Raw genomic sequence first — 257,462 nt, 5'->3', positions numbered from 1 at the left:
TGGTGAAACTTCCGCTCGTGTGTACGGGGCATAATGTGCTTTTTTGACGTGGACTACAAACACATCCCCTTTTCTTATCTCCATTACTTAGAGGGGAGTTTTTTTTGTTGTTTACAAAAGATAGCTGGGAAGGTATTTAACAATCTCCAGGGCACAGGTTGTTGCAAGGACACAAGAAGATTTCTAATTTTGGTGGAAGACAGCGCTGGACTGGTTGTGCTGGAGGCTGCTTAGCAGCAGATTATTGTGTGGAGGGTATAGAGGGAATTGGTTCCAATGGGTTATATCCCAGTTGTGGATGGTAGGTGATAGACTCCTTTGGGGTCTAGGGCTGCTAGCTTTCTGATAACAACAATGGTAGCGTTACCGCAGGGAACACTTGAGTGATAGGAGAGGCGGGCCTGATGTCCAAAAAAGTCTCCCATGATGATTTTCCTTGATCTAAAGAAGCCTATCCTGCTTCTAACTAACACTGTTTTACTTCCTTCATCAGCTCATCCCCCACAGCTATTACCTTTTGTATCAATTGACCCTTCCTTTTTAGATTGTAATCTCTAACAAGCAGGGCCTTCTGATCCCTCTTGTACCAAATTGTAATGTAACTGTAATGTCTGCCTTTATGTGCAAACTGTTGGTGCTATATAAAACTTGTATAATAATAATAATAATCTACCTTCCAGTCATTCAGCCTTTTAGTGCATGATTTCTCAACCTCGCCACACCACCCCCACCCCCCCTTGACACACACACACACCCTGCTAGTCAGTTGGTCCCATCCATGACATCTTCGCTGGTTCATGATGATAACGTTATCACAGTGGTTTCCAATGAGACAGCAGACTCTCCTAGGGGAGTTATTTGTCAGCAGAGGAAACATCAAAATGAAAATTGCAAAATATCTTTTACCTTCTGATAATAAACTACTAAAAACAGTTCTTTCCACTTAAGTAAAACCTTGGACAGAGGGGTGGCTGTGGATGTGGTATTTTGCAAAAGCTTTTGACACAGTTCCCCACACACGGCTAATGTGTAAGGTAAAGTCTACAGGCTTGGAAAGATCAGTTTGTAAATGGATAGAAAACTGGCTAAAAGACAGAATTCAGTAATGGTTAATGGTCTAAGGTTATCAGTGGAGAACCCCAAGATCCGTGTTGCCAAACGCCCGTAGATTTACAGGCAGCCCGGAAAAACAGGGCGCTTTTTCTCTGCCCGTAAAAGCCTGTAGCAAGCGAAAAGTGGCAGTAAAAATGGCGGCGATTGGCTTGGGTCAGAACTGCGCATGCGCACTTCCGGAAATCCTCGAGAAGATCCAATCCTGAGCCACCCAAGTCGGACCACAAGCGAGTCTGACTCATGCTGCCTCTGCCCAGCCCACCGTTCTACACTCAGTAGAAGATGCATGCTTGAGGACAGTCAGTGACTGTGACATTGTGTGTGTGAGTTCATATTGTACTGTACTATACCTACAGGGTGACACCAGACTGCACCATACTATATATCCAGGCACTGGATATGTGCTGAATATATATGTAGGCTCACAGTGCACATCAAGGTTCGGATTGCACTGCATTCTGCATTACACATATAAGCTCACATTGCGCTGCATTTTACAGTATATGTTAACACATTGCTCAGTACTGTACATACAATCTCACACTGACTGTACGGTGCTACATACGCAGGTCTACACCACCCTTACTGGCAGTGAGGGTCCACCTCCTGTATTATGTTCGCAGTCTCTGTCCACTTTCTGTATCGTTTTCCGCAGCCTCTGTCCACTTCCTGTATCATGTTTAAATATTGATATTTGCACTGTTTAGAACTGAAATCTGTCATTGTAGGTGCTTTTTTTGCAGTGCCAGTAAAAAATGTGGCTCTGCCAGTAAATGTCATGGTTTCTGCCAGTAAAAAAAAATTAGTGCTGTTTGTAAATTTTGGCATCCTGCCAGTAATTTTCACTTCGGGGGTTGGCAACACTGCCCAAGATTCATTGTTGGGACCTTTATTTTTTAATATCTTTATAAATGATATAGGGTCTGGGATTAAAAGTAAAATTTCTATCTTTGCAGATGAAACCAAGCTATGCAGTGGAAGAATGTCCTTACAGGATGTCTCCAATTTACAAGCCAAGCTCAATGCATTGCCTAATTGGGCAACTAAGTGGCAAATGAGGTTTAATGTTGATAAATGTAAAGTTGTGCACCTAGGGGCTAAGAATATGCATGCATCATACATACTAGGGGGGGTACAACTGGGGGAATCAATGGTGGAGAAGGATCTGGGGGTTTTGGTCATAAGCTCAATAATAGCATGCAATGCCAAGCTGTGGTTTCAAAAGCGAGCAAAGTATTTTCTTGTATTATAGGAGAGGTATGGATTCCAGAGAGAGATATCATTTTGCCCCTGTACAAATCATTAATAATACCTCATCTGGAATATGCAGTTCAGTTTTGGGCACCAGTTCTCAAAAAGGATATTGGGGAACTGGAGAAAGTGCAGAGAAGGGCAACCAAACTGATAAGAGGCATGGAGAAGCTCAGCTATGAGGAAAGATTAGAGGAACTGAATCTATTCCCTCTTGGGAAGGGGAGGTTATGATCAACATGTACAACTACATAAGTGGTCCATATAGTGAAATTGGTGTTGAGTTATTCACTTTAAGGTCATCACAGGGGACAAGGGGCACTCTTTACGTTTAGAGGAAAAAAGATTTCATGTCCAAATACAGAAATCTTTCTTCACAGTAAGACCTGTGAAAATGTGGAATAGACTCCCTTCAGAAGTGGTTCTGGCAAGCCCAGTAGATTGCTTTAAATAGGTTGTAAAGGTAATTGTTTTTTCACCTTAATGCATCATATGCATTAAGGTAAAAAAAAAACTCCTGGCAGTGACCGGCCCCCAGCCCCTCTGTTTTACTTACCTGAACCCTCGAACTTGTCCCACGGGGACGCGCCGTCTCTCAGCTAGGGGGCTCTCGGCTGTTGATTGGATAGATTGATAGCAGCACAGCCATTGGCCCCCGCTGCTGTCAATCAAATCCAGTGATGCAGCCGCCGGGGGGCAGGGCCAAGTCCTGCATTTGGCGTCTATGGACACCGAATGCTGGACTCGGGAGCGCGCCCACAAGGTAAACCCCTGGGAGAGCGCTTCTCCCAGGGGGTTATCTAATGCAGGAAGGAGCCGAGAGAGCTGCCGAGGGACCCCAGAAGAGCAGGTTCGGGGCCACTCTGTGCAAAACGTGCTGCACAGTGGAGGTAAGTATGACATGTTTGTTATTTAAAAAAAAAAAAAAAAAAAAAAAAAAGGAACCTTTAGTATCACTTTAAGAAGGGCCTGGATTCTTTCCTAAATGTACAATATAACTGGATACTAACATTTATAGGTAAAGTTGATCCAGGGAAAATCCGATTGCCTCTCGGAGGATCAGGAAGGATTTTTTTCCCCTGCTGTAGCAAATTGGAGCATGATTTGCTGGGGGTTTTCGCCTTCCTCTTGAGTAACTGTGGGTGAAGGTTTGTGTATATGGGATTGTATTTTTTTTTTTTTGGTTGAACTAGATGGACTTGTGTCTTTTTTTCAACCTGACTAACTATGCAACTATGTAATTCATACCTTTATTGCCACTAGCTGCTACGCTAACCAGGAGGTCATTAACCACTTCAATACAGGGTATTTTCACCCCCTTCCTGCCCAGGCCAATTTTCAGTTTTCAGCACTTTCTCATTTTGAATGACAATTGCGCGGTCATGCAACACTGTACCCGAATTAAAATTTTATAATTTTTTTCCCCACAAATAGAGCTTTATTTTCATGATATTTGATCACCTCTGCGGTTTTTATTTCTTGCGCTAACACACAGATACTGTCTTTCTGCTATGCGGGAAGACGGATCTGTGTGTTGTCCCAAGCAGCCCATCCCCTCACACAGAAATACACAGAGGGAACACATTTAACCCCTTGATCGCCCCTGATGTTAACCCCCTTCCCTGCCAGTGTCATTAGTACAATGTCAGTGCATATTTTTAATCAATATACGCTTATTGGGTTTTTGTTAACCCAAAATATGCAGCAGAATACACATTGGTCTAAATTTATGAAGAAATTAGTTCAATTCAAAATTGTCAGACTTTTTTTGTTTATAGCGAAAAAATAAAAACCGCAGAGGTGATCAAGTACCACCAAAAGAAAGCTCTATTTGTAGGAAAAAAAGGACGTAAATTTTATTTGAGTACATCGTCGCACAACCGTGTAATTGTCAGTTAAAGTAACGCAGTGCCGTAGCGCAAAAAATGGCCTGGTCAGGAATTGGGTAAATCTTTCCAGGGCTGAAGTGGTTAACCTGCAGGGGCAAAGTTTTTTCTTATGTTTTATTTTTGCGGTTTACTATCGCTTTACTGAAAAAAAAAAACTTTCTGACTGAACCACTTTGATGAGCATTTTACAAAGCTGTATAGTATTTTAATATCTAGTGGGGCTCATTTACAGTATAGACCATTTTCTGGAAAAGGTGGAATTTCAGCCAGCAAAAGTTTGAGAGCATGTTTTCAATTTTTCCGACGGAAAAAGTTTCTATCGGAAATTCTGTTTGTGTGTATGCAATTCCGACGCGCAAAAAAACACGCATGCTCAGAATCAAGTAGAAGACGGAGCCGCACGGTCTGGTAAAACGACCGTTCCTAATGGAGACGGCACATTCGTCACACAGATCATTTTTAAATCTTTCAATGCAGCGCATTCTCTTCCTCTTTACAATGCTAGAAGAATGACGTTGTTTTGCTTCTCATATTCACGCAGAGTTCTCACAAACTTATTTCTTTATTATTTCTCGTGATCTCATGAATAATACTTTTGTTTTTTAAAGCCAGATCTCCAGAATAATGTTTATATTTTTTTTATAGTCATTTTTTTTTTTTTTAATCAAGATCTCCTGTTTTTTTTTTTTTTTGTTAATTATTTTATAGCGATCTCCGTTTTTTTTTTTGTATGTCACGTTTCCACAACACCATTATTATCTTGTATTTGTAAACCTCAAGGAGGTTGCTTGCTGTCCCTTGTTAATTTAGCATTGTATTTTTGAAATGTACCTGCCTACTCACAAACAAACTGTCCTATTTGAAGAAAAACACATCGGCAAGTATTTTCATAACAAAAAAATCTCCATTTATTCTGGCTCATAATAACAAAATAAAGAGGGAAGGCAACGCTGGAGAAACAGCTGGAATTTAAGAAGCCTTTGGCCCCCAGGGCAGACATCAACTCTGTGGATAAAAAAATTGGTAGTTTGAGAAGTCCATACAGAAGCGAGCACAATCTGGTCCAGGACTCCCAGAGATCAGGAACAGCAGCAGATGATATGTATGTCCCCAGGCTGTGGTACTACCACAGCCTGCGTCTTCTGTCAGACCAGACTGAACCCAGGCAATCACTTTCTTCTCTTCGCTGCAGCCTTCCCTCCACGCTGCCGTGCAGCCTTACCTGCAGCCTTCCCTGCAGGCTGTGGCTCTGGAGGTGGACTAGTGGCAGAAGGAGGAGGAGGAGGATGGGCAAGCGTACAGAAGTGGATGTCATCCGTCATTTGGCCAATCAAGCCCTTGTGGATGGTCTCAAAAATTAATTTTTCATATTTGCGACGTAGGTCCTCCTCCATTTGCTGCAAATTTGAGGCTATATACATGCCATAGGCCTCTAGAGCGTCAAGGGGGGTTTTCAGGGCATCATTAGCCTCTTTAATGAGGTCCAGTGCTGCCTCCTCCACGTTCCTCCCCTTCCTGGGCCTTTTGTGTGGAAGGCAGAGGGGAGGGACCTGGGATTGGGTGAAGCTGGGGCCGGCCACCTCCTGGCTGACACTTACCCCCGCCTCCTCCTGTGTGCCACATTCCAGAGCCTCGTCCTGGCTGAGGTCTTCCTGTGTATGAAAAAGGGACATAGTTTTAGTTTTTGGTTCATCAATCACACACAATTTTCAGCTCATGACTGTTGCAAATTGAATGTTTAATAGATAGAAAAGACTATCATTCTGAGTCCAGCATTTTTCATTCTTGTCCCAATCATTTTTGGCCCCTACTGTCTATTGATATGTAAAACACTTTTTGTTAAATCATTCATTTGTTAGCAATAATAACATCTAGTTAACAACAATCATTTTCCCACAAGAAATATTTTTAATAAAACTATACCTGGCTCCATCTGGGCTCCTCAATTTCTTCCAAGATGGAAGGCCCAGGTTGGTCCTCAGAAGCCTCAGCTGGGGTTGAGGGAAGGGTGGATGGAAGGGGGGCCGTAAGAGTCGAAAGTGATTTCCTGATTCAGTGTGTGTGAATGCGCTACCCCTATAGTAACCACCACTTGTTCTCTTCCTACTAATCCGAAAGAATCACTTACATAAAATAGAATACAAAATCATATGCATAATCTTATAACAAACAATGTAACCATATATTGTCCAGTATATAAAAAATCCTTCAAGCGTGCTGCCAAAAAAAGTCCTTTAGTAATTAATTGTGACTGGCGTGCTCCTATGTTCCTTCGGTGATCATATGTGACTGAGTGAAAAACCTCCACCATTCAGATTGGCCACTCACCAGATGTTTAATAAAGATGAGCCTTTGGTTCATTCAAGGGATAACCACTCCACCTATGTAACTCTCCTCACCGGCTAAACTCGGACTCCAATGTTCCTCATTGGAGAGCATAAGGGATAAAAAACGATCATAGCGCAATATGCTTGAACTATTTATTTAAAATTTCAGGAAAAGTATCAACTCACATTTAAAAGTGCCCTCGAGCCGGCACAAAGCTTATCCAGCAGTTATGGACGGGTACTGGGCTGTTTGCATGGTCCGCCTGGTGTTGTATTGCGGCCTCCACGCTCGGCTTGCGCTCCAAGCCTCGTTCCCGTTCACGTCCGGTCACCTGATGTGAAAAAACTCCCAGCAGCCTCTACGCGTTTCGCATCATAGAATGCGTCATCAGGAAGCTGCCGTATGATTGGTTCACGTTCTATTTATATTGCGTGCGGCCGGAAGTAGATGTTCCGCCATTTTAACTAAGGTAACATTCCCATCTGTGACTTCCTTCCTTATATCGCCATTTTAACTAAGGGTTTAGCCCATTCTATATATCCTAAATATACATAACAATTATCCCTTTACTATCTTTACTTAAATTAAATATTTGGATATCTTTGTGGTCTAAATTATGACCCATCTATACCTGCTGGAGAGGCTTTTTACAAATCCTTAAACACATCACACCTATATAAAACATTTTGTATATTTTACCCATTCCGCTCTAAATATTGATCCATCAGCAATATGGGACAGCAAAAAACTTTTTTTGTTGTTATTTAAAAATTAACTTAAAATATATATAAATATAATATACTTAAAAAAGTGATTTCCTGGCTTCCATCTGGTCATCCAGAAAACGCATCTTGTTGTAGTACCACAGACTGGGTACATGCCCGTCATCTGCTGCTGACCTCAGGGACTTCTGGACCTTCTGAAGCTCCTTCCTATATGTGCTTCTCAAGCTACCAATTTTATTTTCAACAAACGTGATGTCTGCATCGGGGACCTGCGTTTTTACGAATTTCAGCAGTTTCTCCAGCGATGCCTTCCTTGCTGGTTTGTTTCTATATAAGGGGTTTTTCACCTCTGATAAATTCCACATATCTCTGTATTGATCTATGAATTGTCTCATAAAATCAGGATCTTTAAATTGTTTCATTTTTTCTGAAAGACCAAACACAAGACAAAAACACTAAATATCAGGCTAAACTCTCCTAATTTTATCCCAATATAGGCCTCAATCGAGAATCAGTATAGGCCAATTTTGGAGTACGTTGATCCAAGGAGCAATTGAGGAAACACTGGTCGGACTTCATATTAAGGGAGCAGAATCAGTACAGAAGGATCAAGAAAGTTCTTTGAAAAAGTAAGTAGTTGTGTTTTCCTATTCTTATTATTACTTGCATGCTGCTCCATGTGCTTTTCTTTACTGTTGGACATTTTAAAATGGCTACTTTCATGTTCGTGGGCACAGTAATCGGTCGTAGTAAACATTGTTCGTTTGCCAACTATATACAATGTTTTTGCCAGATACAGGGTTAACTACATTTGGTCTTGATAATTTGTATTAAAAGAAGTTTAGGACATTGTTGTCTAGATGTGTTTGAAACTAGAAGGAATTACAAACTTCATTCAGTGTAATATAAGGAGAGGACACTCAGCAGCTGTTTACACATCTGGACTCTGGAGCACTAGTGTGGGACACAAGAAAAAACTTTATAGGGTGTCCCACACAGGTACTCCAGTGAATACTTGGGGTGTCTCCATGTGTGAAACTTGTCCAAAAAAGGTAAGTATTGCAGCTTTGTTAAGGGAGTAAATCATGTCTTCAACTTGGAACTCTGCCCAAACAGACAATTGTACCCCACTTCCAAGCAATGTTTCATATTCCTTTTTCTGGCCTGAAATATATGTGTGCTAAGTATGCCTTTTGTTTCATTCTCATAGGGGAGCAAAGACTCAGGAACTATGAGGACACCAGGGACACCCCCCCCCACCTCCTGAAGAAGGGGAACAAAGGTCACAACCTGAGGATGTGGAGGAACGAGAGGTGGTTGAAATTGACACCACAAAAGAGAGTGACGGACACCCCAGATTCAGTTAATAGATGTATGCCTGCATATTTATAATACATGGTGTGTATTTTTATTTTTTAAGTGATGTTCAGGTTGTGGAAGAAGAATTACATAATTTCACCAGTGATAGTGCCCAAAGTCTAATCTAGGACATAATGTATTGTAGTCGTGATTTAGACTGTATAAAGCAAAAACAAAATTGAGATTGAACAAAAACTGAAGATCATGATTGATGTGCTAGGAAGAATCTAAATACCCAAAAAATGCCACCATTTGGTTTTTTTTTTAGGCACAAATTTTTGTCAAATTTTAAAAGCCAAATTTGGAAGATTCACACAGTGTGTCAACATGTGCTATCTGCCATCAGGGGATCTCAATGTACGCGTTTTGTGGCTGCAACCCCTTCCTTGAAACTAAAGTAGGTGAGAGGAAGGGGTTGCACCCCCAAAACACGTCCATTGATCCTCCATGATGGGAGATAGCACATGTTGACATTAGGTATGGGATCAGGAGGGAAATCCCCAGTTTGACTCCCAATTTGTGTGCATCTTCCAAATTTTGCTTTTATAGGGGTGACATTACCCCATCTGATGAAGGCAATATCAACACATTTTGGACACTATAATGTCTGATATTGCCTTCAGTATTTCAATGTTGAACTTTGTAAGTTCCAGAGTTGTGTATGTTATGTTTTGAAACATGCCTGTTTATGTACTCTCAAAAATCTACAAAAAAAAAATGTAAACAAGAATTGGTGTTTTTACCAAAAATAACAACGCACATGTACATGTGCACAGAATAAAAGATTTTATACTCAACAATGTGTGGCTTCTTCTTTCAATGATCAATACCAGTTTTTGTATTAAGTTGGTGTTTACAGTGACAATGGGTGCTATTTAATAATGCAAAAACCACTTGGCACTACAAGTGCACTAGGAGACAGCAAAAATAAAACCAACCAGTAAATGAAAATCAAGATTTTATCTGATAAAAAAGAAAATGTATTCCAAATTTGGTGGCAAAGCAATGGCCCCCCTACCCATAAAATATTGGACATAATTTTCTCTCACTTCACGGGCACTTTGGGGGGCAAGCCAGGACGGCCCACTTCCAGGGCCATCATTGGAACTTCTGAAAATCCAGTCTCAGGTCCAATAGAGGCAACATAACTAGCATTATGTTTTTTAAGAAAATTGTGCAGGATGCAGCAACTCAAAATTATATAGTTCAGTTTATATTCCGCCATATTTATGGCTGTTTGAAATAGGCGGAACCGGCTGGCCAGTATCCCAAAGGCATTCTCCAAGACTCTTCTGGCTCTGGCCAGCCGGTAATTAAAAACCTTCTTCTCCGGAGTGAGGGTCCTCTGGGGGAATGGCCTCATCACGTGGTCACCCAGAACGAATGCCTCATCTGCGATGAACACAAATGGCAGTCCTTCCACGTTCTCCTCCGGAGGTGGCAATCCAAAGCCACCACTCTCGAGATGTCTGTAGAACTTGGTACGGGCAAATACTCCACCACCCGACATCCGGCCATTCCTCCCCACGTTCACATAGAAAAAATTTATATGTCGCCGACACCACCACCATCAACACAATACTTTTAAACCCCTTGTAATTGTATTAGTATGACCCTGAATGGGGTGGTGGGACGATGTGGACGTGTTTCCCATCGATTGTCCCTCCACAGTTGGGAAAGTCTCATCGGGTGGCAAAGTGGGAGGCCACAGTCTGCCATTCCTGTGGCGTTGAAGGAAACTGTGGAGTCAAACAAGAAAAAAAAATAGTAATTTTACACATAACATTGCAAGCAGATTAGACCCAAACATTCTTGGCCAACATCAGTATAACATTTATTTGAAGGAGTATTTAAAGGCAAAAGTATAAGGTCCACTTATCAGATTCTTCACCTCCTCTGGTGGCCCATTGTAAAAATTTTAGGGGGGGGTATGTTTTGGAGAGGTAACCCTCTCCACTTCATTGAGAGCTGAATGCATACATAATGTGTGTTACTTTGGCCAGCCCCTCCTTAATTACACTATTGGCAGCCCACTGGACAGGTAAGAAGTGTCATAATCTAAAAATAAAAATACACACTGTATAAATTGAGGCACATTTTTACATTCTGCAATTACCTATCAAGATAATAATCTGAGAAAAAAACTTTAAACAGTACCATTTTAAAGTATTTGGCGCAGGCCCTTGCACTACATGCTTTGGTGAATTCATCCATAAATATGAACACAAAAGAGGTAGCTATAGTGTGTATGGGTTTGGCAAAGTCAGCAAATAGAGGTTTGGTATCGGATGACTTAGCGGTTGGGGGGAGGGAGGGTTACAAATGATTTTGGGCCCCAAAAAAAAGCCTCTGGCACTCTGCATGAATTTAAGGACACAAATAACATTGGTACACATTTTAGGGGGTGTTTAGGGTAAAGCAGTACTATGAAGCTGACAAAATACATTGTTAAGTGACTAGGCTAGGTGTATATGGGCCCAGGATAGCATGCTGGGGAGGTTAGTGAAGGCAAATATGCATGAAAGACAAAAAGGAGCATTAAAAGCTTCTAGCATGCATGAGAACAAAGGGGACATTCACAGCATATTACAATCGTGGTAATTATGGAATGATGAAAGAAATACAATACATTAGCAAACAATAAATACATATAATGTGATGTTAAAGGAGAAATCTTACCTTAACATAGTCCTTCTGCAGGACCTGGATGATGGCAGAACAGGTCTCTGGGAAAATGATCCCCAGAGCCTGGGGGGAGATGCCTGTCGAGAACTTGAGGTCCTGCAGACTTCTCCCTGTCGCCAAGCACCACAACGTGGCGACTAGCCTCTGTTCAGGAGTGATGGCTTGCCTCATGCAGGTATCCTGCCTGCTGATATAAGGGGTCAGCAAAGCCAACAGATGGTGAAAAATGGGGTTCGTCATCCGGAGAAAGTTCCTGAAATCATCAGGGTTATTCTCACGGATCTCCCGCAGCAAAGGTATGTGAGAGAATTGGTTACGCTGGAGCAACCAATTCTTGGTCCATGAACTCCTCCCCACCCTGTTCATGGACTGGGCTTGGGTCAAAGTAAGAACCCCAACACCAAGCCCCCGCATAGCACAAACTCTATGACGAGCACGTAACCCGCAACATGGCTTCAAAACGGTCGGCTGGTCAGAACGAACTAACAGAACGCACAGAAGAACAGCATGGTCTGTGAAGAGCGAGCTGAAAATCTGCAACGAGCAGACAAGAACGCACTGAAAAAACAGATACGAACTGTCTACACGCACTGAAAAGCAGATACGACCTCACAAGCACAAACTGAACAGCAGTAAAACAATCTGAAAAGCACGAGTCTGAAAAGCGCGAATCGTCTCTCACCAAACTTCTACAAAAACGAGATAAACACAAGATTAGCAGAAGAATCCTAAAGGGTGGCGCACTTCATATTGAACTGCCCTTTTCTAGTCCTGTCATACGTGTTGTACGTCACCGCGTTTTTGCTGGTCGGAATTTGGTGTGACCGTGTGTATGCAAGACAAGTTTGAGTGGAATTCCGTCAGAAAAACCATCATAGCATCAAGTCCGATCGTGTGTACGGGCATAACAGTATTTATTCCCCAAAATTGCTCAAGAGTCTTTTCAGACAACAGCAGTATCCTGCATAAACAAACAGAGGGGAACTTGATCAACTCAGCTGATGTCTATTGTGGAGGACATTCTTCTATTCTCAGAGGAATGGATCATCTCCTCTCCCTACATACAGTATACCTGAAAGGGAGATCAGATTTCTTTGCAGAGCGCATAAGCAAAAAGGAACTAAAACAGTTGGAGTGGGAATTGGAGAATGAAATGAGAATATATGAGAAGCACAATATGTATTATACATTTATCCTGAAAAATATAAGTGTTCTAAAAAGTGCTAAAGAATTTGCTAGTACAATATAAACTAACCTATTTGTGTAGTGTTTACAAACTGACTTGCAGTAGCCAATAAAAGAACATAGAACATTCTACTTAAAAAGGAAGTAAACCCTGATGGGTTTTACTTCCTTTTTTACCCTGCTTTCCCCTGAAAAGTAAAAGTATAATGGGCTAGTATGCATCACACACTAGCCCATTATGTGTCACTTACCTGCAATCGAAGCCCGCGCCGCCCCCATTCATCTTCGCCCCTCTTCCTTCCGGGGCCACGGACTCCAGCTCTGTGACTGGCTGGAGTCGCATGACATCACTCCCACGCTGGCTCACGGGAGCTGTCAGTCACGGCACTTGCTAGGGAAGAAACAGCACAGAGGGCCGTTTCTTAACAGCACATGCGCCGATGATGTCAGCACAAGCGTATATGGTAAATATCTCCTAAACCGTGCAGGTTTAGTGATATTTACAGTACCTACAGGTAAGCCTTATTGTAGTGGTGTAACTAGGTTTACAACCACTTTAAAGTGGGAATAAACTCCCTTGTATGATTTGAACCTATAGGTACAGTAAATATTTGTTTAGGAGATATTTACTTTAGATGCAGCTGGTGACGTCACAAGCAAATGCTCTCTGAGGGAACGGCATACCTGTGCCATTTCTTCAGACCCGTGCCGTAAACAGAGACTCCCATGCACATGCACCTGTGTATCACCTGAGGGATTTTGTATAATCTGAAAATTATGAACATTTGCAAGGCTTTTGCCCTCACATATGAGAGACTATTATTGCTCAAGAGACTATCACTTTAATTTTGATTATTTCTGCCCTTTTGCTAAGACTCCTACTTCCGACTTACAGACTGATATGTCTTTCTTCTGTGTCCCCCCCCCCAATAGTAGGCATGAACATTTGCTATACAGTTGAGATAACTTTTACTTTATGCTTCTGTAATATCATTATCTGGTCATATGTTAGTTCATATCTACTGGTCAACAGTTGCCCTATCTGGATTTCAGCCAGAGGGCAACAGTGATGTTAACTCTCTAATGTTTGTATAGAATGTGTACAATCTCATTGGCTCTGTAACATTCTCCGTCATGTCAGGCTTTGTATTTGGATATATTTGCTGTTGTTTTTTGCCTTTAAAAAATCTTTCATAGAGGAAAAATCTTCAGAATGATAGCTTGCTCTATTGTTCTCCCACATGCAGTTAATAAACTTTTGCGTTGCATAACAAGAAGTCTTGGCTCAAGTAAATGGGTGAGTCTGTCCTGGACAATTCCCTCTTAATGCTAGGTACACACGGGGTCAAAAATCATCTGAAAATGGTCAGTTTGGCAGTCGCCAGCTGACTTTCGGACCGCGTGTACAGCTACTCGTCTGACAGACAATCTCACGACCGGCTTCTGTAGAGCTTACATCCTGGAAAACCAGCAGCTGATCAGCAACCGATCAGCACTTGCAGCAAATGGCTGCAAGTGCTGACCAGTGTGTTGTGGCAGGGGGCAGTCCCCGTCAGAACACAATAGCACAGCGGAGAGATCGATGTACTAACATAGCATCGTTAGTACAGAAAGCATCTCATTTTTTTTTTCAGCCTGCTGGGTTGAATGAAAAAAACTGCCTGTGTGTGCCAGGCTTAAAGTGGTTGCAAACCCTTACATATACCCAGGGAAGTCTCTGGCCTCAGGTGATTCACAGAGATTAAACAAATCCTCTTACAGAAGTTGCACCTGTCTGCAGCACTCTCTTCTATACATCCCTTCAAAGTGCTGAATTATAAAGCTTGTCTGAGAGTTCAGAAAAAAGGGAGTGGAGAGCTGAAGTGAAACTCTGCAGAGCTGAGTGAGAAGTGCTCTGAGAACTGATTGGATGGAAGGGACACCCCCCTTCCACACAGCACACAGAAACAGAGCTGAATCTGTCAATCAGCTGGAGATCCCTCCCCTGTCACAATTGTTCTGAGGTTTACAACCACTTTAAAGTGTTTTCAGTTTTTAACCTCAGCCCGAATATTGTTCTTTTGTCCTTTTATTCAGCTCCAGTACACCAGAAGGGAATTTCTTTTCACTTTCTGAATGTACTTCATGCTGTGTTGGTTTACCTTTCAGACACTGCTTGCATTAGACAAACTGACTCTCTTTATGTCATTCCTGATGGTTCCCCATAAAAGAACCAGCTTCTTTCTAAACCATTTCTGGAATCATGGGCGATTGTGCCCACGATTCTAGAATCGTGGCAAAACATGGGGCATGTTCACAATGCCATCACTTCTAATGGCACCCCAATCACGGTGCAATTTTGCCACGGTTGTCGTGCGATAAAGCGCGGCAAATCACAATGCATTACGCTGTCGCCCAAAAGAAGCTCCTTTTTGCAGCGTGACAACCATGGCAAAATTGTACCATGATTGGAGTACCATTAGAAGAAATTGCATCGCAGACGTGTCCCGCATTTTGCCTCAATTCTGGAATCGTGGGCACAATCGCTGGCGATTCCAGAACGCCCAGGTGTGAATGAAGCCTTAGGCAGATATTTATATAAGCTTATAGTGTTAATGTTCCACTTTGTCTGTCAAAGCACCATCTACCAAATATGTGAGTGCTTCATGGTTACATACAGTAGTTAGTCTAGTTGAAAAAAAGACACAAATCCATCCAGTTCAACTAACCTAGAGGGGAAAGAAAGCACACACACACACACACACACCCTCCATATATGCAATCCCATACCCAAAGTTGATGCAGAGGAAGGCAACAAATAAACAAACAGCAAAGCATCATCCAATTTACCCCAGCTGGGGAACAAATTCCTTCCTGATCCCCCAAGAGGCAATTGGATATTCCCTGGATCAACCTATAAATGTTAGTATCCAGTTATATTATGTACATTTTTGAAAGAATCCATGCATTTTTTAAAGCAATCTACTGAGCTAGACAGAACTAGCTCTTGAGCGAGTCTATTCAACATTTTCACAGCTCTTGTGCCCCGTACACATGATAGGATTTTCCGACAGAAAATGTATAGGAGCTTGTTGTTGGAAATTCCGACCGCGTGTAGGTTCCATCGGACATTTTCCATCGGAATTTCCGACACACAAAATTTGAGATCTGGATCTCAAATTTTCCGACAACAAAATCCGTTCTCGTAAATTCTGATCGTGTGTACACAGTTCCACGCATGCTTGGAATCAAGCAGAAGAGCCGCACTGGCTATTGAACTTAATTTTTCTTGGCTCCTGGTACGTGTTGTACGTCACCGTGTTCTTGACGTTCGGAATTTCCGACAAGATTTGTGTGACCGTGTGTATGCAAGACAAGTTTGAGCCAACATCCATCGGAAAAAAAACATGGATTTTGTTGTCGGAAAAACCTATCGTGTGTACAGGGCATTACTGTGAAGAAAACTTTCTGTATTTGGAGATTTTCCTCCAGACGAAAAGAGTGCCCCTTTATCCTCTATGATGACCTTAAAGTGATTAACTCTACACCGAGTTCACTATATGGACCACTTATGTATTTGATGATCAAATCCCCCCTTAATCTCCTCTTCTCAAGAGAGAATAAATTCAGTTCAGCTAATCTTTCCTCATAGCTGAGCATCTCCATGCCTCTTATAGGTTTGGTTGCTCTTTTCTGCACTTTCTCCAGTTCCCTGATATCCTTTTTGAGATCTGGCACCCAAAACTGACCTGCAGATTCCAGATGAGGTCTTACTAATGCTTTGTACAGGGGCAAAATTATATCTTTCTCTCTGCAGTCTATCCCTCACTTAATGTGTTACTAAACCCAGGAAACTGCATTCACTATATCTGGTCTTCCACAGTACCCAGAACAAGGAAATGCAATTATTTTAGTAAATATAGACAGCGAAATACCTTTTCTCATCAGCAGTATATAGCAGTCTTGTGATTTCTATCAGTTACTGGTGAAGCTTGTAGGAGGATGTCTCTACCAGCTTTGCACATCTAGAACGTGAAATTTTTGCCCATTCAACTCTGCACTATAGCTCAAGCTCTGTCAGATTGGATGAAGAACATCTGTGAACAGCAACTTTCAAGTCTTGCCACAGATTCTCAATTGGATTTAGGTCTGGACATTTACTGGGCCATTCTAACACCTGAATATGCTTTAATCTAAACCATTCCATTGTAGCTCTGTTTCGGGTCATTGTCCTGCTGGAAGGTGAACCTCCGCCCCAGTCTCAAGTCTTTTGCAGACTCTAACAGGTTTTCTTCTAACATTGCCCTGTATTTGGCTCCATCCATCTTCCCATCAGCTCTGACCAGCTTCCCGGTCCCTGCTGAAGAAAATCATCCCCGCAACATGATGCTGCCACCACCATGTTTCACAATGGGGATGGTGTGTTCAGTGATGTGCAGTGTTAGTTTTCCGCCACACATAGCGTTTTGCTTTTAAGCCAAAAAGTTCAATTTTGGTCTCATCTGACCGGAGCACTTTCTTCCACCTTTACATGGCTTCTCAAAAACTGCAAATGTGACTTCTTATAACTTTCTTTTAACAATGGCTTTCTTCTTGCCACTCTTTCATAAAGGGCAGATTTGTGGAGTGCACGACTAATAGTTGTCTTGTGGACAGATTCTCCCACTTGAGCTGTGTATCTTCAGCTCCTCCAGAGTTACCATGGGCCTCTTGGCTGCTTCTCTGATTAATGCTCTCCTTGCCCGGCTTGTCAGTTTAGGTGGACGGCCATCTCTTGGTAGGTTTGCAGTTGTGCCATACTCTTTCCATTTTCGGATGATGGATTGAACAGTGCTCCGTGAGATGTTCAAAGCTTGGGATATTTTTTTATAACCTAACCCTGCTTTAAACTACTCCACAACTTTATCCCTGGCCTATCTGGTGTGTTCCTTGGCCTTTATAATGCTCTTTGTTCACTAAGGTTCTCTAACAAACCTCTAAGGGCTTCACAGAACAACTTTTTTCATACTGAGATTAAATTACGGCACATCATGGACTGAAAACTTTTGTGTCTAAAAAGAAACAAACAAGTGCATTACAAATTATTAAAGTGATAGTCTGTCTCTCTCTCTTTCTCCCTCTCTCTCTCTCTATATATATAACTCAAAATTATCAGACCCCTATGATTCTACTCAACACCAACAATGGGGCCCAATGACAATGATGGGGTACAATTCCACCCAATAACACGAATGATGAGGCCCAATGACACCAATGATGGGGCACAATTCCTTTCAATAACACCAATGATGGGGCACAATTCCTCCCACTGATGCTGGGACATTTTGTACTCCCAATGGCCACAGTCTGCCCCCCCTAAAGTCTGCAGTACAGTAAAGTGGCCCTTTGTTTAGAAAGTTTGGAATCCTCTGCTCTGGATGAAGGAGCAAGAGAGACACCTTTGGACAGCATCATTGTTAGTCTGGGGGGGCATGTTAGATGTACTAGCAGATTTAACTACACTAACAAATTTAAGTCAAACTCCAGCTATCATTGTTACAGCAACAGTTTATTTTGGCATAAAGGTTTTACATAAATAAATAAAAGCTGATCACTGTGAGCACCCCATCAGTGTTACATGGTTTGTCTCAAACCTCTAACTGTTACATCTGCCTGTCCGTTTTCATCCAAATTGCTACATCTGCAGGACATCTTGCCCTGTTGAAAAACAACAGACTTATTAACAGGATCACCAAGTAAAAATAAAAGAAAGAAAGCCTAAAAAAGAAAACTAATGCACACATGCATGAATTGGTAAGCTCAAATGTAATAAATATTTGCATTCGGGTTTAATACTGCTTTATACTCCCTGCTGCTGAACACTTCCCCTTCAAGTGAATAGGGCTGTGCAGCAACTGCATACAATGCAAACAGTTGTGGCGCAGTAGATCAGCCTCTTCAGGGTTAAAGAATTGCTAATGTAACACCCTCCGAGATAGGTGCTAAGATTAGGTAAATTTAGTTCTGACTCACTGCATCCAGTGGCGCTGCTGTTTGTTGTCAGGCAAATTTAGCTGTTCTCACTGTAATCAGTGTAGCTAATTATTTTACCTGTTCGGTGTTTTCGATTGATCTCTTTGATTTCTGTAGAACTGTGGATATCTCTGGAACATAGGTGTGGAGCAAGGCAAATGGGCAGCATGAATATTTATATTACCCTGGCCAATCCCTGGGAGGTTGGCTTAGATGGCTGCTGGGAGTCTGTATAAATACTCTGAGACACAGAGCTTCCTATCTTTTCCTATAGGAGAGAAACACAGGCTAAAGGGGGGTTCTTTCACACGGGCGGTCTACCCGGGGGACTCAGCTTTGCTCAGCGGGGGATTGATTTGCTGATCCCTGCTGAGCAGGTGGATGACAGGTCTGTCTCCGCTCACTGTGCGGAGACGGACCTGTCAGAGCCCCACTGTCCTCTATGGGGAGATCAGATGAAAATGGACCGCTTGTCAGTTTTCACCCAAACTGATCTGCCAGACGGATGGAAAATAGGGTCACCATCCATCTGAATTTGGCGCACGGGATCGAAATGGATAGCAGCGGGTGTCAGCGGACATGTCAGCGCTGACATCTGCTGCCCCATAGGAGTGAATAGAGGCTCTGATCAGGTCCGCCTGAAAAACTGACAGGCGGACCTGATTGGAGAGCCCGTGTGAAAGGGGCCTAAGAGTGTAAGCTCCTTGAGGGCAGGGACTGATGTGAATGTACAATATAAATGTAAAGCGCTGAGTAAATTGACATACCTGTAATACCAGCCGCCGTCATTATACTGCAGCAGGTTGGCAGGCTGCGCAAATCGCCGTAGCTGTACGCTGCCCACTTTAAGAGCAATAGGAGACACGCACGTCACCGGAGCCAATGCGTGTGGCCGGCGGCCGCGATGTCCGCCTGCCACCCGCGATCGCTCCACAGAGAGCCAGAAAGGGGATCTGTCAATGTCAACAAACAAATCCCTGTTCTGTCAGGGGAGGAGAGAGAGATCTGCTGTTCCTAGTGATCAGGAACAGCGATTTCTCACTACTTCCTGTCAGTACACTCCCCCCACAGTTAGAAACACCTCTCTTGGACACAATTAACCCCTTGATCGCCCCCTACTGTTAACCCCTTCCTTGCCAATGACATTTATACAGTAATCAGTGGCTATTTTTGGCACTGATCACTGTATAAATGTCACTGGTCCCAAAAAAGTGTCAAAAGTGTCCGATCTGTCTGATGCAGTGTCGCATTCCTGCTAAAAATCGCTGATCGCCGACAAAATTCTAACAGGCTTAGTTGTGTGCAGCGGTCTCCCCTTACCTCCACCTTCTTTCCTGGTGTTCCTGGGCTCTGTTGCCCTTCGGGAGTGTCTCGGCGCTTCTGCACATGCGCAGTGCGCAGTGTCAGGGCATTCTCTGCCTGTTGCCAATTTCTAAGATGGCGCCGGGTGTCGCGCGGCGCTACTGTGCATGCACGAACGCTCGGCGATCATGGCGGTAATTTTAAAAAGCCCCAGGGACAGTTTTTCACTGCCTCTGCTGTAGAGGTAAGTGGCTGTCCTCTGTCTAGTTTCTCTTATATTCCTGCTATTCTTGCATGTCTCATCCTTCTGTATCCATAGGTTCCACCACTCCTTCTCTATGGAGGCCGCTGCCCCAGCAGATCACCGCCAGCCTAATAGGTAAGGGGGGGGAAGGACATTGTAAGTAGTAAAGACTTAAAAAGAGAGCAGGATACTACTAACGCTGCCTAAATTGGTCAGCCCTATCAGGTCCTCAAGAACGTCTAATTCAAGACACAGAGAGACCTGGCGCAGAAGAAGCCGTTCCTGCCACAGACGGAGCCGCTAAAATCGCAGGAGAAGTCGCTCGGGTCACAGGGAGAGTCGCAGAAGGAGTCGATCCAGATCTTATTCAAGAAACAGCCAGGAGTCAACGAGTGGTCTCTGGGTCCCCAAGCTTTCACCCTCATATCTCAGACCTGGGGCCCACCGGACATAGACCTTGCAGCAACACCAGCAAACACAAAGTGGCGGAGATTCTTGTCCAGGATTCCCTTTCCTTCAGCAGAGGGAACGGATTGTCTCCAACATCCCTGGAACTTTCGCCTCGGCAACATCTTTCCCCCGACTCCCCTCATAGCGAAGTTCCTTCAGAGGCTCAAGAATTCGGCAGCACTGGTAGTGGCTGTGATTCCCTTTTGGCCAAGGAGGCCATGGTTCACTACCCTCCTACAGTTGAACATGGCAGACCCACTTCCTCTCCCAGTATCGGCAGACTTACTTTCTCCGGATCAGCTACTTCACCCAAATCCAGAGAAGTTACATCTAACGGCCTGGAGGCTGAGAGGATTAGATTCCTAGACCAAAGCTGTTCCCAGAGGGTGGTAGATACATTACTCCAGGCTAGAAAGCCTACCACCAACAACACCTACAGGAGGATCTGGGAAAAGTTTGTTACCTTCGCACATCAGCAAGGTTGGGACTCATCTTCTCCATCAGTGTCACAAGTTCTGGAGTTTCTGCAATCAGGGCTAGAGAAAGGTCTTGGGTCCAGCACCTTAAAGGTTCAAGTGTCAGCCATTTCCGCCTTGACAGGAGTCAAGTGGGCTCATAATCCCCTTGTTATACAGTTTCAGAAGGCCTGCCTAAAACAAAGGCCCCCCAGGAAACCTTCATTCCCGGTCTGGGGCCTCTCAATTGCCTTGGAAGCCTTGTCTAAAGAGCCTTTCTTCCCGCTCGAAAACCATCTCCCTCTGGGACCTGACGCTAAAAGTCTCCTTTTTAATTGCCATAACATCAGCGAAGAGAGTCTCAGAGATGCAAGCCCTGCTAGCCAAAGAGCCATACCTGATCATCTACCCGGACAGACTAGTCTTAAAACCTTCAGACCGCTTTATCCCTGAGGTATCCTCTTCATTCCACTTTAATCAAGAGATCAATCTCCCGGGCCCTTGTCACGGATCAGGGCGACCCTCATCCGCTGGATGTCAAGGGCAACATCTTGCAATACCTATTGGCAACCAAGCCTTTTAGGAAATCGGAAAACCTCCTAATCATCCCGCAGGGCTTTAAAAGAGGCCAGGCGGCTTCAGCTCGTACCATTGCCTCATGGCTGGTAAAGACTATCAAAAAGGCCTACTCGCTGAGCACTTTACACATTCCAGAGGGCTTGAGGGCGCACTCTACCAGGGCAGTGGCAACTTCGTGGGCAGCCTACTGTAGAGTCTCGGCGGAAACCATCTGTAGAGCGGCCACCTGGTCTTCCAGAAACATCTTTATATCTCATTATAAGGTGGACGCTGTGCACCTATCAACAGTGGATTTCGGGAAAACCGTTATCCAAGCCAACTCTTCCATTCCTTGTTAATAAAACTTATTTTGTATTCCCACCCAGTTTGCGAGTTATTCCCCAAAGTGTATGCTGCCATGATGCGACAGGAAAATGGAAAATTGTATACTCACCTTTCCGTAATTTTCCTTTCCTGCCGCATCTTCATGGCAGCATACAACTGCCCATCCTTCTGAGGTGATTTATACATACAGAGAATACTGGGGCGGGTGCCTTCTCGTCAATTTATAGCTATGTGGTCCTACCAAGTTGTGGGGGCAGAGTCACAACCCAAAGTGTATGCTGCCATGAAGATGTATACAATTTTCAGTTTTTTGTCAGAAAACCGTACTAATGAAAAGAAAATCGGACGTTGTGGTCACATCAGACAAAAATTTTCAAGCCTGCACATCCAGTTTTTGTCTGCCGAAAATTCGTAATCAGCTGTCAAAAGCAGCATACTAACGATCAGAAAATCGGCAGATCGTTCATCGGACGAAATTTATCTTTAGATTTTCTGACGCCTTTACACTTTCAAAATGAAAGCTAGAAGCTGATTGGTTGGCAGATTCTCTCTATTCCAGTTTTTATAAACTCCTCCATGCATGTTGGCAAATGTAGTAAGCAACACAGCTTTGCATTTGGGGAAGGTAAACAAAATCCTGGCAGCAGACCAAGTAGTTGTGTTTATTTGTGTCCCAGCACTAAGGCCTCATGTACACTGCTGCTGGTAAATGGACGTTTAGGAGCAGCTGGACATTTTTTTCAACTGCTCCTGAACTCTCCTCTGTTATCTAATCAGAACATGTGGGTCGTTTATAGTCGTTTCTAGGCAGTCGCGTTTAGAGGCTTTTTTTGGAACCCAAAAATTCAGAAGCTGTGTTTAGAGGCATTTCAAACGCCAAACGCGGCTAGCCGCGTTTAGGCGCGTTTTCGTCTAGTAGTGTTTTTAAAGGGAAACATTTTATTTATTACTTTTGAGCCTGGAAAATGCTAAAAACACACCAAAAACTCGACTTACATTACTTGACGTTGAAGTTGAATAGGAATTTCACTCACCCGTCAACCATTGAGAATTGAACCTGATGACCCCCACATTGAGCTTGAGACCCTAATGTCTGGCTGTTTGCATTTCTTTATGACCCAACATGTTATAAAGTTTTCCAGCTAGCGAACTGAGATTCATACAATTGTCTCTTCCTTCCCCCACACTGCTTTCTCAGCTGCTACTCACACTGTTCTCTCACAGAATGGCTGAAATAGTTAATAAATATTTGTTTTTTATATTTTGTTTTGTATATTTAGTGCTTTCTAATCATTTGGGAGGGTCTCCTGAGGTTATCTTTAAGCCCCGTACACATGATCGGAAAATCGTATGAAAAATGACTCATTTGAATCGATCGTACGATAATAGGATCGTTAGTACAGAGCTTTCGAGAGCCGATCAGGACAGTTCATCCGATATTATTCTATCGGACATGCACGGAAATTTTTTTCCTACGATTCTCGTTAAGATCCCTTTCACACCGAGGGCGTTTTGCAGGCGCCATAGCTTTAAAAATAGCGCCTGCAAGCCGCCCTCAAACAGCTGCTCCATTGTTTCCAGTATGAAAGCCGGAGGGCTTTCACACCGGAGCGGTGCGCTGGCAGGACGTCAGGAAATGTCCTGCCAGCAGCTTCTTTGGAGCGGTGTGTTTACCGCTCCTCCACCACTGCTCCCCATTAAAATCAATGGGGCAGCGCTGGGATACCGCCGGGAAAACAGCGATATTGCGGTGCGTTGCGGGCGGTTTTAACCCTTTCTTGGCCACTAGAGGGGGGTAAAAGCGCCCCACTAGCGGCCGAAATGCACCGCAAATCAGACAGTAAAACGCCGCTAAAAATAGCGGCGTTTTACCGCCGACACTATAGGCGGCTCGGTGTGAAAGGGGTCTTAATCAGTACAGCTATTGTTCCAAAATGCATTACAACACATGACATCACTTCCGAATTTTTATTCTGTCGTACGGGAATTTTCCTGACTTTAGTAAACTCATCAGATTCGACGTGAGATTAGCATGCAAAAAAAAAAAACCGAACAATCATTCGTCCGATAATCGGATTGTGTGTATGGAGCTTTAGGGCCAGTTCACACCATAGAAATGCAGTCTGGATGCGCTCCAGATGCTTTTTTGCATGCACGTTTTTGATGCGTTGCAGTGTTTTTGATGCAGTCCAGCCCCCCCCCCTTTTTATTCCCTTAACCTTAAATAAGAACATGGGTGTTCCAGTGCGTTCCCGTGAGTTTTTGATGCTTTTTACAGCGTTCCAGTACAGTCCAGTGTAGTAAAAATGCAGCATGCTCTACTTTTTTTTTCCTGGAACTGAAAAGCCCTGGAAATGCAAGCACTGGTGTGAACTATGCCATTGAAAACCCACTTTTTATGTGTTTTTGATGCAGAAAAAAAAACGCACTGGATCGCATGTGGTGTGAACTGGCCCTTAGTAAACGCTTCTGAACGCAAACGCGGCTTGCAAATGCTGCTAAACACACATTTTTTAAACGTGGATTACTAGCTGTGATGTTCCAGCGTTCAGGAGCGGTTGAGAAACGTCCAATATTGTCAAGAAAAGGTAGACAGGACTTCTCTTGACAATGTTGCATTTTAGTGCTGGGACACAATCCTTCCCCCCACACCATAGGTGGGAAGAGCTGCCCATAGCGGCTTGTTGTGTGTGTGAGGCAGAGAACAGGATGAACCATAGCAGTGTGTATGGAGGAAGGAAGGAGCTGTACTGGGGAGGGGTCTAGATAAGCAGCTGGCCTTGGATGGGAGGCAGCGAGGAATGTAAGAGGGGCCTTTCAGCTGTTGACATCCATTGCTAAAGCTCTCGTGTTAAGGTGGGTGTATTTCATAGCCTGTAATTCTTGTGCTGCCAACAAAGGGTAAAGCAAAGCCTCCAGGTTGGTGCTGGAGATCCTGTAGGGACCGGGCACCGTGTACACCGAGCGTACTGCAGAGGCGAGTGTGCGCTGTGCAGACTATGAGAGGATGTGGGGGAGGGACCCCGCCAATACATCACAGGAAGGACGAGCTGTGTACACAGAGGAGCCCTCTCCATAACACTGAGGGAGGAAGGAGGCACACAGCGGAGGACTGGCCTTCTCCTAGGTAGGCACATGGCCTCCTCATTCTACATTTCTAGGGTCAATGTTTATCTCTTTGTGGAATTGCTGGAGCTAGACAAGCGTACTTCCTAGGAGCAGACGGCTCGAACATCCTACAGCTAGCTCCAACTTCCTCCTATCATTAGGTCTGCACACACAACACTTCATTTCACTTTCATCTTATACACATCCTAATGCCAGAGCTTCATTTACTCTCTAGAAACCCCATCTATCCATGTGTAGTATTATTATTGTTATTATTATTATACAGGATTTATATAGCGCCAACAGTTTGCGCAGTTTTATGTATTCATTCAGGTTGGCATGTCTTGTTTAGTATTTCTACCTACCCCCCCTCCCCCCTTTTTTTTTTTTTTTAACCATTCGACCTCCGGAAGGTTTTACCCCCTTCATGACCAGAGCATTTTTTTTTTTTCTGCTTTTTAGCACTGCGCTACTTCAAAGCCTAGTAACACGAAAATGAGCCCAAAAATACAACTTTCCTCAATAATCTGATCGTTCGTACACGGCCGTTCTTGCAGTATTGCCTGAAGGGACAAGCACCCAAAAAATGTTCTCGTGCGATAACAGAACAGACTAGTTTTGTTTAACCACTTCAATACTGAGCACTTTCACCCCCTTCCTGCCCAGACCAGCTTTTCAGCGCTGTCGCACTTTTTTGACATTTTGTGCGGTCATGCAGCGCTGTACTAAGGTTGCCACCTCATCCCTTTAAAACCGAACATATATTAATTACACAGGTTTTGTGGCTGATTAAGGATGAGCTCAGGCGTGTTCGCACACTCCACGTGCAGAGCCCGCCAGGAAGTTGGCACTGAGCCGCGCTAATCACAGGCAGTGAGACATTTCCCGATCTCTGCAGCCGCACATCAGGACAATGTCTCACTGCTTGTGATTAGCGCAGTGCCGACTTTCTGGCGGGCTCTGCACATGGGCTGTGCGAACGCGCCTGAGCTCATCCTTAGTGGTAATTTAACTTGGTGCCTTATCTGCATTAAATTAGCCTCCAAACCTGTGTAATTCATGTGTGTTCGGGTTTAAAGGGATGAGGTGGCAACTCTACACTGAACCCAAACTACATTTTTATCATAGAACTTTCTTTTGCTAAACAAATGAAAAGAGACCAGAAGTTTTTTGGGGGGGAGTTTTTCTTAGTTTTGGTTATTGGATTTTGTAAATGAGTTTTCTGCTTCAGTGTTGGGCACTGATGAAGAGGCACTGAAAGGGCAGCCTTTATGGGCACTGATGGTTGATATTGATAGAAGGCACTGATTGGCATCACTTATGGGGCTGCACTGATTATCAGTACATACCCCCATGTCAGGAGAGCCATTTATCAGCTCTCCTCTGCTCACACCCTGTCAGCATGAATAGAGGAATGCTGATAACTGGCACTTCTTAGTTACGCTGTGAATGGACACTGCTGATCACGTGGTAAAGAGCCTACGTCATAGGCTCTTTAAGGCCCGTACACACGATCGGACTTTTTGACAACAAACATGCAAATTAGCTGTTTTGGAGAAACATCCGACCGTGTGTACGTTCCATCGGACAAACTTTTTCTGTTTCCATTGGACTTTTGTTGGCTGTGCGAACGCACAAACTTACCAGCAACAAAAATCCGATGGAGCAAAGTCCGATCGTGTGTACACAAAACCATCTGACTTTTGTACAAACTACAGTATGCAGCCGCGAGAATGTTCGGTTCTTGGCGACAAGGTACTGTACATCTCGTGCTAGCTGCAATAGGAAAAACACATTTTCCTACTGCAGCGGGCGCGAGGGGATATTCCCCTCTGGAGGAATACCAGGCCCTTCGGTCTGGTATGGATTTTAAGGGGAACCCCCTATGCCGAAAAAACGGTGTGGGGCCCCCCCCCCAAAAATCCATACCAGACCCTTATCTGAGCATGCAGCCTGACCGTAAAGGGGGTGGGGATGAGCGAGCGCCCCCCCCTCCTGAACCATACCAGGCCGCATGCCCTCAACATGGGGGGTGGGTGCTTTGGGGGAGGGGGGCGCCCTGCAGCCCCCCCACCCCAAAGCACCTTGTCCCCATGTTGATGAGGACAAGGGCCTCTTCCCGACAACCCTGGCTGTTGGTTGTCGGGGTCTGCGGGCGAGGGGCTTATCGGAATCTGGGAGCCCCCTTTAATAAGGGGGCCCCCACATCCCGGCCCCCCCACCCTATGTGAATGAGTATGGGGTACATCGTACCCCTACCCATTCACCTAGGGGAAAAAAAGTGTCAATAAAAAAAACACACTACACAGGTTTTTAAAGTAATTTATTAGGCAGCTCCGGGGTCTTGTTCCGACTTCAGGGGTCTTCTTCCGATTTTCGGGGTCTCTCCGGCCTCTTCTCCCGGTGTCCGGTTCTTCTCCGCTCTCTCCGGCCTCTTCTCCCGGTGTCCGGTTCTTCTCCGGCTCCTCCGCTATCTTCTGCCGCTCTTTTGCTAGCGGTGGCCCGGTCTTCTACGTTGTCTTCTTCCCTCTTCTTTTTTTCCGATGTTGACACGACGCTCTCACCCGCTGTAATGCTGTGTGAGAGCTCCGCAATTACTTATATAGGCAGTGACCCCGCCCCCTTATGACGTCACAGTCCCGGGGGATGCTGGGACTGTGACATCATAAGAGGGCGTGGTCATCGGATGACATGACCACACCTCCTTATGACGTCACAGTCCCAGGACTGACGTCATAAGGGGGCGGGGTCACCGTCTATATAAGTCATTGCGGAGCGCTCACACAGCATTACAGCGGGAGAGAGCGTCATGTCAGCATTGGAAGAAGAGAAGAGGGAAGAAGACGACGCAGAAGTCTGGGCCACCGCTAGCAAAAAAATAGCAGAAGATAGCGGAGGAGCTGGGAGAAGAGGTCGAACACCAGGAGAAGAGGCCGGAGAGAGCGGCGAAGTCGGAAGAAGACCCCCGGAGCTGTCTAATAAATTACTATAAAAAACCTGTGTAGTGTGTGTGTGTTTTTTTTTTTTTTTTTTTGACACTTTTTTCCCTAGGTGAATGGGTAGGGGTACAATGTACCCCATACTCATTCACATAGGGTGGGGGGCCGGGATCTGGGGGCTCCCGGATTCCGATAAGCCCCCACCCGCAGACCCAGACAACCAACGGCCAGGGTTGTCGGGAAGAGGCCCTTGTCCTCATCAACATGGGGACAAGGTGCCTTGGGGTGGGGGGGGCCGCAGGGCGCCCCCAAAGCACCCACCCCCCCCATGTTGAGGGCATGCGGCCTGGTACGGTTCAGGAGGGGGGGGGGCGCTCGCTTGTCCCCACCCCCTTTCCTGACCGGCCGGGCTGCGTGCTCGGATAAGGGTCTGGTATGGATTTTGGGGGGACCCCCACGCCGTTTTTTCGGCATAGGGGTTCCCCTTAAAATCCATCCTAGACCTAAGGGCCTGGTATGCCCCTGGAGGGGAACCTATGCCGGTTTTTTATTTAAAATTTGGCGTAGAGTTCCCCCTCAAGATTCATACCAAACACAGTGCCTGGCATTGGCGGGGTCCAAGTCGGATCCCCGCACCAGTGTGAACCCGGCTCGCTAGGTGTCAATCTCGCCGATAAAAGCGGCGAGATTGACACAATATCAGACAACAATATAGAAGTTGACCAAAGGGTGGTGGTAAAGAGCTGAAAAACCACGTGATTTGGTGAAAGTTGGCTGAAAAAGTTCTGCCATGTGTATGTTATGGCCAACGCCCTTTGTACAAAAATCCAAGGGAAAGTTTGTACAAAGTCCTATCGTGTGTATGGGGCTTTACTGTGATCAGAAATGCAGTGTATCAAAGCAGCACACCGCACTACCAATCGCTGCGCGCCCCCCACAGCTCGTTCTGAAGGATGTCATATGACGTCCAGTCAGAACGGGAGAGTCGCCACCCGGCCGTCATTTTGCTGTAGGCCAAGAGGGATGTGGTTGTTCAGTACAGTATTCATCCGTAAAAAATTGAATCACCAAGACCGTGCATGCTTGAAACTGATAGAATACAAAAAAAAACGAACAATAAATCGTCCGATATTCTCATCATGTGTGCCAGGCTTAACTGGCAATTGTGCAGTCATGCAACACTGAACGCAAATTAACGTTATATAATTTTTTTTCCCACTAACATAGAGCTTTCTTCAAGGTTGTATTTGATCATCACTGGGTTTATTTTTTATTATATAAACAAAATAAACACGTTTCTTCATTTGTTAGGCCCCTTTCACACGATCGGACCGTTCAGGTCCGCCTGTCAGTTTTGACGGCGGACCTGAACGGGCGATCCATGTTAGCCTATGGAGCGTCGGATGTCAGCGGAGACATGTCCGCTGACATCCGACCCCGTCCGATCCGCTAAAAGCAGACGTATGGCTCTACGTCCAGATCCGTCGCTATTGGATCGGGTGAGATCTGACGAAAACGGACACGCTGTCCGTTTTCGTCCGATCCCTCCATAGGCGGCAGCTGTGCCTGACAAGCCCCTCCCCGCTCAGTGAGCAGAGAGGGACCTGTCATCCGCCGGCTCAGCGGAGATCAACGGACAGATCTCCCGCTGAGCCGGCGGACAGAGGCGGGCTCCGTAGAAATGGAGCCCGCCTCGTGTGAAAGGGGCCTAAGAGCTGCATGATTAATCATTAAAAAATTCAACCCCCCCTTATCTTAATCCGGCATTTCCACAATTCATTCAAGTAACAAGTGCAGAGCCGTTCTCTGCTCACACACAGCTGTCAAATAAAAAAAAAAAACACCATCAGGCAAAGACTAAGCCCTTCTCTGACACTTATTGCTTACAAGTTAAAAGCTGGATTTTTTTGCTAGAAAATTTAATTAAAATAAATATATATATATATATATATAATTTTTTAGCAGAGACCCTAGAGAATAAAATGGCGATCGTATTTTATGTAATTATGTATTTGCGCAGTAGAATTTTTTTATTAAATAAGAGACACTTTCATGAATTAAAAAACTAAACAGTAAAGTTAGCCCAATTTTTTTTTTTTACAACGTGAAAGATGTTATGCCGAGTAACTAGAGACCTAATATGTCATGCTTTGAAATTGCGCACACTTGTGGAATGGCGACAAACTACAGTACCTAAAAAAAAAAAAAAAAAAAAAAAAAAAAAAAAAAAAAAAAAAAAAAAAAATCTAGGTATCTTTTTAAACGATTACCAGGTTAGCGTTATAGAGGAGGTCTTGCTAGAATTATTACTTTCACTCGGACGATTACAGCGATGCCTCACATGTGATTTTGAATAGGGCCGAAACAATTAATCGATTTACTATTTTCATAATCGATTAATCGCCAGTAACTTAATGGGGTTAAACTAAAATTAGCAATTTATAGTACAAAAAAGCAAATAATCGTTACTGTAAATATTGCTTTCACTGTTGCACAGTAAAAAATGGATCCCTTACAGTAGCGATTTGCTCTTTTTGTACTATAAAGGGCTACATTTTTGTTTTTTTTTAATCCTAATATATGTTACTAAACGTCTTAGGCCTTCTTAACACATATGTGTTAACAAATCTGTTAATGCTGTTCTTCCTATGTACACATTGACATATATAAGTAGGGGTTGTCCCCAGAAGTTCAGGAGGGTTTGGCAGCCTTGGACTGAACCCGGGTGCGGTCTTCATTAAATGTAACCTGGCACATGCCTGTTATCTGTATGTGGTCTCCTACATTATACTGTTTGCCCCCCCTCCCTCCCTCATGGTCAATTTTCCTCCCCCCCCCCCCTTTTTTTTCTCCTCCTAACGCTGATGTTATGCTTGAATAAATACTACTGTAAGTGTTGTAACTGCTCCGTGTATAAGACATGTACAGCTATATTTGTAGCCACTGTATTGTTTTCTTTTTCTGTATTGTGTACCATAATTTTTAAATAAAGACCAACCTTGTTAAAAAAAAAAAAAAAAAAAAATTCAAAGTCAGACCCCTCGAGGCAGTTTAAAACAGAATTGGAATCCATCATTAAATATGGTACAGAGAAGGAAGTACTAAATAAACATGAGGAAAAGTATCTAGTACCCACGGTTAGTAGGATACCAGATATCTACTATCTACTGAAAATACACAAGGACAAAGTTAACGCCTCAGGAAGACCGATCGTAAGTGGGATAGAATCACTAACATCCCGACTGGGGGAATATATTGATATCCATCTCCAACCTCTAGTTAGGAATATGCAGGCTTTCTTGAAAGATACCAAGCACACCCTACAGCTGTTAAGATTGTACGTCAAATGAAAACTTGATAATGGCCACAGGAGATGTGGTTTCACCCTACACCAATATAGACCACCGGGGAGCCATGAGGGCAGTTAAGTGGGCTCTGAAGAATAATAGTGATCTTAGAAGGAACCAACGGAAATTTATTTTAAAATGTCTTGAGTTCTATTTGGAGCATAATTTCTTCTGGTATGAAAATACTTTTTATTTGCAGATTAAGGGTGTCGCTATGGGCGCTAAGTTCGCCCAGAGTGTTGCGGACCTATACATGGCAAAATGGGAAGCCGAGGGGGTCCTATATAATAAGGACCCAAGGATTATGCTTTACAGGCATTTTATTGATGACTTATTGATTATATGGAACGGTGATATGGAATCCTTAGAAAACCAACTCCAGTCCATGAACGACAAATGATCAGAATATTTACCCAATGTGGAATGTGAGTAATGATATGATACACTTTTTGGACTTGGAGATCTACAATACACCAAGGGGCATAGAAACCAAGTCCTATTTCAAAGCGACGGACCGCAACTCCTATATTCCCACAACAAGCTGCCACCATAGACCATGGATAAACAATGTCCCCAGGGGTCCGTATATGAGAATGAGAAAAAACTGCACACAGGATGCTGATTTGAACTTCAATCTGAAACGCTAAGTAAAACGTTTAGAGACAAAGGGTACCATGATACTTTCCTGGAAACAGAGAGAAATAAGATTAGGAACATAGATAGGTAGGATCTATTAAGAATCAATATTACAAATAATGATGTGGATACTGATAAGAGTACATGTATTGTTCTAGACCAGTGGTTCTCAACCTGGGGGTCAAATGACAATTACCCAGGGGTCACCAAATCCTGGGCTGTTCTTGAAGTCCGCACCACCCCTCAGCCTTTTCGCGGCCGCCCAGCAGGGCTGTCCCTGGAGCCTGTGGAAGCCCAGCTGGGCTGTTCCTGGAGCCCTCGGCTGCCCACTCAGCCTCTTCCCAGCCGCTCATTCAGTTCACTGCATGGGTGGGGGGCAGAGACTAGAGGTCGGCTGACTGGTGAGGAATGTGAAGTGGGAGGAGCTGGAGGTTTTTTCATAAATTAATATAGGATGAGTTTCATTCCCAGTGAAACCGATTATAATAACGTCTCGGTGCTATGCCTGAACGGCACAACAATTGTATAATTATTTTTATTAGTTTGGTTTATTGGTATATTCTCTTTCTAGATTGTTTGTTTGTTTTGTTTATTTAAATTAATACATATCTCTGTGTTTTTTAATTTTGATTTGCACTAAGGGTGTTATGTTAATCCTCCAATTGCCGTCCTTCTTATCTATATTATCTCTACCTAATTTGCAGCAAGCTTTTTGGACCTATTTGGTTACCGTAGGGCTTAGGCATAATGGAGTAGATGGGAATTAGTAAGGGATGCCATATTGCCAGCAATGATATCCAGGCTGGAATTTCCCTATTGTATACATGCATTTAATTCTATTAACTATCACTAGAGTGTCCGCGGTCTACACCAAAATGGCTGCCGGCGCTATATATGAGTGGCTAATCTGCCGTCCAATCAAATTCCCCCTGAAGAAGATACGTCATCCCGGTATCGACACGCGTTGGGGAGGGGACAGGACGGCACGAGAAGCAGCTTGCATGCTTAGGAGGAGGCTCATATCACCCTCATACCTGTTCGGTATTTACACTATCGTTTATCGCTGTTTATAGAGCGGTGCACTAGAAGCACCTGAAAAATGTGAGTACCCTTATAAAGGGTTTGTTTACTTTGTTCAAATAAATTGTTTTAAACTTTATTACACTATCAAGTGTTTTATTTTTTGCATAACACGGAGGTATATGCTGAGGAGTCCAGGATGCAGTTTTTCCCTTCTGAACCCAGAGGAGGTTCAAATGCGTGTTTAGACTGAGCTTAAGTGCAAGGTTGCACGCTCCAAGGTGAGCATTTACTACCTAGGGGATCACTGAAGGGAAGACACCTTGGAACGTGTGATCAGTGTGATCACCTTCCAAGTGGTTTTGGATTGTATGGACTATTCAGCGCAGTCATTGAGTGACAAGCAGGATACCTTTTCTGCACATGAGCACTTTGATTATTGATCTATTCACTAGCTTTTTTATGGTCTTTTTTTATGAATTTTATGGTTTTTTGCACATGAGCACTTTATATTTTATTTTATTGTGCATCTGTATTTTTCACTCCCTTGAATTTTTACCTATCACATATTGATCACCAGTTTGTGTTTATGCTATCTATCTATGTATTTCGGTATTCATATTTAATGTGTGTGTATCGCATATTATTTAGCACATCATAATTATTATTTAATTTTAATTAATAATTTTTAATTTAAAGCTGTCACATTACACATTGATCTATTATTTATTCAGATTTGATAGATGTATTTGAGATTTGCATTGATGAGGTGTTCATCACACTTATAGCGCAGCGTATAATTTTATTCATTTATACTTGCACGAATTGTGAGACGTGTTCAATGCTAGCAGCTTCCTATTTATTTTTTTACTGGGCATCTGGTCAGTGGTGGTTCGCAGGACCCCTTTTTTGTTTTTAACATCATCCGCCTACATGGCAACCTTCTCTTCTTTCATCACCCTCCTGAATCCCTGTACTTTCGATGAGGCTCTCAGAGCAATAGCCAGCGGCTCTATTACAGTTACATAGTAGGTGAGGTTGAAAAAAGACACAAGTCCATCAAGTCCAACCTATGTGTGTAATTTATATGTCAGTATTACATTGCATATCCCTGTATGCTGCGGTCGTTCAGGTGCTTATCTAATAGTTTCTTGAAATTATCAATGCCCCCTGCTGAGACCACCACCTGTGGAAGGGAATTCCACATCCTTGCCGCTATTACAGTAAAGAACCCTCTACGTAGTTTAAGGTTAAACCTCTTTTCTTCTAATTTTAATGAGTGGCCACGAGTCTTGTTAAACTCCCTTTTGCGAAAAAGTTTTATCCCTATTGTGGGGTCACCAGTATGGTATTTATATATTGAAATCATATCCCCTCTCAAGCGTCTTTCTTCAGAGAATAAGTTTCAGTGCTCGCAACCTTTCCTCATAACTAATATCCTCCAGACCCTGTATTATCTTTGTTGCCCTTCTTTGTACTCGCTTCATTTCCAGTACATCCTTCCTGAGGACTGGTGCCCAGAACTGGACAGCATACTCTAGGTGCGGCCGGACCAGAGTCTTGTAGAGCGGGAGAATTATCGTTTTATCTCTGGAATTAATCCCCTTTTCCCCATTCATCTTTCAGGACAGCACCATAGACACACTGGCTCCTCCCCTCTTAGGAAACACCGCCTTTCAATTCAATATTTAAATCTCGCTGTCCCACCGGCCCCTCGGTTAAGGTGTTTCCTCCGGTGGGGAGACACTGTTTGGGAGCCGTGGCTAAACAGTCGGAGAGACTGAAAGCAAAAATCTTTCTGAGGAGGGGGAGTCGGATCTCTCTATCTCTCTCATTCACTCAATTACAGTCAGGTAAAGGCTGGGGAGCCGCTATTACCTGTTTTAAAACTGTAGTATTGCGCACCTCAGCTTCTCTTGGTGAAGGAAGACAGCTGAGGAGGTCCGTGTTCTTCCGCCCAGGGGGGCGCTGTGGGAAGTGCACCAATTCTGTCCTGCCTGTTAGGCAGCCAGCATTGAAGCTCTATGGCCAGGCCGGATGACGGGCGACGTCAATTCCGGCGAGGGCGGGCACTTCCAATGATCCCGCGTCTTCCAGTTCCGGATGCAGGACAGAAAACGGACCAAGCGTTCGGCTGGTGCTGCCCTTCGTTTGTTGCTGTAGAGTCAGCTGTCGGGGGCACAATCGATCACTATCCTCAGCGGACATGTCGGAGGCAGAGGTCTTTCAAACTGCTCCAGGAGACAACAGCACTGGCCATGCTAAGGTAAGTGGAACCCTATGTGGTGTTCCCTTACCTAAATCCCAATTCATGGGTGTTCTCCCCTCATTGGGGGGGGGGTGTGTCTGGGACCCTGGTGGTGGTTGGTCCTGGGGGGGCACTCCTGGTGGTCCCCTGTAAAGCACTGGTGGGGTTGGGCCTTTATGGCGGCTCTCTCTCTCTCTTTCATTTTCAGAAAGCCACAGAGAAAAGCAAATCGCCTCATGGTTCCAAGAAAGAATGTCACTCTTGTAGAGTCAGCATGGGGGAATCCTGGACCAAAGCACTCTGCAAGGAGTGCATTGAGGGATTAGTCAGGGAGCAGGTAGCAGAACAGAGTACGGATTTGGCTGCATCCGTTAAGGAGCTTTCTAGCACCTTTCAGTCCTTTAAAGCACTCTTTTTCTAGCTTCCAGTTGCCGCTAGCCCAGAGCAATCCTTCACCAGTGCAGCAGAGTGTAGCACCTAGCCCAGTGGATACTCCCTCTGGTAGTGGAGAGAGACCAGGGGGCTCCAGAGAGGAAATTGAGGAGGAGCCAGACAGCGCCGCTTCAGATTCCCAAGGGGAGTCGGATGTAGAAGAGGTGGATGCGGAATTCACAAAAACCTCTCGCTACAAACTCTCTTGACGAAGTGGAGGATCTCTTGGGAGCTATCCACATCACTTTGGGGATACAGGAGGAAAAGAAGGCGTTATCGCGCCATGACCAGATGGTCTAGGGGAACAAAAAAGGAAGGATTTCCCAGTCCATGATGTCTTGGTCGAAGCCATAAAGAAAGAATGGAAAGATCCGGAGAGGAAACCTTTCTTTTCAAAGGCTTTGAAGCGAAGCTTTCCCTTTGCAGAGGAGGAGACTCTAATCTGGAATAAAAGCTCCTAGACTAGATGCTGCCTTTTCTCAGGTTTCCAGGCACACGGATCTAGCTTTCGAGGATATGGGGGTTCTTTCAGACCCCATGGACAGAAGAATGGACTCTCTTTTGAAGAAGTCCTGGGATTCGTCGCAGGGAAACCTTAAGCCTGCCATGGCGGTTACAGTAGTAGCCCGCCACTTTGGAATATTGGCTTACTCAAATTAAAGCGCATATTGAGGCAGGGACGCCAAAAGATACTATTTTGTCTTCCTTCCCAAAGCTACTTAAGGGGTATATTGAGGACGCGTCAGTGGAATCAGTGCGCATTTCCGCAAGGTCTTCTGTCCTCACCAATTCAGCCCGAAGGGCCTTATGGCTTAAGGCGTGGCAAGGAGACAGCGCGTCTAAAGTTAAACTCTGTGGAATTCCACTCACAGGGGATCTTTTGTTTGGACCAGGGTTAGAGGCCGTTTTGGATTGGACAGCCGATAAGAAAAAGGCTTTTCCCGTTAAAAAGAAATTTGGGGAGCAGGCTAAAAGAAAGTCACGCCCTCAGAGAAAGTTTGAAGCCCCAAAAGCAGAACGGCAGAAAAAGGCTTGGAGGCAGAAGGGCAAAGGGCGTGGAGGAGCGGTTTTTCGCCCTCCTGAACAGCCCAAGAAAACCCAATGATGGGGTAACCACAGTGGGAGGAAGATTGGGGGCCTTCCTTCCACAGTGGAAGATGATCACCTCCAACCAGTTTGTGTTAGGGATCATAAGAAGAGGTTATCAGCTGGAGTTCTCAGAACCTCCTCAGCACAGACTCCTTGTCACCGAGCTGCCAAAATGTGCAGAAAAATCATCAGCTCTTCTATCCTCCCTACAGGAGTTAGAGGAACAAGAGGTGGTGGTAAGGGTTACTGTAGAGGAGACAGGCAAAGGCTTTTATTCCCACATCTTTGTGGTCCGCAAGCCTTCGGGAAAGTTCAGGCTTATCATGAACCACCTGAAGCCTCTGACTGTCTCAATAACCTACAGGAAATTCCGGATGGATTCTATCTATTTGGTGAAGGCGCATCTTCCTCCAAATTGCTTCCTGGCGTCCATAGACTTGAAAGACGCTTATCTGCACATTCCAATCTCAGAAAGTTATCAGAGGTTTCTCAGACTAGCGGTAAAAACCAGGGAAGGAACGTTTCATTTGCAGTTCAAAGCACTCCCCTTTGGACTATCCTCTTCCCCCTGCATCTTCACCAATGTGATGGTGGAGGTCCTGGCTTTCTTGCGGCTCAGAGGCATCTCTGTAGTCGCATACCTAGATGATCTCTAGAAAGTTTGGGGTGGCTCTTGAACCTGGAGAAATCCAGTTTGGTTCCGTCCCAAAAAGGTCACCTTCCTGGGCTATGTATTGGATTCGAAAAAGCAAAAAGTGTTTCTTCCAGTAGAAAAGATCCAGAAGGTAGACAGAGCAATGTTATTGCTCCAGGGCAGCCGCCAGATCCCAGTAAGAAAAGCAATGTCAGCATTGGGCTTACTGACTTCCATGCTCCCGGCAGTACAGTGGGCAGGGCTGCATTTTCGTCCTCTACAACTGTTTATCCTGAGGGTCTGGGACCATAGTCCAGGGTCCCTGGACTCCCTAATATCCGTGCCAAGTCAGGTCAAGAGGTCCCTCTGGTGGTGGAGAAAAGGGTCCAATCTCTCACAGGGTCTGGAGTGGGTTCTTCCAGTCTCCAGGACGGTCACGACCGATGCGAGCGGCACAGGTTGTGGAGCACACCTAGATTCCAGGATGGTGCAAGGTACTTGGAGGAGAGAAGACGCAAAGAAATCCTCGATCTGGAGGGAACTGAGAGCAATAGACTTGGCTATCAGAACTTTTCAGAAAGAACTCCTGGGACCGCACGTGAGGGTCCGTTCGGACAACTCATCAGCAGTGGCCTACATCAACAGGCAAGGGGGTACCAGGAGCAGATCCTTGTGGGTCCTGGCGGAATCCATCCTCAGGTGGGCCGAAGCGAGCATTTTCTCTTTCGGCAGTACATTTGAAGGGGGAACAAAACCAAGTAGCGGATTTTCTTTGCAGAAAGATGCTGAAGGAAGGCGACTGGGTTTTGAACCAGGACATCTTCGAAATGATCACTCAGAAGTGGGAGGTTCCTTCTGTGGACCTCTTCGCCTCGAAGGCGAACACAAAAGCTCGTCTGTTCTTTTCCCTAAACAGGTGGGACAGAGCAGCCGGGGTGGATGCACTAGCTCAGAGCTGGCGTTTCTCAAGGTGTTATGCCTTTCCCCCTCCTGTACTGATTCCAGCAGTTCTGAAAAAATTTCAGTCGGAAGACACAACCCTCATTCTGATCGCACCACACTGGCCAAGGAGGCCGTGGTTCTCCATCTTGGCGGTGGAACCTCCCTGGATTCTGCCTATCCAGGAGGATCTTCTTTCTCAGGGTCCAATCTGTTGCCCTCAGGTGAAGCGATGGAACCTCGCAGCGTGGCTACTGAGGCAGAATTGCTAAAGGGCAAGGGTTTCTCGGATCGACTAGAGACAACTCTCCAAAATTGCAGGAAAAAGGAAACGCAAGCTATCTACCTAAAGGTGTGGAAACGCTTCAATAGTTGGTGCACAGAAAGCTCCTTTTGATGTACGCAGTTCTGTAGTGGTATTGGAGTTTCTGCAGGCAGGAGCAGACAAAGGATTAGCCTTTAGCACCTTGAAGGGACAGGTGTCGGCACTGAGCGTGTTCCTGGAAAAGCCGCTAGCTATAGATCCTTGGGTAGCTAGGTTTTTCAAAGCCTTAGGCAGACAGAGGCCAGTTAGGATTTCCCCCTTCCCAGTGTGGAATCTTTCTTTAGTTTTACAGACTCTTACAGGGGATCCTTTTGAGCCATTGGAATCCTGTACTTTGAGGTTTATCACCCTCAAAATGGTGTTTTTGGTGGCGATCACCACAGCAAGGCGAGTGAGTGAACTCGAAGCCCTTTCTATTAGGGTACCCTTTTGTTCAGGTTTTCCCGGACCGTTTGATTTTTAAAACGGATCCGGCCTTTTTGCGAGAAGTGGCTTCTAGTTTTCATAGAGGTCAAGAAATTTTTACCTACCTTCTGTTAGAATCCTGTGAGGGAACAGGAGCATATTTTCCACAAATTGGACGTTAGAAGGTGTGTCCTTCAGTACTTAGTACAAAGCAGTTTAGAAAATCTGATTCTTTTTTTTGTGTTATTTTCAGGGGGTAGGAAAGGGTCCAGAGCCTCTAAACTTTCAATAGCCAGATGGTTAAGGTTGGCCATTAGTCAGGCTTATGTAATCGGGGGGTTGGAGCCCCCGGAAGGTATTAAGGCACATTCCACCAGGGCAGTGGCGACTTCTCAAGCAGAGTAGGCTGGTGCTTCTCTGGAGCAGATCTGTAGAGCTGCAACGTGGTCTAGGTTTTCCACGTTTGTGAAGCACTACAGATTGGACCTGCTGTCAGCCAAAGACCAAGCCTTTGGGCGTAAAGTGCTGCAAGCAGTAGTCCCTCCCTAAGGTAAGGTGATCACTTATCCTCTCTATGGTGCTGTCCTGAAAGATGAATGGGGAAAAACTGAGTTACTTACCGGTAACATCCTTTTCCAGGAATCTTTCAGGACAGCACCGGTACCCACCCAAATTGTTGGTTATCTATGAGAACTCATCGCATGAGAGCGTCAGGTAAGATAAAGATTTGTATGACGTATTCTTGTGTCTCCCCAGCTGGAGGAACTCTTGAAGAACTGAGGGACCAATGGGACAGTGAGATTTAAATATTGAATTGAAAGGCGGTGTTTCCTAAGAGGGGAGGAGCCAGTGTCTCTCTATGGTGCTGTCCTGAAAGATTCCTGGAAAAGGATGTTATCGGTAAGTAACTTCGTTTTTTTATTGCCAAGGGGAAAAGCAGGGGCGACAATGTGCCTCCTTGCCCACCAAAACCACTCTGAGCTTTCCCCATTTATTGGCACTTTGGCTCTAGGTCCCTCCATATAATATTTTAATCCATTTAACAAAATTAGGCCCAAATTGAAATTCTGCCAAGACTTGCCAGAGGTAATGCCATTCAAAGCTATCAAAAGCCTTGACGGCATACAATGACAGGATGGTCCCCTCATTTTCCGTTGGTAACTGGAGTTTAAATAAGCCCGCCTTGCTGCTCTATCTGGTATGAAACCGGTTTCATCCGGGTGTATAAGTTTTGATATTCTATTTAATCTCGCCGCTAGTGCCTTTGCTAAAATCTTTACGCCTGAGCAAAGAAGGCATATTGGTCTATATCAGGGGTCTTCAAACTACGGCCCGTGGGCCGAATCCGGCCCTCCAGCGTTTTCTATCCGGCCCGCGGACTGCCCCTTTAACATCACAGCATTCCCCCTGCCCTCTCCTACTTTTATCACACAGGACGGGAAACATGACAGGTCTGGACAAAGGACCTTTTGTGTTAAGAAGCAGGCGATTGGTTACTAGGCATCGGGGCGGTCCTAGAAATCAATCACCTGCCTTTCACTTGCAAAGTCCCGCCCTTTGTCCGGACCTACCATGCTTCGTGTTTTGTGTGATACAGGTAACAGAGGGGAATGGGAGTGCTGTGTTATTATACAAGGGGCGGCAGTGTAATATCGATGAGGGGGATCTGTGATATGGGGGGGGATCTGTGATATGGGGAGAGTCTGTGATATGGGGAGAGTCTGTGATATGGGGAGAGTCTGTGATATGGGGGGGATCTGTGATGGCGGAGTCTGTTATGGCGGAGTCTGTTATGGCGGAGTCTGTTATGGCGGAGTCTGTTATGGCGGAGTCTGTTATGGCGGAGTCTGTTATGGCGGAGTCTGTTATGGGGGAGTCTGTTATAGGGGGGGACTGTGCTATGGGGGGGGACTGATATGGGGGGATCTGTGATGGGGGGGATCTGTGATGGCGGAGTCTGTTATGGGGAAAGTCTGTGATGGGGCGTCTGTTATGGGGGTATCTGTGATGGGGGAAGTATGTGATATGGGGGAGTTTGTTATGGGGGGAATCTGTTATGTGGGGCTTTGTGATGGAGAGGAGTTTGTGTTGGGGGGATCTGTCATGGGGGGCTTTGTTATGGGGTGAGTCTGTGATGGGGAGGGGGGGGGTCTGTGATTGGGAGTGGTTCTGTAATGAGGGGAGTCTGTGAAATACTGATAAGTTCATATTGATTACAATTGTTCTTTATTTTAAATATTGTACTGTTTTTTCCTGGTGTTTTTTTTTTTTGTACTACAAATAAGATGTGTGCATAGGAATTAGTTCATATTTTTTTAAACTATAGTGCGGCCCCCCAACAGTCTGAGGGACCGTGAACTGGCCCCCTGTCTAAAAAGTTTGAGGACCCCTGGTCTATATGATGCTACTTCAAGTTGGTTTTTTCCCTTCCTTTGGCAGTACAATAATTAATTTAGCAAAAGTAAGCAGGCAGAATAAACTTTTTGTTGATTTTAAGAGGGTATAGTGTGTGTGTGTGTGTGTGTGTGTGTGTGTGTATATATATGAAAATAATCGTTAGTTGCAGCCCTAAAATATATATATATATATATATATATATATATATATATATATATATATATATATATATATATATATATATATATATATATATATATATATATATATATATATATATATATATATATATATATATATATATATATAATTTTAATATATATGCAGTGCCTTGAAAGAGTATTCATACCCCTTTAAAATATTCCACATTTTATCATGTTACAACCAAAAACATAAATGTATTTTATGTGATGGACCAACACAAAGTGGCACATAATTGTGAAGTGGAAGGAAAATGATAAATGATTTTCAATTTTTTGTTTTACCAATAAATATCTGCGTGCATTTGTATTCGGCCACCTTTACTCTGATACCCCTAAGAAAAAAACGAGTGGAACCAATTACCTTCAGAAGCCACCAAATTAGTAAGCGGTTTGAATGAGGCGATTTAAAACAAAATAAATTCTGTGCACTGCTAAAGTGTTCAGGATTGGCTTAAGGAAAAGGTGGCAACCCTAACCACAGTGCTAGGAGAGAGCAGCAGCAATTTATGAGGAACTTTCAAACCTGACTTCCATAGTGGATTAGGAGGGGTACAACTGGGAAAGAAGTGAGCCAAGAAGTGGTCTGCTTTTTTATCTTTCAATGATTTTTATTCAAGTTTTTCACAATACAAAGTAAGGACCATGTCATTGATTTTAACAGTGTATGATTTTCACAAACGGAGAAACATTCCTTATAATCACGGATAACCCGCTTCCCCCTCAGAGGGGGGATGACACTTTCCATATTGTCTTCTTTTCCTCAGTTTGCATCTTGTATACAAGATCTCTCAACCTTTTATGGGATAGGCCATCCGTGTTGAGCTTCGTACCATAACCTGTGATCCTATGACCATTATATAATAAGGGATCTAAGGCACGCACCCCGCGCCAGGGGAAGCAGGACACCCCAGCAGATATTCGGGGATAACCTGCCCCTACAAACCACGGAACGGCGTGCCCCTGCCCAACAATACCAGAGTCTCTGAGAAGGAGACAGGGGTGGAGAGAAGGAAGAAAGAGAGGGGGGAGGACTCCACGCCCTGTGTTGGACCCTTCAGGAGACTCCCTAGTCAGTGAGTGTCCGGGGGTCATTCGTCAAGTAGGTGATCCAGGAATCCTATATTTTGTTAAACAACTTCATTTTGCCCTGCACAGTTGCTGTCAGTCTTTCATTTAACATGAGCCAAGGAAGTTTGTTTGATTTGGTCAAACGGTAGGACTGCTGACTTCCAGTTCCAGGCTATTGTAATTTTGGCCGCTACGAATATGAACGTAAGGAGCCGTCTTTGGGTTTTGGAAACTTCATCATTCTTACAACCTAGGAGTGCGTGTTTCTGAGATTTGGCCAGGTTGATCTGCATGAGGGAGTATATAAAGTTATAGACTATGATCCAAAATCTCCGTACTTTGGGGCATTGCCACCAGATATGATAAACCGTCCCTTCCCGACCACAGCCCCGAAAGCGATTGGAAGATGTCTCGGGCACAAACGTAGCTAGTCTGGTTGGCACCAAATAACACCTTAATAAAACCTTGTAATTTGCTTTGATTATTGACGTGTAAATCAGTGACCTGAAAGCAGCCTGTGCCAACAAATGCCATTCCTCAATTTCCAGGTTTTCCTGGATTACTAGTTCCCATTGGGTCATATAAGGCAGTTTTGATATATGTCAAGATAGTATATATGGCCTCGAATTTTATCAAATTGGCGTCACATATTTTCCGTGGGTGACTTAGTTGTAAGGTCCCCTTTTCGTGAAAGGGTCTGCATATAATGGTAGATTTGGTTTATCTAAAAAGCTCTGAGTCTGGTAGTTGGTATTTTTCTATCAGCAATTGTTTTGATAGCATCCCCTTGTGATCGCAGAGATCTGCAATTCGCAAAAGACCTTTATTTGACCACCATTCAAACACAGAGGGGGTGAGACCCGGGGTGAGCTCTCCATTTCGCAAAAGGAGGGCTAGTGGATTATGGGGTGACTTAAATTTTTGGGTTTTTACCAGTCTATCCCAAATACCTAAGGATAAAGAAAGGAAAGGGCACAAAATCGTCGGTCTTTCCTTCATTGGTAACCACATCATATGCGAGATTGGTTTGGGATGGCAGGAATAAGATTCTATAGCCATCCAGATTGTTTGGGGTTGTTTAGAGTGGAATTTAGTGAGTTGGGCCACATAGAAGTATTTATTTTTGCAGGTCAGGGAGTCCAAGACCTCCCTCCTGTTTAGGTGTGAAGAGTGTGCGCCTGTTCACCCTGGGCCTCTTGTCACCCCATACATACTGTAAAAGCTTTTTTGAAAATAACAGATCTGCTCTATTGAGTGCCACTGGTAAAGTGCGAAACAAGTACAGGATTCTTGGAAGAATGTTCATTTCTATAGAATGCAATCTACCGAACCACGACGGCGGATGGACCTGCCATCTGGACAGGTCGGTTATTAAACGTCTATACAGCACTGGGTAGTTCTGTGAATATAGGGTACGCAAGGAAGGGGTTAAATTTATTCCTAGATATGGCAGGGCTACCGGTTCCCAGTGGAATTGATGGGACTGTTCAAGGGCTTTCTGAATGGAGGCCTGCAGGGAGACATTCAATGCCTTTGATTTATCGTGGTTAATCCTCAGCCCTGAGAGAGCTGAAAATGGTTGAAATATTGCGTATAGGTTTGTGAGGGAGGTGATAGGAGCCGACAGCACCATCAAGATGTCGTCTGCAAAAAGTATGCATTCGTGTTCCCTGTCACCACATTCTATACCCTTAATATCTGGACAGGTGCGAATCCTGATTGCTAATGGTTCCATTGCTAGAACGAAAAGCAGTGGGGATAGGGGGCATCCTTGTCTAGTCCTCCTACAAATATTTAAGGAATGTGAAGAGTTTACCTTAAGCATTAAAGATGCTGTTGGCAATGTATATAATATTCAAAGGAGATCCACAAAGCGCTTGCCAAATCCGTAGCGGGGTAAGATGTCAAATAGTCCCAGGACAGGGAGTCGAAAGCCTTGTGGATGTCCAACGATAGCAGCAGGGATGCACCGAAATTTCGGCCGCCGAAACATATTGGCCGAAAATGGCCTTTTCGGCATTTTGCCGAAAGAGAATTCTTGCTGACAATGGCGCCGAAAAGGCCCCGCCCCTGGTGCCGCCCATTACAGGAGTGTCGTTCTGGAGTGCTGTTGTGCTTTGCGGGAGCGCACTGTGGAGGAAACTGTGTGCAGAGCTGCTTTCCCTCCCAGCTCCTCCTCCCAACATCTCGCTCTGAGTTGCTCCTGCACAGTATGTTAAGTGCGGCCGGGGTACATATTTATCAGTGCGTGGTGATCGGGTGATAGAAGTCTCTGCATGTGGGAGGATTCTGACATCTGACCCAATCTCTGCTCCTGTCTTCTGTCACTGTGCAGTGCCGCTGTGATCCTCTCCTGTCTGAGTGACATTGCCCAGTGCCTCTGTACCGACCGGAATGTGCTTTGTAGAAGGTAAATGAAGTACGGTAATCTTTCCGGCATCGCTGCACACTGATAACTCCTCACACCCGTCCCTTCTCCTCTCTCTTTGCTTGTCCGGCTTTCGCTACACTCGCAGCCCCCATCCTCCCCCTTCATCCTCAGCATTTCCCGGTCCACAATCTTTTTATCTACCAGTCTTCTTAACCCTCTGTATGCTCTAGTGTGCAACTGTCACAGCCTCAGAATCCTGCCAGCATTCCTCATTGCTCCTTCATTCTGCCAGAACGTTTTTTTTTTTTATACTTCACTGCAGGGACGTAACTACAGTGGTTGCCATTGCAACCTGTATGCCCCCTCTCCAGCTTTTTTCTGCTGCCTGTGGGCCCTCCGCTCTCTCCTGGCCCTTCTGTGATCTTGCCCAGCAACTACTCTGCCCCCCTACTGTTCTCTGGCCCCCCTGTGCTCTTTTCCAGTCCCCCCCCCGTGCTCTTCTACAGTCCCCCCTGTACTCTTCTCCCTGTGCTCTTCTCTGGTCCTATCTGTACTCTTCTTTTTCCCCCTTGACGCTTCTCTGATCCCTGTGCTCTTCTCTGATCCCCCCCCTTTACTCTTCTCTGGTGCCCCTTTGATGCTTCTCAGATCCCTGTGCTCTTCTCTGGTCCCCCCTGTGCTCTTCTCCTTTACCCTGCCATTCTCCTGTCACCCTGTACTCTAGGGAATATTTTAGGATAGAGAGCAGGGAAGGCTTCCCTGCCTCTAATGACAGAGTAAGTTATCTGTACAAATCACTCTGTCCATTCCTAACTGTAGCATAATAAACTGTTTTTGCCATGACGCACTACGCTTGCCACAAATCAATCTCCCCCAAATGTCCCTCATTCTCACCTTCAAAAGTTGGGAGGTATGCACTGGTAGGCTGTTGGGCACTGGTGAGGCCCAGGCAGGCTGCAAATGATGGGCACTGGTGAGGCTGCATTGATCTCCTGTACCGTGTCTGCAATCTCTGACCGTCTCCTGTACTATGTCTGCAGTCTCTGACCATCTCCTGTATTATGTCTGCAGTCTCTGACCATCTCCTGTATTATGTCTGCAGTCTCTGATCATCTCCTGTACTATGTCTGCAGTCTCTGACCATCTCCTGTACCATGTCTGCAGTCTCTGACCGTCTCCTGTACCATGTCTGCAGTCTCTGACCTTCTCCGCAGTCTCTGACCATCTCCTGTACCATGTCTGCAGTCTGACCATCTCCTGTACCATGTCTGCAGTCTGACCATCTCCTGTACCATGTCTGCAGTCTGACCATCTCCTGTACCATGTCCCCAGTCTCTGACCATCTCCTGTAGAAAAATATTTTTTAAAAACAGTCCTTTTTGGTTTCGGTTTTCGGCCTAGTGTATTTTTAATTTTCGGTACTGGTTTCGGCACCAAAAAACCCATTCGGTGCATCCCTAGGTAGCAGCATCCCCCGCCTAGGACCTTTATGGTCCCAGTCAGAATGGATGGCTGAAATGATGTCAATGACTCTGCGGGTCTCGTCTGATGTCTGGCGGCCTGGGACAAAGCCTGCCTGGTCGGGATGAATGTATTGTGGAAGAAAGGAATTTAATCTAAGGGCGAGTATTTTTGTCATTTTTAAGTCAACGTTTATCAGAGAAATAGGGCGGTAATTGGCATACTCTCCATGATCTTTCCCCGGTTTCAGTATAACATGGATGTATGCTGCATTCTCGTGTCTTGGGTTATTGCTACCCTTTCTCAGGTCATTACAATAGGAGCACATATGGGGGAGCAATATGTCTTGGTATTTCCTATAGTAATGACCCGAGAATCCGTCCGGGCCTGGGGCTTTAGCGGGATGAATAGCTTTTATCGCCGTTTTTATTTACGCATCTGTGAATTCTTTATCCATGAGTTCTGCATGAGTTTTTGTGAGCTGAGGTAGTGGAACCTCCCTAAAAAAGGTTTCCACTTGCATGTGTGAGTAATGATCTGGCTTACTGTACAGTTTAGTGTAGAACTCATGGAATTCCCCAATGATATTTTCAGGGTTTTGTGTAGGATGTCCTGTGGATAGTCTCAATTTAGGAAAAGTAGGCGTCTGTATACGGGGTACTAACTTCCTAGTCAGCATTGTGGTTGGCTTGTCACCCATAGTGTAATATTTATGCCTCGACCAACGTATGCGTTTCTCTGCTTGGGTGGTTAGACTCAGGTTCAGTGCTAATCTAGCATCATCAATCTGGTGTCTAATGTCAACCTGAGGAGCCAGACGTTGTTCTTGCATAAGGTTGTCAAGGTCCATTTCTAGTTGTTTAATCGTATGTTCCCGGGTTCGCTTGGCTCTGGTCGCTAATTGAATAAGTTTACTCCGTATAGTAGCCTTGTGTGCTGGCCAATTTATCGCCGGGGACATAGTACAAGAAGAATTCTCCCGAAAGTATACCTGCAACTCTTTCTCGAGTTCTGCATATATTATGGGGTCATTTAATAAACCTGCATTTAAACTCCAAGGTGAAGGGCGCCGTTTAGACCAAAGGCCAGATAATAACAATTTAATCGGGGAGTGATCTGACCAGGGAATGGATAGAATGCTTACTGACGTTATGGCCGGAAGTAACAATGTGTGCACGAAAAAGTGGTCTATGCGGGGAATAAGTGCAATGAGCCTGTGAATAATGTGTGTAATCTCTAGTAGAGGGGTTTGTTTCCTGCCAGGCATCAATCAGGTCATATATGTGTAATAGGCGCCCCACTTTGCTGCTACTGTTGGGTGCTCGCTTAAAAATCGTTTTAGCAGGGTCCGATCTAAAGGAATGTTACTGTCGCCTTCCATGACCACCCGCCCCTGCACCTTGGGCATCAGTATTTTTAAGCATCTTACTAAAGATTTTCACCTGTCCAGAATTCGTGGCATAGTGAGATATAAAGGAGACCAGTCGGTCATGCAAGTGTCCCACTGCCATAATATATCGACCAATTTTATCCTTGACTATAGTTATGAGTGTGAACGGGGTCCGTTTTGGAAAAAGAGATCGCTACCCCTCCCTTTTTTACCGACCAGAGGATAAATAAAACTGTAGGTATTTAGTGTTAAGGTATCTAAGTGCCGAGGTTTTGGAAAAATTAGTTTCCTGCAGTAAAGGACCTCGGCCCGTTGTGAGTGGTAGTATTTAAAAGGCCTTATTTCTTTTAATAGGGGAGTTAAAACCATGGACGTTATGGGTAACTACAGAGTGCTGTGTAGGATAAGCCTTAGCCATCGTGGTAGGGCAGGGTGCACTCACCTTGAATCATACAATGTTCAGATGATACTTTCAGCAACCTCATCTTTTGGCCGGATCACCGGGTCAGAGCGTGGATTCGGGAACCAGGGTAGGAAAGGTAAAGGAAACAAAAGAAAAGATGAGTAAATGAAAAGGGAAGGGACATTTGGCCTTAGGCCCAGGTAACATTGCATGAGAAACATCCTATAGATAATGAAATTTTGGGTCGAAACCCTTTCCGGGGATAACATCCGGAATTCAATTCGTGAGGGTACCTTCATCCGTAGAGGGAGGTAGTCTCACTAGTGGGGGGCATGTGTGTGCACCCCGACCCAGAGTTCAAATACATTAAAGGAGAAAGAAATTAAAACAAAATTAGAACAATAAATAAAAAGAAGGTAAATGGGAATTAAACCAGTTTAACATTCTGGAGTCTATCTATCTTTCTCTTTTTCTTTTTTTTTTTTTTCCCCTGGCTAACCAGACCCTTCCCGCATGACCCAGAAAACCAGGGCAGGCCGGTCTTAACTTATCCTTTCTTGCCCTGGAGATGTGGACCTATGAGGGAGGGCCGACCTTCTTCCCCGTAGAGGGGCAGTCAGAACTTAAAACCAAGAAACGGCGTAACAGTCAATTCTAGGACAACGATCCAAGAAGCATCAAAGCATAACTTTTGTGCTAATCCAATGGATTACAACCGGATGACAGTGGCATATGCACTGCCTGCAACAAGCCTGAGCAGGCCTCACTAGGTGGGCCTTGTCAACCCTCACACGGAGGGAAGTAGAGTCCGATTAGATTCAAGCGATTGGAGAGGATCTTCTTGCCGACTATTTATTGCCAACTTTCCAGAGCGGGGAGAGAGGGCGGCTTGCATGATGTGAAGGAGAGGCAGTTTGGAGGTCCCGTGAGATGATTCCCAGATCCAACAATAATTCTTCGCCATCCTAAAATGTAGAAAAGGAGTGGGATTTGCCCTTGTATGTGAAAGACAGTTTAAATGGGAAAGCCCATCTGTATTTTATCTGTCGATTCATGAGCTGTTGCAGCAGAGGCTTCATGTACCCCCTTTTTTGAACTGTAGATGGGGCCAAATCAGTGAAAAGCTGGATTGGTGTTCCAAATAGGGCCAAATCTGGCCTATTACGGGCAGCTAGCATTAATTTCTCTTTTATGCGATAATAGTGCGGCTTGACTATTATATCGCGTGGCAGGCCATCCAGTTTCTGGCAGCCCTTTTAGGCGCACATTATATCTGCGAGAACAGTTTTCCAAATTCTCGATTTTTGTATGCGCCTTATTTCTGTCCATGGAGGACCCTGGGGAGTCTACAGGCTCTTGAGTGTCCCTGTATATAGCAGGGGATGGGGGCATTAATAGAGACCCACCTGGTTGTTCTGTGTCCAGGGCTCCAGAGGATGGAGATGAGTAGGGGTCTTTGTGGTTGTTCGGCTGGGTCTTCTTGGCTGCCTGCCTCTGTGGCTTTGAGGAGTCTGCTGCTAAATTGTGTTGCAACTGTGTTGCTGTATCCAGGCTGCGTCGCGGCACCCCTCGTTCCGGCGCCATCTTGGACTGAGGCCTCAGTCCAGGGGAAGGCCCCGCTGCTCCGTTCGGCTTCTGCTGCTTGTAGGGCCTGCGTTTGGGCTGTCCCGATGCCCGTCGCTGCATCACCAGCTAGGGGGGAGTGTGTCCCAGCAATTTTCGGGCGTTTAAGCCCGATCCGCTGTGCTATTAATTGCTTCTCGTGGCCGTCTGTGTGCGGAGCTTATTCAGAGCACATCTGGTCCCGAGCTCTCGCGCATGCGCTCTCAAGTGGTCTGCTTTTTTCTGGTGCGATGATTATATTTGCCACCTTTTCTTCAAGCCAAACACGAACACTTTAGCAGCGCACAGCAATTTTATTTTTGCAGTATACAGTATAGCATTGTTAAAGACCTGGGACACCTTTGGGTGTCCAATAGTTAAGAGTGGAGCTTAAAGGGGCATGGTTAAAGCAGAGTTCCACACAAAAATGGAACTTCCGCTTTTCAGAACCCTCCCCCCCCTCCGTTGTCACATTTGGCACCTTTTTATGGGGGAGGGTGGGGGCAGGTACCTGTATAATACAGGTATTTGCACCCACTTACGGGCATAGACTCCCGCGGCGGGTCTACGCCACTTCCCGTCCCCCCCCGCTGTCCGCTGGGAGACACACAGGTCCCAGAGACAGCAGGGACCATTCGGATTGGGCAGCGCAATTTGCGCATGCGCAGTATGGAACCAGGAAGTGAAGCCTTGCTTTTAAATAAAACAGATACTTTGTTTACCCATATTATATGCTTAGATTAATGAAACCAATGTCACTGAAAAAGTATAAACTTGGCCTACCTTTAAAAGTGGGCAGGTCGGTGTCAGTAGGGCAGTGGCTGGTGTCGGTATTGGAACACTGATGAAGTTGCCAAATCTTTAATAACATTGGAGCCATGTCCTCCTTCCACAGACATCCAGTGCAGGTTGGGGAAAACACTGGACTGAAACACAAAAGTGTGACACAAGAAGGAAATGGTGAGATTTTAGTGTGTGGGACTCTTGCCCGTTGCCTCCTCACTTATTTCAGCCTCTAGCAGCAGTGCTTCCCCTGGTATCTTGACTCTCTCCATCTTAGCTGGCTGTGATTTCTTTATTTAACTCAACCTCTCTCTTCTCAGGCACCACCCCCATCCTCTAGTGCTGTGGTGCTCCTGTCCTCTTCACGCAGCCAGGACACTTGACTCGCCAACGAAACCAGGCGAACTTCCTATTTGCTCATGTGACTCCCTGGCAGCCAATGGCGGCGCCGCCCTGGGTTTCTAGAAGGGCCGGGACTTACGTTGTGAGGTGGGCTGGGGACATTGCTGACAGTTCATTGTGCGTGCCTTCAATGATCTATCTACGCCGCCGCAAGTTTGTGAAGGAAGAAGATGGTTCCAATGTCCCAGGGCCGCCCGATCTTTGCTGTAGCTCTAGCACTTGTGATGTGGAGAACATTGGGCGCCAGGGATGCTGCAGGGGGAGAAGATCAGATGTGCCTGCCAGCACCCCTCTATGTGGCGCCTGGGGCATGTGGGCCCCCCTAGTTTTGATCCTGCTGGCAACTACCAGGGTCTTCTTTCTTTGGAGGGTTTTCCTCTTTTGGCTATTGGACTAAAAGTGAATAGAAATCTCCCCAATAGGACACAGATAGTGTTGTGTGGTTTTTTTTTTTTTTTGTTGTTGTTTTTTTTTTTACTGACTGGTTATAACCTTTCCTTCCTCTAACCAAACTGGGGGAAAAAAAGTTTTACCTTTTTTAGTTCTGTTTTAACTTTTCAAGTATAGCGCCTCTTGCACACAGGAGTAAACATTTTAATATTTGGATTGATTTGGAATTGTTATAATATAATTTATACACACAGTGGGGATGGAAAGTATTCAGACCCCCTTACATTTTTCACTCTTCATTTAAATCATTTAAGTTCATTTTTTTCCTCATTAATGTACACACAGCACCCCATATTGACAGAAAAACACAGAATTGTTGACATTTTTGCAGATTTATTAAAAAAGAAAAACTGAAATATCACATGGTCCTAAGTATTCAGACCCTTTGCTCAGTATTTGGTAGAAGCACCCTTTTGATCTAATACAGCCATGAGTCTTTTTGGGAAAGATGCAACAAATTTTTCACACCTGGATTTGGGGATCCTCTGCCATTTCTCCTTGCAGATCCTCTCCAGTTCTGTCAGGTTGGATGGTAAATGTTGGTGGACAGCAATTTTTAGGTTTCTTCAGAGATGCTCAATTGGGTTTAAGTCAGGGCTCTGGCTGGGCCATTCAAGAACATTCACAGAGTTGTTGTGAAGCTACTCCTTCGTTATTTTAGCTGTGTGCTTAGGGCCATTGTCTTGTTGGAAGGTAAACCTTCAGCCCAGTCTGAGGTCCTGAGCACTCTGGAGAAGGTTTTCCTCCAGGATATCCCTGTACTGGCCGCATTAATCTTTTCCCTCAATTGCAACTGGTCGTCCTGTCCCTGCAGCTGAAAAACACCCCCACAGCATGATACTGCCACCACCATGCTTCACTGTTGGGACTGTATTTGGACAGGTAAAGAGCAGTGCCTGGTTTTCTCCACACATACCACTTAGAATTAAGGCTAAAAAGTTCTATCTTGGTCTCATCAGACCAGAGAATATTAATTCTCACCATCTTGGAGTCCTTCAAGTGTTTTTTAGCAAACTCCATGCAGGCTTTCATGTGTCTTGCACTGAGGAGAGGCTTCCGTCGGGCCACTCTGCCATAAAGCCCTGACAGGTGGAGGGCTGCAGTGATGGGTGACTTTCTACAACTTTCTCCCATCTCCCGACTGCATCTCTGGAGCTCAGCCACAGTGATCTTCGGGTTCTTCTTTACCTCTCTCACCAAGGCTCTTCTCCCCCGATAGCTCAGTTTGGCCGGACGGCCAGCTCTAGGAAGGGTTCTGGTCGTCCCAAACATCTTCCATTTAGGGATTATGGAGGCCACTGTGCTCTTAGGAACCTTAAGTGCAGCAGAAATTTTTTTGTAACCTTGGCAAGATGTGTGCCTTGCCACAATTCTGCCTCTGAGCTCTTCAGACAGTTCCTTTTTGACCTCATGATTCTCATTTGCTCTGGCATACACTGTGAGCTGTAAGGTCTTATATAGACTGGTGTGTGGCTTTCCTAATCAAGTCCAATCAGTATAATCAAACACAGCTGGACTCGAAGGTGTAGAACCATCTCAAGGATGATCAGAAGAAATGGACAGCACCTGAGTTAAATAAATGAGTGTCACAGCAAAGGGTCTGAATACTTAGGACCATGTGATATTTGTTTTTTTCTTTTTTAATCTGCAAAATGTCAACAATACTGTGTTTTTCTGTCAATATGGGGTGCTGTGTGTACATTAATGAGGAAAAAAATGAACTTAAATGATTTTAGCAAATGGCTGCAATATAACAGAGTGAAAAAATTTAAGGGGGTCTGAATACTTTCCGTCCCCACTATGTGTGTGTATATATATATATATATATATATATATATATATATATATATATATATATATATATATATATATATATATTAGGGCTGAAACAACTTATCGATTACTATTTTCATAATCGATTAATCGGCCAGTAACATAATGGGGTTAAAAAAAAACTAAAATGAGCCCTTTATAGTACAAAAAGAGCAAATAATCGCTACTGTAAGTATTACTTTCACAGTTCTACAGTAAAAAAAATTACAGTAGTGATTATCTGCTGTTTTTGTACTATAAAGGGCCTATTTTCGTTTTTTTTACCCCATTATGTTACTAAATGTCTTAGACCTGGTTCACATCTATGTTTTTTTGCAGAAACGCACTACAGTTCATCTACGTGGTTTCCTATGGGACACGTTCACGCAAAACTTTTTTGGTTCAATAGACTTCAATAGAGAAGCTGCAGAAAAGCATGTAATGCGTTTTTGCAGCAATTTGTGCTTTTTAATCTGCCCAACAACAAATTGGCCAAAAAAAAGCAAAATGCAAAACGCAGCAAAAACACGTGCTCAAAAATCAAAACGCACTGCAGAAACAGATCAAAAGCAAACTGCATAGGCGTGTACCGAGCCTTATGCTGGCCACACGGATCAATTTTCAGAAAAATCTTTGTACATTCGCTGAATGAAAGAATGTTGTTTGACATTTTCACTTGTTTTTAACATTCTGTTTTTAAAATGAATGTCATTTCTGAACGAAAACCACATACTGTCTGAAAATTCCTTTGACCAAGTTTTCTATTATTTCCAAATTTTCCCGTCACTGTGGTTGAAAATGAACATCGATTTGACCCCACTAACGATTAGAAAATTGAACGAACGTTCTTAAAATGACATTATTTGTTTTTATTTTTAATTTAAAAAAATTGATCTCTGATGATTATTTACCAGATTCACCCTTTAATAGTATATACAGTATATCTCCTCTGTCTGTTATTCTCAGAGTGGATTAGATATTTTGCTCCCTAACCATATAGTTGGTTATTTATATTTACCACTGCATAGAGATATTTAAGAATAAATTGCCTTTTTTTAAAACTTTACATATTAACTAAAATTATACACCACACTTTTTTTTTTAAAGGTTATTAATCGATTAATCGAAACAATAATCGGCCAACTAATCGATTATGAAAATCGTTAGTTGCAGCCCTAATATATATATATATATTAAAATACATTTTATATTATATAGTGTGGTTTTTTTTAATTTAGTCCCCTATGTGATGACTTCTTGATGACAAGCTCGCTTTAATGAGACATCCGGGATCCAAAAGTTCACTGTCACATTTAAAATTGGTGCAGCTGTGTGGGCGCACTGTTCTGTGAAGAAATAAACTACAAATCACTTCTGCTAGAGTGTGTATATATTTGTCAGCACACTATGGATCTACAGTCACCGTCCAAATGTTTTTATTGCAGAAATCACATCATAAAGACAAGTGCAATGTTTAGGAGTCGCGCAGGACCCCTTCGTCAGGCATGTGATGATGATCATCACATGCCTGACGAAGGGGTCCTGTGTGACTGTGAAACGTTGCACTTGTCTTTGATCTATCTGCATTAAAAATCTTTGGACAGTGATTGTAGATCCATGGTGTGCTGATGAATATATATACACTGTCTTTATGTTTCCAGGATTCGGCTGGTAATCGCTACAGCACTCACCATTGATGAGCCTTGTTTTCCAGGAACGTGTATGATCGTATTATAGACAAGACTTCTGCTAGAGTGGCTTGGAGTTCTCAATGGGCTATGAGTGCGCTAATTAGCATGCTCGCAGTCCATTCACAAGACTTTATGACAGCCCATACGGAGGTACTGGTAGAATCTCGAGGACATGCCTGCAGAAGCCTGACATTTCACCTGCAAATCACTGATCGCAGGGTGCAGGCTCCTGTGAATTTTATTTATTTATTTACCAGTATTTATTTATTTTTTATTATTTCCGTAAAAATACGTGAATTTTCCCTAAAGATTAACTTATTCTTTAAGCCCAGGAGCATCCATTTTGTATAAATATTTTTGTAAGGCCTCAAATAGCCGCTCCTATAATGCAAAAAATCTGGATGGCAACCAATAAGAAACCTTCGGGTAACTTCAGAACGAAAAAGCAAACAAATTTTAGGTCCTATGTATTAACTTTTTTACTTTTTACATTTTAGGTCAAGCTGGCCTGGTTTGTAAGAAATGTATCACCGTGGTGGAGACAGGGGTTGGCATCAAAGACATCGGAGAGATGTAAGTGCTCTTAGTACATTTTGAGCCAAAGATTAGAAGGAAATTATTGCAGACATTCCTCACAAGTTATATGAATAAAAATATCACACAAATACTTAAATTATTGTGAAGGTTCAAGTACACTATGGGTCTGATTTATATCAGAGCAGGTATTGCTATTTTCTCTTGGTTATACTCCGCTGCAGCCTACATTTTATGGCGTATTCTTTTAGTCCATTTCTCCACATTTACAAATGTGCTTCATAGAGTCCAAAGTTGGTGGGACACAGTGCAAACTTGAGCAAGAAAAAAAATAAAGCCAGAAGGAAAACCTAAGAACAAGTTCTGGCCAGCTAAGTAGATTTTTATAGGTAATAACACCTGGGATTGTTGATTAAGGGCATATTTGATTGCCTCCTGGGTGATCGGGAAGGAATTTTCCTTTTAGGCTGGGTTCACACTGGTGCGACACGACAGCCGTCCTACTTTGGATCCGACTTTGCCCTGCGACATAAAGCCGGCATGTGTCCGACTTTCAATGAACGGGGATCCGACTTGGATCCCCGCCAATGCCCGGCATTGTTTGGTATTAGGGGGAACTCCGCGCCAAATTTTAAATAAAAAAACGGCATGGGTTCCCCCTCCAAGAGCATACCAGGCCCTTGGGTCTGGTATGGACCTTGAGGGGAACCCCCTACGCCGAAAAAACGGCATGGGGGGGTCGCCCCCAATCCATACCAGACCCTTATCCGAGCACGCAGCCCGGCCGGACAGGAATGGGGGTGGGGACGAGCGAGCGCCCCCCCCCTCCTGAACCGTACCAGGCCGCATGCCCTCAACATGGGGGGTGGTGCCTTGGGGGAGGGGGCGCGCTGCGGCCCCCCCACCCCAAAGCACCTTGTCCCCATGTTGATGAGGACAAGGGCCTCTTCCCGACAACCCTGGCCGTTGGTTGTCGGGGTCTGCGGGCGGGGGCTTATCGGAATCCGGGAGCCCCCTTTAATAAGGGGGCCCCCAGATCCCGGCCCCCCACCCTATGTGAATGAGTATGGGGTACATCGTACCCCTACCCATTCACCTAGGGAAAAAGTGTCAATTAAAAAAAAACACTACACAGATTTTTAAAGTAATTTATTAGACAGCTCCGGGGGTCTTCTTCCGACTTCGGGGGTCTCTCCGGTTCTTCTCCGCGCTCTCCGGGTCTTCTGCCGGGCTCCTCCGCTATTTTCTGCTCTTTTGCTATAGCGGAGGAGCCCGGTCTGCTGCCTTCTTCTCTTCGGGGGTCTCTCCGGTTCTTCTCCGCGCTCTCCGGACCTTCTGCCGGGCTCCTCCGCTCTCTTCTGCTCTTTTGCCGCTCTTTTGCTATAGCGAAGGAGCCCGGTCTTCAATCTTCTGCCTTCTGCCTTCTGCTCTCTTCTCCTGATGTTGACACGACGCTCTCTGGGGCTGGAATGCACTCTGAGCGCTCCGCTCTGACTTATATAGGTGGTGACCACGCCCCCTTATGCCGTCACAGTCCCTGGGCATGCTGGGACTGTGACGTTTTAGGGGGCGTGGTCATCACCCGATGACCACGCCCCCTTATGCCGTCATAGTCCCAGCATGCCCAGGGACTGTGACGGCATAAGGGGGCGTGGTCACCACCTATATAAGTCAGAGCGGAGCGCTCAGAGTGCATTCCAGCCCCAGAGAGCGTCGTGTCAACATCAGGAGAAGAGAGCAGAAGGCAGAAGATTGAAGACCGGGCTCCTTCGCTATAGCAAAAGAGCGGCAAAAGAGCAGAAGAGAGCGGAGGAGCCCGGCAGAAGGTCCGGAGAGCGCGGAGAAGAACCGGAGAGACCCCCGAAGAGAAGAAGGCAGCAGACCGGGCTCCTCCGCTATAGCAAAAGAGCAGAAAATAGCGGAGGAGCCCGGCAGAAGACCCGGAGAGCGCGGAGAAGAACCGGAGAGACCCCCGAAGTCGGAAGAAGACCCCCGGAGCTGTCTAAAAAATTACTTTAAAAATCTGTGTAGTGTTTTTTTTTAATTGACACTTTTTCCCTAGGTGAATGGGTAGGGGTACGATGTACCCCATACTCATTCACATAGGGTGGGGGGCCGGGATCTGGGGGCCCCCTTATTAAAGGGGGCTCCCGGATTCCGATAAGCCCCCGCCCGCAGACCCCGACAACCAACGGCCAGGGTTGTCGGGAAGAGGCCCTTGTCCTCATCAACATGGGGACAAGGTGCTTTGGGGTGGGGGGGCCGCAGCGCGCCCCCTCCCCCAAGGCACCACCCCCCATGTTGAGGGCATGCGGCCTGGTACGATTCAGGAGGGGGGGGGGCGCTCGCTCGTCCCCACCCCCATTCCTGTCCGGCCGGGCTGCGTGCTCGGATAAATGTCTGGTATGGATTGGGGGCGACCCCCCACGCCGTTTTTTCGGCGTAGGGGGTTCCCCTCAAGGTCCATACCAGACCCAAGGGCCTGGTATGCTCTTGGAGGGGGAACCCATGCCGGTTTTTTATTTAAAATTTGGCGCGGAGTTCCCCCTCAAGAACATCTGAGCACAAGTCGCGTGCCGAAGTCGGATCATGCAAGACGACAATCCGACTTTGATCCGACTTCAATGATAGTCAATAGGCTGAAGTAGGATCAAAGTCGGACCAAAGTAGTACAGGGAGCATTTCTAAAGTCGGAACGACTTGTGTCGGACCAGTTAGGACGGCTCCCATAGGGAAACATTGGATTTCACACGTCATGCGACATGAGCTCCCAATGTCGGCGCGTTTGTCGGACCAGTGTGAACCCAGCCTTAAGGTGGCATGTCCAATGCCCTACATACTTTTGCTAATAGGTGTCCTTTGTTCCTATCTCAAAAAGTTGGGAGGTATGATTAAACCCAAAACAGTAAAATGTTTATATTGAAGCCTACCAATCCTTAGATGTGGCTGGTGGCTGTTTTTTTTTTTTTTTTATCTGGTCATCCAGCCGCAACACACTTGTCAGTCTAGGGGGAGGGTAGTGTTAAGGCCCGTATACACGATATGAAAATCGGAAGTAAAAGTTAGTCCGACAAACGATCTGCCGATTTTAGGATAGTTAGTATGGTGCTTTCGACAGCCGATTCCGATTTTTTTTTTTTTTTTTTTGTCCGACAAAAGCTGGATATGCGGACTATAAAATTTGAACTCAATGTCCGATTTTCGTTTTAATCAGTACGGTTTTCATCCCAAAAAAATCGTAAGAGCAAGGCTACGCATGCTCAGAAACTAAAGAATACATACAAAACTATTCAACACATGACGTCACTTTTGAAGTTGTATTTTGTCATACGAGAATTTTCGTATGGTGAGTAACTTCTTCATGTTCGACATGAGACTAGCATGCAACACAAAACAGATGAACGGTCGTCCGAAAATCTGAATGTGTGTACGAGGTTTTAGACTTGCTATAATAAATATCCCCAAAAAATATATAAAAAAAACATTTTTTTTCCTCGGTTTAGGCCGATACGTACTCTTCTACATATTTTTGGTAAAAAAAAATCGCAATAAGCGTTTGGCTTGCGCAAAAGTTATAGCGTCTACGAAATAGGGGATAGCTTTGTGGCATTTTTATTATTAATTTTTTTTTTTTTTTTTTACTAGTTATGGTGGCGATCTGCAATTTTTAACGTGACTGCGACATTATGGCGGACACATCGGACATTTTTGACACTATTTTGGGACTATTGTCATTTATACAGCGATATATGCTATAAAAATGCGTTGATTACTGTGTAAATGACACTGGCAGTGAAGGGATTAACCACTAGGGGCAGGGAAGGGGTTAATTGTGTCCTAGGGAGTGATTCTAACTGTTAGGGGGCGTGGCTTACTGTGACACGTCACTGATCGCTGCTCCTGATGAGAGAGAGCAGACGATAAGTGTTGTGTCACTAGGCAGAACAGGGAGATGCCTTGTTTACAAGGCCAACCTAACGTTCTGCCGTTCTGAAACCCGATCGCGGGACACCGGCGGACATCAAGTCCGCGGGTCCCGCGGGCAGGGTCACGGAGACCGCGGCAGGCGCGTGCATCGGCTAGGGGGCAGATTTAAAGCAACGTGTATATATACGTTGCTTTGCCTGCCCGTACCATTCTGTCGACATAAATGTGCGTGAGGCAGTTGGCAAGCGGTTAACAAACTGAAGCTGGACTCCAGCTAAAGCTGGCCATAGACGGGTTCGAATCTTGGGTACAACCAGAATGTCGGATTTTTCATGCAATAATCGCTGTGTGGTCTCCCGCCATGGATGGCTCCCCGCACACCCCCACCGAGAGAACACTGTGTAGTTCTGTGTGATGGATTCCCCCATCAACACTTACCCGTGGTTGCAGAAAAGAAGATCGCACCATCTATGGCCAGCTTAACACTTTTTTTTATAATCCGTTACAGCAAACAGTTTTTTTTTGTTTTTTTTGGGGGGATAAAGGATTTACATAAGTGAATAAAAGCTGACCATTATAAGCACTCCTGTTAGTGTTAAATGGTTTGCCTCAATCCTCTAACTGCTAATTTATCTCAACAGCATGTTGTGTTAAAATGCGTTGAAAAATAACAGACTTACTGGCCAGATCACCAGGTGAAAATATCAAGGAAAAAAGTCTAAAAAAAAAAAAAAAATGTATGCAGCCACCACATCTAAGAATTGGTAAGCTGCAAGTTTAATAAAAAAAAAATGTGAAGGGGGGGCTGTAATACCACTTCAATTTAAATATTGTGTATGTGGGAGTGGTGCTTATGTCAATAATGGTATCATTGGAGGGTCCCATCCTTGAGCCACATCATATGTGTACAAACATAAATGGAATGTGATTTTACCCCTCCAATGGACACATGTACACAACAAAATATATTAAAAAATATACATATCTTTTTATTAAAATCAATTAAAACTTCATATTAAAACCTACAATTTGTACATGGAATTCTACCACTTGTTTTGTATTCTTTTTTTACTAATATGACTTTAAGATGCATGTTGGGTTTTGCTTCTGGCTACCCCGAAGCAGAAAAGCAGGCAGAGGCATGGGGCTAGTCGCCTGCATTGCCTGTGTTCTTCCTACAATTTTATCTTTCCCCATTACTGATTTAGAATGCCTTTGTCTGCAAACTGTCTTTTGTGTGGAGGTGGCCATTGTGGTACGAGCAGGGTTTTGTATTCTCAGGCCAAAGCCTCCAGCAGAAACTGCAATGAGCAGCACAGTAGAGACCTCACCAAATCTCACGACGCAGCAAGTGCCTTAGGGCTCTTTCACATGGACGTTCCTTTTATTCTGTCCGTTCAGTTCAGTTCAGTTTCTTTATTTTTGGGTGAAAAACGGATGCGATAGTCAATTTTGACATCCGTTTTTCATGTCCACGAACGTTCCTTTTACATCCACAGACATCTATTTTTTTTTTTTATGGACGTCATTTTTTCATCTTTTTATACTGCTTTTTCTTCAGTTTCTCATCCGTTTTTCATTCTTTTTTTATCTAATCTCCCATGAGACTTTGCTCTTCCCCAGCATGCATTGTGTTTCCCATGCTACTTTGTGGTCCCAGTGATAGTGTGCAGACATTTTTTTTTTTTTGTCCTGCTACCTGTCTCTGTGCGTTTGTAGCATTTTTAGCTATGTTCTCTACCCAATTTTGGGACGACATGACAAGTGTTGTCCTTATGGAGTATGTGAGGAGAGTGGAGAGTCAGAGGAGGAGAAGATTGCAGTGAAAACGTCACACCTATTGGACACATCCAGTGCCACTGAAGAGGCCCTATGAAGGTTTTGTTGCTCTGCATTATGCCGGTTTGCGAAGATACCCAACAAATTTCTACAATTTTACCAGGATGACTATTCCCACGTTTGATTTCGCCCTAGAAAAACTTCAACCACGTCTGCATCGTTTGGGCACAAACATGAGTCCTTGAGTGCCCCCCCGAGGATCGTCTCCTACAACAGCCTTGCTGTTTGTTTTAGATTATGAGCTCCCCCGAGCCAATAGTCAAAGCCCTGGCTATTTGCCAAGGCATGTACATAACTCTCTCCACCCCCCCCCCACTCACCTAGACCCCTCTCAACTGCCACCCAACCCCCCCTTAAAGCGGAGTTCCACCCTATTAAAAGTACATCTGGTATTGGATGTAAAGAGCTCAAGCACATATACCATTGTGTACATTCCAGTCTAATATTTTGTTTATATTCATCTTAGGTTTCTTGCCACAGGTCAAATCTTCACCAGTTTGAACCACTATTTTCTCTGTGGTTCTGATGGCGATCTGTGATGGCAGCTATAAATTTGTCACAGTGGATATTGGTGCGTATGGCAGCACTGCTGACTCGCGAGTGTTTAGGGCATTCAGAATGGAGAGAAGGCTTCTAGAGGGCAGGATGAACTTACCAGCTGACAAACCACTTCCTGGAACATCTGGACCTAATATGCCTCATGTCCTTGTGACTGATGAGGCTTTTGCGCACCCAAGGTACATTTAAAGGCCATATGCAAAACATAATTTAAACAACAAAAAGAGAATCTTCAACTACCGACTCAGTAGAGCAAGGAGGTACATCGAATGCACATTTGGCATACTAAGTAGCAAATGGCGCATATTCCACAGCGCCTTGCAACTGAAACTGACCAATGTTGAAGGTGTTATTCAAGCATTCTGTGTGCTGCACAACATAAATCGTGAGAAGGAAGGCATCAGCATGGAAGATGAAGATGAAATGCATTTGACCTCTGTCAAACTTTGTGGACCGCGCCCAAGCTATTCTGCGTGACCAGTTTGCAGACCATTTTATGTCCCCTAATGGAGAGGTTCCATGGCAGTATGCTCATGTTTAAGCTGTGCCAACATTGCTATTCGCTGCTGTAATCCATCATCTACTTTGAAAATGTTTATGTAGTGTATAGAGATTACAAAAATAAAATGCAGTTTTCCATGCAGTCAAATATTTTTTATTCATGTAATAGAAAATAAGTGTCCACAGTATATATCTCAAAATATATTATATGCAAACATATATATTGTGTAACCAGAAAAAATAACATAGATACAAGCGTGGGTGATGGCAACCAGGTGAGGAGTACAAAGACAAATGTGTCTCTCCTACAGTCAAGCATGGTGGTGGAAGTGTCATGGTCTGGGGGCTGCATGAGTGCTGCTGTCATTAGGGAGCTACAGTTCATTGAGGGAACCATGAATGCCAACATGTACTGTGACATACTGAAGCAGCACAGCATGATCCCATCCCTTTGGAGACTGGGCTGCAGGGCAGTATTCCAACATGATAATGACCCCAAACACACCTCCAAGACGACCACTGCCTTGCTAAAGAAGCTGAGTGTAAAGGTGATAGACTGGCCAAGCATGTCTCCAGACCTAAACCCTATTGATCATCTGTGGGGCATCCTCAAACAGAAGGAGTGCAATGTATCTAACATCTACCAGCTCCGTGATGTCGTCAAGGAGGAGTGGAAGAGGACACCAGTGGCAACATGTGAAGCTCAGGTGATCTCACATGTGAAACTCACAGCCAAGCCAACAAAAAAAGTGGCTCAAGAAGATCTTGGAGTGACCTAGCCAGTCTCCAGACCTTACGTGCCGGTTCACACTAGTGCAATGACAGGCATTGCATGTGATTCACAGCGCAATGCTGTTCACATCACATGCAACATGTTTGGTTCATCATGTGGCTCCCCCGGTACGGCCGCCGCTGCCTCCGGGGGATCTGAACCTGGTGCTCTCAGTGCTCCAGAAACCACCGTTCGAGAACATTAGGGAGATTCCCTTACTTGCGCTCTCTCTGAAGGTTGTCTTTCTAGTGGCTATTACGTCTGCGAGGCAGGTTTCTGAGCCGGTGGCCTATTTCTCCCTATTTTGTTATCCACAAGGATAAGGCGGTGTTGCGTCTGCAGCCCTCGTTTCTTCCTAATGTGGTATCTGCCTTTCATGTAAATGAGGACATTGTGCTTCCTTCCTTGTGTCCTCGACCGTCTCACACCAAGGAGATCGCCTTACACACTTTGGATGTGGTTCGGACTCTCCGTGTGTATCTGTCTGCTACGGCTCCTTTTCCTAGGTCGGATTTACTGTTTGTCTCTGTGGCTGGTCCAAGCAAGGGCCGGGCGGCCTCTTCGGCAACTATTTCTCGTTGGATCAGACAGATTGTTGTTCAGGCTTATGCTAGTGCTTCCTGGGCCTTCCGGCATCAAGCGCCCGTGTCTCAAATGTGTAAGGCGGCTGCCTGGTCGTCGGTACACACTTTAACCAAATTCTACAGGGTGGATGTTGGGGCATCTTCGGATGCGTGTTTCGGCCGCAGTTTTGCAAGCGGCCGTCTGAGGTTGTGACTCCTCTTATGGGGAGTTTTTTGTTTTGGGTGGAGTTTGTTTTTTTTTTTTCTGTGTTCCCACCCCTCCTTGTGGCACTGCTTTGGGACGTCCCTAAGGTCAAGAATGAAGGTGCTGTGTCCATCAATGAACGAAAGAGAGAATGGGATTTTTTTCTACTTGCCATAAAATCCTTTTCTCTGAAGTTCATTGATGGACACAGCACCCACCCCTCCTGTTTGTATTTGTACTGCTTTATAACGAACTGAGCTGCCTGTAGCCGAGTTGGGGGAGGGGTGGGGTTGGGGGGGTTACTGCCAGTAAGGACCACCCCTGGGCAGTGCTGTGCTGCTTCATTCTTTTTTTTTTTCTGCCTAGTCCTACTCCTGAAGGTGGCGATATAACCCTAAGGTCAAGACTGAAGGTGATGTGTCTGTCAATGAACTTCAGAGAAAGGGATTTTACGGTAAGTAGAAATAAATCCCATTGTATTCTACAGAGCCTCTGCTTAAATAATGTATATTTGGGGGTTCTAAGTAATGTTCTAGTTTAACCGCTTTCCGACCAGCCGCCGCCATACTGTGGCAGGTTGGCACGGCTGCGCAAATCGCCGTAGGTGTACATCGGACGCTATTCTTACTATATGGACACGTATATACCCATACTTTGGTGATGGGTCTACTCTATATGACATTTCTTTTTATTTATACCAATATGGTAACAAACCACTTTATTGTATACAATACAGAAATCCCATCCACAGTTGCATCAAGATTTCTCTGTACACATTTTTTTTTGGGGGACTGCGTGTGTGCTCCTGATCCATGCTTGGGTCCTTTCCTCAGCTCCCGTGCTGGACATAATTATCTGGCTGACCTCCGGCAGGTGGTATCGCATGGCCTAGTATCAGCTCTTATGTGAGTAATTTCAGTTATGGCCGTTTATTTGTTCATCATCATCTTGAATCCCTCTACCCCTCCAGTCTGTGGTTATAACAAACTATAATGGTGATTTTAATTTTTTTTTTTTTTTTTCCTTGTCAAAAGAAGTTTATTGAGTATACAATATTATAAAGATACATAAAGTAAGTTTACAAGGATCTATAAAGTAAGCTCATTGTTTTACAGTAGGGATTATATAGGTAAATATCATGAAATTTCAAATATTAAACATTGGGTTCACGTAAACCTAAATTAAAGATATATATCATTTCCTTAGTTACTTTTGTAGGTATTTAAATGATTTATACCTACTATATATATTGTTTACAGGTAGAGTGTATATAGGTCAAATAAATTCTGATAATGAGCTTTAAACGTAAGGTGGAGAAAAGGAAAGAAAAAGAAGAAAAAGGGTAGAAAGGCAGAGGTATGGTCCACAAGGTTGTCCCGCTCGTCAGTTTATTATTCTTTTTAGTTCTCTTTGAAGCCTTAGAATGGGTGTCTCTGTAAGTCATTTAATCTGTTACCATGGCAACAGGACAGAGTCATTGAAATTTGACAGGAATTGTTGTTTTATCCAAGTTTTTCAAATTTTGGAATTTGATTTGGCTACCATCTTAGCATGGGACATTGTATTATTCATTCTGTGAATTGTTTCTGCTAGTACCAACGTAGGAGATTTCCATGCTTTGGCCACTGTTTGTTTTGCAGCCGTTGTTAGTTGGATCATAAGTTTGAATTGAGAGAGTGTTAACCATTCCAGTTTTAGATTAAGTAAAGTTATATATGGATCTGGTTGTATTATTTTTTTAAATATTTTAGATGCAATCACGAAGACTTCCTTCCAGAAGGTTTGGATTACTGGGCACGTCCACCATATGTGTAAATGTGTGCCTATTTCTGGGCATCCTCGAAAACAAAGAGCTGAGGTATTAGGTGAATATTTTGCCACTCTAGCGGGTACAAGGTACCAGCGAGTTAGGACTTTATAATTTGTCTCCAGTGCTAAGATGTTGGGTGAGGATGACTTAGATGTGAGCCATATGTTAGACCAGTCCGTGTCTTCTAAAGTTCGTCCCAGGTCCTCCTCCCACCTCTGAACGTAAGAGGGTCTATTAAGATTTACTACTCCCATATAATTGATTATAAAGTGATGAAATTGTACCTTTAGCAAATGGATCTTTTGTACAGATTGATTCAAAAATGGATAATTGGGATAATGGTGTATCCCCCTTTAGGAATGGTGTATAGAAATTTTTGATTTGGAGATGTCTAAATATCTCAGAGTTTGGTAGATCATATTTTTCTCTAAGCGATGGGAATGAAAGGACTGATTTAGATGCTATGAAGTCATTTAGTGTCTGAATGCCTGATGTTGTCCAAGCTTTAAAAGAATTTGGGTAGATCCATGCCGGATTTCTGATAAAAGAAAGGAGAGGATTGTGTGGAGATTGTAACTGATATTTGGTTTTTAGTTTATCCCAGAGAGATAAGAAGTGTTTAGTTATGAGATTATGAATTTTAAAGCGGTCTTTAGGATCAAGCCATAACAAGTTTGATATTAACAGAGGGTCATTTTCTGAAGCCTCTATAAATACCCATAATGGGATTTCCTGTTTTGCATGGTATTTGGACAGACTGGCCAAATGTGCTGCTCTGTAGTAGTTAGTAAAATTAGGGTATCCCAGGCCTCCTTTATTTTTGGGAAGATGTAGTGTGTGTATAGGTATACGTGGTTTAGAAGAGCCCCATATAAACGAAGTTGCTCTTTTTTGTACTATTCTCAAAAAATAGGAAGGAATTGGAATAGGGAGGACTCTGAATAGATAAAGCAATTTGGGTAGAATAGTCATTTTGATTGCATTAATCTTCCCTATCCAGGATAAAGGAAGTTGCGACCATTGTTTTATTAGATTTGTGATCTGTCTTAATACAGGAGGATAATTGGTTGAGAATAAGTCAGAATGAGATGCTGTTAAATTAATTCCAAGATATGGGATTGATTTTTCTGCCCATGTGAATGGGAGTGCAGCCCTAGCCGGGATCAATTCCATGTTTGTGAGCGAAATATTAAGCACTAGGCATTTCTTAGGATTAATCATAAGGCCGGATAGGGCTGCAAATCCATCAAGAGCTGGTATTAGGTTAGGACCAGAGACCTGTGGTGATGATAGAAAAAGTAATATATCGTCTGCAAATATACATAATTTGTGTGTAATACCTCCTACTTCAATGCCAGTTATAGTTTGGTTTGTTCTGATGTATTGGGCCATGGGTTCGAGTATAAGGGCAAATAATAAGGGAGATAATGGGCAACCCTGTCGGGTACCTCTTTCGATATTAAAGGCATCAGATTTGTATCCAGCGTATTTTATATAGGCTTTGGGTTTATTATATAATGCTTTGATCCATGTTAAAAAGTGGGGTCCAAAACCCCATTTTTGTAATGAATATTGCATATATTGCCAGGATACTGTGTCAAATGCCCTCTTAATATCGAGAGATAGAAAACATAAAGGGATTTTCCGTTTTTTAGCAATATGTGCCAATAACACTGCCCTTCGTATATTATCGCCTGCCTGTCTATTTGGCATGAAGCCTACTTGATCTCTATGTATTAATTTTCCTATAATGCTATTGAGGCGTTTTGCTATTATTTTTGCTAATAATTTAATATCAAGGTTTAACAGAGAGGCCGATAATTCACACAGGAAGTATCATCAGAAAGGGGTTTTGGGATCATACAAACAATTGCCATTAGTGTTTCTTGCCGAAAAGAATGTCCTTCTAGAAGTTTGTTAAAAGTTTCAGTGAGAATGGGAGAGAGTATTTCTGAGAATGTTTTATAGTATAAAGCCGAGTAGCCATCTGGGCCTGGTCTTTTGTTAAGTTTTAGGTCTTTTATGGCGTTAGCAACTTCATCTATAGTTATAGGCTCATCCAAACTGCTTTTTTGATTCTGAGACAACTCAGGTAAGGTTATTTTTGAGTAGAAGAATTCAGCCTCTGTAGGATTAAATTCATTGTTTGTCTTGTATAAAGTTGCGAGATGTGAGTGAAATTTATGGACTATTTTAACTGGATTACAAGTATAAACATTTTTTGATAATTTCAAACGTATTGGTTTGAAAGATTTGTTAGTTGAATTTAATGCCCGAGCCAAATATGTACCTGGTTTGTTTTGTATTCATGTAGAAATTGTGTTTGGAGCATTTGAGGGATTTATCAACTGACTCAGTGAGAAATAGATCGTATTCCAATCTAGATTTTTCCAGATGAGATTTTGTACTCTGAGATGGATTATCTTGGAATGATATGTAGGCTGCATTAAAATTGAGTTCTAGTTTTTTTGCTAGATTTTTGCGTTCCCGTTTAAATAGTGCCATTTGTCTTTGTATTGTACCACGCAAGACAGGCTTATGAGCTTCCCACAGTGTTATTGGGGAAATGTCTGTTGTATTATTAATTGATATGTATTCCTTTAAAGCTTGTTCAATGGCCATCTGATGTAGTGGGTGTTTGAGCATTATGTCCGGTAAGTACCACGTTGGGTCATGCGCTTTTGGTATGGCTGAGGCTATAGTAGTGTATACTGCATTATGGTCAGACCACGGAATCGGAATTATATCTGATGCAATCATTTCTGGTATCATTCCTATTGTTAGAAAAATATGATCTATTCTGGTGAAGGTTTGATGAGGGTGCGAGAAATAAGTGAATTTCTTTTTCATTGGGTTACTTTCTCTCCACGAATCTACCAGATTGTATTTGGAAAGAAGTTGAGAAAAAGGTAATCTAGAGGTTATTTTGGATGGTGTAAAAGGTGATTTATCTAGAAATGGGAGGAGGACCTGGTTCGAATCCCCGCACATTATCACTGTTCCTATTTTGTGTGTATTAATCACTTGTAATATATGTGAGAGGAATGGTGTAGGTTGTTTGTTAGGAGCGTAGTAGGAAATCACCGTGATTGCTGTATCCATTATATAACCCATGAGTATCAGGTATCTACCTTCTGGGTCTTTAATTTCTGATGATAAGGTGAATGGTGTGGATTGGTGAAATGCAATTAGAGTACCCCTTTGTTTGGTACAGGCAGAAGCCGTGTAAATTTGTTGATAAAAAGGAGAAATATATTTTGGAGTAGAATCTTTGGTGAAGTGTGTTTCTTGCAGGCATACTATGTGAGCCTTCTTGTTATGGAAAGTTCGGAAGGCTTTGGTCCTTTTTTGAGGGACATTTATTCCCTGAACATTCAGGGAAAGTATATTCAGTGGTGCCATGGCAACAGATCAATTAGTTTTGACTTACTTTTTGTTATGCAGAGCTGTGCCTTCGTCACACTCCCACATAATATGGTTGGGAGAATGAGGAGGGCTAATGGGGGTACACGGATCTTCCGCTTACAGGAGAGAAGTGCTATGTCAAAAGACATCAAAATGATGATTCATTAATTGGAGTGCAGAATATAGTTTTTGTGGAAATTATTTATTCCAGGGTGGTTGTATATGGTTAATCTTGCCCTAGGCTAAATAATTCAGTTAGAAAGGTACTGTTAATAACTTTGGTATTGATGAAGATTATTTGAATTATTTTGGGATTTTAACCCTTTTAGAGTAAACAATTACATATTTTATTCATATGTAACTGTTTAGATATGTTAACTCATAAAATTGAGGTTGTATTGCTTCAGATTAGAATAAACAAAAACATAGTTCTAGGAACTAGTTAGGTACTAATATATTTGTTTTAAGAAAAGAAAGAAAAAGCTTCCATTACTTCTGGATTATTGAACATATTTGTCCTAAAAAGTAATAAATCTATTGTTATTACCTGAAAATATTTAACTGAACAAGAATTTCCTTATTTCACTTATATATTCTAAGGCTATATGAATCAGAAGTAATAAGAAATATAACTGGAATGTAACATGATCCCACACAGTGTGTGACTATCAGAATGCAGTTACATTCAGTTATAAATACAGGTTTTTTATAGAGAAACATCTCTTAGTATAATAAATGAAGAGATATCAGGAATTAGGATGTCAGTCCATTGAATCTTCTTGGTCCATGGATGATGTGGCATAACAGCCTCTTTTGTGAGAATGATGATTCCCATTTTGTTCTGAAATTTTCTGGGTGCTGCCTGAAGGTGAAGATGATGCCATTCTTCTGCGTGTGGGGGTGTTGCTGCTTGTGGGTTCTGTCAGATTTAATTTTAAAAGGGTTTTTTGTAGTTCATCTGCTGATCTGCTTCTGTAAATTGTACCTTGGTAGTTAAATCTGACTGAAAAGGGGAAGCCCCATTGATACATAATGTTGTGGCGTTGCAGTTCCATTAGTTGGGGTTTCATGGATCGTCTTTTAGTAATAGTAAGTTGGGATAGGTCAGCAAAAATGTGATAATTGTGTCCTTGAAAATTAAGTTCCTTTTTTTCTCTTGCAGCAATTAGTATTTGTTCTTTCGTTCTGTAATAATGAAATTTTGTGATTATATCACGTGGGGGTCCGTCTTTCTTTTTGGCTGTGAGGGCTCTGTGTACTCTGTCCAGTTCTAAACGTTCAATAGGGATATCTGGCTTTAGTTCTTGTAATAGAGCAGTAATAGTAGATTGCAGGTCTGTCACAGTTTCAGGTATTCCCCTTATGCGCAAGTTTGAACGTCTGGCTCTATTTTCGTAATCTTCGAGCTTAGTTTGAAGTATTAAATTCTCTTCTTTTAATTGTTCCAATTCTGTTATATTTTCTTGGGTTGTAATTTCAATTTCATCAATTTTTATTTCTAAGGCTGCGGTGCGGTTTCCCAGCTCTCTTATTTCTTTGGTTAGGCTTTTTGTTATTTGGTCTGAGGTTTGTTTTAAAGCCTTATGAAGCATCTTTTCAAATTGTAATAATATTACTGGGGATGCTGAGGAGGCTTGTGGAGAAGTTTGTGAGAGGATTTGTTCTGTATCTGACTCAAATGGAGAGTCTTGCTGTGACATTTTCTGTCTGTGAGAGCGCCCTGATGCTGTATCTTGTGAGGTGACTGGAGCTGCTTTAGTTGCAGTGAGTGCCTGTGAGCTCTTTGTGAGGTGATTTTTATTTCTGCCACGGCTTCCTCCCAGTACCATATTTCCTGCCCAGACTTTCACAGTTTGTTCCCTGGGGCAAAAAGGTTCAAATGGATACCTTTTGAGCCGGCAGGCTCCGCTTTGTCCTTCTCTTCTCTCCTCAGCGGTGTGGAGCTCTAACAATGCATGTCTGCTCCGCTAGGCTCCGCCTCCTGTCCCCCCTTATTTATTTTTTTTATCTCCTTTTTAGTATATGGATGCACTTGCTCCTGATGAGTAGATAGAAGTCCACGAAACATCGTCGAGCTTATTTTCATGCATCTATCTCATATTTATGATTCTAGATGGCTTTTATTGCTCTACCACCCTGATATAATGTTATGCCCACTCCATTTGGGGGACTGTGATGTATAATATTTACTTTCTGTGTCATGTTGGCGACTATCCTCAATATGTATGTTGATACTTTGTATTTTATATGCCAATGTGCTATTATGCATTTATATGGGTTGATCCATGCCCTATCTTTGGTCTAATAAAGAATACAATTTTTTACATATGTATATGATTTTGTCTACCTCTACCCCACGCACCTCATTTAAAGTCCCACTCTTTTTTGCAAAAGCGACCAGGGATGGAGGCGCAATATTTCCCGTTGCATCTCATTTAAAGTCCCAAATATTCTCTTTTTTCTTTGATACTGATTAGGGATGGAGGTGTGTGTGGCTTAAGAGCCTTCACTTCCTGCTGCTGCCCCTCCTGCTGCTGCCTAGTATTGCCTAGTATTCCATCCTCCACTTTCAATCAGCCGACATCTCCCCCCCAGTGTCATGTTACCTCAGCTTATATAGGAGGCGCCCGCCCCCTGCCAATTTCAGTTGGGGATTGGTCAGGGCTCCCACATAAGCTGCCTGCCACTCCAGTTCTAGGCCCTGCCCTTCTTCCAGAACATTCTCCCTGGAAGCAGGGGAGGCACCTCAGAACTAGAATACAGGTGGCCACACCCACTGCTACTCTGACCACTCCCAACCCCCAGATCAAAACAGACAGGCCTAGCTTGCAGTATAGGCCTGTCTAAATTTGCCTGTGCTGACAATTACTAGCACCTACCTATTGGTAGAGGGTGCTACATAGGCTTATTGCAATATTTTATTTATTTTTTTACCAAAAATATGTAGAAGAAATACATATAGGCCTAAACTGATGAGGAAACTTATTTTTTTTTTTTTTTGAATATTTATTATAGCAAAAAGTAAAACATATTTTTTTTTTTTTTTAATTTTTATTAAATTTTTTTAAATTAAATTGTCGCTCCTCTTTTTGTTTATGGCGCAAAAAATAAAAACCGCAGAGGTGATCAAATACCACCAAAAGAAAGCTCTATTTGTGGGAAAAAGACATACATTTTGTTTGTGTGCAACATTGCATGACCGCGCAATTGTCAGTTAAAGTGACACAGTGCCGTACTGCAAAAAATGGCCTGGTCATTAAAGGAGTAAATCCTTCCGGTCCTTAAGTGGTTAAAAAAAAAAAACCTGTCTACCCTTTATTGCCTTTTTTTTTTCTCTCAGCCCCCTCTCCCTGCCCTTCCCCATTCCTATCCCTTTCCTCCCCCTTGTTCTCCCTTCTCTCCCCCTCATGCTCTCTTTGTTTTTCTTTTCTATCCCTCCCTCCTCTTCAGGTAAAGATCTGATAAGTTGGCTAAAATAAACGAATGAGAGGAGGACGGCGGGTTGGCTATGGATGGATGAGGAGATGGATGGGGGGTGGTGGATGTAGTCGGGGGGGGGGGTAGATATATGGAATGTGAAAGCTGGGGAAAATATAAATAGTAAAACTTAATCTGGAAAATGGTCATGCTCTAGGGGATCAGACCAAGGTCAAGCAAGGTCAAGCTGTAGACTCCCCCCTGAAGGGAGAGGGTGGGAGGAATAAATGTGGACTCCTATAATGGTATTCAAATGATTTATGCCTAGGTAAATATTAAGATAAATTGTGTTTAAGGATGTTCCAGGAATGGGCTACCAGGGGCTTCAGGTGTGTGGATGGGGTGGGGGGAGGGAGAATATCTAAGAGGGGGCCCCCCAGGAGGATAATGCAGTAGTATCTGCCTGTGAATTTACAATAGGTATGATGTGACTATGTTCCTATAATATAATACAGGCAACAATAGAAGCTGTAAATGGAATATGATATATAATGGAATATGGAATATAATGAGTATTTTAGGATCTGATATGAATGCATGTTTATAAAAGGGGAGAAAACGTCTCTTTTTTTTCTTGCAATGTGGGGGTGGGGGGAAAGAGGGGAAGAGAAAAATTGGAAGTAAACAAGGCTCAATATTTCGCTTCTCTCTTGCATGTTGGAATATGTGTTTGATACCCACTCCAAGATGTAGTAACTAGGATAAAGGAATGGTTTTGTCGTTGTGTAATATGATCTGAGCGACTCCTTCTTTGGCGTCGCATTTCTAGCTCCCCCTGCATAGGTTTTTTGCCTCCCAGTGCTTCCTTTTTTTATTCTTCTTTTTTTTTTTTTTTTTTTGTGTCTGGTTTTTGGGTTTTTTTTCTCCTCTTCTCTTCCCCCATGCGCCTGCTCCCGCTCTGCTGGTGTATAGGCAGTAGATCCCTGGTCTCAGTATGACCAACGTACGCTGTCTATCTTTAAATGTTAACGGCTTGGACATACCAGAGAAGCGTACAACTGTTTTACGTGAACTCTGGCGTATATGCGTACTTAAGTCGCATTCATACAAGAAACCCATTTTCAATCTGGGAAGATACCGAAATTTAAGAATGATCGGTACCCAAAGGTGTTTCATAGTACAACCCCAGATTCCAAGACGAGGGGGGTGAGCATCCTGCTTTCTGGGTCGGTCCCATGGTCCTGCATTGATCAAATGAGCGATCGTGAAGAATGCTACCTGTTTCTTAAGGGAGATTTAGCTGGCCGTCGTGTTACCTTAGCCTCTATTTATTTAAAGAATCATGCTCGGTTGAGTTGTCTGGTCGGAATTCTTAATGCTCTACAAGGGTTTATGGAAGGTGCAGTGATACTGGGTGGAGATCTCTATGTGGCTCTAGACCCATTATTAGGTGTTTCTAAATCTGCCTCACATCTATCATACCTATATCTTAGGCGAATAAAAAAAGCTCTTCAAACCCTGCAATTGGTAGACATTTGGAGAGTCCAGCATCCAGGTGAGCGAGATTATACCTTTTTATTCAGTGCCACATGCTGGTTATTCTCGAATTGACTATGTATTGATATCCCAATCTTTATTACCAGCAGTAGTGAACTCCTCAATTGGAATACAGGTGGTGTCTGACCATGCCCCAGCGTTAGTAGAACTTCAGCTGGTCAAGTCGACCAACAGATCCTGGTCATGTAAACTCAATGAAGCGTTGATACAGGAAGGCCAACTTCGTAATGTCCTCTCTAGTAAACTGACCAGAATCTTCAATGAAAATGATAGATGAAATTTCCCCATTTACAATATGGGAAACGCATAAATGTGTTATGCAGGGCCTGCTGATTAAAAAGGCAACTGAAATTATAAAGCTGCTTTCCAAGCACAACTAAATCTGGTTGCAGACCTGGAAACTAAGCACAAAAAAATCACTCTCACGGTTGGTAGCAGTAGACCTCAAGTTAGAGAGAGAAAAACTTCTCTCTGATGAGACGAGACTAATATACAGATATTGAGGGCCAGGAACATACACTATGAACAAGGGAATAAATCAGGTAAACTGCTGGCTCGTTCACTGAGGGAAACTTCTCAGAGGAACTATGTTCCACATATCAAGTCCGATAAAGGGAATCGCCATCTTATATCCAAGGAAATTGCGGAGGTCTTTCGAGAATACTATCTGTCGCTTTACAATTTGCGGAATCATCTCCCATCCGATCAGATAGTACAAAAGCAACAATTAATTTGAGACTATCTTTCCTCTTCCGGATTACCGTCAATATCTGAAGATGCGTCTGAATTACTAATATGCTTAAGCCCCATAAAGCCCCGGGCCCTGATTTCACTTTAGGTCCGAGATTCGTAAAAGCATTTAATTCCCTTTTAGAAGATCATCCTATACCGAGAGATACTCTTAGGGCACGTATTAGTCATTCCCAAGGAGGGTAAGGACCATGCCTAATGTAAGAATTATAGACCTATCTCACTATTTAAATTTTGACCTAAAAATGTTTATACAGATACTAGCCTAAAGGCTACAACCTCTCCTTCAAAATGTCATCCACCCTGATCAGGCGGGCTTTATGCCTACCAAAGAGGCAAAGGATAACGCCACTAGAGCCTTAGATATCATCCATTTGGCTCACTCCCGTAAAATACCACTGTGCTTGATATCTTCCGATGCAGAAAAGGCCTTTGACAGGGTGGATTGGATATTTTTGAAGGAGACATTGACCCATATTGGCGTAGGGAAGGCATTTAGCAAATGGATAGAGGCTATATACTCTGCTCCATCTGCTGCGGTAAGAATCAATGAGGTGACTTCATCATATTTTAATATGAGTAATGGTACAAGACAAGGCTGCCCCCTATCCCACTGATTTTTATATTAACTCTTGAACCATTTTTGCAACATGTTCGACGAAGTATTGATATTCAAGGCTGTTTGATTGGACCGTAAAATTGCGGCCTTTGCGGATGATATATTGTTTTTTATTACTTCACCAGAAACCACGTTACCAAATTTATTAAGCGACTTCGACCGGCATAGCCTACTTTCGAATTTTAAAATTAACATTCAGTAATCTGAAATACTTAATATCACGTTGCCAACTAAACGAGTACAGGCTCTTCAATCATCGTTTTCTTTTCCATGGGCATCGTCATTTTTGACCTATCTAGGGGTCAAATTGATTTCCTCAATAGATAAAGTTTTTCAAGTAAATTTTCCATTGTTACTGCTAGGACTCTCTTCTGATTTGGAAAGATGGAATAAAGGTCCCTACACATGGATGGGCAAGAATGCTATTCTTAAAATGAACATTCTACCATGACTATTGTACCTTTTTCAGACTCTGCCAATAGTCATTCCAGAGTCTTTTTTTTTTTTAAATCAATACGCAGTGCCTTTATCAGATTTATTTGGGCAAAAAAACATCCACGGTTATCTTTTAATTATTTAGCTATGCCAAAAACCCAGGGAGGAGGTATGGCTCTCCCAGATCCGATAAGATACTATAAGGCAGTGCACCTTGCTAGGGTACTAGCCTGATGTAGAGACAAGGGACATAAAGCTTGGGTAGTGATTGAACAATCATGTACTGAGATCCCACTTCGATGTCTGCCGTAAGACATTATCCCCTTATTGGAGCAACCTTAAGAGTAATTCAACAAAGTCATCTGTTTTCAAAAGCAGATGGGGAAGTCACTCGGCTCTACCCAGTCTTGGGAAACCCGTCATTCCCCCCAGGCTGTACAGATAGCCGTTTTAAACAAACTCTGAGATGTGGTAAATTCCGGTTAAGTGACTTCCTTGAAACATCAAGGTTGAAGACTAGGACGGAAATGCAGTTGCTGTTTGACCCACCACTGAATCCATAGCAGATGCAACAGCTTGTCCGCTTTCTCAGCTCCCTTACTTGTGGGGAGAGATCAGACCGTTTAAACACACCACTGGAAGACCTATGTCTGGTAGAAACACCGTCTACCCATGGGGTTTCTGAGGTATATAAAATGTTAATAGAGCCCCCAGTGGGCTCTGTTCCTAGATTTCTCCAGAAATAGGAAAGAAATTTAGAAATTACATTTTCCAAAGAGCAACAGAGTCACAGTATATTCTATATTTTGCCCACTATTCTTCTACAGCTAGTAACTACCAAGAGCTATGCTATAAAATCCTTACAAGGTGGTATAAAGTTCCATCACTACTAAAGAAAATCTATCTGGGAAAAAAAAAATATTTGTTGGCGCTGTGGAGAGTCAGAGGGTAATATGGTTCACATCTTCTGGTCATGTTGGAAGTTAGTGGATTTTTGGTCCAAAGTACGAGATATTATTATAGTACAGTTAACGGATTATGATCTGGGATTTGACCCAGCTAGATATTTTCTTCATCTTTCAGACCTTTTAAAACGTAAATACAGAAACTCATTGGTCGCTCATCTTCTGAATGCGGCAAAGGCCTGTATCCCTGCCCTATGGAAGCAGGAGCTACCCCCCTCGATCTGATTGTGGCTTAAAGAAATAGCAGATATATCTGCTATGGAAAACGGTATCACAATTGCCCAAGGTAAAGAGGAAAAATTCAATAAAAAAAGGAAACAATGGTCCCTCTTTGCATGTATCAGGGAGTATGGCTGTGCGCTTGTGGATTGGGAGCGGACAGGACTTTAAGACCCCTTTCACACCAAGGGCGTTTTGCAGGCGCTATAGTGTTGAAAATAGCGCCTGCAATCCGCCCTCAAACAGCTGCAGCATTGTCTCCAGTGTGAAAGCCTGAGGGCTTTAACATCGGAGCGCTGCGCTGGCAGGACGTCAGGAAAAGTCCTGTCAGCAGCTTCTTTGGAGTGGTGAAGGAGCAGTGTGTTTACCACTCCTCCACCACTGCTCCCCATTGAAATCAATGGGGCAGCGCTGGGATACCGCCGGCAAAACGCAGCTATTGCGGCACATTGCGAGCGGTTTTAACCCTTTCTCGGAGCCTAGTTTGGGATATATATATATATATATATATATATATATATATATATATATATATATATATATATATATATATATATATATATATATATATATGAATTTTTCAAGCAAAATAAAAAAACACTTGTACAAAAGAGATCTAGTGTACACAACTAAAAAATAAAGAATGATTTTAACAAACAATTAAGCACAATGTCTCATGTTATCAACATAGAAATCACAAGGAGGACACATAGTAAGTGGACATACTCCATATCAAGTTCTACAATATTTTATAACCATGATGATGTCCTAGTTTATGGAAGTTTCTGTTATATGAATATCTTAACCGCTTGCCGACCAGCGCACGCCGATGTACGTCTGCAGAATGGCGCTGGTAGGCAAAAGGGCGTACAGGTACGTCCCCTTTAAGAAGCGGTGTCGTGGGCGCGCGCCCGCCGCGTTCTCCGTGACCTCGGGTCCCGTGGACTCTATGTCCACCGGGTGCCCGTGATTGTGTCACGGAGAGGAAGAACGGGGAGATGCTTTTGTAAACAAAGCACTTCCCTGTTCTGCCTAGTGATAGGACAGTGATCACAGCTCTCTCTGATAGAGAGCTGTAATCACTGTTCTGTGTGTGAAAGTCCAGCTCCCTAACAGTTAGAATCACTCCCTAAGACACACTTAACCCTTTCACTGCCCTTTAGTGGTTAACCCCTTCAATGCCAGTATCATTTACACAGTAATCAATGCATTTTTATAGCATCGATCGCTGTATAAATGACAATGGTCCCAAAATAGTGTAAAAAATGTCTGATGTGTCCACCATAATGTCGCAGTCCCGAGAAAAATCACAGATTGTCGCCATTACTAATAAAAAAAATTTTTTTTTAAAAAAATTACCATAAAACTATCCCCTATTTTGTAGACACTATAATTTTTGCGCAAACCAATCAATATATGCTTATTGCGATTGTTTTTTTTTTTTTCCTACAAAAATATGTAGGAGAATACATATCGGTCTAAACTGAGGAAAAAAGTATGTTTTTTTTTTAGATATTTTGGGGGGATATTACAGCAAAAAGTAAAAAATATTGCTTTTTTTTTTTTTTCAAAATTGACGCTTTTTTTTGGTTTATAGCGCAACAAATAAAAAACGCAGAGGCGATCAAATACCACCAAAAGAAAGCTCTATTTTTGTGGGAAAAAAGGACGTCAATTTTGTTTGGTTACAACGCCGCACGACCACGCAATTGTCAGTTAAAGTGATGCAGTGCCGAATCGCAAAAAGTGCTCTGGTCATGAAGGGGGTAAAATCCTCCGGGGCTGAAGTGGTTAAACACTTTCTTGCCCTCCTCCTTTAGGTATTGTGAGATTTTTTTTTTCCCCTTTTTTATACTGCCCCTTGGTACTTGTTTTGTTTCTTATCCTGAGTTGCAGAGTTTGGATATTTAAATACTGTATGCACAGTTGGTAGTCTCCTTTTTCTTCTGGTTTGCATAAGAGCTCTCCTCTCCCCCCTCCCTTATCTAGAAACCCTTTCTATCTGAATGTATGAAGGAAAAAACAGGGAGGGGGAGGAGCCGACCTGAGTGTAGTATTAAAATGATTTTAATAGGATAAGTTTAAAAACACTTACAAGATCATAGAAGATGCATGCTTGTCAAAGTAAAGTGCAGTCCTGGCATTCCACATGGCTCTGCAGGTCCCACTGCTGTTTCGGATAGCTGGAGGATTGGACAGCTATCCGGAACAGCGGTGGGACCCGCAGAGCCATGTGGAATGCCAGGACTGCACTTTATTTTGATAAGCATGCATCTTCTAAATGTTTTTAACCACTGAAGGATGGAGCCTCGTTTTGAGATTTGGTGTTTACTGGTTTAAAACAGGTTTTTTGCTAGAAAACTACTTTGAACCCCCAAACATATATTATATTTTATTTATATATGTATATATATATTTATATATATATATATATATATATATATATATATACCCCAGAGTATAAAATGGCAGTCGTTGCAATGCTTTCTGGCACCCCATATTTGTGCAGCAGTCTTACAAGCGCACTTTTTTTTTTTTTGGAATAAATACACTTTTTTTAATTAAGAAATAAGACAACAGTAAAGTTAGCCCATTTTTTTTTATATTGTGAAAGATGTTACACCGAGTAAATTGATACCCAACCTGTCATGCTTCAAAAGTGCGCCCGTTCGTGGAATGGCGACAAACTTTTACCCTTAAAAATATTCATAGGCAATGTTTAAAAAATTCTACAGGTTGCATGTTTTTAGTTAGAGGAGGTCTAGGGCTAGAATTATTGCTCTGGCTCTAACGATCGTGGCGATACCTCACATGTGTGGTTTGAACATCGTTTTCATATGCAGGCGCTACTCGCGTATGCGTCCGCTTCTGTGCGCGAGCTTCGCGGGACGGGGCACGTAAAAAAAAAAAAAAATTTTATTACTTTACTTTTACTATTTTTTATTTTTACACTGTTCTTTTAAAAAAAATTCACTTTTATTCCTATTACAAGGAATGTAAACATCCATTGTAATAGAAAAAAAGGCATGGAAGGGACCTCAGGTCTCATATTTACACTAAAATGCAATAAAAAAAAAAAAAAAGTTCCTTTTGAAGAGCTATGGGCGGAAGTGATGTTTTGATGTCGCTTCTGCCCTGCAATGATATGGAGACGGGTGGGGGACACAGAAGGATTCGATCGCCTCTGCCGCTGCCGGCGACTCCGGTAAGCGGCGGAGGGCACCGGAGTGCGGGGGGGATGTTGCGCCCCTCTCCCGCCATCGATTTTAAAGGTGATCTCGCGGCGAGTCCGCCGCAGAGACCACTTTTTATCTGAAAGCCAACTGCCCGCTATAGAAGAGGATACTGGGGTTATGGTAGCTAGCTGCTGCCATAACAACGATATTCCTCTTCAAACAGCCAACATATGACAAAGGGCGGTTGGCAAGTGTTTTTATCTTATCCTATCAAAGTCATTATTTTAATACTACACTCAGCCTCCCCCTCCCTGTTTTTTTCTTGTCTTGCAGAGTCCTGGACACAGTCTGAAGGATGGGTGACTTCCTTTTTAACCCTTAATACCCCTTTCTTTTCCAACCACCCAACCAATGGATACATCACCATCCAGCTATTACAGCCACAGATTATACCCCTAAGGATTACTCCATCTGGGACGCCAGATAAACACTGACTATACTGCTATCTGAATGTACGAGTCTGTATTTACATTGACTCCCCTTCCAATTCAGTTAAGAAGACTTCACCTAACTGTTGTGGTGTTTTTTTGTTTTATTTGCTCAGCTCTCTCCCCGGCGCCAGCGTTGCAAGTGTGGGCACCCGGCTGTGACAGCTTGTGGCTTCACAGGTGGCGGTGCATTGCGCATCTCAATGGCCAGGCAATCTTCTAGGACCTGTGATGTGCCCCAGAAGATTGGAGGGAGTAGGAGAATTGAACTTCTGCTCAAGTCGCCTGGGCAGCCTGAGTGGAAGTGGGAGCAGGTACCTGTCAAAACTAGGTGCCTGCTCCACACCCCCCCCCCCCCCCCCCCCCCAAAAAAAAAAAATTACATGGAAAATGTGTTATGTAAGGGTGTAAGAAGTGCATAAAGCGCAACTTCCACTTTTGGGTGGAACTCCGCTTTAAAAGCTTCTGGACCACCCACCGCATATATACTGCGGCAGGGCGGCCCAGCTGCGTGAAATCGCGTACCTGTATGTGATTTTTTTTTTTTTTTTTTTTTTTTTTTTTTGCACGCAGTGAAGGAGAGAACGCGGGGCGTTCAGTGGAGAGATGGAGCAGCGGTGTGTCTATGTAAACAAGGCAAACCGCTGATCTGTCAGGGAGCAAGAGATCTTGTCCATCAGTAAGCACCTCCCAGGGACGCGCTTAACCCCCTGCCAGTGTAATTTATACTGTCACTGCATATTTTTTTTTAGCACTGATCACAGTATTTGTGTCACTGGTCCCCAAAAAGTGTCACTTGGTGTCCAATTTGTCCGCCGCAATGTCACAGTCCCGCTAAAAATTGCTGATGGCCATCATTACTAGTAAAACAATAACATAAAAATAAGTCCCTAATCTATCCCTTAGTTGTAGACGCTATAATGTTTGCGCAAACCAATTCATATACGCTTATATTAATATATATTTTATATTAAAGCGCAATAAGCGTATATTGATTGGTTTGCGCAAATGTTATAGCATCTACAAAATAGGGGAAAGATTTAAGGACTTTTTATTAATTTTTTTTATTGTTTTTACTAGTAATGGCGGGGATCAGCGATTTTTAGCGGGACTGCGACATTGCGGCAGACAAATCTTACACAAAGTGACACTTTTTGGTGACCAGTGACACCAATACAGTGATCAGTGCTATAAAAATGCACTGATCACTGTATATATGGCACTGGCAGGGAAGGGGTTAACACTAGGGGTGATCAAAGGGTTAAGTGTTCCCTAGGGAGGTTCTTTCTAACTGTCAAGGGGACGGACTGACTGGGAATAGAGAGATCGCTGTTCCTGATTATTAGGAACAGCTGACTTCTCTCTCATCCCCTGTCAGAACGAGGACCCGCCCTGTTTACATGGGCAGATCCCCGTTTTGCCTCTTTACCGTAATCGCGGGTGACTGGCCAACATCGAGTCAGCTGGACCAGTGGGAGCGTGCCAGCGGTGGCGCTTGCACACCCCCAATACCATATGCACGGACCGGGTACGTCTGTTTACACAGCCGAGCTGCTCTGCTGCAGTTTATATGCGGAAGGCGGTCGGCAAGTGGTTAATACTACAGTTTTACTTTTAAGGTAACAAGGGGCATTACATAGGCAACTGTCTTATCAGTCTAAAAGAATGTGAAAACAAAATCAAAACTCCTGGTTCTTACACCCCTGCAAGGGTTGTGACAGTTTTCTGTGCCCTTTTTATGTGTATTCCTAACTTAATACATTCTAAAAAAAACTTGTGAGTCTTCATTTCCAGCATGTGATCACTGATGTCACCTGGGAGCCTGGTAAGAACCACTGCGAATTTGGTACTTCTGTCATGACTCCTTGTTGCTTTCTTGTAGTAGAGGACACCATTTCCACTAATGCCACTGCAGTAAGATGCAGGGCTGTTGCATTAAAGTACTAAAGCTTTTTTGCTATTTTACTTTATTTCACTTTGTATGTAAAAGCATTCCAGAAGAGGGAAAATGTTTCCCTCCCTGGTGGCCTAGATCAGCATTTCTTCAACCTTTTTTCAGTCAAGGCACCCTTTAAAATTTTGAACGTCTCGAGGCACCCCATTCTAAAATGTAAAAAACGATTCTAATAGTTTTACACAACTCAGCGACATCTACACGTAGGGCACCTAATGTTAGAGGTGATATTTTCTTCCAAAGCAAATACACTTTTGCACACTGGTTCTGACTAGCTATGTTTCTCTTCTCCCTCAATTTCTCTCCCATCAGTCAGCTAATGTGACCCCAGTGCTGAGAGAGGCAGAGGAGGGTCAAACAAGGATGCTGTGGAGGCAACAGACATCCTCCTTATCAACTGATGGTTTAATTGGTTGTTAGGATGCTTAGTAAGTCATAATGGTGCACAATGAAAACCCATGGCATTATGTAACTAAAAGACAGGCTTGATCCACCTGCTGGCTTGTATACAATTTTTGATCAATTTTTAGGCATTTTGCCAAGGCACCCCTGAAGAAATCTCAGGGCACCCTGGTTGAAAAAGGCTGGCATAGATGTTTGGTATACCTGCTACCTAACCGCATGCTGTGGTTTGTCCCACTGGCTTGTTTGTCACTATGTGTAGTATTGGATCAAAAGGATGAACCCATCCTTCTGATCCAATACTTGCTGTTGCCAGCAACCACCGAAGAGGCGGCCACATTAAGAGACAATCCAGGATATGAAGGATCTGGCATGAAACTGTCAGCAGCTGCTTGAAAGAATAATTTTGCATGCAAAGTCTGGAGCCAGCAGAGCTAGAAAGACATGTTTTTCCATATCAGAACATCAAGCTTAATGGGGCTTTAAAGCAGGAGTAGGGTTATAGTAGCTACTACAGGGAGTTTGGCCCTTTTTGATTTGCAGCATCCAAACCCACCTGTAGGCGACAGTATACCAACATATAAAAAATTTGGATTTGCTTTCACAGGGCAATTTGATCCATGCCCCCTGCAGGGCTATGTTTACTTGCACAGGGATGCACAGGTTTTCTGTGTATCCCCATGCAGGTAGTCCTATTCATGTCTATTGGGACACAGTGGCTGCACAGATGCAACTGCTGTGTCCCAATATGACATCCGTGTGGGTGAGAGTGTTCCCTGAACTCACCCTGGGCGTGTTTGGGGCCATGCACCTGCATGGATGTCACATTGGATAGCGGCAGTTGTGTCCCTGCAGCTGCTGCGGCCCAATAGACTTTTGTGGAACTACCGGCCTGGGGATTTATGAAACACATGTGCATCCCTTATCCAGTAACGCATGGCCCTGCTAGAGGCACAAATCAAATCGCCCTGTGAACAAGGCCTTAGGACCTGTGTCGGAGTGCTTTTTGGCTTATGTCAATTGGTTAATACAGCTTGCTTTTAGGTGCATTCTGTTTGCTATGAAGATCTATTGGAGACATTTCTGCAATCATACATTTGTCTTCCTTTTTAAGCTGCAAACAGTTTTGGTGCAAAAAAAAAAAAAGCCCATCTACGCAGGACCTTACTCTTCTGTGCCTTCCAGTGAATGAAGCTGCTCATTGTGAGGCTGTTGGAACTCAGTCCAAGTGGAACTGGTCTAAGTGACTACCAATTAAGGGGAGTGGTTAATTGCTCACAGGTGCTTGAGGCCTATATAACTTTGTGTAGGACTCATACTGAGCCTGCTCATTGTGAGGCTGTTGGAACTCAGTCCAAGTGGAACTGGTCTAAGTGGTGAGTTAAAACCAGAGTTTAAAACAGGAGGTTATAACAGGGGTCATAGTACCTGTGTAGTGTGAGTACCTGAGTGTTGTCTGAGTAGTGAGTGTGGATTGTTAGTACTTGTGTATTGTGTACTGTATACTTGTGTATTGCGAGAGCACGTAGGTCTGTGAGTACCTGTGTATTGTCTTGAGTATTAGTGTCAGGAAGCTAGCTGTTAGGTAATTTGGACAGGGTACAATCCCCAATCCTCACTAAATTTAATAGGTACGATGCCCGGCGGGTGTGTGGAGGCGACTCTTTGTACATCTTGCTGCATGTATGCATTCCTTGATCATCCGATCGAGGGCGAATACTGCTGTGCAAAATGTAAGCACATTGTTTCCCTGGAAGCCCAGGTTCTGAATCTGGGGAAGCAACTGTCAGCACTGAGAAGTCCCTCTGTACTAAAGGAGAGCCAGGAACGTACACGGTAGGTGCTGGCAGGGGCCAGCACAGAGGCGGGTGGAGACAAAGAGGTGCAGGCACTAGCAAAGAGTAGATGGGTGACAGGAAGGGTAGAGGGGGAAGTGCCAGAGAGGCCGATCCAGGACTGGAGCATCCCAATAAGTACGCTCCATTTAGTTACATTGGTGAAACCAGTCAGGGACCAGCACTGCTGGAGCTGAGGGACTCTCCTAGCTGCCGGGGGAAGAACTCCTCCAGTGAGAGTGGGGGGGCAGCGAAGGGAAAGGAAAAACATATTCTGGTGGTAGGGGACTCAATTCTTAGAAGGACAGAGAGGGCAATCTGTAACCAAGACCTGAAGCGCCGAACAGTATGTTGTCTACCGGGCGCTTGGGTTCGGCACATCACGGATCTTGTGGACAGATTACTGGGAGGGGCTGGGGAAGACCCGGCTGTCATGGTGCACGTTGGCACCAATGACAAAGTCAGAGGCAGATGGAGTGTCCTAAAGAACGATTTTAGGGACTTAGGAGCTAAATTGAGGAAAAGGACCTCCAAGGTAGTATTCTCAGGAATACTACCAGTACATCGAGCCGCACCAGAAAGGCAGAGGGCGATTAGGGAAGTAAACAAGTGGCTGAAGAGCTGGTGTAGTAAGGAGGGGTTTGGGTTCCTGGAGGACTGGGCCGACTTCTCAGTCGATAACCGGTACTATAGAAGTGACGGACTGCACCTAAATGAGGAGGGTGCAGATCTGCTGGGAATGAAGATGGCCAAAAAGTAGAGGGGTTTTTAAACTAGGCGATGGGGGGGGGGGGGGGGTCCAGAGGTGGAGATAGTCAGCGCGGAAGATATTCCAGAGGGTAGTATTGGGGGCATTAGTGGTAGGTTAACCAAAGCACAAAAACACAAGGTAAGTATAGTAGCAATTCCTAGTTGCAATCTCGAAACACCCAATACAAGGACAATATGCGACTGGTCTAAACTATATGGCATTTTCACCAATGCCAGGAGCATGGCGGACGAGATGGGTGAACTAGAGATACTGTTGTACGAGGAGGATTTGGATTTTGTGGGAATTTCAGAGACCTGGTTCAACAGCTCTCATGATTGGCTGGCAAGCATTCAAGGGTATACCCTTTACCGCAAGGATAGAGAGGGTAAAAAAGGGGGTGGGGTATGCCTATATATCAAGAATAATGTACAAGTGAATGTGAGAGATGACATCACTGAGGGAGCTAGGGAGGAGGTGGAATCCTTATGGGTAGAGCTCCAAAGGAATGAAGCTAAGGGGAAAATAATACCGGGAGTATGCTATAGGCCCCCTAACCTGAGGGAGGAAGTGGAGACAGATCTCCTATCACAATTTGGATTAGCAGCAAGGATGGGAAGTGTTATCATAATGGGGGATTTTAAAGCAGGGTTCCACTCAAATTTTTAACTTAATCTTACCCCCTTCATTGCATAGATGTTCAAATGCCGCACGAAATTTTTTTTTATCACTGTAATTACCTTTATATTGTACTTTATTGTGGCACTTCCTGTCTCTCCTCCCATGGGAGTAGGCGTGTTTATTGCCTTTCCCCGGCGCCGCACTGTCTCCTGGGAGCTTAGTGTCAGGCTTCCCAAGATTCAGTGCGGGAACAATGATCATGCTTGTGAACAAGCTGTGAATGAACAGCATTCACCGCATCCAGGAAATCAATGCTTGTGGGCTTCACATGCCCACAAGCAAGATGGGAACAGCCAGCATCACATTTTTAAAGTTATTCTTCAGTACGAAAACAGACAGAGGCGGAAATATTACACCCAAACTGTGAGTATTATTTTGGGATTACAAAGTGTCTCAATGACCTAAAAAAAAAAAAAAAAAAAAAAGATTGGTCGCCGGACTCCCACTTTAATTATCCAGACATAGACTGGGTGGAGTGAACCGCGCATTCATTTAAGGCTCGCCAGTTCCTTAATGTCTTGCAGGACAATTTTATAGGTCAGATGGTAGACGCACCAACTAGAAATAAAACATTACTGGATCTACTGATTACCAACAATACAGACCTGATCATGGATGTGGAAATACGGGGCAATTTAGGTAACAGCGATCACAGGTCAATTAGTTTCAGTATAAATCACACAAATAGGAAACATAAAGGGAATACAAAGACACTGAATTTCAAAAGAGCCAACTTCCCTGAACTATAAACCTTGCTAAAAGGCATAAATTGGGATAAAATATTAGGAACAAAGAATACGGAGAAGAGATGGGTTTGCTTTAAGAGCATATTAAATAAGGGCATTCGCCAATGTATCCCATTGGGTAATAAATTTAAAAGAGCGAACAAAAGCCCTGGATGGCTTAACTCCAAGGTAAAAATGCATATAAAAGCAAAGGAGAAGGCCTTCAAAAAATACAAGGTTGAGGGATCATCATCAGCATTCAGACTTTATAAAGAATGCAACAAGAAATGTAAGGGTGCAATTAGGATGGCTAAGATAGAACATGAAAGACACATAGCTGAGGAGAGCAAAAAAAATCCCAAGAAATTCTTTAAGTATGTAAACGGTAAAAAAGGGAGGATGGACCATATTGGCCCCATAAAGAATGAGGAAGGACATCTAGTTACAAAGGATGGGGAGATGGCGAAGGTATTGAATTTATTCTTCTCCTCAGTCTTCACGAGTGAATCGGGGGGCTTCAGTAACCAAAACTGCAGTGTTTATTCTCATGACACAACACAGGAAGCACCTCCATGGTTAAGAGGACAGAATTAAAATTAGACTTGAGAAACTTAACATTAATAAATCACTGGGACCAGATGGCTTGTATTCGAGGGTACTTAGGGAACTCAGTCAAGTGATTGCCAGACCGTTGTTCCTAATTTTTACAGACAGTCTACTGACTGGAATGGTACCAGCTGATTGGAGAAAAGCCAATGTAGCACCAATATTTAAAAAGGGCCCAAAATACATCCCTGGGAATTACAGACCAGTTAGCCTAACATCAATAGTATGTAAACTCTTGGAGGGGATGATAAGGGACTATATACAAGATTTTAGTAATAAGAAGGGTATCTATAGCAGTAATCCAGCATGGATTCATGAAGAATCGTTCTTGCCAAACCAATCTACTAACCTTCTATGAGGAGGTGAGTTGCCATCTAGATAAAGGAAGGCCCATAGACGTGGTGTATCTGGATTTTGCAAAAGCATTTGACACAGTTCCCCATAAACGTTTACTGTACAAAATAAGGTCAGTTGGCATGGACCATAGGGTGAGTACATGGATTGAAAACTGGCTACAAGGGCGAGTTCAGAGGGTGGTGATAAATGGGGAGTACTTGGAATGGTCAGGGGTGGGTAGTGGGGATCCACAGGGTTCTGTGCTGGGACCAATCCTATTTAATTTGTTCACAAACGACCTGGAGGATGGGATAAACAGTTCAATCTCTGTTTTTGCAGACAATACTAAGCTAAGCAGGGCAATAACTTCTCCGCAGGATGTGGAAACCTTGCAAAAAGATCTGAACAAATTAATGGGGTGGGCGACTACATGGCAAATGAGGTTCAATGTAGAAAAATGTAAAATAATGCATTTGGGTGGCAAAAATATGAATGCAATCTATACGCTGGGGGGAGAACCTCTGGGGTAATCTAGGATGGAAAAGGACCTGGGAATCCTAGTAGATGATAGGCTCAGCAATGGCATGCAATGCTAAGCTGCTGCTAACAAAGCAAACAGAAAATTGGCATGCATTAAAAAGGGGATCAACTCCAGAGATAAAACGATAATTCTCCCACTCTACAAGACTCTGGTCCGGCCGCACCTGGAGTATGCTGTCCAGTTCTGGGCACCAGTCCTCAGGAAGGATGTACTGGAAATGGAGTGAGTACAAAGAAGGGCAACAAAGCTAATAAAGGGTCTGGAGGATCTTAGTTACGAGGAAAGGTTGCGAGCACTGAACTTATTCTCTCTGGAGAAGAGACGCTTGAGAGGGGATATGATTTCGATATACAAATACCGTACTGGGACCCTACAATAGAAATAAAACTTTTTTGCAGAAGAGAGTTTAACAAGACTCGCGGCCACTCATTAAAATTAGAAGAAAAGAGGTTTAACCTTAAACTACGTAGAGGGTTCTTTACTGTAAGAGCAGCAAGGATGTGGAATTCCCTTCCACAGGCGGTGGTCTCAGCGGGGAGCATCGATGGCTTCAAGAAACTATTAGATAAGCACCTGAATGACCGCAACATACAGGGATATATAATGTAATACTGACACATAATCACACACATAGGTTGGACTTGTGTCTTTTTTTTCAACCTCACCTACTATGTAACTATGTAAGGTGAAAATTGTTTAACCATTTGCCTACCGGGGAATTTTTTTAATTTTTAGCACACATGTAAAAATAAATTTTCTAGAAATTACAATAAATCCCCTCAAAAAGTATACATTTTCTGAAAGCAGAGACACCAGTTCTGGGAGGATGTCCATGTTTGTGTAAGGCCCCTTTCACACTCCCGCGACTTGATTTTACCACAATTTTGTCACGATTTCAGGGAATGCCTGTGTAAACTTGAGGTCTATGGACCTTAACTCGCACCAATGTCGGACCAAAGCAGTACAGGGACTACTTTGAAGTTGGTGCAACTTGAAGTCGTACAGATATGAATGGTTATCGTTGGGAATCATGGGGTATGACTTGTCATGTGACTCTGATGTAAAAAGTCGCACAAGTTTGAAAGGGGCCTAAAGAAAGGAGAGTCGATAACTGGCAAGTCTGATAGGGCACAGTGAGTACATGTTTACACTGATAATCAGGACAGTGACCATCAGTGCCATGATTATCAGTTCAGCCTTATTTGTGCAGTCTCATCAGCGCACATTAGTGAAGAAGAATTGCTTATTTGCAACATTTTTATAACAAAGTAAGAAAAACTTTTTTTTTTTCAAAACTTTCAGTCTTTTCTTGTTTAGCAAATAATAAACACAAACACCCTAGCAGCGATTAAATACCACCAAAAGAAAGCAATATCTGCCTCAAAAAACAATATTTAATTTGAGTACAGTGTTGCACTACGGCGCAATTGCCATTCAAAGTGCGATAGCGCTGAAAATTGGCCTGGGCAGGAAAGGGGTGAAGTGGAACTAAACTCTCTCAATCAACAATAATTATTTTTAATCCGTATGCTGCTAGCGTTAGTACATACTGTAGATAGGAAAATTTATGTTATTCTCATTTAACTTTTTTTCCCAGAAATTAAAGTGGAGGTCCGCTGAAAAAAAAAATATTAAAAGCCAGCAGCTACAAATACTGCAGCTGCTGACTTTTAATATATGGACACTTACCTGTCCAGGGAGCCCGCGATGTCGGCAGCCAAAGCCGATCCGTCCTTCGGCTCTCGGCTGCTGCCGCCGCCATCCTCAGTAAGGGAATAAGGAAGTGAAGCCGTGCGGCTTCACTTCCTGGTTCCCTACTGCCCATGCGCGAGTCGCGCTGCGCTCCCTCTCAGGTCCCTGCTGTGTTCTGTGTCTCACAGAATACAGCGGGGCAGGACGGGGTAGGCGCCGGGAGTGGCATAGGTCACCGCAAACGCCGCGGTGAGCTATGCCAGGAAGTGGGAGCAAATACCTGTATTAGACAGGTATCTGCTCCCTCCTACCCCCCTGAAAGGTGCCAAATGTGACACCGGAGAGGGGGAGGAATCCAAAAAGTGGAAGTTTCATTTTTGGGTGGAACTCCACTTTAAAAGCCAAGGGATGTTTTTCAAAGTGATTTTTTTATGAAAAGAAAGCATAGGGATGGGATTGGTGAATTTGCGTAGAATATTAAAAATACAATATATTTAACATAAATTATATAGACATTTGTTGTGCTCATATATAGGTTAGTTCCACTTTAATAAAGTGTATTACCTTTGCAGCCAAATTTGAAACCCCCACTATATGCTTTATATGTTCCAATTGACACGGCATACCTAAAAAAAAAATATAAAAAGTATTACCTTTTTATAGTTGTTTGTTTGGAGCAGGATTATACACAGCACTCTATAGGGAGCTTATATTGTTCAGAATGACATGGGGCATATAACTAGGGACAGGTCGGTTTAGAAATGCATTACAATGTACCAGCCAAGCCTTGATATCTTTAAGCCTTTGTTAAGACATTGTGCAAATCTAGTTTACAACCGATAATGATGATCTACCAGCACAGTACAGACTGGGTTAATTTTGGTAAAAATAGCTTCCCAGCCCCCTCCTTAATGCATAGAAGGGAAATGTTGATTTAGGATTTTTTTTAGCAAATTAAAAGGTATGGGGCAATTTTAAAGTTTTAAGTTTAAAACAAAGCGCATTTTGTTTCAGCAAATGCATACTTATTCTCGTGGTCTCCAAACTCACTTGGCACCTTGGGGAGCCCAGGAGCCCTGTAGACAGATTCAGGATGTGGGTCAGCAAAAGATCTGTGCTCTCCCGTTTAGCTCTTCTTTAGGGTGAATTGGCTTGGGAGAACTTGACTCTGAACACTGTGGGCTTACAGGCTCAGTATCCTGGCTTCACGATCACTTCCTGGATACAAAAATAAAATAGTAAAAAAAAAACTAGGTATAACATGTACAGATGTAAACGTAGGCGTTCATTAAAGTCCATTATGGTATACCAGTGGTTAACTTCTTTCCATCTCAAACACTTGCTGCAGCTCCTCTTAAGAAATTTTTAAATGTATAAAAGGATCACCAGAGGGTACAGTTCTAATGGCTCATACACACGATCCGAAAATTCCTATTTTTTTTTTTTTGCATGCTAGTCGCATATCAAAAATGGAGAGGTTACAAAAGTTATGAAAATTCTCGTACGACGAAATAAAAAATCGGAAGTGATGTCATGTGTTGTAGTATATTTCTATTGTATTTTGGGATGACGACTGTACTGATTAAATGAAAATCGTATGATCTGGTATCAGATGAGAACAGTGTAGCTTAAAATTACATTTATTACATGAGAAAGACAAATGGCAACTCCAGACAGGGCCGTCTTTAATATTGACTGGACCCTGGGCAAACTTTTTTTGGGCTCCTTCTTCCATGCAATTTCGTTCTCTACATGCTTTGAGACATACAATAAATAGCAGCTAGACTCAAAATCAAAAATTAAGTGTGTCACCGGTGCAAATTATTTATTTTTTTAATATAATCCGTAACTGTATCTTTTAAATATCAGATCTGCTGCAGTTATAAATCCCCCACCAAAGCTGTGAGGTAGGTAGTATTGTGATGAAGATTTTAACTGCGCTGACCCTAAAAAGTGATATATACCTTACCACGTGAACAATTGATTCATGAAAAAGATTGCTAACAAAGTCATTCATCAAAACTCAAAATAATGAATAAACAATTTAAAATGAAAAATCATGTGTTAATAGTCCCAATAGTCCTCTTCACAAAATGCTTATCCGAATCCCATGTGCACAAATTCACATCCGTGACTTCAATTCGTGAAGCACCACCACCTTCCAAAATGGACACTCACCAGAGCCAAGGAAAAATTGCACCTTTTGGTTTATACTGGGCTAACCACTCCACTCTAATAGGGCGTACACACGGTCGGACTTTGTTCGGACATTCCGACAACAAAATCCTAGGATTTTTTCCGACGGATGTAGGCTCAAACTTGTCTTGCATACACACGGTCACACAAAGTTGTCGGAAAATCCGATCGTTCTGAGCGCGGTGACGTAAAACACGTACGTCGGGACTATAAACGGGGCAGTGGCCAATAGCTTTCATCTCTTTATTTATTCTGAGCATGCGTGGCACTTTGTCCGTCGGATTTGTGTACACACGATCGGAATTTCCGACAACGGATTTTGTTGTCGGAAAATTTTATCTCCTGCTCTCCAACTTTGTGTGTCGGAAAATCCGATGGAAAATGTCCAATGGAGCCCACACACGGTCAGAATTTCCGACAACATGCTCCGATCGGACATTTTCCATCTGAAAATCCGACCGTGTGTACGGGGCATTATAGATTCCCCCAAAATGGTTTCCACTGGTTACTCCTTACTCCTCCACATTAGTCTCGGTATCTCATAAAAAGCAGACATCCATCATTGTGCAACATATTTTAAAAATGTATTAAATCAATAGAGTAAAGTTCCAGTATATACTCTCACAAGTCTGGTGCCTTTAGACCGGCACTGAGCCTTTCCAGCAGTCATGCGTCATCAGGAAGCTTCCTGATGATGCTTGATTTAATGAGAAGTGCGTAGAGGCTTCTGGGTAAGCACCAACGTCATTTCCTGCCCCAACCCGTACCAGATCGAGGCTCGGACCGCACGCCGATCCCAGGAAAAGGAACGGCGCTAGCTAGGTGCCAAAAACACATTGCTGGAAAGACTCAGTGCCGGTCTAAAGGCACCGGACTTGTGAGTGTATATACTATATCTTTACTCTATTGATTTAATACATTTTTAAAATATGTTGCGCAAGGATGGATGTCTGCTTTTTATGAGATACCAAGACTAATGTGGAGTAGTAAGGAGTAACCAGTGGCAACCAATTTAGGAGAATATCAGATATACCTATTAGAGTGGAGTGGTTGACCCAGTATAAACCAAAGGCGCAATTTTTCCTTGGCTCTGGTGAGTGTCCATTTTGGTAGGTGGTGGTGCTTCACAAATTGGTGAAAAGTTTTTCAAGTCACAGATGTGTATTTGTGCACGTGGGATTAGGATAAGCATTTTGTGAAGAGGACTATTGTTAACACATGATTTTTCATTTTAATTATTTTCTATTTTTTCATTATTTTGAGTTTTGATAAATGAATTTATTAGCAATTTTTTCATGAATCACAGATAAAATTGTTCACGTGGTAAGGTATATATCACTTTTTAGGGTCAGCGCAGTTACACTCTTCACTAGACTCAAAATCCAGTTTACTGAATTTAGATCAGGCAGAAATTGCGATTGATTGCCAGAGGTTACAGTGTACCATTATCGCTCACTGACTGGCTGCTAGAGGTTACAGCACACACTATGGCTCACTGTTTATTTTCTAGAGGTTACAATACATGACCTCTGCTTGTTGATTGGTTGCTAGAGATTACTGTAGATCCAATAATGCTCACTGGTTGCTAGAGGTTACTGGACAGCTATACCACTCACTAATAGGTTGTTAGAGGTTACTGCACATTATTACTGCTCACTGATTGGTTTCTAGAGGTTACTGCATATCCTTACCACTCAATAATTGGTTGCAAGAGCTTAGTGCACAGCATTACTGCTTACTGATTGGTTTCTAAAGGTTACAGCACATCATCTCCTCACTGCCTGCACACTAGAACTGGGGGGGGTGAGGGGACCCGTCAATAGACATAAAACTCATAGGAATCCTGGGATCAGTGGCATTGCTGGGGGGGGGGGGGGGTGATCAGTGGCAATGCTGGGGGGTTGATGGAATCCGTGGCAGTGGTGGGGGGATGGGATTATTTAGGAGGCAGTACACTGTGGCTAATTCTGAATCATGTAGAGCAAAGCTGGAAATCTTTGGCAAGTATATAGTGGGGGATTCTACCAATGTAATGGGGAATTTTACAATGACCATCAATGTGAGGGGGAATTTGCACTGACCACCATGTAAGGGGGGATTTTGCGCCACCCGCCATTAGAAAAGAGGGATTTCTACACTGACACCAATGTAATAACAGCATTTACACCAACCACCAGTGTAAGGGGGAATATACAATGACCATTGTCGAGGAGATTTGTACTAACCACTAATGTAAGGTGACACTTCTACACCGACCACCAATGTTAGGCGGCATTTACACTGACAACTAGTGTAAGGGCAATTCTGTACTTGCCACCAATGTAAAGGAAAATGTACACTGATCACCAATGTTATGAAGAATTTACGCTGACAACCAATGTGATGGGGGATTTTACATCAACAGCCAATAAAGGGTGATTTCTACACTGGCCACCAATGTAAGGGGGATTTACGCTCACCACCAAATTAAAGGGGGCTTCTACATGGACCACCAATGTAAGGGAGAATTCAAAACTGACCACAAATGCAAGTTTGGATTTTTTTTTTTTTTAACAATTACCAATATAAAGAGGAGTTTCTACACTAGCCACCAATGTAATGGGGATTTACACTGCCCACTAATGTATTAGGAGCATTCACATTACCCACTAATGTAAAGAGGGCTTTACACTGACCACCAATGTAAGCAGGACCTTCCAACTGGCCACTAGTGTGAATGAAAGGATTGTACACCAAGCCCCAATGTAATGAGAAGATTTACACTGACCACCAATGTAACCGAGACATTTGGCCTGTGTTCAGATTTGTGTGTGTCGGGAATACATGCAAAATTGCTTTCCTGACACCACAGAAACATGCTGCCCTTTAGCAGATACACAGCAGTGCTATTAATTGTTAATGACACCCTCATGCATCGGCTGAGATGTGTGTATTCGCATGCACCAAAATTCAGGGTGCTGTGGCGCTGTAGCACCATGTTATTTGGAAGAAGGGTTCCACCTCCAATTTGCTTACCTTTTGTAGAACAGGCTGATGTTAGGCTTCCTGCCTATAGTTTTAGGCAGGAGTTTCAAGCATGCTCCTTTATCTCCCCAGTGGGCAGCATTCAGCAGAAGTGATGGTAGATATGACCTCAGGAGGACATGACATACATATGAATGCCGCCTCTATTTACATATCAATGGCGCAGGTCCATGACTATTTACATATTAATGTTGCCGCTATTTACATATCAATGCAGGTTGTTTACATGTAAACACGGGGTCTGCAGGTAAGTCATCTGTACATGGCAATAGGGCAGAGCTGAGAGCTAGGCAGTAGCACCAGAATTTTACACTGAGATATCGGGGCACAACACAGGACTAAAACTTCAAGTGATAAGGGAATTTAAACTGGGATAGTTGGCAAGTATGAGGCAGCTGCTTTGGGCCCCACAACAAAGATGGGTCCCAGGGCAGCTGCTCCTTTTGCCCTGCCTTAAAAACGGTCCTGACTCCAGACTATAAAATGCATAGTCTGTGTGTTGCATTTGCTTTTTCTCATTTAATAAATGTAATTTTAAGCTACATTTGGCTATGTGCCCTCTGGTGTTTTCTTTTTTCAGGGTCACTGACTGCATAGTAGTACAGCAGGGTAGTGCCCCTGCTGTCATCCGCCCACCCTCTGAAGCTCTCCTGCAGGCAAAAGCATTTTATGTTTGTGGCTAACTTCAGCCTAAATGTTGCCCTTTTAAGGTGGGGGGCTCTGGAGCAAATGATGCAATGTTTTTATTACATTTTGAGCTGTGCCACTGCAGATGTTATGTAGAATTACATTTCTATTATTTTAATATACTGTATGGCCATCTGAATTGTGCATGTATGTTTGACCATGTTCATTGTGGGGAATAGAGTTAACTAGTTGTATTTTTGTCTGTTTTTTTTTTTTTTTTTTTTAAGGTTTTTCCTCCTAGAAATCACCAGTCTGCTCCCTACAGAGGTGGCTACCAGGATCATCGGTATGAGTAATAACAATATATTCTTTGCTGGCTATTTGTTTTTTGCATGTGTGAAATGTCTCTTTCCAGAAATGTTTGTTTATTTTTTTTTTTTTAAAGAGATGCTTGCAATTAATGTTCATCTCTCACTATGCTCATGTCAACATGCAAATTATTCCCTAGGCACAAGCTTAACCTCAGTGCTGTTTTTTTTAGAGGGTTACAGCTAATTTTAACATGTCAGAAAACAAAATAGCAGGGAGAAGGAATTGGTGAACACATCACACTGCTTTATTAAAATGTGGCACACTTATTCCATATAAAAAGCCTGTGTCCCACTCCAAGTGCAGAAAGGAGAGGTGCTTCTGTGTAGTGCCACCAGAGCCTCAAAAAGAGATGACCATTGGCATCTACAGCTGTGCTTTACATCTGTCCAACGAGGCACAAAACAGCGTCGTAGTAGTAGGAAGGAGTCAATGTGTTTGAGGGGGCTTTTGTCAAGCCTACCTGAATGGGAAGAGGGCTGGCTTAAAAGCAAAGCGGGACTGGGAAACGCAAGATACTTTAAGCTCTGCACTAAGGCTCAGTGAGAGGTGACCGACTACAAGCAACATGCAGGATAATATACAATAATAAGCAAATGTTGAAGAATATAAACATTTGCTCCCAGATACAGTGTATCTCTTAATAGGATATCACCCATGACCCTCTTTAGACTGTGTTCCTTGACTTTGGCAACATGTCTGACACCTGAAATCAGGCATGTTGCTATGCTTATGCTAGTGAATGTATACAGCCTATTTTATATTTTTCTTGTACTGTGTGCACCCTCATTTTTTTTTATTTTTTTATTGCAGTTCGGTTGAATCACTCTTGTGATGTATGTGGAACCACCCCCGCTACAACTAATCCCTCTGTGTATCCCTCAGGTGTGGCTGTAACTAGAGCCTCCCTTTTCAGCCAGGGTGTCTTGGCAAAATGCCTAAAAATTTCCCAAAAATTGTGTACAAGCCAGCAGCTGGACCAAACCTTCCTTTTTGTTACACAAAGCCACAGGTTTTCATTGTGCAACATTACTATGACATTGCGACCGCCAGCATCTTAACAACTGCTGATGTCATCGATGATGATGAGGATGTCGGGCACTTGCACAGCCTCCTTGTTTGACCCCCTGACAGCACTGGGGCAGTGTTGTAAAACTTTTAGTTTTGCTTTTTATTTTACAATGGGGTGCTTTGTGCATAAATGTAACCACTTGCGGACCACTCGCGATGTACTGCGGATGGGTTGCCTGTACTGATACACTGCTGCCTCTTCCTGGGTTTAGGGCATGCATGCCCTGATTGTACACAGTGGGGATCTGTCAGCAGGTCCTGGCTAATGATTCATTGCTGGGACTTGCTGATCGGCTGTATTCAATTACAGCCCAGAACCCTGTGTTGATAATCAACACAGGGATCTGTAGGGAGGGAACAGTCTCTGTTTCTTAACCCTGCAAAGTAAAAATCAGCGCACAATACACACATCAGTGGCGTTAGTCGGTTCCCAGTTGGTGTCAGATTGCCCGCTGCACTCAGTCCCATTTATAAGTTGCTGATCACCGCCTTTAGTAGTATAAAAAAAGTAATAATAAAAATTCCAGTATATATACCATAGCTTGTAGACGCTATAACTTTCACGCAAACCAAAGACATGTAGCAGAATACATTTTGGCCTAAATTTTATAAAGGTTTTTTTTTTTTTTTTTTTTTTTTTTTTCAAAATTCTGTCTTTTTTCCATTTTCATATATAAAAAAATAAAAAACTCAGTGGTAATAAAATACCACCAAAAGAAAAGCTCTATAGTATGTGTGAAAAAATTATATAAATTTTGTTTGGGTACAGCGTTGCATGACCTCACAATTACAAAGCTAGTTAACCAGTTGCCGACCGCCTCACGACGATATACGTCGGCAGAATGGCACGGGCAGCAGAATCACGGTGCCTGAGGCGGTTGGCTTCTGTTCGGGAACGATCAGACGTGAGGGGGAGGCCATCCATTCGTGCCCCTCCCCCCTCGTGATCGCTCCCAGCCAATGAGAATCTTCCTCTGCCTCTGTACAGTAAACAGAGGCAGAGCAAGTGATGTCATCGCTCCTCGGCTCGGTATTTTCCGTTCCGGCGCCGAGGAGAGAAGTCATTGATGTGAGTGTAAAACACATACACACACAGTAGAACACGCCAGGCATACATTACACCCCCTGATCACCCCCCAATCACCCCCCCCCCCCCCGTCATACTGACACCAAGCAGTTTTTTGTTTTTTTTTCTGATTACTGCATTGGTGTCTGTTTGTGACAGTTAGAAGTGGTAGGGCAGTTAGTATTAGCCCCCTTTAGGTCTAGGATACTCCCCTAACCCCCCCCTAATAAAGTTTTAACACCCCCTGTCGCCAGTGTCACTAAGCGATCGTTTTTCTGATCGCTGTATTAGTGTCACTGGTGACGCTAGTTAGGGAGGTAAATATATAGGTTCGCTGTCAGCATTTTATAGCATCAGGGACCTCCATATACTACCTAATAAAGAGTTTAACCCCTTGATTGCCCCCTAGTTAACCCTTTCACCAGTGATCACCGTATAACTGTTACGGGTGACGCTGGTTAGTTCGTTTATTTTTAATAGTGTCAGGGCACCCGCCATTTATTACCGAATAAGGGTTTAGCCCCCTGATCGCCCGGCGGTGATATAACTTAGGTTATAGGGTCTGCGTCGCCCCAGGCAGCGTCAGATTAGCGCCAGTACCGCTAACACCCACGCACGCAGCATACATCTTAGTGGTATAGTATCTGAACGGATCAATATCTGAGCCGATCAGATCTATACTAGCTTCCCCAGCAGTTTAAGGTTCCCAAAAACGCAGTGTTAGCGGGATCAGCTCAGATACCTGCTAGCACCTGCGTTTTGCCCCTCCGCCCAACCCAGCCCACCCAAGTGCAGTATCGCTCGATCACTGTCACTTACAAAACACTAAACGCATAACTGCAGCGTTCGCAGAGTCGGGCCTGATCCCTGCGATCGCTAACAGTTTTTTTGGTAGCATTTTGGTGAACTGGCAAGCACCAGCGGCCTAGTACAGCCCGGTTGTAGTCAAACCAGCAACACTTGGTGACGTGGCATTTCCTTATGTCCTCCCGAGTACCCCTACCCAACGAACCCCCCCAAAAAAGATGTGTCTGCAGCAAGAGCGGATATAGGCGTGACACCCGCTATTATTGTCCCTCCTGTCCTGACAGTCCTGGTCTTTGCATTGGTGAATGTTTTGAACGCTACCATACACTAGTTGAGTATTAGCGTAGGGTACAGCATTGCACCGACTAGGCACACTTTCACAGGGTCTCCTAAGATGCCATCGCATTTTGAGAGACCCGAACCTTGTTACGGTTACAAAAGTTACAGGTGATATATGCCGAAGCATGGGGCGGAGGAGCGATTTGCTCCTACCTTTTGCGGGAGGATGCCCCCCTGCTTCGGCATATATAAATGGTTCATGTATGCCCATCATTAGAAGTGGGTGGATGAAGGGAGGTATTCTAATGGTGGGCATACCCACCGATCTCTTTTTTTTCGTTCAGCCCACAGGCTGCATGAAAAAAAAAAGATTACAATATATGCCCAACAAGGACCAGCAACGTACTGGTATGTTGCTGGAATTTGAGTGGTTATACCAGAATGATGCCTGCAGGTTTAGATATCATCTTGGTATCATTCTTTTCAGCCTGCGGTTGGCTTTCATGTAAAAGTAATCCTAGTGGCTAATTAGCCTCTAGACTGCTTTTACAAGCAGTGGGAGGGAATGCCCCCCCTCACCGTCTTCCATGTTTTTCTCTGGCTCTCCTGTCCCAACAGGGAACCTGAGAATGCAGCTGGTGATTCAGCCAGCTGACCATAGAGCTGATCAGAGACCAGAGTGGCTCCAAACATCTCTATGGCCTAAGAAACCGGAAGCTACAATCATTTCATGACTTAGATTTCGCCGGATGTAAACAGCGCCATTGGGAAGGCATTTTATCACACCGATCTTGGTGTGGTCAGATGCTTTGAGGGCAGAGGAGAGATCTAGGGTCTAATAGACCCCAATTTTTTCAAAAAAGAGTACCTGTCACTACCTATTGCTATCATAGGGGATATTTACATTCCCTGAGATAACAATAAAAATGATTAAAAATAAATAAATCAAAGAAACAGTTTAAAAATAAGATAAAAAAGCAAAAAAATAATAGAGAAAAAAAAAAGCACCCCTGTCCCCCCCCTGCTCTCGCGCAAAGGCGAACGCAAGCGTCGGTCTGGTGTCAAATGTAAACAGCAATTGCACCATGCATGTGAGGTATCACCGCGAAGGTCAGATCGAGGGCAGTAATTTTAGCAGTAGACCTCCTCTGTAAATCTAAAGTGGTAACCTGTAAAAGCTTTTAAAGGCTTTTAAAAATGTGTTTAGTTTGTCGCCACTGCACGTTTGTGCGCAATTTTAAAGCATGTCATGTTTGGTATCCATGTACTCAGCCTAAGATCATCTTTTTTTATTTCATCAAACATTTGGGCAACATAGGGTGTTTTAGTGCATTAAAATTGAAAAAAAGTGTGTTTTTTCCCAAAAAGATGCGTTTGAAAAATCACTGCGCAAATACTGTGTGGAAAAAAAAAATGAAATACCCACCATTTTAATCTGTAGGGCATTTGCTTTAAAAAATATATATAATGTTTGGGGGTTCAAAGTAATTTTCTTGCAAAAAAATTTTTTTTTGTCATGTAAACAAAAAGTGTCAGAAAGGGCTTTGTCTTCAAGTGGTTAGAAGAGTGGGTGATGTGTGACATTAACTTCTAAATGTTGTGCATAAAATGCCAGGACAGTTCAACCCCCCCCCCCCCCAAATGACCCCATTTTGGAAAGTAGAGACCCCAAGCTATTTGCTGAGAGGCATGTTGAGTCCATGGAATATTTTATATTGTGACACAAGTTGTGGGAAAAAGACACATTTTTTTTTTTTTTTTGCACAAAGTTGTCACTAAATGATATATTGCTCAAACATGCCATGGGAATATGTGAAATTACACCCCAAAATACATTCTGTTGCTTCTCCTGAGTATGGGGATACCACATGTGTGAGAATTTTTGTGAGCCTAGCCGCGTACGGGATTCCGAAAACCAAGCAACGCCTTCAGGCTTTCTAAGGGCGTAAATTTTTGATTTCACTCTTCACTGCCTATCACAGTTTCAGAGGCCATGGAATGCCCATGTGGCACAAAACCCCCCCAAATGACCCTATTTTGGAAAGTAGACACCCCAAGCTATTTGCTGAGAGGTATAGTGAGTATTTTGCAGACCTCACTTTTTGTCACAAAGTTTTGAAAATTGAAAAAAGAAAAAAAAAAATTTTTTTCTTGTCTTTCTTCATTTTCAAAAACAAATGAGAGCTGCAAAATACTCACTATGCCTCTCAGCAAATAGCTTGGGGTGTCTACATTACAAAATAGGGTCATTGGGGGGGGGGGGGGGTTGTGCCACCTGGGCATTCCATGGCCTCTGAAACTGTGATAGGCAGTGAAGAGTGAAATAAAAAATGTACGCCCTTAGAAATCCTGAAGGCGGTGATTGGTTTTCGGAGCCCCGTACGCGGCTAGGCTCCCAAAAAGTCCCACACATGTGGTATCCCCATACTCAGGAGAAGCAGCTAAATGTATTTTGGGGTGCAATTCCACATATGCCCATGGTCTGTGTGAGCAATATATCATTTAGTGACAACTGTTTGTAATTTTTCTTTTTTTTTTGTCATTATTCAATCACTTGGGACAAAAAAAAAATAATATTCAATGGGCTCAACATGCCTCTCAGCAATTTCCTTGGGGTGTCTACTTTCCAAAATGGGGTCATTTGGGGGGGGGGTGTTGTACTGCCCTGCCATTTTAGCACCTCAAGAAATGACATAGGCAGTCATAAATTAAAGGCTGTGTAAATTCCAGAAAATGTACCCTAGTTTGTAGGCACTATAACTTTTGCGCAAACCAATAAATATACACTAATTGACATTTTTTTTTTTACCAAAGACATGTGGCCAAATACATTTTGGCCTAAATGTATGAGTAAAATTGAGCATAGATATAGGAGGTGGTGATTGCGCTGTGATAAAGGGAAAAAAGGGGTGGAAGGGAAGTGGATGGGACTAAATAAAGTGCATAAAGAGATAAAATAGATGACCAAAATGCATGAGCCAAACACATATAAGGGCTCTTGAATACTAGAAAAAAAAAATATTAATAATAATAAATAAAAATACAACAATGCTGGCATCAATGAGAAGTGCAAACAAGAGATTCAAAATAAGTGTGTATACCAATATCAAGTGGGTACATAAGCCAAGCAAGCATTAAGCTCATAAATATTGGATGAATGAAAGTGCTAGCATAAGTGAAAGAAGCTGCAAGACAGTAACACAAAAAAATATTATAATACAAATATTAAATGAGTCCCATTGAGTATGGGCTAGTATCACACTAGCACATAAGTAGCAGCTCAAACGAGCTGTAAGTGACAAGTCCACAAAGGTGAGAGAATATCAATCCCACCACCAAATAAAACACTCAAAAATAAAAAACAGTTCCAATAGTGGAGGGGGAGGGGGGGGGGGGTTCTTCAGTGAGGACACCTCAGTGTTCGCAAGCCACTTACCTTACTGCTGTAAGGCATACAGCTTGTGTTGCAGCTAGCCAGCAGGCATAGAAATCCAGTTATACAGATGATGGCGATGGTAAATGTGCAAGGTGGGATATAAAAAAACAAAAAAAGGACAGCATATAGTATAATTCTGTGACGACCAGAGTGGAGGGGCAGCAAGACGCAGAGGAGGGGGAGTTGCACTCACTTTTTTTAAAATGAGTGTGGGCATCAACCCACGAGCGCTGAGCTCGTATGCCTTAAACTAAATCTTCAGTCTTCAGTCTGTCCCTGCTCCCAGCTCCTTAATGCTCGTCAGGTAGACTAAGTGTGTATGATGTAAAAGGAGAGAGCGCACATAGCGTGATCCCGTATATAAAGTCAATTTATTATATAAAAACCAATCCGTGGGACGCTGCCACAGACCAGCAGTTTGAGACGAGCTCAGCGCTCGTGGATGTTTTACATTTTAGCCGTTTTTAATGGTAAGTTTATTGGATTGGTTTTTATGTAATAAATTGACTTTTTTTCTAGTATTCAAGAGCCCTTATATGTGTTTGGCTCATGCATTTAGGTCATCTGTTTTATCTCTTTATGCACTTTATTTAGTCCCATCCACTTCCCTTCCACCCCTCTTTTTCCCTTTATCACAGCGCAATCACCACCTCCTATATCTATGCTCAATCTGTCTGTTTGGATCAGTCATACAGGTGTTGCAGCATTGTCCTTCTAGCATAGGTCTTTTCTGACAGCGCAGGAGTTATCACTTTCATATGACTAAAATTGAGTTTATTGGATTTTTTTTTATAACAAAAAGTAGAAAATATCATTTTTTTCAAAATTTTCGGTCTTTTTCAATTCATAGCGCAAAAAATAAAAACGGCAGAGGTGATCAAATACCATCAAAAGAAAGCTCTATTTGTGGGAAGAAAAGGACGCAAATTTCGTTTGGGTACAGCATTGCATGACCGCGCAATTAGCAGTTAAAGTGACGCAGTGCCAAATTGTAAAAAGTGCTCTGGTCAGGAAGGGGGTAAATCCTTCTGGGGCTGAAGTGGTTAAAATAGCACAGTGCTGCAGACCCTGACATAGTCCAGGATCTCCAGCCATCTTTTCCTTTTTAGATGGGCTGCCGATGCAATTTGATATCCCGGGACAAACATTACCCCAGATCCGTCCAAGATATATGTAGCTAATTGCCAGCTGCTTCTTCTTAAGCTTAAAGAAGACCTATTACATTGACACTCTCTAACTCTGACATGGTTTGGTCGTTGCAGCGCTCTCAAAATTATGGTGCTTCTCCAAATCCTCCTACTTGCTGCAAGCCCTTCCTATATGTTTATAGTTCAGGAATTTAATCTGTTCTCACAGGAAACCACGTCAGACGCTGCAGAGCCTATTTTTACTTAAGTCTTCTTTGGGCCTCACCCTTCCGGATGTTCAAGCTTATTATTGGGCCATCCATTTCGCTAGGATAGTTGACTGGCATTGCCATGATGAGGCAAAGCTATGGGTTTCCATGGAATTGGAGGACTCTCAGGGTACAGGCATGATTTGGCCTTGGATTACATCCCCCTTGCCTAAGGAGCTTTGCGTACATCCTACTCTTGGTAGTATTTTACAGGTCTCTCAGGAAATATTCCAAAGCTCCCCAGTTTCTCCGGTTCCCTCACCTTTGATCCCCATATTGGGCAACCCTGAATTCATTCCTGGCCTCCACATGGGCAATTTTATTGCCCTTTCAACTCAAGGCTACAATCACTTATCAGACTTTCTAACATCAGAGGGGACTTTGATGTCTTCAGATCTCGCTCATCTTGCTGATCCTTCCTTGGACTTCTGGGGTGAACTTCAACTATGCTTTTTTCTTTGGCGGCGCTCCCGCAACCCAGGCATTGCCCGTCTGCTTACTGGCTTTGAATCCTTGTGCCATAGGGGGGAACCAGAACGTCATTTTCTGTCCCCTGCTTTATGCTTTCTTGACCCACCCCGGGGAGGAATATACGCCCTAGTTTCTCACAAAATTGGAATCCGATCTAGGCCTGAGTCTTACTCCTATTCATAGAAAGAGAGAAAATTCTCCACTTTGCCCAAAAGTCATCTATCGCAACCAGAGTTCAGGACCCTGTACCAGATGGTACAGGGTCGGGTCCGCACCCAACTTCACCGTATTTTTCCATATGGCAAGATGTAACCACTGTCATTAAACAACTTACCGCTGTTGACCTGCATGACAACCCGGAGGCCTGCCTGTTGCAATTGACAGTGAGTCAAAAAATGCAAAAACTCTTACTATACAACTCCAAAATGCTGTTAAGGCCTGCATTCCTCTTCGCTGGAGAGATGCTGACCCTCCTATGAAAGCTCTCTGGTTTGCTAAAATTAACAAACTCCGGGACATGGAAGACCTTACAGCTATGCTGAACAACACAGAAGAGCTGTTTACTGAAACTTGGAGACCCTGGAACTACTTTGTGTATTCCCACACCTACCTCCAACGAGCTGTCCAACTCTTAGTGAATCCCTGCCTACCATTTCCTTATCTGGGAGAGGGGTGACCTTGTGTTCTTTCTCCCCTTCCTACCCCCCTCGTTCTTCCTTTACATCCCCCCCTCTCTCTACTATGCCTTTTGTGTTTGTCCGGGTGTCCACCCACGCTCCATTTCCAGTTATTGGCAGCATTGCTCCACTTTGCTTTGTTCTAAACTGATGTTGTGTTTATTTGATACTGCGCGTATGCTACCTCTTATTTAAAGTGGTTGTAAAGGCACAAGATTTTTTAGCTTCTCCTGTGTGCAGCAGCCACACCTAATACTTACCTGAACCCCCTCTTGATCCAGCAGCATCCACGAGAGCCTTGCCTCTATGGGGACTCTCACTCCTGATTGGCTTTTGGCAGCAGCAGAAGCTATTGGCTGTCAATCACAGCCAGTCAGGAGACGGAGGGGGCAGGGCCAAGCCGTAGCTCCGTATATGGATAGACACACACACAGGCGTGGCTCAGGAGCGCGCCTGCTTGGGTGCCTTCAGAGTAAGCTGCTTGCTGTGGGGACATCCGGCAGGGGGGAGGAGCCAGGAGCGCCGACATGGGACCCGAGAAGAGGAGGATCCAGGCTGCTCTGTGCAAAACCACTGCACAGAGCAGGTGAGTATAACATGTTTGTTAAAACAAAAGGCTTTAATATCGCTTTAAATGTTAATTGATTTCATTATCTGCAAGACAATCTATGTAACTGTCCATGGCCGGGGTGGACAACAACGTAGACCTTTACCTGAACGTCATGACCATTCAGTACCTTATAATTATAACACTCAATGGTCAAATCATCCCTCAGTGTCTACCTATAATAGATATTCTCCACTCCGTGATGTCTATCAGGAGGACTCATACTCGCATACGGAGGGCGAACACGAGTAACCTTGTCAAGGTTTTTCACGAGGCCCAACAGGGAAGAAAGAGACCCAGACCTAAGAGAGGTTCAAGAGGAGGGTGGAGAATACAACGGAAAAGAGAGCATAGCTGCACAGGGAGTGCTCAATCTTGGCACTAAAGAATTGGGTAGAGAAGAAAAAATAGTTCTCGTTAAAGGCCTCAAATTTGTTCCTCCTAAAAGATTGGATAAGATTGGGACATTTATTGACATGCATAAGTATATCAGGAAAATGAATATTCAACGCTATTTAGTCACCAATCCCTTTTAGAAATCCATCTAGGGCAGTTACCTCAGGACCTGTACATTCTGGTTTGTCAAACCCATCGCTGTTTAATCCTCCAACTCAAACCGCTCCGGCTATTTCCATCTTTAGAAATTTAGTCCTTAAAGACCTAGAGAAATTACCCCCTATAAAGGTATATAATCAGCCTTTGTTAAACGTAGGACTCAAATTCCTTTGCGACAGAAAAGAACTTGTCATTCACCCCGCCGATAAAGGCGGTGGCCTAGTTGTTTTAGACCAAAAAGGACTACCAGAATCAAATGAGCAGAATTTTGAGTGATCATGACACTTTTATATAAAGAGTTACCACAAAATCCCACCAATTGTTACAAGAAAAGTCTTGTGGCCCTGGTGGATAAAGGGTTCGCCCTGCATCATTTAAACAAGAAAGAAAAGGCATTTTTAGTTCCTATAGCCCCTAGGATCCCAACTATGTATTATCTACCAAAAATCCATAAGGATTCTACACCCCCCCCCCCCCCCCCCCCCCGGACGTCCTATCGTGAGTGGCATCGATTTGATTACCTCACTTTTGGGGCGTTGTATAGACTTTTTTCTCCAGCCACTGGTCAAACGTGCACCTTCCTATTTGAAGGATATGGGTGAAACCATTAGACTGTTGGCACATGTTGATGTGCAGGGGGGCTACATCATGGCCACGGCCGATGTGGCCTCCCTGTATACTTTCATACCACATAAGTTGGGAATTGAAGCAGTTCAGCATTTTTTTCTCTTACTCAACTTCGAAGTGCATACATCATTGAGTTGTTGGAGTTCGCCACTCAACACAATTATTTTTGGTTCGATAACCATTTTTTCCTTCAGCAGAAAGGCGTGGCAATGGGGGCCAAATTTGTCCCCAGCCTCACTAATCTTTTTATGGCCAAGTGGAAGGAGGATGTCTATGCCCAACAGCGGCTCCGGTTGGTCGTCTGGGCAAGATATATAGACGACATCCTCCTTGTATGAAATAGCAGTTCCGATTCTCTCGATTCATTTTTCACCTTCCTCATTGACAACTATAGGGGGATTTCTCTGACTTATGAGTCTAGTCAGGAGAGGATATCCTCCTTGGATTTGGACATTGAGATCATTGGTGGTCAAGACATATTTAAAACCCACTTTAAACCAACTAACTGCAACGGATTTATCCATGTGGACAGTTGCCACCATAGATCGTGGCTCCGCTCAGTTCCGCGCAGCCAATTTCTAAGGTTGCCTCGGAATTGTTCTGATACTGAAACCTTCAAAATTCAGGCGAATGTCCTAAAACAAAGATTCCTTGATAAAGGATATAATCAAAGTGAAGTTGAGGGTGAACTACAGAGAGCATTGGAGATGAAGAGAAACTCCCTGCTGAGAGAGAAACCCTGTTCTGAGTTTAATGATAAGTTTAATGAAACCTTTAAGTGGTCGTGATCACCTCACTTTCTACTCAACATGTGCAGATTAAGTCAATTATTCATAAGCACTGGGATGTTTTGAAAAATGACAAAATTCTGGGTCCCCTACTGCCGGACCAACTAAGGTGATACACATTGGAGTTGCCATCTTTACAGAGCAAAATTGCACCTAACATCATAAACCGCCCAGTTAGAACGTCTTTTTTTCCATAATTTGGCTACATTCCATGTAAGAAGTGCATAGTATTTATTCATAACACACGAGGGCAATGTAAGACACTTCTGTACCTGTGCCACAAAAAATGTGGTTTATTTGCTTTTCTGCCCAAGTGGCAAGCAGTATGTGGGCAGGACCATTCAAGCCTTTTCAGTGAGCGTTAACCCCTTCCCCACCGGCTCACGCCGATACACGTCGGCAGAAGGGCGCGTACAGGCATATTAACGTACCTGTACGTTGCTCTTTAAGACGCGGCATTGTGGGTGCACGCACGCCGCCGTGAGCTCCGTGAGTGTGATCGCGGACTCCATGTCCGCGGGGATACCCGCGATCGTCTCATGAAGAGGAAGAACGGTGAAATGTTGATGTAAACAAACATTTCCCCATTCTTCCTAGTGACAGGACACTGATCACAGCTCCCTGTGATCGGGATCAGTGATCATTGTCGTGACACACGTAGCCCATCCCCCCCACAGTTAGAACACATCCCTGGGACACACTTAACTCCTGCAGGTACCCCTTCTGGTTAACCCCTTCACTGCCAGTCACATTTACACAGTAATTATTGCATTTTTAATCGCACTGATCACTGTATAAATGTGAATGGTCCCAAAATAGCGCTAAAAGTGTCCGATCTGTCCGCCATAATGTCGCAGTCACAATGAAAATCACAGATCGCCGCCATTACTAGTAAAAAAAAAAAATATTAATAAAAATGCCATAAAACTATCCCCTATTTCAGGGATATGCAATTAGCGGACCTCCAGCTGTTGCAAAACTACAAGTCTCATCATGCCTCTGCCTCTGGGTGTCATGCTTGTGGCTGTCAGAGTCTTGCTATGTCTCATGGGACTTGTAGTTCTGCAACAGCTGGAGGTCCGCTAATTGCATATCCCTGCCTTATTTTGTAGACGCTATAACTTTTGCGCAAACCAATCAATAAACGCTTATTGCGGTTTATTCTATTTTTTTTACCAAAAATATGTAGAAGAATACACATCGGCCTAAACTGAGGGAAAAAATGTTTTTTTTTATATATATCTTTTGGGGATATTTATTATAGCAAAAAGTAAAAAATATTAAGTTTTTTTAAAAATTGTCATGCTTTTTTTTGTTTATAGCGCAAAAAATAAAAATCACAGAGGTGATCAAATACCACCAAAAGAAAGCTCTATTTGTGGGGAAATAAGGACGCCAATTTTGTTTGGGAGCCATGTCGCAGGACCGCGCAATTGTCAGTTAAAGCGACGCAGTGCCGAATAGCAAAAACGCTCTGCTCTCTGGCCAGCAAAATGGTCTGGGGTTGAAGTGGTTAATGAACACATAGCTCTCATTAGGAAAGGTGACACTAAACATAATGTCCCAAGACGTTATCGACTGTTTCATAACAGAGATCCTACGGTACGGAATTTTTAAATTATCGATGGGTATATCGCCCTCGAAGGGGCGGGGCTACAACCAGGGGAGTGTCACGACTCAAAACTTATTGGATTTATGAGCTCCAATGCCACTCCCCTTTGGGCCTTAACATTGAATGAGACATCAATGCATTCATTAATAGAGCCTAAGGTGTAATTCATATGAATTTTTTTTTTTTTTTTTTAATATTCAAATTATTTTTATACTACAAGGAATTTTTTAGGAATTTTTTTTTTTTTTTTTTTTTCAAGAATTTTTTTAAATAATTTCAATTAATGTATTCACATTTACTTACTATTCAATTTGATTATGTATAGACCCGTCCTGTGATCAAATTGTTTTAAATTTAAGTTAATTTTCTGTTTAATATATGATTAGTTGCTTCCCTTTTTTTTTTTTTTTTTTTTTTTTTTTTTTTTTTTTTTTTACAAAATACATGATGGTGTCACGGCTGTTTACACTTTCTGTTTAGATTACGGTTGATATTTTGACCTCTCTGTTTATTCAGATTGAGGTATGTACCGCATTATGCCTATAGGTGGCGAGCCAAATGCCGATGAATATTGTATTTTTCGTTGATGACATGATGGATGTGTCTGTTGATTCTATCCTCTCAAAGTGAGGCTTGAACCGCGCGCTGTCCATGAGTATTTGAGGCTTGGGTTATGTCCACGTCCCCATAGGACGCTTTGTGTGTCAGCTGATCCGGTTACTTCCTATGCAGATCATAGTGAGACTTGACTCGCAAAAGCCTGCCTTCTCACATGTCAATGGATTTTACAACTCTATCTAGAGTGAGGCTTGGAACGCATGCCCCGGCGCCATTTTGTCCAAACCAGGAAGTGCCGTGTCCACATGCAGGAAGCATCAATTATGATCACAGGTTGGCAATCTCATTATTGGGCTTCATAACATATATAAACGCAGTGACTACAGCAGGCTCATACCCCAGATGATGTCTCTTTAGACGAAACGCGACGGAATGAGCCCTGCTGATGTCATTGCATTACCCACAAACCTCAATTTTAAGAGCTTGATCCACTTTCTAAATGTGAGTGTTTGTTAAATGTTTTATGTTTATATGGATTCACACTATGTGGAGTATTTTCTTTCTTGGTCATGCTATGGTTGCACCATGGTTGCTATGGTTGCACCATAAGCTTGTTGACTCACTGAGCATATGCCCATTTGAGTCTTCTCACTTTAGTAAGCCTCACTAACTGGTGGTGTGTCCTAGGGAGTGATTCTAACTGGGGGGAGGGGCTACGTGTGACACGACACTGATCACTGCTCCCGATTACAGGGAGCTGTGATCAGTGTTCTGTCACTAGGCAGAACGGGGAAATGCTTGTTTACATCAGCATTTCCCCGTTCTTCTTCTCCGTGAGACGATCGCGGGTATCCCCGCGGACATCAAGTCCACGGGACCCGCGATCACACTCACGGAGCTCGCAAACCGCTTCTTAAAGGGTAACGTACAGGTATGTTAGTATGCCTGTACGTGCCCTTCTGCCGACGTATATCAGCGTGAGCCGGTCGGCAAGTAGTTAAGGAGATAGTATTCATGACCCTTCCGAATGAGGAATTATTCTACCCCCGACTTGATTTTGAGACAACTGGAGTGGTCTATCTGATGCTTTGTGCATTTGGGGCATTTTACATAGGCAAGACTACTGCAACATACAGGGATATACAATGTAATACTGACATATAATCACACACATAGGTTGGACTTGAGTCTTTTTTTTCAACCTCACCTACTATGAAACTATGTAAGACAATCAGACACTTTGTCAAAGAATTGATGATCGCATTTATTATTCTGAGAACTATTATTATGGAATTATTATTCTGAAAACTGCAAGGAGATCAGCCACCACGTGGGTTTTAAACCTAATTCTGATACTTATCCCATTTCTTTTGTGGGATTGGAACATATCCATAAGGACCCCCATGACAGTGATTGGGATAAGGTCATTTTGCAACGAGAGAGACTCACTGATCCAGCTCCTTGGTGCAACTGTTACTCCTGGGCTTAATGAGTTGAGCTACAGGCCCTTTTATTTTTTTTTTTAGGTTTCCTTCCATCATATAATTTTATGTTATTGCGCTGGGTCTCTGTTTCACAACCTTTTGGCAGGGCTGGCCAAGACATTGTTCTGCCTGGGTCCAAGAATGAAATGCTGCCCCCCCCCCCCCCCCGAAAGTCAGTGCAGCCTATCAATGGCTGCCCATCAGTGCAGCCTATCCATGCCCATCAGTTTCCATCGGTGCAGCTTGTCAGTGCAGCCTCTCAGTGCCACCTCATCAGTGCCCATAAGTTTTCACCAGTGCCACCTCATCGATGCCCACCAGTGCCACCTCATCGATGCCCACCAGTGCTGCCTATCGATGCCCACTAGTGCAGCTTATCAGTGCCCACCAGTGCAGCCCATCAGTGTCCATCAGTACAGCTTATTATTGCAGCCTATTGGTGTCCATCAGTGCCACCTCATCAGTGCAGCCTATCATTGCCCATCAGTGCCCACCTGGCAGCATATCGGTGCCCATAGGTTTCCATCAGTGCCCACCAGTGCAGCCCATCAGTGTCCATCAATGCCCACCAGTGCAGCCTGTCAGTGTCCAATGCAGCCTCGTCAGACAATTCACATAGGCATCGCACTGGGGAGAAGCCAAAGGACCTACCTGCCAGCCTGCCCGCTGCACATACAATCAGCGCTCTGGGGATCTCAGAGATGCCGATCCCACTCCCAGGCCGAACACCTACAACTTCGGCTTTCTCATGACCATACATCGGAGCGGGGTCTGAATCAGCGGCACTCCTGGCCCCGTCGCCTCCCTGTGGACCACTACAGTTGGCTGCCTCAACACTAGTGGCATTACTAGGGTTGGTGTCACCTGGTGTGAAAAAAAAAAATTGGTGTCGCCCCCCCCTCCACCAACTATAGCCCCCCTCATTACAGATCCCCCCTCTCCCCTCCCATAGCACCCCCCTGCAAATGTCCATCTACATAATAGTAAAATGTACAGACCTCAGAACAGCGCGGACGGATATACACAGCAATGTGTGTCCCTCTGGCTCCTCCTTCTGTGTGGCTGTAAACAGGAGGGGGAGGTGGCTTTGGTCCGCTCCACTGAGGGATACAGGCTCGAGACCCAGATCAGTGTAGGGCAGCTAGCGGTGTTAGCAGTGCCGCTACCCACGGATGTGGTATCACCCAGGTGCGGCCCGTCCCCCCCCCAGCGACGCTACTGGTGGCATCGTGGGGTGCGGTGCAGCCCCCAATGTGCAAGCAGCATGACACTGCACGCTTCAGGGAGGGAGCCTCGGGTCTCGAGCAGTCCGCCTGTGTTGCCGCCCCTCTTAAACGGTCGACTGGGTCACATGGACCCACCGGGACCCTTGGTAGGACCGGCCCTGCCTTTTGGGTACCAAGGTCCCCATTTTTTTATTTTTTGGGGGGTTGTAACATAGTTCTGTTCTGATCTGTGAATGTCCCTTTTCCTTGTTTGTTTAGTATTTTTGATTTCATATTAACTGTTGTTACCTTGTCATGTCAGTCCTCAACCACTTGGGGAACCAGTATCGGTTTGGTGTGGTTTCCTGCACTGGCTTGTGCATTTGGCAGATGTTTATGGGCCCCTTTCTGAGCACCTTGACATTGGGGACACTGGTTCCATGTTGGACACAGTTGTCCTGGCTGCCTCCCGTGGCTAGCTCACTTGGTCCCGTTGCTATGCCCTCTTTCAAGGTTTCGGCAGCGGGTGTTTGATTCACTGCGCATGAGTGATCCGCTCTGTAGACGTTCGTAAATCTAACTCGGGAGGATCACTGTTGTTGTTTGGCTTAATTAAGTGCTTCAGTTTATTCCTTGGGGTTCCTACTCTCTAAAGTGCTGCTCCTCCTTTGCTTTATCTGCAGATGCGCCTGTTAGGCACCTATAATTGTAATCGGCACAGTTAAGTTGAGTGTGTTTTCTTGTACAGGCCTCTGCTTTATCATTTTTCCCTTATTGAATTATAATGGGAATATTGGGATATCCAGTGACCTTCCTTTTTCACAAACTGCATTCTTTATTTCTTTTTCCATCTCATTAGATGAATGTTGTTGAGTTTGTTGGGTAGCCGTTCCTGTGATCCTTATTCTTATCTATCTTTGGACCAACACCGTGAGTGGATGGTTGTTGCCCACCAGCTACCTGCTGTTTAATACTGTATTATCCTGAGAATTTTCTTAGTTGTTAGGCTGATATTGGTCTATATATACACGTATATATTTTTTTGTATACAGTGGGGACGGAAAGTATTCAGACCCCCTTAAATTTTTCACTCTTTGTTATATTGCAGCCATTTGCTAAAATCATTTAAGTTCTTTTTTTTCCTTATTAATGTACACACAGCACCCCATTTTGACAGAAAAACACAGAATTGTTGACATTTTTGCAGATTTATTAAAAAAGAAAAACTGAAATATCACATGGTCCTAAGTATTCAGACCCTTTGCTGTGACACTCATATATTTAACTCTGTCTGGTGCTGTCCGTTTCTTCTGATCATCCTTGAGATGGTTCTACACCTTCATTTGAGTCCAGCTGTGTTTGATTATACTGATTGGACTTGCTTAGGAAAGCCACACACCTATCTATATAAGACCTTACAGCTCACAGTGCATGTCAGAGCAAATGAGAATCATGAGGTCAAAGGAACTGCCTGAAGAGCTCAGAGACAAAATTGTGGCAAGGCACACATCTGGCCAAGGATACAAAAAATTTCTGCTGCACTTAAGGTTCCTAAGAGCACAGTGGCCTCCATAATCCTTAAACGGAAGACGTTTGGGATGACCAGAACCCTTCCTAGAGCTGGCCGTCCGGCCAAACTGAGCTATCGGGGGAGAAGAGCCTTGGTGAGAGAGGTAAAGAAGAACCCAAAGATCACTGTGGCTGAGCTCCAGAGATGCAGTTGGGAGATGGGAGAAAGTTGTAGAAAGTTAACCATCACTGCAGCCCTCCACCAGCCGGGGCATTGTGGCAGAGTGGCCCGACGGAAACCTCTCCTCAGTGCAAGACACATGAAAGCCCGCATGGAGTTTGCTAAAAAAAACACCTGAAGGACTCCAAGATGGTGAGAAATAAGATTCTCTGGTCTGATGAGACCAAGATAGAACTTTTTGGTCTTAATTCTAAGCGGTATGTGTGGAGAAAATCAGGCACTGCTCATCACCTGTCCAATACAGTCCCAACAGTGAAGCATGGTGGTGGCAGCATCATGCTGTGGGGGTGTTTTTTAGCTGCAGGGACAGGATGGCTGGTTGCAATCGAGGGAAAGATGAACGCAGCCAAGTACAGGGATATCCTGACTTAAACCCAATTGAGCATCTCTGGAGAGACCTAAAAATGGCTGTCCACCAATGTTTACCATACAACTTGACAGAACTGGAGAGGATCTGCAAGAAGGAACGGTAGAGGATCCCCAAATCCAGGTGTAAAAAACTTGTTGCATCTTTCCCAAAAAGATTCATGGCTGTATTAGATCAAAAGGGTGCTTTTACCAAATACTGAGCAAAGGGTCTGAATACTTAGGACCATGTGATATTTCAGTTTTTTTCTTTTTTAATAAATCTGCAAAAATGTCAACAATTCTGTGTTTTTCTGTCAATATGGGGTGCTGTGTGTACATTAATGAGGAAAAAAAATGAACTTAAATGATTTTAGCAAATGGCTGCAATATAACAGAGTGAAAAATTTAAGGGGGTCTGAATACTTTCCGTCCCCACTGTATGTACCATAAAGTACATATATGTATATCGTGCAAAATGGCAAAGAAAAAAACACTTATGCATTAAAATAAATATAACACAAGTGTCCAAAAATATCTCGTATGCAAATGAATCCAGTAGTGCAAAAGACCTGTATCTATGAAGACTCCTCCAATCATCTGTAATTTACTCCACACAAGACTGTAAATCCAATTGAAAAAGTGCATTCCACCATGATATCAGCCATCCATACGGTGCCACCAGGTGTGCCCTTTTTTAATTGAACCCACTAACTCATAGGTCCAGTATGCTCTTGTAACTACCAAGGGTTGAAAACTCCAAAAACTATTTGGACCACACCTTTTCTTTTAAGGGGTTAATTTCTCGCCACAGCTTGAGGCAGAATAGATCGCTCCCTGCTCTGCTATCCGAGACAATTCTTGGAGAGGTCACTGGAGTGTCCTAGAGCATCATGACCACTAAGGTACTCCAGCGGGGTCTCCAGGAATCCAGATGGTAAGCAATTGAGCTGCAAGTTTGAAAATGACTTGCTAAGCTATGGCTAGACTTGCCATGCTTCACAAGTTTGTGTGATACATTTAGGAAATCTCCCTTAACCTGCGCAATAAATCAGTGTCATATTCTGTGCATACTAATGCAATCTTGACAGAGCTGCCTGTTTTTAAGTTGAAAAACCTATGAGTGATAAATATGTGTTTTAAACCACGCTCCCAAATTTTAAAATTTATCAACCGTTTTCCTCAACAATTCATCAAAAACAATTCATCAAATCAAACCAAGTGTTAGATTAATTAAATAAGTGCTCAAAAATAAAGTGCATTCAGTGCAATGTCCTGTCCATATACAGCCACCAGATGTCTCCAACTTGATGCAAATGGTGAATTATCTGCTGTCTTCTTATCCGCTCCACATCACAGTGTTATAATGTTCTCCTTCACCAACACCAGACACACAGCCCACTTACCGGACTCGCATGACCCCCACTACAGGTAGTCACGTTAAGCAGAGTGATGATGCCTTTTACAATGCTCTTCCCAGCCGATCAGCTGGGCCAGCAAACTTGCACACAAACTAGATTTATCAAAAACTGTATAAAAAGAAGAGGATGCCTCCCATGGTGAAGTACATATTGTTTATTTAAAATACACGCTATACAGGTTGAACTTACAATATATAAAATATCAGAGCTCACGATTTTTGCAGGGGCACCAATATGCGCTCCACCTGCATCCCACTACTGGCGGAAGTGACGTCATGCAAGATCCCAGCCAATGCGTTTCGTCAGCATGTCTGACATCATTAGGGGTCACATGACCGGAAACATCCCTCCCTCTTTTATACACTACTGCCATCTTAGGATATCCAATCCAATTCAATCCTTGGTTATCACACTTAAAACCCTCAAGGACTCTCAATGGGGTTTACAGCCAGTTTCTTATATTTAATAATCTATATTAATTTTTTAATATTACGTATTAAATTATGTTATGTATATTGAACCAGGGATTCCCATTCTTATACTGCCTTGTAACTGACTTATAATATTTTTTTATTTATTTTAACCTACCACAAGATGATGCAGTTGAGTGTGTCCCTATTAACCACGTGTCAGGGTACCACCGGCGCCAGACCTGGGCGTTTGCATGCGCCTATGCGCCGCCGCGCCCCTGTACGAACCTTACAGCAAGTCCCTGTTGTTTCCAGGCATCAGCGCGGCGCCCGGGCGCGCATTCGCGCCGTTTTGGCGCCAAAGTGCACATAAAAGTTCCCCTGTGCCTCTGGCACATTGCTGCTTCATCTCAGCTCTGTGATTCCTGTAATCTGCACCTGATTGATCGTTACCTATCTGACCCGGCTTGTCTGACCATCCGTCCCGCTCCCATCCGACCCGGCCTGTCTGACTACTCTACTGCTGCTGCCTAAATACCGTTGCCGACCTCTGCCTGCCTACCGACTCTGACTCTGCCTGCTGTTATTGTCTGTCTCATCTCCCTGCTGACCCGGACCGTCTGACCCTGCTTGTGCCTGCTGTTGTTCTTGCTGTTGCACCTTCAGCTTCAGCTCCAAGTGATCTCTGCATCTCCAGTGTTCCAGCTTGCTGCCTCCAGTCTCCACCTGATCTGCAGTCCAGCCATCCCTGTGGGATCTCTCATCACTCCAGCATCAGAGACTCTGTTCAACAGGCACTCCTACCCCACTGTGCTCAGGAGACCACTGTCCCCACTCCAGTGGCTCCTGAACCAGCGTTGTATGAGAGGTCTTCTCCTACAAGTCAGGCTCTACTACCAGGTACCTAACGCCACGTCAATACAGTGCACTTACACCCCCTTCCTGCCCAGACCAATTTTCAGCTTTCAGGGCTCTCACAGTTTAAATGACAATTACTCAGTCATGCAACACTGTACCCATATGAAACTTACGTCCTTTTTTTCACACAAATAGAGCTTTCTTTTGGTGGTATTTAATCACTAGTGTTTTTTTTTTTTTTTTTTTTGTGCTATAAATAAAAAAAGACCATACATTTTGGTGAAAAAATGCCTTTTTCTTTGTCATAAAATTTTGCTAATTAGTCATTTTTCTTTATAAATTTTGGCCAAAATTTATACTGCTGCATATCTTTGGTAAAAATAACCCAAATTAGTGTATATTATTTGGTCTTTGTGAAAGTTAGAGTCTACAAACTATGGTGCCAATCACTGAAAATTGATCACATCTGATCAGGCCTTCAGTACATCAGGTGAATCTCATTTCTTGTGACACTAACAAGTCAGGAAAGTACAAATACCCCCCAAATGACCCCTTTTTAGAAAGTAGACATTCCAAGGTATTAAGTAGCATGGTCAGTTTTTTTTAAGTTGTCATTTTTTCCCACAATTCTTTGTAAAATGAAGATTTTTTTTCTTTTACAAAATTGTCATATTATCAGTTTATTTCTCACACACAGCATATGCATACAACAAATTACACCCCAAAATACATTTTGCTACTCTTCCAGAGTATGGCGATACCACATGTGTATGACTTACACAGCCTGGCCACATACAAAGGACCAATATTGAAGTAGGACCTTCAGGCGTTCTACGAGCATAAATGACACATCTCATTTCTCAACCACCTATTACACTTTTGAAGGCCCTGGAGCACCAGGACAATGGAATTGTCTACAAAATGACCCCATTTTGGAAAGCAAACACCCCAACGTATAATCTATGAGGCATACTGAGTCTTTTGAACGGTTCATTTTTTTCCAGAAGTTTTTGGATGTGGAAAAAAAAATGAAAACGCATTTTTTTTACACAAAGTTGTCAATTTATAAGATATTTCTATAGCATGTATATAGCAAAAATTACACCCCAAAATACATTCTACTACTCTTCCCGACTATGGCGATACCACGTGAGACTTTTACACAGACTGGCCACATACAGAGGCCCAACATTGAAGTAGTACCTTCAGGTATTCTAGGAGCATAAATTACACATCTCATTTCATTCCTACCTGTCACACTTTTAAAGGTCCTTGAGCACCAGCCCAGTGGAATTACCCACAAAATGACCCCATTTTGGAAAGCAAACACCCCAATGTATATTCTATGAGGCATGGGCTGGTGACAGGTACTCGGGTACACTGATGGCCTGGTGACAAGTACTCGGGTACTCTGATGGCCTGGTGACAGGTACTCGGGTACTCTGATGGACTTTGGCGGGTACTCTGATGGACTGTGGCAGGTACTCGGGTACTCTGATGGGCTGCAGCAGGTACTCGGGTACTCTGATGGACTGTGGCAGGTACTCGGGTACTCTGATGGACTGTGGCAGGTACTCGGGTACGCTGATGGACTGTGACAGGTACTCAGATGAACTGTGACCAGTACTTTGATGGGTGGTGACAGGTTCTCTTTATTAGGGAGGGGGCAATCAGTGTGATTGGTGTACACTGTAAGTGGTAACGAGATGTTAACGAGATGTTACTGCAATCTCCTTCTCATACATGATCGGTACTCGTATGGACTGTGAGAAGGAGAACCGTAGTATGGGAATCCCTGGTTTAATAAAAATTGTATAACACATTTTAATACGTAATTAAAAAAAAATGAATATAGATTATTAAATATAAGAAACTGGTTGTAAATCACATTGAGAGTTCTTTAGAGTTTTAATTGTGATAACCAAGTATTGAACTGGATTGGATATCCTAAGATGGGGGTAGTGTATAAAAGGGACGTTTCCGATCATGTGACCCCTGATGACGTCAGATGTGCTGACGAAACGTCTTGGGTGGGATCTTGCTTAACACATCACTTCCGCTAGTAGTGGAGCGCATATTGGCACCCCTGCAAAAATCGTGAGCTCTGTTAAAAATGTATCCACTGTAGGTTCAACCTGTATAGCGTGTATTTTAAATAAACAGTATGTACTTCACCATGGGAGGCATCCTCCTTTTTATACCGTTTTTGGGAGGTCTAGTTTGTGTCCAAGTTTGCTGGCTCCACTGATTGGCTGAGAAGAGCATTGGAAACGGCATCATCACTCTGCTTAATGTGACTACCTGTAGTGGGGGTCATGTGAGTCCGGTGAGTAGGCTGTGTTTCTGGTGTTGGTGGAGGAGAACATTATAACACTGTGATGTGGAGCTGAAAAGAAGACAGCAGATAATTCACCATTTGCATCCAGTTGGAGACATCTGGTGGCTGTATATGGACATTGCACTGAATGCACTTTTTTTTTTTTTTTGAGCACTTATTTAATCAATCAAACACTTGGTTTGATTTGAATTGTTTTTGATGAAATTGTTGAGGAAAACGGTTGAATTTTAAAATTGGGGAGCGTGGTTCAAAACACATTTTTCACAAGTTTCTTGCACAATTGCAGCAAGTCCATATTGCATGACTCCAGATCAACTTTCTTCGCAAACTGTCTGCTGCAAGTTCTGGTTCAGTTATGATGTTGTCACATCTACTCCAACACAGGTGGCCAGACACTATAGCTGGCTACTTTGTGTTCACCTATAGCAGCCCCCTTTCCCATAAGGCAAGCAGGCCTACCGGTACTCAGTTGCCCCCAGGACTTATACACAATGCTATAGTGCCTGGTCACCACACCAGTGCAGGCACGAACTAAGCAAAGCAAACGGGTACTTGCGGAAGCAGACAGGTAGCATGGTTCTATGACAGTCAAGATAAAAGTCAGGCTGAGTTAACGGAATAGTCCAAAATCCGGTCCAAGATCTTACACGGGGAGATCCAATCTAGCAGAGTATAACGTATCACTCTCTATCACAAGCATCCAAGTAAGGGATTAGCTGGCTTATAACAGGTTTGAGTTTCCACCCAGAGACTGACCACATCAATCAGTTTGCAGGTGGACAAAAACAGGGAGAATACCATAGCCAAAACCCAGATGCTGGAATGAGGAGCACGAGCGCTAGGTGCTCCTGACAGTTGTACAATAGTCATCCCACCACAGGGGTCACTGTGACTTGCAGAACTCTTGCTGTAGACTCACCACTGCAACTAGAACTTGTGCTTCAAATGCTCTACAAGCGTACAACTTACCAGTGAAAATGTGCAGCAAGTTAACAGACTTACAATTCAAAACTGCCACAAATTTATGGCAAGTTATCCTTGCTATCTGGGAAGTGCCCTCTGATAGCCCCTCTGTTTAAAGTGGTTGTAAAGGTAAAAGGCTTTTTTGTACCTGAATGCATTCAGGTAAAAAACATTTTTAGGGCAGCTCCTCCTGCAGCCCCTGCCCCATAATACTTACCTGGGCCAGATCTCGGTCCAGTGCTGTGCACTCTGCAGCCACTCTTCTCTCCTCTTCTTGCACTCATTGGCGCCTGCTGCTCCCATCCAAGCCTATGTCAGCCAAAACCTGTGAGTGAGGGGGGGGGGCTGAGCCGGGCTGTGCGTTGGGAGCGAGTTTGCACGAGCGCCCCATAGGAAGTAGCTTCCTATGGGGGCATTCAGTGGAGCGGTAGGAGCCAGGAGCACTGGCGAGGGACCTGAAAAGAGGATCAAGGTTACTCAAGGTTGCAAAACCATTGCACAGAGCAGTTAAGTATGACATGTTTTTTTATTTTAAATTTAAAAGTTTTTAACCTTTTTTAATAGCACTTTAAGGCCACCACCTGGTCATCTGTTCATACATTTTGGAAGTTCTTCCAGGTGGATGTCCAATCTTCTGTGGATGCAGCTATCATTTACAGGGTTCTTGTAGCAGCACTTTGAACTTGGGTCTTTTTGACCCTTGTTGGGCCTTTTGGCACAGTTCCATTTGTCTAGTTATTGCCCACCCTTCTCATTCATTGCATGGGGACATCACCAGGGTCTATGTCTGTGTCCTGTTATGTACTGTATGATTTTAAGTAAGAGTAATTTTGACTTGCGTTTAACTTCCACATCAGTACAGTACAGGACACCCTCTCTCCTATTGGTTACTCTGCATAGCTTGCTACAAAACTGAGGACTCAGTGTAGGGTTATATGAGACGCACCCCAAGCATGTCCCAAAAAGCTTGCCAGTGTCCAGTCACCTGAGAGTAACTGCCGATATATCCCAGGGTCTATAAATACGCTGCCTGTGTCCTATACTGTACTCCAACATATGGAAGTTACTGGTAAGTCAAAATCCCACTTTTTTTATTGGCTACAAGAAGCAATATTTTATTTTGAAGAATCCAAAGTTGGATAAAATAGCAAATTTTTATTTCGGCATGGAGCCCAGCTTCAATTTTTCTATATTGCTTTTTGAATATGTATATGTTATATTTGTATACAGTCCAATATACACTCACCAGCCACTTTATTAGGTATACCTTGCTAATACCAGGTTGAACCCCCTTTTGCCTTTAGAACTGCCTTAATTCTTTTGTGGCATGGATTCAACAAAGGTGTTTGGAAACATTCCTCAGGGATTTTGGTCCATATTGACATGATAGCATCACTCAGTTGCTACAGATTTGTCGGCTGCACATCCATGATGAGAATCTCCTGTTCCACCACATCCCAAAGGCACTCTATTGGATCAAGATCTGGCGACTGTGGAGGCCATTAGAGTACAGCAAACTCATGGTCATGTTCAAGAAATCAGTTTGAAATGATTTGCGCTTTTGTGACATGGTGCATTATCCTGCTTGAAGAAGCCACCAAAAAATTAGTACACTGTAGTCATAAAGGGATGGACAGGGTCAGCAACAATACTGAGGTAGGCCATGGCATTTAAACGATGCTCAGTTGGTACTAAGGAGCCCAAAGTGTGCCAAGAAAATATCCCCCACACCATTACACCACCACCAGCCTAAACCATTGATACAAGGCAGGATAGATCCATGATTTCATGTTTACGCCAATTTTTGACCCTACCATCTGAATGTTGCAGAAACTATGAAATCGAGATTCATAAGACGAAGCAATGGTTTTCCAATCTTCTTTTGTCAATTTTTGTGAGCCTGTGTGAATTTTAGCCTCAGTTTCCTGTTATTAGCTGACAGGAGTGGCACCCGCTGTGGTCTTCTGCTGGTGTAGCCCATCTGCTTCAAGGTTCGATTTGTGCATTCAGAGATGGTATTCTGCATACCTTGGTTGTAAGGAATGGTTATATGAGTTACTGTTGCCTTTCTAACATCTTGAATTAGTCTTCCAAACCTCCTCTGACTTCTGACGACAACAAGGCATTTTTGTCCACACAACTGCCACTCCCTGGATATTTTATCTTTTTCAGACCATTCTCTGTAAACCTTAGAGATGGTTGGGTGTGAAAATTCCAGTATATCAGCAGCTTTTAAAATACTCAAACCAGCCCATCTGGCACCAACAACTATGCCACGTTCAAAGTCACTTAAATGTCCTTTCTTGCCCATTCTGATGCTCAGTTTGAAACTTCAGCAAGTGGCCTTCACCACATCTAGATACATTGAGTTGCTGCCATGTGATTGGCTGATTAGCAATTTGTGATACCGAGCAATTAAACAGACGAGTATATATCCATAGTGATTTACAAATGTTTTACATTGAAAAATCTAGGCCAAAGGCAAGACATTGTCTCAGAGGTTGTGTAATATACAATTGTGCATCATAGACTGGTTAAAGGGTGCTGTTGAACGTACACCTTGTATTATGCTGCTGCATGGCACAAATTTTGAACATCATGATTTATATTTTTTCAGACTATGCATAGAATTACTTTGGTGAATACAGTGGGTTTGTGCAGCTCAGATAAACTGCCTTTTTAATCATGATATACAAGAGAGACATTTGTTACCCCTTTGATCTGGCTTTTAGATATTTGCAAAGTCTTGAAACAAACATCTAATGCGTTTTGTTTTTTAATTGATATATTATTCTCTCTACTAATCCAGTCTACAGTATATACTCGAACATAAGCCGAGATTTTCAGCCCTTTTTTAGGCCGAAGGTGCCCCCCTCGGCTTATACTTGAGTCACCGCCGTCTGCCTACCTGATCAGCGTGTCATGTAGACAGACTGCAGCCAGTGTGTCATCCGTGGTATGAGGATGAGTGGATGTCCGTGGTAGGCTGAACACTGACTGCTGGGAAATTGAGTGTTCTGCCTATCACAGACAAGGAGGAGGCACGGCTTTTGAACACTGGAATGGCTGCCGTATGTTTTTATGACACGCTGATCGGCGCAATGGTGGCAATCATGGCTGCAGATCGGCACACAGAGGCTGCAGATCAGCACACAGAGGCTGCAGATCGGCACAGGAAGGCATGCACGGGACACCGGGAGGCATGCACGGGACACCGGGAGGCATGCACGGGACACCGGGAGGCATGCACGGGACACTGGGAGGCATGCACGGGACACCGGGAGGCATGCACGGGACACCGGGAGGCATGCACGGGACACAGTGAGGTATGCAGCTGCAGATGGGCATTGTTGACCCTCTTTTCTGCTTACAGTAGCTGCTGCATATCTCATCCTCGGCTTATACTCGGGTCAATAAGTTTTCCCAGTTTTTTTGTGGTAAATTAGGGGCCTTGGCTTATATTCGGATCGACCTATACTCGAGTGTATATACGGTAATTCATATTCGTATTTATAAAATGTATTTTTGATGTTAATTCTGGCATTTATGCTAGGGCTGAGGAGTGCATTGTGCGCAAAGTGCAGGGTTAAGGAATGCATTGCACATGCGGTGCAGGGTTATGCTACGCACAGGTTTCAGGGTTGAGCTACGCACAGAGTTCAGGGGCACGTTGCACACAGGGTGCAGGGTTGAGTAATGCACTAGGCACAGAGTTCAAGAGTATGTTGTGCACAGGGTGCAAGGTTCTGGAATGCATTATTATGCACAGGGTGAAAGAGTTAAGGATGCAGGGTTGAAGAAGGTGCATTGTTCAGGATTGCATTGAGCCCGGGGTGCAGAGTTTAGGAGTGTGCTATACAAAGAGTGCAGGGTTCAGAAGTGCATTTCTCACAGGCCAGTTTACAACTTTAAATTACCTTCCCCAAAACCCTCCCCAAGTACAGAGCTCCCCCTCACCTGTTGAGTACAAGAGAGATGGGCTGCTGCAGAAGAGTAGCTACAACTTACAGTAGGAGAGTGCAAGCTGGGAGTGAGGGCTTCAGGAACCTAGTGTGGCTGTGTAAATCCTCTGCCCCTCAGCTGTCATAGGGATAGTGCAGGGCAGGGATGGTTCTGTGAGAGCTGCTGGGAGAGGTACTTTTAAACACAGAAGCCAGCTTTCGTGTTTACATGTGACAGTAGTGAGCCCAGTACCAGAGGTGGAGGGAAAAAATCCTGATTCTACTTTAAAGTAATAATCATTTTATTTATTTTTTACAGAGACCATAACAATTATGGGCAGTATAATCATAATGCAAGCCATGACAGACATTACGATGAGGGCCAGTATATGGAATATCAAGAGCCCACATACCATGATTATCATGAAGAAAATCGGCCATATCGTGGAGAAAATCGGCCATATCGTGGAGAAAACCGACCATATCGTGCAAAAGACCGACCATATCGTGGAAAAGACCGGCCATATCGTGGAGAAGACCGGCCATATCACGAAGAAAACCAACAATATCACGAAGAAAACCAAGCATATCATGAGCAGAGAGATACCAGAGAGCAAACGTATCGCGTGAGAGGCCGCCATGAAGGTGGCTATCAGAAGGATTTCCATGGGGGATATCAGCAAAGTCATGGAGAATCAGGTCAATATCCTCTTTCAAAATCTCAGCATAAGAAGTACACTCATAAGAGTACCTATAAGCCACAAATGAAAGAAAATGATGTTGGCATGAAGACTAATACGGCAAAACCTGTACAGTCAGGTGAGTACAAGCAGGTATTGCTAGAATAATGAACACATTGAGAACCATATGCTGCAGTTATAGGGATATATATATTTTTTCTTTATCAATGTGGAGTACCAGGGAAGTGGGTTTATTATCCATAATGGTTAGAGAGATTCCGATATTTAATTTCTTTTCTAGTGCAGTTATGAAAATGAATGTGGCTGAAACAGAAAACCCTTGAAATGGAATTGTACCTCCATTGTTTTGGATAGAGTGAGGCTGTGGTCTGTGAACCCCTACCCTAGATATGGCACAGTGGGCAAGTCTCTTCTTTGAGCTGAACTTCCTGTTTGCCTTTTTAGGCTAACATTCTGTATACATCTCACTGAAGAATCAACTGTAATGTCTGTGATACCAGAATTTATGTCACCAGAACACTGGGAGTTAATCCAGAAGAATAGAAGGAGAATACTCTTCAGGGCTGGGGAACAGGAAATTCATCTTCCAGCTAAAGTGTGGTTTCTAAAGCAGAAGAGAGAGGAAATCTTCTTGTTTGGGTTAGGAACAGCTGTTAGGACATAGTGGGCAGAGCGCTGCTTTACTTCATTATTTATAAAAAAAAAAAAAAAAAAAGCAAGCAGATTGCTTAAAGCTGAGCTCTATGCAAATGCCCAATACTTAGTTAGGTTACCTTTGTGCTACCAGGCTGCTATTGTACAGTTATTAGAGGCGGATACCAAACTTCCACTAGTGTGTTTTTGTTTTTGTCTTTTTGTTTTTATTATCTGCTAGAGTTCATATTTGAATCTTTTTTTATATGGTTGAGGATTTACAGGGGTAGGCAGAGGGGCATACAAAATACTAACATTAACAAGCTACTGTGGGGCTGTACCACTGTTGAGTGTTAGATTCCACAATAATGCAAAAGTAGAAAAATATACAATAGATAGAACACAACAGTGGCTAAACTAACTGAATAAACTGGTTCTAAAGGCTAGAGGTTTTTTTTACCTTCATGCTTTCTATGCATGAAGATAAAAAACCTTCTGTGTGCATATCCCCCGAAAGCTCCCTAATACTTAAGCCTGATCTCGATCCAGCAATGTGCACGAGAGCCGAGGCTCTCACGGGTCTTTCTCTCCTGATTGGCTGAGATGCAGTTGGCTCCTGCTTCTATCAATCACAGCAAGTGAGGAGAGAGAGAGCAGGGCTCGAGAGTGAGCACACAAGAGCGCCTTCCTAGCAAGTGACTTGCCTTGGGGGTACTCGGCAGGGGCCCAGAGCCCTGGCGGGGGACCTGAGGAGTGGAGGATTGGGGCTGCTCTGTGCAAAACCATTGCACAGATCAGGTAAGTATAACATGTTTGTTATTTTAAAAAATATATTTTTTTGCATTTTTAAAAACACTTTAAATTGACCAACCTTAAAGTGGTTTGTAATATCGTACATATACCTAGTGAAGTGACTGGCCTCAGGTGATACACAGAGAGAAAACCAACTCACCTACATAAGTTGTACTTGTTTATCTGCAGTCTTCTCCTCATTGTCTACATCTGTTTAAAGTGCTGAATATTTAAAGCTTATCTGAGAGTTCAGAAAAAATGGGGTGGAGAGCTGAAATCGCACTCTACAGAGCTTAATGAGGAGAGATCTGAGAGCTGATTGGAGGAGAGGGACACACTCCCATCACACAGCACACAGGAACAGAGCTGAGGCTGTCAATCAGTTGGAGATCACTCTCCTGTCATAAGTAATGCATGCTGATAGCAGAGGAACAAAGCAGCAGACAGAAATGATACTTAGTGCTTTTAAATAAGACAAGTACACGCTCCAGAGGGATGTGCTTTGTTCATTTTTCATGTCTGAGGTTAACAACCGCTTTAATGGGAGAAAAACAAGGTGCGCCAAAAAAGTGCAGCAGAAGATGCAACGAATGGTATATTTAATTAAAATCAGCCAAATGGCTACTCACATTAATATAAAGATCAATAGGCATATAACTGTATAATACTGTGGGTCACTCAGTGGGTCCCGGTGGATGGTTATATGCCTATTGATCTTTATATTAACCGGTTCCCGACTGGCGCACGCCGATGTATGTCGGCAGAATGGCACGGCTGGGCAAATAGACTTACAGGTATGTCCATTTGAATTCCCTGCCGTGCTATTGCGTGTGCGCCGGCCGGGAGCTCAGTGAGTCGGGTCACGCGGACTCGATCGCTGCGGGGATACCCGCGATCGCCTCACCTAGAGGACGAACAGGGAGATGCTGATGTAAACAGTGTCACTGATCACAGCTCCCTGTCAGCTGTAGTTTGCTTTAGGGTTTAATGCTACTTTAATGTTATACCAACGATTTACACAAACTGATTTTTTTTTTTTTTTCCTCTGTAGCATTGATGTGGGAATAAAACTCCCCTTGTGTAAAAAGCAAATATAAATGAGTTTTATCCATTTAGCTACCCTGCATAAAAATGGCACTTATGTGATACTTTAAAGGGCAGACTCTGTTGATTACCGGTAATTATTGGGTAAATAAATAGGGGATAGTGAATTACATAAATTTCGCCTTCGAAAATATTACAGAAAAAATGCATTGTTCTCTATCTTTTCATTATTTATTTGCAATAAAAACCCGGGAAATAAAAATGTATGTGTCTATGTATGCTATCAAACTAAAGCTCTTACTTTCCCTAAAAAGTTATATTTTAGGTAATGATGCATTGGGGTTGACTACAAACATATCATCAGGGGATTGCGTGTATAAATAGTGGCTTTTGTTAAAGCTGCGTTCTGCCGACCGCACGATAAAATTAAGTCGTCAGCTACGCATACTGTAGCTGCTGACTTTTAAATATGGGACACTTGCCTGTCCTGAAATCCAGCGATGTCGGCACCCCAGCCAATGTTTCCATCGGCTCTCGGGTGCTGCCGCCACCATTCGCAGTAAGGGAACCCGGCAGTGAAGCCTTGCGGCTTCACACCCGGTTCTCTACTACGCATGGCCTGGCAGCGGGGGAAGGAGGAGGAGGGGGGCGACAGACCTCGCCGCGGCGAAGTCTGACAGAATTGGGGCTAGATTACCTGTCTAAAACAAGTACCCCCCCCAAAAGGTGTCAAATGTGGCACTGGGGGGGGGGGGGAGACAGATAAGCGGAGCTTACACTTTTAAATGGAACAACGCTTTAGTGATGGAAGTAAGATAAATGGTCTTGTAGTTACATAGTTACATGGTAGGTGAGGTTGAAAAAAGACACAAGTCCATCAAGTCCAACCTATGTGTGTGATTATATGTCAATATTACATTGTATATCCCTGTATGTTGTGGTCGTTCAGTTGCTTACCTAATAGTTGATAAGCACCTGAACGACCACAACATACAGGGATATACAATGTAAATTTGACATATAATCACACACATAGGTTGGAATTGATGGACTTGACAGAATAGGAGCTCCATGACCAGCTGATTTGTTTATATCCCTGAGAGGGAACCTGCTTTTTCTGACCTTCTGGTGAAACGGGTACCTGTTAACGTTTCTTTACTCATTTATATTTGTACACATTACTGTCTGAAAGACACTGACTGCATAATCAAATATTTGTGTTCCCTGACTGGGAATAGTGAACAATACACAATAAAGAAATATACGTGTTCCCTATATGGGATTAATGAACAATAAAGATAAAGTCCACACACTCAAAAAAAAAAAAAAAAAAAATGAATAAAATGCACAAAAATAATCCTCAGAGTCTTCTGCACAAAAACGCACAACACACCACCAGTGCATAAACATTGAAAATGCAAGTGCTCTCCTCCACCTCAATAACCTAGCCGCTCACCTCACGTTCTGACCCGTTTCACCAGAAGGTCAGAAAAAGCAGCTTCCCTCTCAGGGATATAAACGAATCGGCTGGTCATGGAGCTCCTTTTCCGTCTGTGCTGCCTCCGGCTGATTAGATGGATACCAGCCAGTACAAATTCCCTCAATGGGGTCCGGTGCACATAGGAACAGGAAAGGCAAAATCTAGTGCTCTCTATATCAAAACGGTTTATTTCCTCATAAACGAATTAAAACATTACTCACAAACTGCGACTTCTAGGGGGAAGAAGTCACAGTGGCAACGTCATCCCGTGAGCATCTTGTTGTTTCTATGCATCCTGAGCCTGCACTGTTCAAGTGCTGCGTTAATAATGTTTTCATGTTTCTATGAGAAAAATAAACCGTTTTGATATACAGAGAGCACTAGATTTTGCCTTTTCTGTTCCTATGTGCACCGGACCCCATTGAGGGAATTTGCACTGGCTGGTATCCATCTAATCAGCCGGAGGCAGCACGGACAGAATAGGAGCTCCATGACCAGCTGATTTGTTTATATCCCTGAGAGGGAACCTGCTTTTTCTGACATTCTGGTGAAACGGATTAGAACGTGAGGTGAGTGGCTAGGTTATTGAGGTGGAGGAGAGCACTTGCATTTTCAACGTTTATGCACTGGTGGTGTGTTGTGCGTTTTTGTGCAGAAGACTCTGATTATTATTTTTGTGCATTTGGACTCTTATTTTTATTCAATAATTTTATTTTTTTGAGTGTGTGGATTTTATCTTTATTGTCTATTGTTCATTATTCCCATATAGGGAACATGTATATTTCATTATTGTGTATTGTTCACTATTCCCAGTCGGGGAACACGAATATTTGATTGTGCAGTCAGTATCTTGCTTTATTGCAAGTTAATCATCTATTCTCTTTAAGGATATATTGGTAGTTATTTAGGAAGCGCAACACTGTTTTGTTATGTATATTCTATATGTGAAGTGAACGCACTTTCTGTGTGTGCAGCAGCCAGGTGGGGGCGGGTTATTTTTAAATTTTTGGTTTGTGGTGGGATTTTGTCACATCACCTACTAACACATATCACTACATAGTGATTAAGGTTATTATCCTTTGCACATTTTCTGTGTGTGCAGCAGCCAGGTGGTGGTGGGGGGGATTATTTTTTTTTGTTTTTTGTGGGATCTTGTTATATCATCTGCTACTCATATCACTACCTAGTAATTAAGGTTATTAATATTTGCGCTGATATAAATTTGTTTTATTACCGTCTGAAAGCCATGGCTTCCTCCATAGATAGTCGAGGAGTGAGTGTAGCCACTCAGGAACAAGGCAGTGTGTTAGATATGAAGTAAAAATAAAGGATAAAAATACTGAAAAAACAAATGCAGCCTCCCTATCAAAGGCCTAGTCACCTGCAATATATTTCATTTTTGTATCTTAATTGTACAGTACAGGTCACAGGACTTGGCTGCATATAACTCATGGTCTGTCATGCATGTAACTCCTGGTATATCATATTAGGTAATTTGACACTGTAAGTCCAGTTTTTTTGCTAGTGTCCTTATGTGATGGACCTGTTCTTCATCAAAGAAATATTTTTCCTTTTTAAAAAATTGGACTTTTATACACTGACCAGATCCTTTACCCTCGGGTTGTGTACCCTGGGGATTGTATCTAGACCCAACTATGTAGGGCCGGCCCGTGATGTTTGCTTTGGGCATGGGATCCTGCATTAGACACTAACCTTGACACATGTAGCAACATGTGTAGTTGGCTACAGGGTGCTATACAGGTCCAGGGCCGTGGGCCATTTCTGTGTCTTACCAGACCCTGAAGACCCCTTTGGGGGTATGCTTACCATGACCGGCAAAGTCTGGACACTTACCAGGCCCAGCATCCTGGATAAGTTAAGACAGGGTTTGCCTGTATATGGGCATGGGTTTCTAGTTTTTAATATCTGCTGTGCGTAGCACACTATGGTTTTATTGGCAGAGGGATTAGGTGATATTCATTTTATTGTGGTACCCCCTGCCATTTTGCTTTTAATGTTTCTTGGTGCGAGCAATTTGAAATAGTTTTTTTTCTTTTATCTCCTCCTAGCTAGACTTAGCCTCGAGTATGAGGTAAGTGCCTCACACATCCTGGATGATGCCTTCCCACCTGCCTTTTGCATGGAAACTGCACACAGCACATTTGATACACTCCTGCTACTATCTTCTACAGAGAAGTAGTAACAGAATTGTCTATGGTTATATTGGCTCCTATATCTGGACATGCAAAACACCATCTGCTTTCTGTGGGTACACCACTGGAGATCCCCAGGCACAAGGGAGCTGGGATGAAAGGGCCAAATAGCTGCTCAGGGTGACAGCTGTAAGCTTGTTCCTGAGAAATTATTATAACACTGCTCCCATTATCTGACCCTGGCTCCCTCTCAGGCAAGCATCATGCAGCCTGTCGGACAAAAACAGCTTTCTCTACCACATTAAGGATGTGATGGGAGTATGTGGAGGATGTGATGGAGGAAGGTATTGAAAATGCTGATTTTGTAGTGCAGGCTGCAGAGTATTTCCCTTTCCCTGCATTTTATGAGGTACAGGCTGCAGCTTCAATCCAAATGCTTTGTACTGTACTGCTTTGTACTGTGGACACAATAATTGACGTGATGCCCACTAGACTATGCCTAGCAGCACCTAACTCTCCACAGCCTAAACCAGCCCCTATGGGCACTAGAAAACTGGCTTTTTCAATACACGCATAGATTGCGCAATTTGAGGACTAGCCCAATCCTGAAAGGGTATTCACTCCTCCTAAGCGTTTCACTCAAATGAAAAATGAAATGACATGGTACATAGTCAGACTTCTGACGGATGAGCCTTGGCCTCTTCCAAACAGACCAGACCTACTGGCTCAAGGTCCCCTATTCTATCCCGCTTCTCAGTCTCTGGCTTTAACGACATGGCTCTTGGACCTCAGGTCCTAAAGGATAGTGGTATTTCTAAATTATTTTCACCTTACCCAGAGCAAGAAAATCCTATTCCCACAAGATTTACCTTTACACATGGAAGGCTTACTTTGCCTGGTGCGAGTACAGAAAGTTGAGTCCAGGGGAGTACTTGATCAATCATATTTTGGCTTTTCTTCAGTCTGGTCCCAAGTACCCTTAATGGACAGGTTTCTGTTTTATCCTGTTTACTGTATTCCAGAAAACTGTTGCCTCTCAATCGCAATCAAGAGTTTTCTTCAGAGAGTTGCTCATACAGTTCTGTGTCACATTGGGATCTTAACCTGGTGCTCCATGTACTCCCTTTGAACCATTAGAGATATTCCATTGGAAAACCTTACACGTAATGTTGCCTTCTTGGTCGCTCCCTTTTTGTTTTGCACAAGGGCGAAGTAGTTCTGTCCTTCCCCAAAACAGGACAAGAAAATTGCCCTTCATTGCCTGGATGTGGTCAAGGTTTAGCTAAAAGCTACACTACAGCCTCTATGCGCAAGACTGTGTCTGCCTTTGTCCTGTATGTGAGCCCTCATAGGGGGCATTATGCATCTGTTCCACCATTGCTAAATGGGTCGGGCAACTCCTTTCCAGGGCATATGCCCTTAAAGTGCTATTAAAGGCATTTTTTTCTAATCACAAACAAGTTGTACTTTACCTGCTCTCTGCAATGGTTTTGCACAGTGCAGCCCCGATCCTCCTCTTCTTGGTTCTCCCGCTGGCGCTCCTTGCTCCTCCTTTTCTGAGTGTGTGCTCGCTCCCGAGCCCCGCTCTGTGTGTCTCAAAGATGCACAGAATGGGGCACGACCCTGCTTCTTCATCACTGGCTGTGATTGACAGCAGTTGGAGCCATCGGCTCCTGCTACTATCCCTCAGCCAATGAGAAGTCAGAGACCTGGGAAAGCAGCTGTTCTTTTGCACACCACTGGATCGCAATCGGGCTTGGGTATATATTGAGGGGGAGGGGGGGGTTGCTGCATGCTGAAGGTGTTTTACCTTTATGCATAAGCATGAAGGTAAGAAAAACCTTCACCCTTCAGAACCACTTGTTCACCTTTTAAAAAAATAATAAATGCACATATTTTTGCAGGTAAAAAAAATGTACAATTGGGGTTATATGGCGTGCTCTGTGGGTGGCCCTAGAATGCTGTTTTTCTTTTCTTTTTTTTTTTTTTGCCAGTGTCCATTTAACCCATGTTTATAGTCCTGTGTCCTGTCCTGTATTCAAAGATAAGAAATTTACAAGTAAATCAACATTTATATTTTCGCATTTCGATATGCTTTAATGAAATGACAACATCATTGGCCTGCTTGTTATTTGCGGCATAGTGTTGCCATTAGAGCACACACTGGAAAATGATTCAAAATATAGGATATTTGACAGCTAAATTGAAGCTAAAAAACAGTAATTGGTTCAGGATGTTTTGGTCATTATGCTTAAGAAGTGTAAACCAATGCTAAATGTTTTGGCAATGAGTGGAAAAATTATATAAACCAACGTAGACCAGGTTAAGACTCCACTGGTTTTAACCTAAAATTGGGTGGACAGGGTAATATTACGCAGTGTTGATTTACTAAAACTAGTGCAAAAAAGAATCTGGTGCAACTGTATATAATAACCAATCCGCTACTAACTTCAGCTTGTTTAATTAACAATAAGGCTGGGTTCACACTGGTACGACAAACGCTCCAACATTGGGAGCTCATGTCGCATGACGTGTGAAAAGCAATGTTTCCCTATGAGAGCCAACTTAACTGGTCTGACTTTGAAAATGCTCTCTGCACTACTTTGGTCTGACTTCGATCCGACTTCAGCCCATTGAATATCACTGAAGTCGGATCACCGTCTGCACTGATCTGACTTTGGCATGCGACTTGTGCTCTGATGATCTTTAAGGGGAAGCCCCACGCCAAAAAGAAAAACGGCATGGGTTCCCCCTCCAAGACTATACCAGGCCCTTCGGTCTGGTATGGATTTTAAGGGGAACCCCCCCACAATCCAAACCAGGTCCTTATCCGAGCACACAGCCCTGCAGGTCAGGAAAAAGGATGGGGATGAGCAAGCGCCCACCCCCACCCCAAAGCACCTTCTCCCCATGTTGATGGGGACATGGGCCTCTTCCCGACAACCCTGGCCATTGGTTGTCGGGGTCTGCGAGCAGGGGGCTTATTGGATTCTGGAAGCCCCCTTTAACAAGGGGGCCCCCAGATCCCAGCCCCCCCACCCTATGTGAATGAGTATGGGGTACATTGTACCCCTACCCATTCTCCTAAAAAAAAAAAAAAAAGTGTCAAAAATAAAACGCAGTACACAGGTTTTTAAAGTAATTTATTAAGGCAGCTCCAGCGTCTCTTAAGATTTCTTCTCTCCTCTTCGGCTCTTCTACCTCCGCTGATGTCTTCTCCCCTCTCCGGTTCTTCTCCGCTGATGTCTTCTAGCCCTCTCCGGTTCTTGTCCCTCTGTCTTCTGCCTCTGCTGGGTCTCTTCTGTGCTGTCTTCTCCCTCTTTTCTTCCTCCGATGTTGATTCAACGCTCTAATGCTGGGTGTGCGGTGTGCCACTACTTAAATTGGCATGGGGTGGGGTCACCGGGTGATGTCAGCCGCAGGCCCCTCCTCTTAAGACGACACCGTCTGGGACATGATGGGGCGGTGGTATCATAATGGGACGGGCCTGCAGATGACATCACCCTGTGACTCCGCCCCCATGTCAATATAAGTAGTGGCGCACCCAGCTTTACATAGTAGGCAAGGTTGAAAAAAGACACAAGTCCATCAAGTCCAACCTATGTGTGTGCTTTTATGTCAGTATTGCGTTGTATATCACTGTATGTTGTGGTCGTTCAGGTGCTTATCTAATAGTTTTTTGAAATTATCGATGCTTCTCACTGAAACCACTGCCTGTGGAAGAGAATTCCACATCCTTACCGCTTTTACAGTTAAGAACCCTCTACGCAGTTTAAGGTTAAACCACTTTTTTTTCTCCAGGTGCGGCTGGACCAGAGTCTTGTAGAGTGAAAGAATTATTGTTTTATTGCTGAAGTTAATCCCCTTTTTAATGCATGCCATTATTCTGTTTGCTTTGCTTGCAGCAGCTTGGCATTGCATGCCATTGCTGAGCCTGTCATCTACTAGGACCCCCAGGTCCTTTCCCATCCTAGATTCCCCCAGAGGTTCTCCCCCCAGTGAATAGACTACATTCATATTTTTGCTACCCAAATGCATTATTTTACATTTTTATACTTTAAACCTCATTTGCCATGTAGTTGCCCACCCCATTAGTTTTTTCAGATCTTCTTGCAAGGTTTCCACATCCTGCGGAGAAGTTATTGCCCTGCTTAGCCTTACAGACCTTACTTTGTACAGTAAACATTTATGGGGAACTGTATCAAATGCTTTTGCAAAATCCAGAAACACCATGTCTACGGGCCTTCCTTTATCTAGATGGCAGCTCACCTCCTCATAGAATGTTAATAGATTGGTTTGGCAAGAATGATTCTTCATGAATCCATGCTGATTACTGCTAATGTTATCGTTGTCATTTCTAAAATCTTGTATATAGTCCCTTATCATCCCCTCCAAGAGCTTGCATACTATTGATGTTAGGCTAACTGGTCTGTAATTTCCAGGGATGTAGCACCTTTTTTAAATATTGGTGCTACATTGGCTTTTCTCCAATAAGCTGGTACCATTCCAGTCAGTAGAATGTTTGTAAAAATTAGGAACAATGGTCTGGCAATTACTTGACTGAGTTCCTTATGCACCCTCGGGTGCAAGCCATCTGGTCCCGGTAACTTATTAATGTTACGCTTTTCAAGTCTATTTCTAATTCTGTCCTCTGTTAGCAATGAGGGTGCTTCCTGTGACATGTCATGAGAATAAACATTGCCGTTTTGGTTACTGAAGCCCCCCCCCCCCCCCCCCGATTCCCTCGTGAAGACTGAGGAAAAATAATAAATTGAATACCTTCGCCATCTCTCCATCCTTAGTAACCAGATTCCCTTCATCATTCTTTATGGGGCCAATATGATCTGACTTCCCTTTCTTACTACTTATGTACTTAAATTTTATTTGCTCTCCTCTGCTATGTGCCTTTTGTGTTCTATCTTAGCCGCCCTGATTGCACCCTTACATTTCTTGTTGCATTCTTTGTAAAATTGGAATTCTGATGATGATCCCTCAGCCTTGTATTTTTTGAAGGCCTTCTCCTTCACTTTTATGTGCATTTTTACATTGGAGTTTAGCTACCCAGGACTTTTATTGGCTCTTTTAAATTTATTTCCCATTGGGATGCACTGGCTAATGCACTTATTTATAATGCTCTTACAGCATACCCATTATTTCCTCCCTGTACTTTGTTCCTAAGATTTTATCCCATTTAGAACCTTCTAGCAAGGATCGTAGTTTAGGGAAGTTGGCTTTTTTGAAATTCAGTGTCTTTGTATTCCCCTTATATTTCCTATTTGTGTGATTTTATACTGAAACTAATTGACCTGTGATCGCTGTTTCCTAAGTTGCCCTGTATTTCCACATCCGTGATCAGGTCTGTATTGTTGCTAATCAGTAGGTCTTTGTTTCTAGTTGGTGCATTTACCATCTGACCCATGAAATTATCCTGCAAGAAATTTAGGAAATGGTGAGCTTTAGCTGAGTGCACGGTTCCTTCCGCCCAGTCTATGTCTGGATAATTAAAATCCCCCATTATAATGATCCTTGCCGCTAATCCAAATTGTGATAGGAGGTCCGCCTCCTCCCTCTGGTTAGGGGGCCTATAGCATACTCCCAGTATTACTTTCCCTTTAGTTTCCTCCCTTTGGAGCTCTACCCATAAGGATTCCACCTCCTCCCTTAGTGATGTCGTCTCTCACATTCACTTGTCCATCATTCTTGATATACAGGCATACCCCTCCCACTTTTTTAACCTCTCTGTCCCTGCGATATAGAGAATACCCTTGAATGGTTGCCAGCCAATCATGAGAGCTGTTGAACCAAGTCTCTGAAATTCCTACAAAATCTCTGGACACCCCCCCCCCCCCCCCCCCCCCCCCGTCGCCTAGTTTAAAAGCCCCTCTAACTGTCGGCCATCTTCACTCCCAGCCAATCTGCACCTTCCCCATTTAGGTGCAGTCCGTCTCTGCTGAAGAGCTGGTAACCGACTGAGAAGTCGGCCCAGTTCTCCAGGAACCCAAGCCCCTCCTTTCTATACCAGCTCCTCAGCCACTTGTTTACTTCCCTAATCTCCCTCTGCCTTTCTGGTGTGACTCGAAGTACCAGTAGTATTTCTGAGAATACTACCTTGGAGGTCCTTTTCCCCAATTTAGCTCCTGAGTCCCTACAATCATTTTTTAGGACACTCCATCTTACTCTGACTTTGTCATTGGTGCCAACGTGCACCATGGCAGCCAGGTCTTCCCCAGCCCCTCCCAGTAATCTGTCCACCAGATCCGTGATGTGCCGGATCTAAACAGGAGAATGCATTGACTCAACATCGGAGGAAGAACAGAGGGAGAAGACAGCGGACAGAGGGAGAAGAACCAGAGAGGGCTGGAAGACATCAGCAGAGAAGAAGCGGAGAAGAATTCTGAAGAGATGCTGGAGCTGCCTTATTAAATTACTTTAAAAAACTGTGTACTGCGTTTTATTTTTGACACTTTTTTGAGGTGAATGGGTAGGGGTACAATGTACCCCATAGTCATTCACATAGGGTGGGGGGCTGGTATCTGGGGGCCCCCTTGTTCCAGATTCCGATAAGCCCGCAGACCCTGACAACCAATGGCCAGGGTTGTCGGGAAGTGGCCCTTGTCCCTATCAACATGGGGGCAAGTTGCTTTGGGGTGGGGGGGTGCAGGGCCCTCCCTGCCCCAAAGCACCCACCCCCCCATGTTGAGGGCATGTGGCCTGGTATGGCTCAGTAGGGGGAGGGACCGCTTGCTCGTCCCTACTCCCTTTCCTGACCTGCCGGGCTGCGTGCTCGGATAAGGGTCTGGTATGGATTTTGGCTGGGACCCCACGCCGTTATTTCGGCATGGGGGGTTCCCCTTAAAATCCATGCCAGACCAAAGGTTGTTTCTTTTTTGTTTTTTTTATTTGGCGTGGGGTTTCCCCTAAAGATTTATACCATATACAAAGTGCCTGGTATTGTCATTGTCGGGATTAAAGTCAGATCCCTGTTCATTAAAGTCGGACTTCAAGTCGCAGTACAAAGTCGGATCCATAGTCGTATGACTGTTGTGTCGTACCAGTGTGAACCAGGCCTTAAACCTGGAAGCTGATTGGTTACTATGCACAGCTGCACCCGATTCTGTGTTCACCAATTTTAGTACATTTAGCAGAGCTAATGGATATGCTAGAAACCTCAGTTTCTGATTTCTTTCTTTTCGTTTTTTTTCAGTGGTCCATAATCAAGGGCAGAGTGTTATAACTTTAGTAGGTGGCAGTTCTCCGGTGAGATTTCTCTTTATCTTTCAGTTTGTTTTGCAAGACAGTAAACTTTAATTGCTGTGATATATTATAGTTTCTTTGATTTAAAACAGAATCCCAGTGAAACTAGGACTGTGCCTTCACAGGATAAGAATCTTGCACAGGAGACTGCAAAGCCTGCACAGGAAGATGCAAAGGCTGTACCAGATGACGCAATACCTGAAGAAAATGATAAGCCTACTCATGATGAAACAAAGCCTGTACAGAATGGTGAAAAGGCTACAAAAGATGGAGCAAAACCTGCACAAGTCAGTGCAGAGCTTTCAAAAGAGTATATGAGTCTTTTTAGCGAGAATAAGAAGCCTTCAGAAGAAGGTATAAAGCCCTTAGATAAGGGGATAAATCCTGACAAAGAAGATGTGAAAGTAGAACATGAAGATACAGAAATTAATAAACAAAGTGAAGAACCAGTATGTGACACTAAACCAAGCACAACAGAGATGACAACACAACCTAAGTGCTTGAAAGATACCAAAGAGGTAATGTAAAACAGAAATCCATTTAAATATTTGCATACAAAAAAGAATATTTGCGTACACACACTTCAATTACGTTTTCTTTATTTACCCATTTATCAAGAGTAAGGATAAATATATATATATTTTTTAAATCAGGTAACTATAAAATATGCCTAAAGTGTTTTATAAACCCAGGATCCTGCATCTACTCACTATATCTGGTTTAAGTAAATATAAACTGCCACATACCTTTTTCTCATCAGCAGTTAGAGCAGTCTTGTGACTTCTATCAGTGTTTGGTTAAAGCCTGTTTGAGGAGTTTTCATTCTCCCCTGATTGTCCTATGAGGCTGCAGAACACCTGCCCTCTGTCTGGACAGTGCTGATTGGCCCTGTGCTGATCACATGCATTCTCCCAAGAAATAAAAAAAAAACTCTATAGCAATACACACTAGAGCTGCATGATTCTGGCTAAAATGAGAATCATGATTTTTTTGCTTAGAAGATAGATCACGATTCTCACGGCATAACATCATCTTTCACATTAAAACAAAAAAAAATTGGGCTAACTTTACGGTTTAGTTTTTTTTTTTTTTTTTTTATTAATTGAAGTGTATTTTTTCCCAAAAAATTGTGTTTGAAAGACTGCTGGGCAAATACAGTGTGACCTAAAATATTGCAGCAATTGATATTTTATTCCCTAGGGTCTCTGCTAAAATATATATAATGTTTGGGGGTTCCAAGTAATTTTCTAGCAAAAAATATTGATTTTAACTTAAGACTGCCTGGATTTTTTCTTTACACAGAAGTTTATCCCTTTGATCTAAGAAGGAAGAGTTAGTTACAATTTTTCATGTTAACATCCAGCAGTCGGCCAAGTTTTTTTTCTTTTGACAGCCGAGTGAGCAGATAAGTCTCTCCACTTGTTATATGAAAGAATCTGCAAACTCTGCAATAGAGATCGTCAGGGGGGTTGAATCGAGATCACGATTTTTTAACGATTAATTATGCAGCTCTAATATACACCAAGCTGAGCATGTGCAGATTGTCCCTAAGGCTCTGTTCGATCAGCAGATAGATTGGGGACTGTGAAAGAAGTAGAGGATCAGAGAAAACGGGATCAAACAGCCCTTTTACACAACGCAGAGGATTAAACCCTTAGGTTTCACAGTGAGTATAACAAGCATGCTTTACTGCATTAAACAAGTAACAAGGCGCAATATGCAGATACCTTACAATATAGTACCTAATAGTCCAGGAATGTGGGTGTACAGATGTGTACACTGGTAATATAAAACCGCAGTCTCAGTCAGGGCAGCCACCAGGAAACCAAAAGCGAGTTCCAATAGCTAAAAAAAGACAAGGAATAGGGGCGCCTCTGAGAAATTATCATAAACACTTAAAATAAAATATCCACTCACATGAAAGTAGGAGAAGGCATGTACAGGAGCGTGGTGAAGGCTGGAAGGCTGAAAAACACAGGGCTGCAGGTAGAAACTGTATCAGTGTAGCTGGAGCACAATCCAATCCAGGCAAGCAGGGGTGCAGATGACTGAGCACATACACACATAGGTGAAATGCAATGTCCCTGGAGGATGGTAGCAGTAGTCCAGTGGAAAAGGAAGGAATCAGTCCAATAATAGCATGAATATCTGTGGAAAGGAGGAAAGAGACGTCTGGCTGGATGGCAGGGCTGCGCTGTATCTCCAGCGATCGTACTGTCCCTGTGTGGTGAGGGAAGAGACACGGCCGTGTATGTAAGATGGAAACGAGGCTTGGAAAGCAGACACAGGCCGGCGCCGAGCCGTGATGTCATCAACATGCTGAAATTGCTAGCTATAGATAGATGGAATAGCCGCATTCCTTTATCAAGCATGGATACACAATACATGGAGGGGTTTAATATAGGCGGACCGAGGGGCGGAACCAAAAACATGAATGGAGACACAGGCTAATGAAGAGGGGAAGGGGAGGAACTAAGGAAGACAGGAAATGGGGCAGAAAATGGGACAGAAAACTGTGAAAACAGGAAATGGGGCAGAAAACAGGAAATGGGGCAAAAAATGGGACAGAAAACTGTGAAAACAGGAAATGGGGCAGAAAATGGGACAGAAAACTGTGTGTATAATTTAAAAATGGTAAAGAATAATGAAGAAAATATTTTTTGAAAAATAAATAAATAAAAAATGATGATGAAAGAATGACAAGCTAAAAGTAGATATAAATATATGAATATTGTAAATAATATAAATAAATATGTAAATAATAAAAATAAATATATGGTCAGGGAATAAAAAAAAAAAAAAATAATTAAATAACAGACACTATGTGACGAGAGATATATGATAAATATGGGGAAAAAAAAAAAAAAAGTATGCTAGAAAATAAAAAAACTATAGAAATAAATATACATGTATAAATATAATGGATATAAATGGATGTAAATATAATGGATAGATATAAATGAATATATGATTGGAGAATGTGGAAAAAACAAAAAATTATAAAAAAATATAAAAAAAATAATAAAAAAAAAAAAAAAATATATATATATATATATATATATATATATATATATATATATATATATATATATATATATATATATATATATATATATATATATATAAAAAATCATGTAACGGAAGAGTTATATAATATATGAAATTAAGGATATAAGCTGGATGCCATATTGGAGAAAAAGAGACGGAGTATATGTGCACATATACATACGATTGATAGCGAGAGGGAAAAAAGGGGAGGGAAAGAAGAAGAAGAGAAAGGGGGGGCAAAGGGAAAAGAAGAAAAAGGAGGGAGGGAGGGGGGGTTTTGGAAGGAGGGGGGGGGGGTTGAAGGGAGGCAAGCATATACATGTATATACACATACACAACCATACACAAGAGGCATCACTTCACCTCCTGGGTTACCAATACTTACTGGAACGAACCCGCCACCCCCAATAAAATATATTATATAAAACAGGTGGGAAGATAAAACCTGTGATAAAATGACAGAAATATATATACCTATAAATATAAATATAGACATAAAACATATCCAAAATACAGTATCAGAGTAATCAGTAAAGGAAATGTAAGGCAAGAAAGACTATAGTACTGTGGCTATTTCTATACCTTCATTGAGGCCACCGGGCGAGAGGACGTCAAGGCAATATATCCAAAACGTCTCTCTCGCACACAGTTTTTTAAAATGTTCAGCTTGACTCATAGATTTAGAGATTTGCTCGATAACCCACACTTCGAGACCAACGGTGGATTTTTTGTGATGTTCAGCAAAGTGACGAGGAACACTATGTAGGTCTTTGCCACCCTCAATGAGTCGTCGATGTTGTCCAAACCGTTGCCTCAGAGGGCAGATGGTGCGTCCAACATAGATCAACCCACAAGGGCACTTTAGGCCATATACAACGAACTCAGATGAGCAGTTGTAAAATTGATCCAATAAGTATGTTTTACCTTTAGAAACAAAAGATTTTTATACCATGCTGGACAAATGAGCAAGTTTTACAGCGAATCTTTTTACACTGAAACATGCCCACTAGGGGTATAAGCTGGGTGGGGTTAGTAATGATATGATCTGACGGAAATTTACTCGGAGCAATTTGATTTTTCAAAGATGGGGCCTTCCGGTAAGTAATCCTAGGTATGTTTTTGGGAGAATAGTTTTGAGGAGGGGGTCTTGTTGAAGTATGTTCCAATGTTTTTGCAAAATATTTTCCATTTTTTTATATTGAAAATTAAAAGTAGTCAAAAATCTCATCGAGTGGTCTGACGTGACTTCCCTTGCTTTTTTGGGGGGTTTTCCTTTTGAATAGTAATTACAAGCTTGGTCCACTAACTCTTGGGGATATTCTTTATCAGCAAACTTCTTTTTTAGTAGGAGACTCTGGGTGTCATAGTCAGTATCTCGAGTACAATTTTGTCTAAGGCGGCAAAACTGGCCTCTGGGTATGTTATTGATCCATTTTGGGTAGTGGCAACTCTTATAATGTAAAAAAGAGTTGCCAGCTGTGGGTTTGATGTAATTCTTTGCAATGATACTTTCATCTACATGACTCAATTCGAGGTCCAAAAAGGCCAAGCAATTGGGATCAGAGACCTGTGTGAAAGATAAACCGTAGGGATTGTGGTTGCAGTGGTCTACAAATGAAGTAATAGAATCAATAGGACCATCCCAGATTACAATTAAATCGTCTATGTATCGGCCAAAAAATACAATGTAGGATGAATACGGATTGTTATGTGAGATGTAATGTTCTTCGAAATATCCCATAGCTAAGTTGGCGTATGAGGGAGCGAAGTTGGCTCCCATGGCAGTCCCTTGTATTTGCAGGTAGAATTCGCCATCGAAATTGAAATAATTGTGAGTCAAACAGAAATTGGTAGCCTCCAAGATAAATGCGGCCTGTCTGGGGTTCATAAAGGGATCTTGTGCAAGGTAGAATTCCAAAGCTAATAGGCCAAATTGATGGGGAATGGAGGTATAGAGTGAGGTAACGTCTAATGACAACCATATGTAGGAAGACTCCGACTTATAAGGTGTAAGTAATTCTAGGAGGTGTGTACCGTCTCTGATGTAGGAAGGTAACTGTTGGACAATCGGTTGAAGAAATTGGTCAATATACTGACTGAACCCAGTAGTGACACTGTCCATGGCAGCCACAATGGGTCTGCCAGGAGGAGAGGTAAGGTTTTTATGTACTTTGGGCAAGTAATAAAAATATGGGGTCTGATAGAAACTTTTAGTGAAAAAAGAGGCTTCAGTTTTGTTAATCACTCGCATTCAAGAGCTGACTTGACTATCACGTTAACCTCAATAGTAAAATCTATGGTGGGGTCTTTTTTGAGCTTCCGATATGTAGTCTTATCAGAAAGGAGTCTATTGGCTTCTTTGATGTAGTCCGCTTTGTTAAGCAAAACTATACCTCCCCCTTTGTCCGCAGATTTGATAATGACATCTGACGCATGGATTAAAGAATCTAAGGCCTGAATTTCTGGGGGGAAAGATTGTGTATATGGGGTGGTACACGAGATGAAGACTGGCAAAGTTTAAGAAAGTTGGCATCGACTACTCTATAGAAACTTTCCAGATAAGGCCCCCCTCCCTCCCTCCTTCTTCTTCTTTTCCCTTTGCCCCCCCCTTTCCCTTCCTCCCCCCCCCCCCCCCCTTTCTCTACCTCTTCTTTCCCTCCCCTTTTTTCCCCTCTCGCTATCAATCGTATGTATATGTGCACATATACTCCGTCTCTTTTTCTCCAATATGGCATCCAGCTTATATCCTTAATTTCATATATTATATAACTCTTCCGTTACATGATTTTTTTTATATTTTTTTTTATTTTTATTATTTTTTTTATAATTTTTTGTTTTTTCCACATTCTCCAATCATACATTCATTTATATCTATCCATTATATTTACATCCATTTATATCCATTTATTATATTTATACATGTATATTTATTTCTATAGTTTTTTTATTTTCTAGCATACTTTTTTTTTTTTTTTTTTCTTTTTTTTTTAATTCCCTGACCATATATTTATTTTTATTATTTACATATTTATTTATATTATTTACAATATTCATATATTTATATCTACTTTTAGCTTGTCATTCTTTCATCATCATTTTTTATTTATTTATTTTTCAAAAAATATTTTCTCCATTATTCTTTACCATTTTTAAATTATACACACAGTTTTCTGTCCCATTTTCTGCCCCATTTCCTGTTTTCACAGTTTTCTGTCCCGTTTTCTGCCCCATTTCCTGTTTTCTGCCCCATTTCCTGTTTTCTGCCCCATTTCCTGTCTTCCTTAGTTCCTCCCCTTCCCCTCTTCATTAGCCTGTGTCCCCATTCATGTTTTTGGTTCCGCCCCTCGGTCCGCCTATATTAAACCCCTCCATGTATTGTGTATCCATGCTTGAAAAAGGAATGCGGCTATTCCATCCATCTATAGCTAGCAATTTCAGAAACGTGTCGCATGTTGATGATGTCACGGCTCGGCGCCGGCCTGTGTCTGCTTTCCAAGCCTCGTTTCCATCTTACATACATGGCCGTGTCTCTTCCCTCACCACACAGGGACAGTACGATCGCTGGAGATACAGCGCAGCCCTGCCATCCAGCCAGACGTCTCTTTCCTCCTTTCCAGATATTCATGCTATTATTGGACTGATTCCTTCCTTTTCCACTGGACTACTGCTACCATCCTCCAGGGACATTGCATTTCACCTATGTGTGTATGTGTTCAGTCATCTGCACCCCTGCTTGCCTGGATTGGATTGTGCTCCAGCTACACTGATACACCTTCTACCTGCAGCCCTGTGTTTTTCAGCCTTCCAGCGTTCACCACGCTCCTGTACATGCCTTCTCCTACTTTCATGTGAGTGGATATTTTATTTAAAATAAAGTGTTTATGATAATTTCTCAGAGGCGCCCCTATTCCTTGTCATGCTTTACTGCATATACGGAATGATTTTAGTGTTGTGGATTTAGTAACTCTTTAAAGTGGGATTCCGGCGAGGATATTTTTTTTTTTTTTTAAAGTCAGCAGCTACAAACACTGTAGCTGCTGACTTTAAATAAGTAGACTTACCTGTCCTTCGGCTCTCGGATTACCGGCACCGCCATCCGAAAAAAGGGAAACAGGCAGTGGAGCCTTGCGGCTTCACTGCCAGTTTCCTACTGCGAGCGCTCTGAGTGGCCCCGTGGTTTTCTGGGAACACACACACAGTTCCCAGAAGGCAACAGGGCCGCTCACCGAGGAGCAGGACACGCCGCGGAATAGGAAGAGGCAGATTAGGAAGACTGCCTAGCAACAAGGGTTCAGGTAAGTTTAAAATGTTTTTTTTTTTTCAATTATTTTATGATTTTTCATGCAATTTTTTATTTTAGGGTGGCTCTCTACTTTAAGGCAGAGCTTAACCACCTACCGACCGGCTCCTGTACATATACGTCGGCACTTTGAAGATGGATATCTCGGTAACGGCAGCAGACGGTTCTGTGTACGATAATGGTGGTCTCTGCGGCGGGTTCCACCCCCCCCCTCCCGCCGCTCTCCCGCGCCCTCCGCCGCTTACCGGAGCCGTCGGTAGCGGCGGAGGCAGTCGGGTCCTTTCCCTTCCTCAGTATGGAGACGAGTGAGGCTAAGATGGCGCCCACCCGTCTCCATACCATAGGATGGCCGGAGCGACGTCATGACGTCAGCTCCGCTTACTTCTCTTAAAGGCACATTTTTTGTGTGTCATTTTTTTTAAACGACTTTTTTTTTTTTTTTTTTTTTTGCATTAAAGTCTAAGCTCTTTTTGACCCCAGATCTCATATTTAAGAGGTCCTGTCATGCTTTTTCCTATTACAAGGGATGTTTACATTCGTTGTAATAGGAATAAAAGTGATCCAATTTTTTTTTTTTTTTTTTTAAACAGTAGTGAAAAAATAAAGTAAAATTAATAAAAAAATAAAATTTTTTTTTAAAGCGCCCTGTCCCAACGAGCTCGCGCGCAGAAGCGAACGCATACCTTAGTAGCTCCCGCATATGAAAACGGTGGTCAAACCACACATGTGAGGTGTCGCCGCGACCGGTAGAGCAAGAGCAATAACTCTAGCCCTAGACCTCCTCTGTAGCGCAAAACATGCAACCTGTAGAATTTTTTTAAACGTCGCCTATGGAGATTTTTAAGGGTAAAAGTTTGACGCCATTCCACGAGCGGGCGCAATTTTGAAGCGTGACATGTTGGGTATCAATTTACTTGGCGTAACATTATATTTCACAATATAAAAAAAATTGGGCTAACTTTACTGTTGTCATATTTTTTTATTCAAAAAAGTGAATTTTTTCCAAAAAAAGTGCGCTTTATAAGACCGCTGCGCAAATACGGTGCAAAAAAAAGTATTGCAATGACCGCAATTTTATTCTCTAGTGTGTTAGAAAAAAAACAATATATAATGTTTGGGGGTTCTAAGTAATTTTCTAGCAAAAAAAAACTGTTTTAAACATGTAAACACCTAAAATCCAAAACGAGGCTGGTCTTTAAGTGGTTAATGCCTTTGTCAAGGCAAAAAAAAAAAAAAACATACAGTATGTAGTACCTTTCTGGAATCCTACAAGATCCTATAAGCCCTGTCAAATAACTACAAATACTTGTTTTAGACGCACTCACTATCTCAAAATCATAAAATAAATTTTGTGCCACGCTTTACAGTTCTATATACAAATTAATCAAAGTAAAGTCTGTTAAATATATGTGACTGTGTATCTACTTTGATTCTTTTATTCTTTCAACACTGTGTGCTCCCTTCAAAACCAATGTCCTGCTCAAATTTGGTGCTCATAAGTTATATGCAAAAGAAAGTGCAGGGCAAACCAGTATTAAAATATTAATAAATAATATAATAATAATATATATTATTAATATAAATAAATATTTTGAGCTAAACTCAAAAATGGTTGCAAAACGCTGTTGAAATGTGAATATGTGCACATATTCAGTGGAATAGAGCGTGACAAATGTAGCATCAATGTGGCAAATGTGCTGGGTCCTACCACCAAGGAGCAAATTAACCGCTCACCTCAACACCATGACCCCTGAGCTAACAGGAAAGTCATGACCAGCATTCCCCCTTAGGGATGAATCCAAGGACTGTTACATCGTTAGTCAGGTTGAAAAAAGACACAAGTCCCTCCATACTAAAGGAGACCCAGGAACGTACACGGCAGGGGCCAGCACAGAGGTGGGTGGAGACAGAGGTGCAGGCACTAGGAAAGAGTAGATGGGTGACAGGAAGGGTAGAGGGGGAAGTGACAGGGAGGCTGATCCAGGGCTGGAGCATCCCAATAAGTATGCTCCATTGAGTGAAACCAGTCAAGGACCAGCACTGCTGGAGCTGAGGGACTCTCCTCGCTGCCAGGGGAAGAACTCTTCCAGTGAGAGTGGGGGATAGCGAAGGGAAAGGAAAGACAGATTCTGGTGGTAGGGGACTCAATTCTTAGAAAGAGAGGCCAATCTGTAACAAAGACCTAAAGCGCCGAACTGTATGTTGTCTACCGGGCGCTCGGGTTCGGCACATCACGGATCTTGTGGACAAATTACTGGGAAGGGCTGGGGAAGACCCGGCTGTCATGGTGCACATTGGCACCAATGACAAAATCAGAGGCAGATAGAGTGTGATTGATTGAGAATGATTTTAGGGACTTGGGAGCTAAATTAAGTAAAAGGATCTCCAAGGTAGTATTCTCAGGAATACTACCGGTACATCGAGCCACACCAGAAAGGCAGAGGGAGATTAGGGAAGTAAACAAATGGCTGAAGAGCTGGTGTAGTAAGGAGGGGTTTGGGTTCCTGGAGGACTGGGCTGACACCCAGTCGATAACCAGTACTATAGAAGGGACGGACTGCACCTAAATGAGGAGGGTGCAGATCAGCTTGGAATGAAAAAGGCTAAAAAGTTACAGGGGTTTTTAAACTAGGCGACGGGGGGGGAGGGTCCAGAGGCAGTGATAGTCAGCGCGGAATATATTCCAGAGGGTAGTATTGGGGGCATTAGTGATAGGTTGACCAAAGCACATAAACCCATGGTAAGTATAGTAGCAAGTCCTAATTGCAATCTCGGAACACCCAAAAAGACAATAACATGTGACCGGTCTAAACTGCATGGCATGTTCACCGATGCCAGGAGCCTGGCGGACAAGGTGGGTGAACTAGAGATACTGTTGTACGAGGAGGATTTGGATTTTGTGGGTATTTTAGAAACCTGGTTCAACAGCTCTCATGATTGGCTGGCAATCATTCAAGGGTATACCCTTTATCGCAAGGATACAGTAAAAAAGGGGGAGGGGTATGCCTATATATCAAGAATAATGTACAAGTGAATATGAGAGATGACATCACTAGGGGGGAGGTGGAATCCTTATGGGTAGAGCTCCAAAGGAATGAAGATAAGGGCAAAATGATACTGGGAGTATGCTATAGGCCCCCTAACCTGAGGGAGGAAGGGGAGACAGGTCTCCTATCACAAATTGGATTAGCAGCAAGGATGGTAAGTGTTATCATAATGGGGGATTTTAATTATCCACACATAGACTTGGCGGAGGGAACCACGCATTCATCTAAGGCTCGCCAGTTCCTAAATGTCTTGCAGGACAATTTTATGGGTCAGATGGTAGACGCACCAACTAGAAATAAAGCGTTACTGGATCTACTGATTACCAACCATACAGACCTGATCACAGATGTGGATATATGGGGCAATTTAGGTAACAGTGATCACAGGTCAATTGGCTTCAGTATAAATCACACAAATAGGAAACATAAGGGGAATACAAAGACACTGAATTTCAAAAGAGCCAACTTCCCTAAACTACGATCCTTGCTTGAAGGCATAAATTGGGATAAAATCTTAGGAACAATGAACACGGAGGAGAGATGGGTTTGATTTAAGAGCATATTAAATAAGGGCATTAGCCAATGCATCCCATTGGGTAATAAATTTAAAAGAGTGAACAAAAGTCCTGGATGGCTTGACTCCAATGTAAAAATGCATATAAAGCAAAGGAGAAGGCCTTCATAAAATACAAGGTTGAGGGATAAAACTCAGCTTTCAGACTTTATAAAGAATGCAGAAAGAAATGTAAGGGTGCAATAAGGATGGCTAAGATAGAACATGAAAGACACATAGCGGAGAAGAGCAAAAAAAAAAATCCCAAGAAATTCTTTAAGTATGTAAACAGTAAAAAAGGGAGGACAGACCATATTGGCCCCATAAAGAATGAGGAAGGACATCTGGTTACAAGGATGGGGAGATGGCAAAGGTATTGAATTTATCCTTCTAAGTCTTCACGAGGGAATTGGGGGGCTTCGGTAACCAAAACTGCAGTGTTTATCCTCATGACACATCACAGGAAGCACCTCCATGGTTAAGAGGACAGAATTAAAATTAGACTTGGGAAACTTAACATTAATAAATCACCGGGACCAGATGGCTTGCACCCGAGAGTACTTGGGCAACTCAGTCAAGTAATTGCCAGACCATTGTTCCTAATTTTTACAGACAGTCTATTGACTGGAAAGGTACCAGCTGATTGGAGAAAATCCAATGTAGCACAAATATTTAAAAAGGGCCCAAAATACATCCCTGGGAATTAGACCAGTTAGCCTAACATCAATAGTATGTAAACTCTTGGAGGGGATGATAAGGGACTATATACAAGATTTTAGTAATGAGTACGGTATTATTAGCAGTAATCGGCATGGATTCATGAGGAATCTTTATTGCCAAACCAATCTATTAACCTTCTAAGAGTAGGTGAGTTGCCATCTAGATAAAGGAAGGCCCGTAGACGTGGTGTATCTGGATTTTGCAAAAGCATTTGACACAGTTCCCTATAAACGTTTACTGTACAAAGTAAGGTCCATTGGCATGGGACCATAGGGTGAATACATGGATTGAAAACTGGCTTCAAGAGTGAGTTCAGAGGGTGGTGATAAATGGGGAGTACTCGGAATGGTCAGGGGTGGGTAGTGGGATCCCACAGGGTTCTGTGCTGGGACCAATCCTGTTTAATTTGTTCATAAACGACCTGGAAGATGGGGTAAACAGCTCAATCTCTGTATTTGCGGACAATACTAAGCTAAGCAGGGCAATAACTTCTCCGCAGGATGTGGAAACCTTGCAAAAAGATCTGAACAAATTAATGGGGTGAGAAACTACATGGAAAATGAGGTTCAATGTAGAAAAATGTAAAATAATGCATTTGGGTGGCAAAATTATGAATGCAATCTAGGGAATGCAGGGAAGGAGGCAGAGTGGGACAGTGCATGACCCAGAAGAGGGGTTAAAGCGTGGAGGAGACACCGGATCCGCGAGGCTGCGGGAAGGAGGCACGGGTCTTCGGCTACCTGGAAGCCTGAGAGCTGCAAAAAGCCTGCCTGGATTCACCTCGTGGAGAAGGAGGAAGGAAGGACAGCACAGGTGGCTGCGGGCAAGAGCAAGTCGTGGTCCAGTAAATGCCTTTACGAGAGGGGGGGGGTGCCATAGTAAGGCCTTTAGCAGTCCCTGGTAGTCCCCCATGCTCTCCTCTCTGGGTGAGGCCTGCAGCCAAGGGGGGCTGGAAGAGTGACAGTTGGATGTTTTTTCTCTTCTCTTGGAGAATCCCCAATCGGAACCCAAGAGGCCTGTAATAAGCCACCTTCTACATCTGCTAGTTCTAACTCCTCCAAAAAAAGTGACTATTGTTGCGGAAGGTTGCCCAATTCTCACTCCAAGCCATTCTGTTACAGATATATTAGCAAAGTGGCTGGGAAAGAAGCCTCTTGTTTACTGAATGATTTGCTTAAATCGGTGCAGGAAGAAATGTTGGCAGCTATTCAGTCTTCCTACCTCCTGTAGCTCTACCTCAGGTTTTAGGCCCAGAGTAGCTAACCCCAAAGGAGGGCCCACCCTCTTGAGTCTTCTCTCCAAGAGAGGGCAGAGCACATTTCTTCCTGTCTCTCAGGAACTACCCCCCCCCCCCCCCCCCCAGGCTACAGAGGAAAAAGGAGCCGGGCAAACAAAATCAGACCTCCGTCTAGAGGAGGAGGTGGACCTGGATTTAAACAGTGAGACAGAAGAGACTGAGTAAAGCAGACATCTTTTTGGCCTGGATGACCTAGAGGGACACTGTAACGACACCCCGAGTATGAAAGAGGTTAAAGTCGTTTAGGACATTTCATACGCAAACACAAAGGCAGCTACCGAACACTTCAATCAGCCGAACAAGGAACCCATACAAATAATCCACCCCAAAAACGAGACACGGCTCTGTCTTCAGGTTTCAAGCAGGAATCAACTCATTTATTATAACACATGGACACAACACCTAAAATAACTCAGAGACTCTTTCCCCCCACCCTTGGAAAAGAGGGCGGGTTAAACTGTCCAATGACAATGGACACACAGGTCAGGTGTGTTTAACGTCTCATCAGTACACAGTGTTAGCAGGGAGAGCTCCCTCCAATGCAATACACATCCTGTGATCCAAGGCAGACAAACATAATAGAACATTGGAATACAGCCCCACCCAAAACTAGCACAGCAAATACTACACAACACAATGAGACAGCACACATTATATATACACACATATACAGCATTGAGTCTCTGACTAGCACAGATCATAGTGGGGTTCTCATTCACCCTGTGCCCCTATTAGTGACTCCCATCACAATGGCATATCCAGGGTCCCCAGAGTCTGTGTGTCTTGGGGGACATGGACCTGAATCTAAAGTAACGCCACCTCCAGGGTCCCCAGGCATACAGCTCACAAAGAGCACCGTCCCCCCAAATGCCAGGGCCCTTAATCGGTTTGCAGGAGGCTGGCATTCAGTCCCCTCCAAAAGCCTCTTTTCCAGCTAGGTCTGTCACAGACACCTTCAAGCAATCTGTGCCACTGAAGAATTCCCTGAACCACCCAAAGAGACATCCGCACAGGACAAGATTTATAGAGGGTTGGTTAAAAATGTATCTAAAGTTTTTTAACTTTGCATTAGTGGGAAGATCCTGAAAGGAGGCTGGTCAGACCAAAAGCGTAGAAAAGAAGATTCCTCTTTGAGGAGGAAGTGGAAAAATTCCTTAGTCTTTAAGCTAGAAACCTCCTAATTCCAAGAAACAAAGAGGTTTGATCTCTTTTGAGGATACAGGGAGCATCAAGGACATCATGAACCGCAAGTCTGAGTCCATGTTAATGAAGGCATGGGATGCCAATACTTCCACTATGGCTCCAGCGCTAGCAGCAACCTTGCATTACCAGGAACACAGCTTTCTGGATAGAAAGCCTTACCAAATACCTGTCACAGGGGACCAAGTCTCAAGAAGTACTGGACTCCCTTTCATTTATAGGGAAGGCTATCCCTACCTGGCGGACGCGGCTGTTGAATCAGTCAAAGCCTCAGCCAAGACAGGTGCGCTTATTAACTCAGCCAGGAGGGCCATTTGGGTTAAAGCGTTGGATGGCGATCTTACTTCAAAAGCTAAATTGCGTGGTCATCCTTTTTGAGTGATCTTTACTGTTTGGCCCAGGCCTGGACAAAGTGTTGTCCAGATCTTCTGAGAAAGGGAAGAAGTTCCCTATCAAGCCATAGAGGGAGAAATATAAAAAAAATGTGTGGCCCAAAACCAGCAAAGATTTATAGAGGGTTGGTTAAAAATGTATCTAAAGTTTTTTAACTTTGCACTAGTGGGAAGATCCTGAAAGGAGCCTGGTGAGACCAAAAGCTTAGAAAAGAAGATTCCTCTTTGAGGAGCAAAGAACCAAGAAGGAACCCAGCATAGGGGTGCGCAGCCTGTTGCATTAGGGTGTGCACCCCAAAGCCTAAACACACACACTATAAATAAATATATAATGGCAGTAGACCAGTAGATGGTGTCAGTAGGGCAGGGATTGGTGTCAGTAATTTTTTTATTATTATAACTTTTTTACAATTGTATTATTTTTTCCAATAATTTATTATTATTATTATTATTATTATATATTTTTTTTACAATTTATTAGGAGCCCCATTGGGGGACTTTGGTGAAATATCAAGGGTCTGAACAGCCTCACTTTTGAGACAGAGAAAGGGACTGAGGACAGAGATTTCCCAGTCCCTTTCTCTGCAGCCAAGCAGTAAGGGGAATCTGTGCAGCACAGCATGATTAGGGTGTGCCCAGGCACACCCTGTACGCACGCTTATGGAACCCAGTAAGAAGTGGGGTTTTGGTAGAGGGAGGCAAAGAACTAATTTGCTCTTCTCCTCTCCGGGTTCAAGTATCAAAGATGCCAAATGATGCCAGGATCAGGGTATGGAGCAGGCTGTCTCGATTCATCTCCCAATGGGAGGGGATATCAGACAGCTCATACATTTGTCAGCTCATCCGAGAAGGCTACTGCCTACAGTTCTCGTCCAAGCCCCCACTGATGATGATTCTAATGTATCTGCCCAAGGATGCTGTAAAAAAGAAAGCCCTCCCAGAATGCATCCAGTAGCTGGTGGAACAGGTGGTAGTGACCTTCCAGAAAGTCAACTTTACCAGGGCTTCTACTCCCACATTTTTGTCTGCAAACCCTCAGGGAAATTCCGCCTCATCATGAATCTTAGGAATTTAAACAAATTCCTAGAGTACAAGAGGTTTTCAATGGAGAGTATTCTCGGTGTGCAAAAAAAAACTTCTTTGACTACTCTGGATCTCATGAATGCCTATTTACATGTTCCTATCCACCAGGAACACCAGGCATTCTTGAGATCCGCGGTAGTAACCCAGGAGGGGCTTTTTCATTGGCAGTTCAGGGCGCTCCCTTTTGGACTTGCAGCTGGTCCAAGGATCTCCACGAAGGTCCTAGCAGAGGCTGTAGCCTACCTGCATCTCCATGGAATAGCTCTAATTCAGTTCTTGGACAAACTACTGATCTTTGCCCCTTCAGTGAGGACAGACACCCAGTAGGTAACTACAGTCCCTGCAGACTCTGGGATGGTTAGTGAGTATGGAGAGTCCCTCAAGTCAGCTCAGTTCAAAACCTTCTTAGGTTATCTGATAGACTCGAGCAAAAACTCTTCTGCCGAAGGAAAAGGTAGAGAAAGTAGTCTCGTCTGTCGAAAGATTAATAAGACCTCCCTCTTGCTCCAGAAGAGAAGTCCTGAGGGTCTTGGGTCTCATGTCAGCCAGCATTCTGGCAGTTGTATGGGCTCAGTTCCATTCAAGAGACCTTCAATTCTTCCATCTTTCCTCTTGGGACAAAAAAAGAGTCCCTGGACAAAAGCACAGTCCTTCTCAGGTAAAGTCTAATGGTCGGTCCCAAGCAACCTAGAGAAGGGCAGATCTTGGGCTCAGTGGGACTTGTTTGAGTCACCACAGATGCAATCACCTGGGGGTGGGGAGCCCACCTAGAGAAAGCCAAAGCTCACGGTTCTTGGGACAGTGGGGTAGCCAAAACCTCTTCCAACTCCAGAGAGTTCAGAGCAGTGGGCAAAAGTGATAAAGAACTTCAAGAGTACTATCTCAGGCAGGGAGGTTCAGGTCTGCTCCAACAACGCTAAAGCGATAGCCTACCTGAATGACCAAGGAAGAACCAGATCCAAACCTCTCCTAGACCTAGCCAAGAAAATTCTGGGCTGGGCCGAGGGAAGGGTAGTCTTACTGTCGGCTGTCCCACATAAGAGGGATGAGCAACCAAGAGGCAGACTTCCGCAGCCGCCAGCAGACCAGGCGGGGGGGAGCTGAGCTCCAAAGTATTTCAAGCAATAGTACAACGGTTTGGCTATCCAGAAATAGATCTGTTTGCCAGCTACAAAAACAGGAAAGTAAGAATTTTTCTCGCTCTCTCTCGAGAGGGAGTCTAAGGGCCTGGATGCCCTAGCCCAGAGTTGGCAGTTCAAACTGGCATATGCCTTTCCCCCTCTAGTGCTAATCCCCCTGAGTTCTGCAACAACTCAGTCAGTCTTCAGGTCTACTCCTCCTGATTGTGCCATGGTGGCCAAGGAGGGCGTGGTTTGCGACCTTAAAGGTGCTATCAGTGGCGCCTCCCTGGAAGCTCATGAACCTACCAGCCCTCCTCTCTCAGGGTCAAATGCTGCACCCCAGGCCACAAATTGTTCCAGTTTATGGTCTGGCTAGTGAGCGCCAGATCCTCAGAATAAAGGATTGCTTGGACAGAGTAATAGACACTCTCCTCTAAAGCAGAAAACCAGTAACCGGAAAGATCTACTCTAAAGTATGGAAAACCTTTTGTACATGGTGTAATAAAAAGCAGGTTTCTTATACCTCTGTTCAAGTAGTCCTAGAATTCCTTCAGGATGGGGTAGAAAAGGGTGTGGCGGTCAACACCCTTCGAGTGCAAGTCGCAGCACTTTCAGTTTTTCTTGATGCTAGATTAGCAAAAGATCCTTTAGTTAAAAGGTTTCTAGTGACCAGGGATAGTTACCCTAGTTATAAAAGATGGGTTCCTGCTGTGGGATTTGCCTAGGGTACTAGAAGCATTATCTAGGCACATATTTGAACCAATAGAGGAGGTTCCCTTTACGTTCCTGACTGTAAAATTAGCCTTTCTGTTAGCTATCAGCACGGCTAGAAGAGTAGGGGACCTAAAAAGTCTATTAACCTTTTTTTGTTGATCTGCCAGGTAAGATTTCCCTCAGGCCAGATCCGTTATATCTGCCCTAGGTAGTGTCATTTCATAGGACAAAATAACCCTGCCGTCTTAGTGATAACACTAAGAATGAGGAAAAGTAGTTTAATTGTTTATATGTAAGGAGATGCCTCCTCACTTGCAAAGGGGCAAAGAGTTTGGAAGGTCTGATCACCTTTTGATCCTCTATTCTGGACCAAGGAAGGGACTTCAAGCATCTAAGTTCTTCTGTCTCCAGGTGGATCAGGCAGGCTAGTACCATAGCATACGAGAGCTCAGGTATCCCTCCACAAGCATGATTAAAAGCAAATTCAACTAGAGCTCTGGCAACATCGTGGGCTGAGAAGGCAGGAGCCTCCTGGGAACAGATTTGCAGTGCAACCACCTGGTCCAGCCAAGACACATTCTTGAAGCACTACCAAGTAGAGGTGATATCACAGCAAGACCTAGCCTTTGGCCGAAGAGTGCTACAGGCAGTGGCCCCACCCTAAGGTAGGCCAATGGTTACTTGATTTTCCTCTCAGGTACGCCATCCTGGAAAGTGAGAGGAGAAAACCAACAGTTAGACTTACCGGTAACAGTGTTTCTACGAACCTTCCAGGACAGCAGGCCTACTGCCCATTGGAGGAGGGAAAAGTGTTTGTATAGTAGGTGGTGAGCACCTATGTGAATTCATGCCCCTTGTGGACTGGTTGGAATAGTTATTTATTACAACTGAGGGACAAGGGGAAGGGTGGGGGTTTTTAAAAACTAAACTGATCATGTTTCCTGTAGGGGGGTGCTTCTCATCTTTCAGGTGTGCCATCCTGGAAGGTTCATAGAAACACCGTTACCGGTAAGTCTGATAGTTTTTGGTTCTTTTGTGTGGACTGTTGCACATTTTCATGTTACTTTAAAAAAAAAAAGGTGTAAAGAACCCATTTTAACCACTTAAGCTCTGTTAGGTTTTACCCACCTTATGACCAGGCCATTTTTTGCAGTTCGACACTGCGCTACTTTAACTGGCGATTTTATATAATTTTTTTCACACAAATAAAGCTTTCTTTTGGTAGTATTTGATCATCCCTGGGTTTTTTGGGTTTTTTTTTTTTTTTTTTTGCTATATAAATGAAATGGGCCCAAAATTAAAAAAAAAAAAAAAAAAAGTCTGTTCCTATAAACCATGATATAGATACTGGAATTTTTATTTGCTTTTTTTTATTTTTATATATACTAGTAATGGCAGCGATCAGCAACTTGTAGTGTGACTGTGACTAACTGACACTGACCTCTCCAGTGACACTAAAACACTGATCATTGCTGATAATATGCATTGTCATTGTACTAGTGACACTGAGTAAGAAGGGGTTAACATCTGGAGCAATCAATGTGTTAACTGTGTGCCTGGCAAGTGGTATGCAAAGCAGGGAGACAAAAATCAGCACATCTTCGCTGTTAATAGAGAGATCTGTGTTTACATACAAAGATCTCTCTCCTGTCATCCGCTTCGCCAATTGACAGGTCCCGGCCATGAATCATTGGCTGGGACCCACTGATTGTCGTATGCTGGAGCCAATGACAGCACAGTCGGGTCAGCAGGCGCATGCCCCCTACCTGGAAATGCAGAATCACGCATATAAACGTGCATATATACGTGTTTCTGCGCAGCCGGCCCACACTGCAGCAATAAAGCTAAAGTGTGCGGCGGCACGTGGTTAATCTTGCAGTACAGAACACATGCAGAATATTCATAGACGCTGGGTTAGACTGGTACCTTCAGGTGATTAGATACTGGCAAGCTTTTGAGGACACATTCCCTGGGCATCCCCCTATAACCCTACCCCACTCCGTGAATCCTCTGTTTTTTGCTAGTGTCCAAAGGTGATGGACCTCTTCTTCATCGTGAACTCACTGTTGGCTTAACTAGTTCATTTTTTTTTCTTTGGTTTTTTTTATCAACTCTTCGATGTCTTCTACTACAAGATTAGAAACGGTGCATCCAGTTTGGTACAACCTTACCCAGACCCTAGGTCCTTTGGAAAAACCTGCAATGTTGCTTTGGGCACTTGATCACGGGCATTCACCTCAGCACTTTGTGCAACCCATGGAGTTACCAGCAGAGTGCTATACTGGTCCAGAGCCATGGTCCATCCCTATGGAACTCTGGTGTATGCCCACCATGATGGGTGAAGCCCGGACACTATACAGGGACCAGCAACATGGACAGGTACGTTTTAAACACAGTCCTGGTTTCTTGATAGTTGTAACGTATGAACACTTACTAGTCAGGATTATGTGGTTACTGTAACGGTACAATAAACGGGCACCCGGTTTTAACTTATTCACATTTACAGTGTAAATGTTTCAACCTTGGTGCTAAATTTGAACCACTCTATCGCTGCTATTCTGTCAGACAGACTGCAGCTAACTGGACTAGGGCAATTACTTTAACTGAACAATTATTACAATTACATTCTGCCTTGCTCTTGTGTGGATGCCCTGAAGCAAGTTATGACACAAATCTCCAGAATAGCTCTGATTTCCATTCACATGCGCAGAACATAGCAGCTCAAAGCCTAGTCATCTGAGTCTGCCTGTAAAAGATGCCTCACATGCATGCCCTTTGAAGGAGGACGTCTCTTTGGTGAGGCACTTAATAAATTCATCAAAGATGTCAGAGGCGGAAGCTTCTCCTTCCATAGCAGAAAGTTCAAACCCCACCCCCAGAAGCTTCTACCTCCACAACCTTCTTTCCAGCACAAGACTTAGTCCACCAAAGTCTTCCCCAAAGCCCTCTTTCAAATATAAGGGTGCCTTCGCTGCTAAGTGGGGATGTGTGTTACAGTTTGCCTATCTCTGGGTCACAGAAGTTCCAGACCTGAGAGTTTAGTCAGTAATTTCAAAACTACTCCATAACCACTTTCTTCTCTCAAATCAAATGAACTAAAATCTGCCCAAAGACAGCCAGATTTTCAGAATGCCCTAAACTTAAAGAGGAACTGCAGTCTGCTCACATAATTTGTAACATAAACAGTTTTGCCATTCTGAAGCTTCCCTCCAACCACTGCATAATATTTTATATATACTGTGATTCTATACTTGCCAAATATGCTGCAGAAATTGCCCTTAACTAAGTCTGGCTGCAGCCATTTTAACTGTGGGCAGCTGAAGCTGCTGCCTGTTCAATTCCTGGATTTACATAAACACACAGAGGCACACCTGCAGCTCTCATTGGCCCTCTTATGACTCATGCCCCCCCTCCCTTCCTGACAGCTGTGCATGGTGTCATAAGCCTAGGCTAATGACCAGACAAGAAACAGGAAGTGGGCTGTATAAGGTATTTTTTTACTGGCAAAAAAAAAAAAAAAATGTTTTCCTATGCAACTTTAATCAACAAGTACAAAAGATTTAATAGATGGAAAGTGGAAAAAATTACTGAAGGTCTGCTTTAAAGTCTTTAGATACCTTTTGAGTTCCAAAATTTTGCATGAAAGCCACGAGGTCAGTTATTGCCTCTGTAGGGCAAATAACAATCGTGAATTTCAAGCTGGTCTTGACTCACTATGTAATAATAAAGAGATAGTCATCAGACCTGCTGACAAGGGTGGGGGGATTGTTATTCTTAATAGGTGTGACTATTTGGCGGAGATGTACAGGATCCTGAATGATAGGGATACATACACTCCTCTAAAATCAGACCCTAAGAGCTCCTATCTTGGTGAATTGACTAAGATAGTGGATAACGGTTTTTCACTAGGGATCATTAACAAAAAAGAGAAGCTCTATCTCATTCCAAAGGCACCTTGTACGCCTGTGATATATTATTTACCTAAGGTTCATAAACATCCCACTTGCCCCCCCCGGGACGTCCCATTGTAAGTGGAATAGATTCCCTTACGTCCCGGGTGGGCAAGTACATAGACTATTTCCTGCAGCCTCTAGTTGCTAAGATGCCTTCCCTTATTAAGGATTCGAAACATGTAATCGACATATTATCTAGCCATACTCCCACTCCATCTATGTGGATGGTTACTGCAGACGTGACATCTCTGTACACGATAATACCCCATGATCTAGGCCTCTTTGCTGTTGAGTACTATCTGAGGCGGGACTCAGAACCGTTTGACGAACAATCTAATTTTATTATGGACCTTTTGAGATATGCGGCGTCGCATAACTATTTCAGGTTTGACGGACAGTTTTATCGTCAAGACCGAGGAGTGGCTACGGGGGCTAAATATGCCCCCAGCCTCGCTAATCTCTTTATGGTCCTGTGGGAGGAGGATGTCGTCAATGTTTGCCAGAGGCCCCAACTCAAGTTGTGGGCCAGGTACATTGACGACGTCCTCCTCCTGTGGGATGGGCCCCGGAATGAACTAGATCTCTTTATGGAAGATCTTAATAGGAACACCAGGGGGATTATTTTAAATTTTGAGGCTAGTCAATCTGATATTAACTTCTTAGATTTAAATATAGCTGTCTGTCATAACCAGTTTACCACTTCTACATTTTTCAAAAGTACGGACCGTAACTCTTATATATCTATCGATAGTTGCCACCATAAATCATGGCTCCAGTCTGTACCTAAGAGCCAGTTTACGCGTCTTAAGCGAAACTGCTCGGATGATACCAAATTTTTGGAACAGGCAGATGTGCTGATTCAAAGATTTCTGGAAAAGGGTTATCCCTTAGAATCTCTGAAATCCGCTTTGGAAACAGTCCACAATTTGGATAGACGTGAACTCCTGGGTATTAGGCCATCTCGTGAGTGGGACTCTTCTCGTATCCCTTTTATTACTACCTACTCTGTGCAGCATAACAGTATCAAAAACTTGATTCGTAAACATTGGTATATTTTGGAAAATGATCCTGTCCTTAAATCCATTCTACCAGCCAAACCACAGGTGGTATTTAGAGGGGCATCTTGTCTAAAAGACAGATTGGCCCCCAATGTTTTGGATCCCCCTGTTACAAAACCTTGTTTTTTTGGTAATCTGACAGGATATTACAAATGTGGGAGATGTCGAGTGTGCTCTATTAATAGAGGCACACAAAGACGCACCCAAAGGTTTACTGCCCATAGTACACAAATGGAACATGATATTGAGCCATTTATTACATGCTCGACGGAGGGGGTAGTCTATCTGCTCCAGTGCCCTTGCGGGTTGCAGTATGTGGGCAGGACTAGGCGACCCCTCTCCGTCAGATTAAATGAACATATCACTAATATTAAAAACGGATTCCCAAAACATTCAGTTTCCAAACACTATTTAACTACACACAACAAGGATCCTTCTAATACTATTTTCTTGGGGATTGATAAATATCGACCACATTGGAGGGGTAGCTCTCTCGTCAGGAGTATCTCCAGACTCGAGATGCTATGGATCCACAAAATTAAATGCTATACCCCGTATGGACTCAATGTGGACATTGACACCAATGCCTTCATAGATAATTCTTGAGGGTGTTTTTTGTCTAGGGTAAGTGGGAGGAGTTTACATCCACATCCACTAGGGGTCTGTATTTCTAATGTGGTAGTGTACCTGGTTTAAATTTTCCCTTCTTTCTTCATGAAAAAGAACATTTAATCTGTGCTTGTTAATTGATTTAATTGGAATATTTTGTTCTATGGTATTCACAGATTGGGGTTGAGATTTTGTTGTATGACCCATTTATATGTTTAAACTAGACTCGATGTGGGCCATAGGAAATTACCTTCTGTCCCTGTCATAGTGGAGTGACGGCTCCCTTTAAAGATTACTAGTATTATTAATCTTTTCCCCTGTAGGGGGTTTGATATTGGGGTCCTCTTGGTATATGTCACTTAATCTTATGGACCTCTATGAGATCCATTCAAATGTGATGTCTCTACCACCATCCAATGGTGTGCTTAGTGAGTTGTTTGTTTTTTTGACAAACATCCTATTTTCTTTGTAATACTTTTATATTAAATTTATTTTTAACCTACAATTTTTTATTCCGTTTCCCTTGTCCCTTTTAATGTTCTTTATACATATTATATGAGTATATGAGTAATCCTGAATAGCCCCCATGGTATTCTACGGTTGTAAAAACCTAACTTGGTTGATGCCATGTGGAGGTTAAATAACTCACTTGTAGGACTATGCTTAAAACGATTTTTGGATTTGCCCATAATTTTTATTGCTTATTATTTGTTTGATCTGCCTACGGGTCTATTCTTCCAGTGTCCAATATGGCGGATTCGGACTTGTTCCATGTGCTTAGATGGAACGCTAGATGATTTCCTAGTCCGGATTCACATCGAGGCTTGGTTTTCTTTGGTATTATTTATATGCGACACGTCAGTGCGTCGCCCGTGCCCCAGACGACGTCATTGTGTGACGAAACGCGCGTCGGGAGGAGCTGACGTGCTGACATCTCATGTGTTCCGTCTGCAGGACGGGTGATCGCTTTAGCCGGCCGGCTTAAAAACAAATTTTATGCTGTTTTTTCTCCAATACAATGTAAGTGTGTTTTCTACTAGTTTAATAAATAATCAACTATCAGGATTACGCTATGTCGATTCCCTCTTTTCTCTTGGGGATCCCCTGAGTGGTAATTGTTCCGGTGCCTTGGAGGTGTATATGAAGGGTTCTTTGCTGTGACCGATCCCTCTGTGTGGTTTGGTGGATCATCACCTTCCAATCATCCCCTCTGGTTAAAGGCCCCGACCAGGTTAAGGTCACAAGCTTATTTGAGCTTGCCTTGTGGTAAGCGCATTATTTTACTGGTGTTATCACAGTGGTGCGGTGGAGGAACCATTTGTCTGCTTATCAACATCACTATGAAGAATGTGTTTTAAGTCTTTGGACTTTTTCACTTGCATCTAGATGGACTTGATCAATGCCCATTTAGAGGTGTTTTCTATATATCTAAACTCACGCTAATGCAATTTATGGGCTAGTTTATCACATTTATGTACTATTACTGTTTATGTCACTAACACTGCTACTTTCTACACCATACATTAATATTGGTGTATATCATTTAGTTTATTTAGCAGTGTTATTTATTTTTATTTATCCAAACAGGTGTGTATCTCACTTATAGCAGCAGCTTTTTAGGTGCATTTTTTACTTTATTCTAGTCAAACACTATCAATTGGTTATTTTATCACAGCGCGGTATTTTCTGTTTGTTTATATTGCCTCTGTGAGACAAGGGGAATACTTGTTTTTTTGTTTTTTTTTATAGACATCCAAGATGCCTATCGGCGTAATCCCATTTATCCACCTATTCAGCTATTTCTACACTTTGCAGTTAAGAGGCACTCTCTTCCAATTTGTCGCACTTCCATTTGGCCTATCCTCTGCTCCTGGAGTATTCACAAAAGTGCTTGCACCTCTCCTTGCCCTTTTAAGAATTCAGGGCATCCAGGTCACAGGCTAGCTATCTGCAAACATCCACAGGACAATTCAGATGCTTCAGGTTTTTGGTTGGGTCATCAACTTCCAAAAATTTGCTCTCCAACCTTCTTATTGCCTGGAATACTTGGACCTAATTCTAGATACAGTTCAAGTTCTTCCTTCCAGAGAAAAAAAAAACTGCTCTCTCTCAGAACTCATGCTCAGGACTTGAGATCAGAGATGCCGCCCTGTGAGCTTCTCTATGAGTGTTCTAGGGCTTACTGTGACCTACTCTTTTGAGTCTGGCCAATTCACTCAATTTCAGACCTCACCAACACAACATCTTTTTGACTTGGAGCAAGCATGCTCCTTCTTCTTTCAACTCGCCCATTGTCAGGGTCTGGACTTGAACCTGGGACCTGTTCTGTGTCTGAAAATGACTCTTCTTGCTGAACTACCTAAGATACTGGACAACACCCTGTCTGATCTATTGGATAACCTTGCCTTGTGCCATGACTTCTACTAAACCTTGAAATCTTTGCTCCTCCCATGAACTTCTTGATTTAAGCCATGTCTCTGCACTCCCTGTTTGCCAGATTATTGTGTTCTCTCCAGCCAATATCTTGCTCTGTCTTCCCTGCTGCCACCCCTATCTTTGCTACCACTCGTTACTGACCCTTGGCTTGTTTACGGACTATTCTTCTGTTTTGATCCTTACCAGCTATATCTTCTGGACCCCGCCTTGCTCACCTCCTGGTGGAGCGATCATGAGGACCACGACCTGGTACTAACACACAGCTAAATCCAATACAAGACTTCCTCTTTCTCTACAGAGTACCGAAGCAATAATATATTTAAAGGAGTATTCTAGGCTTAGGTTTCAATAATATAGCACAAAGCAGTGTAAACATTAGGGGGGGCTTTTTTACAAGATTCTTTCATCCAGCTCTGGTGAACACCGCTTAGTACTTAGACCCCACACCTCAGCTGAGCCCCTTGTATACCTATCCCATTGGTCGGTGTAAGTCCCGTTGCTGCTATAGCAACTGGTCTTCGAGCCTGTCCCCTGATCATGACACCCATGCTCCTAAGGAATTCCCTAGTTTGGTGGATTTTTCAACTCCACCTTGACAATGTGAAAGTCGTTTCTGCCAAATCACTGGAAGGTGATCATAACAGATGCCAGGCTTTCAGGCTTGGGACGAGTGTCCCAGTCCATTGCAGCCCTGAAAGGAGCAAACCAGATCATCTTATGGATGAAGAAGCGCTGTCCAGTGATCTCTCCTGTCCACATCCCAGTTGTGGACAGTTAGAAGGTGGATTACTTGAACTGCCACCGCCTGGGCAATGGGCCCTGTTATGGTACAGATGGGGGGGGACCTTGGATGTTGATATCCTTGTCTCCAGATTCATCAATAAGTTATCCTCTGCCTGAGGCCAGGATCCAAGGATCCTAAAGCCATTGGCATTAGATGTTTGATAATTCCCTGGTCTCTGTGCCTATCCTCCTATGAATTTTGCCTTGACTGCATTGTAAAATAAAGCTTGAGAAAAAACTGGTCCAGAAGAACCTAGTACACAGACATATATTCAGTTTGCTAGCAGACAACTCCTGGTTCCCAACAGGCTACACTTACTGTCTCAGGGCCCCATTTTGCATCTTGCTTCTCAGTCACTGGCTTTATTGACATGGCTGATGTAGCCCAAGTCTTAAGGACAGAGGGGTCTATGAGTTTGTCATTCCTACTTTGCTAAAAGCAAGAAGAACCGTTTTCAGAATTACTATTCTACCTGGAAATCCTCCTTTTGCCTGGTGTGAATACAGGCACTTTAGTCGCATAGAATACTCTGTGCCTCCTTTTATTCAAGGAATATCTTGAATCAGGCCCCCTTACAGCACCCTATGCTTTCCTGGGCCTCAGTCTGGTTCTCTCTGCTCATACCTTTTTAGAGTTCTACCACGTGGTCGTTCAATTAGAAGGGAGTCTGTTTTATTATTACATTTTGAGATTCTTGAAAGGGCCTAGCACTTTTGGATTTGATCTCTTCGTCCGGAATCTACATGCCTAATCATTGACATTTCTTGTTTACATTCCTTTCGGTATGTTTTTTAGAATGTTCTTTCTTAAGAGCTAGTAAGTTAAGGTCTTTAACCCATTTGATATCAGGATAAAATCGGATATAGGGACATATGTTAAATCTTTATCAATAACTTTTATGATGTTTAGAGTAAATGTTGACAAATTTGATTTTCACTTTGTCCTCAGTATTTATTTGCTGGGTTGCTTAATGGAATGGCTGTCAGAATGAAATAACCAGGCCGCATACACATTTTTTCACCGATTGTTGAACCAGACTTTATTCCAGCAAATAAAGTTTACAGCATATGATCTCACCTGTCCCCCTACTCCAAGGCAATTCACCCAAAAAAAGGCTTAATCATGGAATGTCTGGCTACTATATTATGACAGCTGGTGGGCACCTGACAGCAGCCAGAGGAGGAGTGTTTACAGTGGTATGATTATTGCTTTATCCACAAATTTTAATGGCATGGCTGTTGAAGCTTGGGAAACCATGGGGTTTCTGAATCTTACATTTCTACCTTGCTAAAAGCAAGAAAAGCCACTTCCAGAAACATCTGCGATTGTACCTGGAAATTCTTCTTCCTAGTGTGAACACAGGCACCTCAGCCCCAGAGACTGCTCTGTGCCTTGCCATCTGGGCTTTCTCTAATCAGGTCTTGACCAGAAGTTGGCCTTAACCACTTCAGCCCAGGAAGATTTTACCCCCTCCCTGACCAGAGCACTTTTTGCGATTCGGCACTGCGTGGCTTTAACTGACAATTGCGCGGTCATGCGACATTGTACCCAAACAAAATTTTTTTCCCACAAATAGAGCTTTGTTTTGGTGGCATTTGATCACCTCTGCGGGGTTTTTTGCGCTATAAACAAAAAAAAAATCGCAATAAGCGTGTATTGATTGGTTTGCGCAAAATGTATAGCCTCTACAAAATAGGGGATAGTTTTATGGCATTTTTATTTTTAATTTTTTTTTTTTATTAGTAATGGCGGTGATTTTTATCGGGATTGCGACATTATGGCGGACACATCGGACATTTTTAAAACATTTATTTGTCATTGTCATTTATACAGTGATCAGTGCGATTAAAAATGCATTGATTACTGTGTAAATGACACTGGCAGTGAAGGGGTTAACCACTAGGGGGCAGTGAAGGGGTTAAGTGTGTCCTAGGGAGTGATTCTAACTGTGAGGGGGGTTGGGCTTGAACACACAGGACAGTGATCGCTGCTCTAGTTTAGAGAGCAGTAGATCACTGTCCTTTCACTAGGCAGAACGGGGAATGCTTTGTTTACATAAGCATCTCCCCGTTCTTCCTCTCCGTGACATGATCGCAGGCACCCGGCGGACATAGAGCACGCGGGACTCACGGTCACGGAGACCGCGGCGGGCAGTCCTTTAATTAAAAAGAAAAAGGAGTCAAATCCCTCTGGTAAGGAGAATATTACCCTAGAGCACATGGGGTGTTTTTACAGTGTGTGGTGAAGGAATACTCACTATTTTTCTGGAAGACTATCTGCACAGAAGAATTTTCTTGGATCACTAAATGAATTTTTGTTTGGGACTATTTAAAAGGAATTTCCTTTGGCTATATTGCCACTAGATCGTCATGAGCAAATATCTATATCACATGGATAATTATTTTTACTATATTGCATTATTAGCATAATATTGAACGTTCTTTTTATTGGTTTATACACATTTATATTATCAGTTGTTATTACTACAAAAGTGCCCACTTCACATTTTATAATCACATGGTATTCTGCATACCTTGGTTGTCAGGAGTAATTATTTGAGTTACTGTTGCCCTTATATCATCTCAAACCAGTCTGCCCATTCTCCTCTGACCTTTGGCATCACCAAAGCATTTTCATCCACACAAATGCCGCTCACTGGATATTTTCTCTTTTTTTCTCTCTTTTTTTTCTCTTTTTTTCGGACCATTTTCTGTAAACACTACAAATGGTTGTGCATGAATCCCAGTAGATCAGCAGCTTTTGAAATACTCAGACTAGCCCGTCTGGTACAAACAACCATGTTGCATTCAAAGTCACTTGAATCCCCTTTCTTCCCCATTCTGATGCTCAGTTTGAACTTCAGCAAGTTGTCTTCACCACATTTAGATTCCTAAATGCATTGAGATGTTGCCATGTTATTGGCTGTTTAGCAATTTGTGTTACCAAGCAATTGAACAGGTGTACCTAATAAAGTGGCCGGTGAGTGCAAGTCTGAAGGGAACCTTAAAGAAGAAGTCCAGCCTGAGCTCATTCGGCTGGGCTTCTCCTATGGGTCACAGGAGTGCAATTTGTTTTGCACTCCTATGACTCATTTTCAGCAGAGAGCAGTCTGGAGTCCGTTCTCTGCTGACGTCACATAGATCAGTCCAGGCACCGCGTCATCCCGATTCTGGATGGAGAGCTGCTTTCTGACAGGCAGGTGTTCGATGGCTCAGTTCTCAGTGCAGAGACGCCGGGGGACAGGTCCAGCATCGGACCGATGCTGCATCTACCTAGGTAGGTATAATGGGGGGGGAACCCCAAACCCATATTTCTCCTTTAACCCCTTCCCGCCGACCGTACGCACATCTGCGTACTCGGCTTTCGGGGGTTATACCGGGATGATGCCCGCAGCTGCAGGCATCATCCTGGTACCGTTGTTCAGAGCGGGCGATCGGCTACCCGTATATAACAACCGATGCGGCTAAAAGCCGCTCGGCTGTTATACCGGAGGAGCGGGAGGGCTCTTACCGGGCCTCCCGTGCGATCGGGAGGCCCGGTGTCCAATCGTCTGCCTCCGGCATCTGGGGGCGGGCTGGAACGAAGCTGTGGGCGGCTTCGTTCCAGCCTTCTCAATGTAAACGCGGAAGCAACGTCATGCCGTCACTTCCCGTTTACTCGGCTGCCAATGGCGCCGAATTTAAAAAAATATACAGTGTTCAGAATCGCCGTTTTCGGCGATCTGAATACTTTGAAGTGTAAAGGAGGGATGGGGGGTCTTTTAGACCCCCGATCTCTCCATAAAGAGTACCTATCACCACCTATTACTGTCACAAGGGATGTTTACATTCCTTGTGACAGCAATAAAAGTAAAAAAAACATTTTTTTTTTTAAACACAATTTTTAAGTATTAAAATAAATATAAAAAAAAATAATTTTTTTTTAAAGCGCCCCCGTCCCCGCGAGCTCGGGGACGGGGGACGGGGGTTCTAAGTAATTTTCTAGCAAAAAATATGGATTTTAACTTGTAAACACCAAATTTCAAAAATAGGCTTAGTCATGAAAGGGTTAAGGAAAGCTGATACCTGTCTAACCTGCAAGCACTGATGCTTTTACCTGTTGTTGAAAGGTTCTGAACTCCTCTGATTTTTTTTTTTAGGACTTTCAGACAAGGTCAGTATTTAAAGAAGAAAAACAAGAATCCAGCAATACTGGGGATGGAACCCAAGAGGAAACCTTCTTGGGAAAGCGAATACGCAGACAAGATGAAAACCAGTTCTTCGTGAATAAAAGTGTGGAGATCCCACTACTGGTATTCGTCTGTTCCATTGTTCATGCTACTTCAATATATCTTTATATTTTTTTACTGCCCTGTTTATGTAGCTGGTAGCTTTTACAATGTTCTTTAGATATGCACATGAAATCAGCTGCATGGAAACACACTTTAAAAACCCTAAAGTTTATATTGTTCATATTTTGTACTTATAGATGGATTAGGGCCCTAACTCCTACTGATGCACTTTTGCCGCACTGGCACGCACCTTTCCAGTGGGACAAAAGCAAATTAAAAATTACTTGCCTTTTTAAAGCCTATGAGATTTTTCACTGGGCTGCGCTTGCACTTCGGTTTGAAAAGTTCTGCATGCCAATGCTCCCTCCTGTTCTGCCGCCTCCTCCCTCCTCCAGTGGTAGCATTGCTCCTGAGCTAAAGAATGCTGACCATGGGTGAGGCATTATCACTGGTTGTTAAGATCGCTGTCGGGTTCCGGCTTCTCCATAACAACCATCTATTCACAGCTTATGGGCAGTGTGACAAGGCCCTTAGCATTATTAATAGAAGGGTGTTTTCACCATAGCAGAACAAGTTAGTGAGTTGCCACATCCCCCTTCCCTGTGTGAAGAGTAAGAGAGGGGAGAATTAGATCAGTTCTGTGCATGGCTGCATCTATTCTCCCCTTACCTCCTCTTCACACAGCATTTGAGAAGCAGCAGGAGTCATTGGCTCTTGCTGCTGTCACTTAAATGCAGTGAAGAGGAAGTGGGTGGGCAGGCCTAAGTCCCTCTGTGTAAGTCAATGTAGCGCAGCTTCTTAGACACACACAGGTCAGGAGCTCACGCACGTTTGTCCCCATAGCAAGTGGCTGGCTATGATGGACATAAAGAGGAGGAGAAGCCAAGAACACCACCGGGGACCCCAGAAGAGGAGGCTCAGGGCACTCTGTGCAATAACCCCGCACAGAGCAGGTAAGTATAACATGTTTGTTATTTTAATTGGAAAAAAAAACTCATTTTAGTAACACTTTATGTAAATGTGGTAACACATCAGCCCTTTCCAATAATATTGGCATCTATTGGGTGGGCATAAAACGATACTGGAAAAATAAATTGAGTTTTAGTGATCAAAAACTTATGAAGGTACCGCAAAAGTATTTGTCTCCCTTTTCTCTCAATGCTTTACCAACAGTTTGCATGCATGCATACATATAAGGTATCCTTGTTCTCTGGAAAAATTGCTATTGTCTTGTATGGTGGTTTCTACTGTTTTTTATTAAATACAAAAAAAAAAAATATTTTAGGAAAAATCACATGACCATATTCTCCCCCTTTTCCAAATTAAAACCTATATTCTAAATCCATATTTTTTTTCTGGGAAAGGATGCAAAATGTAGTATTGATTGCAAAGGCTGTTTGATGCAGAATTGAGTTAACAGAAATAAGGAAACATAAAGTGATTTTTCTCTATATGACTATGAAGACTTTGTTAATGCTTGTGTTTAATATAACTGTCTGCACAAAGTAAAACATGGAATAGAAAAGAAAATCAGTTTATGTATGAAAATGAAAGGAGAACAGTTTGATATGTTTGCATTATCTTTTCTACTTTTAGGGTGGTTGGGCAGATATGCCCTCAAACTCTATAGAGGCAGCTGGCACCAGTACAAACAGACATTCGGAACCAGTTGTGAACTATGGACTCTCTCATACTGCTCAGGAACTACGGAAAGCATTTATTTTGGCGAAGAAAGAAGAGATCGAGTTGGTGAGTTTCTTTTCATTAGTTGAGGTTTGAGTGACCTCACAACTACAATAAGGCTGAGCAAGAACTAGTTATTATAGGGTTAGAGAGCACTTCTTATTGTACACTTCTTAACCACTTCAGCCCTGGAAGGATTTACCTCCTTAATGACCGGGTCATTTTTTGCGATACAGCACTGCGTCGCTTCAACTGACAATTGCACGGTCATGCGACGTACACAAACAAAATTTATGTCCTTTTTTTCCCACAAATAGAGCTTTCTTTGGTGGTATTTGATCACCTCTGCAGTTTTTATTTTTTAAACAAAAAAAGAGCGACAATTTTGAAAAAAAAAAAAAAATACCTTTTGGCCGATTACTTTGAGACTGATGATCTAGGATCACTTTACTGTATGCTTCCTATAGAGCTTCCAGGGCAAAACTTTTGACGATTCCCCTACTAACTTGACTTGGGTCTGGTCCTGTATTCTAGTTTAGCAAGGTCCAGAGTATTTTAATGCAATGTAGGACCTCCCTGTACATGTGTATACAGGTCCTAGGACTTGTGGTTTTGTCCTTTAGGGTAGTCCTATTTATTCAGTTGAAGGAAAGAAGCCATCCTAAGGTGCCAGACCTATGGTTGCCATGTAGTAGAAATATCTATATGCTGGTTGTTGCTGTTATGGACAACAGAGACTGTCAATATACAATATATCTAAACAAATATAGATTTTTAAACACAAAAGGATATAAAACAAAGCATCAAGCGTTCAGAATATGAAGCGTTACAAACCAGGAAAAGTCCCAGGAAGCCTGTATTGTTTATATAATTGTCACTGTAGTGCAGAGCAAAGCACTATACACAGCACTTCGGGTTAAGGAAAGTGTCCCCTGTTGCCGTAATAGCTTATTGCCCTTTGGTCCATTCTGCACCAGGTCCAGGTGGGACAGCTCTCTTCCTGAACAAGTAGATTGTACTTGACCTTTGACAGGATTTGATCAGTCCTCAATCAGTGGTTAATGATCAAATCTGTCAGGGCCCCTACACAGTTTGCAGCCCCCTTCTGGCGATTAGAGTGATCTCTAGTGGGTACTGCTGCTGTAAATACAGGACTTTTGTTCATTTTCATTGGGGATAAAGAAGGGAATAATGATGAATGGTATAAAGCAGTTGGCCTATTGCAGTTCTGTAATGTACCCAGCTATAGGATCCTGCAATTCCCAAGTTCTCACAGTGTGAACAATGTCTAATGATACATGCAACCCATCATCCATCCAGTCTCTCAAAAGATACAACATGTGACCTGTATGGCTTTAAATCTCATTTGGAGTCCCAAATCTCTCCATCAGTCATGTGTCCCATGTAATGGCTGTACAACTCAAGTTTGTTATGACAAGCAGGAGGTTTTCAAAGAAAAATAATGTACAACATGAACTTGTGTCTACTAAGTTTTTGTTTTTTTAACCACTAGCTGCCCAAGCCATTTCTGACACTTCTTTCATACATGTAAAAATAAGTATTTTTTTTTTCCCTAGATAATTACTTAGAACCCCAAACGTGTTATATCTTTTAAAAGAAAAGGCCTGGGAGAAAAAAATGTTGGTAGTTGCAATTTTTTTATGTCAAACGATATTTGCACATCGGTTATACAAATTCAAATGTTTTGGAAAAAATACACTTTAATAAAGTATAGTGCATACAAACACAATATAATACAAATTTTTGTAAAATTTATAAGATGATGTTACGCCGCGTAAATAGCACATATATGCTCACAGCCATCGTATAGAAATATGACGGACTTAAATGATGTGGACTTATCATCTAAAGTGCATGGAGTGTAAGTATTAGTCATCAGTACTAGGGTATGCATGCAGTATCCAGATCAGTTTTGGCAGGCCCTCCCAGCTAGATTAGTGATACATGGGCCATGCTTTTCCTAGTCTAAAGTACTGTGTACCAAGGTCTGTTGCATAATCGCTGATCGTTTATCTCTGGAGTACACTGAAAAATAGCATTGCACCGATAGCAGTATCAGGGCTAACACTAAGCTTTTGCACAAGTATGTGTACAAGCTTCAATACTAAAAACGATACCTTCAGACTAGGTTCACATAGGTGCTTGCCATTTGCAGTGCGATTTCAAAGCCCGGTTCAGGTGCGATTCCAATTCGAATTGTAGTGTATGAGATTAGAAATTGCACCTGCACCAGACTGAAATCGCACAGGGCTCTTTTTCAAATCGCACTGCGGCTTATCCGTATATATGAGAACAGGCCATAAAAACTAATTGAAAAGCACATGAAAACTGATGTCTCTGTCAGTGAAATCTGTGTGGTTTTCCCATTCATGCATGTATGGTGTGAACAGGCCCTAAAAAAAAAATGTCCCATGACACTAAAAATAGGTACCGATAATTGGTATTCGCAAGTACTTGAGTAAAAGTATTGTTACTCATACTTGGTCTTAGGCTGCATTCATACCTGAGCGTTTCAAAGTCGCGTGTTTTTACCATGGTTTTTACCGCGATTTTGCAGCGTTTCTGCCGCAATTTTGTTCAGGTCAACAAAGTAAAAGGCAGAAAAACGCCTGTAATCTGCCCCAAAGCAGCTCATGTTCTTTTTTGAGCTTAGGGTGTTTTTCAGGCATTTTGCTTCAGGTGACGGAATGCTCAGATGTGAACAGGTGCCATTGAAATGAATGGGATTTTGCTTGTTGGGCGTTTTTAAGGCATTTTACGAGTTGAAAACGCTCAGGTGTAAATGCAGCTTTAAAGCTAAACTCCAGATTTTTATATATTTTACATAGTTCGTTTGGGCCAAGCTGGCCCAAACTAACTATGTCCCTTACTAATCTGTGAGGTCACCGGATGTGCTGTTTAAACTGTGTGTTGTATGTATGGATTCAGTTTATATTTGGTGTTTTATATAAGTTAGCATTTTTGTATCTTTAAATGGGGGCAGTTATCTGACAATTAATGGCAGCCGCACACGAATTGTTTCACACAGATTTTTCTAATTATAAGTGATTGTTGCAAATATGTATATACATTATATCTCTGTATGAAACATATGCATGTGCGCTATGACTAAGCGCTAAGTGAGGGTGGTGATGCTGTTCCCCTATATTTTGTGTTTTTGGAATTGTCTTTATGGACTTGCTGAAATAAAGGTGATTTTACTGGACGTGCGACCGACCAGACTTCTTTTTGCTTATTGGAATCCGTGATGGATGGGGCCAGCACCTGCATAATGTTAGTGGAGATGGGAGACTGACCTAGAGTGCTGTTCACACTCATAATCTATATGTAGCTGAGACTACATACAGCATATCGCACTGTGTTTCAAGTACGAGCCGAGACTTCCTTCCTGTCTCATACCAGGAACACAGAGTCTATCTGATCGCCGCGCATGTCATTCAGAGAAAGGAATGTATTCTTTCAATGAATACAAAGCTTCCTCTGGCTGAGTCAGAGGTTGTGACATCAGCCCACCTCTTTGACTCAGCCAATCAGAGGAAGCTTGTATTCATTGCGCAGATCAGATGGACTCTATTGTGTCAGTGTATGAGACTGGAAGTCTCAGCTTAAACCCAGAACATGGGTCGTTATGCTGCATGTAGCCACAGCTACATACAGTTTATACCGCACATCCAGCGGCCTCACATATTAGTGAGGGATATAGTCTGGTTGGGTCAAGCTGGCCCAAATGAACTATGTAAAGTGTATCAAAAGCAGGAGTTCAGCTTTAAAAAGCTGGTATCAGTGATTCCCTAATGGAAAACCTGGTATCTTCTAGGTGTTTGTGAGCATGTGATTTAAATACTCTCTGTTGTGACCGTGCCGATACATAATTAGTTCAGCACTGTCACAAAGAGCCAGGGGAGAAATCCCCGAAGAAAGTCCTGTTTAGGCTCTGACAAGTTGGTTGGGAGCTATACACCAGGCTTTCTTTCTCCACTCTTGGATCTAAATGTATTGGTATGATACTGTTTTAAGCAGCAAAGTAAACCTTACCTCTTTTGCTGCCAGGTCTGTATGACATATGGGCCTACAGCTGGCCATGTCAGTATGCCACTGCATTGGGCCGAAAGCACACTGTCTGAGTTCAGGGCTGTCCACCTGAATGGCTGTCAGAATGGGAGTAGCAGCTGTATCCGTGCAGCTGCTGTGTTCCAGTTGACATAAATGGGACTGTCTGCATAAGGGTGCATAGGACACCTGCGCATCCCCGTGTGGCCAAACATGTTTCTCGCATGAACATATGTTTTAGTACGCTCGTGTGAATGAGGCCTAAAGGCTCATTCAGGTTTGTGCTCTAACACATACAGTGCGATGAGCGGTTTATTTACAGGTTTGTAGGAGCCTGAAGCTACATGCAGCCAGCCAACCCTATGGGGACACAGCAGCTGTGCAAACACAACGCAGGTCCTAATTTGACAAATGTGCAGGTGTGGGTGAGCAACCCCTGAATTCGCACTGTTTGCATTCGGGGCCATGCACCCACACCCACATGCCTGTTAAATTAAGATCTCCCCATAAAGTAACATAGGCTGTCTGCATGCAGCTCCAGCCACATAAACAAACTTCTCATCATGCTGTACAGGCTACAACGTTGTGTGAGGAGACCCAAGTCCTCATTGACACACATTTCTGATCCCAGGAGTCACAGGTGTTTGTGTAAATTTGCAGGCAACAGGCTGACAGATGGTAAGGCTGGATTTAAGCTCACATCTTGGATTCAATTTGGGATGCTCATATATTCTCTATATGCGTGTAACCATTTAGATGTGCGGTTACATGTGTACATCCATAGTATCTGTCAGCCTGTCATTGATTTGTACAGGCTGCTACCCATGGCTGTACAGGGACACCTTTGACTACTGGTCACAGAAATACACTCCTTGTAAATGTAGCCCTTAGTGGCCATTTGAAAGGAAGCCTAAAACACAACACAAATGTGCATTGCTGCGCATTGTAACAAACTGCATTGCAATAAAATGTAGGCCAGCATCATTATATCACAACGCACACGACACTGCAATTGGACGTTTGCAAAATGCATAGGTGAGAGCCAATCTCCAGATAGTTAGAGTTTTGCGGATCTTCAATTTTCACTATTTGACAAAAAGGAACAATTTAAAAATATTTGTTTATTAACTCTGTACAGTTTTATCCTTTTAGCTTTAGTTAGAATTTGGCAGGGATTTTGTATGTTTTGCTGTGTTTGTGACCTAAAAAAAATAGCAACTTCTTTTTTTTTCTACCGGTCTTATGCTCTTAGAACCTGTATAGTTTTGGGGGTCTTTCACAAATTCTGAAAGCTGGATATGAAAGATAACCTCTACGCCAGGGGTCTTCAAACTGCGGCCCTCCAGGTGTTCAGGAACTACAATTCCCATCATGCCTAGTCATGTCTGTGAATGTCAGAGTTTTACAATGCCTCATGGGATGTGTAGTTCTGCAACAGCTATGAGAATCCCTGCTCTACGCTTTGAGTCATCTGCTTATCCACAGTTTTTTGTACCTTTTTTGATTTCCGCTATTTTGCAAAAAGGCACAACGTAAAATTTACAAATATTTGTTTATTAACTCAATACAGTTTTTTTATCTTTTTTAGATTTAGTGGAAATTTAGCCAAAATTTTGTAAGTTTTGTTGTGTTTGTATGTGCTAATAATGATCTTAGTGTACTTTTAGCAAACATATTGTTGTGATAAACATTTGCACAACTATTGCTGGTCCTAAAAAAAAAAAAAAAAAAAACAAAAACAAAAAAAAAACAGTAGCACCTTTTTATTCTACTGGTCCTATACTTTCAGGAAATGTATAGTTTGCAGAGGGGGAGGGGGTCTTTTACAAACTCTGAAAGCTGTAAGGGAAAAAATATTTAAAAAAAAAACTATGGAAAAATTACAAAAAGGTCTTCCAACCTGAGTGTAATAGTAGATTGCAAGACCTGGCAGTAAACGACTTTGGATAATATGTCCTATTTAGCACAGTTATTTATTATACATCAAGAGAACTTGGGCAGAGTGGGGCAGCCGGATTTTTCTGGTACCATCAAAGGACATTACAAGGTTTTTTTAAAACCATACATTTTATTTGTATACACATACAATATATAAAAAGACAGTCCATCATGACAACAAAATACAGGCAAACAATTCCCTCTTAGCGTGTCCCACATCTCCATCGAGGGAGACACCTCCTACCTGGTGAGTTACTTCAGGGGGATTTTGGTGTAGGCCATCAGGCTCTCAACATGTTTTACGGTTACCCGCTTCTTCAGGAGAATATAGAGGGGGTATATACTAAAATACAAATGGAAAATGTAAATATATCTATATATATTATATATCTCATAGCAGATGCATGTCATACAGTTCTTTTAAACAAGATAAAGAACATGGTAAATGTGGGGGACACTCACCCCAAAATATGGGACTAGCCAGCAAACAGCCACAGAAAGGCATCAAGGAAGAGGACCCCCGGCGAGCATGGGAGCAGGTAAGCCAGAGCCGCTGGGATTTCTCTATATATTATACAGGCGTACGTAAGTATATATAGTATCCATTTATGAAGGGTGCATTTTATGTGGAGTATAAAAGGCAGGGTGATTAGGATTATGTCCCTGCCATCTTGAAGCTTTACTAGTCACTTGCTGGCTGTACAGGCTTTGGGGCGAGTCTTTTGCCTTTTGTATCCATGTGTATAGTTAAATCCCCTGTGTTTTTTTTTTTTTTTTTATGCATGGGGTTTTTTAGTACCCTTATGATTTAAAGATATTTGTTCTATGACATCTTCTTGCATATCCCTAGGTACGCTGCATTATTTAACAACTTTATCTGTATACTGCAACCTACCTCATAAGCTGCACATCTTGGGAAAGAACCATTTTAATCTATTGAGGCCCAGCACTGCTTTACTTATGCCATAATTTCTAGAACGAAGACCAACTTTTTAGTTCCTAACACTATCGTGCTGGTACGTAAACCTCTATCCTTATGGCAAATACCCTGCCTTTTATACTACATAAAATGTACCCTTCATAAATGGATACTGTATATACTTGCGTATGTCTGTATAATATACTGTATATAGAGAAATCCCAGCAGCTCTGGTTTCCTGCTCCCATGCTTACCGGGGGTCCTCTTTCTTGATTCCCTTCTGTGGTTGTTTGCCATATTTTGGGGTGAGTTTCCCCACATTACTATGTTCTTTAACATGAATAAGCAGTTATTTCCTATCTATTATACATGTCAAAACTGACTACAATTTATTTGGCCATCCCCATATGCAATATTGGGTTGGAATGGGCTCACATGGGCAATATCTCTGTAAACAACTTTAGAATGTAAACTTGTAAAAAAGAATATATAAAAGTGCATAACTACAGTTTTTTGTTTCCCTTTTTAGGCATTTTCCCAAGATTGCAGGACATTTGCATACGTTGCCAGCACCTTACTAAAAAAAGACCCATCTCTTGAGGTTGCTGTGTCAAATGCCTTACGGTCTACTCTGCAGGACATTGCTGGACGTTGTGTGCAAGAACTGAGCAAATTCATAGACCATTATGACAATATCCCTGTCGACATTTCAGAAAGACTGCAGAATTCCGATATATGAGGACTGATGCTGACCGTTTGTAATTATAGGGATCAGCAAGATTCATTTTTTTTTTGTTTATCATCTTGGACTTGTTTCTAGCACATGTAGAAATTTTTTTATAGAAACTGCACCCAAGTGCCCAAGATTGCCGCAATCAAGGCATGTCTGAGTTGTATACTTGATTGTGTTATTCTGGTTTGAAAAACTCCCATTTTTCCCAAACAGTATTATACATGGGGAGATAAATAAAACCATAGACCAAAAAAAAAAAAAAAAAAGAGCTTTTATTTATATGTTACACGAAGGCTCCAAGGCTGTATTTACCATACTCAAAACTGGAATAGCGGTATTCTAGCAGACCATACAGTGCTTTGCACCTGTATGTGTGTTGTCTTTGTGTGTGTGTACATATTACAAGAAATGAGAGCCACCAAGCAGGAAAGATGTCTCCTAATAGCAAATCCTTCCTGTTTGGCTGGTTTTGAAGTTTATACTCCAAAAAACACTAATCCTCTCTATGTCATATACATTGCAAGGTTTTTAGCAAAATTTAGTGTAGACGCCTACCTGTTGCTGCTGGTAGAACCTTGTACCTGCATTCTGCTATCCACTTCCTGTTTGCTGGGTGAAAGGATCTTGCTTACTAATAAGCATTCCTCAATATATCAGCTACATACATGGTTGAGCTTAAAGTGGTTCTTCACCCATTTTTTGACATTAAGCTCATCCTAATGTCCACCCATAGTGTATGATTTGGATATTGTATTTTTTTTTTTTTTTTTTTTTCGTTTATTTTTTTTTGTTTCCTGGTTGCAGCCTAGGTGAGTGATGAAATTAGGATATCTTGTTGACTCCTGGGATATTGGTGCAATCGATCCCAGGAGTCTTCAGGCATCCTAGGCACGACCTACGTATGCTTTCACATTTTTTTTTATTTTACACTGTCCCTTTCATTTTTCTTTTTTGATCACTTTTATTCCTATCACAAGAAATGTAAACATCCCTTGTGATAAAAATAAGGCATGACAGGTCCTCTTTATGGAGCCAACTATAAGACCCCAGATTTCTCCTCTACCCTGGAAAGGATGAGGCCAAAAAAAAAAAAAAACTTTGATCTCTTTGCAGAAACAAAATGGCAGTGCATCTGCCAGAGCCATAAATTTGGTAACCTGCTGCTGGATTGTATCCCATGCTCCCGATCACACGGGAGAGGTGGGGGGGGGGTGGACTTCCCCCGCTGCCTGTAAAGGCAATCCAGCAGCTAATCGGCTGCTAGGGTGGATTTTACATTTTAGGAAATTGCTGGCTGAAAACAAAGATGCTCTAATTATGTCTGCAGCTGCAGGCATCCGATATCTCCACTTCAAGTCCAGGACGTCTCATGGGCTGAAAATGATTAAATATATTTACTGTACAGTACAGGACATGGGCTGAGTATTCATAGACCCTGATTTAGACTTGTAAAGGTGTTTGCACACTAGCAAGTTTTTTAGGACATGCCCACTGTGTGCGCCCCCCCCAATAACTCTAGACCACTCCATGAGTCCTCAGTTTTTTGCTAGTGTCCTATGGTGACAGGTATTCTCCTCTTTACAGAGCAATCATTTGCAGCTCAATTAATTATGCTAATATTTTTTCTTTCAATTCCTTATGCAACTCCTCACTGTTCTTTAATACAACAATAGAAATCGTGCATCTGGATCGGTGTGACCTCTGTAAAACCTTACAGACCCTAAGCTGTGGGGATGACCTGTAACATTGCTTCCAGCTCTGGATCCTGCATGGGAGCTCGCCTGAAGCACCTTGTTCAACATGTGTAATTGCTCTGGGAGTACGTATGCCCACCATGACAGATGAAGCTTAAACCCTATATTGGGATCAGTGTTTTGAACAAGTAGAAGCCTGTGTCTGACCATTGCTGTAAAAAAAACTGTAATGATTGGAATTATTCACTTTAGTTGGGTTCACACTTGTGTGAATACAGACATTACATGTAATTCGCACCAGCACTGTGGTGCCGATTGCATGCAATGTCTGTGCAGTGCAAGTTCAGCCACACAGTTGTATAAAACAATGTAGGGCTCCAAATCTGAACAATTAAAAAATATGTACAGATATGAACCTGCAATGTCCAAGGTAAGAAAATGGTGAATGAACAACAAAAATCGTGAAAAATAGTAAAGCAAAAATTTAAAAATAAAAAAGTATAAAATAATATATATGAAAAAAACAAGGTTCTAAAGTGAATCAAAAGTGGATTAAAGTTCATAGATGAACATCATTGAAAAGTTCTTTGTTGGGAATAAAACTTGCGTATATAGGAGTCTCTCACACTTGGCAAGGTGAATGAAAACTTGATCTTTTTAAAGTGCAATAAACAAGTGATGGCACACTTACTAGAAATGGTGGACTTACAGTATCTCACAAAAGTGAGTACACCCCTCACATTTTTATTTATTAAATAGTTTTATTAATAGACATCTTTTCATCTAACACTGAAGAAATGACACTTTGCTACAATATAAAGTAGTGAGTGTACAGCTTGTATAACAGTGTAAATTTGTTGTCCCCTCAAAATAACTCAACACACAGCCATTAATGTCTAAACCGCTGGCAACAAAAGTGAGTACACCCCTAAGTGAAAATGTCCAAATTGTGCGTAATTAGCCATTTTCAATCCGTCATGTGACTCGTTAGTGTTACAAGGTCTCAGGTGTGAATAGGGAGTAGGTGTGTTAAATTTAGTGTTAGCGCTCTCACTCTCTCATACTGGTCACTGGAAGTTTAACATGGCACCTCATTGCAAAGAACTCTGAGGATCTGAAAAAAAGAATGGTTGCTCTACATAAAGATGGCCTAGGCTAAAAGAAGATTGCCAAGACCCTGAAACTGAGCTGCAGCATGGTGGCCAAGACCAAACAGCAGTTTAATAGGACAGATTCCACTCAGAACAGGCCTCACCATGGTCGACCAAAGAAGTTGAGTGCACGTGCTCAGCATCAAATCCAGAGGTTGTCTTTGGGAACTAGAGGTATGAGTGCTGCCATCATTGCTGCAGAGGTTGAAGGGGTGGGGGGTCAGCCTGTCAGTGTTCAGACCATACGCCATACACTGCAACAAATTGGTCTGCATGGCTGTTGTTCCAGAAAGAAGCCTCTTCTAAAGATGATGCACAAGAAAGCCCACAAACAGTTTGCTGAAGACAAGCAGACTAAGGACATGGATTACTGGAATCATGTCCTGTGGTCTGATGAGACCAAGATAAACTTATTTGTTTCACATGGTGTCAAGCGTGTGTGGCAGCAACCAGGTGAGGAGTACAAAGACAAATGTGTCTTGCCTACAGTCAGGCATGGTGGTGAGAGTGTCATGGTCTGGGCCTGCATGAGTGCTGCCGGCACTGAGGAGCTACAGTTCATTTAGGGAACCGTGAATGCCAACATGTACTGTGACATACTGAAGCAGAGCATGATCCCCTCCCTTCGGAAACTGGGCCGCAGGATAGTATTCCAACATAACGTTCCAAAACACACCTCCAAGATGACCACTGCCTTGCTAAAGAAACTGAGGGTAAAAGTGGTGGATTTGCCAAGCATGTCTCCAGACCTAAACCCTATTGAGCATCTGTTGGGCATCCTCAAACGGAGGGTGGAGGAGCGCAAGGTCTCTCTCTCCACCAGCTCCGTGATGTTGTCATGGAGGAGTGGAGAAGGACTCCAGTGGCAACCTGTGAAGCTCTGGTGAACTCCATGCCCAAGAGGGTTAAGGCGGTGCTGGAAAATAATGGTGGCCACACAAAATATTGATACTTTGGGCCCAATTTGGACATTTTCATTTAGGGGTGTACTCACTTTTGTTGCCAGCGGTTTAGACATTTAATGGCTGTGTGTTGAGCTATTTTGAGGGGACAGCAAATTTACACTGTTATACAAGCTGTACACTCACTACTTTACATTGTAGCAAAGTGTAATTTCTTCAGTGTTGTCACATGAAAAGATATAATAAAATATTTACAAAAATGTGAGGGGTGTACTCACTTTTGTGAGATACTGTACAGCTTATGAGTCAAACAGGCAGTCAAGAAGGAACAACCTCAAAGTTATCTAGTACAGAAAGCACGATGATTAGAGAGTAAGCCCCATCCGGTATTGAGGGAAAGGTTCCAACAAAAGAAAGCAGGCTCCATATTGTGCAGTGGACCGCATCAGAAGTTAAAATAATCAATGGTAATGGGTAAAAAAAACAACAACAAAAAAAACAGAAAATCGCACATAGTTTTAGGTTTAATGTAAAATAAAAGGGGGTGTATACATACAAACACGCTATCCTTAAACTGTACAGACAATATGCAGTGATTCCACGAGCGTTACCCATTCATCTATGAACTTTAATCCACTTTTGATTCACTTTAGAACATTGCTTTTTTTCATATCGTTTATTATTTTTCAATTCTTTGTTTTACTATTTTTCACGATTATTATTTTTCACGATATTGGTCGTTCATTCACCAGTTTCTTACCTTGGACATTGCAGGTTCATATCTGTACATGTTTTTTAACCACTTCAGACCCAGACCATTTGGCTGCCTAAAGACCAGAGGACTTTTTACAATTTGGCACTGCGTCGCTTTAACTGGTAATTGCGCGGTCATGCAATGTTGTACCTAAACAAAATGTGTGTCCTTTTTTCCCACAAATAGAGCTTTCTTTTTATAGTATTTGATTGCCTCTGCGATTTTAATTTTTTGCGATATAAACAGAAAAAGACAGAAAATTTTGAAAAAAAAATGTTCTACTTTTTGCTATAAGAAATATCCAATAAACTCAATTTTAGTCATACATTTAGGCCAAAATATATTCAGTCACATGTCTTTGGTAAAAAAAAAAATGTGTAAGCGCATATTTATTGATTTGCGCAAAAGTTATAGTGTCTACAAACTAGGGTACATTTTCTGGAATTTATGCAGCTTTTCGTTTATGACTGTCTATCTCATTTCTTGAGGTGCTAAAATGGCAGGGCAGTATAAACCGCCCCCAAATGACCCCATTTTGGAAAGTAGACACCCAAAGGAAATTGCTGAGAGGTATGTTGAGCCCATTGAATATTTAATTTTTTTGTCCCAAGTGATTGAAAAACTACCAAAAAAAAAAGTTTTGTCACTAAAAGATATATTGCTCACACATGCCATGGTTATATGTGGAATTACACCCCAAAATACATTCTGCTGCTTCTCCTGAGTACGGGGATACCACATGTGTGAGACTTTTTGGGAGCCTAGCCGCGTACTGGACCTCGAAAACCAAGCACCGCCTTCAGGCTTTCTAAGGGCGTAAATTTTTTATTTCACTCCTCACTACCTATCAGTTTCGAAGGCCATAAAATGCCAAGATAGCACAACCCCCCCCCCCCAAATGACCCCATTTTGCAAAGTAGACACCCCAAGCTATTTGCTGAGAAGCATGGTGAATATTTTGCAGCTCTCATTTGTTTTTGAAAATGAAGAAAGACCAGAAAAATGTATTTTTCTTTTTTCAATTTTCAAAACTTTGTGACAAAAAACGAGATCTGCAAAATACTCACCATACCTCTCAGCAAATAGCTTGGGGTGTCTACTTTCCAAAGTGGGGTCATTTGGGGGGGGTGGGGGGTTTTCCATCTGGGCATTCCATGGCCTCCGAAACTGTGATAGGCAGTGAGGAGTGAAATCAAAAATGTACACCTTTAGAAAGCCTGAAGACGGTGATTGGTTTTTGATTGGCAGCAGAATTTATTTTGGGGTGTAATTCCACATATGCCCATGGCATGTTTGAGCAATACATCATTTAGTAACAACTTTGTGCAAAAAAAAAAAATTGTCTTTTTCCCGCAACTTGTGTCAAAATATAAAATATTCCATGGACTCGACATGCCTCTCAGCAAATAGCTTGGGGTGTCTACTTTCCAAAATGGGGTCATTTGGGAGGGGGGGGGGGGGGTTGAACTGTCCTGGCATTTTATGCACAACATTTAGAAGCTTATGTCGTACATCACCCACTCTTCTAACCACTTGAAGACAAAGTCCTTTCTGACACTTTTTGTTTACATGAAAAAATGTTTTTTTTTGCAAGAAAATTACTTTGAACCCCCAAACATTCAAACATTATATATTTTTTTAAAGCAAAGGCCCTACAGATTAAAATGGTGGGTTTTTTGGAAAAAACACACCTTTTTTTATTTTAATGCACTAAAACACACTATATTGCCCAAATGTTTGATGAAATAGATGATCTTAGGCCAAGTACATGGATACCAAACACGACATGCTTTAAAATTGCGCACAAACAGCGTCAACAAACTATATACATTTTTAAAAGCCTTTACATTTTTTGATTTACAGAGGAGGTCTACTGCTAAAATTACTGCTCTCGATCTGACCTTTGCGGTGATACCTCAGATGCATGGTGCAATTGCTGTTTACATATAACGCCAGACGGACGCTTGCTTTCGCCTTTGCGCGGGAGCAGGGGGAAACAAGGGTGTTTTTTTTTTTTTTAATTATTTATTTTTATTTTGCTTTTTTATTTTATTTTTAAACTGTTCCTTTCATTTTTTTTTTTTTTTTTATCATTTTTGTTGTTCTCTTAGGGAATGTAAATATCTCCTATGATAGCAATATGTAGTGGCAGGTACTCTTTTTTTGAAAAAATTGGGGTCTAATAGACCCTAGATCTCTCCTCTGCCCCCAAAGCATCTGACCACACCAAGATTGGTGTGATAAAATGCTTTCCCAATGGCGCTGTTTATAGCCGGTGAAATCTAAGTCATGAAATGCTCGTAGCTTCCAGTTTCTTAGGCCGTAGAGATGATTGGAGCCGTTCTGGTCTCTGATCAGCTTTATGGTTAAGCTGGCGGAACCACCGGCTGCATTCTCAGGTTTCCTGTTGGGACAGGGGAGCCAAAGAAAACCATGGAGGGGAGGGGGGGCGCGTTCCCTCCCACTGCTTGTAAAAGCAGTCTAGAGGCTAATTAGCGGCTAGGATTGCTTTTACATGAAAGCCGACCACTGGCTGAAACCCGCAGGCATCATTCTGGCATAACCAAAGTCCAGTAACGTACCAGTATGTTGCTGGTCCTTGTTGGGCATATATTGTAATTTTTTTTTTTTTCCATGCAGCCTGTGGGCTGAACGAAAAAGAGATTGATCAGTGGGTATGCCCACCATTAGAATACTTCCCTTCATCCACCCACTTCTAATGATGGGTATACATGCACCATTTTGTTTTTAACTGTGGTGGTGAATCACCTCCTACAGCGCTGGAGTTACGGCTTTATGGATCGTGGGAGCAAACGCTGTTGCTGTCAAGATAAATAAATCCGCGCTGTAGCTGAATGGCATACCTGAAAACAAAAAAATGGTTAACAATAAAATACAGTAAACAGTAAAGTATAAAAAAAATTACATACCTGAAAAGCAAACTAGATAAAACGTAACACTAAAACCTTGCAGAATAGAATACAGTAAAAAAGAGCAGAACAATAGAGAACAATAAAACGACAACTATTTTTGTTTTTTTTATTTTATATTTTTTCTTTTTTACATTTTTATTTGTAACTAACGGTTGGGGTCTCTCAAAATGCGATGGCATCTTGGGAGACCCTGTGAAAGTGTGTCCTAGTCTGTGCAGAGCTGTACCCTACGCTAAAACTCCACTAGTGTATGGTAGCGGTCAAAACATTCACCATGCAAATACCAGGACAGGAGGGACAATAATAGCGGGTGTCACGCCTATATCCGCGCTTGCTGCAGACACGACATCTTTGGGGGACTCATTGGGTAGGGGTACCAGGAAGGATAGACGGAAAATGTCTCTCATGCAGCCGGCTTACTGCATTTGGTTTGGGAAGGTGAGGGGAAGCACCTTCTGGAAACAGAAGGGCTCTGACGATCTCCTTCTGGAATTTAAGGAAGGATCTGGTCTGTCCTGAAGCTCTGTATAGCACATGAGCATTCAGCAAAGCCAATTGAAATAAACAAACAGACACTTTTTTGTACCAGCGTCTGGCCTTACGGGCAACTAGGTACGGCTCCAACAACTGGTCGCTGAGGTCCACCCCTCCCATATATTGGTTATATTCGTGGACACAGAGGGGTTTCTCCACCACCACCAGTCGCCGTAGGAATCTGGACCGTCATGTCTGCATGAAGGGAGGACAGAACAAACACATTCTTATTATCCCTCCACTTCACAGCGAGCAAGTTATTACACTTCCAGCAGGCTCTCTCCCCCAGCCTAAGATGGGAATCTACAAGCCTCTGGGGTAAGCCCCGGCAATTAGATCACACGGTGCCACATGCGCCAATCTGATGATCAAACAAGTGACTAAAAAGTGGCACGCTCGTATAATAATTGTCCACATACAAGTGGTACCTCTTTCTGAATAAGGGTGACACCAAGTCCCACACAATCTTGCCATCATTCCCTATGTAATCTGGGCAGTTTGGCGGCTCTACATGACTATCTCTTCCCTCGTGAACCATAAAACTATATGTATAGCCTGTGGCCCTGTCACAGAGCTTATACATCTTGACCCCGTATCTGGCATGCTTGCTGGGAAGATACTGTTTGAATTACAAGCAGCCAGAAAATTTAATCAGGGACTCATTAACACAGACAACTTGATCGGGAGTAAACAAGGCTGCAAAACGTTGGTTGAAGTGGTTTACGAGGGGCCAAATATTGTAGAGCCAATCATATCCAGGGTCTCCACGAGGACGACAGAGTTCATTGTCGTTGAAGTGCATAAACCACAAAATCTGCTCGTATCGTGCCCTGGTCTTTGAAGCAGAGAACATGGGCGTATGGTGAATTGGGTCAGTGGACCAATATGACCCCAACTCACTTCTTTTTAGTTACGCCCATGAGGAGGGATAGGCCCAGAAAGGTCTTAAATTCGGACACCGGAATTGGTTTCCAATCTATGGCAAGGGAGGGCAACTGGGGATTAGCGGCGATGAACTGACCAGCATACAAATTACTTTGGTCCACAAAAGATCTAAAGAGATCTTCTGTGAAAAACAGTGAATAAAAATCAAGTGATGTAAAATCAACTGTTTCCACCTGAATTCCGGGTTGGCCAGTGAATAGGGGAAGTATGGGTGCTGTAGAAGTGGTGGGCTCCCAATTCTCTGCTCCATACGAGAGCCCTGTGGTTCTTGCACCTCAACAACAGCAGAAGAAGATCGGGGTCTGGTAAGCCTGACCTTGGCAGGGACCACAACTCTCGTCAGAGCTATCGGTCAATGAGCCGCTGTGGTCTACAGGATCGTATTCTGAGCCTGAATCTGACAGATGAGTGTCTTCCTCTTCTTCACTAGATCTGTCATGCTCAGACACTAGTGTACCTTCGATTTGCCATTTTGGGCTCTAAATTTACTGGTACACTAGTGAGACTCACAGGAAAAAAAGGTCCTAGGCTGTCAGCAACTGTATCAAACGCTACCAAAAAAAAACTGTTAGCGATCGCAGGGATTAGGCCTGACTCTGCGAACTCTGCAGTTATGTGTTTAGTGTTTTGTAAGTGAGAGTGATCGATCGATAGTGCATTTGGGTGGGCTGGGCTGGGTGGAGGGGCAAAACGCAGGGGCTAGCAGGTATCTGGACTGATCCTGCTAGCACTGCGCTTTTGGGAACCCTAAACTGCTGGGGACACTAGTGTAGATCTCATCAGATCAGATATTGATCCGTTCAGACACTATACCACTAAGGGAGGTGGATGGTGCATGCAAGGGTGTTAGCGCTACTGGCACTAATCTGACGCTGCCTGGGATGACGCAGACCCTAAACCACCCTAAAACCTAACTGATATCACCCGCCGTGCGATCAGGGGGTTAAACCTTTATTGGGTAATAAACGGCAGGTGCCCTGATGCTATAAAAAAAACAAACTAACTAACCAGTGTCACCTGTAACACTTATACAGTGATCACTGGTGACAGGGGGTGAAAGGGTTAACTAGGGGGCAATCGGAGTTAAAACCTTAAATTAGGTAGTATATGGGGGTACCTGATGCTATAAAAACCTGACAGTGAACCTAAATAACAGGCTAACTAGCGTCACCCGCAACACTAATACAGCGATCAGAAAAAAAGATTGCTTAGTGACACTGGCGACAGGGGGTGAAAGGGTTAACTGGGGGGGGGCGATCAAAATGACACCAATGCAGTGACACAGTACAAAAAAAAAAAAAACTGCTATTGGTGTCACTGTGACAGGGGGGTGATTTGTATGCCTATTTGTACTGGTGTTAGTGTGCTGTTGGTGCAACTCACTCTGATGTCTTCTCTCTTCGGGTGCTGGAACAAAAAGGCTGCACACGGAGAGATGACATCACTTCCTCTGCTTCTGTTTACAGTTTCAGAAGCAGAGGAAGCTTCTCATTCATCAGGAGCGCTCATGAGGCAGAGGCCATGAATCAGTGGCCTCCCCCTCAGGATAGATCGCTCCTGGAACGATGCCGACCGCCTCGGGCACCGGGGTGGGTACGGGTACATTACTCTGGCTGCCCGTACCATTCTGCCAACGTATATCGTCATGAGGCGGTCGGCAAGTGGTTAATTGTTCACATTTGAAGCGCCACATTATTCTTTTTCATGTTTTTATACACCATATGTCTAGTGGAATGTTGGCAGCCTATTAGGCTCTATGGGCAGTTTTTTTTTACTTTTCATACAGGTGTATGGCTGAACACACATTCGATTCGCAGGAAAATAGTGCAGAGACTTTTTTTTTTTTTTCCCCCGGACTGGAATCGGATCGCAACCTGATTCCTGTGTGAGTTTACAGTTTGCACTGCGATCTGTGAACTGATCTGGGGGTGTCATTAGCATTGTATTGACACCCGCAGCGGTTCGCAGAGAGCAGTGTGAACTGCCTGCAGGAGAGATGCGATGCGGGAACCAGCGCTGGAATTCACTCAATGCTTAGTTTCATGTTGAGGAGTAGGTGTTAAATCACACCACAGGTCGCACAGTTTACTGCCTACTTCTGCCTAGAGCCCTTTTTAAAGATACTCAGACGCTTCCTCCTGTCCTTTTGCCACAAGGACTTCACTACTGGATGGTATGCACCCGGTTTGCTGTGTATTCCTACTTGGCCACAGTTACCATATATTCCACATGCAGGCAAACAATCAGTCTGCCGAAGGCCCACACAAACGCTCAAACTCAGATTGACAATGCTTCCTTTGAAATGGAGCAAGACCCAATTTTAACAGCGGCGCCTGCATCCGATTCTAGTTATATTTCAGGTATGTGACAAGCAGCCTACCTGACTAAGGCCCCTTTCACACTTATACAACTTTAAAGTCGCGCGATTTTACTGCGATTTAGTGGTGGCTATTTTACCGCGATTTGGGAGCAGTACGACTTTGCCACAACTTTGGCATTAACAAATGAAAACATACAGTAGTTGGTATGAATCATGAGGGGGAACTCTGCGCCAATTTTTAAATAAAAAACTGGCGTGGGTTCCTCCCCAGGGGCATACCAGGCCCTTAGGTCTGGTATGGACCTTAAGGGGAATCCCCTACACCAAAAAAAAAAAACCCAAATCGATACCAGACCCTTATCCGTGCACGCAACCCAGCCGGTCAGAAATGGGGGTGGGGATGAGCAAGAGCCCCCCCCCCCTCCTGAACCGTACCAGGCCGCATGCCCTCAACATGGGGGGTGAGTGCTTTGGGGCGGGGGGGGCCTGCAGGCCCCCCCCGCCCCAAAGCACCTTGTCCTCATCTTGATGAGGACAAGGGCCTCTTCCCGACAACCCTGGCCGTTGGTTGTCGGGGTCTGTGGGCGGGGGGCTTATCAGGATGTTAACACACCACATGTTTCCCCCAGCCTCTCACCTCCAGTAGCGGCCCCCAATGGGCCGAGTAGGGCAGATAGATAGTATTATGGTAGAGAGGATGGGTTTCCTGGAGTGATGTCCATGAATCTGGCTCTCCGTCTCTCCTCCCGCCACTCACAGCAATCCCAGAATGGTAATCAGGAAAAAAGGGAAGGCTCCCATAGTGTAGTAGTTTAAAGTAAATTTATTATGACAAAACGTAGTAACTTACATTCAAATAAATAGCGAGCAGTGAATACTGTGTTGAGCTTCCGGGTTCGGCCGTCCCCGAGAAGCGTTGGCACCTGGCTCCTCCTTCCCTTTTTTCCTGATTACCTTTCTGGAATTGCTGTGAGTGGCAGGAGGAGAGACGGAGAGCCAGATTCACGGACATCGCTCCAGGAAATCCATCCTCTCTACCATAATACTATCTATCTGCCCTACTCGGCCCATTGGGGGCCGCTACTGGAGGTGAGAGGCTGGGGGAAACATTTGGTGTGTGCACCAAAATCTAAGTAGAAGAACAGCACCAATACTGTTAATTTACACTTCATTTCAAGACTGCTTGTGTGGACACCAGAAATCACATGTGCATGATAATTACTTTTGGTGGACTGAATTGCACTATTGTCACTTTTTGGACGACACCTTTTTACTTGGGATGTTGGGTGTCTGTCTATATTTTTATTGCAGAGATGCGCTTATGATGATATGACTGCACAATTATCACTTTCTGTGTAATCTAGCAATTTTGTATATATGTCTATGCGGGGCTTTTCCTCGCATCCTTAGTTGCAGTTCGTTTATATATGATCACTATTATTTTTGCACATTGGGTCAGTTTTAAATTCAGAATATTTCTTTATTATTTGCTACACCTCAGAGAGGAGGAATTTATTTACATTTTTTCACAATTTCAGCACTAGGAATTGTCTTTTGCACCTATTTTTGTGGCTATAATTGCAGCCACATCATGTTTTTTAAGATTATTTTGTACACAGTGTCACCCATCATTATGTGTTTTGGTTAATACATCAGGAATTGCACTTTGCACTGGGCACTTTATCAGTCTATGTTTTCCCACTTATTATTTAGTTTATTGTCACATAGGAATAATACTGGCGGCAATTTCAAGATTTAAGCATGGTGCATTCATCAGCATAGAAGCTCCATTATTTTATTGTGCTAGGAACTTATATATAATTCTTTTTGGAGTAACCGTAAGGCACATTGCCCACCCCTTTATTTGCAATAGGAGATTTATATGTACAATGATTGGTACAGTAGTGGTGGTTTGGTACTGGATGATAGAGTAGCGCCACATATTTTATTTGATTTTAATACCCTCTTCATCAGAGCCTCAGCCAAAGCTAGACCTATGACTTTCCATAATCTATCCAAAGGGTTGGCTACACCGCTTATATATGGACTAAGCTCCTGAGCGCAGGAGATAGTTGTGTTGTCAGACTCCAAAATGCCTTACCCGTACTCCAGTTCCTCCATCTTGACCTTATCCCAATATGTACATTCTAGAACAGATGGACCTAGAAGGGAAGGAAGAGGACCCAGAGAAGTTAGAGCAGGCTGTGGAAGATTTCTCATTCCCAGACTCCTATACATCTGAGCTTTTAGCCTCACCCAATATGTGTGACAAATATGATATGCTCACTTATGCTTTTGCAAGCCTCAGCATTGTCCTATTTGAATCTCTTTTCTTACCATTGCCCTTTGGGTACAAGGGGACCTGCTAAATCTAAAAAGACTGAGGGAACCAATTGGGCACCCCGACTAGGTCCTTCCGTCCGCCAAACAGTGCCTCCTGCTCTCTAAACCGTTCCAAGCAGAGCGTGAGCCAATACCAGCTCTCTTCACCCCAAACATCATACACAGACAAGATGTGAGGTGAAATCCAAAGAAAATGGCTGTTTATGGAAACCCAGACACATACTTTATACCCCACAGGAGGACATTCCCTCCTGATCATATTAACCTAACAATACAAACTGTACACAGTAATATAATTAACATAACTAAGCAACAGCCAACATACTATGCTACCCCCCCCCCCCCCCCCCCCCACAGTGATATACTTAACATAAGCTAATTAACTAGGCACTTAAACAAGTCTAGGTGGAGGGGACACTACTAGCAGACAGACCAAAATAATAGGACAATGGGAATACACACCGAGGAGGCACATAATGGGGAAATGATAAAATGGGCCAAAGAGGCTTACCAGCTTAATATAACAGACTATATAGCAGGAGACCTACTTACAATAAACACGTTATGGCAGGGGACCCTAGTGGTTTGTATGGAATACATTAATATCTACTGTCATTGTGGGTTTGAGGCATAGAGGCCCCAAATATGGAACATCCAGTTCCGAGTCTGAGTTTTGCGGAGACATGAACTCAGAATCAGAAACAAGACCACTCCACAGATCCCCCAAACATATACCTCCCAAAGAGTAGTGTTCCCTTAAAATCCAGGGCCCATAGTCAGTGGGTAAGAGGCTTGCTCCTAGTTCTCTCCAAAAGACTCTGTCCCGGGTGAGTCGCTGTCACAAAGACTGTTTACGAACAAAAAACATTGGTAATTTATGACAACCTGTTAGCCCAAAAAAGTTTTTCGCTCCTGAAATTGCCAAGCTCTAGCCAGTGGAGGAAGTGATAACTAAAATGTTGTCTGTTCTAGTTGATGATCCTGCAATCTCAGTCTTAACAAAAATCTCCAATAGGACGAAACGTACGTCGGAAGGCAGACGCGCTGACGTCATCGTTTCCAGTTTACAGTGAATGGGTGTATGCAGGCCGGCCGGCTGATTGGTATCATACGCTGTTTACTCGCTATTTGTAGTAAGTGCGTTATTTTTATCTTTCAAATAAATTGCTTTATACGGATTCACACTATGGAGGATATACTTTTTATTTCCCTGGGTGTCCATTGCTGAATAATCGACCCTTCTATTGGTGGGTTTCGGGTGTTCCTCCTCCATGCCGAGATCGATGTTGGTGTCCCCACGGAGTGGATTTCGAACTTAAGCTCCATTATAGCTTACCTCTGGTAAGCACATATTGTTATAGGTGGTGGATTTTGTTCACGAGATGCTTTTTCACTAAAAGTCTTCAATCACTATCGGTGGATTTGTTTTGCACTAAGGACTGCTGATTTCCTGAGCCATTTCTATTGTCACAGACTTTTTGGATTTCTGTCACTTGTCTATTTTGAATTAAGTGCTTCACGATAATTTCTGATATATCAAGATATCTGATTGGTATTGTGTTGTTACTTGGGTTCACAGATGTGATTAATAGGGGAATGCAATACATTTTCTGAGTTATTTTGTGTATCCATTTATTTTAATTTATTTTAATTCAATTTAATTTATTTACTTTTTTAGCGCAGTTCTTTTTATTGCTATACTTACTTGATTCTTTTACCTGAGGATTAGGACTGCAGCTTGGGGGGTGTAGGGAAGCGCGGTATTTTATAATTTAACAAAAATCTCACTGTACCGATTGAAGATGTTCCTTCATTCAAATATTCTTCAGATAGGAAGTTTTTGAGACACTGTTAAAGTTTCCCTTTACACTTGCAGTTCCAGCTCTGCAACTAGCTTTTGCTGCTATTTTCTGACTAACTGGACTAGGGCAATGAACAACCAACATGAGCCCGTATTGCAGGACTGTGCTTTAACTGAGCAAGTACCCTCTGTTTTGTGTGGATGCCCTAAAACCAGTGTAGCGTACCTGACTGGAGGCTGAAGTGACGAGCGTAACCAACACTAAAAGTTCTCTGTGAAGCACTTAGGACATGAGTACTGCTCGTAGTGGCACTGAATAATGCTGGCCATACACTATACGAAAAATCGGCCGAACACCTTTTCGAAAAACGAACGTTCGACCGTGACCGCAAACGATCGTGCCATCATATAATGACCAATAAATTGTTCAGTGGACATGAATAAATAATTTTTTGTTAGTTTTTTTACATATACCTAGTGCAGACAGTTCGGACGGGAAACACATTAACCTTGCAATTTATCGTACGTTCGGCAGAAATTTTCCAAACTTCCCGTTCGTTTTTTTCCCACAAAAACGCCACAAACGATTATCGATTTGTGCCCATTAACTTGCCGAAAAACGAACGAAGTGTCTATATGAACGATTTTTCAGCCGATTTTTCGTATAGTGTATGGCCAGCATTAGGATAATGATCAGCCACCTTTTATGACAAAAATAAAAGCGTTTATTAGACCACAATGGTCATGGGAAACAAACCGTACGGATTAAAATAAAAATGACTAAGAAACAATCCTTGAGAACTGTATGTATATGTGTATGAGTACCAACTTCACTTTCTCCCATTCCAAATGCCCATGGCTAGAAAAGCCTACTTGTCTCTGGATGGAGATGGAATCGGCAACCACGTGGCTGGTCACACAGGATGCCGATACGGACAACCGTGGGGTCTGCTGCTGGAGAGGTAACTTTCAGATGTTACTCAGGTCCAGGATAGTTGCAGGCATGTGTTAAAGACACGGCCGCTAGGCAGCCGGCTGAGGATGACATCACAGCCTCGCACCAGAGCCTGATGGGCGCGGGGATATGAGGGGATGGCAGATGCGACACAACCAGGCACCTGGGGATGACATAATGGGCAGTGCCGAGGCCGATGGCTGTAGGGAGTGAAGGAGATAAAATTCTCACGTAAGCCTGTTAGGGGGTCACCATGACAACACGTTTCACTCAATGGAGCCTTGTCAATTCACGTGACTGATACCGGAACCGCAAGGCTTTTAAATAGACTAGGAGCCAGAGAAGGGAGGAGGGCGGCAAGCTTATTATGCAACTAACGCCTCAGGGTTGCCTCTAACACCTCCTTCCATTTTGTTAACCCTTTGTACTCCTATAGATTCAATAATGTAAAACAAAATAATATAAAAAATGTGACAAATTTGTAAAAAACTATATTGTGAGTACATAAATTAGTATACTTGTCATAAATCACAGTACAATTTATATGCTGGTAAATATTCTCTAAAGTACTAACAGCAGGAAGAACAATAAAAAAAAAAATACAAATTGTGTCACCTGTATCGCTATATTGTTAATGCTTTATCTCTATCATAGTGAAAGACAAAAGGAAGGGGGGGGGGGGGGATGGGGTAAGTAACCAAAATTTGTATCCAATCCGCCATTATAAAGGCCATTAAAAAAAAGTTAGAACCATATAGAGTCCCTAAGCAGAGCTGACTGTATGATACCATATATACATTTATATGCTATGTGTCTAAGCAGCATGCAAGTGTGTGTTCCTCAAATGGGTAAAAATTGGCCAAGATCCCTAAGTAATGCCAAATTCTGCATTTATAAAAAGGCCCAAAACTATTGGTGCATATATGCAGATGCGCTCTGTTACAGATCTTTCTGCTATGTGTCTTGCAAACTCCTCTAACTCTGATTAGCCAGGGTTATTAAGAACTATCTTCAGCATACAAAAAAAGAACAAGGAGTCCTGAAAGTGATAGTTTGGCCCCCAGAGAGCCCAAATCAACATAATCAAATCTGTCTGAATTACATGAAGAGACAGAAGGATTTGAGACAGCTTACATCCACAGAAGATCTGTGCTTACTTCTCCAAGATGTTTGGAACAACCTACCTGCCGAGTACCTTCACAAACTGTGTGCAAGTGTACCTAGAAAATGGATGCTGTTTTGAAGGCAAAGGGTTTGATTTCTCTTTTGTTCATTTACTTTCCAATTTGTTAAGTGATAAAAATAAACTATTTACTCTTCTATTCCATAGCCACAATAGTCAAGCCAACAAGCTTATTAAGACTGTTCTTGCATAGGCATATAATTATAAAAGCATTCAGTCAGATTTTTTAAATCCTTTATTTGTTTTCTGTTCTTTGCACATACTGGCACCAAAATCTGATCAATAATTTTAGTTATAAATATTTGTACAGAATACAGTAAACTTTTATGCAATTCATCCTTTCAGTGATATATAAATCAAGGATAAAAATCTTATACAAAAAAGCCACTTCAAAAAAATATTCACTTGCAATTGAGGGAAAGAAAGAAATTTATATTTAGCTTATATAGAATAGGTATGCTTTTACGGGAAAAAAAAAAAAAAAAAAAAAAAAAAAAAAAACACCACACACATTTTACAAGTAATGCCCACATAAAACTGAACATTTAGCAAGAAACCTGATAAAACGTCTTCCCATCTGGTTACATAGGGGGTTCCTTCTTTTATGACACTTTACAGTTTTTTCTCCGTTGGCGTCTTTTTACGGAGTTGTTTTTGAAGTGTGCTGGTGAATCTGTTCCTCTGCTGAGTGAATAATTTGGGATTGGCCTTCCAAGAAAAAATCCCTCTGGCTCAGAGTCTGATGAAGAACATGATGTTTCGGCTTTCCCTTCCAGATCATATCTGTAACCTGAATGCCAGGAACTACTTGTCTCGCTGTCAGTTTCACTATACAGTCTTGGTAGCTCTGTTTGACACCCATTTATTGATGATTCCTGTAAAGTGGGGTTCAATCTTCTACCTTTATAATCTTTCACCGAGTCATTCCAGGTTCTGCAGTTTAATTGACATCTGCTCCTTGGGGAGCTACTCTGGTGACTTGATGGTCTTGTAACACTTTTCTGAGATCTGAAAGTGCAGTACATCTGAGAGTCATAGGTTAGGCAGCTTTGGGAGCAGTAAAGATGATCTTTGTGAATGATAAACTCTGACCTATGGAGTGGTGCCCTGCAACAGGAGCAGCAGAAACAGGACGGCAGCAAATGCCAGTACTGCCCTTTTAAAGTCATAAAGTCTTCATTTGGATCTGTAGGAAGAAACCATTTACAACAGATTTGAGTATGCTTGCCAGTTGGCATGCTACTATTGCAGTAGTCTAAATTAAATATTTTATACATTCCTTATAGGCAATTTAAAGCAGTATTAAACCCAAAAGCAAACATTTTATATTGCACCTTACCAATTATTAGATGTGATGGCTGTATTAGTTTTCTTTTTAAACTTTCTTTCCTTTTTCACCCTGCGAATCTGGCCAGTAAGTCAGTAGTTTTTCAAAAGAACAAGCTGTCTTGCAGATATAGCAAACACAGAGATGAGACAAACCATTTACCACTGACGGGCACATACAAAGCTAAAAAAATTTGCAGGTTATACCCGGGTACCGTTTTTTAGAGCCGTCTTTAAGACCCCTGATCCCTCCATAAACAGTACCTCTAACCCCCTTCTACTGTCACAAGGGATGTTTACATTCCTTGTGACAGCAATAAAAGCGATCAGATTTTTTTTTTTTTAAAGGGACAAAAAGAAAAACATTTTTTTTTTTTTAAGCCGCCTCCGTCCCCCCGTGCTCGCGCAGCAACGAAAATGCATACGCAAGTCACGCCCTCAAAAGTAAATCTTCAAATCACACATGTGAGGTATTGCCACGATCGTCAGAGTGTGAGCAATTATTCTAGCACAGGACCTCCTCTGTAACTGTAACCTGGTAACCGTTAACATTTTTTAAAGCGTCGCCTAAGGAGATTTTTAAGTACCGTCTGTTGCTATTCCATGAGTGTGTGCAATTTTCAACCGTAACATGTTTGGTATCTATTTACTTGGCATAACATCCGCTTTCACAATATACAACAAAAATTGGCCTAACTTTACTGTTTTATTATTTTTCAATTAACAAAAGTGTATTTTTTGCAAAAAAATTACGTTTGAAAGACTGCTGTGGAAATACTGTGTGACATAAAATATTGCAACGACCACCATTTTATTCTCCAGAGTCTTATATATAATGTTTGGGGGTTCTAAATAATTTTCTAGCAAAAAATACAGTGTCAAAAATGGACTTGGTCCTTAAGTGGTTAAACCAGCTGTTTAAAAGGAGGGAATGGGGGGGACAGAGGACACTGCTATGGGGGTGGCGCTGCCCATAGCAGTGTCCTCTGCCCCTTTCACATTACCTCCCACCACCGTGTCTTCTGCCCCCCAGTAGAAGGGCCGGAACCTAAAAAAAGGTAGGGGTCGGCAGCGCAGGGACCTGTTTGCAGTCTACCTGTCACTTGCCCGTAGACCAGTGGTCATCAACCCTGTCCTCAGGGCCCACTAACAGGCCAGGTTTTATGTATTACCTTGGGGAGATGCAGACTAGAATACTGCAATCACTGAACAGCAAATGATATCACCTGTGATGTATTTCAGTTATCTTGCAAACCTGGCCTGTTAGTGGGCCCTGAGGACAGGGTTGATGACCACTGCCGTAGACCACGATTGATGGGTTGCTCTAAATTCTTCTCAGGCTGATTGCTATGAAACAAAAAAACAGCTAAGTTGCAAGGAGACACTGCTCCAGCCCCCTCACAAACATGCAACATGGGGCCCCATCTTACTAAAGCAGAATTCTCGGTCACCATGTATGATCTTTTCCACATACTACCACCACTTCTGGAAACCATGGGTGCCATTAGTTATAAATGGTCTTAAAACTACTACTACAACCCTTGTGTGTGTAGAATGGTACGCACATGGGAAATGGGACAGCACTCAGGAAACCTTAAGGGTTTGGGATCTGCTTCACATCTGTCATTAATAGAGACGTTTTGACTTTTCTTTAAGTAGATTTTTCATGAGGATTCTGAAAGAATTTGTTTAAGAATACATTTCAAATCAACTACGGGTAGGTCAAGTTGCCATAGTTGTGGCAAGTTATCACAATCCATCATGGAAGCACAGTATCCTATTTGTAGGCTCCACAGAAATTGCAGGAATCAAGGGATTACTGGCCTGGTCCTAATCTGATCCCAAACCACGCCCTGGGGCCAATATGCTCATCATTCTAGCCCTAAAGGATATTTCCCAATGCCACAAACGTAACTGTTTGACCTAAGCGTTACACCATCATGGTCAACAGACTTTTAAGGGCTGGAGATTGGTCATCCTGCTCATTTCTTTTGATTGTGTTCATTTCAGTTTTCATCTTGCCATTCCCAATATGCCAATAGGATGTAGCCAGTTTTTAGCCTTACATGCATGTATTATATGCTTATTTTCCAAGAAAAACATTTGTTTTTAAACAATTATAATAATACTTCAACCACTTGACCTCCAGAAGGTTTAATCCCATTCATGACCAGGGCATTTTTTGCTATTCAGCACTGTGCTACTTTAACTGGCAATTGCGCAGTCATGCAACACTATATGCAAATGAAATCATTTTTTCACACACTCTACAATCACGTGAGTTAGTTCTTACCTAGTTTAATGATCGAGACCGCCATATGAAAACATATTCCCATTCCTCATCCTGCAACCTTCCTTGGATTTGCCAAACATAGTCCTTAGTTCCTGCAGATATTGGTTTGGCCTTGTACTGTATGTCCTCTACCAAACACCTTGGCTCTCTGTCCTTTGTGAGAATGGAGCTTTCTTCTCTCCATTGCCCCTGGCAGCTATAGTTCTGTCTTGGCTCCCTCCATTTTCTTTTTGGGAGCCACCTTTTTTCCTAATTGACCAGCACAGGCAACAGGTCTACTCATTATAAAATACCATGAAGCTGTATAAATTGGCAATATTAGGAGAGAATGTAAAAGGTATTTAGAGCAAAAGATTTGAAAATTTTGTTCAGCCAGTTTTCTGATTTATGCACCTCTACCACTCTTCAGACATGCAGTACACTTACTGTACTGTCTGGTTCAGCAATTCAGATTCCTCTACATCACTTCCTGCATGCTCATCGGAAACTGAATCTGCATCATCTTTGTCCAAAGAGAGGAGGGGTGATCCAGGAAGCAGTGATGCTAAACCATAGTAGGATGAGATTTCTGACTAGCAAAGTGTGTGTATAACCAGCTGACAAAATTACAAATCCTTAGCAGGCAAGTCAGTAAAAACACACGCAGTGTCCGATGACAGATCAGTGTTCCAGGCTGCTGCCAGTACCATGTGATAACTGTGACCAGTCACAACAGATCACATGGCAAATGTGCACATGGCATCTATTTATACCATTCATTGTGTACAATTGTGTTGATCTCTGCGATTGGTTACAGCGATCACATGGTACAAACAGGGCCAATCACAGCCCATCTGTACTGTGATTAGCTGTGGTCAATCACAGCTAATCACGCTATACAAATACCTTTAATAAATAAATCACAATAGTACACACTCAATGAATAGATGTCATTCATAAAAAATGGTTGCTTATAACGGTGATTATAGTGTGTAAAAAAAATAAAATTCTGATCACCTTCACAGAGTAGTACAGTGTTATTATGGTAACACTGTATTGCTCTGTCACCTTCACAGAGTAGTACAGTGTTATTATGGTAACACTGTATTGCTCTGGTCACAGTATGTAAAAAAAAATATATATATACAAAACTACTAAATACCTGTGACTGTCTACTTTCCAAAAAGGGGTTGGGGGGGTAGTTGTATGGTTCTGGAATTTTCAGGCCTCAGGAAATGAGATATCAGTACATCAGGATTGATCGATTTTCAGACACACACTCCATCGTTTGTGGACTATAAAAAACTTTCCTATAGACTAAATAATATACATGGATTTGGATTATTTTTACCAAAGAAATGTAGCAGTATATATTTTGGCCTGAATTTATGAAGAAAAAATATTTGCAAAATTTTATAACAAACAAATAAAAACACATTTTTTCAGTCTTTTTTCATGATTAAATACCACCAAAAGAAAATGATAAAAATTTCATTTGTGTAAAGTGTTGCTTGACCAAGTAAATGTCATTTAAATAGTAACAGAGCTGAAAGATGAAAATTGGCCTGGGCAGGAAGGGGGTGAAAGTGTCCAGTATAAGTAGATAAAGTAGTCTGTAGGTTTTGTTATCATGTCACCTTTGAGTAAAAAAAAAAAGAAAAAAACTTACCAACAGGTTCACCACAGCCCTCACATGTCTCGGCATAAAGACGCTGAAAGCAGCCATTGCAAAATGGTCTACTACCTCTCATTACATATCGGCCCCCACCAAGCACCACCTCGCACTCCCAGCAACAAAAGTGTTCCACGTGCCAGCAGTGACCTTCAGCTACTGTACATCTCTCTGTTAGAATCAACTACAAAAACACAGAAATTTAGAAATGGCAGTTATAAAAAAAGCAGCAGACATGACAAAAACAGAAGACTAGCAAAATACCAAATTAAATGCATTCACATAAGCAAGGACCATGAATACCCAAGTATGTTTGGATCAGACAAAAAAAACAAACACACACACACACACACACACACACACACACACACACACTAGAATATTGTTAAGTTGAAAAACTAGACTAAGGCCGGCCATAGACAGATGGAAATTAGGCGAGTTCAGCAGGAACTGGCCAAATTTCGATCCGTCTATGAACAGGCTGGTTGTACTGAAGTCGATCCATGGATTGACTCCAGTACAACCAGCCTGTTGGGTTTTTTCGTGTGATCACTGCCAGCGACTATTGCTGGGAAACCTCCCGCTGTCAGAATACAATAGCACAGTGGGTGGAAATCAATAAATTTTCTTTGTGTAAAGAATGGCTTGCTTTAGTTAACAGTCATCTAAAAAGGTACTGTCAAACCTTGAGACACTACACACGTTGGGTAAACATTAGATTTGCAAGTATTTTCAAAGTGTTAAAAACTAAATTCCAGTAATTCAGCCAGTTTGTAAAAAGTGAAGGCACAGTACACGCCAAGTCCAAGGAGCTGCATGACATCTCCTAGGGCTATCTCTATTATTGATGACAGGTTTGTGTTCTGCTGGAAACTACACTTCAAAAGTTAGGGGCTGTGAGAGGAGAACAGCAAAAGGCACATATTCTCTGCAGAGAAAAAGGAATGGAAGGAATGCTAAATAGATGGAAAGAATGGAAGGAGTTTAAGAAAACGCTTAGATATGCAGAAGTGATGGGAAGAGAAGACTAAAAGGAACAGTAGTAATGGAAAGAAACGGAGAAAGAGGGGATTGGGAGGGGGTAGGTGTGGGGGTGGGAGGGGAATGATCATGTAGGGTTGTAAATATATATATATATATATATATATATATATATATATATATATATATATATATATATATATATATATAGTAGGGTTGTAAAATATGCACATCAAATGTTATATATATATATATGAAATGTTATTTTTTGTATGTGGATATAATAATCTAAATAAATTGAAAAGAAAAAAATATAGCAGCTATGACCACTCCTCCCCTCTGCTGCCCATTCAGAGAAGCTATTGTATTTTCTGAATGTGTTCAGATAATACAAAAGCTTCTGTGAATGGGCAGGAGGAGGGGAGGGATGGGCGTAACAGCTGCAGCGACTCTCCTGTTTAAGATACAAATCTGAGAAGGATCATCACTCTCCCAGAACTACAGTGATAGCTGTTCCAGGAGCGCTATAAAGCTGTCGTCAGATATAAATACTGGAGAAAAGCCCAGGAGGTGTCCTGCACCTCGCTGGACTTAACTCATAATGTGCCTTCATTTTTTACATAGGAGATGAATGTTCACACTCTTTTTTTTTTTTTTTTTATGTATTTGTTTTATTGTGTGAACAGGTAAGGGGGCCCGTTTAACAAGGCTCTGCATAGCATGGGTAAAGAAAGATGCCCTCCCTGCTCCACATATCCAAGCCTACAAGGTGCAGAAAAGACAGCTGTTGTGCGATGAATATGGACCATTTTAGTCTTTATGCTTGGAGTGCCAGTCTTTAAAGGGTTTGTTTAAGCAAGTTTTAAGAAAAAAAAAATTTTAAATTTTACTTACAACAAATAGCCAGCACATTGCCAATGTATCTCCAAAATGTAATGGAGGTCAAAATGCAAAAATGGGCACAAAAAAAAGATAAGGGGGTACAAAGTATCCAGTTGTGACAATTTTTGCATTCTGACCTTATTTTTATTTAATTTTTTTGTAATTGAGAGATAATATGTCACAGTTTATCAAACATGGCAGATTGCTTCACTCTTCTCTGGTCTGCAGTTGAAAAAGAAACTATGTGTAAATTTTGTTTTAAACAATAGCGTATTAAGGAAAACTTCTCCCTTCATTAGGCTTCAGCAAAGATGCACATCGTAAGATAAAGAAAGCCTGTGCCGGTGTCTTGCTGAGAAAGTTCCCTCGGCGGATAAGTTCCCCCCCTGTACTGCGCAGGCGCAGCGCCTGCGCAGTACGAACTACTGTCATCCGCCGGTGATAGACGAAACTCTAACTTTTCAATCAGCTGTACACGGCGCCTGCGCCCTAGGTCCAGCTTCCTTCCCCACCATCCAAGTGGACCTAGAGGGGGAATCAAAAAGAGCCGAGTGAAGCGAGGCCGTGCCCGAAGCGTGGCGAGCGGCCTTCTTACAGGCGCCGTGTACAGCTGATTTTCAGCTATTCTCCTTCGGCTATTTCTGCCGGATCCTACTGCGCCGAGCGGAACTTTCTCGGCAGAACACCGGGAAATGTTTGATGGATGCCATTGTTGAACATCTGCTGATAATGCTAGGTACCTAGCAGGCATGCTAAACCTGTGAATTCAGTATATTGAGTCAGTGGCCTAGAACAATCATGCACTTTAATTAACAAGCCAACTCAGTTATAGGTGAAGGTAGACTGGTTTGTGCAGTCCAAACCGAGCCCTCATGTTTACAGTTCCACAAGATGAGTGAAGCAAACTTATGTCAGATTGATTCCAGTATATCAGATATCTGCAATATTAAACCATAGCCCCTGATTTCGAGGGACTGTCCACGATTTGGAACAAAGTTCCTCTGTCCCTCTTTCCTCCTCATTTGTCCCTCATTTTGGTCTGATCTATATAGTTGAATATAAAATGCACTACTTATCAAAAAGTGTTTTACAGTGGTAAACCCATTATCCAATTTCTAAATTGCCGCATTTGTACATTTCAAAAGCCAGTATAAAGGAATAGTAGTGGTAAAAAAAAGCATTTGTGACTGTAATCAATAATTTGTTTTTGTAAAATTCTCCTTTTAAAGGGGGAGTGGCAGCAGGTGTGTCCTATGCCCACATACTTTTGCTAACAGGTGTCCCTCATTCCCATCTCAGAAAGTTGGGAGGTATGATTAAACAATAGGTTTGATAAGTTTATTCTCTGCTTGATAAAGTGAATTCCTTCCCTTGCTATTCAAAACAAATAAATAAATGGCTCTGCTGGCCTACCCTGGATCAACCCTGTAAGAAATTTAAGCCTGCAGAGGCAACACCTCCCACTTGTACTCGCTGCATCACTCTGGCTGCCACTGAATGTAACCTCCATGAGATAGTATGGGGTATTGTAAATCTGGGCTTTCACTAGCCTTAGGATTTTTTAATAACTAGATTATGAAAATGGTAAAAAAGAAAAAAAAACACAATGTGTTTTTTTGCTTATGTACATCACAAGATATATTTTTTAAGTGGTTTCTAACATTATTAGAAACCATTCATTCATTGGAACAATTATTTTTTACATAAGGAAATTCCAGACTTCACAGTACCTGGTCACAGGCTGCACAGCGTGATCTTGTCAGTTCTGCATGATGACGTCCACAGTAAATTCTGCTGTCTTGCAGGAAATAGATAAACTGTGACAGTGGCAAGTGGCATGTCTCACAGACAAAACATCCAAGGTGCCATTGAAAGCCTTCATCCTGAAACCTTTCTGCGTGAACTGCAATGTCACCCACCAAAATTTTTCCACCACACTAGAGACGACAAAAAAAAAAAAAAAAAAGGGACAGAATACTGATTACATACTAACTGTGCTTCGAATCATTTTATAGCCACATAGTGCATACTTCATCCCAGAACAAGAGAGCATCCCGCCCGCCATAAATTTGTCTACACGGCGGGCGGGAGGCAATTAAAAGAGTAACTCCACTTTTGTGGGAAAAAATATTGCAAATAAAAAATATAGCATTTAAAATTGTGACACAAGCCATAATGTAATTTAATATTATCAAAAATGATCTTTCCTAATCAATCTGTAGGTCTGTAATTTTATGTAAAATTAAATGCAATGTGGCAACCTGGAGGTTTTCTGTACACAGTTGGTGTACAGAATGCGCCCCCCCCCCCCCCCCCCCCCAAAAAAAAAATGTAATTTCCTGCTTTTGTGATTGACTCTCTGATTTTCCTAGTCTGCACCAAAATACAAGACAGATTTTAGCCATCCTCTGCAACAAAATTTCAGTTTTGGCAAGAGGCCCCTAAAAGGCTAATCACTTCTAAAAAGGAATTTGGACCCTGCCACTCTCCTCATTAGAGGACTGAATGTCTCTAGTATAGTAGATAGTCACATTCCTTTGTCAGCAAATCAATTTATGAAACTTTTTTGAAATGTGTTTTTCTGTATTTTTTTGTTTTATTATTCTCTCTCACTGTTAAAATAAACCTACCATTAAAATTATAGACTGATCATTTATTTGTCAGTGGGCAAATGTACAAAAATCAGCAGGGGGATCAAATACTTTTTTCCCCGCAGTGTACATATCCCATAATCCCTGGGCTTCTCCATCTAATGCTCTTCAGTTGAGAAAGCTAGCTAGACAATAATTAGATCTGCCAGACATAAGTGAACAGAGCATTCACAGATACAGAGAGAGTTCACTGCAGTTGGAAGATTTTTTTTTAATTGCATTAGCACTCTGATATTTGTGATGTAACACAGAGTAGATGAAAACGCATGCATTCGTTGTGGTGACCTAGAACAGGAAGTTGTGTTATCCCTTTGGCAATTAGGACACTCATATGTAGTAAACCATAGACATAGGGGTTAATTATGTGGGCGAGTGACCGTGACCTTATAGCACCATATCCCTTAATGAAAACTTGGGGCCAGTTTGTTCGGACTTTAGAGGTGGTCAATATAAACAATTATAGACTTGCAAAATATAACATTCAAGGTTTATTCAAACATAAAAATGATCTCATGTATTCTTTTTGTCACAGCGGTGTACAGGTGTAAATTCCCAACATGTTTCCCTATTTAGGACTTCAGGGGAAGGAGCCAGAGCCTTGTGGGCGGCCAGTGTTTACACCACACAGAGCCTTATGCCTTTCTAAAGCTGGCTATGATTTTTCTGACGACTAGGCATCCCTGTGAGGTTTTGTTAAATTTTACACATCTTTAGTACTCCTATACCCTCTGTGATCACATGGAAGCCTGAGGTTTGATACCATTCTGAGACTTATTATTTTTTTCCTCATTAACTAATTGATGTCAAACTAGGAATATTAGCGGTTATCATCTTCTTAACCTGAAGAAGCCCTAAATAGGCGAAAAATGTCGGGAATATACACCTGTACACCGCTGTGACAAAAAGAATACCCAAGATCATTTTTATGAGTATACGTGTTTTTAACATGAAATATTTTTTAAATCATGTTTGAATAAACTTGGACTTTTATATTTTTCAAGTCTATAATTGTTTATTTTGAGCACCTCTAAAGTCCCAACAAACTGTCCCCACGTTTTCATAGACATAGGGGATTGATCAGCTGACACCTGAACCCATCGTTACAACATAAGGCAAAAAAAACCCTCAGGGAATATAACTAAACCAATATGTATTTAAACAATAAAAACATTTTAAAAAGTGTACAATGCCTTTAAGTCAAAATGGTACCCTTTTAAGTAAAGCATGTTGCACAGGTAACTTATAGATCAGCATAATCATCCAAAATAGGTTTGCATTGTAATGGCTTTTTCACAGCAACAGATGACATTCCATAATCCATAGCAAGTATGTCTATTTTTTTAAGCAACTCACTTTAAAGTTAGCTATAGTCATTATAATTATACTCGGGGCTTGAGTACAAGGCAACTAACATGTATGATCCTTTTAATTAGTCACCGTTGGAGGAATTGTAGGAATATAATGATCTAGAGCCATATTCTGGAGTGGCGACCTTGGAAAATCCCTCCACAGCATATCAAACATTGTATTCTTGCTGTACACTGTTCAATTGCACGACAGTGGGAAGTATTCTCAACAGCAGCTGCGTTAGTCATGGAATTTCACGAATCACTAAACACAGAAAACAAAAAGGCCTGCAGAGAATGCATTGTACATGCCAACACTTAAATAAGAAAGCAAGATTGTAAGAGACACATTTAACTAATGTATAAAACTCAAGGAAATCAAGCTCAATGAGGTTACTCATAGCAATCGTTCGCATTCTGTACAGGTATGAGAGTGGAAACAGGTTGCCAATAGCAGCCAATAAGTTTACATTATCAACCCAGCCTCTTCTGTGGCTAAAAAGTATATACTGTACTATGCAGCATTATTATATGGCCCATGTGCAGCAAGTACTTTTTAGAGCATCTTCTTTATTCACTTACCCTCATGCAGCAACTGTCAGGAGTGTCAGAAGTGACAGGCACAGTAACTCCGTGTCTCATAGAATGATGTCTCCGATAGGTACTGAGGCTCCTCAGCTCTCTCCTCTCTAGGTCTCCCAAGCCTGTGCAAAACTTTTCCTATTTAAGATCAAATGAATGATAAAATGAATATACTTATGTAAACAGCACAGAGACAATAGAGATAAGCTATGTGAGAACAAAACAAACTATTAAAAAAAATACATAACTATAAATCAAAAATACAAATCTTACTGTGAAATTTATTGCTATGAAGTCACTCCTCCCCCCACAGCATGTTACAGCTAGTTGGATGATAAGAAAAGTTTTAGGATATCACAAGAGCTTCCTCTGCTTTTTTCTTGGATGAGCTCTGCCATTAATCAGAATGCTGAACTGAAGGCATGGACGTTACTTTTGCCATTGTGATAAGTTACACTAAAAATCTCATTTATGAGATATCCTTGCATTTAGAAATCTTTATGTTTTGAATCAAATTAAGCTCTGATATTGTGTCTATTAGTGTTAAGGGGAAAAAAAAATTCCAATAATATTTATTTTAAATGTTCCTTATTTTACTAAATTAGAACCTAATAAGAGATGCAGCATCTCACAAAAGGGAGTACACCCCTCATGTTTTTGTAAATATTTTATTATATCTTTTCATGTGACAACACTGAAGAAATTATACTTTGCTACAATGTAAAGTAGTGAGTGTACAGCTTGTATAACAGTGTAAATTTGCTGTCCCCTCAAAATAACTCAACACACAGCCATTAAGGTCTAAACCGCTGGCATCAAAAGTGATTACACTTCCAAGTAAAAATTTCCAAATTGGGCCCAATTAGCCATTTTCCCTCTCCGGTGTTATGTGACTCGTTAGGGTTACAAGGTCTCTGATGTGAATGGGGAGCAGGTGTGTTCAATTTAGTGTTATCGCTCTCAGTCTCTCATACTGGTCACTGGAAGTTCAACATCACCTCACCTCATGGCAAAGAACTCGGAGGATCTGAAAAAAAGAATTGTTGCTCTATATAAAGATGGCCTAGACCCTGAAACTAAGTTGTAGCACAGTGGCCAAGACCATACAGAGGTTTAACAGAACAGGTTCCACTCAGAACAGGCCTCGCCATAGTCGACCAAAGAAGTTGAGTGCACATGCTCAGCTTCATATCCAGAGGTTGTCATTTGGGAAATAGACGTAAGAGTGCTGCCAGTTTGCTGCAGAGGTTGAAGGGGTGGTGGTCAGCCTTTTAGTGCTCAGCCGCACACTTCATCAAATTGGTCTGCATGGCCATCGTCCCAGAAGGTAGCCTCTTCTAAAGATGATGCACAAGAAAGCCTGCAAACAGTTTGCTGAAGATAAGCAGACTAAGGACATGGATTACTGGAACCATGTCCTGTGGTCTGATGAGACCAAGATAAACCTATTTGGTTCAGATTTTGTCAAGTGTGTGTGGCGGCAACCAGATGAGGAGTACAAAGACAAGTGTGTCTTGCCTACAGTCAAGCATGGTGGTGAGAGTGTGATGGTCTAAGGCTGCATGAGTGCTGCCGGCAATGGGGAGCTACAGTTTATTGAGGGAACCATGAATGGCAACATGTACTGTGACATACTAGCATGATCCCCTCCGTTTGGAGACTGGGCCACAGGGCAGTATTTCAACATGATAATGACCCCAAACACACCTCCAAGACGACCACTGCCTTGCTAAAGAAGCTGAGGGTAAAAGTGATGGACTGGCCAAGTAGGTCTTCAGACCTAAACCGTATTGAGCATCTGTGGGGCATTCTCAAATGGAAGGTGGAGCAGCGCAAGGTCTCCTAAATCCAACAGCTCTGTGATGTCATGGAGGAGTGGAAGAGGGCCTCCAGTGACAACCTGTGAAGCTCTGGTGAACTTCATGCCCAGGAGGGTTAAGGCAGTGCTGGAAAATAATGGTGGTCACACAAAATATTGACACTTTGGGCCCAATTTGGACATTTTAACTCAGGGGTGTACTCACTTTTGTTGCCAGCGGTTTAGACATTAATGGCTGTGTGTTGAGTTATTTTGAGGGGACAGCAAATTTGCACTGTTGTACAAGCTGTGCACGCACTACTTTACATTGTACAAAGTGTCATTTCTTCAATAATGTCACATGAAAAGATATAAAGTATTTACAAAAATGTGAGGGGTGTACTCACTTTTGTTAGATACTGTATGTTTATAAACAAGTGAAAAGCCCATCTGTCAGAAAAATGAACAAAAGAAAAAAAAGTTCTACTCCTGTAGAAAAGTTCAAAAAGTAACACCGCAAAATGCTTAATAAAATCCCCCAGAAGACCAAAATGCAAATGGTCCCATGCTTATCTGTGGCCCTGTTGCTAAGCTAACATGGTCAATAGCTTTACCCCAAGCCCCCCCCCCCCACTGCTCTGAACATGTTGCTAGCAAGGAGATGAATAACCAATGAGGGCTGATTGACAGTACTTTTTCTGCCAGCAGTTGCATGCGGAGGATGAGCGCTGCCATTTAGCACAGCAGGGGACAGGGTCAGCTCTATGCATTATACAAGCGCAAGAAAAAGTTTAATACTGTCTGGCTGTGTGATGTTTCTGCTGGTGCTGTGTAAGTTTACAAGCAGCTGGCAGATAAATCACAGGTAAATCACCCTGCCAGCACTGAATGATCTTATTGCTTTTATGAATGAACAGTAGTGCTGTCGGGGCTGTGTGATCTAGCTGCTGGCAGAGTGTATGTTTACTAGTAGCCGCATACACTGCGCTGGCAGCTAGATCACACAGCAGGACTGTTCTTTCACAAAAGTAAAAGATAATTCAGTGCTGACCGGGTTGTGCGATTTATCTGCTGGCTGCTTGTAAACATACACAGAAATGCAGGAGGGTAGGGCTGTGCCCAGGCCAGATTTTTACAGTGCAGCCCAGGAGCCTGGGCTGTGAGCTGCAGAGCTTCATAGAGCAGTTAGAGGCCTGGTCTGAGAATTAGTGAGGGTGCTGGAGCTGCTTAAAAGCTCAATGGCCTCTAGGAGAGAACGGAGCTGTTTGGACCAGGAGCAGCTGATCAAAGCATAAGCAGAGAGGAGCACCAACAGAGGAACCTGCACTAACCCTGTGGAACTACAAATCCCAGAGATTACATTGTATTCCCATTGTGTGAAATCCATTTTCACAGAGAGGGGATGTGGCTATAGTGCTGGCCTTAACTCCCCCATAGTAACCTCCACAAATTGGGCTTCAGCGTGGAGTGGAGCAGCAGACAGCACAGATTGTAATTAAAAATTGTCTTTTAATACATACCAGGACCTCAGATCAAAATGGAAACTAGTGCTAAGTGCCTTTGGTCTCCTAAGGCAGTGGTTCTCAACTTCAGTCCTCAGGTACCCCCAACGGGCCATGTTTTGGGAACCTCCCTTAGATAAACTTAGATAAGCTCTTATCAATGCCATGTCATTGATATAGATATAAATCAGCTGTGCAAAGTAAAGTAACGTGAAAAGTAACGTAAAAAGTAATGTAAAGTAACGTAAAAGTAAAAGCCCGTTAGGGGTACTTGAGGACCGAGGTTGAAAACCACTGCCTTAAAGTGTTCAACTAGGATTTTTATGTTGTGACGATAGTTTTTGGTTTATGGAGTACCAGCAACTTTATATCAGTTTCGGTTTCCACCAAGAAGCTTTTGTACAAATTACAATCCTTTTCATCTAGAGCAATAACATATTTTAGCAGGCCACACATTCAGAATAATTTTATGCTTCTCCTTGACATCTCTTTGTAAAGAGTAATATAAATGCATTTGCAGGATCTTACATCACAGTCTTGAGGCGGAAGCAACTGAAGCAGTGTTTGGATAAGCTTTAATTCTTGGTCTTCATTGTTCGATAAAGTGAAGTGCACATTACTGGGATGAGCCTTTAATACAAGGGAGACATAGCAAGTTGAATGTGAAAAGAATGTAAAAAAACCTATTCAGTAAATACAGAACTTTTCAGAATATATAGAACCACCTGTATCTATTTTATGTCTCCACCAAAGTCACTCAAAAAATTATTTGCTGAAGCCTGTTTGCTCAGAAGCATACTTTTCGCTCTTCATGAATATAGTATATGAAACTTTTCATTTTGTTGAAGGACTTTCTTCCTTCCACTGTATTACTCTAACCCTTTAATGGCTATTTATGTGCCCGACATGTCACCTTTGCATCCTCTTCCCATATAAAGGATCACTTCAACACTATCATAATAATATCATAGTTTAATTCGTTTTTACTACTGCATATGTGCTTCTATCAGGTTAATTAACATTGTTTGTTTCCTGACAGGTGTATGTCTTTTAAAAATATTATTGTTTGCATTGAACTGGAGTTTAGGATCCATTTATATAGTCACATAATATATACTGTGTCTGGTCACACTGGACTGCTAGATACTAACAGTGGATATCCTAAGGTTCTTAACAAGCTGTTGCTTTTAGTCCTTCCAGTGATGTTCTGACTAACTGCATCACTAATAGGTGAATTTGATCTTTTACCTGTATGTGGCCACTATCTATAGATGCTTTTACTTTTTTTACTTTCAGTGGGTTTGACTGGAGATGTAAATGAAAAAAAAAAAAAAGGAAAAGACAGAATTCACTTCAGTTTTTGGATCTGCCTGGAGTTCTGCAGCTAAACTAGGCCCCTTTCACATGGGCCATGTCCGTTACAATCAGCAGGGGAACTGTGAACAGATCCCCTGCTGAATTAGATCCAAACGGTGCAGATGTGACATCTGTGGCCATTCAGTTGTTTCCGACCTGACCTTAAAGTATAATTCAGTTTTTTTATTTGACTTAAATAGTTGGCCCAATTGAACCATTTCCATTACATTACTATGCATGCACTGTGAGCACTGTATCATACTGTTGTAGTATTAGCTACAAAGAGTATGCAGTGCTGTGTTCCAGCAACAGTACAGGTGACTTCCCATCTGCGCCTATTTTTATCAGTGAATACAAGTAATGTCATCCAACTAGGCTTTAAAAGGAGAAGTTCAATTTTTAGAAAAAAGATAATAAATGCACATTTTTTTGCAGGTAAAAGAAATTTGCATTTTTTTTTGGATCCTGTAAAGCAGAGATATGCGATTAGTGGACCTCCAGCTGTTGCAAAACTACAAGTCCCATCATGCCTCTGGCTCTGGGTGTCATGCTTGTGGCTGTCAGGGTCCTGCTATGCCTCATGGGACTTGTAGTTCTGCAACAGCTGGAGGTCCGCTAATTGCATATCCCTGCTGTAAAGCATTGCACCAGCGATCAGCAGATCACTGGTGCCATGCAGGTCTCCAGCAGATCTGTCAGTGTATCTGTGTGTCTGTACATCCTGTATGGGCGAGCAGATCTAATCTGACAGGAAGGGAGAATGAACTACCACAGTGTTCCATAGTGCTGTGATAGTTCATTGAAAACTAGAAGCTGACAGCCGCAAAGGTTGCCGGATAGTTTTCCCATTCACAGGACACTGAATGAGTAATGTGGCCAGTCGGGCGAAGCCCACTTGACCAAGTTTTTTCAAATTGCGTCAGAGCAGGGAATCGGGAAGGTGCGGGGGCCGGTCCATTGGTAACAGGTTACGTTACCCCCTGAATATGGTTACAAAAGGTGAACTTATTCTTTAATGAACCCATGTTTGGCCAATGAGCTGGGGGGGGTGACGCATGTCCGACTACCTCAGATCTTTTACATTTAGGTTCCATAAAACAGAAAAGGGATGCATACTTTTCTTTCCAGACCTAAAATGGACTAGGAGCTAATAAGATGTAAAGAGACACACATCAGTTTACATCCATCTGCCCAAAGAGCTTCCTTTCAGATCTGCCTGAAAAACTGACAGGTGTGGGGTGGGGTGCTTACCTTAATATCGAGGTAGTCTTCCAATGCACAGCCTGAATCACTGTCAGATGAAGAAGAACTATGCTCAGAAGATGAAGTCTCCTGGTCTGGATGTCCTGGTGCCATTTGAGGTGATGCTGAAGAGCATTCACTGAATGGGAGGGCTGCAACAAGCAAAAAAAGACACTGAAGTGACAAATCTTTTCTAATGACCAGCCATATTTCAGTATGAACTGTTCCAATGATATTTGCTAACCCGTTAATCTGTAATACAATCTTAATAACAGTAAACAGAATATTCTCATTTCAGAACTTTCACATACTCCTTACAATGGATCTTCAGAGTACATATTATCCTTCAGATGAAAATGTAGTGCAAAGCAAACCAGTAACATTTTATTTGGTATGCAACACCCTACTTATATTGCTTTTAATTTCAACAGCTTCATTGTTTACAGTTATGCTATGCAGTCCTTGATATAATATTTGCCAAACATGTCATAAAAACAAACAGTAACTGTTAATGTGTCATTGGTTTACTTTGATCTGAAATACCACACCTTTCTCTCCTCCCCCCTCCATTCACCAGCTTTTCCAGCTGGGTGTCCATCACACACTCCCTTCCTGACACAGCATGCCTCACAGATCTTGTCCTGCCAATATGCAAGAGGAAAAACTCTTACAATAGCAGAGCAAAAACCGAGACTGAGCCATAAATCTAAATCATCATAAAATATTTATGATATCTGTGTGTGCCTGCTTATTTGGAATGATCACAGAAACAAAAGTTAAAGTCAAACTCTGGACATAAATCCCCCCCATGCTGGTTAGGTTAAGTTAAATGCCCAAAATACCACTACCACCACTTCATTGCCCAGGTAATAGACACTTTCTATTGGCTGCCCAGTAATTGGGACATCTCAGCATCAACTGAGCAGCAGAATGAGGACATCACAAAGAGGTGACTAGTAAGCAAGGACAAAGACTACAGTGCTGGATCCACCGATCGTCACTTATAGAAGCATCCCAACAAAAAAAAATAGAGGCAAGTATTAAAACAGCTTTACAAGGTAATTGATGAAAAGGAGGTGAGAATAGGAGGGGGAGCTTTGCTCAGAGAGGAGCTTTAAAGCGGCATTCCGGCCGAAATTATACTTTTTAAATAAAAATACCCCTATAATACACAAGCTTAATGTATTCTAGTAAAGTTAGTCTGTAAACTAAGGTCTGTTTTGTTAGTTTATAAACTTGCAGCAGGCTGTGGCCATCTTAAGTGTGGGCATCTGAAGCCAGACTGTATCTCTTCCTGGATCTCATCCTTGCAGATCTCGCACATGCTCAGTGCAGCAGTGTAATAGGTTTCAGGTCAGGTTTCCATAGCAAGGACAGTGTCAGAGGAAGTTGCCGCCCCTTCACAGAAGCATTGCAAACAGGAAATGATACGATGGGCCACGGCCAGGGAGGAGGAAGTGAAAAATGAATACAGCAGATATACAGTAGGTGCTGAGAAAATTTTTTTTTAAATATCCAATTCGTTTACAGTGCACAGTTTAGTGAGGGATGCTGAAGAGTTGTAAAAGTGGGTGGAACTCCACTTTAAGATGGCATTCAATATTCTTAGTAAACCGAACACATTTTGCTACTACTGATTTTTCCAGGGCCATTAATATAAATCATGAGGTCTGTGGCATCAGAGGGCCCTGCCTGCAGTGCCCATGTCACTTCATGCCAACATTGACACTTCACACAGGCTGCCAGAAGTGTCACAGAGACTTCAAGGAGTCCTCACACAGTAATCAAGACTTCAGTAGCAGCTTCATACCTTGAGAGGCAACAACATGACTGATCTGATGGCCAGGAGTTCAGTTACTAATTACACCTGGCCAGTAGCTGTATGAAGTTGGCACCCCATGTTTGTAAAACATGAATAAAAATATACTATTAGTTTGTGCTGATTTGTGCCGCAAAAATGAGCGTTTGTGCCGGTTCGGTTTCTGAGATATTAGATATTCAATTTTATTCACTTTGCACCCCATGTTGCTGAATTTAAAAAAAAAAAAAAAAAAAACACGCCATTCGTTTGTGCTGCAAAAATAAACGCTTGTGCTGCTTTGGTTTCGGAGATATTGTGTGTTATAGTTGCTGAAACCCCACCCACTTTGCAACCCATGTTGTTAAATTTTAAAAACAAACACACCATTCATTTGTGTCGCGTTTGTGCTGGCTTATGCCACAAAAATACACTTTTGTACCGCTTTGGTTTTGGAGCTATTGTGCATTATATGTTGCCAAACCACACTGACTTTACACCTCATTATTAAATCTTACATACAGAACCTATACTCAGCGTGGGTTTCCTTAATGTAATGCTCCTCCCACTGTAATGGGCACTGCACTTCATACTGTACCCTGGAAAAGGCATGACCATTGTAGAACAGATGTTCCATCCTTAGCCAATAACTGCCAGACCAACCCCATACTCCATCCCACCCGTACCATTAAATACCATTAATGGAGACCACACCATACATGGAGTAAAAAATTGTCTCTTTATTAACAAATAAACTTAAATGAACATAAAACCGTAAAAAACATTTATTAAACCAAAAACCCATCAGTCACTAATCACGTTGGTCTTTGCAGGAACCCCAAAGTATCGTATATTCAAGAATGCACTGCGGTACCTTTTACTATACTAGGCCTCCAGCTGACATAGTGGCTCAGAGGTAACCCGATAACCGCAGTGCACCCATTAACCAATTCCAGCTAAACCAAGTTACCTGGAATACACCAGAGGGACCTATACCACCGATGGGTCCTGAATCCTTCCTTATCCGATGTTTCTTCATTCGCCAGCAAAGACCAACCTCCGCCACAGCGCACAAGAGGAAGACCTTACCCTTGAGTGCCCCTCCACACCCTCAAAGCTCTCGGAATACCATCCTGCAACCCCAGGGCCCACAAATCAATTCCCACCACATTGAGGTGTACCCCGTCACCCCAAAAGGTATCTCCAAGTATCCGTTTCCAGTTCCAAATGCCAAATAACCAGGCCCCCATTCCTAACTACAAATCTGCCTACCTCCCTGTTGACCTTCCTGCAGGCCTTATCGAGCTGCTCCACTGACCTAGCCAAATGCCAAATCGTCTGAGCAATGATGTCAGACCACACGACGAGCATATCTGGGAAGGCCATGCGGCGCCGCAGGAAATCAAACTTGACATCACAAATGATGTTCAACATGGACCTCAGTCCTAAATCATTACCGCCAACGTGTAGCACCAGAACATTCGGCAGTCTATCCAGTCATGCAAAGCGATGTACTTCCGACACCATTCTGTTCCACAGCATGCTCGGTACCCCCAACCAGCGGATACAAGGTTCCTGCCTAGAAATGTTGCCTACCATTGGGCATAACGTCTACTCGCCTGGCCCCCCAAAACACATAGGAGTGGCCCAGTATCCAGACAAGGCCCATCACACCACCTTAAAGAGAAGAAACACCACCACAAAGAACACAAATACCACAAATAACACCAAACAAGCACGCAAACACAGGCTTACCAACACAGAACACTCACAAAATGACCTACCCCCCCCAATCAGACAACAGATGAGAATGAACATATAGCTGGAACCTCTTCGATTCCCACCTACCAATACCCTTGGCCGTCTTATCATCCAACCCACACCTGGCGGCTTCCGTGGCCACCCCAATTCGGAATGAGTGCGAGATTAATTCTTTCCCCTCTAAACCTAATGCCCATAAACATTTACTGAAAATGGATATGAATTGAAATCTGGACAAGGGAGACACGTGTGCATGTAACAAAAAGGACCCAGCCAAATCCGGGCGCACTGTGAGAAACTCTGACAGCACCCACCAGACACAAGGGCAAAGCCAGCACAGCAAAAATCTGAACCCTTCTGCCCCTGCCAGCCTGATCCGTTTTGGACCATCGCAACAGCAGGGAGACCCTGTGCTGCCCGCAGATGGCCTCACGATCCAACATACCCCCATGGACCCTCTTGGAAGGGCTGACTAGTTCGCTAATCCGAAAAGGTACAAAAAAAGCCGGAGAGAAGGCTTTTAAACAAAGAGACCTCATACACTGAGGAACACAGGGAAACCGACTGGGCTAAAACATTTTGCAGAATATCAAACGAAACAGGGCGCCTGGAATCCCTGCGCTTCTGAGACCTACAATACCTCTTTAGAGCCTGTCGGACACAAAAATCTTTTGTGAAATCACGACAGCCTTGCAATTTGAAGAAAAATGCTAATCCTGCCAATTTCCGCTCCATGACTGACACCAACACCCCCTAATCAAGGTTCCGTGAAACAAAGTAAAGGACCAGCAACCTCACCTCTGGGCCCTCTTGCTCCACCTCAGCCTGCTGCAGCAAAGACAACCACTCTTGCCATAATTTATTATAGGCTGCCCACATGTCAGGCACTGACCGTCTGATCCATTCGGAGACGACTCCAAGGCAATCCTCCACAGCCATTCGGGACAAGGGACCCTGCGTTGCTCCACTGTCAGTGCCAACTACTGGAACCTGCCCCACTGAAAGCGAGACAATGCGTCAGCTAAGCTGTTCTCAACTCCCGGGAGGTGAACAGCATAAAGAAAAACATTTAACTGTAGACAACGTAACACTAGGTGCTGAAGAAGTCGGACCACGGGTGGCGACGAGGCTGTGACACAGTTGATGACCTGTACCACCCCAAGATACGCACTTTAAGGTCCTTCTTAGGCACGACCCCCAGGGGCAAGATCACCAAATCCGCTAAAGGCTGCGAGGGGAAAGGGCCACCAATGCAGCCCAACGCAAGTTCCTTCCGCAATTTCTCAGAAACCACTGCAGGATGTTGCAAGCCCGAACGCAAGTTCTGGGACACTGGTGGAACAGAGGCCAGGGAACAAGGTATGCGAAAGCCTTCGGAGAAACCCACCCCTAACAACCGAGCAGCCTCCCAATCCGGATATCCATCGAGGAAAGGCCGCATCCTTTCCACCCTCACTAACGTCATTTCTTTTGTTAACACACTCGCCGGCACGCCCCTTCCCCTGCTTGAAGCAGCGGGACAAGGGATGTAAACCTCCGCAGCCAGAGGTTTGCTGGTAATGGCAAGCCCCCCCAAACTTGCAGGAGCCCTCATTATACTACCAGCAGACACCCCTTTTCTTTGCAGCAGGTTGTCCGGGGGTAGATGTGCCACCGGCCCCCCCTGGAAAAAACTGATTAGGGGCCTGCGCCAAGGTCATAAGTCGCACAAACTAATGACCTTGTGGTCCCACCGCAAGGACGGGCGGATAGATCTCTGATGCCGGAACTGCTCGTCGTACCTCAACCATGCAGATTCCCTGTAGACCCTGTAGGCGTCCCTGATGGCGTCAAGATAACAGAAGAGCGCCAAACAGTGTTCCAGATTCTTCTCCCCAACTGCAAAAGCCTGCAGCCAATTAGGGAAAGTCTGCGGGATAAGCCTGTATAGCCGTTTTTCTTCATCCTCCTTTTTGCTCTCCTCTGGCTTGACCCTATCCAGATAAAATTTTTCCAGGGGTAGCAAAGAATATCCCCACATACTCACCCTTCCAAATTTTTTCACAGAATTCCAGCTTCAGGTGCGCACCCAGAGGCCCCTCAAAACAAACGTAAACCTCACATTTTGCAGAGTTGGCCAATCTGACTGAATCCTGTTTGGTAACGGCCTCCGACGACTCAACGCCTTGTCCCTCAACGCCAACTTATGCCCCGCCGCAGATGGGCACTTCCGCCGCAGGGGGATCAACCCTGGACACCGAAGCCAGCCTCGTCGCTTCTGACCCACCCACCGGCGGGATCCACGCTGACGACGGCATGGCTTGGGTACTCGTTTCTGGTTCAAATGGCTGGACCAGCTCCCTCAAACCCAAAAGGAACCCCTGCAACCCCTCATCTGACCTAGATGTGGTGTGACCACAGCCCGCACTAGAAGGTGCAGAAAGCGCAGGCAAATCAGACCTCAGAGCAGCCAACTCCATGCGGGACAGGGCCCTCCCCCTAGACACACATCATCAACAGCAGAAAACACAGACATATTAGAAGTAGTAGACTTACCAGGCTGCCTAGGAAGGATCCCACCAGCCACAGGTCCCAACTCCATCGATGAAGTGCGTCCATGCGACTCCTCCCCCTCTGAAGCGGACAACTTGCCCTCCGATCTCTCACCTATCTCCACGTCTCCTCTCTCCAGCAGCACCCCAGGAGTAGTGGCCCTGGATGCCAAGGATTAGTGCGGCTGCTGGCCCCGTCTGCTTGCACCGTCTCCACCCACCGATCTCTGGGTCACCTTACCGGAGCACCCAGGGCCCTGGTCTCACACCGCTGCTCCTCCGCACCTCTGATATCACCTGGTGCTGGCTGGTCCTGGGAGAGCCACCGGCCACGGAGGTTAAGGGCCTGGGGGCCATAGCAGCACGACTCCCCCGCCGAGGCTCTGCCCCCGCTGATTCATCGTTGGGGGAGGAGCCCACCTGTTCCTGATGCCGGGTGGGCTGGGGAGAGACACAGACACCCCGGAAGCCCCGCCCCCGACGATGAAGGTGATTCCTTCCAGGAGCACCACCCGTGAGCGAAGCCGATCGCTTTGCAGGTAGTCCTGAAGTGGCCCGCATGGGACTCCCAATGTGGCACCAAGCTCTGAGGGAGGAGACCGGAGAGTAGCACTCCAGGGGCCAAAACCTCCGAGCTCGTACGGACTCCTGCCCCAGAGGCTCGACCTCGTAGGACAGATGAGAGCTGCTCCTGCAGCCATTCCGCTCCTCTGGATGCCGCCTCCACCCTGAGCTGGGAAAGCAGCCGGTCCACATCTGCCATCTAGTCCAGCAACCGCAAGGGATCCAAGTTGTTACCCATGCTGTGAGTTCCTCTGGACGCGGGGTTTCAGCAACTATAACGCACAATATCTCCAAAACCAAAGTGGCACAAACCAGCACAAATGCGGCACAAACGAATGGCGTGTTTGTTTTTAAAATTAAGTAACATGGGGTGCAAAGTGGGCGGGGCTTACATTAAATTGAATGTTTAATATCTCAGAAACCAAACCGCCACAAACGCTCATTTTTGCGGCACAAACGAATGGTATGTTTTTATTCGGGTTTTAACATGGGGTGCCAACTTCACACAGCTCTGGTCAGTACCAGAAGAAGTGTCGTAATATTTTGACTTAGGCAAAAAAAAAAAAAAAAAAAAAAAAAGAGGGCTTTAGAAGTTTTTCCTTTTAACCCAATTAATGGCCAGGACCATTGGGATTTCTAATAAACTTGAACCTGGGAATAAGCACACATTGACTAAATATAAGAGGCATGTCTATTCTTAAATCATGATGCTTTATGTATTTCTTCCAGATCTGTGATATAATCCAGTTTGAAACCTTGTCTCTGTGCAGTAGTTTCCTGTAATATAAAGACCAGTCACGGCTTCTCTCTCTTCTTGTGCAGGATGACTGGTTTTGGTAATAAATGTGCAACAATACCAAAGTGCCACCTTAACAAGAGGAAATGTTCCCATATGTGCGACGCACAAGAAGACATTACCAATGCGACCAACACTACAAGAGGACAAGTTGTCAAATCCACCAAAACCACATGGCCACATGTTCTCAGTTGCTATGCCATGCAGCATTTTGCCAGATTTGTAGGCTACCAAGGCCTGCTCTTGGGACCTGCCACACATTTCCCAGAATTATATTCTACCACAATCTTGATCTGCCATAAGCATTATAAAAGGCACAGTATACTACGACAGACTAAAGCCTGAATGTTCTGAAATACTCTAAAAAAAAAAATAAAATAAAAAATGAATTACTGTAAGAAGCACATACCGTTTTTAATTTGCTAAATCCCTTCTAAACAATTGTATCTACTGCTAAATATGCATTAACAGGGCCCCATGAACATATAAAATAATTTGAAGCAACAAGATACAGAATGTCCTTGTGTAAAAATCCTGAGAGAACCACTATGTGTGTTTAAAGTTAAACAGCATAACTATATTATCAACAAACTAAGGTAATAACTAGTAGAAAACACTAAATTATGGCCTTTTTATAATGCTAATATTAGGTATATTGTAAGCCTATTATAATTATGCTTTATATAGTTTTTGTGTATTAATTCTCCATGTCGCATTGGTGTCCTTTGCTTATATACTTTTTGCCAATAGGCGTTCCTCTTTCTCATCTCAGAAAGTTGAGAGGTATGGTAAAGTTAAAGGGGAGGATATTGAAAATAAACCTGGAAGAGAGAGTGTGTCAGTGTATTTGGGGAACAGTGGAGGTTAAAGGTTATTAGCAGGTTTAAACTTATCACTAAGGCCTGGTTCACACATGTGCGGTGCGAATTGAAGCTCTGGTTTCCCTGCAGAGAGAAAAAACAGTTGTTCAGCGTTTCACGTCAGTTTTTGATCAGGATCAGGTCAGGATTGCATCAGGATTTTATCCTGTTCACAACAGAATGTATTTGCGAATCAGATGTGTTCCCATAGAAGATCATGTTCTTGCAATTCGCACCGCAATGCCCAGAAAACGCACACTTTTTTTGGGCAATGCGGAGTGCGAATACAACGCACATATGTGAACCAGCCTCTTTCAAATGAACGCATTTTAAAATGTCATGCAAATAGGATGCGGTATAAACCGCATCCAATTCGCATAGGTGTGAAACAGGCCTAAATAGGAGGGATTATCCCATTATGCTGATGACGGGCTAATGCACATGCGCTGGGCACTATCAGCTGAGGATTAACGCATATATCCTGAAAACTGAAACTGACCATAAACTAGTAGATTTTCAAACAAACGTTTGTAGGAATATTCATATAAACATTTAAAAAAAATTCTTTGTTCATTCAGTGACTGGCTGAAGGACGTTCAAAAGTACTTAAAAATGTTGTTTGCTTCTAACAACGTTTTGGAATGAATGTAATTGCACCAACAAAAACAACATTTACTGTTAGAAATTCACTTGCTTGCCCCTTCAAAATTTTCTCATCACTTTGCTTGCAAAGAATGCCAATTTGACCCCCACTAACAATTAGAATATTGAACAAACATTCTTAAAACAAAATATTTTAAAACAAAAATCTACTAGTGTATGGCCAGCTTAAAGAGGTTGTAAGCCCAAAAAAAAAACCAAAAAAACAAACACAAACCTGCAAGACAAAAAGGCATAATGAGCTAGTATGCATCACATTATGAAGTACTTACCTTAGAACGAAGCCCTGCAGCAGGGCCCGCACACAGGCGGCTAACATCTTCCCCGATGTTTCTTCCAGGCTCCGGTGCTGTGATTGGCCGGAGCCGCGATGACGGCACTCCCACGCATGTGTGCGGGAGCCGCCGGTCACGGCACAGGGTCCTGAAGAAACGGCATGAGTGGCCATTCCTTCAGAGTGCATGCACCAAGGATGTTGGTGTATATAGTAAATATCTCCTAGACGGTGCAAGTTTAGGAGATATTTACAGTACCTACAGGTAAGTCTTATTATAAGCTTACCTGTAGGTACAATTAGACAGGAAAACTTTACTTCCTCTTGCCGCCCGCCGGCTGTTATATGACGGCCAGGCGGGGGCGGCGCGGCTCTCGTTCTGGGAGGGTGTCATATCTTCCCGGCCCACCAGGGGGCGCGCGCCCGCCACGTCACTGGGGACCCGATGTGCGTGCCCGGCGGCCGCGATGTCCCCCGGGCACCCACAATTGCCCGGTAACAGAGCAGGACACACAGATCCAAGTCCTGTCAAGGGAGAGGAGACTGATGGTGTGTTCTCAGTACAGAGGAACACCGATCGGTCTCCTCCTCTTGTGAGTCCCCTCCCCCTACAGTTAGAATCACTCCCTAGGAAACATAATTAACCCCTCGATCACCCCCTAGTGTTAACCCCTTCCCTGCCAGTCACATTTATACAGTAATCAGTGCATTTTTATAGCACAGATCGCTGTAGAAATGTCAATGGTCCCAAAAATGTGTCAAAAGTGTCCGCCGCAATATCGCAGTCACGATAAATTAAAAAAAAAAAAAAAAAAAAAAAAAATCACAGATCGCCGCCATTACTAGTAAAAAAAATATATTAATAAAAATGCTATAAATCTATTCCCTATTTTGTGGAGGCTATAACTTTTGCGCAAACCAATCAATATACGCTTATTGCGATTTTTTATACCAAAAGTATGTAGAAGAATACATATCGGCCTAAACAGAGGAAAACATTTGTTTTTAAAAAAATCGAAAAAAATGAGAACAATTTCATTTGGGTACAGTGTTGCGTCATCGCGCAATTGTCATTCAAAGTGTGACAGCGCTGAAAGCTGAAAAATGGCCTGGGCAGGAAGGGGGTGAAAGTGCCCTGTATTGAGGTGGTTAAAGTGTTACTAAACCCAAGACCCTGCATTTACTATATCTGGTCTCCCACAGTACACAGAACATGGAAATTAATTTTAGTAAATTTAAACTGCTAAATACCTTTTCTCATTATCAGGTAGAGCAGTCTTGTGGCTTCTAGCAGTGTCCAGCCAAGCACTAGTTAAAGCTTGTAAGAGGAGTTTTCTGACTGTCCTATGAAACTGCAAGACCCCTGATTCTGTCTGGACAGTGCTTGACTGGCCCTGTGCTGATCACATGTACTCTCCCAGGAAAAAAAAAAAAAAAAAAACTCTCTAGCAATACACACTAAATTGAGCATGTGCAGCCTGACTACATAGGCTCTGTGTTATCGGGAAATTATCAGGGGACAGTGGAAGGAGGGGAGGATCAGATCAGAGAAGACAGGATCAAACAGCCTTTTTTACACAATACGGAGGACTAACCCCTATAGATTCCATAGTAAGCATAACAATCATGCTTTACTGCACATACGGACTGATTTTATTATTGTGGGTTTAGTAACACTTTAGGTCCTGAGAGTTTAAAGCACAAACGTAGTGTACTATGTGCTGATATTCATGAGCTGCGAACTGGGTGCTGAAGGTTTGAACATATATTTGGAACTAAGTGCTGAGAGATATCTTATCTGATTATGCACATAGGCTGAGGACAGGGCACTAAGGAGTTATTTCTTTCATTTTGGGGAGAGGTTACAGAAAGATTGATGCACATACACTGCAGATAATTCACTTTGTTTTGTTTGTTTTTAACCACTTCAGCCCCAGAAGGATTTGCCCCTTAATGACCAGGCCATTTTTTGCGATACGGCACTGCGTCGCTTTAACTGACAATTGCGCAGTCATGTGACGTTGTACCAAAAAATAAAAATAAATAAATCGCAATAGGCGTATATTGATTGGTTTGCGCAAAAGTTATAGCGTCTACAAAAAATAGGGGATAGATTTATGGCATTTTTATTATTTTTACTAGTAATGTCGGTGATCTGTGATTTTTAGCGGGACTGCGACATTGCGGCAGACAGATCGGACACTTTTTTGGGACCAGTGACATTTATACAGTGATTAGTGCTATAAATAGCCCCTGGCTACTGTGTAAATATCACTGGCAGGGAAGGGGTTAACACTAGGGGGCGATCAAGGAGTTAAATGTGTTTCCTAGGTGTGATCTAACTGTAGGGGGGACGGGCTTACTGGAACATGACAGAGATCACTGTTCCTGATCACTGGGAACAGTACATCCCTGTCAAGTCACCTGTCAGAACGGGGAATCCCCTTGTTTACAAAAGGCAGTTCCCTGTTCTGCCTCTGTAATAGGCGATCATGGGTCGCCGGCGGACAGAGTCCACCCAACCTGCGGGCACACTCCCGCAGCATGCAGCGGCCGATATCATACCCGCACGAGCCGCTTTACTGCTATGACGCTTTGTGCAGGAGAACCGACTGCTGTATAACGACAGCGGCTGGTTGGCAAGAGGTTAAAGAGTCATGTAGTCAATACTAAATGGTCATATAAAGAAAACCATTAAAACCTTAAACTGGAACTTTTGGCAAACTTTTCTGGAGAAGCCATCATTGATGCCATCAGTAAAGCCTTAAAGTAGAACTTCATTTTCGATAGAGCAAGGAAGAACCACTGTCAGCTTTTTTTCACCATGTTTCCCATTGCAGCGATTTTCCTTCACTTTCTGTCCCATAGCCAAATAGGAAGAAGTGAGAGGAAATCCCTACAAATTAAGGGAATTCCTTGGGGACCCTCAGGTCACCAGAACTAGTGTCGCCATTAGAAGATTTCTTCTCCATTTGTCTGTGGATAACCCTAAATTTGGTATTTTCTTTTACTTTCAATGATAACAGTAAACTGGAAAATAGAAAGGGTGAATCTCCTTAAAGAGGTTGTAATAAGGCTTACCTATAGGTACGGTAAATATCTCCTAAACGTGCGCAGTTCACACCCTCTCCAAACTGCTCTCCCCTGCATATTCTGGAGATTAATTACCGCAGTTTCTGTGGTCACTATGCCATTTAACCTCTAATGATGCAGTTTCTTTATGCACCTCCTTTTATGCAGCCACCAAGTAGGAATACTTGCCCCACAGAGGGTTCGGTCACTGTCATGCTAGACTATCTTTCACAGTCTCTTAGACTGGGCACAGCATGCAGCATTATCCCCTAGAACCCTACCCAATTTTTGTTTTGTATACATTCCCATTTCCAGCTGTCTTCTCCTTTATTTCTCTTCTTACTTGGCGCGAAGAGTCCTTTCTAAAAATGGGCATCCTTACTCCTGTAACTGAATGGTGCTGCTGTAATAACATGTAGGCACCATTCAATGCAGCCGTACTAAAGCCCAGGGGAGCATGATGAAATCACAATCAGACCAAGCAGCAGGCTCTTGATGCTCTGGGCTCACAGAAAGTGATCTCCAGCATAATTCAACCCAGAAGACTAAAGGTCAGCAATGGCAAGGCTCCAGGTTTCTCTCAGGATAGGTTTCATTTAACATTCACAAAAGTAAGCCAATACCAGTACTGTGATTTTAAACCTAAACAAGTAATATTCTGATAGTTTGTAAATTAGGTGGAAAAAAGTAATCAGGACTGGAGGTTGTTACTTTCTGTATAATTGATATGCAACATAAATTGATAAATTTTCCTTGAAATTGAAACATATATATCATTGTTTGTTAACAGAATGGTGATTACATGAGCAAAATGCAATCTAGTACTTATATAGACAGTCACCTAGCTGTTACCAGTACCCAAGTATCTAAAGATTTTTATTTTTTTGCTCAACCTGCAGACTAAACAATAGAAATCTACAAATTTCTCTATCCACGATAAACAGCACGGATGGACAAATCTCCCAATGGAGACTATTGTATTTTCACAGCCAGACCCAAAATTCTCAAACAGTGCCTGCAACTGACTAGATGCAGGTGCAGTGCGTCTGACAATTTTCTGCCTTGCTCCTTTGATTTTTCATTTGAAGTTTATTGGCCTGGAGGGTGATGACAGGGCCAACTGTGGAGCAAATTTTGGCCGGTTCATCATAAATACTGATGAGCTTAGTCGTGTTCAGACTAGGATCCAAACCCATGTGTACGAGCCCATTAGGAAGCTGTCAATTCTACAGACCAATCACCTGTGGCAAGTGGCCTGTAAATGCGTGACAAGGGGCATGTCCCGGCCGCAAATTATTGCCTTGTACAGTGAGGGCTTCTTGGCAGGCTCGCACACATAGGTTTGGACTCTAGTCTGAACATGCCCTAGCTTATCACTGATCACTAGGGATGGGCTCAGGCATGTTGGATTCTAGTACAAACCCACTTGAGAGATTCCATCAGAAAGCTGTCACTGTACTCGATCAATCACAAGTGGCCAAGGCATTCCCTGCTTCACAGTTGCACATATACATATCCCTTGTATACATGCACCTGTGGGGGGCGCAGGTAATGTCTTAGCCTTAATAATTGGCCCACTAAAGGTTCCATAGTTACATAGTAGGTGAGGCTGAAAAAAGACACAAGTCCATCAAGTCCAACCTATGTGTGTGATTATGAACTATTATGAATTATGAAAGGTGACAGCTTCCAAGTGGGATCACTCAGGTGGGTTCGGACTAGAATCCGAACACGCTTTAGCTCATCCCTACTGATCAGGAACCAGATGAAATTCGCTCTGTATATGGCCATCTAGTCTTAAGCTGGCCATAGATGGACTAGAACCATCTGAATGTCGATCCATGTGTGGCCGCTCCTGCTTAACAGAAATCGTTCTAACGACGGACTTCCTGTAAACGGGCTTGTTGGAAGAGCTCTAAATCAGCAGCCATTGAGCTACAGACTGATCAGTGTATTCTGGCAGCAGAGGAGCCCCACTGTCGTAATACAATGACACAGCGGGGAGGATTCCTCCATCCACCTTGATTGTGTGGATGGGGGATTCAGTTCATTCATTTTTTTGTTCAGTTGCCCCAGTGGCTAATCAAAAAAAAGTAATCTAATATCAGCCCTATGTGGCCTAAGCCACATAGTACACACGGGCCGAATGACGGGCGCTCAACATTCAGCCACACACAGTAAGAGCTGTGAAAATGTGGAATAGACTCCCGCCAGAGGGGGTTCTGGCCAGCTCAGTAGATTGCTTTAAGAAAGGCCTGGATACTTTCCTAAATGTACATAATATAACTGGGTAATAACATTTATAGGTAAAGTTGATCCAGGGGAAATCCGATTGCCTCTTGGGGGATCAGGAAGGAATTTTTTCCCCTGCTGTAGCAAATTGGAGCATGCTCTGCTGGGGTTTTTTGCCTTCCTCTGGATCAACTGAGGGTATAAAATTGGGTATATTGGATTGTACAATATTTTTTATTTTATTTATTTATTGTTTTTAAGGTTGAACTGGATGGACTTGTGTCTTTTTTCAACCTAACTATGTAGCCCATGTGTACTGGAATCGGTCCGACTCCAGAACGGATATGACCGAAAAGGTCTGCCGATTGGCTCCCGATCAATGCTCTCAGTCAATGGCTGTACTAACGTTCTATAGTTAGTACAGTGGCTCCTCCTGAGCTGTCAGTTTTTTTTGTTCAGCCTGCTGGGTTGAACGAAAAGAAAAAAAAAAAAACCTGTTTTCGCAAAAATTAGCACTACCCCGAAAATAAAACCTAGCGTGATTTTCGGGGAGAGCTTCAATATAAGCCCTACCCTGAAAATAGGCCCTAGTAAAGTCCTTGTAAAAATATAGAATCCGTTTTGAAAAAAAAGATTATATAATGTCCAGTGTGTTCCCTTTTGTAACTTTATTGTGGAAAATACCTTAGTTACAGCATGACCTGCTGGAGATCTTCCCCTCTCCTCCCAGCCGACATCAGTGGCCCCTCCCTCTACAGAGCTCGGAGCGGGGCTGACATCAGCGGAGATCTTGGCCTTTCCCTAAGCAGTGCTCGGAGAGGGGAAGAAGAGCAACCAGCAGATCACGTGAGCGCCCAGCGGCGCTGTAAATAAGGTATTTTCAACAATGATGTTACAAAAAAAAAAAAAAAAAAAAAAAAAAAGGGAAGGAGACTCGCTGGATATTATATAATCTTTCTACAAAACAGATTATATATTTTTACAATAACGTTTTAAGGTTTATTTTTGGGATTAAAGATGTCATAATGATGACTTCTGAGCTGACGGGGGAGAGAAGACAGGAGTCACAGATAAGACATCCCCTGAAAAATAAGCCCAAGTGTGTTTTTTGTAGCCAAAATTAATATAAGACCTGGTCTTATTTTCCGGCAAACACGGTACAATAGGCTTAGAGCTCTTTTCAGTTCTATCTAAAATGCACAATCTTATCAACTAGCGATAAAATTAAAATTACACACAGCTACATCAACAATAAAGTAAGCTTTGAAGGTCATATGACTCAACATATACATTTATAAAAAAAAACATGAACACACGGATAGGATCATTATTTTAACATGCAATAGTATTTTTAAAGCTTGTTGAAAATAATTCACATTTAGAAAAAAAAAAAAAAAAAGGGAAGGATCCTTATCCTGATATCTTAGCTTTGTTAATTGCGCCTATAGAGAAAATAAAGTAGCATTTTACAATGTTATAAAGAATCTATTGGGGGTTATTGTTTAATGGTGCAAGATGTAGGTTTACATTCAAAGTGCAGCACCCTAATGCAACAAAAAAAAAGATTTTGGTTTGCTACATTCAAATCACAAATGGTTACCGAACAAAGCACACATTATATTCCAACATCGACAAGAAATAAATGACATACTATGAAACAAAATTAATTTTTCAGTTACGTCATTTAGCTGCCTGTATTTCCAGTTATACAGCTGTAAAATTCAGTACGACTTTACCTTGAAGGTTCCTGAAGCTGAAATACCTGCCACTTCCTGGTTCTGCCATTTGTCCAGACTCAAGGGTTGTCAGTGGTCTGGCTTTGACGTCCTGCTGTTTATCCACATAATAATGGCTGATTAGGAGTTACTGACCTGCTTCTTGAACTGCAGACAGGAGTTGGCACAGGCCAATAGCAGTGCTGTCTGGTCACCTTTGAAAGCTGGAGTGTAGACAGCTAAAAAACAGGATCTGTGAAGAGAGCAGGAACTTGGCTTTACCTCTCTGACCCCTCCCCTCCAGGTTTTGTACTTCCCAACAGCCAATGGGAGCTGAGCACTGGAACCCAGCTGAGCTGCTCTAATCACTGGCTTTCCACTAGGCTGCTTTCCTGTCTCACACTCACTTTCCCAGGCTTTGTCTGCTTTGTCTCTTTTACACTTTGTGCGTGACACCCACGTCCCACTTCGGAATTTGTAAATACCTGAAGTGTGCTTTCTGTAAACGGCTGGGCTATTTTTATTTATTTTTTTTTTGTAAGTGTTTATGAATACCAAACGTCTAACCATTTATAGTTATGACTAGACAACAATGGAACTAAAATTAAAATAGTAACAGAAAACAAAAACAGTTTGAGACACTGCGTCACACGTCAGCGTGACTGAGTTATTTCCACAGACATGAGTCTTCATGCACTACTGCCGTAACCGTATTAGAGAAGGAGATTTCCTTTCCATTGGCCCAGGTAAATAATGGCTTATGCACACAGGCGCTTTTTGGCATACAGCATAATCATGGGGTGTATTTTGGTATTAAGATGTAGAGCCAAGTACAGCCCCATACACACACCAGTGGAACCTTGGATTACAAACATAATCCGTTCCAGGAGAATGCTTGTAATCCAAAGCACTCGCATATCAAAGCGAGTTTCCCCGATAGAAGTCAATGGAAACGAAGATAATTCGTTCCGCATTGACATCTATTACATCAACACCGCATGTGGCCAGAGGTGGGGGGCGCCGGAAAGCCTCGGAAATACTCAGGGACAGCTCGGCTGACCTCTGAAAGTGATTCCGAGTATTTCCGAACAGCTTCGAACCGTTCCAAGTGTCCCCGGCACCCCTGCACCTCTGGCCAAATGTAGTACTGCACACACTATTAGCTTGAATTCTGCTCATTTTGCGAGACAACACTCGCAAACCGAGTCAGAATTTAAAAAAAAAAAAGTTGCTCTTCTTTCAAAACGCTCATTAACTGCGTTACTCGTAAACCAAGGTTCCACTGTATTAGGTTTTCTGCAGATTTTTGTCTTCAGATTGACCAAAACCATGTAGTGCAAGGGCCTGCCTGATTGCATACAAAATTTAAATTCTTAAGGTTTGACCTCATATTATATGGTTTTGGTAAATCTGAAGACAAAATTCTGCAGAAAATCTAATAGTGTGTATGGGGCTTAAGGCTTGGTTCCTACAGGATTTGTTTTAATGGGCTGCTCTATGTGCAAGAAATGCAGAAAAGAAGACGCAGACTGTTTTCCAAAAACACTGCGGCACCATGCGGTTTGGCGAGCATGAAAGTGCAGCGTGTTTGCAGATGTGTGTGGGTACGATTAACAAATAATGGACATTTGTTAAATGGCAACATGTCTCTGTATGTGTCGGGAAAGCAATTTTGCATGCATTTCAGACAGGCAAAGGTCTGAACCTAGGCTATTGGTTGGCTGTATGAGGCTGTATGCTGATCTATGCTCCAACTTGTGTAAACTCAGGCATGCTTAAAGCTAGGGTTGTGGTGCACTTTTCATTTGTACGAGCTCAAATCCCACTGCAAAAGGTATCGGTTTCAGGTATCAGAGCATTTTCACGAGTAGTACTCATGTAAATGCTTTGTATTGGCACCAATATCAGTATCGGTGCAACCCGACTCAAAGCCATAAGTCCCTGAATGTGTCTAGGGTTGTACACCCCTACACGGTAAATCTCAGTGTTTAGGCATACTTTACAGTACATTTTGCTGGACATATTTTCAAGGGATTTATTGACAGGCGCAAAAATTATCAGAGATAAAATTTCTGCAAACATGCCTTAGAAAATGTTTTCAAGTGCCTCCTAATTCTCGCTTAATGGCTATATTGAGCAGTATTGGGCTATATTGGCCAGAGCCCCACATCACAAACAGTGTACAGAGTGGTGATCTATGATGAAAGCAGCAGCCTGATCCATCTGAGCAAGTGCGCTGTCAACAGGACTGAGCAGTGAGCGGGGAGCTGCAGGATGCATCCTACTCTGCATAGCTGTGTTTTATGCCTGTGCTAATTGTATCTTTGTAAGTGCGGTTACATTTTTAATAAAAAAGGGATACATTTAGTATACAGAGAGCACGATTTCTTTTTTCGTTCTTGTATCCTTTTATGGCCGGATGTTCACTGTGAAATTGAGCAAGTGAGAGAGAAAAACCAGGGTACCAGTGCATAGCTGATCACGGCTTTAAAGGGAACAGATGCATTATGTCCTTTTATGAGTTAGGTTTTAAATTAAGGTGAGAACGCATCTATAACCTTTTAGATGGTGGTGGAGAGCACGCACATTGGGATTCATATTTGGGAACTGGAGAAAGTGCAGAGAAGGGCAACCAAACTGATAAGAGGCATGGAGATGCTCAGCTATGAGGAAAGATTAGAGGAACTGAATTTATTCACTCTTGAGAAGGGGGGTTAAGGGGGGATATGATCAACATGTACAAATACATAAGTGGTCCATATAGTGAACTTGGTGTTGAGTTATTCACTTTAAGGTCATCACAGAGGACAAGGGGGCACTCTTTACGTTTAGAGGAAAAAAGATTTAATCTCCAAATACGTAAAGGTTTCTTCACAGTAAGAGCTGTGAAAATGTGGAATAGACTCAATAAAAGGGGTGGTTCTGGCAAGCTCAGTAGATTGCTGTAAAAAAGACCTGGATTATTTCTTAAATGTACATAATATACAGTATCTCACAAAAGTGAGTACACCCCTCACATTTTTGTAAATATTTTATTATATCTTTTCATGGGACAACACTGAAGAAATGACACTTTGCTACAATGTAAAGTAGTGAGTGTACAGCTTGTATAACAGTGAAAATTTGCTGTCCCCTCAAAATAACTCAACACACAGCCATTAATGTTTAAACCACTGGCAACAAAAGTGAGTACACCCCTAAGTGAAAATGTCCAAATTGGGCCCAATTAGCCATTTTTCCTCACGGTGTCATGTGACTCGTTAGTGTTACAAGTTCTCAGGTGTGAATGGGGAGCTGGGGTTTTCACCTTCCTCTGGATCAACTGTGGATATAGGATTGTATGATTTTTTTTAAATTATTGGTTGAACTAGATGGACTTGTGTCCTTTTTCAACCTGACTAACTATGTACTTTGGGAATGAGAATCATTACACATTTTTTTAGGATTTTTTCACATATATATTGAGCACAACTTTGTAAAGCTATCATTGTGGAGATTAAGTTATTATTAGTGTTTTAATTATTCCTAAATGTGGTTACTGATTTTGGGTCTTGGTGCAGCACATCGGGTGATAAATTTATATTGAGCAAGGTCCCAACCAGTAACACGAATAACTGTAAAGCTGGCCATCCAGGGGGCTGAAAAAAAAAAAAAAACTAATAAATTCCTCCATCCACACAAATGAGGTGGATAGAGGAACTCTGCCGCACCCCACTTTGGGACATTGTATTCTGACAGTGGCACCTCTTATTGTCAGAATACATTGATCAGCGGCTGCAACATGCCCCTTTCACAGAAGTCAATTAAACAATTAACTTGTGTTGAGCAGGGGAGCCCACGCACTGATCGAAATTTAGCTGGTTCCTGCTGAACCAGTGGAATTTACTAGTGTGTGTGGCTAGCTTTACACTTCCAGAGCATGTCACACAAGCAAACTTGACAGTTCACAGATCCATTTCTCCCAAGTGTGCACTTGTCTTTACATTGCATAAAATCAGACAATTCCTTGACGCACAATTTTTTGGTGAATGTAAATGCAGCTAAACTTGAATGTGTCCAGACACTGCTAAATGTCTAGTGTGAATTCAGCCATTGTATACACTTCCAGAAGGAAAGAAATTGGCTCCAAAAGCATCTGGATGCATGCATTTGGAGGTTTGTGCATGAAGAACGTCAAGAGATACATTTCAATAAGCGCTTTTTGGCCTCATCCAAGTGGATGCTTAGCATCTACTGTGTGCTGGAGCTAAAAAAAAAAATTCTGTTCCTGGGGTGCCTCTCCCCAAACTGGCTAGTTTGGGGGGGGAAAAAAAAAATCACTGTATGCTCAGATCAGTATACCCTTTCGAATAGATTTGAGTGGCTGGAAGCAATAAGTAGACCCAGGGAAAACCTCTAATGCCGCGTACACACGACCGGTTTTGCCATCGGAATAAACTCCGAAGGTTTCTCCGACAGAACTCAGACGGAATTCCGCTCAAGCGGTCTTGCATACACACGGTAAGTCCGACCATCCAGAACGCGGTGACGTACAACACGTATGACGGGACTAGAAAAAAGAAGTAGCCAATAGCTTCCGTCTCGTACTTGCTTCAGAGCATGCATCATTTTTGGTCCATCGGAACAGCATACAGAGGAGCGGTTTTCCCAATAGGAATTGGTTCCGTTGGAAATATTTAGAACATGTTCCATTTCTAGGTCTGTCAGAATTTAAAAGAAAAGTCGGATGAGGCATACACACGATCGGAATAGACTATGAAAAGCTTCTGTTGGACTTTTTCTGTCGGACATTCTGCTCGTGTGTACGCGGCTTTAAGCTATGTTCACACCGTAGCTGCTTCGCATTAGTGGTAAAATTAGCCGCGCTTTTTGGCTGCTAGGGGGACGATTTTAACCCCCGCTAGCGGCCGAAGAAAGAGTTAAAAGTGCCCGCGTTTCTCTGCCCATTCAATTGATTTCAATGGCAGGGTGTTTTTGGAGTGGTGTATACACCACTCCCAAACTACCCCAAGGATGCTGCTTGCAGGACTTTTCAGAACATCCTACAAGCGCACCGCCCCAGTGTGAATAGTAACACTGAAATTAATGGGGAGACGGTTTTCAGGCAATAGTTAAAAGCTATTTCTAGTGCTACAATGTTCGAAAACCGCCTCAGCCCGGGTTCACACCTATGCGAATTAGATGTGCGTTTCCGCACATCTAATTCGCATAGCAGGAGAATGTGACTGGCTCCCTATGGAGCCGGTTCACATATCTCCGGGGCGGCTGCGGAGCGCACTGCACAAAAACGCTGTGCGTCTTTGGCTGCGTTTCAGGGCCGAATTCAGGCATTGAATCGGCCCTGATTCGTCCCTGAAACGTGGAACAGGGACGCACAGCGCTCCTGTGCGATCCGCAGCCCGTTGTGGTGTGGACCCGGGCTCAGTGTTAAAGCAGCCTTGTTGTATACTAAGCATTGGTCCAAAATCAAAAATGCAGTAGATAACGTAGAACACTATACATAGTAGGTAAGGTTGAATAAAGACAACAGTACAGCTCATAATCATTTCCCATATCCCTGTATATTGTGTTCTTTAAGATGCACGTCCAAGAGTCTTTTAAAAATATCAATACTCCCCGCAGATACCACCACTTGTGGAAGAGAGTTCCACATTCTTACTGCCTGACAGAGATAAAACCCCCTGCGCAGCTTAACCAGTTGCCACCCGCCCAGCCGTTGAATGACGGCAGGGCGGCTCTTGTTCTGGGACGCCGTCATATGACCCCGATCTCTGTAAAGAGACGCGCCTGCAGCTCTTTAACCATGTGATCGGCTGTATCCAAATCACAGCCTGTCACATGTAAACACGGAGATTCCGGTAATCGGCGCTCCTCGCCTCACACTGACAGAGTGTGTGGCGAGGAGAGCCGATCAGCGGCATCTCCACACAGAGGGACATGTACACATGTAATCAGGGCACTGATCATCAGTGCCCTGATTACAATATAGCACCAACAGTGTCACCAATCAGTGCCCACCATTGCCAGCAATTAGTGCCCACCAGTGGCAGCAGTGCCCACCACTGCCCACAAGTGGCACCAATCAGTGCCCATTAGTAATGCCAGTCAGTGCTGGCTATCAATGCTCATCAGTGGCACCCATCAATGCTCATAAGTGCCGCATATCCGTGCCCACCAGTGCTGCATATCAGTGCCCATAAGTGCGGCATATTAGTGCCTCCTCATCAGTGCCACCTAATCAGTGCCGCCTCATCAGTGCCCATCGTTGAAGGAGAAAACTTACTTAGGTTACAAAATTTACTAACAAAGTACAAAAAAAATTTTTTCTTTCAAAATTTTTGGTCTTTTTTTTTTAGTAAAAAATAAAAAACCCAGCAGTGATTAAATACCACCAAAACAAAGCTCTATTCGTGTGAAGAAAATGATAAAAAATGTGTTTGGGTACAGTGTAGAATGACCGCACAATTGTCATTCAAAGTGCGACAGCACTGAAAGCTGAAAAATGGCCTGGGCAGGAAGGGGGTCTAAGTGCCCTGTAGGCAAGTGGTTAAAGGTTAAACCACTTCTCCAATCTCATTGTGTGGCCCCATGTCCTATCACACCCCAAGATTAAATAGCTTTTTTCCTTTTCAGAGATCACCATTCAGATATTTGTAAATAAATATCATGTCCCCTCTCAAGTGTCTTTTCTCCAGCGAAAATAGATTTAGTGCTTGTAGTCGCACCTCATATTTGAGGTCTTCTAGTCCCCATTAATTTAGTTGCCCTTCTTTAGACTCTCTCCAGCTCATCCTTTCTGAGGACTGGTGACCAGAACTGGATGGAATACTCCAGATGTAGCTGGACCAGAGTTTTATAAAGTGGCAGAATTATAGTTTTATCTCTGGAGTATATCCCCTTTTTTATGCATGCTCATATTCTGCCGGCTTTGGTAGCTGCAGCTCGACACTGCATGCTATTGCACAGTCTATCTTCCACTAGGACCCCCAGATCTTTCTCCAACCTTGACCCCCTAGAGGTTCTCCCCCCAGTGAGTAGTTTGCGTTTATGTTCTAGGACCCAAGGGCATTATTTTAAATTTCTCCACATTAAACTTAATTTGCCATGTAGTTGCCCAGTCCATTATTTTGTTCAGGTCTTTCTGTAAAATTTCTATATCCTGCTGTGAAGGTATTGCCCTGCTTTTTTGTATCGTCCGCAAAAACTGAGATTGAGTGATGTATCCCATCCTCTATATCATTTATGAAAATAATTGGTCCCAAGATAGAATCTTATCACTCCAGACCAGTTTGAGTACATATTATTCATCACTACCCTTTGGACGCGCCCCTGTAACCAGTTTTCTATCCAAGAACAAACCTTATGGTCCATGCCTGCAGACCTCAGCTTGTAGATTAAACGTTTATAGGGAAGTGTATCGAATGCTTTTATCTAGATGGCAGCTCACTTCCTAGTAGAATGTTAACAGATTGGTCTGGCAAGAACGATCCTTCATATACCCATGTTGATTACTACTAACGATATGGTTTTCATCATCAAATTCTTGGATATAGTCCCTTATCCCCTCAAATAATTTACCTACTATTGATGTTAGGCTGACCGACCTATAGTTCCCCGGAATAAGTCTATGCCCTTTCTTAAATATTGGTACCACATTGGCTTTTCTCCAATCAGCTGGTACAATTCCTGTCCATAAAGATTAGGAACAATGGTCTAGCTATAACCCGACTAAGTTCTTTGAGGACTCTCATGTGTAAGCCATCTGGTCCTTGACTCTGGCTTCTGTTATCCACAAGGATATATCATGTGATGTGTTACTAACATTACAGTCGTGATCAGTACACCCCTCCTTTTCCTGTGAAAAACTGAGAAGAAAGCACTTAGTACAGTTGCCTTCTATGTATCATTTGTAACCATCCTCCCATCATTGTCTTATGTGGGCAATGTGCTCTGATTTTGCTTTTTGACTGTTAATATACAGTATCTAAAGAATTCTTTGGGATTTTTTTTACTCTCCTCTGCCATGTATCTCTTGTAGCTTTTTTAGCCGCCGATTCTGTTCTTAAACTTTTTATAGCATTCCTTGTAGTGTTGGAATGCTGCCAATGCCCCCTACGCTTTATATATTTTTTAAAGGCCATTTTTTTTTGTGTATTTTGCGAATTTTTACATTACGGTTTAGCCACCCAGGTTTAACCTTTGCTCTTCTATATTTATTTCCCATTGGAATGCACCATGTGATACCTTTGTTTAATATGTTCCTAAAACATTCTCCTTTTTCCCTCTGTGTTCAATGTTCCTAGGATTTGGTCCCAATTGATGTCAGGTAGTATTGAGCACAGTTCAGAAAAGTTGGCACTTTTAAAATTTAGAGTTCTTGTGCTACATGCCTCCTTTTTCTCTGATTTAAGCTAAATATGATCATCCTGTGATCACTAGATCCCAAGTTATCCTGTACTGCCACTTCTGAGATCAGACTTGGATCGTTCCTAATTAGTACATCTAGCAAGGCATTCTTTCTAGTTGGAGAATCCACCAATTGAGACATGAAGTTGTCCTGCAAGACATTCATGAAAGGACGGGCCTTTAACCACTTTACCCCTGGAAGGATTTACCTTCTTCCTGACCAAGCCCTTTTTTGCGATTGTGCAACATTATACCCAAACAAAATTGATGTCCTTTTTTTCCCACAAATAGAGCTTTCTTTTGGTGATATTTGATCACCTCTGCGGTTTTTATTTTTTGCTCTATAAACAAAAAGAGCGTCAATTTTGAAAAAAAAGCAATATTTTTAAATTTTTGCTATAATAAATATCCCCCCCCAAAAAAAACCCCAAAAATGTCTTCCTCAGTTTAGGCCGATATGTATTCTTCTACATATTTTTGGGGAAAAAAAAAAAAATCGCAATAAGCGGATATTGATTGGTTTGCGCAAAAGTTATCGTGTCTACAAAATAGGGGATAGATTTGTGGCATTTTTATTATAATTTTTTTTTTTTATCAGTAATGGCAGCGATCTGCAATTTTTTTTATTGTGATTGCGACATTGCGGTGGACAGATCCGAGTTGCAGCCGATGACAAAGTGACGTACGGGTACATGGTTTTACGCACCCGTGCCATCCTGACGGCGTATATCGGCGTGAGCTGGTTGGCAAGTGGATAAAGAGTGAGCTGTCCCCTCTGCCCAGTCAATATCAGGATAATAAAAGTCCCCCCATTATGATGACATTTCCCTGCCTCAGTGCCCTTTCTAACTGTGATAGGAAGTCCAGCTCCTCCTCCTCCTCCCTTAGGTTGGGGGGCCTGCAACATACCCCCACTTTCAATGTCCCTCTTACTTCTTCTCTTTGGAGTTCTACCCACACGGATTCCACCTCTCCACTTGTCCCATTCACAATGTCGCTCCTCCCTACCACCCTTACATCGCTTTTGATATATAGACACACCCCTCCTCCTCCTCTACCTTCCCTGTCCTTCCGATACAAGGAATACCCCTGAATATTTGCCAGCCAGTCGTGTGAGCTGTCAAACCAAGTTTCTGTTATTCCCACAAAGTCTAAGTCCTCCTCGTGTAATAGCAGCTCCAGTTCCTCCATTTTGTAAGCCAGGCTCCTGGCATTTGTGTATACTCCTCTCAGTGTTGTATGGGTGCATATTAATTTCTCCTTAAGTTTTCTCATGCTTTGTTTTTGATTTGACCACTCATTTACCCCTGGATTAGACGTTCTGGCTATATTATCACTACTGGCTCCACCATTACCCTCTGCCCTTTGCTCACTGCTGACTGTCACTTCCTTAGAACCCCCCAACACTTGGTTTAAAAGCCCCTCCAACTTTGTGGCTATCTTTCTTCCCAATAAAGCTGCACCATCCCCATTAAGGTGCAGCCCATCCTTACTAAAGAGCCGGTAACCAAATGAGACGTCAGCCCAGTTCTCCAGGAACCCGAAGCCCTCTACACCATAGCCCTCTACCACCCTTTCATACACCAGTTCCTTAGCAACTTGTTCAGTTCCCCAAGTTCCTGCTGCCCCTCTGCTGCGGCTTGAGGCACAGGTACTATTTCAGAGAAAACCACCTTGGAGGTCCTTCTCTTCAATCTATTCCCTAGGTCCTTGAAATAATTTTTTAGGACTCTCCACCTTCCTCTCACTTTGTCATTGGTACCATGACAGCTGGGTCCTCCCCAGCCCCACCCAACAATCTGTCCACCCACCCTGTGATGTGCCGAACCCAAGCGCCCAGCAAACATACTGTTCGGTGAACACGGTCTTTATGACAGATTGCCCTCTCTGTCCTCCTAATAACTGAGTCCCCTACTACCAGTACCTGTCTAATCTTTCCTGCATCTCTGCCCCCATCCCTACCGGAGCTGTCACTCCCCTGGCAGCTAGGGGTGGGTGCCTGCTCCAGCACTGCCACCCCTGAGCTTATATCCCCAGCATCATGCAACTTGGCATATTTGTTGGGGTGTACCAATTCAGGACTGGCCTCCCTAGTGCTCTTTCCTTTACCCCTCCTTCTAGCTGTCACCCAGCTACCTACTTCTGGCTCCTGTGCCTCCATGTCTCCAACCTCCTCTACACTGGCCCTCGCCAGCACCTGCTGGGTAATGTCCAAACTCCTTTCCAGGTTGTTGCCACCTTGTTTTCTAGATCCAGGATCTTGGCTTCCAGAGAAACAACTAGCTGACATCTCGCACAGCAGCATTTGCCTGCAATTGGTTCATCAAAGAATGCATACATGGAGCAGAATGTGCACCGAGTGGCATCACCAATCCTGTTGGACATTTTTACCCTCTATTCTAATGGGGATAATAATTAAAGACTTTCTATTGGTACTCTACTCTCCCCTGGCGCTATAGGTACTCCAATTACCTCACAGCCCCTCTCAGCACTCTCCACCACTCTACCCACTCCACATCACTGCTCCCAGGAGCCCCAGACACTCAAGGTACTCCCAGGTGCTAAAGTTACTCCAGTTCATTCCAGCTATTCTCAGTTCTCCCAGAACTCTCAGTACTTCCAGTTACTAAAGGTACTCCCAAGTCCTAGGAGGTGATCCCAGGCACCAAAGCACTCCCAGGTACAGTACATTTCATATAGAAAAAGTGCTTGGTTATACCTGGCATATTTAAATGTGTATCCATGGTGTCAAAATGTAAAATCATATTCTGAATATATAATCTGAATGATCCTAAAGTTTGCAAACTTTGTGAAGATCCCCATAAACTTACTTCCTTGAATTCTGTGACACTATTCATTTTGACCTGTGAGTAGGCACTGCTGTGTCACACACTTAACAGGAATCTGCTTGCAGGCAGCAAGGTGCCATGGGATATGTAGTCCTTAGAGATTGAAAGTAAACTGCAGTGAAGAAGCTGCAAAGCATGCAGCGAATCCAAGAAGTTGTGGAAGGAGAGGTTCAGCAGGCAGGCAGAACTCACAACATGAAAAGGAGATTTTCAAGAAAGCTTATATTCAATTGCCAAATATAACTGTTGTTTGTATTGTTTTTACAATGCTAATGTGTAAAAGAAAGTGTATGCTGTGACCACAGAACTCATTTAACAGTGGTATGTTATATACCATGGATGCGCACAAACTGGCTACAATCTGACTATACAATCTCCTTTAGGTTTACAATTTTTTTATATCGCAAAGTCATACTTAATTGGGTATAAATTGAATAGATTGTTCAGCTAGGCCCTCAAACTGCAAAGTTGTCCGAAAATCTAAAGGCGTCAGAATGTAACATGTGGCCAACTTTACTTTTGCATCATTAATTTAGAACAAAGAGTAATCAGTCAAAACGGTCCAATCAAGTTTACAAAAAAAAAAAAAAAAAACTATCAATTGAGACTTGGTACTACTGATAAGGCAACAGACAAAAAAAAAAAAAAAGGAAAAGGAAAAAGGTAGTATGCTTTGTTCACATTTTTACATGGTTTCCCCTTCCTAAGCATTTATGAAAAAATATATAGATAAGATTCATACATTCATACTACGCTTATTGAAACAAACATATGCATTTTTTACATAGGGTGCTTACTTAATGAAAACAAGACTGTTACGGATACCTGGGAACCCTGGATTACTTTCAGAAATTCCCAATCATACCAAGATCTCAAGTCGACATCGAAATAACCCCTAACTGGTGTGCCTTCACCCCTGCTTTTAAAGCTTAACTTAAATTCAAACCCAATTGTGATACATTTAAGGGTAGTGAGCCCTACAAGCTGGAGAGGGTAGTTGCTGAAGACCTCACCCCCTCTCCTAATTTGCACTCCCCCCTATTTTCTCCCCCCCCCTTTTTTTTTTTTCTTTTTTCCCTTCTTCCCTTTCCCCCTTTGCTTGCTTCCCCCCACATAATCTTTTGCTCCATTGACATTCTCTTCTCCTTTCCTATATCGCCCTTTGAGAATGTACACTCCTAAGCAACATAGTTACATCAGATTGTTTACTCATAGTTTGGAAATACAGTTATTTTTTTTCACTATAGCTCTTTGTGTGTAATTACATATGCAGATGTGCATTACCTATACAGGATCACCGTGCTATGCTGTATGCTGTTTATGTCATGATTGTATTTGACTTTCCTTTTTTTTTTTTTTTTTTCAATAAAATCTTTATGCAACAAAAAAAAGAAAACAAGACTGAATCATCCTTCCTTGTAGTAATGTTTTCCTTTCCAGAAAGTGAGCAGTCACTACTTTAAAGATCGTCTTTGGTTTTGATTAATGTGCCAGCCTGCCGGTTCCTATTAGCTTTAGTTAAGTATTTGTCCTCTCTTTGCTTTAACCTGTTGTACCATGTTCAACAGAGCAGAACATTCACATCACTACAGTGCACTGACCCCTCTCATTCTGCAATAACAGGTCACTAGTTATCCTATTTTGGAATTATGGGTCACTGCATTAATTGGAAAGAAATTCCTCATAAATTATTTAAATAATACATGCACTTTTTTGGCCCCATCCTCTGACCTAACAGATGCATACTTACCGAGATCCGACACCGATGGACTCCAATTGTTTACATCTAGTGCTGCAATTCCTCCCTCTACGGCCACTCCTCAGCAGTAGTACATCAGTGAAGCCTATGGGGCTCATCCCCCAGCTGGGGGACAGAGGTATACAAGCCTTAGAGAAGTCTATGGTTCTCTAATGTGCAGGTGTGGCGAGCGAGAGAGAGTGAGCGAGGACCTGCAGTGCTGGAGGTAAACAATCTCCAGAGGCTGCGGCCACAACAACATGTGAGCCCATCATTACAATGTAAGGTAAACAAACAACACAGGGAATATAAAACTACATGAAATATCTAGTTAAAACAATAAAAATTTGAAAGTGTAAAATGCCTTTAACCACTTGACCTCTGGAAGATTTTCCCCCCTTCATGACCAGGCCATTTTTTGCGATATGGCACTGCGTTACTTTAACTGACAATTGCGCGGTCATGCAACGCTGTACCCAAATGAAATTTGTGTTGTCTCTTGTAGTCTGCCTTTGCTGTGAGAAGTTTTCTGTTAGCCATGCGTCTCTCCTATGCACTCCGAATCCAATTGAAACAGCGATCGCTGTCCACGCATGTGCGCTGCGGCCGGCAAAAGTTAGGCAACGGGGGACGCTGCCGGGGTTGGGGCCGCCGATGTCATGGAAACGTATGATGTCCGAAGACCCCGCCCACTGAGGCAGATTGCGTCCATTCAAAAAAACAAGGGAAGTGAAGGAAAGTGAAAGGTGTTAGTGCATAGAGAGAAATGAAGCCATCAGATCGGGAGTGCATACAGGGAAAGGAGAAAAAGAAGGAAAAAACAGGTAGAAGAGAAAAAGGTAGACCAAGGAGTAATGCAGGACACATGAAAATGTAAATAAAGATGAAATAGGGGCAAAAAAGGAGATATGAAAGGGGGGGGGGGGGGCAGAGAGAGAAGAGAAGGGTGTGCTGGCAAACGTTTTCCTTGTGACTTCTGAACCAGTTCCCAGCTGGCTGTTGCTGTAGCACCCAATCCCTTGAGAGCTTTTTACAGGAACGTGTGCGATGGGAATACGGAGTACTATTTGTGATTGGATTCCGCATCTTGCACCCCTGACGGCTCCCCTACTTAGAGGGTCCTCTCCATTCGATCGTGCCCATACACAGTGGGACACGACATCCACTCAATGGATTATCTTGCCAAATATACAGATGGAATCTGATGAAGCCGCCTCCCAATCCGATAGGAGATTCGGCAATATATACAGCCAGGAGGAGATCGACACAATCCTCTTTCCTAAAGATGAAGGTAAAGCATTTGTTATCGACACCGCTACTGATCTTTTTCGCTAAATCAAACGATTAAGAAAGAGACAACTTGACCTGGAATTACATGGCCAGACACTATCCGAATATTACAGAACAAAGAAGATACCATTTGGATTCTGTATCAAAAATCAGCCCACGATTGGCTGCCATAAACATGAGTTCTGTGAACGTTGTGTGCAGTGGCTACTCAGAACTTCCTCAACTTTATGCTGATGTCATGGTTATGCAATAGAGTTTGTCAGCTTACCTGTCTCCATGTGTCCATCTCTAGAGACCAGCTGACCCTCACCTGACTGCTTTTATAATCTCTCCTCTAGCATGGCTCCACCCCAGCTCCTATCAGGGAACCCTATATTAACCTGTGCACTGCAAGCCAGCAGTGCTGATCAACCATTGTGTGTTAGCTTTCGTGTGTACTTGCTGTGTTTCCTACGTCTGATTCCAGTTACCGACTTTGGCCTGTTCTCGACTTTCCCTGTCTGCTTGTGACCCTGACCTTTGGCTTATTCCTTACTTTCCTTGTTGTTCCAGCCTGCTGCCTCCTTCCTCTTCTCCTGTAATCTACCGTGAGTATGAGCTGTGAGACCCTGGGGGCCGCGACCTGGAGCCAGACTGCAGCCAGACTCCATCCAGTAGACCTGCTTCCTGAACCTCCCAGGGTTCAATCCGCAGCAGTCAGTCCTAGGGTCCACTACCTAGCGGTGCACTTCCGACTCCTACAGAGTGCATATGTCACCTAGCCTCAAGGTGACCTGACAGCTGATCGTCATTGAAGAGGTTAAAGTCCAATTGTGTCAAGTTAATAGGGAGCCAACTACATTGGAACTGTCAATCCAGGATAAAGATAAACAACCCGAGATAATACAAAAAAAAAAAAAACCCAACAGTGAGATCGTAACATACACAGCAAGACAAAAACAAGCCAAACGCGACAAATTTTAACCGATAAATCAGGACCATCAGGAGGGAAGGGTATCTCCCTGGACCAAGGTGTAGATTCTACACACATCTAGCTGGAAAACTGTTTAGAAACGACCGTTTCTTGTGACATCTTGTGACATCTGTTTTCAATCCTTTTTTATTAATTTTATAAACAAATTATACAAATACACATACATTCACATATTTTGCGACTATAACTATGCATGTTATCCTGTATCCTTGTCAAAGAACTATAAATTCTATTGCTTAAATCCATCCTCCTCATCTATATCTTTTCCCTTATCCTTTACACCGGGCCGTATTTTATCTTTTAATCCATTCATCCACACAAAATACCATATGACACAATCACTCCAAAAAAAAAAAAAAAAAAAAATTAAATCTATCTAATCTTCCGCTCTCCAGGGTGATGTATTCCTTATCCTAAATATTGCATCATATCTGTTGAGGACCGGAATTCCTCCCATTGTTGCCATATTGTCTTGTGACATCTGATAGCGATCATCCTACAGAGAACCCATCAACTGATAGCAACTCTGGGACAACAGGAGGCGCTGAAGCCCAAATCACCAGAATTCAGGGTCCCCATTTTCCGGTTCCTTGAGGAGACGACGATCCAGGAGGGGCATCAAGAGGCCATGAAACCCAAGTGCCACGTGGCACCCACCGGGGCACAAAGCGTGCCCAGTGATCAATTTATCGTCTAGACCTATGGCGAATGGCGAGTTACGACTCTTATCAAAGGGCCTTTCCTTCTGCCCTACAGCCAGATTTGAGAATTTTGATTTTGAGGTCGTTATGTTTAAATTTGAAAGAACGTTGAAAATCAAACAACATTTCCACACTGTACCCAAAATAATACCTACCAGACCAGTGACACCATTTAAACGTAAATTTTTTCCATCTGGACAATTCCACTCTATTGATTTATATGAACAATCAAACACAACGTGCGTAACAATGTCTCCAATAAAACATACATCAATTTAAGTCCGGACGAGTTAATTGCACTAAGAACACTTAAAGTGATTGTAAGGGTTCGTTTTCTTTTTTTACCAAACATATCATGCTTACCTCCATTGTGCAGCTCGTTTTGCACGGAGTGGCCCAGAACCTGCTCTTCTGGGGTCCCCCGGCGTCTCTCGTGGCTCCTCCCCACATCAGATAACCCCCTAGGAGAAGCGCTCTCCCGGGGGCATTACCTTGGGGGCGCGCTCTCGAGTTCAGCATTTAACGTCCATAGCCGCCGAATGCAGGACACGGCCCTGCCCCCCGCGTCATTGGCTTTGATTGACAGCAGCGGAAGCCAATGGCTGCGCTGCTATCAATCTATCCAATCAAGAGCCGAGAACCCCGGGCAGAGAGACAGCGCGTCCCCGTGGGTCAAGTTCCAGGGCTCAGGTAAGTAAAATGGGCGGGCTGGGAGGCCGGTCACTGCTGGGTGTTTTTGTGGGTTTACAACCCCTTTAAGGAAGACAAACGCATCATCATAAAACCTGCTGATAAAGGCGGTGCTATAGTGGTCATGGACTGTGTGGACTATAAGGAGGGCATGACTGCCATGCTGTCAGACACTGCAAGTTGCATTGTACTTAAACAGAACCCCTACCAAGCATCAAAAATGCATTGATTAACATTGGGAGATTGAACGGCTGGCTATCTGACAGCACTGCAGAATTTCTATATAATGAACACCCTCGCTGTTCTGCCATCTATGGCTTACCTAAAATCCACAAAAGGTATCCATAGGTTGGACTTGATGGACTTGTGTCTTTTTTCAACCTCACCTACTATCTAACTATATGTGTAACCATGTAACTATGTATCAACCCTCTGAAATTCAGACCCATTGTGTCTGGCACAGGGTCGATAGACACTTCTTGACTGATACAGAATTGACACAAATACCAAAAGAGTTTCTTATCGAATGTCTTGACCTAGTACTTACAAATAACTATTTTTCATTCGAGGGTAATGCACAGATTCGAGGCACAGCCATAGAGAGCTCTGTCTTTTGCAAATCTCTTTGTAGATTTACTTTAGGAACATCATATTTATCTTTCAGATGCCTTCACTAACCACATCAAATGTTGGTTTAGGTACAGAGATTACATTTTCCTTATCTGGTCATAGGAGGACATCCGCTTCTTTGACTTTGTTGACTTTCTGAACAGTCTTCACGGGGGGGGGGGGGGGGGGGGGGGGGTTGTGTTTACGCTGGAAATCTCACCATGTAACATTTCTTTTCTGAATGTAATGATTATCAACTCTCAAGGCTCCCTGGTTGCTTTCCTCTTTACAAAACCCACTGATAGAAACACACTCTTGCACTATCGTGCACACCCCAAACATCTTCTCAATAGCCTGCCAATATCTCAGTTCTTGAGAGTGTTACATATTTGTTTCAATAAAGACAACAAACTACAACAACTCAATAAGATGTATGATAAGTTTCTGGAAAGGGGGTACCCTGCAAAAGTACTTGACTGTGCATTAACCAGGTCTTTGACCACTTGTACTAAGCCAGCTGGGCCCTTAGATCACCCACTGTTCATCCATACATTTAACCGTGAGTCTGACCATATCAGAAAAGCCGTAACACAAAACCTACATATTTTACAAGCTGACAACGCATTGACTTATGGCCTTAAAACTGAGCCTCTAATCGCTCATAGACGCAACAAAACGCTACGTGATTTTCTCGTACAAGCCGACCCCAGACATAAGTACGCTAGAACCATACCCAAAAATTTCCCAGAAGACAGGCTGTCACAAATGCCACAATTGCAATGTGTGCAATTCCCTTAAATGTGGGGAACACTTCACGCACCCACATAAAAGGGTAACCATTATCGCATTAAGGAGTACCTGAACTGCAACACCGACCACTGTGTTTACATTCTTAAATGCCCATGTGCACTCACCTGTGGGGGCAAGACAAATGGTCCTTTCAAAGGAGGTTTCAAAAGCACAGGAGTGACATTAGACTCGCCGTATCTAAAACAGAGGAAGACACGCAGACAGATCTGAACAAACCAGTGGCAGTGCATTTCGTCAAGTACAAACACCAAGTGCACGAACTGAGGGGTATGGTCATTGAACATGTCCAACAACCTGTCAGAGGCCGTGATCATGACCGACTGTTGCTTCAACGTGAAGCTTACTGAATTCATACCCTGGGCATGGTCCACCCTGGAGGACTCAACGCTAACATGTCATTTACATGCTTTTTAAATGAAAGATAACCAATCTGTAATTTTTTTGGCTTGAACTATGATCAAACTAGTCTACTTTGACCATGGAGTTTTTTTTCCCCTTTTTTCCTTTCCTTTTTTGCTTTGGCCAGGGTTACCACTTGATGATGAATTTATTACAAATGATGATGGGATTGATCTTAAATACTGCGATTTTAACTGTACCTTCCCCTGTATATATTGAACCTGGATTACCATTGATTAGGTCCTTCTGCACCCAGGCTTTGTTCTTTCCATTTTTTACCTATAATATTTTTGGTTTTCCCATTTTCCGTTTTTTCCCCCTTTTTGTATGTTTTTTTTATTTTTCGTTTTCTTCTATTATTCTATTTTTATATTTTATTTATTATTTATTTTTTCTTGCTTAGGTAATTTCCTCACTTGTTTTTTCAGTTTATTTTCCAACATTTTTCTCAGTTGCACCTCTTCCTCTTAAATTTGCCTCCTTCTCCCACTCATTTCTTCTTTTCCTATTCTCATTTCTCTATCTTTATCCTTTTTTATTTTTCGATCATTGCATTTTTTTCTCTTATATTTTCTCTTTTCCTTTTTCTCTCTATTTATACATCCCCCCTATCTGTTCATCCCCCCCCTTTCATATCTCCTTTTTTGCCCCTATTTCATCTTTTATCTGTTTACATTTTCATGTGTCCTGCATTAATCCTTGGTCTACCTTTTCTCTTCTACCCGTTTTTTCCTTTTTTTTTTCTCCTTTCCCTGTATGCACTCCTGATCGGATGGCTTCATTTATCTCTATGCACTTACACCTTTCACTTTCCTTCACTGCCCCTGTTTTTTGGATGCAATCTGCCTTGATGGGCGGGGGTCGCCTGACGTCATACGTTTCAATGACATTGGAGGGCCCAGCCCTGGCAGCACCCTCCCTTGCATAGCTATCGCCGGCCGCAGCGCGCATGCGTGGACAGTGATCGCTGTTTCAAGTTGGATCCGACCTGCTGCCTAGCAACCGCGGATTCCTGCACTCACGCCGTTCGGTGTACAGATGTAATGCTCCTACTTATGGTCCAGATCGACAAGTCTGTTTAGACCAGGGATATGCAATTAGCAAACCTCCAGCTGTTGCAAAACTAAAAGTCCCATCATGCCTCTGGGTGCCATGCTTGTGGCTGTCAGAGTCTTGCTATGGCTCATGGGACTTGCAACAGTTCTGCAACAGCTGGGGGCCTGCTAATTGCATATCCCTGGTTTAGAGGGTCTACAAGCATTACACAAAAGGTTTATGCATTAACATATCCCTGGCAATTCTTTTCATTTGGTCTGTGACATTCTTTTTACATTTGGCAGGACTTGTGATGTCGAGGGGTGGTTGAAACCTTTTTTCTTGTTTTCATTTGATTGGTTGATGGCTATTTTAATACTGGTCACTGTAATTTCACATTTATCACATGCCTGAAGAAGTGGTCCTACGTGGCTCTGAAATGTTGCACTACTCTTTTGATGTAATCACGCATTAATTCATTTGCTTGGACACGTCCTTGTTGATCCATGGTGTGCTGGCAAACATTTTCCTTGTGACTTCTGAACCAGTTCCCAGCTGGTTGTTGCTGCAGTACCTAATCCCTTGAGAGCTTTTCCAGGAACATGTGCGATGGGAATATAGAGTACTATTTAATGCTCCTCAAATGCCTATGCAGTTGATAATATGGACAGCGCACAGTGCTGTTCACATTACCAAACCATGAAGCATTAGCGTCGCTTCGAAATTGATGCCTCATTTCAAGTTTAGAGTTGAAGCATTTCAACTCCTTCCATTCAAGTCTATGGTAACATGCCTCAAAAGTGCTGGCATGCATTTTCGGTGGACTAATACATCACAGTTAATAACAGAGGCTTGTGGTGCGGTTTTAACGTGCCAAAAACGCATGTCAAGTCAACCGTGCCAGAAACGTGCATAGGGAGTTTGGGGCAGCGTTTTTACACTCGTTAAATGCTTATCAAATGTAGCCTGCTTGGGTGCCCCCACAGCAAGTTGCTTGCTGTGGGGGCAGTCGGCAGGTGGGAGTGGCCAGGAGTGCCGGCAGGGGACCTCAGAAGAGTAGAATCAGGGCTGCTCTGACTTACCCACTAGGGAGGGACAACAGCCTGCAGGACCTTTCTGCCAAATGCCTGATCACCGGCTGACAGAAGATCCAGTCTCTAATGACAGACAAATGTTAGGTAACTTGACCACATAGCTGCCTTACAAATTTGATCTGGGGTGGCACCAGCTTTTTTTGCCCATGTAGCGGCCAGAGAGCTAGTAGAGTGTGCTCGTATTCCCGGTGGGGGGGAGACAAACCCACCTGGGAATAAGCTTCCGAAATAGCTGATTTTAGCCATCTAGCAATTGACCCCTTTGATGCTTGGTGGCCCTTTCTGTTGCCAGAAAAAAGAACAAAATAAAGGGTCCAAAGACCTAAAGTCCCTTGTTACTTCCAAGTAATGTAATTCAATTCTTCTTACATCCAAGCTATGGAATAAATTCTCCTTTTTTCCAGAAGGATTTGAACAAAAAAGTTGGCAGGATGATTTCCTGCGACCTGTTATGAACTGACGCTACCTTTGGCAAAAACCCCAGATCTGTTTGAAGTACAATCCTGTCTGGGTAAACAAAAAAAAGGTTCCCTTACTGATGGAGCGTGTAGTTCACTAATTCTTCTTGCAAACATAACCGCAACTAAGAATACAGTTTTGAGAGTTAAATTCCTTAACTAGATCGCCTGTAACGGTTCAAAAGGATCTTTTGTGAAGGCTTACAAAACTTCTGGACAGGTCCCATTTAGGAAAATGTTTAGTAGGAGCTGGTCTGGACCTAGTAAGTGTCTTAAAGAATCTTGTAACCAAAGGAACTGAAGAAGAAATTGGTCTTTCTAGGTATACTCCCAGAGCAGCCACTTGCACTTTAAGAGTGCTAATCGCAAGACCTTTGTCCACGCCATTTTGTAGAATATCCAAAACTGACACAATGTCTTCTACGGTTCAGTTTGACGAACGACACCAAAAGACTCTCCAAACTTTAGCGTAAATATCCTTTGAATGGCTGGCATTGTCAAAGTTAAGGTTCCCAGGGCTGACATAACCTGATTCCTACCTCCTGGTTTGTTTGTAGCCTGGCTACTACATTCATGACTTTTTTTTTTTTTTCTAGAAGAAAAGAAAAACAAACAAAAACCTTTGTTCCTCAGAATCTATTTGATAGCCTAGAAACAACTTGCTGAGCTGGATTGAAATTAGATTTTTGAAGGTTCACAATCCAGCCCAAGGCTTCCAAATGACTGCGGCCCTTGTCCAGTCTACCTGCAATTTTTCTCTGGAAGGGGCAAAGAAGAGGAGGTCATCCAGATAAGGAATTACCGCAATTCGCTGCAGACGGAGAGGAGTGAGAGCTTCCACTATTATTTTTTTAAGAATTAGTGGGGCAGATGAAAGACCAAAAGGGAGGTCCTTGAATTGTAGATGCAGCACCTCCTTCCCCATATTTATTGCGAGCCTGAGGATCTTTTGAGACAGAGTCTATAGGCACATGCAGAGATGCATCTCTTAAAATCAATTGATGCCATGAAGCATCCCTTAGTTAGGAGATTTCTGACCGTAAAGATGGAGTCCATGCGGAATCTCCTGTATCGGACTGACCTGTTTAGAAGGTTTTAAGTTGAGAATGAGACGAAAGGTTCCCGACGGTTTCTTTACCAGGAAAATATGGGTATAGAAACCCCGATGACGTTCCTCTAGCGAAACCTGAATCACAACCTCCTGTTACATCAGATCCTCTAACAGGTTCTTCATGGCTAGGGCCTTTGTTGTGTCCCTTTGGCAGGTTTGTCACAAAGTATCTTTCTGGAGGAAGATCCGAAAACTATTTTGTATCCCTGGGCCACCATGTCTAGAATAAAATGGGTTTTCTGTCATGCTTGCCAGTGAGGAAGGAATTTCTGAAGCCTTCCTCCAACTGGCAATGACAAGTCATTTATTGGCTGGAGCAGGAGGATGGAAAATGACATTCCCTCTGCCTTTGCCCCTTTGTGCCAACCAATTCCTTCTCTTCACTTGGGGCTTATTGCCTTGTTTGGGTTTTTTTTAGGTCGAAAAAGCCGCTTAACTGGCTGCTTTTTCTTTTTGACAGGAAAATATATATTTTTTTAATCAGCTATCCTATCTAGATCAGGACCGAATGAGAGATCTTCCATAAATGGGATCCGACACAATTTACTTTTGGACGCTGTGTCTCCTGGCCAGGTCCTCAGCCATAGGGCTCTCCTGGCTGAATTAGTTAAGGCCGCAGATCTTGCTGACATCCTTATCGATTCTGTAGATGCATTAGCAATGTAAGCCACAGCTGCTGCTAGGTTGAAAAAGAATTGAGTATCTCTTGCTTGGGTGGGCCATAATATGGTCTTTTAGCTGATTTAGCCAGAACTCCATGTTTCTAGAAACGCAGGTAGTAGCCATAGCGAGTTTGAGATTGCCCATGATGGATTGACAAGCCTTTTTAAGCTGTTGATCCATCCTTTTGTCCACGGGATCTTTTAATATTCCCATGTCTTCGAATGCCAAGTCGGTCGATCTGGAAACATGGGAAAAAGCCGCATCCAATTTAGGAACTTTGTTCTAAAGCACCTCTGGGTCTTCATTGAATGGGAAACGTCTTTTATGTGCTCTATGGAAAAAAAGTTTTTTTTCTCTGGATCCGCCCATCCCTTTGATGGCTTCAGAGATTACTGAATGCACAGAAAAGTGCAACTTTTTGTTTCACTAAGCCCTGCGTACATTCGGTCATGCAGCGATAATTCTCTCTTCTCTTCAACTAAACCCAATGTTGCATAAACTGCTTTTAAGCAGAATGTCTACTTGTTCTAAGGACATATTGTATCTTGAAGGTGTATCTTCTGCCCCTTTCTTCTCCTCGTCCTCCTCCTCTTCCCTGGAGTGAGAGGGGGAATGTTCCCCTTGGGTAGGAGGACCAGCTTCAGCCTCCACCATTGGGATTACTTAATTGTGAGCCCTGAGAGGATCCTGAGGTAGTTGGCTGACTCAAGGATGGTGTTGTAAGAGAAGAGCGAAAAGATTGGATGGCAGCATCTAGCTCTATCTTAACTGAGGCGATTAAATCGATGGATGCAGAAGAAGCTTCTTCCTTAACTAAGGAGTCAATGCAAATTTGACTTCGGGTAACTTCGTTTTACATGAGGGACATCTCTTTTTGATCGTTGGATCAGAGCTCTTAGCCTGCCAAAAAAAAATGACAAAAAGAACACCAGAGCATCTCGGCGAGTCAAACCTGCCTCCTAACGACCTCACCATAGGCGCACAGGTAGCACAACAGCCAACTCCATGTGCCCAGACAGGCCCCAACCATCAGGGGGAAAAAATGGAAAAGAGAGAGAGGCACCACAGTATACAGGGCAGACCCCCCATAGCCTCTTACCTGGGCCTTGTTGGTGCCTGTGCCTGTCCCACTTGCAGCTGCCACAGAATCTATCATGGTGCTGCGCTTGTATGTGGCTTAGAACGCTGGTTCCGGAGTCCATCAGCGCCGCTGCGCCGGACAAAAAACGGAATATAGGCACCAGAACCTCCCCTCTCCCCCTGCAGAAGTGATGCCGTACGCCTGCTCCACGGTGCCGCTCCTTGCCGGATACCTTACTTCCAGCCAGCCGAGTCTCTACTCTGCCACCAAAAAGATGGCGGCAGCCTGTAGCACCGGACATGCTGGGGAATCCTGCGAACGGCTGCTGCCACCTAGGAACGGCCCCAGAAACAGTCAAGCTCTCTCTGAGCTGATGGGGAAGAAGGAGCCCACTTACCAGCCACCCTTGGTGTGGCATGGGAAGGGCGGACTCTCTGGAGGCAAAAAAGGTATGGTGGGGTAGGCAATTTGGCCTCTCAGGACAGCACCTCAGAGACCCTGAATCCCACTAGGTGTTCCCTTGCCGGAGGAAACAAAAACTGACGAGCTGTGGGGAGAAGCTGTCTTTTAAAGTTTGGTGGAGTTGGTGTTTCCTGTTTCCTAGTGGGTGGAGCCACTCTCTCAGGTGCCGTCCTGAAAGACGTTTAGGGGAAAAAAAAAAAAAAAAAAAGTAAAAGTAAAGCACCCTGTCCTCTTGTGCTCACACACATCTAAGTCCCGCACGCATATGTAAACGGAGATCGCACCATACATGTGAGGTATCGCCACGAACGTCAGAGTGGGAGCTATAATACTTACACCAGAACTCCTGTGTAATTGTAAACTGGTAACCTTGGAAAGGCTTTTAAAGCATCGCCTATGGAGATATTTTAAAAGTACTGTAGTTTGCCACCGTTCCACAGGCGTATGCAATTTTAAAGCATAACAGCTTAGGCTTGCATTTCCTCTGTGTAACATCTTTGACCAAAAAAATTGAGTGTTTGTGTTCACTAAAACCCATTAAAGTGTATTTAATGTGCAAATATCATGCAACATAAAAAAATTGCAACAACCATTTTATTTTCCAGGGCCTCTGCTTTTTAAGCACCTGGAAGCTATTAGCATTTTTTTCTGCTCCAAAAAGCTAAATAGTGCTAAAATAATCTAAATACCCTATGTGTCTATGCACACTACATAAAGCCTGGTTCACACCTATGCGTGTTTTGGTGCTTTTTGCAGAAAACACGGTTTCCTATGGTACATGTTCATGTCTGTGCTTTTTTCAGCCTCTGCGTTTTTTGGAAAGGGTCAGGCACTTTTATAAACAGTGCTTTTGTTGATTCAATAGACTAAAATGGAGAAGCTGCAGAAAAGCATGTAGTGTGTTTTCACCACGATTATACTGCGATTTGTGTTTTTTAATCCACCCAACATCAAAATTGGCCAAAAAAAAAATGCATACTACATCAATAAAAGTGTGGAAAAATGTGTCAAACGTGTGGCAAAAAATGCGAAATGCACCGCAAAAAGCACTGCAGAAACAGGTCAAAAGCAAACTGCATAGGTGTGAACCAAGCCTTAGGCCATTAGCATTTTTGAGCTTCAGCGTCTAGGAGCAGAAAAATTTTTGGAGCGCGTTTAAGGCCGAAATAAACACTGAACGTTGCTAAAATACTCCTAAAAACGCTAATAAAAAAACACTCCTTACAGTTTTTTTTCTTCATGTACTAAAAAAAAGCGCTAATAAAATGCTAAAGCTCCTAAAACGCTACTACAAGCCATCACAAAAACGCTATTATCAGCATTTTTGAACCAACGCTTTTTTTCTAGCATTTTTTGAGCTTATAAAAAACGCTAGTGTACATGGAGCCTAAAGGAGTGGGCATACTGAAATTTATGGAAGTGCCACCTACTTAAAGCACTGAGAGATTCCAGTCCCGAGGAGTAGAATGAATGCAGGAGGTATAGAGGTGAATATAGGGAGAATAGTTTTTTAAATTTGGTGGTGTCCCAAATAACGCGGCGGGAGGGGGCCCTCTTGCGTCGCCGATAAAAGTGATCTTGCGGTGAATACGCCGCAGAGACCACTATTATCGGAAACCAAACCGTCAGCCGAAAAAGAAGATACCAGGGTTATGGCAGCTAGCTGCTGCCATAACAACAATATTCCTCTTCAAATTATCGGCGTGCAGCGGTCCGGAAGTGGTTATTGGGATAATAATGAAGCTGCTTTGCTGGTGATACTGATGGAGTTATTGCAAACGAATTTTCAAAGGTTTTTTTTTCCTAGCGATAGCAAGAATAATATTATTATGCTTGTTATTATTTTATTTATTTTTTTTTTGGTGCAAGTTACCACAACACCATTATCCCGTAGTTTTTAAAGATTAAAGATACAACTACAAATACTTTCAAAAGAGCCAACTTCCCTAAACTACGAACCTTGTTAGAAGGCATGAATTGGGATAAAATCTTAGGAACAAAGAACATGGAGGAGAGATGGGTTTGCTTTAAGAGCATATTATATGAAGGCATTAGCCAATGCATCCCATAGGACAGTGATGGCGAACCTTGGCACCCCAGATGTTTTGGAACTACATTTCCCATGATGCTCATGCACTCTTCAGTGTAGTTGAGCTTCATGGGAAATGTAGTTCCAAAACATCTGGGGTGCCAAGGTTCGCCATCACTGCCATAGGATAATAAATTTAAAAGCGCAAATAAAAGTCCTGGATGGCTTAACTCCAATGTAAAAATGCATATAAAAGCAAAAGGAGAAGACCTTCAAAAAAATACAAGGTTGAGGGATCATCAGCATTCAGACTTTAAAGAATGCAACAAGAAATGTAAGGGTGCGATTAGGGCGGCTAAGATAGAACACGAAAAACACATAGCAGAGGAGAGCAAAAAAAAAAATGCCAAGAAATTCTTTAAGTATGTAAACAGTAAAAAAGGAGGACAGACCATATTGGCCCCATAAAGAATGAGGAAGGACATCTGGTTACAAAGGATGGGGAGATGGCAA

General features: G+C 43.0%; 2 protein-coding genes across 6 annotated transcripts; one reads left to right on the top strand and one right to left on the bottom strand.

The window, feature by feature from the left end:
* The first annotated feature begins 24,587 nt into the window (after window positions 1-24,587).
* On the top strand, window positions 24,588-179,468 carry LOC141128571 (uncharacterized). Of its 4 annotated transcripts, none has more exons than XM_073615931.1 (9): window positions 24,588-24,736; window positions 55,533-55,608; window positions 96,430-96,488; window positions 125,496-125,995; window positions 139,184-139,236; window positions 139,326-139,751; window positions 169,688-169,840; window positions 171,416-171,568; window positions 178,960-179,442. In XM_073615931.1, the coding sequence occupies exons 2-9, from the start codon at window positions 55,558-55,560 to the stop codon at window positions 179,167-179,169; spliced, it is 1,605 nt and encodes a 534-aa protein (XP_073472032.1). In that variant the 5' UTR covers window positions 24,588-24,736; window positions 55,533-55,557; the 3' UTR covers window positions 179,170-179,442. The 4 variants fall into 4 exon arrangements, with proteins under 4 accessions (XP_073472032.1, XP_073472033.1, XP_073472031.1 ...); XM_073615932.1 differs by lacking the exon at window positions 24,588-24,736 and adding an exon at window positions 24,857-25,007 and having other exon boundaries at window positions 139,359-139,751; window positions 178,960-179,468; XM_073615930.1 differs by lacking the exon at window positions 24,588-24,736 and adding an exon at window positions 24,857-25,007.
* Window positions 179,469-196,895: 17,427 nt separating this feature from the next.
* On the bottom strand, window positions 196,896-230,872 carry PRICKLE4 (prickle planar cell polarity protein 4). 2 transcript variants are annotated; one of them, XM_073615928.1, is made up of 7 exons: window positions 230,573-230,872; window positions 214,298-214,440; window positions 212,219-212,320; window positions 208,391-208,528; window positions 205,542-205,748; window positions 201,946-202,132; window positions 196,896-197,864 (listed from the first exon to the last, which is right to left on the bottom strand). In XM_073615928.1, exons 1-7 carry the CDS (start codon window positions 230,619-230,621, stop codon window positions 197,281-197,283), a joined length of 1,410 nt encoding a protein of 469 aa, XP_073472029.1. In that variant the 5' UTR covers window positions 230,622-230,872; the 3' UTR covers window positions 196,896-197,280. The 2 variants fall into 2 exon arrangements, with proteins under 2 accessions (XP_073472029.1, XP_073472030.1); XM_073615929.1 differs by having other exon boundaries at window positions 230,708-230,868.
* Between the last annotated feature and the right edge of the window lie 26,590 nt (window positions 230,873-257,462).

Source organism: Aquarana catesbeiana, linkage group LG02 (assembly GCF_042186555.1).
Source record: "Aquarana catesbeiana isolate 2022-GZ linkage group LG02, ASM4218655v1, whole genome shotgun sequence".
In the NCBI taxonomy this organism is placed as follows: Eukaryota; Metazoa; Chordata; class Amphibia; order Anura; family Ranidae; genus Aquarana; species Aquarana catesbeiana.
Note: the sequence above shows the minus strand (reverse complement) of the source record. Positions and strands in the feature narration are given on the sequence as shown.

Bases quoted from the DNA above. Each gene is read 5' to 3' on its own strand.
- LOC141128571 (XM_073615931.1), top strand. From the start codon at position 55,558: ATGTATCACCGTGGTGGAGACAGGGGTTGGCATCAAAGACATCGGAGA. The intron at 55,609-96,429 runs GTAAGTGCTCTT...TTTTTTTTTAAG, and splicing joins ATCAAAGACATCGGAGAGAT to GTTTTTCCTCCTAGAAATCA. The intron at 96,489-125,495 runs GTATGAGTAATA...TATTTTTTACAG, and splicing joins GGTGGCTACCAGGATCATCG to AGACCATAACAATTATGGGC.
- PRICKLE4 (XM_073615928.1), bottom strand. From the start codon at position 230,621: ATGGCAGAACCAGGAAGTGGCAGGTATTTCAGCTTCAGGAACCTTCAA. The intron at 214,441-230,572 runs GTAAAGTCGTAC...TGCTTGTTGCAG, and splicing joins CAGCTTCAGGAACCTTCAAG to CCCTCCCATTCAGTGAATGC. The intron at 212,321-214,297 runs GTAAGCACCCCA...CTTGTATTAAAG, and splicing joins AAGACTACCTCGATATTAAG to GCTCATCCCAGTAATGTGCA.